We start from the raw sequence: 267,347 nt of genomic DNA, 5'->3' as shown, positions 1-267,347 counted from the left end.
ATTCGAATAAGGCGTTCATCGCCCCCCTTGCGAAAAGCCATCACGCTCGAGAGGTGCGTAACTTTTAACTGCGACCATATATAATAAAATACCGCGCGTTTGCAGCGCGCGCGTGCAGGGAGCGAATTCGGAGCCGCTCTTATCGGCACGCTTACCTTTGCAGAGAGAGAGGCGGAGAGAGGCAATAAAAACTTTTTCTACATAGCACCTAGGAAGGAAGGCTCGGCAAAAGCAGCCCCCGCTAGGTGATAACACTGCGCAAGATCTGGCCTCTCATCGCCGGCGGCTGGAGCAGCTCAGAGGCTGCGCCGCAGCGCCAATGGGGAATTGCACGGTTTCGCGCGAGATGTGCACCCGGCCGATAATTAAATGCCCAGCGCAGGTGTTGCCGACTGGTGAGACAATCATTGCGAGAGAGTCCTAATTGCGCACTAGATTAAACTGCCTCCAACTTGCTGCCGCACGCAGAGTTTAATAATATTAATATCACTTCTCTCTCTTAGGGCTCTTTCGGTGCGTATGTTCTCTCCGCAGCAAATTATTGCGCTCCATCGTGCGATAATTATCTTCTTCTCTCTCTCTATATATATAATATCTACAGGCGGTTTTCTCAACCGACGCGCACTTCTTTCTCTCAATTTGCTCTGTAAGAGAGATTTTGCGGAGAGAGACGCGCGCGCCGGAGAGGAAATATTTCGCCGCTGGCAGTTTATTGCCACCCTCTCCGTGTGGACCGAGATGATGGGAAAATCGATAGCACTGCTGCTGAAGAAGAAGTAGCGACTGTTGAGAAGAAGTCGATTTTACCCTCATCTCAGCTTGATGAAAAACACAAAATGAGAAAAGCCCCTGGCGCTTTCAAGATTTCTATTTTTTATTGTAAATATTCTTTTGTAATAATGAAATTTAATGAATTTGATGAAAATGAATTTTTAAAGCAGCATTAAAATTTTAGTTTTCATGCCTACGAGAAGATTCCAATTTTAAAATCGTTTAATTGTGGTTGTGACAAAAAGAAAAAGTGAATTGAATTTTAACAAATGACTATAGAAGTATATATTTTTTCACGCAATATATTTATGATCTTCTGCCTTCAAAACACTTCCAATGAGGATAAATTTGATCCTGTCTAATATTTACGTAGTCCAGCAATATTTTCACAAAAATTTCTATAATTGTACAACGAGGGTTTTTTTTACCTTCAGTTTTTTTTTTATTAATTCTTTAACATTTGCAATAAATTAGTGGTATAGATGAAAATAAATTTTACAAACGCAATTTTTACATCCTGCTGCATTTGTTTAGATTTGATGAAACTTTAAATCAAAATTAACTTGATCTGGGATTGAAATTGGTCGATAAGAGGTAACAAGCCCTGGTGAATTTCCTGATTGAAGCCCCCCGTTTGCTCCCCTTCTCATCTCTCTGCTCCAGCAGCAGTTGTGTTTGCCCCTGCAAACATCCGAGAGCGCGCGGCGCGTCCGATGCCGGCCGCACACGGCGTTTAATCAATAACCGCAAGACTGCAGCACGAGAATTTCAATACAAAATCCATCGCGGCCGGAGCAGCAAACGGTCAGATTTACATACAAAACGTGCAAAGACGACAACAGCCGCGGGGACGATCTGCTGCAGCTGCACTCTGAGTAGCCCCTGCAATTTGTCAGAAGTATGCAATCTGCCGAACCAATCCATCACACACGTTGCATAGATTCGATTTCCCAATGCACATTTCCCGCACGTTGAACCGAAACAGTAAAATTGAATATAATTGTTTGTATGTTTATATGCGGAGGGAAGAAGAAGAAGAAGGGTTGAGCGTGGAATTGGAGAGAAGTAGGTGCTGCTAAAATGATAATGTGCGAGGCCATTATTACGGCCATAGGTGTGTGCGTCGGAATAAAGGGTTGAACAAGGTAAGGAAGGGGCAGCAGATCTGCTCTCACCACCGGTTTGTGCAGTGTCGAAGAAGAAATTCATTCATTTCGGCGTGCCAGCTGCAGTAATTTTTTTTTTTTGCCATACATCCATATGGACCGCACATCTTTGACCAATCGGCGGGCGTTCTCGCGGCGCCGAAACCCCTCCTTCATTACTCAGCTCTCGCCACGTGATTTGTCATCGGGGCGGAGGCTCCGCCCTCGCGGCCGGGTCGGCCCGACACATACTCTGGCGGTAGAGTGGCAAACGGTGCTCGGGTGGGAGGCTGTGGAAAGTGTGTGTGTGTGTGTGAGCCCGGGATAAAAAATTATACATAACTGGAAGGATATTTAGTGCTTCTTGGTCGTCGTCGTCGTCGGCGGTGGTGGTGGTGGTGGAAATGTTAATGCCCAAGTAGGTGGGGGGTTGTATGGAGAAGAGTTTTCAACACATTCAGTGTTGTGTGAACTACTGACTGCTCAACTCATACCTTCAGCTAATCGCATTTGACTGCAATTAGCGCGGCGCCGCGTGCTATGAGCAGATAGTGGTGCACCTCGCCAAACCAACCGACCGATCGAGACCGACCGACCTTCCGCGCCTGTAAATGATGTTGCTTGGATCGATGATGGAGTCGGCAAACATGGACACCACCGCCTCCGGGACACCCCTGATCGCCCTGCCCGGCGTCGCGGCCTCCAACGCGGCGGCCATCAAGGCGCCCAGGGCCACCGACTTCTCCATTGCGGCCATCATGGGCCGCAGCAGGGCCGCCGCCGCGGCAGCCAGGGGCGCGGCCCAGCACCACGCCAGGACCAGACCCACCGGTGAGTTATTCAAATTTATTTTATTTTGCAGTTCAAATATTAATTTCATAAATAAATAGGCGAGAATGTTCTCATTAATTCAGTTATTAATTAATTTGTTTAAATATGAAAATTATTAGGCTAGATTATTTTAATAGCACAATATTGCAAGATAAAATTTTTATCTTTTGTATTTTCCCGTATCATCCCTATAGCTCCTATGTTTTAACAGTTATTTTCTGCCTTCGCCTTTAATGGGACAAACGTCTTCCAATTTTAGATGTAGCAGCCAATTTTTTTATTAGTTTTGCTAAATAAAGTATTTAATAAATAAGTAATACTTTTAAGAGGCATTACACGTGACAGTTTGTAATGTAATTTTAGATTTTTTATTGTGTAATATTTTATTTAGTAAGATAAATATAGTTAATAAATTTATATTTTCATGTACAATCTTATATTTTTTTTATTTATATGATTTTAAATTTAAATATAATAAAATAATGTATTTTTATAAAACATTTATCTGAAACTAAAACGGATAATGGGAAAGCAATTTTATATAGCTTAAAAATTCTATTTAAAAATTGCACTGATTAAATTTGTTAATTTCAATCCTTGAAGATAATCGTCGGCATCATTTCTCTTCTGTATTAAAAATAGCTTATAATTCGTGATTACACTACTAAATAAACAAGCAACGGCTGAAATGATAAAAATAATTGTAAAAAACATGGTGATTTCAAGTTAAAATTCGGCTTTTCCCTTGATGGGTTTTTGTGAGATTTTATTGTTGAAGAAAAAACAATGTTCCGGCTCTACATGTTCCGGCTGCGGGCTGCAGCCATAATTCATTGAGATTTCTTGGCGGTGGTCGAGGAAAAGCCGAATTTTAAATTCAAATCACCATGAATCAACCCTCAATTGTGAACTTCTACTACAATTGTAAAACAGTTTATTTCCCACGTATAGATCGATTGCGTTTAACGTCCAATTTATTCCTTTTACTTATGTTGTGGAAAAATTCTAATGTTCTCTCAAATCAATATGAAGAAAGGGTTATGAAAGTAAATCTTTTAATATTATGGGAGAAAAATTAAATTAATAATATCAATAAAAAAATATCATCATCAATGCTTTCAGAAATTAAATAAGAAAAATAATTCTGTCGTTCCTATTATATAATTATTCAAGGTTCAGCACCTTAAATCTCATTAGACGTGAATACCCGTTTTTATTTTACTTCGTCTAATAACATTTTTCCACGCTCTGATGCGCCGGCCCATCACTGCTGTGTTCTTGGGAGAATACAAATGGGCCTCGGAAGTGATATTAAACAGCATCCCCCGGACTGCGTAATAAAAATGACATGATCATCTTCCCACCCCATCACTTAGGGAGGGTTAAAAGATTACACACACGGCCGGTCGGTCGACGGGCGGCATATCAGGGAATAATAATGCACTCTGCTGCACTCTCTCTCTCTCTCCTCTCTCAATTTCGTTGCAGATTGCGTCGTCTAAATCACTCGGATGCAATCAACTTCGCCCCCGCGTGCACTTGATTTTATTGCCTTGTAACATTAATGATGATCCGTGTTATTTTAACTGATACATTATTCCTTATATTCTGCGGCAGCTAATTTCGTTATCTCTTTAAAATTTATATATAAATTAATTTTATCTGGACTCGTTAAAAGATTTTTCAGCTTGTTTCGGATAAGTTTAATTGATTTCCTGCTTGTAAAAGTCTCTTTTATAACTCACTCAATTGTATAACGAGCTAATGGATTCCTTTATTCTTTATTGCTCAATAACTTAAGGAGACAATTTGCGACGTTTATTATAAGTTGCAAGGAGCACCTGTTCGCGAAAAGCTGGTGCACCTTGTGTAACAAGACGTGCCGTCGTCGCTGATAATTTAAAAGGCGAAGAGCCGGAAGAGCGGCGGCGAAACTTGAAAGGAGAGACGCACAAAAAACGCGCAAATTAGTGTACAACGCCAAATATTGCGTTTAAGACACATTTCCTTCGCTATACTGAACATCATGCCTAACACGCAATGACAATAAAAATGTGTTGCCAGCTAAAATTGAAACATATTCGCAAATATCATGACGGAAAGGAATTTTTAAGACTCTCGTGCTCAAATAAAATATAAAAAACCTCGCTAATGATGGCTTTAGGCAGAGCAATAGCAGAAATTTTATTGCTTAATTTGCTTCAAATTTATTATTTATCTTTATTAAAATCATCGATTTTATTTCTGCAGCGGGGCCCGGAAGCAGCGACGACGACGATGACGAGGAGGAAGTGGACGTGGAAGAGTGCTCGGACGGCGAAGGCGGCGGCCGCTTGATGAGCACCTCGTCCAGTCCGCCGCGGCCGCAGTCGAAACCGGCGTCCGTCGAGCCGGACAGCGGCAGCGAGGGTCCCGGTTCGCCCGCCTCGGCAGTCTCTCGCCGCCGAAAGAGTTCGTCCGGCTCTCCCGCGAGTACGCCCGTCATCCCGGCGCGATGCAACTGTCCAGAATTGCTCGGCGTCGACTGCAGACTGGAGACCAAAGATCTCTGGGACAAGTTCCACGACCTCGGCACCGAGATGATCATCACAAAGACTGGCCGGTGAGTACAACACGAAATTCCAATTTATAAATCATTTTAATTTCCTGGAATGAGCTAAATGCAGTGAAAGTTAATTAAAAGTGATTAAAAGCAATTTAAACGATTGAAAAGTAACATTTAAAAGAAAAAAAAAAAAAAATGCAAAATGCAATTTCATTCCGGCACATTAAATTTATAATTAAAGGTATATTTTACATAAATTACTGCTGAATCATAATTTTATTATATATATAATGCAAACTACTAAAATTTCTCAAGCTGGGAAGGAATTAAGAAAAACTTTAATTTAAGTAATTTCATATTGGTTCATTAAAGTTAGAAATTATTTTTATTAATGAGCTTTTTCTAAATATAATTTAATTTTTAATAATAAAATATTACATGTGTATAAAAATTATAAATCGATCTGAAATGACATTTCTTAATTTTTACTGTGCAATTTTTCTCTTATCGATCGCGAGGAGGTTTTTATATTATCCATGGCACGTGAACTTCCTTCAGCGTTTGATGAATGCTTGCTTCGTTTTCACACGCGCGCGGTTCTTATAATTTTGATATCGTAAAAACGCATTCAAAGCTCTCATGTACATATGAAAATGCCCATGCTCGACGAGGCCACGAACAAGCAGCTCACGATAAAAATTGTGTCGCTTGTAAATTTCGGTTGCACAGGCAGTCCCGCATGCATATTGCTCGTTTCACACAAAAACGCGCCGCGCAACTCTCTTCCCATCTTGATAGTCACGTAATTATAAAGCCATTAGACTAAGCTAATTAATTATTGCGGTGAATTAAGCTGGCGCGCAGGCCTGATGACACAAACCGACGCTCCAACCTGCGCTCATGAGCAGCTCGCTTTGTTTCTGCAGAATATAACGCACCGGTTCGGAAAAATAACAAAGCAGAGCGTGATGTGAAAAGTAGAATCAAAATTACAATTAATGCCACATGCGAGTTGTGAAACGGAAATTTCCGTTCTGTGGATAATAGGTTTAAAACCAGAAAAAGTATCTTATTATATTAAAATTTGTAAATGAATATCAAAAATGATTACAATTGGGAGTTGCTGAAAAATTTTAAAAATTGGTGTTCATGTCATTTCAATTTAGTATCGTTTGTTTTCTTTTCAATTGAAAATTATCTAAATAATTAGACAAAATTAATTATACGACAATGAGAACTGCATCGTGAATAACAACCTAAGTAGACCAAGCAGAAAATTAAAAGTAAAAACATAACATATAAAGTTTTTTAATTTATTTATTTGATAATATTTATAAGCATTTAACTTTTTTTATTATTATAATTTAAATTTGTTTAAATAAATGAAATTATTTATATTAATTTATTTTAAAATAATTATAAACAGTATTTTTAATTTATTGATGCTCAAATTGAATTTGGAATACTTACTAAATCATTGCAATTATTGATTTTTGCTACGTTTAAAAAAAATAATGTATATTTGTATCCCCTCAACGATTCATAATATTGGAAAGTGATGAACACTAATCCATTCTGGTAGATAGGGTTTCCTTAATTAGTGTCTGTTAATATTTTACGCGTATATATAAGCATTAAACAACATTGCAAATTGCGCCTTGTAATAATCATTGTCATCGCATAGAGAGCAATTATTTGTAATTGCAGAGTAATTTTTCGTCATATTCTCGCATCAAATTTATAACAAAATACCTTAATTTTTTTAAAAGACAGAATCACACAATTATTTCCTCGTCGTTTTTTCGTCGGTGCGAGAGCAGAAAGGGTAATTAGTCTTGCTGCTTTCTGGTGATGGATGTTTGGTGAAAAAATAATCTAAAACGACACGACGACGCCAGCAGTGCTGGGCGAAGAGAAGGAGGTTTTGTGTATAAATTCGTTTGTTATATTTATTTTTATATCGCGCGGTGGGTGCGCGGCGGACACGACTTGCAAGTTGTTGATGTCGATTTCGCGTGACTCGCCACCCGACACTTCCGCCAATATGGCGTCGGCGCCGAAGCCGTCAGCACCCGTGCACCCTCCCTCGCGGGGCCACTAATTCACACCGAGGTGTTTTATGCACTGAATTTTGTTATCGCAAACGTGCGTTTCTCTTGTTTGAAAAATAGGAGACCTTCAAGGCTGCTGCACTGGGCGCGCACACGCGGCATGATAAACGACAATTTATCATCGCGCTACTTGCGAGCTAAACAAATGAAGCAATTGAAATTACCCGGGGGCTCATTCATTTGCATCCAGTTGCATGGCGAAATCAATTTGTTCCAAGCTGCCCGCCTCTTTTATTATATTAAAATAAGAAGGGGATCAATAATTCTTTTTATATTTATAAAAAAGGCATTCATTTAATTGGTTATTTTAAATTTGAACGTCTCAATTAGTAACATAAAGATTTGTGCTGAGAATTTTTATATTTTTCTTTTGGAAAATCACAAGATTAATTTTACATTTTATTTAATGCTATTTTTTATATCATTCTCTTGATTCTTTTAATATTAAAGTTTTGAAACCGTAAAATTGGATTCTCCAAACTGAATTTAAATTGGGAATCGATCATCATCATATTTAGGTGGAAATCCCTGATCATTATCAACCCTTTGTTTCGCTCTTGAAATGAAACATTTTATACGTTTTCGTCTGCGAAACGAACAGGAAGTGCGTTGTTAATTAATCAATTTCTTGTCTTCTGGCTCACATACATGTCGGCGTGGAAGCCCTACACACAATTTTTATCTCGAAATGTGCCACAACCACGCCATGGGGCCTTTAAGAGGACGATTTTAATTTCTTATATCCCGCGGGCCTCGTTATACAAAACAACGGATTCGGCAAAAGGAAATGTAATGATTTAACTTTATACTATTTGGAAGAGAAAATGCAGAATTTTCTGATAGGTTTTTTGATTTGGCTGAAATTGTCAACAATTAATATAATAAATAAATTCTTCTTTAATTAGTGAGTAATGCTTTAGTATAAAATAAACATTAATTAAAGTAAATAATTTATATTTCTCCTTATTTTTAAATAAACGAAGGCGGCTTCAAAAATTGCTATACAATTTAATTTCTCGACATTATTTCATATTCTCTAGTAAAAAAAGGTGAAAATATTATCACATATTTTTTATTAATAAAAGCCGAACACACTCTAGTCTTATGTAGGCAGGTGTGAGACGAATGCTCTCTTTCGCCGTCTTACATTTTTTCTACATTTTTATTTCTACGTATAATATGCACACATGTGTACCTCGAAATGAAAAACGGTTGTAAAAATTCTGCTCATAAATCTTGGAAATATTAGATGCTGCATGAAATAAAAGCTGCTTTACTCACAAACGTTCTTTTTCTCTGCGCGCTTTTGCTAAAATAATAAAACCTGCAGCTTGTGGCTCTATTCTGCGGGCAATAAATTTCAACCTCTCGTCGTTTAATAACAGCTTTTCCAAACATATTCTCAAACGTGTTAAAAATTAACTTACTTCCAGTAATTATGGTCAACGCATGTTCCCTTGCGCTGTTGAAAGTGGAAGCAGACTTAATTACCCAGCAGAAAAAGATTTATTTCTAAAAAATGAGAATAAAATAAAACAAGGTAGAAGAAAACTAAGGCGGAAAAGGTTTTCCGTAGTTTACAGGTGCGGAAGAAATGTTTCTTATCTAAATTAAGATAATGTCTAAAATAAAACTATTTGAATTGAATATTTTTGCACAAATTTCAAAATTGGGAGGAATTCTTTTCGGACCGAAAAATGGTTCGTTTTTCGAGCAATTTGTAACCGGTACAGAGATAAAAAAGCAATTTAACAGTGGCGCAGCGCGCGAATTCCATCGCAATTTACATTTGCAGGCTCCGTTGTTTCTCGCATGTGCACTTCTCTCTGTGTGCGATAACAAATAATTAATTATTCCGGCTGTGTCATTGTGTAAGGACAGTTGATAGCAAATGTCACCCAGCGCGAACGTACACCGAGAGAGCGCGCGTCACACAGGCAGCGTGTGATAAATTGCTTAATTATTCGTGTGTTCGCCACCGTGTTGAACCGCACCGAAATTCGTACATTTGTATTATACACAGAGCTAGAGCGACAGACAGAAAGAGCTCATGCGCCAAACGGCCCCTCTGTTTTCAACCCGCGGATTGTCACAACTCAACTCCCGCGGCTGAATTATTGTGCGCGAGATCGAGCAGCTAGAGTGAGTGTGCAGCTTTTTGCAATTCGCAGAGCTCATTTAGAGATGAGATATTGCTGCAAAAATGAAGACTTATTTTAAATTAACAGTTATTTAGTAAAAAATTTAGAGAATTTTGATTAAGAAATCTTCAATTAGAAAAAAAAATAATAATAAATGGGAAAAATAAAAATATAGCTGCAACTTATTTCATATTGTTAACTCAAGGCAATCCCTATACACAAATTGAAAGTAATAATCTAAAACATTCAAAATCTAATAGCAAAAAATAATTAAAGACCCACTCCGGTCATTTATATTGCTTTTTATGCTGAAAGATTGCTAAATTTCGAAAATATCTTGTGAAAACACTATTTGAAAATTCCAAACCGTTGCGTCTCAATCAAAAGAAAACCTAAATACTAGTGATTTGCGCGAAAAACGTGTGAGAATTGAGTAGCCAATCAGATCCATCAGTTTGTTCCAAAAACTACAGAATTTGGTCACATTGGCGCTGCGATCGCTGATTTTGCCAAGTTTTCTGCAACGCCGTGGGGCATTAGTGGCAAAATCAGCGATCGCAGCGCCAATGTGACCAAATCCTGCAGTTTTTGTACAAAACTGATGGATCTGATTGGCTATTCAATTCTCACATGTTTTTCGCGCGAATCACTTGTATTTAGGTTTTCTTTTGATTGAGACGCAACGATTCGGATATACTCGAAATTTAGCAATCTTTCAGAATAAAGAGCAATACAAATGACCGGAGTGGGTCTTTAAATTGGAAAAAATTAAAGAAACAACTAAATTTACACATTTTATTATATCTTTCACAAAATAAATTCCTCTTGCAGGACTTTTTATATTAATTGATGGGCAATCTGAAATGTAAATTTTAAAGCATGGAAAACGTGAAGCTGCGTTTATTTCTGTGTATTTTATTTCACCTTTGTTACTTAAATTTATATTTGTTTGTTTAAAATAGAAGCAAAGGAAGACACACTTGAAGAGATTTACTGCCGCCTCAAAATTTATCGACTTCGGGGCAACGCATGCGAGGAATGCCCATTCAGATGAGCATTTTAAGGGCTGCCTTGAGAATCTATCTCTGTGTGTTGTGTGTGAAGTCGAAATGCTTTGTCGATCTGCTTTGCCGCGACACATAGTTGGAATTACTCGTGTATAAAAGCGTATACACGCGGCGTGTCGTTAGGTTCATTACGGGTCTATTGTTGTGCTTTTGATATTTTCAATCGGCGTGTGCATGAGTCGGCGACAAAACTTGTGTGTAATTGTTGAGAGCTGCGGCCGTGTCGGCGGGGTTGCTTTCCGCGAAGGGGCACATTTTTATGTCACTTATCGCGATTACACAATCAAACAGCCGTAATTCAGACGGAGGCAATATTTTGATTAGGCTGCCTTGTTTGCACCCTCCTAGGGCGAGAAAAACGACCAAAGCCAAAAAGAAAAATATCGCCCTCTCTGACAAAACGACCTGTCATCAATTGTTGCCGGCAAACAACCTTCCGAAAGGTCAAAAGAAAGAAAGAAAGTCTTGGACGAGGGTGAAATTTTTCTCACACACGTGGGAAGGAAAGTTAAAATTTCTCCTAACGGTCAGTCTCGTCGCGGGGGTGAAATGGAAAGATGCGCTCATTTCTCTATCTCTTTTCTTTAGAGGAAAGTCGTGTTTTGGGTGCCGTACCGTTTTTGTTGTTCTTTTTTTTCTTTCAAATATTTACAGTTTGCCGCGGTCATTGTGTGGGAGCCGCGGGTAAAAAATGATGCTGCTGCATCCCTTGACAATTGGTTTGCCTGCGCTGTGTAGATCTGGTGTCAAAATCTCTCACAGGCACCCCAGGAGACGCGCAGAGCAGCCGCTTTTTATGTGCTTTTGGCGTGCTGACGATGATTGAACAAAAGTCGCATGAGAAAGTTTGCGTTTGCAGAGTGATGCGTGGGAGGTTCATTAAACCACCATTGCTGGAAAGCATTTTCATATTTGGCCTGCTCCTCGTGAAATCGATTGTTCTTGTTAGCAAACTCGTGTTATGATATAACATACAAATTTTTTCAATTCTTCCATTCAACTAAATTTAATTAATTTCAAATTTTTATTTAATGATTTTCAATTTATGATTCACCATTTTATATGGAAGATTCCAACTGTTCGAAGTGTTAATAGACATGTTTTGTATATGCTCTGAATAACTTCCCAATTCCATTTATAAAAATATATAAGAATTTAGTATCCGACTTAAATTATTTTTTTTTTGCACTTTTTTTAATATGAAACTATTTATAAATAAAAAGAAATAACATAATATAAATTAAATTCAACAATTATAAATTATAAATTAAATTTTATCCTCTTAATAAAAATATGTTTAAAAGAGGTTTTAGAGTAAATTTAAATATTAATGTTTAAATTTTTCCTTATTAAAAAAAAATCAGGGAAATTGTATAGCAAAGAAAAAAAATTCTAAAAATAAATTACTTTTGACCCCCAAAAGGCGACCTGCGGTCTGCTGGTTTGTTAAAAACCTAAGGTTTCTCGTGTCCAAACTACACTAGTTTAGTGAGAGAAATTTACTAAGCAAATAATTTGCAGAAATTAATTAAACAAAGGATTCAGTCAACAGCTTCATTCAGTGACTTCATTTAGAAATTTCCACGGCAATGAACCCAAAGATTTTTCTGGCAAAATCACAGTAATCTGCTGCACTACTGCGGTTGGTGATAGAAAGCCTTCGGTGTCAAAAGTGTTTCGCGCTTCGGACAAAAAAGTGCTTTTCCTTCAAATACTTTCCGCTCAGTGCTTATTTTCCACAGAATTTTGGTAAAAGCACATTTTTATAGCTACCTTAGAATAGTAGTAATATAAATTTATTTATTTTGTTGTGCCAGCATTTTTATTTTCGACATAGCAAATAACCTTGGATTAATTGAATTTATATATTTAAATTACAGATTGATTACACTTCTCGCGCCAAATGTGACAACAAATCAATTTTTTTTTTTAAATAAGTTGTTAATTGCTTGCTTTTCATTGTTAATAACTAAACAGTTTAATTTAATTTAAAAAATTTGAACAATCAAGTTAAACAAGAAATATATGCCTGTTATTTCAGTGGAATTCTCGATTTCCTTTGAGCTCGTCGCGTTTTAGATCGGAACAAAATAAATACGGCGGCGGTTTGAATCCAAATCCACAGTTAGACTCGCGAGTGACACGACGTCTCATCAAGCGGCGTGGCACCGACTGTTGAGAAATGTGTGACAGCCGAAAGGTGCTGCTGCACAAAACGAGGTGCGTACAACGCAGCATCAGCAGCAAAAGCAGGGCCAGATTACACTGCACGAAACGTTATTTGACTGACACACTCGGCAAACAATATCGCGCGCCATTATCGCATTTGAATATGAATATTTTATGATTAACTGCGCGCGGCAGCTCTCGGTGTGTGTAATTTCGTTGCCTGTCAAATTGTTGAGAGCAAACTGCCAGCAACCGAATATTTTTGCGCTCAAATTCCGTATTAAAAGCTCGCATGTCAGAAAGAAAGAAATCTTCTCCGTCGGTTTAATTAGAGACAAACACCCATATGAAGACGAAATTCTCACGCTTTTCACACCGATTTCGCCTTCAAAGGTGGCGTGAAACCACCAACAATGACCCAAGAAAGGAATAAAAAATACCTCGGAGCGTGCTGTGCTTTTTGTTGTGGATAAAAAACCGAACAGCCGAGACCAATCGGGGGTGCACAAACAAATATATACACAAACGCAGGGGATGCTTTTTCATTATTCGGGAGAATTTCTGTGTGACCACCAAGGCTTTATTCAAATATCCCGATTGTCTCCAGCCCAAGGAAAATCGGTTTTATGACCAACCGACGTGTCTGTAAAATTTATTGCTTTTTGGACGCTCTAATTTTTTGGCGGTCATTTCCCGGGAAGACACAACAAAAAGCGAAAAGGAGTCGTAAAATTCAAATTCAAAGGTGTCTGATAAAACAACTCTTTCTAGTTTTTTTCCATATATTTTTAAGGACGTCAACTGAGAACAAAAATGTGTCCACCCATGGAAATATGAACATGGCCTGCGCCCATATTTTAATGCGAGTTATGTATTTATTTATTTTTCCACGTTTATTTTGGAATAAGCCGAGAAGCAGCGGCAGCTCTCACGTCAGATTTTTTTTACAGCCCAAGAGAGCGTAGCGAGAACACATTTTTTATTTGTCACCTTCCTCACTTGCCAACAATGGAAGAGAAAAAGCACCGACCGGCCCAGCGAGTGCAATTTTTCTGCCGAGAGAGTTGAAGCGCAACAACAAGAAAAAATATGAGCTCGTGTGTAATTTTTGCTGGCGTGGAATATAAAACGCTGACGGATTCGCATACATGCGCGGTCATATACAAATCGAGCGCAGGGAATCAAGATCAAGTGCGAAAATAATTTTTTTACATGTTAGCAAGTTAAGAAGTTTTTTAATCATAATGATAATGCTATAAATTATGGATTATTATAAATTTTTATATACAATTTGTGGAAAAATAGTTAATGCAGTTTAATTGAATGTTTTAGAAAAAAATTATATTGAAGGAATCCGGGGAAACAAAATTATAATGCTTTTCTCAATCAATGATATGAATGTTTTTGTGTTTAATTGTCATTCAATAATGTATTGAAGCAAATAGAAAAATTTAATTAAATATAATTGAAACATGGAAATGAAGAGATCGGGCTTTTCCTCGTTGCAAAAAATTGTTTTTATTCCAAAACAAACGGCTCTACCAGTTTCGGTCACGGTCTGCGACCCTATTTCATGAGCAAGAAAAAATACAAAAAAAATCAGTAAATTGGAAAAAAACACCAAATTTTAAAATAAAAATTAAAATCTCAAAAACTAACACAAATTTTTTTTAGGGTTCGGTTTTACATGCCTAAATCAATACAATTTTCAAAAGACTAATTTCTGCGTGTATAATAATAATTGGATATATCCAGAAACCATGCAATCGCTAAATAATTTGTCTAAATTTATCTAAAAACTTTAATTTTTCCAATTAATTAGGAAGTTGGCCTGCCAAATATAACATTAATTGCTTAAAATATAAACTATTACATTTTAGGAAATTTCCACACGGATCACCATTCTTTGGCAGTATATTTTTGACGTAATGCACGCGCTCTCGTTTTATGGCGTTACGCGCAGACAACAAACTGTTTTATGTCTCGCCACTCTGGCAACTCGGGGAGACACGCCGCGTTGAAAAAACACTGAACGTGAAAACTGACCCCGAAAGCATCGCTCCCTTTTATGAATTCCGCCCAAAGGGTGTGTGTGGCCCTTCGGCGATGTTTTCTACCCGCCGCGTGTTTTATTTTAGTGTTAAAAAATTGCCTTGCGGAGAAAAAGTCATCTCTCGGCGTCCAGTGTCGGTCGTAAACGATTTCTTGTGGCGAATTTCGAGCCAAGTTCAAAAACTGAGAGGTTTTCCGGGCGCCTCGGGCCAACCGCACACACTCGGGGACAATCTGGGTGGCACAAAAGCTGTGACACCCGAGACGAAACAAGAAACGTGCAGCTTTTTCTCGTTTATTTCAGCCTTAAGATTAATATATGCCGCCGAGGGTGCCGAAAGATTTTTCAACTTCTTATTCCGAAAGAGGGAAATTTATATTTCATCTTTTTAATTTATCGGCCTGGTGTTAATCGTCTCTTCGAGGAATCAATTTCCTAAAGCTGTCCATAATTGGGAGCAGAAAATTGCTTCGGGCGCCGCGCGGCATCTCGTCTCTTTCTCGAATTAAGAAAAAAAAACTTGCTGCTTTTATATCACACAACAATTAGCCGCGGGATGAGCCGCCGAGAGTGATTAAACGCCCGAAAAATTGGTTTACAACTCCAAACAACGAAACGCTGGAACCGGGAGCTGCCTACGATAAAAGTGTGAAAACGAAAGATCAAAAAACGGAGCGCCCATGCCCAGGGTGCTGAGCAATAAAAATAACTGAATAAAATTATATAGGAAATCATCAGCTCGCGAGAGAGACACCTGATGAAAATCGTGCTGTGGCCAAATATCATTTTTATTCGATCGCATGCACCGACCAAATAACAAATATTCGTGATCGCTCGGATTTATATATTTTCTTTTTTTTATTTTAGAGAGGCAATTATTATAAAATTTTAACATATCATTTCTCCGTCGATTCATCTGGCGTTGAGCACGAACACGTGCGATGAAGATGAAAGATTTGGAGGTGATAAGAATACAAAAATTAAGCGGTTTTGACACCACCAAAGTGTTCTAATTTTATAAAAAAAAAAGAATATGCAAATATTTTAAAAAGAATTAATATTAATGCTCGCCAAGCCAATTTATTTTTATTTAAAAATTTAAAATCCAAGAAAAAAATTGATATTTTTTACATATTTTAGAACAGAAATGGCTCGGGGAAAATAATCATTTTCAAATTTATTGAGATCAAAATTTCACTTTAATAATTTAGCAATGCAATGAATTTCAAACTTTTATGTGAAAAACGATCGGGAGCAACATTTTCCGCTCTCACGGTCACTGGAAATTCGCATTCTGGCTCGGCAGTCAATTTCACAAACGATTCAATTTCCGCCAGCAAATGAATTTGGTGCCCAGCCAGCCGTTGAGCGTGATCACGCACCTGCACATTACGATATTTCTGATTTTTCATTTTTGTGCGGCCTTTTCCAGTTAAAGGCTCGCGTGTTTTCTCTGCCGGATTAATTACGCTCCGTGTTGAGATGCATTCTGGAGGTGATAATGTATGTGGCGCGGCTTTGATGATGAATAGCATCTCTGTTTCTCTGGCCGCGAGATTGCTGCGGGGAGGTCTCGCCTCAACGCGAGGTTTCATGCGCGCAATGCCCGGCGGCCCGAGCGGTCCCTTTTGGGGGGCGTGGCTCGGTCCGCCGTAATTGTCGCAATTAGCTGCAAAATAGAGGTGATAATCAATAGGTATGCAGACTGATTGCGTATGCACGAAAAATTGCCGGCCTTTTACGGCCAGATAAATTTAATTTTATATAATGGGCAGCGCATACATTCGAGGCCGCGGATCAAAACCTGATATTTTTTCTCAGCCTCGAGAAGAATTTTCCTCCGGTGTTGGAATTTTCGCGCTTCGTTCTTTTGAGGTTGCCGCCGTGAGTTTTTATTTTTTTGTGGCCCCAGAATTATTATTTAGATCTATTTCCTATCAACGCTGCTATAAATCTTTTAATGGGCCCTTTCTAGGTATTAATTTGACATAATTGGTGCGACGGCCAATTTTCTTAAATTTGGAAAGGGGTTTTTTTCCGATAAAACGTGAATTTTAAAAGTTAAAACCAAAATTATAGCTTTGTGAATCTTTGTCTGTGGGAGAAATTCGTATAGTGCCCTTTTCTTTTCATTTTTTGCCCCTTGAGTCTGATTGAGTTGCTGCGTCTCTGGCGTTTTCCTTTTCGAGTGGCCCAAGAATTTCTTTATTAGGGCGCTCGTATCAAGTATCACAGGGGGCATGTTTCGGTCGAGGATTGTCGAGCCGAAATGATAGCTAATGGAGCATCTCATCATTACGATCGCACTGCACAGGGACATGTGTTTTACTTCTCGAGGTCTCTGGTGCTGACAGAGCCAACAGGCTGATATTGGCTCTTTGTGCTTTACCGCGTGACTGACTGCGCATCACATGGGAAAATTGTTGGCTCACACACTGATAATGCAACCAGAGCTGGAAAGACAACATTCACACTTGTACAAAGTAGAAGAAAAAAAAGATTAGAAAAAAAAAACAACCGTGAAGTCAAGTTTTACACTTTTGTAGATTTGCTGTTCTAAAATTGGAAGTAAAAAAATTAAATTAAAATTTATTAAGGTTGAATAAATGATTGATATTATTCACAATTATTTCAGCTACCAACGTATATTATATAAATATTTTATAATAATTATTATATTATATTAATTTTTATTAATTTATATAGTTAATTTTTCATATAATTTTTAGTTTTGTTGGCATTTTATTAAATTTAAAAAAAAAAATACTAATATTTGTGCATTGTAATCATTGTCAAAGAAGAATAGGAATCACAATTTAATTATTCAATCTTCAATCCACCTCCATCAACTGTAATTTTTTAATATGGAAACCAATTTATAATCAATTGAATATCAAAAGACATTCATTCATTTTTGTCACAGCTGATACGAAATCCGTGGATTCGTGAAAAAGAGCCCTTGACTGGCTCTCCTACTCAAATATCTACTAAAGAGAAACAATAATTTAAAGATTGGTAAAAATCTCTTGGCTGGTCAGACTGCCATGCAACGCCAAATATTAATTTACGAGCTACTGGTATATATATTTTTCAAACTCGTCCTGTTGTCCTATCATTTAAAAAAAACCAGCGGCACAAATTTAAACAGAACGGTCCGATAATATATTTATTTAAATTTCATCCGCTGAGATATTATAAATTAAGCCAACACACGCATGTGTATACACGGCGGAGAGTGAAAAAAAATTAAATTTCACGCCTGGAAGTTTCATCGTAAATTAGCGCGGAGGGAAATTTAATGGTGTCAACTCGTTCATTACGGCAGATTGTTATACGACGCGAGGTAAAAATGCAGGCGGTTTTACGGCTGCTGTGCGGTGTGCGCTGCTATTTTGTGAAATGCTCATCTGTTGCCATCATAAACAAAGTCTAATTACCGCCGAGGCAGGAGGGATCGCACTACCCGCTGCGAACATGCAGCTACCAACGAGCAGAATTATTAAAAAGCGGCGGCGCTCAAGAGAGAGAGAGAGAAAAAGAGAAAGAAAAGCAGAGGATGCTGATTATGTGCGCGCTAATGTGCGAGCCACCAACACCGGCGACTCGAGGGTCATTAGCCGCCGACTGCCACCACACTTCTCGCGCACTTTTCTCTCCGCCCGACGCACCGAAAAACATCCACCAAGAGCAAAAATAAAAAAAGTTTCTTTAAAACTCTGCCCGGCTAATTACTGGTCGTTAACTTTTATTTCCTCTAAACGCGCACTCGGCCTGCTCGCCAATAATTGGAAGCTCTTTTTTTTAATTCTTCGCAAGTCCTTGATCAAAATGGAAAAAAAAAATCAGGAAAAATTGTTGGATTATATGAATTATAATAAACTAATTATTTTAAATTGAAATGATGTGAGGTATTTTAATTGGACTTTGAATAAAATTGATTTTAATTAATTTTATTTGTCTAAATACAATTTTAATTAAAATTAAAATTGTATTTAGATGAATTTATAAATTAAATAAATAATTAATTAATCTAGCAGAACATATTCCTAAAAACTCATAATGATTTCATTCTGCTTTCCAAAATCTCAAATTAATACCTCTTCGTTATTGGAAAATGATTTAGTTTCAATTATCAATTAATTACAATTTAATTTAAATAGATAAATAATTAAAACAAATAAATTTAATTTCTTTTAAAATATTTTATTCTATATTTCCAAACTTACTGCATGCATTATTTATTTACATGTCATAATTTCAAATTAATTGGCATCAATAAAATTCGAATTGAGTTCGAATCCCCTTCAATTTGATCGCCCTCCGCCCCCAACAGAACACAAATCAGCCTGCCAGAAGAACATGCTGTACCAGTTTTGGGAAACGACGAGGGGTGTTTTGGCACGGTTGGGGTGAAGTGGCTGCAAAAGTTCAGTGTGTGTGACTCTGCGATGTGCCGCGAGTCAATTTGAGCTGCTCTTGTACGGGCTTATTACAAAACGCACATTAGAGTGTGAGACCATCTCTCGCACCCCAAGGGACTGAATCACAATAATTGAGACGGTCTGATTCGAGCTGGCTGAAAGTAGCAGCTGTTGAACAAGTTTATGCGGCGGGCGGGTGGCTGCTCTGCTCGCGCACAGGGGTTGATGAATGACGCGCCAGACAATTTGGCGAGAGAAGCAGCGCTAAATAAATGGCCAGTTAATTCGCGTTTTGCCTATTAGTGCCGGCTTTGCAAACACCCGAGGAAAGAGCAGCTGCCGCCAAATGAATTCTTTTCTCAGATTTTGCGCCACTGAAGAAGAATAATACATTAATAATGGAGTGCAATTTTGCCTCGCAAAATGATTTTTAACGAGCTCGGAGTGTTCGCCGGTGCAGTACAGCAGCACGCACTCGCACACACACACACACGCCGTTTTATAGCCGTCATTAAATTTAATATTTGCGCCATTCTCCTTAATCAATCTATTATTATATTTGGTGCGGTGCTTTTTTAACTCGCCGCGTCCAAATGCATTTATAATACGGAATTTTATTGCCCCGGGCGCGCAGAACAAAGGAGTAGCCGAATTTTTATTGCCGCCCGTGCTGCTGATTTGAAATTTATATACAGTCGTTTAGCAGAGATTACAAATCAAGTTCATATCTTTTCTGTAATGGAAATTTAATTTTTCGTGGGCGCAAAATTAAAAATAAATTCTAGAGCTAAAATTTTCAGGATTATTGTTTTTTTTTTAATTATTCCTCTTTTTTAAAATCATGAATATATTTTAAATTTCAATTGTTCAGAGTTTTGTCGAAATAAAAGAAAATGCTTTTTATTTTTATTCAGATTAAAATCGGCAGAATTCCACCTTATCAACAAGGTTCTTTCACATATTTTTTTTTGTCCGATTGCTGACGTAAAAACATTTCGTAGGACATTTTTAATGTTTTAATTCTGAACAATTATTTCCAGCCTGCAAATGAGATCTAATCACGCGCCGGCACTTCATCAAAATATGGAGAAAAAGCGTAATTATTTTTCAGCATTGTTTCAGTTCACATGCAGGAAAAAAAAACATGCCAACTCTATGCGCAGTAGCAGCTCGAAAACATATATATACATTTCTGCAGATAAGATCTGCTCCTTTTTTCCCCAAATATCCTTCCTCGTCTCTAATTGGCAGAGCGAAATTCGTAACCTCATTAACATTTCGGCACACGAGGTTTAATGGTCTTTTAATTATATCCTCTCACAAACAGAGAAACGATATAAAAATAAACAAAGCAACACCCACAAAGTGCAGTGGTACAAATTCGTTTCGAGACCAACACCTCTCCTTCTCGTGCATGTCGTTGTGCAAGCGTGGAACACACGCATACGCCCTCGCTCGCTCGCGTTGAAAACAAAACAGAAAAATGTGCATTAATTTATCTGAGTGTCTAATTTCATTCCGGCCGCGTGCTAATGACTTTCCGGTGAAATGCCGTCCATTTTATACGCGATTTGTAATCCGAGCTGATCATTAAATCCGAATATTTCACTCCCGTTGCGCTCTCGTGTTGCTGTGAAAGAATTTATTTTGTGCACCATCATTTTGATAAAAAAAAGAAACTTTTTGCGTAAACATTTTTCATCACCCTTGCTGAAAAGAGAAAGAGGAGAGGGTACTGCTCTTTTTCCTATAGGGTTAAATATAAGCTAAAAAGTTTCGAGCTCACTCATGCAGACTTTGATCTTCATCATCAGCATCTTCCCCTCGAGAAAAAAAATAGTCGCCGCCAACCCTTTCATGCCCTTGTTGCGACGATGGTGTCGGTTGGCACAGGGGGAAGTTTGTTTCGGATTCATATTGCGCCGAGTGAGAGAGAGAAAGAGGGGCGGGGTTAGCGACGAAGGATCGATAGATTACCAGCCAGCACCTCTCTTTCTCCCTTTCCCTTATTAAAGGCCTTTCTTCCATTCCATATTCCGGACTCCATAGCCGTTAGCTTTTTTGTGCTCATACCTAGCTCCGTCAGGCGTGTCAACCACGCTGGGTTTTTCTCTCTTTCTTTTATGTCATGATATCGCGCTCTTGCTCTCGCGTGGTTGGCTAACAATCCAAAGGAGAACACGGTGCTCGCTGCTAGCACCTATACAAAAAATATCTTCACGCCACCCACGCGCCGTCTCAAGTGATTTTTTGTCTCTTCAACGGAGAAGTGAGGAGTCGATTGAGAAATGGTGATTTTTCATTGGTTGGATATTTTTAGCTTCATGTCTCATGGAGAAATAGATTCCAACCAAATGAATGAGTATCCAAATTTGTCGAGGAAACTATAAGAATAATCATTAAAAGATTTTTTTCCAATATTAATTGCTATATATTCTAAAAATTGTCAAAATAAGAATTGACATGACCTCATTTTTAAAAAAAAAAATTCTCAGTTTTGGAGATTAAAATTAAGGCTGATTTATTTATTTTGAGCACATAAAAATTCCATATAATCATATCATAGATTACGATTATGTTAAATTATTGGAATTTATGCAACTAGGCTTGCACTGATGTCAAGCCGGTTGCATTTTTCAATATTTATTGAGTCTTCCGATGAAATCGGTTTTTATTTTCCAAAATACAACTATCAAAAATTCAATAAAGTGAATGAAAAATTATTTCATAATAATAATTATTTTCCACTTATTGGCCCTTTTATGGCATGTTTAAATTTTCAACTTGAGACATCAAGTCCAGGAGCAGATCAGGCCGTTTATGCAACCGGCGCAGCAGCAGCCGCGGGTCGTGCATGAGAGAGCTGAACGAATGGGGAAATGGAATATTTATGCAAATGAAGCTCACTCAGCAGCAGCGCGCGACGATCAGAGCCGATCAGCACCATCTTGGCTGGCTGCGCGCTCTCTTTTCTCTCCGCCGCCTCGCTTGTTTTCGTGAATGTGTTTGTGTGCGGAGACATTCCTTTCACAACACATTCGGAGCAGCATTATCGATTTTGTCATTTGCTGTGTCGCACACCTTCGCCTCCCGCGCGCTTGTGAATTTGCCGAGGGCTTTGCAGCAAACAAAACTTGCCTCCGCACGTGAAAAAAAGGCTCTCTGTTTTATTCAGGAACGATTCCTTCAAAAGATCAGAAAGCTAATTACAAGTCGTGGAGCGGAAGTTGGATTTTCCTCGCCGACGTAATAACCCATCAACTTGCTTGCTATTCCGGCGCGATGGAGATGTGTTATCAAATAAAACGCAACACACCTCACCTCGTAGTGTTAAGTAATTATTTGTTGGTTCCTCGAAACACGCCCACTCTCTCTGTATTTATCTTTCTCTGCTGGATGGCAGATGGAGAAATAGAGATTAGACGTGGCAGGGACAGACAAAGGGGAAAAACAATCCTTGTCAAAAACGGAATAGGGCATTATTTTTCAATTTGTGGAGCACCGATCTATAACAGGTGTTGCTAGGACAATTATAAAAAATAGTTAAAAAATCGCACAACGAAAACAGAAATTAGTGTCAAATAGAAATTTTTAATAATTTATAATTGCTAAAGTTCTTTTAAAAAGAAGTTTTATCCATTTAATTTGTGTTAAAAAATGACAAGCATATAGTTAAAATAAATATACAATTTTATAGCAGCTATTATGTTATTAAACTTGAATAAATTTTGCTTATATAAATTTTCATCATTCATTTGGAGCAGAAAATTAAGTCATTTGGCACTGCGAACAGAGAATATAGCAATAATGTAATTGCGAGCCGCGCTTATTCTCAAATTGCGATCTGCAGAGCCACCGAAGCTCACTAGAGCCATTCAGCTGTCATTAAATAAGCGCTTAATTTGGCCCCCATTGTAAAATTACGCCGCTGCCTTGAAAATATGTTGTGATGCTCACGCCAAATTTGTTCTCACACACGGCGAGATTCGTTTCTTCTGACCGCGCCTCGGATGCTAAAAGCACGTCATTTGCACACGCTTTAATCTGCGCCGGGCCATAAAAGTATATAAAATTGGCGCAATTGAGTTATTGCCAGGGCTGCGCGTTCAATCAGCTGGAAAAAAATAAGCCGCAGGGGTGTAATGAGGCGAAATTATCCAAGTTTTTGTCTTCTTTAAAAAATATAATTATCCAAAAACAGGTCTTTCCATCTCAGCATTAAATCGTTCAATTAAGATAAAGCTCAACTGATTTTTATGCGAAGGCTGAATTACTTTCGAAAAATTTCACCTGCCACTTGTATGGAGGAAATGATTTTGCATTATTCTTCTCAGCACAAAACACTTTTCAATTAATTCAGCACTCGAACGTAAAGTTTCCTCCCTGGAAAAGGCATAAAATTGTTTGTGAGCATTCTCGTTTATGCAAATGAGACGTTAAAAAACACACACCGGCGCTCAATAAAAGAAGAGCCCCGTCGAAAATAAATAAATAAAAATTACTAATCGCTGAGTGCCTGGGCACACAAGACAATTTCTTAAATTATACCTGTATTTTTTTTTTATACATCCGCGCTAGACCAGGCTTATCTGCTTTTGTTATCTGAACAGTCTTTAAAGGTGCCATAATTCATACTTCGCCCGACTCATTTACAACTCGGCCCCGCTAATTTAATAATTCCCCGAGTGCGAAGAAACGGCAGGTAGGCCCACAACCGTTTTAACACGAATTGGCGCCGTTTCTTTTTCGGTCCATTCGCTGCTCTGCACAGAATGAATTATTCCTCAACGCCGAGAACCTGTTAATGACGTAATATGTGCCGGCAGCGTTTTGCTTTTCGATCGTTTTACCTCCTCGGCAACTCGCAGATCTTGGCCTCTCCGTTTTTACGGCCTCGGGCGGTTTTTGCTGCAGCTGAAAACACATCTCGTTGCTTCCAGCAGGTGTCTGGAAATATTTATTTATCTGCGTCGAGTGCTCTTGCTCGCTCCTTGAGCAGGCCAGGAAATTTATTCGCGGCACTGCTCGCTCTCTATGGAAAACAATAAAGACGCTTGAAAATGTCCGGTGGCAGCTCTATCAATAATCACCAGGTTAATTTGATTGCTTGTTTACAAGTTTGACAAATATATAGTTTTTCTTCAACGGACTTAATTGTATGACTTTGACAGATTTCTTAGTAAAATTTGTTATAATAAAAATTAAGAATTTTTTTTTAAAAAAGTTTTTATTGTGCAACTTATTTAGTATAATTTTTTTTTAACTTTTTTTTTTTTTTAATTTTTAATATTAATATTTAATATATTTTTAATAATTCTATTGCTTTTTAAAAATAAATTTGGATTCATATATTGTTTTTTATTTTGTAAAGTTTGTTGATATAAATAAAGTTAGTTGTTAATTGACACATGAAGTTGATGAAGTTATTATTAATTCAGTTATAACTATCCTTTTAGCTTCTACTTCCGCAGTTTGAATTTATATATCAATCAATGTAATGAACTAATGGAACTAATATTGGAAATTTAATGTACTACAACTAATACGAATCTGATTATTAAGGACACTTTTTATTCATCTTTTATTAATATAAAACTTAATAATTTATGTTACTAACAACGAAAAAAATTATTAATTGGTAACATTATTGAAAATAAAATTTAATTGCTTTTTCCAAAATTTCTTACATTAAACATTACTTTCCCGCCTATCAAAAACGCGCCACCTATAGCTATTCTGCTCAGGCAGTTCTTGCTTGGCACAAGCAGTAGTTCTAATTTGCATAATTACACTGCTTAACACCTTGTGCTGATTTACCTCAATCCATTAGAGAAGTAAGCCCTCGCCTAATAGCTCTCTCGTCGGCAACAACTTTTTATCGATCAAATTCTCGCGCGCCACAAAGTGTATAAGAAATTCTTTCACTCTCTCGCACCGCAAGAGAGGTTTTTTAACACGAAAAGCGCGGCCATGCATCGGCGTGACAAAACACGAGGAAAACACACCGGCTTTTATGATAGATTTATTCGAAAAAGCGCCTCGAAAGCATTAATTGTGGGCTTATGCACGAGAACGAGGAGAAAAGGGAAGAGAGAGACAGCCGCGGATAAGATCTTTATCATAACTTCTTTATTCTGCAGCTGCGCGCCGAGCGAAAAATGGTGAAAATTTTATCAAGAAAAAGGCGAGATGAAGAAAAGTGCATGTGTGCAGGCGAGAGAAACGTTTTGAGAGGAAAAAAGGCAAAAACCTGAATCAAATCAGATAAGGGAATTCTTGTCTTGAAAAAAGGTGGTGCTGTGGAATTTGTTCTAATCTGGCACAAATAATCAAAGAATAAGTCAGATTCAAATATATATAGGCTTATACAAATTGTGCATTGAAATCAATTTATTTTGCTCTCTCCGAGACCATTATTTTGATTTTGAATTAATTGCTGATAATTAAAAAGTCTAAATCTGATGGAAAGAGATTATTTAAAATTAAGTTTGAAATGAAATATCAAAAAACTTTTGTTATTAAAAAAGTTCTAGATATTTTTATTCATTCAACTTGGCAAAAATCACAAAAACATAAAATTATCTTTGCGAATAAGCTTAGCGAATAATTTTTTAAACTTTAATTATTATTTTTCCTTCAAATGCAAATTTGAGCAAAATAATATGCGAATAACTGAGTTAATGTCAATTAAAAGATAACAGTATTCATTGCAAGTGTCCCAAAATTTTTGCCCAATGACTAACTCATAAAAATATCATTTCTCTAAATTCAGACCCCTCGCTGCGAAGGGTCTCGAGCGACAGAAAGAAGGTGGCCCGGCGCACCCACAGGTCCGCATTCGCAGCAAAAGTGATATTGTAATGTAAATAGAGAGATCTCCGCAAATGAAATATTTGTCACCAAGCGAGCGTGTGCGATCACAATGACAATGAGAGATGATGCAAGCCTGCGATTCATGCAAATCCTCTCATTTAATCTATTTATGAGAAGCCTGGGCGCGAAATTGCGCGCATATAAATTCAGGCATCAGCAATTACCAAATCCCTTTTTCGGACGCCGAGAGTTTTCTTTCTGATGTCAGCATTTGAATTTCAAAGTCGACGCCTCTCTCGCTGCCAACAGACGCCTCGGAATAATATTTGAATTAATTTATTATTGTTGCCGCTCGCGGAGCAAAATCACTTTTCCTCCTTATGCATATGAGCACTTTTCTCATTTAATGATAATAAGCCCGCAATTACGGGCCAATAAATATTCTAATCAGGCAACGGCTGTTTTAGGAGGAAACACAAATTCAATTTTATTATGTGAATTCAAAAACGTCCGTCACTCTTTAATATTAAGCAAAGGGACACATGTAATAATTTTTCGTCTCTCTCCAATATGATAATATATTCTCACTCGCTTGGCCGCTTTCTCTGCGGTGCTTAGTATTTAAATAATGAGTTTTTTTCTGCTGCACCACGACTCACTTTATGAGGCAACATTATAACTTATGCAGATTCTCATCTCTCATCGCGGAGAACTGTCATAATTGTCGGTTTCGAAATATGACGACCGAGGACAGGTGCTCCCTTAATGAAGGTGACGTCACTCAAGTCAAAAGAAACAACCGAAAAAACAAATAAATAATTTAATTCAAGATCAATTTTGATTAAAAGTTATAAAAATTAATCCTCAATAAATCAGAAAATATGAGCGCTGCAAACCAATTTAAAAAATAAAAATGGTGATAGAAAAACAAATTTTTAACTCGGAATAAAACAAGCAGCTTGCGATAAGGAGTTGCCTATCTATAATGTAAATTGGCGGCGGCTCGCATTAAAAATGAAAAGCCATTTGTTCATGCCTTGTTTCTTTCTGCTTGTTGATTGATAACACGCTTGATACTCTCCTGTAGCGCGCACAGGTGCCTTTTTACAAAAAAAAAATTCAATGTAAAATATAATTAATTCCGTTGCTAAGTGCTTGATTATCTGCAAAACTTATCGCCGCCGTTTTGTGTGTTTCAGACGCATGTTTCCGACGCTCAGGGTGTCACTCAGCGGGGCGACGCGACCTGAGCAAAGGTACGCGGTGCTGCTGGACGTCGTCCCTGTCGACGGCAAAAGGTACCGCTACGCGTACCACCGGTCGTCGTGGCTGGTGGCGGGCAAGGCCGACCCGCCGGCACCCCCGCGGCTCTACATGCACCCCGACTCACCCTTCACCGGGGACCAACTCAGGAAGCAGGTCGTCTCCTTCGAGAAGGTCAAACTCACCAACAACGAAATGGACAAGAATGGACAGGTTGGCAGAATTTAATAATTTTATTTTGCGACTCAACAATTATTATTAGACTGTTTTAATTATAGTTTATATTGATTTTGATAATTGATGAAAATTTTTAGTATATTTTTGTCCAAAATTTGTTACAATTTTAAAAGTTTGGATATAAATTAAAAACCGTATTATTTATTCATGTAAAAAATCAATAAAAAATTAATTTTTGTTAATTTTCTTGGGAACATTTTTCCTTGTTATTTTTTTTTTTTTTTTAGTTTTCATAATTTAAAAGTGGACAAAAATTAAATTTTGTGAGACGTGCTGACGTGACGAGGAGCTAAAGGGTTGAATGGCAGGCACAACAAAAAGTCCCAAAAGTGACGGCGCGCGGATGAACGAAAAACAAATTTTTCCCATCGGTCTTCCTTCGCCAGGATCCAGACAGTTGACAGGGCCAGACACAAAAAGTCAAGTAGTACGAGTATTTGTGTGTGAAGTGCAGGAATTTCCCTTTCCATCAGTTCCATATGGACGTTTTATTACATTATACACGCGGGTGTAAAACAGCATCTTTGCTTTCCGAAGATGGATTCTTTTATCCCGGTCTTGACAGCAGCTTTTAATGCAGCATTCCTCACTCAGCACCACCGCTTTTCTCACCGTGTTTTGCATATTTGAGTCCGCCGGATTTATTTATAATAAAGAAAGGAAAGGTAGCCAAGTGAGCTCCCCACTGGCACCGCGTGTCCATCACCCGTCGCGAGACTCCTCTCGGGATTTGACCGCCTGAAAGTGAAATTTCACCATTGTTTGCAGCCAAACTAGGCTCGTGTTTTTTAGTCGATCAACTTTTTTTCTACGTTACGGAAATGCATTTTCTGCATGAATCAAGTGATTTATTACGATTGGCACCTATTTAAAATCGAATAAAACCGACTATTTCTACAATTTCCGACTAAACCGACTAAAACAGACAAAAATGACAGAATTTTTCAACTTTTTAAGCAAAATTAGGTTTTTCCAGACTTTGAAACAAAATTTCCGCAAAAATTTGAAAAGTTAAAAAATTATTTATTTAAAAACAAATTTTATTTCAAGGAACTGAAAGAAGCACTAATTAATGCTATTATTCATCTTCAATTACTAAAAAAAAAAATGTGATGGTCTGATGGATGAAAAATTCAAAATTGTTAATAGTGGAAAAAAAATGTTTCTAGCATATTTAGAACATCATATATAAATTTTTCCGACAAAATATCAAACAAAACACGCATTTAATTAAATTACCATGTTCATCTATCTTCAAAATATATATTTCAACACAATATTATGAAGATTCAATGGTTTCAGCAATTGTATCCTTTCTATATAACGTATCATAAAATCACGAAGTTCTGCATAATTGCTATATAGCTAGGTAATTTAAAAATGATGAAAAATGGGTGATAAAATATTATTTATGCTTCCAAAAATGGACATTTATTAATGCAATTCAAAAAAATCGATGACAATAATATTGTATTTTAAGGCTATAAAAAAACCGATTTAAAAAATCGACTAAATCCGACAATTTTGGCAAAAACCAGCTTAAAGGGAACTAAATTTCAGTAAAATCAACTAAAAATAGTCGACTTTTTGACTCCTAAAAACTGACTAAAATGCACGAGCCTAAAAATGAGTTTATAAAGAAGCATTTTCGCAAATTTTGACCAAATAGTGCAACTGACATTTTAATCGATCAAATTTAATTATAGATTTAAATGATAAAAAATAATTTCACCTTCAATTTTTGTCCTCAAGAGGTGGTAATTCCATCTCGGCATAAAAACTGAAGTGAAAAGTCGCTGGACTGAGATGATGTATTGCCAGTCGTGAAGACTCGTGTATAGTACTTGGAAGACGCTGCTCCTTTTCTTTCTCTCTTTTTCCACTCTCGGCTTTTGACGAGCCACCATCAGCAGGGGTCAAATTCCCAGTTTGGCGTGTACCAAGGTGCACCTTGTACCACATTAAGGAACCGCAGCGGGGATATGTACGCGTACGAATCACATTTGTCCACGTGGGGGGTCCACTTCATGTGCGATGTGTGTGTTTTGTTTCGAATCATGTGCAACATCGACCAAAAAACGGGCTCAAGACACACGCAGCCGCACGACCCTATTAAAGAAAGAAGAAGTTCAAATTTCCATCTCGCCGCTCTCATTAGCCGCAGTCGGGTTGATTGATTCGCTTTTCGGTGCAGCCCTAGGGCGACTTCAACACTCGCCATTTATAATTGAAATCAGCCACTCAAGGTGGCTATTTTTGTGGGGATTTTTTTCTAATGGAAATTGGAAATTAATTGTTTTTTTTTATTTTCTGTTCGCAGATTGTCCTCAACTCGATGCACCGATACCAACCCAGGATTCACATAGTCAGGTGGCGGGAAACGGGTGGTCCGATTACGGATCTTGAAAGTGAAGATTTCAGGACGTACATTTTCCCTGAAACAGTTTTCACTGCTGTGACTGCCTATCAAAATCAATTGGTAAGTTTAGTTTTGTACACTATATAAAAATTCATGTTAATATGAATTATTAAAAATTAATATTATTATTAAATAATGATATTAATTTATTATTCTTACATTAATTATATTTAATTTAATTCTATAAAATATTTATAATTATTAATTCATTTAGTCTTACATCCTTTTTCCATTTAAATTGTGTATTATTTTACTTTTTTATGTATTTTATATACAAATGTCCGCTACACTGATAGTCTCATTATTGGATTTACCACTCAATAGGTCTTCATTATCTTCATCATCACAGTATTAATGGAACGTAGAACTTAACAATACGAGTATAGTTAATTTTTTTTTATCATTTCATATATTTTTAAGAGTATAAATATCATTTTAATGCATTTATGATTGAAGGAAATAAACTGATAATTAATTATTCTCATCGTTTTATTTATATCATATTATCAATTGTTTTCAGATCACAAAACTCAAAATCGACTCCAACCCCTTCGCCAAAGGTTTCCGAGACTCCTCAAGACTAACCGACTTTGATAGGTGAGTTTTTCATTTCTCTACTTTAACAAAATAACTTTTGCATAAAATCACTGTTTTTTTTTTCTTACAATGATTTTTTTCGCGTGCGGCGGTTTCTCTTCGCGCAAGCAATAATTTAATATGCTTCTCAAATGGAGTGAGTTTGATCTCATCGCATGCACGAAATAAATACCATCGGAATGATACAAATTTGCCGACGCCTCGGCCTAAACGCTCTGCCTCGCGGGTGCGTTTCTTTCCTTTTCTCTCTCGCACAAACACAAGTTTTTTATTTTTAATCTGCTACTATTTCGGTGTGAGAAAGCCGGTCGGTCGGTCGGAAGATTCATGAAAAAGTGGAAGGGTTGCTGCAGGCCAAGAAGAGTCGGTCGTCGGCGCGCTGAAATTACAAGGCGCTCCCCGGACAGGCGTGATAATTGAAACTTCTGGCCATGTCGGCGGCGGCGGCTTCGGAAAAGCTACAAACGTGAAACGCCTCTGTTGAAATATTTCTAACTGCCCATAATAAATTCCTGATTGTTTTTTGACAAAATTCCTCCTCTCTCTCTCGGCCGAGATTCAATTATGCTAATTATCTTTTAAACGGGCCTACAAACGTACCAAACATTTTGCCGTCGTGTTTCATCTCGCCGTGTGTGGGTCATTAATGACCGGGAGAGGGCTTAGCTAATAGGTAATTAGCGATTTGCGGCGTGAAACACGCACTTGCGTTACTTTCAAATGGTAATTTCGGTTTAAATAAAAAAAATCCATCTGGCCCCAAATTTACAGAAAAATTTAAAATATTTTAATACTTTATCATTAAAAGTCTTTTAATTTTAAATAATTAAAGCAAACTTCGATTTTCTGCTTTTTTTCAAAAATAATATTTTACATTTATCATGCATTTTTTTTTTTTAATGTTTCAGTTCGCAGAATGTTTTAGCAATTTTTAACTAGAGCACTTAATTCGAACGGAAGTTGTTAAAAGCGAATGACGATGATGCCGACCATTATATTTTAACTGGAAAAAAAGCTTGTCTGCAGTGCTACTTTTCTCGTTCTGATCATGTCGGCAGCGAGCAAAATTATAAAGACGGAGCGGAGCCGAGATAATCATTTTTATATTGAATGCAAGCGCTGGAGACGAGTAGCCTGTAATTTTAAAACACAACGCACTTATATTGCCTCGACCGTAAAAATTCACGTAGCAACAACAACACGTTTTATTATCAGAAAAAGCATTTTACAAAGGGAATGATAAAATGATAAATTATTGCAATGCAAAAAATAATTTAAGTAAATAAGATAATAGTACAAAATTAAAATGTAAATATTAAAAATTAATTTAATAAAATAATATCATAAATTTAATATTTATTTTGTTACTTTTGATTATTTTTACTTTTATATTTAAATTAAGGTATTAAATGAAATAGATTATTATTACTTGAAGCACTTATTTAGCGTATTAAGCTTTAACAATAAGCATTATATTATGTTTCCTTCTTGATTTTATAACCTGTACGTTCAATGATTTTCTAAATCAATGATATGTGCTTTTTGCTAAGTACGTTCATTATCTCCCAATTAAATTTTTTAAATTGTATTTTCGTAGGATAATTTATTTAAACAAAAATTTCCAGCCATTTCAACAAAAGCGCAAGCCAAGAGAATGTTTTTTTTTAATAATCCTGCTCTAGATTAAAACAAAATTAATTAATCGAAAGTATTTAGTTAATAATAAAGCTACACACAATTCCATCAATTTCGTCAATCCATAAGAATTATTTCCACGATTTAATTCCAATGCGTGCGTCTCTGTCAGCTGCGCGCCTATTCAACTTTGGTGGCATCACAAACTTTCCCTCTGCTGCTGCAGCTTTTGTGACTTTTTACGCGCCCTCCGCTCGTTTGTATTGAGGTTTTTCTCCGATTTTATTCGTGTACGGGCTGCCTTTTGAGTGACACTTGACCCCGGCAGAGGAAAAAAGAGAGAATGTCGTTGCGGTGGTGAAACCGGCAGCAACAAAACTCGCTTTGAAATCCGGGGGGCACCCTCGAAGCGTTTTCTTTGTGGCCGAGATATGCTTCCTTTCGGTTAGTCACGCTGCAGTTTTGTGCCCATTCTTCAAAAGTCATGCCCGGCACATAAACATAAACAAGGCGCGCTTTTAAATGAATTTTAGCCGGACAATGCGCGCAAGGTCGGTGCGCGCGTTTCTTTTCAGAAAGGGTGCATTTTTTTTTTACAAAAAAACTTTTGTATGCAATTTTTAATGCACCACAAACGCACCATTCTGGACAAATGGAAACAAATTTTACAACTGCGCGGCTGTAAAAAAATAAAAGCTGCTTTTTATTTGCGCTTCCTTGTTTGGGAAATGGATTTGGAGGCAGCGGCATAAAAATTTAGGACTTGCGTAAAAATTTTACAGGCCACGCTTTTATTTTGGGATTGCGTGAGATTTTATGCGTTAATAAGATGCATTCAACTTTTTCCAGCTGTGTGTGGCACTTGCAAGTCAAAACATATTCTTTATACTTTTGGAAAAATTATTGCCTCCTTAAATCTAGATCAATGGTTTTTGTCCACGACAGTCATTCGTTTCCGGTGGTCTAATTCAATATAAAAGTATAAAAAAGATGTTCAATTAAATTTTAATATTATTTTGTAATTTAAAAAGAAATTTCCAGCCCAATGATTTTTAATTCGGAAGTTTTGTGCAATCAACAAATTAAATCAAATTAAATTTAATTAAATATTTAGATAAAGTGTTAATTTGAGCGATAATTTTTTTTATTAATTATGTAACTTATTTTGCGTATGTGTAATTTATATACTGATTTGTGGAAAGGTCTATTTTACTTTGGTAATAATATCCCTAAATAATTTCATTCGGAGTCAAAAATCAAATATTTGAACACGTTTTAAACAATATATTATTTTTTATTTTAATTCTTAAATAACTTATCGATGAAAAATAATTTTAATAATTGTTAATAAATAATAGGAATAATTTAACTTAAGGATGTAATTTTTTTTTGCGTACTTCTGGAAACCTTTTTTCAATAATGCAAATTATCTGTCTCAATAATTTCAAATTTTTGGTCATTTCAAATGTTAAATTCCATTTCACCGCACACGTGCCTTACACTTTCCAAACCCAGTAATTATTCTCACAACTTTTCGCCAGACCGAGAGATGAACGCACGGAGAATCAATACAAAAAGTAATGAGCCGCCAAAGAATGGGCCGCGCAATCAAAGTGAGATGCACGCCTCGGCCATAAATAATGAAACACGATGATTATCAGCAGGCGTACTGCAATAAATAAATTCACATTGTTCCATTGACACTCTCTTCTTGCAGGCACAAACCACATGTATCATATTTTCATACACACTGATTAAAATCTTAGGTTGGTTGCGATTTCCATTCGTTATCTGCAAGCCAATGAGAGACGCTGGCTGGTAATGCACTAATGCGATTGACCCCTGTGGCCCGTACAAATAAATCCGATCATCGGTTATTAAAGAGAAATAAAAATCATTGCCACGTGAGAGAGAGATTGGGAATAACTATTAGCGTCGGCATCTGGCCGTTGATTACAGAGCGGCCTGCGTTTTGGGGCAGGCCTCGCCGATGTTTTATGTTTTATCTCTCGCGCCTCTCGCCGCTAATTTAGTCGAGAGGGCCGCCTCAAATACTGAGTTGCTATCATCATTTCGAACACACCAAAACGACCGGCTGCTTAATTTATATATTTGTAGCGCAGAGATAATTCCAGTCGTCTTTTTTCGGGGCGACTTTTTTTTTGTTTATAAATAATATTGAGACGTATCCGGCGCTGCAGTTTTTCTGTTCGTATGCGCGGCAGCGACTGAATTTAATTATATACACTCGCCGGTCTGTTTTCAGGTGGAAATTAAATTACACACTAATGGTCACAAATTACAACATTCATTTGGGACGTTTTGGCGATTTTTCCACGGCAGTGCCTTCTATAATTTCGATTGATAATTCATGCTCAGAATTTTTACGACCCATTTCACCTGTGCACGCAGAAGAAGTGTTGATGGATGCCAAAATTATATATATTGATTATAGGGAAAGGACTGCCGAGAGAGTTTGATAATTGCACGTCCAGAATCTATAACTATTGAATATGAGGCTTAATTACAGCGTTTAAAGTCTGAAGGAAACGTTGGATTTTAGGATTTTAAATCGTCGCAGAGATAAAAATTTAATTTTTGTGAACTCTCACGTTCAAAGAAATGGGCCGTAGACACTGAAATATAAAAATGTGGATAAAATTATAACTAAATTATAATGTTTTTTGATATTGATGAATCTATGAGGATTTAAGTTGAAGGTGAATAAAAAAAGTTACAAATTAAGCAGGTGATAAAACAAAATTACAAAACTTAATGTTTATTAAATTCATGCAATCTGTTGAAAAAATTGAATGGAATTTTATTTTTTACAGAAATTTCATGCACACATTAAATTTCAAATTATAATATTCATGTAGCCACTCAACTCGCAAAATCCCTCGCTCTGATTGTGCCTGTGACGTGTCAGCGAAACTCATTAGATTGCCAATTTTGACATTCTTTTCTCGGCTTAAGCTGAAATTACCCCGGCGGGTGGAGAGGAGTCGTACGGCGCCGCTTTATTTATAAATAAAAGGGTGGCACCACGCACAGTGCGAGAGAGAAGCTGCTGATCTCTTCGCTAGCTGTTGCGAGGGGACTTAGTTACTTTAATTGAAAGATTTAGCCTAATCCTTAAGCATACACACACACACCACCGCACTCTCGAATTTCATTTCTCGCGCAAACTAAATACACACAGCCTTCTTCTTGTTTTTATTTATTCAAGTCGCGACACGCAGATTTACTCTCGCCGTGCCATAAATATATAATGAAAAAAAACAACGCATTTTTCCCTCCTCTCACACCTTCTCTCTCTCCGCACGGAGCTAGTTAGTTTTAGCCCCGAATGCTGTAATATGTCACTCTGGAAGTGCCATCTGGTGTGCGCGCCAAATCCCCTCACGTGCAAAAAAGCGCCGGACACGTCTCTATTGGACGTCTCTGCGGCTCTTTTCTTCATTTCGGGCTCGCATGTTTGTGCGCGGAATCCGCATGACAATCAAATTCCTCGCACATTAGCGTGCCCTGATCGTAAATTCCACTACCTGGCCGCCTGTCAAAACGAAGGCAAATTATGTTCTGATGCCATCTGCGTGAATCTTTTCAGTTGTTCCAAATGCGTTTTGAAGTAAAATAATTTGATATAAACCGTCATCTCAAAACCGTAGAGAGAAGCAAGCCTAAATTTAGGCAACCTGTGCGACGCCACTTTTCTTTTCTTTTTAACTTAAGTTGCAAACGAAATTTTATTTAGTTCATGAATTTCATGATTAAGGCCGGGAAACTATGCCTTACATGTGAAATAATAATGGTGCTAAAAATCTGGTTTGAGCGATATTTAATATAAAATTTTTGACGTAATTTAAAATTTAATAAGTAATATTTTTGATTATCTTTCGCTTTATTTTTTTATTTAAATAAAATTAAAATTATAGATATGCTTTTGAACATAAAAATATATTTAATAATGTTTAGAAGTATTAATTTTGTGTTAAAGTGTGAATTTACATTATTGTTTTAAATCTTTTCTGCTTCCTTACCAGCATCATCATTGATTTATAAAATTATTCACTTAGTTTCCAGATTGAGGTTCTTTTCAGCGCACATTATTTTGATACCTAAATATTCTTAATTAATGTGATTATTCCTTCGATTACAATTTTTTAACATTATTACAATTAGAATATAATATATTGTACCCTGCTTATTCGCTGGTTAAAAATTAAAAATGAATATTTTTTAAGATAGTAATTTTTTAGGCATAAATTTGAATTGAAACATTTACTTAAAATTAGAGATGTACTAAAATAGTGCTTGATTCAAATTTAAAGAATAAAATCCATTATAACGCAAGGGATCTGCACCTACATTTCGCCATTTTGCCTATTTGAGTACATAAATAAAAAGAAATTTTCAGTTGTTTTCCGATGTTTTCTATAAAATTTATGCACAAAATTTTTCATTTTTACTTTAATCAGTTCAATACACATAATAATGAAATACATAATAATCCTGCTTTTGTCTACACCTAGTTTGACTTTTTCATCTAATATCACTTACATATTTGAACTTATTGTAAAAATCATCTTAATAGGTGCCTATTTTCAATTTTCCCACTCCTAAACAGTCTTTTATTCTAAAATTAATTGTTTTCAATCCTCTGTATGGTGAAATTTGTGCTAAATTGCTCTTGAATTTTTGTTTCAGAGACCCAATGGAGGGTTTGTTCCTGGAACAGCATTTCCTCAGATCTCCCCTGCGTCTGTACTCGGAGCTGGACGTGGACAACAACAACCAGTTGTACCACCCGGCACTTTCGCAAGCCACCATGGACAAGCGGCTGCAGCTGCAACTGTGGGGTGCGGCGGCGACGGCCGCGGCCGTTGCGGCGGCCGCCTCGTCGCAACAACAGCCCCACCTAAACAGCTCCTCTCCTACCTCCCCTCTGACCTCCCCTCCGCGCACGACGTCAGCGCCATCTGGGCCGCCGACCACGCCGGCCGAGCTGCACGCTTTCCTGGCCGCGGCGGCCGCCTCCTCAGGGCCCAACGGCCACCGGCCCGGCGGCCTCGCGCACTTGCCGCCACACCTGTGGTCACAGTGGCCCCCAATGCCAGGTCACGGCCCCCCTCACCACCATCTGCACGCCCTGGCGGCCAACGCGGCCGCCTCGGACCTTCGCCTCCCGCGGCCCGTTTTCCCGATGCACCAACGCTACAGCCCCTACCTAATTCCGCCGAAGCCCAATTCGGCGCCGTCGGCATCGTCGACGCCCCCCTCTGTGCAGATTCCGTCAGCGGGGCCTTCCCCCACCCCTGACTCAACCCCCTCTCCTAGAGACTAGACACGGCGCGATAGACTCGGAAGGTAGAAAAATATATAATTTATACATATTTGTGAGAAGCAAAGAGATGATGGGCAAATTTGAGTTTCAAACACACAAAGTTTAAACCCCTCTCTTTGTTTGTTATTGTGATCGATGTCTTTGCGTTGTTATTTAATTTACGTACCATGTACTTCATAGACAAAGCCAAAGATTGTTTTATAATTTTATGAGTACCACTATTTTTCTCTCTCTGTATCAGTGAGGTGCGTGCGCGTGTTTTTCGTACGTAATGACGTGTAAATAAAAATAATTATTCGCGCGCGATTAATTGCTTCCTCTGATATAAATGCGTGTGAATAAATGAGAATATTAAATATCCCAGCGATGTATCTCTCTCATGTGTAATAAAAATCTACTTTTCGTGTCACAAGCAACAGAGATGAGATGAAATTCTCCGAGTAGATGAATTGAATTAATTTATTATCCACACACAAACTTCTTTCATTTCTTGTTCGGTCAGGCTTCCTTGATTAAATTACATTTGATTGCGTCGTCTTGTTTGTTGGATCATCTGACGAAGGAAATCTTAATTTTTTTTTTTTAGTTTAGCGGCCAGATTCATTAATCAAAAGTTAATTACCAATTGTGAATTGAGATTTTGTTCCCAACTCGTTGGGTCATCTTCTTGAAATTAATTAACGGCCATGCTGGTTTTCCTCGCTCATCACTTGACGAATGGGCCCTACTTTCGCTAATTTAATTATCCCCACTTCCACTCTATGCCTCATTTTCACTGTTAGAAATTTAGGTCGTAGCGATATATCCTCAAAATTATAAAAACGAAACAAACTCAACAAAGTCGCGCAAAATTTGTTGTATGATAATCACCTTATCAAAAAAATTAAAACATCTCTCTTGTTATACAATGTTTGTGATAGATGTGTAATCGAGTGTATTAATCAACTAAAAAATGTAATCAATTGCTGCGCCTGAAATGTGAGGAATTATAAAAATCAGCAAAATTAAATTTTAGACATCAAAATAGAGGGATGCATGGTGTTTGTGAAACTAACGAAAGTTGTCATTTCAATTATATCGTTGTCATAACACACTGATCGATGTAAAATTATTTAAAAAAATCTCCTTTGCTTGGCATTATTGCGGAAAACCCAAGTAAAACCTCTATATTATCTCTCTCGTGGTGTAATAAAAGATAATAACTCAATTCGTTTTATTCTCTCTCTCTCTCTCTGTCTAAATTATATTTGCGGCGATGCAAACACAGGTGTATCATAATTAATTAACAAAAATTGTAAACTGCTGAGGCCTCATTGTCAGAAGTTCGAGGTCAAAACAAATGCAATTATAGAAAGAAAAAAATGAGTGTAAATAAAACATGAGCATTCAGTATAAGAAATTTTTGACTTTTTCTTTAAAATTGAACCTAACCTTTAAAATAGAACTAAAAATGGTCGGTAGTAAAAAGTCAGCTCTATTTGCCTAAATAAGTCATAATTTTTGAGTGTGCACAGCCTCAAGGCACGCCATACAAATAAATCATTTCAACGCACGGCGGCCCTTTTCATTTAAGCTGCGACTTTGCATGTCGGAGAACAATTTGGGAAAGTCGCGCCACCGACCATAAAATCTCGAGTGTGTGCGCCCGACTTGCGCACGAGATAAAGTTAAAAGCCGCCGCCGCCGTGTTGACCAGCAATTGAAATTATTTCCATGCCGAGATCACACACAACAATAAACCGGATTTTTTATACTTGGCTATGCGGCAATTTACAACTGCGGTCAGCAGTATCGTGGGTAATTAAAAGTGAGACTATTATTATTATTAACCTTTCAGTTTTTGGTGGAAAAAATTGACATTTTTACTGAGAAAGACGTTTGTTTTGAGATAAAAAGCAGCATTCGAAATGAATAAAAACACGATTGTTTGTGGCAACAGACACAAAAAATATCACAACTCACCTCCACCGCTAATGATAAAATATAACCTTGCATATAAAAAAAAAAGAAGAAAGCATCACTTAAGGTGTATTAAGGGCTAAAAAACAAGGAACATCTGCCGATGGGAATTAGTGAAGAGAAAAGGATTTTAGTGGCGGAAGTTACGATTAGGACAGGAAGGCCGCGTGGATCCGTCGTCCTCCCTGGCCCATCAATTTTTTGTCGAGAGCACATTAAAAGTGAATATTAAAATTATTAGTGCTATAAATTAATGATTTTTTTTTCATACATAAACTTGATTAAGGAAAAATGGCTTTTGTATGCTAATTTATTTAGAAAATATAATTTATTTATTTGGGGAAACCTTTTTTTCATTTGACACAAATTAAAGATGCTGGAAAGTATTGTAAAATTTGAACAATATTTAAGGCTTTAAATTTTAAAGTTTAATTGTTAATATTTTTAAATTAATATTTATTTATTTTTCAACTGATTTTTTTGTTACATTTTCCTCTGCTCTATCAGCTCTCTATCAGCTGTGAATCCCTTTTGCTCTAATTTTCCTTTACTGCAGACCCTATATATTTTTTTAATTTTTTACACCTTTGGCCACAAGCGCTAGTTCCCTTTTATTTTAATAGAATTTTCCCTCTCAACTCTGGCGCGCCGTCGTATAATTTGTATGTGTGTCTGCTGCTGGGTAGAGAGAGGTAGATAAATTTCGTTTTCAGCCACACACACACGTGTAATCTTGCAAGTTAATGTCTTGTGTTTCCTCTAATTTTCGGCCCATGCTTTATTGTTTCTCTCGAGTAATTGCCTTTTGTGGTCGGAAAATAATTCTCACCCTTGCCGAGGAGAAACACCTTGCGTGATAATGTGACGAACACTCACATAAGTGAACACAGCACTCTGTTTGCTCTTTGACATGAGTCACATGAGCTGGATAGAATAAAAGTTTGGACTTTGTTTAAAGAAAATTTGTGAATCTTCAATAAAAAGAAAGAAAGTCAACGAGAAGATTAGATCAAAATGTTTGGAATATTTAAATAGAAAAAAAGACTCTTGACTCTCCTAAATACGCTGCAGCTGGTGTCTTTTTTGGCTTGGATGTTCTAGCAGAATCGTAAAGCCGTTTTTTCAAAAAGTTTCCTTCTTTGAAACTAAAATTATATTTTCGTATATTTTAATATAACGAAAATTAAATAGAGGATAAAAATTGTGATTTTAAAATAATATCTTCATGAAATATTAAATACCGTGGGAAAAATATACATTTTTATTGTTTACAAGTTTTTGACTATACGTTGTGAATGCTTGTAGTGAAAAATAATTAATTATTTCAGGACAAACTCTTTGCAAATCAAGCATAGGTGAATGCTGAATATTATTTTACTATCACATACAGGTCGTGTTAAATATTTGGTTTTAGGCAACCTGTTGGACGTACCTGTATGAAGGTTGCATACCTTGACGGCGAACTTAAGAAATTGATTTAATTTTTTTAATTATTATCCAATTCTTCTAGATTCAGCTCCCTAAAAATATGTTAAAATGATAATATTTCATTTTTTTATATAACAAAGCAAATTTTTTTTAGAATTTCCTGCCAAAATAATTTTCGGATAATTCGGATCAAATCAATGATGCAACAAAATGAGAGCAGTTTGGATGTTAATAAATAGCGGGATTATTCAACACTGCGGCGGCGGCGGACCACCTTTGAAGGTCTCTAATCGATTCGCCTGCGTGCTCGTCGGCGAGGTGTTGGAAGGTGCAAGTCTGGGAGCGAAGCAAAGGTGTAAAGACGGCGATATGGGTGGGCCTCAAGTTCTCGCTCGCACCTCGCGGCGGCCTCGCGGCGTAATAACAGGCCGGCCGCTCAGCTACGCGCCCGTAATGAGCTTTTAATGTGCCCACTTTACCCTATAGCAGCAGCAGAGGCAGCGTGCGGCGAAAATAGAGGCGCGAGCAGTGAAGAGCGGAGCGAAAGATGCGCCCGAGAGGAGAGCAGAGGTGTTGTTTTGAAATAATTAGCGAGTGAGATCACGCCGGGTGGAAGGAAAAAAAAATTACGTGAAATGGGCCGGACGCGGCGAAAATGAAACGAAATGCGCGAATAATTTGCAACATTTTGTCCAGGGCGATTTACTCTGCGCTTTTTCTCCCATTGTGTTGTAAATTTTCAAATTGTGCATGTGTCCGACGGGCGGTTTTTTCGCGCTCTTTGCTGCCGGCGGATTTCTGCAGCGCGATTTAGTCATTAATTTTGAGCCTTTTTTCTATCGCATCAGAGACGGAGAGTGGAAAACGAAATTAATTTTAACAGAGATGTTTTTGTCAAAAAACCTCCGTGGAAAATCTGTTGAAAATCTGTCAATATGATTTGCATTCAAGAATATAAGTAGATAAGAGTCCAGTTAATTTATATAAAATATTTTGCCTTCTTAGAAATGGCTTGAAATGAATTTTGGAACGATTGGATTAAAATTAATTCCATTGCAAAATTTACCACAACGTTTTCATCATAAAATGTTAATAAAAAAGGAAAAAATATTTAAGAATGTTAGAGTTAGAATTTTATGTAGATTTATAATAATTAATTGTAAAATTAAAAGACATATTTTTAAATAAACAAAACCTGCGCTCTTGTCTTTAGATGATTATTTTGGAAGTGAAGAAATTGGAAGCTAAATTAATTCAAAAAGAAGAATTTGTTTTTGAATAAAAAAACAATTTTTACAATGAGGAAAAAGCCCCTTTTTTCACTTCCATGATCGAGTGCCAATTTCTTGAAGCAAATTAAAAATTTTATTATTGTACATAAAATCAAATAATTTGAAGAAATTGGCGCTTGAGGAGACGAACATGGAAGTGAAGTTCTCGTTGAAAAATGGTTTTAATCACTTCCACGCTTTAAAAGTTTGCTCTCGTAAAAATTCTTTTGACATTTCATTTTTTTCAGTACACTTTATTCTTACAAGAAAAAATTACTTTATTTTTCATTAGGTTCTTTGTTTCGCGGATTGAATCATTGGGCATTAATTGTGCAGCGAGAGTGACAAGAGGTTCGTTCATTCTCCGCACACTCCACTCACTTGATACGATGCAGCCTCCTTTTGGGTATCATCAGGGATTACAAATGGGTATGAATTATTAATGGCCTTGTGTGCGCCTGATGAGAATCTCGCCGCGGATCAGGTTGACAGCCGATTCGTCTGGCTTTACATTCTCCGAGGAAGCGAGCGTTGAGCGCCGCATTCGCGCGCAAGCTTGATTACAACTCGTAATTATATGAATGCACTTATAATAAGAGATTCAAGAACAACGAGTCGATATCGTAATTTACTTTCAGTTTTAAATTTTAAAACATATTTATAAAAAAATTATTTTATAAAACATTTTTAGTCAAAATTTATATTTTAAATCATATTTATAATTTTGTAACTCCATAATTATTTAAATTAAGATTTAATATGATCTCTTTATTTAAAATTTATTTATTATTTATTAGTTTCAAAAGTTTTTATCATGTAAAAATTTATATTTAATTAGCTTCACATTCCAAGTATCATATAAATGTAATTAACATGTATTATTTGTATTGTAGAGTTCGCTGGTAAAGTAAAGTGATTTTTTTTATTAAAAGTATATAAAAACTTAAAATATTATAAGTACTTTCAAATACATAGAATTTATTAAACACAAAATGTATACAACATTTCAACATGCAATTAATTAATTATTTTTAATTAATCCTTGCAGCTTCGGACAGGCTTAAATTATTTATACAGCATTCACTAAAATGATACAAGTTAATTTTCATCCCAAATTTTTCACATTCGCAATGACTATTTACATTTGAATGGTAATTTTTATTCTTACAAAATAGAAAGTGAAAACCGTGAACTGCATATCTGGTAATTAAGTGTCTTGTTTTCAAAACACTGTTTCTTCCAGGCCAGCTCGGATTAGTCATTGCAGGAGTGTCATAAAATTGAGGATCAATTTCAGAAATTTTATAAAGCTGATTTTAAATAAATTTTTGATAACTTTCTGTCTCTTTGAGCTCAAATTTCTTTGCTAAATCAGTGAAAAGGAAATTTGTCTTGACTTTGTGAATTTAGAACTTGCAAAGGCTTTCTTTAATCATCATTATACGAACATCTTTAAATAAATTGTCTTTTTTCATTTAAAAACTAAAACGTCTAATGGCATCGGCGGCTACTAAACTAAATCTCTCAATACCACGATAACACCAGCAAATTTGAATACAAAATTGAAAAGCCATAATTTATTTCAATATTATGGTAGCTGCATACACATTATATCCTCGAAATATTTTAATTAATTTATGTTCCTATTATTATGTTTCAAATTTTTTTAAGAGTCCCAAGTGGACTGAAATTGCTCGCGCCCAACAGCAGCCAGCTTTGTGCCGAGGAGCGAGCGAGCGAGGGCAGAAAGGGTTGAGCTGCGGGTGCTAATGACACAACACTAATTTTCTCACCCTCACACCCTCGCCTGTTTAATCTGTTTATTCGCCTCCCCGCCTGCTGTGCGGCGCAATCATACGGAGCCGCGTGTGCGCACAGGTATATCACTGCACCGCACGTAATGTGTGTGCTCGCGTCACACGTGTATTAAAAGGGTTTGCAGCAGGTGATTAATCTATTCGCCTCCCACTCGGTGCTGCGGCCGCCGCGTGACCACGCCCACGCACTCCGTCGCCCTTTTGGTACCTCCATTGGGCATACCCGCGGTGTAAATAAATTAAGGGTGAAGTTGCGCTATTTTTATGGACTAATGAGCTCCTCTTTCTCAGCGCAACACTTCGTCAGTTTCGTGACTCCTCTCTTTTTTTCGAGGAACTTCTGTCCTAATTCATTTTGTTGAAATATATATATGGTTTAATTTTAATTAGCAAAATATATAAATAAGTTTTCACTTAACAAAAGTTTCAAGTTGGAATTATTTAAATATTGCCAGTGGGAAAACTATTAATTATTATTATGAAAAATAAAAGTTGTAATATTTTATAAATTATCAGCATAATCATTATTATTAATTTCTTATTGCAGATCATGAAGGGATCATTATTCTCCGGCGTCATTTACAACTGGGTAAAAAAAGCGATAGAATTATTGAATTAGGAAAAAACATAATAATTAACAATTAATCATGCAATGTTGAAACTCCTGTTCTGAGTAAAACTAATATTGACACAAATTTCAAAGCAAAATTACAAAATAGCAAAAAAATTTAATTATAGAAATGAATGAATCGGGCTTTTCCTCGTTGCAGAAATTATTTTTTTATTCAAAAACAAATTTAATGGCTCTACCAGAGTCTTCTGCAACGAGGAAAAGCCAAAATCAATCATTTCTATGATCTTCTTTGACAGTGTCAATTTCTTTGAACAAAAATAATTATGTATTTAATTTATTATTTTTATTTTTAAATAAATTTATAATAACATTTTATCATTTTACAGCAAATTAAATATTTTAAGACATATTATTTGTTGTTAAACATAAATTAGTAATACCTGTTACATTATGATTTTCAAAATTATTAAATTATTAATATAAAAATACTTAATAATCAATATATTTATTTTACATCAAAATTAGCATAGAATAAAATTTAGCAGATCGCTGCACCGTAGGCAAATTAGTCTGATATTAGTTTTTATATCCAGTTGATAAAGAAAGTGATTTTGAACACAATTGTTTTTATTGAGCTCTTAATTTACTAATTCTCTTTATTACCAACGTTATACCTACACATACATGAATGTAAATTGTTTATGCATACAATTGAAAACTGAAGAGATAGTAATTGCACTAAACTTTCATGGAAGCTGCTTTAGTTAGTGTTTACATTCGAATAGGTGAGATACATTCCAATTTGTTCACCACATTTTGTACATATTTACAATTTTGATTTTCTGCACAGTTGTAATCTTTATTGTTTTCTCATAACATTTATCAAAATATATTTGGGAAATTAAAAAGAAATTTAAGACCACAGCCATTTGCATAAGCATATAATTAAAAGAATCTATGCTGAGGCGGCTAATTAATTGACTGAAATAAAAAACATTTTGATCTTGCGGGATTAAAATGGTAACAGATTTTCAACCGCAGACGCTCTTCAAATCGTAATCGGCAGTCCCCTCTACATAAGCGTAGTGTCGCAGATGCACATAATGCTCCATACAAATCCACTGTTTAAAGAACGGTTTGCCATAAATCCCGAGTTAATTTGTTTGCAGTGGCGGCAAATGTGGCGGGCAATTAGAAAAAAAAAATTGAAGCGCACCCTCGCTCCATTTGCAGTGGGTAATATTTTAATTCATGCAAGGAAAGATAAACAATCGGGCCGCGCAATTCAATTCAAAGGGGGTGCGCGAGAGGCTTTGGCTGTAGAGAGGAGGATAAATTGAGGTTATGAACCGCTGATTAATTCACTTTGATGCCCCATTGTGATGCAGATCCGGCGCTTCTTCTTCCCATTGTGTGTCTAGCGAGTGAATAAATAATTTAAAAATTATATTATAATCTCCATCTCAACTTGTTTAATTTAGTGTGACGTGAGCTCTGTGTTGATTATTATTATATTTTTTTTCATGCATCCAGCCCGCCGAAAATGATGGAAAAAAGGGAGCCGCCGTGTGCAAATGTATTATTTATTTACTGGAGCTGCTAGGTGTAATTTTGAGGGCACTCATTACGCTGATATGCATGAGATGAGAGCCGAGCCAGGGAGTGCTGCGGGGGTAATTATCGCTAATGAAATATTGTGTTGCCAGCCAAGTGAATTAGCTCTCTAAACAATTTTCTGCCGTGCATCCTATATTCTTATGTGTGCTGCCGAGAGTTTCTTTCATTTCACAGTTTGTTGTTCTCGCCCGGTGAAAATTATTCTGCTCACACCACAGCGCACAAGCGAGGGCAATTTGAATTTCGGCTCCACTAATTTGATCCAGGCGCCTACCCACAGTGGCTAATTATCAAAATTGAGGTTGATGTCAAACAGAAAAAAATGTATTTATTAAGAATAATATTTTATTTACATTAAATATAAAAATAAAATAAATTCAATTTTAAATAATTGAAACGACAATTTTAGGCACTATTTTGGTTTATATTTGATTTTTTTTTATCATTTTTTTTTTTTTATTGAAGCGAGCATATATTTGGGCGCGTGTGTTACATTACGAGAGTGCATAAGATGTATGTTCAGGGGTATATTCCAGAGCAAAGAACATGTGGTGACCACCGGCGCCCTCTAGAGAAGGGTGTGAAGGATTAATTGAGTGTGCCACACTAACTGTGTGAATGCGAAGGGCCCCCCACGGAGCCCGGCTCTTGCTATATTTATATATACGGGTCGAAATATACACACAACATATATCTTGCACGCACCTCGCTAAAGAGAGAACGGCATCTGGACCAAAAATGAATGAGCCACCAGCAATTAAATCAAAATATCTCTCTCCGGAGCTACTCCTAATTACACAGCGTGCATGGAGGCTGTGATTTGGAACCGTTAATTTTGATATTTAGACGAAATTAGGAAAATTTAGTTTTTTCCTAGAGCTTTGATAGTATTTTAAAATGCAAAAGCGAGCAGAAAAAATTTATCAAAGCAAAAATATATTGAACTCAAATAGCAGATTTAATTAACGGAAAATTTTGGGTTTCAAGAGTAATTTAAAATTTTAAACACATTTGGCCAACTCTTAAGATTTTGACTTTTCCTTTCTTTAACAAATTTACTCTTTCTCTTTAAAGCCTTTTTATTTTTGGCCAAAGATCAAGAGTCGAAAGCAAACATTTTCATGTTGGAATGCGCGTGAAAAAATTTTGAGAGCCTTGTGAGACAATCGACGAGGCGTCGCGCTTTTTATGCCCTCTCCATCTATCATCGCGCAGATTAGGGAAACACGTGTACCCGAAGGAATAGATATATCCGGCATAAAAAAATCCCCAGTTAAATTAATTATGTCACTTCGAGTTAGGAGAGCGTCTGTGCCGCCCAAAATGTGATTTACCTTTCGACACAGCAGCACTACTTACCGAGTAACGTGCCAGAAATCCGGCGTCTCATTTTTATTCCAAGTGTGCGGCGCAGCCAAGGGATGAAAAGCGCACGAGAGAGCAAAGTCCTGCCAACGGCGATGATCAAACACTTCGTTTCACACTTAATTTTCTCGGTAATTAACGTGCTAACTTGTTACTTTGCGCGCACTTTCGCTTCTAACGAGCTCTTGAGGGTATTTTGAGAAATTGTATCGACAACAATAGTGTAAGTTTTCTATTTTCTGCTTCTTTATTATAAACCAATGTTAAGTAAATAAAATATTGAGAAAAATTTATGTCACTCAAATAAAAGCATGAAAATTTATCAACATTAATGTCTATAATTCTACATGAAATCGAGATATTTTTTGTTTTTATGTATTTTATGCAACCGGCACGTCAGATTTTGAACTGCAGGTTGCATAATTGAATTGATAAATGGTCTTTATTGCAATAATAAGAAAACAATTGTTGATATTCCTAAAAAAATAAATTATTTATTAGTTCTTAATAAATAATTTTCCTACTTTAAGGTATAAACTATTTATTGTAATAGATGCCGATGAATGGAAAAATTAATAAGTCACGGCTCTACATTGTTTCTGTTGAGATGAATATGTTAAATGAAATAACAAGTAATGAGTCAGGTCGGCTTCATCAGTATGCTTTGAGCTACGAAAAATTTACATAGAATTTGTCGACTCTTGTTTCATTGCAGACAATGAAATTCATGTCGCCCGCAGTGCTCGCTAGCGACGAGTGTGCCGATTGTTTCTGGCCAACTTGTGCATTTTTCACGTCATTGTGGAGCAAAAGCTATTCGCATTGTCATCATAGTCAATACAAATTAGAATTCGTCAGGTATGTCAGAGAGTCTTGATTATCTCTCTGGTCCAGACAGAGAGAACATTTTGTGCTCCGAGGCTGAAGGATATTTTACCCTGATTTTTTTTCGTAAAAAGTGTTATTAATATTGTTGTTTATTTGTCCACATTGTAAGAAGTCCAATTGTTTACATTCAATTAGTTGGAAAAAAATTTTATTAAAAAAAATGAAATTTTTGTAGCAAACGGCACCACCAGCACTTGCAAAAATTTTGTTAAATTTCATTATAAAAACAATGTATATCTATAAGTAAGCGTTATTATTTTTATATTTGTATAAATCAATTTCAAATTTTTAATTGTGAAATAAATTATTTTATTATACAACAAGATTATAAATTTCCATATTTTTCTCATTAATTTTAATTTGAATTTTAAAATTATTATTTTTAAATAATATGATAAGAATATAATGAAGTTTAATTTGTATTAAATACTCCTTCTTTTTAAAATATATAATTTCTTTTGCATCACTAAGAAACCTAAAAAATTTCATAAATAACATTATTTTGGTTCTGGATTTTGGATGGCCTCGTTCTTTGTTGTTTTAATCACATAATCATAGACATTTAAATTTATCAACCTAATAATGAATAATGGCACGGCACTTTCAGCTCCTTGAGTAATAAGATTAAGAAAAGAAATTTAATACATATAATTGTAAAAGTTGAAGTGTCAAGCTTAAGATTTATATTAATTAATGAACAATAAATACGCGCAATTTCTGCCTGATTTCACAAATTTTTTGCCACGTGAATAGGTAAAATAATTTAAAATTAGTCCCTGATACATTCGCACTCAAATGCGCGCCCTTTGTTGGTTTCCATGGTTCAAGCACCATTTATACCAAGTGCTCGTTACACACACTGGGTTTTATAATCTGCCCATAAATTATACGTTTTACTGCCCAAATTCTCGCATTGTGTGTGAAAAGAGCGGTGGTGTGCTGTCTTGTCACACATTTTCACGTGCCCCGTGAATGGCCCTCTTGAATAAACGCGAATAAATAACCAACCCTTTTTGTATTCTGAACGCCGAGCATGATTTAAATGCTTGGCGATTTTATTCACCCAGCCCTTTTTATTCAAGTTCTATGAATAGCAGCAGCAGTGCTTATTCTTATTATCATTCTTTCTCCATTTCATTTTCACTCTCGGCAGTCATTTTTTAATAAAAATAAAATCTCGTCAGGTATAAATGTCCATCACGAGATTCATTATTATTATAGAATCTCTGGCCCGAGATGCGCTGCTTACTTAAGTTGTTATAACGTGAAACTGCTGCCTCGTTTGCTTAAGAATAGAGTTCAGCAAAGCCAAGGTTTTTCAATCCGAAAAATTGATTTATTCTGGATTTTTCAAGGAATCCACATAAAATTGAGAAAAATTGCAATTTTAATTCCCTCTGGTTAATTTTAAATTTTCCAAGATTCCATAAATGTGCTTATTCCGCGCAAAGCTATAAAAATTAAAAATATTCCCAGGAATTTTGAGGTAAGACCAATGCAGAAATTTTAATCGGGTATTATTAAATTCTTGTTGTTAAAATTTAATTTTTCCTCTATAGATAGAATAATTTATTCTATGTAACGTTGTTTTATAATTTAAGCCATTTTTTGATCATCAATGTGCAATCAAAATCACAACTTTATTTACTTTAACTTTAGAGTTACTAAAATCTTATTAAACATTAATTTTCCTGTGCCGACCTCTAAGTCATATCATGAATGTATTATAAAGATTTAAGCGCGAGACAAAATCGAGGTGTTCCTCACGGACTTTCGAGCCAGTTCCCCTGCTGGGCACAGGCTGGGCTCCTTGTTGGGCATGATGGATCGCCGAGTGTAGTGTGCGGTCTGGGCCACACACACACTCTCTCCGCCGTCTATACAGTCTTTTCCGCTGCTTTTCGGTCGTGTCACGCCACGCCTGCTGCCTCGCCGAATCACGTCGCATTTCCATTGGTGACAATTTGCTGCTAATACGCCTGAAAATTGAGCGGCCCGACACCGCCGGACATTTGTTTCGTTTCACTCTTTACATTGCGAGTGGGATGCTGCTGGGGTCGGACCAAAAGTGATTTGTGCAGCTGATCCACCGCTCGGCAGCTGCAAATTTTTCACTTTTCATAACGCTCATATCGTTTCAAATCACGGTTGTTGCCTTCGATGAGTGAAAAAAACTATATTATTTCAAACTGAATTGGCACCTATTTAGTATTTATGATTATTTTAACTGAAATAGATTACATGTTTAGGTATTTAGTATTTAATATACTGTTTAGGCTGTTTTTAGATGAAATCTTTATAAATATGCAATTTTTGCGATTTTTCGTGAATTTTAAAATTGAAAAGACAGGCGATTGAAGGCGGGAAATCTATAAATATTAATGTCATTCTATAAGTAACAAAAATTGCATTTAAAAATTAATATTATACAAATTATTTTAATTATTTTTCAGCTATTTAAATTTTTATTAATATATATATTTTAAATTTACTTCTCTTTTTATTTATTTTAATATTTATTTTCTTTTTAAATTTTGTTTTTTATTATTTATAAAAATATAAATGCTTGAAATTTATTTATTTAAATATTAAAAATTACAAATAATTAGTTTTTTTTAATTTTTACAAATCTTGAAATTAAATAAATATATATATAATTCTTGAAAAAAAATTAGTATTCATTGTTTGCAGGTGTTATGTCAATTTAAGCTTATGAAAATGTCATTTATAATTTTATATAAAATTTTTGTTTGATAAATTATCAACAATTAGGTTGGAAAATTATCACCAATTTTCCCAATCCCCATTTCAAATTTTCTGAATTATAAAAGGGGTTATAAAAGGGAAATTTTCTGAAAGCACTGACCTCTTAATTAATTGATAAATTATAATTGTTTTTTAAACTATTTAAAATCTATAACATTAATTTATTCGGATTTAAAAACATACTTAATAAAATTATCTTCTTTTAGTGAGTTATCTATTTGAATAAAATTAAAAATTGGAATTTTTCACCGGTTTGGACTGGAGCTTCAACGCAATCTTTTATTCTGGTTTTGCGGCATATTTTCGAATTTCTCGCGGTTAACAGAGCCACGAGGGGGATGCAAACGGGTGCAATATGGTGGGCAGCAGCGTCCCGAAGTGAAATGTCACCTCGGCCAGGGTGTCCCTGCGGCGCGCCGAGTCATCCATCACTGGCTGTCACGCCACCCGCAGCACACACACGACTCTCCATACCTCTATGCAGATTCTGGAGGCGAATCTCGCTGCAGGAAGCAGGAATTTTTCTTTGCATGTGTGGGGCCTCGCCAGTTCAGAAAGAAAGAAACGAACCGCGAGAGGTGTTAACTCCGGACAATCACAAAGTTCCCTAAAAAGCTCCGGCCAGACTGATAAAGGAAAAAAAATTGAAAATCACACAAAGAATGGAGCGAAAAATAGGATGTTTTGTCCTGTGTCGCGCCGTTGTTGGCTCTCTTGTTGTTGGCGGTGTTATTTTCGGAGCTGTCAATATATTGACCTTCCTTGTGAAATAGCGTTTTGGCTTTTTAATGGCCCATTAACGCGCTGACATCCGTGAAATTTTGAGGGACGTTTTTGAAAACATTCACGTAATAAAGGGAAAAATATTTTTTACCTGGAATCAATAAGTGAATTTTGAAGTAATTGAAATTGATATTATGAGACGGATTTGGTATTTTTCAAGACAATATGAAAGACCAAACGTTTTTAATTTTACCAATAAATTTGCTACATTAATTAATTTTTTTTTATGTAACTTTAATCTGAGCTATATAGAAACATGTGCAACACCAGCAATAAGAAAATGTGTTTTGGATCAGTTTTTTTTTTAGAATTATGAGGACAGTTTTTGCTCAACTTTTCCTTAATTTCCAAGATGGGTTTTCATCATTCCGGGAGACCATTATCTTTGTGGCCCATAAAACAAAAGCATCGCATCAGCACACGGCGAAAAGCGTCGAGCCAATAAGCGTCTCGTAAAGTCGGCACGGCTGAAATGTTTTATGTCGCCTCGTATTTCCAACTTTCTGAAGTGGACGGGAAAAAAGTATGCATAAGAAGAAGGCGCTCACACACACACACACACACGAATAAAGAGTATAGAGTGTAAAGTTGAAACCATTAGCCCCTTATCGTGTCTGGCGGAATGGCCCGGGCGCAAATATATACGGCGACGAGATATAAAAACGTTTCCTTCCCGTTGCAAGGAAAGAGAGAGAGCCGCTTTATATCTTAATAATGCATCTACATGCTCCACTTTGTGTGCAAAAAGTTAGATTAGACCTAAGGGATGAAACAATATATTTTTTCCTCTCATCTCGGTGCGCGCAGTCGTCCCCAGTCGTAACCATGACAACTGCTGCCGAAGCAAGCAAGCAAGTGTACGTGGAAAAGCAGCGGCCATTGGAGCGCGGAATGGGAATTGCCGTGGCTGAGAGGAAAAACTAGCTTACTGACTGAGAAGACATGAACCACCCGAGGCGCGCTCTCTCGCCATGCAAATGAATGGGGGGCGCCGAGATAGCGATTTTGTCACTATGCGTGGGATCGTCGACATTTTATCTCTTATCAACGCAGTTTTAACTGACTTGACACGCAGCAATCCGAGCCGAAAGTTGCGACCAGGGATTTTCTCTCCTTTTTTTACTCTCAGCCCCTGCGATAAATTCAATTTGTTCCGCTATCCGCGCAGCTGTGGGGGAGAAAATTTTAAAATAAAAACGAGGTTGATTTGATACAATAATTTAATTGATCGTGACCACAGTGAGAAACATGGAATTGCACATTAACATTCGCAAATCTACAATGAAATATTATGAGATAATAAATTTTATTTTCATCGATGACAACTTTTCTTATTCACATTATGTGCAGCTGAATAAGCTCTGTACATTTTTGCAAAAATAAAATTAATCAAATTTGAGGGTGATTCCCTGTGAAAAAGGAATTTTTAATATTATCAAAACTATCGTAATGTAATTCGAAAGAAAATATTAATCATGTTATACTTTTTCAAAGAGTTTTTATTTAAAAAGTTCCTTGATATGCAATAATTAATTTTTTTTTATCAATTTCGCAAAATGACTACAACATGATCTGGAATCACCCCCTTCAGCAAAATATAAAATGTGTTTTATGAAAAGAGAACTACGTTCAAAAGTTGAGATCCACTAAGAGTTTGGAAAGTTAAAAAGAGTCCTCGCGTCGATTTATTTTTTAACAAACTAATTAAGAAGAGGCACCATCACAGTTATTGTCCGCCCTGCAGCTATCTGGAGTGCTGGAGCACGAGTTTGGCGGTGACGACAGGTCCTTAGGGGCGGTAGGGGGTTGCAGAGAGTAGGGGCTGAATCGGTGTGAGGGGTAGACAGGTCGTGGCAGGCGGGGGAGGCCGTCGGGCGAGGCAAGCGAGGCGGCCGCGGCGGCGGCCATTGCGAAATGCGAGTGGGCCGCAAGGAGTGAGGAAGGGCCCAGACAGGCCCATTGGGACCAGAGTTGTTGAAGGGGCAGAGGGGAGGGCATTTCAGGTCGAGGGCGATAGAGGAGGGGAGATGCTGACGAGGTGGAGGCGGCATTTCCAAAGGGGGATGAGGACGTGGAGGCGGCCACGGCCGCCGCTCGGAGGAACAACTGGCTGCGGGCGGCCAGAAGGGCCTTTTCCTCCATGCTCAGGTTTTGGGCAGAGGCGCCCTGAAAACCGTTGTTGTTGTTTAAAAGGTCGAGCTCGGAGAAAGGTCGAAGGGGTGACCTGAGGTAGTGCTGCTCAGCCAACATCGACTCCATGGTTTCTCTGTTTGAGCAAAAACAAAAGAAGAAAAAATACGAAAGGTTACAACAAGATAGCAAAATTTACCAGAAGAAGTTATAAAACACACAGGCTACAAATACTTTTTCTGATTATTTCTAATTTTTAAAATTTTATATATAATTTTCTGATTTAAAGTCATTATGTTTTGAAATAACTAAGAGAAAAGTTGAAAATATTTACATTAATCTGTAATCAAATAAAAATATTTCTCTTACATAATTTATACAGCTAATAATATTGTTGTAAAAGAATTTTTACAAATTAAAGACACAGAATTTTAAACTAAAAATTAAATTTAATATTCTTTAAAAAGCAAAACACATCAAATAAAATAAATAATTCTATTTAAAAAAAAAAAATCATTTTTTACCTTGTAATTATACATATTTTATCTCTTTAATTTATATAAAAATGATGAATCATTGCTATTTGTTTCTTTCAATACCTTTCAAACTCTGTGAGTCTGGAGGAGTCTCTGAAACCCTTGGCAAAAGGATTGCTGTCAATCTTCAGCTTGGTGATCTGCAACAGTCGAGAGCAGATAATTAGCCAAACTGCCGATGGCAGACTCAACAAATTCACGCCGCGTTTCCTCCGGTGTGTATATTTATGAACAAATGCGCGGATAATTTCGCGGAAACGAGATCAAAAGTCAAGCGGCCGGTGATATTTCATCATTTGCAGCCGGTCGTTGGCTGCTGCTTTCACGCCACACACACACAGATTTATTTTAATAGCTTTTGACAAACATGATGTATAATTAAGCAGGGCCGTGTAACTCGGAAGTGGATGGGAAGTGTGTGCGGCGCGTCGCACGGGTGGGCCAATTACGGCGTCCCGAGACAGGGGCTGAGCGATAATGAGCAGTCGCGCATCCCCTCTCGCCACCACCCCCGAGTGTCAAAAACCTTCTGATGGATGCGAGAAAAGGCAAAAAAAGTTACAAGATCTCCTTTTCCACACAAAAAGTAATTTTTCAATGTGTCCCAGGACTGAACCAAAAATTTCACTTAAAAAACTAATGAGAAATCAAACGACCAAATTCATTTATTACTGATTGAAAAAAGGATATGAAACTATTTTAATAAATAATCATTCAAACTTTAAATTAATTTAGGAAAAAATATAAAAAAATCTGATGGTGTGAGTGGCAGAAGTTTCATCCTGAGTTAAATCAGATTAGGTTCGTGGCAAATCTTTCAAGCCGCGAACACTCGAGAGCAGATGAATTAAAAAGTCAACCGCAAAACGAGCTAATTCTCAATCCCCAGATTCTCAGCGAGGCAGTTGGTTAAATTTAAATCAAAAGTGTGAGAGCGGAGAAGCGAGAGAGCGAGCGCGGCTAAATGTACCAAATCGCGACAGCCGAGAGCATCTGCCGCCGCCGCGGCGTCATTTATTTTGTTAGAATTCACTCGCGCTTCTCCACTGACGAACAATTACGTGTTCACATGGTGGATAAAATTAATCGCGTCCCGACGCAGCTCGCTAGACTGATTAATTATGCGTGCAAGTCTTAATTTCGCCCGCCCGCGAGACCGAAATTTCCTCGTTTTTGTGAAAACAAAGATAATTTTGTAAAACTCACCAGCTGATTTTGGTAGGCAGTCACAGCGGTGAACACGGTCTCGGGGAAAATGTAGGTTTTGTAGTGCTCGCACTCCAGATCGGTAATGTGTGCGTTGTCGGAAAAGTTTGACCTGAGCCGGACGAGGTGAATGCGAGGTTGATATTTGTGCATTGAGTTCAGCACCAACTGTGGACAAAAATAAAAGCAAAAATCTTAATTAAAAAAAAGTGGGAATATATTTATTTTTAAAACTTGACATAAAAAATATTTAAATCATGCAATTTTGTCAATTTTTCTATTTAAATTGTCATATCAATCGTAAATTGATTTTATGCAACTGTTGCAAAATTATTTCAAACTAAAAGCTGATTGGGTTTTTTTTTTTAATTTCGTATTTAAGATTTAAAAAAAAAAAAATAATGCACTCTTTCAATAAAAATCCGCAATTAATGCATTTTCTTACATTAGTTCCCCCTACCTGTCCATTCTTGTCCATTTCGTTGTTGGTGAGTTTGACCTTCTCGAAGGAGACGACCTGCTTCCTGAGTTGGTCCCCGGTGAAGGGTGAGTCGGGGTGCATGTAGAGCCGCGGGGGTGCCGGCGGGTCGGCCTTGCCCGCCACCAGCCACGACGACCGGTGGTACGCGTAGCGGTACCTTTTGCTGTCCACGGGGACAATGTCCATCAGGACCGCGTACCTCGCGTCAGGTCTCAGGTACCCACTCAGGGACACCCGCACGGTGGGAAACATCCGTCTGAAAGCAGAAAATCAATTTGTTCTTTATAGATGAATCCACATTGGTACTTATGGAAAAATTAGTAGTTTTTTTATGTGAAATAATTGAATAATATTTAAAATAAAATTATTTTTAAATCAATTTTTAGTGTTGCAGAGGCTCATTGAATATTTTTAAATCTGTGATTTTTTCTAAAAACTTGTGACTTAATTCAAATTAATTAATTTTTAATGATTCAAAATTAGTTGATAAAATTTGAATAATTTAGAATTATTGAAAGTACGTAATTATTTACTGAAGGTGGTAAATATTATGGAAATAAATTAATCAGGCATTTTCCTCGTTTCAGAAATTTTTTTATTCAAAAAACAAATGCTTAATTATTTGGATGAAATTCTATTCACACGAACCTATTTTTTCCCACCCATATAAATCTTTTAAAAAAGAAACAAAATTATCACTTATAGTTAAAGGTAATTTGAACTGAACAGAGGCGGATCAATTTTACGAGCCATTGTCTTTACGTTTCGCCTCCGACTTTTAATTCCTGATTAGCAAACATAAATTAATCGAGAGACGCTGAAAAAGTAAATAAAAGAACGCAATGTGGGCATTCATTGTCGCGCTTTGATGTCGGTGATTTAATTAGCACAAGGGAGGAATTTGTTCTGGCCAATGCTGGCTGGTGATGCGTCTTTTAACAAGAGCCCGGCGTGCCATGGCTCAAGCAAGTTTATTTATTTTTCCGTGTCTGAGTGTCAGCTTTTTTGCCGGGTCACAAATCAACACGCCGCTTTGGTGGCGGCAGGGGCGTCTTTGGAAATCCATTCATAGTTCACTTATTTTTCATTTTTTTGTTTTAGTAGCCAGCGTCATTTTAATTTTTGAATTAAATAATTTTGTTATTGTTCAAAAATAATATTTTACACATTTATAAAATTATAAAATATGCAATAGTCAGAAAAATATTGATTTGATTTGAAATTCAAAGCATTATACAGTTTAATTTTTTTCGTATATTACTTGGAGAGAATGATACATTCAGATTCACATTTTTTTAGATCCATTTTAATTAAAATTTATATCACAAATAAAAAAAATTTAATAAATTATGAGGCCCCATCAACAGTTTTTGAAGCATTGCTGTTTAACAATTTCAATTAACATAGAGCCTATTTATTTATTTATTTATTTATTCTCCAATCAAATAATTGCCAAGCATTAATTTGATCAATTTCCATCCAAGTCATAAGCTCTACAATCTTTTTTATAAATTTTAATTCAAAAGTTGATATAAACAAAATCTTGTAGCAATCAAGCTTTAATCCATATTATTGAAATATATCAATCTAAATATCATTTTACGTAATTATAATGAATTAATTTTTGAAAATTCCGAAAATGGCATAGCAGATATTAAACTATTTAAAAATTTTAAAAATAAGGCCATAATAAGAAGTAAGATTATATTAAACATAAAATAACTTTTACAATAAAATTGTAATGCGTACTTAAAATGTATTGATTAGTTTTACTTGATTATATTATTCTTCTCTGTCAATACAAAGATTTTTAAATTGGAAACAGTTACAATTAAATAGATCTGCCCCTGTTGGTGGCACTCCAATTACATTAGTTAGCGTGGCACTTGTAATGCGGCGATGTGTGTGGTGAACAGCCAAACAATTTAATTGAGTCGCGCGCGTTATATGCGGCCGCGAGAAAACGCCATAAATCTCCTGCGTAAACGAAGACGGAGCTCTATATAAATTCAAAAGGCTATGCCACTTATTTCGGCGCGCGGCGGCAATTTAAGGCTCCTAATAGTATCAAATGATGTGTTACAGCTGTTTTAATTAATTAAATGTTTTGATATTTGTGTCTCGAGTGTGTGTACTCACGAGTCAGTCAAAGTTGTGTGAGAGGCGAAAGGGCAGGAAGCAGCGAGAGTTATTTCAACTGCTGCGCTGGCACCACGACTCACTTTACATATTTCTTTCTCGCTCGAGAAGTTTTGGCAGCAATTCGTCTTTGGGATTTTGATTAATTCGCTCGGGATGCTCACGAAATTGCCCTGAAAATGTGCTCGGAGAAAGTGAATTATTTTTTCCATGTAATTCTCTGTGTTTACTTTTAAACCGTAGGGCAATTATTTTTCGTAATGTTCGGTAATTACACAACGATTTGAACGCAAAGTGTTAAAATAATTGCGAGCAGGAAAAAAATTGACGGCTGATAAGATAAACGAGAGCCGAAATTATGACAATCTGCTGCCTTTGTAATGGACACTGCAAGAACTGCGTATTTCGGTGCCGTAATGACTACAATTGCACGGGCATATCAAAATCTAATTAACCGCCGTGTCATTAAAAATGTTTAAAAATTATCAAATATCTCCATCTGCAAAAGGAAATTATTAAAACTTTCATCCACCCGTCGCAAATCGTTTTTCTTTTTCAATTATACTTAAGAGAGGATTTTTATCTGTTTAATTTATCGCTGCACAAGAAAATTCCACAGCGTCTAGCCAATTTCGTCGCAAAACCGCAAAATTCGGCTTCGGCGGTGGCGGCGCGCAGACTGGGCTGATTAACATTTCCGTGTGCAACCGCAAATCGCATTATCGTCCTCTCTAGCGAATTCTCGCTTACCAGCAGACAAAAGAACAAAACGCAATAAAAAAAAAAAGGAGAGAAGATCCGGCGGGAGCAGAAAAATCCAATTTGCCGATTTATAAATTTGTGGGAAAGAAGAAGTGAATGCGTTATTGAATTGTTATGTGGCGCTGCCGGCGTCCTGGGAATTAGAAACGATCAAATGTGTGTCCGGACAAATTGCCGGAGAAGGACGATTTTTCCCACTTTATGTCTCAATTTTGGTGAGTATACATGATGCACACACAATATCACGGCCCGCCAATTCCCGAGGGACGAGGAGACGCTCGCATAAATATTTCAACCCATGGTTAGTTATGATCACGCCAAATGATTAAATTAGCTGCGAGGGAAATTCGCCCCGACCGCCGGCGAGTGTGACTGCGCGATGGGCGTGCGGTACAAATACATTTGGGCAGTGAAAAAATGATGAGTTTTCAATTTAACACATGTAAAAACTTGAACTAATGTTGTCCGGAGTGATAATTTTACTAAAATTTAGATTAATTAATTTATTCAATTTAATTTAATGGCAATAAAAGTTCAATTTCAATAAACTAAGTAAATAGAAACTAAATTACGCCCCTGAATCATATTGCAAAACTGATTAAATTGACTTTTTATTCATTTTCTAAGACTACTTTCAAATAAGGGCCATTTTAAATTTTTTTTTATATTGCGTAAAGTTTAATTGATTGAAAAATTTGATTATTTAAAATTTAAAAACTTGAACCAGTAAATGATACCAATGAAATTTTGTGGCTGCTGGAAGGATTCATTTATTTAATATTTATGGGTTAGTTTCCAAGTTTAGTCTCAAATGATCGAAAAAGATCTAAAATTGGGATTTGCAAAATATTTTGAATAAAACTTTGTGTTTTAGTACGTCTACGGCTTTAGCTAAAAACACTTTTAATATATTTTTTGATCTCTACTTTATTTTTAATATTTTTTATTGTTGTCAGTAGCAATTAAATAGGGGTTTGCTACTGTTGTCTATTTGTCCAAATTTTTACATCGCATTGTTTTTATTCAATTGTTAAAAACAATTTATTTGAAGAGAAAGAAAGGGAAAGGAAGACCAAAAAGACCCCATCTGCTGTGTAAGCCTTGGTTGACTAAGTTTTTTTTTAATAAATATTGTTAACATTATTTTATTTTTAAAGTCAAAATATTATATATTATTAAAACTTTTTCTTTTGTTCACTGCCCTTTGACTTTATTGTAAATCGAGACAAACGCACCACTTCCGCGCTAGGGGTGAATCAAAAACGTTTACACGTCCCCTTCCTCTCTCTTGTTACAACGCTCGCTCGCTCACTGTATCTCGTTTTGTGCCTTCTAACCTCTGACACGCGTGAATCTCCAAATTCATTTCCCCCTTGTGATTGTGAGCATTATTTTCTCTTTCCTCGGCCGCGCTAGAGAGTGGAAAGAAATTTAGTGATGGGAGATCAAGATTAGAGCAGAGATTAGGCCCGAGAGTGACGAGCTCGAATTGTTACAGACTGGATCGAATGTCGGTGTTTAATAATGTGGACAAATTATCTATCCGTCAGCGTTTGGCGGAGAGCGACTTTGTTTTCGACCGAGAGAAAATGAAAATAATCCCTCGCTTCCTCCACAAATAATTCTTCCTGCGCCTAATAAAAACTGGATCTTTTTGGATTATTAGTAAATGAAAGGATAGGTCAATTTTTTCCTTTTGTCGATGTATTAGTTTTATCAAAATATACCTTTGAAGTAAAAAATTCAATGACTCTAAAAAATGTGCTACCACAATAAAAGAAATCACAAAGTACTTTCGCGATAAAATTTTATCTATACTAATAAGAAAAGCGTTAATGAATATTTTATCTCTTTTCCTCTGTAAAATACCAAAATTTTTATGGGCAGCAATTGCCTTTGTGATAAATTAATAAAAAAAAGTAGCAGATAAAATGGTTAAATTAAATATAAAACGGTTCACTCTAGATTATTCGAAATAATTTTTCAATAATTTAATATTATATCGTACAGTTGTGGAAAAACCAAAAAGCCGAGGGCTGTATTTTCCAAATGTATGTTGATATGTCAAATGTCAACTATTGTCACATTAGAGGTGTTGGTAAATTCAATCACCTTTTGGAAATTCCAAACAGATAATATCGTTGACCCTCCTGAAGGAAAAAATGTTCATTTTCAAAATTATTGTATTCGATTAATTAAAAAATATATCATTAAAAGTGTATTAAAATAAATTTTTAATGATGAAAAGAATAAAAACTGCTGAATTTATTTCATTTTTAAAACATTGAAAAATATTTAATCACACCTCCCGTATAATATATATTAAAGAAGGAAAAAAGTGGTGTTATTGATCTTTCAGCGGGAAAGAGGCCACAAATCCACTCTCCGGAGAGAGAAGCCGTTTTCGAGGCGTGTACGTCTGAGACGGCGGAAAAGCTGTTGGGCGGCGAGGCCAAATAATAAATTTAACCACCGAGTTGATCTTGTGAAAACCATATTAAGGAGCGGAAAGGCTGATGTAGCGGCGGAATGAGAAATGCAATCCATTTAGCTCTGGCCCGGCGTGGCGCTAACGTGGCGCGAGAAAAGGCGCTCGAGCTTTCTGGTGTGGAGCATTTTTCCGGCGTGATCCCTCGTCAGCTCTCCGGAGCAACCAACGAATTGCTGCTCGGCGCGCGCATGAAATATTCACGTCGTGTTTGCCGCCTGGGAGATATACCAGCCGCTCGGCAGCGCAAAACTTCTCGCCAGAAACAGCCGGGCCGGGGTGTTATTATTATTATTACCATAAGAGAGCGGAGGAGCAGAGCGTTTTATTACAATAAAAGCGAGAGAGAGAGAGACTTTTTCTGGCTGGCAAAAGTGGCATTAATAAAGAGCTACCCTTGGCAAAAGCAAGTCGGAATAAAGAATTTCACTCTTAAAATTGCGAAATAAATTGCCTGACTGCGTGAACCCTGACATCCGAGCCGTATAATATGATGTAACAAGTTCCTCGTCTTCCCTGGTGCCACCCAGCAGAGAGTACAAATAATACCCACAGAGCGAGGCCAATTTTAAGAACACTTTTTTTGAAGAGGGTCCCCCTTGAAGGGCACACACACAACGTGTGTACGTAATTTATGGCAATTGCGGCGAGGATAATGTAATTTTTGCCGTAATATTTTCCAGCGCCGTTTGTTCCGCGTGAGAGGCGATCGCCTCTTATTTTATATTTCATACTCTTTTTTTTTTGCCTCGTGGAATATCGCATGCTGTTTGCGGTTGCGTTCACGGACGCTGGAATTCAATGAATTCTAATGAAATAAAATTTATCGTGCACGATTCACCTGGAAATTATATCAGCAGAGAGATTGAATCTATTTTTCTGTTCATTTTCATCTTTCAAATGGTCATATTTTACTATAATATTAATTCAAGTTTGTATTCAATTCGTTTGCTGTTTAATTCGCTTTGTTTTAAATCATTTTTAGATTAACTAAAATTCTCCCTTTTGGAAAAGATCAAATTTATTGCGTCTGCGTTATAGAGTTGATTTTATGCTACAAGCCCATCTCCCCTGTAAAAGCCAGATTTTATTTCGATGAAAATGAACACTTTGAGTGCCAATCTGGTTTGCCCGGCGCGTCCTCTGTTTGATAAGCTTGTATTCGGTTGATTTCTTCAAGTTTTGTAAATGGCGGAAATACAGGTATAATTATCATTGTTGACACAATAAAGGTTGAAGTAATGATAAGAATTAATAATTGGGTCAGCAACATACAAATTGTTAAGAACTTACAAGGTAAGCTGTTGAGATGACCCACGCCGATTTTGTTGAAAGTTGGTATGCAACTTGCACTACCCTTGGGTGTTCTGGAATGGCTATCAAAAGTTGCCCAATTTCACAAGGGATGGTAGTTTTCATTAAAACACATGTTAAAAACGGTCAAATGTAGGCAACAAAAGCGTCCTCTGTGTATATAATTTGCCTACATCCGATTTCTCCAATGTAATTCAAATTACATGGAGTTTAAATGGCAAAAAAACAAGGAAAATTGGGCAAAAATTAATGGCCGTTCTGGGGTACCAATGGGTAGGAGAAGTTTTACACCAATTTTCATCAAAATCGGGGTGTGTCATCTCGATAGCATACCTTGTTAGTGAAAGTATATTTAAAAAAGAAATTGCTTTGAGATTTGAAAATTATTGATTCATTCTATGATGTTTTAAAATTTTCCACTTGAAACCAAGCAAAACAATGAAAGGAGAATCTTTCTCTCTTTCTATGACTGTGAGTAGGGAGCCAGCAGAAAGAGCTAATTATGGAGGTCTTTAGTAATAAACTCGGCAGAGCACATTTCGAGTGAGAGAGAACGCGGGAGGAAGAAGAGAAATGTTGGGCAGAGTGTGCGATTATATGATTAACTTTTGCTACTGCAACTTTTCCCATCTCTGCTTTTAACTCACTCTCCGCAGCACGTTTTTCGCCCTGAAATACTCCTCATCAGAAAGAGCGCCTGCACGCAGCACTTTACTTTTCACAAAAGCCGCCGGGGCGATATCCGCTGAAATATATAGGCCACAAGATAGAGCGCCGGAGGAAAAAAGACTCGCCATTTGCCGGTGGAATTCGCTGCGGCAAAGATGGAGCTCTCCGAGGAGCGAATCTGCCGCCTCGCAATATTTCAGCCCCCGCCACCCCTCGCAACAGATAGGACGGTGTAACACCCTCGTGCTGCTATCACCTCAACAGTTCGCGCACGATAGACCCTTTATATGTCGCTATGTACGTACCAAGTCTCCGCGGCGTTAACTTGAAGCAGAAAAAAAGAGTGAGATGGTGTCACTACTTATTCTTTTGCTACACGCGTGTGTGTTCAACTTTCCTCAGACGGATCTTTTTCTTGGAGTTCGGCCAAATAGGAGGCGGCGCGAAATGTGATAATCAACGAGATTGAAAAGCTGCTGCATCTTTGCGGCATGAAAAAGGCCGCAGATGAAAGAAATTAAGGCCTTATTGTGAGAATGAGAGGAAAAGTTGAAAATTCCGCAGTATTGAGCTTTGGATTCCATGTTGGAATCAAGAAAAATAAATAGTTAATTATTAAATATGTTTAATATAAAATAAATCATACATGCCCTGCAATTATAATTAAAGTATCATTAAAAAGTTATTACTTTTGATAATGATTTTTGTTACTTTTTTAATTTATTTTGCTCCGTGACATTTTTTTCGAGGGTGGAAATTTATCAGGACGGAGCACAGGGAAATAAATTTCAACTCATGCCTGGCAGTTTTAGAAACAATTTCAAATCACCCAAAATCAGCAGCGGAAAAGCTGCAGACACGCCAATTTGTATTCATCAGGGGTGAACCACGTTTTTGCCAAGAGAAAAGGAAAAATGGCCGGGGTGCCGTGCTTTGAAAATCAATAATTTAAAGCAATATCCGACGCCAAAAATGCCGGCGGTGCTCAGCGTGCAAGGCAAGGGATGTTTCGAGCTCCCCTTTAAAAAGCCGTGCCAGCAGAGTGCGGGCATATAAAATATCTGTTCTCCAATAATATTTCGCTTCACCGCCGAAATTATTAATACACTTTGGAGAGGAGGCTGCTGGCGAGTGATGGGGCGGCGTGAGGGTGGTGAGATGCCCCTCGTACCCCGCACGCGCGCCCCACCCCTGCATGAGCGCTTCTTTTCCGCATCTTCTCTCAATATTGAGCGCCTGTGGAGCACGCGTCGATGTGCGAAGTCTTCTTGTTGGTTTGCACAGCGACCCTGCCAAGTGAGTGCCGCAGCCACCCCTAGCCAGAGCGCGCAGCCAAATATTGAATTTCACCACTTTATGCACGGGAGAATTGCTCCGTCGTTTTATGCACAAACTCTTTGCTCCATCTCTCGCGACAAAAACGTGCACTTGAAAAAACTTCAACCCTCAAAAACATTCAAAACATAAATAAACTTCATGCAAAGAGAATTTTCTGGAATGAACAATCGAATTATTGCTTCGTCGCACTATTTCTTAATATAACAACCATTTTAAAGAATAGGGGAATAATTTAAAAAAAAAATATAAATGTTCCAAAAATAAAATTACAGTAATACAATAAACGAGATTATTTAAGTATGCGTTTTTTAACAATAAAAGTAATATTTAAAAATACATTTATTATTAAATTTAATATTTATTTTACATGAATTTATTAATCCCTTATTCAGTTTAATAAAAAACATAATTTGATATTTTTGTGGGACCTATTTTAGTTTTTAATATGAACAAATCTATTTATAATTGGAGTCGAAATATGATCAGTTATTTAAAATATTTTAAACAATAACATACATAGTCATGAGTGTTTTTTGCCTTTTATGTGAGTGGGTGAATTTTATATTTGTAATAAACAATAAGGTTAATCTTATCATTAATTGCAACAAAATGAACTACCCACATTTTCAAATTTCCTGGAAGTTCGATTCATATACAGAAGATGATTATACGTTTGTTTTGTAGAAATATCACTTTGATCCTTCATCCACTTGATTGAGGCATTATTAATTTTTTTTTTTGGAAAAGGCTTTCCAAGAGCAGATTTAATTGACAATCAACAATAACTATACAGCCTATATAGTTGTAAAAAACAATTTATAAATTATTCCAAGTTTTCACAATAAAAATTTGAGAATAGTCTCAAATGCATCCTTGCCACCGTTTATTAAAATTTAAGCAATCATATAATTGCAAGTATTATATACACATTAAGAAGATTGGTCTGGAAACATAAAGATTTGTTATTGAACTAATAATGAAAATTTTTGTTCAATCAAAAGAAATGTGTTATTCCGTGCCCCTGCTTCTTATTAGGAGAAACTGCTATAATAATTCATAAAATGAGCCGTGATGGGAAGTCTCCCAAGTGACCTGGTGTCACAAATGTGGTGAACACAAATCGCCCTTGTCGACTAGGGAAAAAATAAAAACCACGACGAGCGCATGCACCGTCATCCATATAGGATGGTTAATGTATTTGATGGCGATTTCCATCTCTCACCATTAATAACGAGGCGAAGCCGCACAAGGAATTTTCATCGAAATCCAATAAAAGAAGCGACATGGCCCCCTTTGGTCTTTCAAAACGAAAGGTGCCGCGATCGAGTGGGAAAAAACGAGAAAAAGAGCTAAGCTTGTTAGCACTTTGTAATTTTCCGGCGCACAAGCAGCGACGAAGAAAAACATAATAGGCTTAACAATCAGCGGTGAATTGTGAGCCTGCCGAGACAGAGAAAGGTTGGGTCAAACCTCCGAGGAATACACCTGTAAGTATGACTCAGGCGAAATTGCTTCTTGCCGCCGCACATTCGGTCTAATCACGATTATTGTTCGCATCCATCCGTCGACGTGCGCACCTGTGGCCCCTGGGAGTTGCGCGAGCCCCCAGCGACGATTGTGCATTTTGGCCGATTGGTCTGCGTGACCCGAGGATTTTAATTTTATTGTCTTCGACACATATGATAAATTGACATTGCCTCCCACATCGCGAAAGAACATTCAATTATAATAATTATCAAACCCTGCTCGTCCCGAAATTATGTTGGTACACTGCTGCCGTCAGAGCCATGGGGCCTTATGGCTCTGGGAGGTAGACATCTTTTTTTTGGCCAACATTACAGAGCTGATGAGCAGGGTTTGATAATTATTATGCAATTTTGGGACAACTAATCTCCAAATCAATTTAAACTTGGTAACAAAAATGATAATGACTCCATTTGATAACGAAAAATATATAAAAACTAGATTGATAAAAATACAATAAAAATTAAATTAAAAATATTAATATCCTTTTAAAATTACAATGTTTAAAAAATATAATTTTATATTTAAAATAATAATATTTTAATAAGGTTTCTTAATTATTTGGAAGTAAAAAGTTTCAAATGTCAAGTTTATAAGTAATAACAATGATAAATTGCAACTGTATAAAATTAAATTAAATAAAGTTAAAATATAATATAAATAAATACATTAAACATTTGATAAAAAGAAAAATTTAAAACAACACACACACTTAATTGTGTTTGAAAAAGATAAAAAACTCAATTTTTACCTTCCAGTCTTGGTTATGATCATCTCGGTGCCCAGGTCGTGGAATTTGTCCCACAGCTCCTTCGTTTCCAGGTGGCAAATGACGTGCTGCAGCTCCTCGCAGTTGCACCTTTCCTGCAGCTGGGGGTTCACTTTGGCCACCGGCGACGGCGACTTGGCCGGTTCGCTACCCGCTTTACTCGACTTGTCCGGCGTGTCTGAGGTGGACGAACTGATCTCGGCCGGACTGTCCCTGCCATCTTCGCCGCTGGCCGGTGACCGAGATTGAGACTTGCGACGAGAGTCCAACACGAACTTTTCTGCAATCAAATAACGCACACAATTAAATAAGAATCATAAAAAAGGACAATTATGAAATTATTAAAACAATGAATATAATTAAGAAACTATAAATTGCTTCAAATAATTCAAAAAAAAATATCAAGAAGTTCAACAGGAAGTGTTCGGAATATAAAAATAAATAATTTACATTTATATATGCGTTTGTTTCTGTTTATTTTTGAGTTTATTATGAGTAATGTTTATCCTGGTTTTAAAAAAATTTATTCAAGAATTCCTTCAAATGACCTATGCTTGTTGAGATCACGTGGCAATTCCGTCAATATTTCATTCTGACAGTTGGCAAACAATTTCTCTACAATTTATTTATTCTGTCTGGCCAAACAAAAAAAAAATTGATTATCGCGTCTGTCCATCACCTGCTGCAGAGGAATTGCCATTAAGGCTTTTTTCTCAGGATGAAATTGTTTTGGCAGGTACAAAAATAATAAAATAAAAACAGTGTGTATAATAATAACAGCAATCCCGAGAGCAGGGGAGGGATGGAGCCACCGGTCGGTGCGCCGCTTTTTCTTAATTATCCCCCACACGCACGGCCGGCGAATTCTGGCGAGGAAAAAGCAATATTTCATTGGGCCAACACCTTCGCTTTGCCACCTCGGAGATAATAACAAGGTAAGCCCGAATAAATGAATAGCACCCCCTACAGCAATAGATTTTCCTCACCAAGCTTCAGCGGGGAAAAATGAAATCCTCACACGTCAAACACGCGCGGTGGTCCAGGATGAAAAATCGTTTTTTTTTCTCTCCTTCCAGAAAAGGTTTTACGCACACAAAATATTTGATTAATTGATTCTGAATTAAAGAAGATCAAGTGTTTGGCTTGCGATGTTATCAGCCCCGGGAACGTCTTAATTCGATCTCAATAAAAATTCAACCGGCCACAGAGAGGGATGATTAATGATTGGAGAGACAAAAGAGTTATTAATAACGCTCTGCTTTCGGGACAGCTGCTTTTAGAGCGGCGCTTTTGTTTGAACATGGCACTTAACATGCAGCGGTGGCAAAAACTAAATGCTCATCACCGGGCCGACTGATTTTATCGGAACACGAAAACGAATCCTCATCCATGTCTAAAAGGTTCCAAAGCCGGTGTTGTTTTATTCGTTTTTTTATTCCTCAAAACTTAAAAATGATAAGCATAATATAAATGTGACTGGGAAATATTTTATGCTGCACGTAACAAATGTACGAAAGAAAAGAAACGGAGAAAATGATTTCCTTGTGCACATTAAGCGTAAATCCTCAACAAAATTCCAATGCTAATTTTAATATTTTAACTAATTGCTTTTAAGTTTATTCTTCTACGGGGTTTTGGCCAAAAAACTAGAAATGCTGCAATGGATTCCAAATGATTCAGATTAAGAATTGAACTATTGTGTGATAATGTTTCAAGTATAAAAATGATTTATTTACGCCCCATCGCTTCTTTACAAGGCGCCAAAGTAATGTCCGAAGATCGAAAACGGGTAAAAATCCACGTTTTTCTACCTTCTCATACTCGTAACTTTCCATTTTGCAAAGTAAACTATAATTTTCTAGATAGCTTTCGATTCGCAAGATGTTAAAGTATATCCAAAAAAGTATCTCTTCTGTCATTTTATCACCCCCTGAGAAATCAAATTTTTTTTTAATTTTAATGGCCCATTTCTAAATGCTATTACTCTGAGGGTGATAAAATGACAGAAGAGTTATATTTTTTTTGCTTTTTTTGGATACTTGAACAGCTTGCGAATCGAAAGCTATCTTGAAAATTAGTTTACTTTGCAAAATGGAAAGGTACGAGTATGAGAAGGTAGAAAAACGTGGATTTTTACCCGTTTTCAACCTTCGGACATTACTTTTGCCCCTTGTAAAGAAGCGATGGGGCAAAAATAAATCATTTTTATACTCGAAACATTAAAACACAATAGTTCAAATCTTATAATCTGAATCATTTGGATTCCATTGATGAATTTCTAATTTTGGCCAAAACCCCGTAGAAGAATCACCTTAACCACACCAAATTTTCAATATGTGCTCTGCCAAAATGATTCAAAATAATAATATTATTCATAACCAACACATTAAATGTTTTTTAATTTAGAATTTTACATTTTATTTTCTTTTTAAATAATATTTTACGGACTAATAATAAAGAGAACAGCAATGCTTGTGAAATTAAAAGTCTGCATTTTGACAAAACGAATTAATTCCTAAAAAGACTGGAATTGCAGTTTCTATTAATGTTGATAATTTAATTCTCTTTATTTAAAAATAGACAAATTTTCGGAACTACTTTAAAATTTACCTTAATAAATCCAAAATATATCAAACGAATTTCTGATCACAATGAATTGAGGGCGCAGAAGCGCGACCGTCAACTGGCGCAGCAACAAAGGAAGGGCCGAGCCCAGTGATTAGCACGTCAGCTAATTATCGTGCCGCGTAAAATAGGCATCTCTCTCAAACACACATCAAAGCGAAACATAATGCGCGCGTCTGGCGAGCGAGTTTGTTTTGATTGACGCGCTCGAGGACCAAACCCTCTCTCTGCCCACGATGATCGGCCAGCGTATCTCCATACAATTTTATTTTTCAAGCACCTAGCTCTGCTCATTGTCAGACTAATGCCCGCGTCCGCGCGCATTAATATCACACGTAAATTACGGCGCGTTTTCCAGCCGACAGCAGTGAAAGGACGAATGCATAATAAAATATAATATATAGGATGCCGTGTGCGTGAAACTGATACTTGTGTCACCACACCCGCGCGCGATCAACAAACAAAAAGCAAAAGTTGCCAAATAGATTTTGTTTAAAAGTTTTCATTTCATATGCATTCAAATTTAAGTCATAGTAAAAGTGATTTTTTAATTAACAAGACCTTTAATATATAAATAATATTGAATCAATGTATTTATACATTTTTATTGAATGATTTAATTACTATTTTTTTTATATTAATTATAATATATATTCTTATTATAAAAACCAGAATTTCATTTGTTGTAGTTGTATCAATTCTTATTCTTAAAACTGGATGAATAATATAAAATTAAATTTCTAAGCTTAAATAACTAATTTATAAATATTTCATGTCAGATTTTGATAGAAGTAAAGATATTTCAAAATAACTGCTCGTCCATCACTTGCGTATCATGTAATTAAATTAATTATATGTTCAAATCAAAATGAAGCCAATAAAAAAATGTTATTTAAAAAAATTTTTATGAGAACCTTTAACAAAAGAGTGTGTTTAATTTTTTTATCTCACTTTTCAACTGACGACTAAAAAGAGAGTTTCTAATTGTTCTAAAATTAACTATCAATAACTCTATTCTTTTGCCAAAATTAAATTCTTTCAATTATGTTGGTAATAATTTTATTATACAGGAAATGCTGCAAATTGTTATTATTTTCAATTCACGTTCTTCCAGTGAATTACATTTTTGGTGATTTTTATTAAAATTCATATTAAATTTCGCAGCTGATTGCGGGTGCATGGATTCCTCTCATATTTTTCACGTCCGGAAGAAGCTGTCAGTCAGAATACACGAAAATCGTCCGTATTTTAATGTGTTGTTCACGAGAAAGAATGACATATACCCCGCGCACATATTATTTTCGCTTTGCACCTCCACGATATTATGTATTTCCACCGTCATTCCGGTGTCAGAAACACATAGAGCTTTTCCCTCGAGCAAAACCCCTGCGAGAAGCAACAACATTGGTTTTACCAGAGCATAAAAAACGCATTCAGCGGAGAGGAAGAAGAAAAACGTGAAAAAGTGTATACAAGGAACAAAAAGTGTGCCAGCGGAGGCGTCAAAAGAAACATCGGCTAAATAGAATTTCGCGGCGTGCGAGTGAGTGACTGACTGACGGGGACGAGCCGCGAGGTGCGAAAGATTTTCGTTATTTGTAAACTGTTTGACATGGAGAGCTGCGTGTGTGGCAAATCAAAACTTCCATGATTAATACTAACTTAAAAAATAATTAAATTTTCTTTTAAAACAGAAAAATCTTAATAATGTATTATAATAATTGTTTTTATCAATTATTTTAATATATATAAAAATTAATCAAAAACTAAGTAACATTTACATCTGGATATCACTGCAGATATATTAATACATCACATTTTTATCACTTTAAACTTTTTTTGCAATTTATATTTAATTTTTAAGTATTTGGCAGTAAATTCTGAGTGATATGTCATAACAATGAGAATAAAATAAAATAAGTCTGACCGCAGTTCATGTAATGTTAAATTATAAAATTTTTATGTTAAAATGTGGTTTTTTCAATTTTGCTGATTTTTTGTATTTTTTCTTGCTCATGAAATAGGGTCGCAGACCGTGACCGAAACTGGTAGAGCCGTTTGTTTTTTGAATAAAAACAATTTTTTGCAACGAGGAAAAGCCCGAATCTTAATTTCTATAAAATAATCGTGATGGATATTCAAATGAAAAGTTAATTAAAATAAATCTCAAGCATTTGCATTTTCAATATTAGATGATTGATTGAATTTCAAAAATTAATTAGTTGATTGCTGATTTTTAGTTAGCAGAGAATTTAAGTGGCTAAAAAAAGTATTGATGGATATCGAGTGGCAAATTAAAACTTAAATCATGATCAGATTAAATTTGGAAAAATTGACTTCGCTGACATTAGTTTAAATCGAAATAAAATTTATATTTTGGAGCTGAAATTTGACAACGTTGGAAAAACAGCAATTTAAGTGCGTCAGTGTGTTAGTAAAATATATTTAATGATTTTGAAATCAAGTATATTTAAAAACAAAAGTAAATCCCATTAAAACTACATTACATTTTTTTTTTCATTTCCAATTCTATTTCCCGTCTCATTTCGAATAAGACGATCGCCTGAAAAATGTAAAATCCACCGGCCAAGGAACATTAACTCTGCACACAAAGAAGCCTGATGGGTGCGTGAGATAGCGGCTTTTCTTTTCCATTCGACTTCACGTGCGATCGAGCTTGTATATTTTCATTTGGGCTCGAAATGCATCGCGTGGCGATTATTTCTCTCCTTTTTTCACATCGCGCAGCTTTTTGCGCTTTTCGGCCGGGGCCGCGTGCGTGGACAGCCGAAAGAAAATTTAATGGAAACGCGAACAAGCTGAATGTCAATGCCTGTTTGTCACAGCAGCATGAGTCTCATTTGTTTTAACTTCCACACCGGAGCCATAGAGTGGCCGGAATGAGAGCGAAATAGAGGAAAAAATTCGTGAAATAAAAGAGAATAAAAGGTTGAACGTGTGGGCGCGATAGCGGTGTGACTAGGACTGCCATGTTTGTTGTCGGAAAATTAACCATGCGTGGCCTTTTATTGTCGTTCTGTTTACATAAAAACGCGGCGTGTGATATTTCGACGGTGATTAGAGCCGGCAGAGAGAGAAAATGGCTCTATTTTGTAGCAGGTTAATGTTCCTGTGTAGCAGGAAAATGAGCCTGGGCGTCGTTTGTTCACGGGAAATAGGAGGTCGGTCCCGGAACAGAAGGTTTACATTAAAAATTTTTAATTTATAACGAAGAGATTTTTTTTAAATTCTTTTGAAATAATTGAATTTGTACGACAACATTTATTAAATTAGGCGTTGATTTTCAAGCGTCTGGCCTATATTTTTCCAAGCATAATTAATAAACGAGTCATAGCGGCAATTTGCGTTTCCTCCACCTTTTCTGAATTTCCCAAGTCCTCTCTCGCCACGGCTCTTAGTTGCCAGACGTGTTGCCTTTTCTTCACATTTTGTAATTTTGTTTCATTTTGACTTGATTTGTGAGGAATAAACAACAATAATAAACAGACTGTTCCAAATTGCAATTAAGTAAAAAGCAAAACAACATTCAATGAATTTAATAAACTTACTAAGACTCTAATTCATAAAAAGTGCACAGCAAGTTGCAAATCGATCCAGATTATGATACAATTTTTGATATAGCCGATTTAATCAATAAATTTCATCTTCCCCAAACAATAAATTTTTTAGAGGTACCTCAGCTTAGTGAAATTTTAGAAACCAACCCTGAATTTTGTAACAATGGTTAATTCTCAAGATCTGGAAAAAAAATAGTAATAATAGGGCATTTTGTCGACGATTCGAAAACTAAGTTGGACTCGATCAACATTTTGAATGCAGTGAAAACAAAATAAGCCTGTTAAAAAAGCAATAATATGTGACTTTCATAATGCAATTTTGTCAATTGGTTCTATTTTTAGTTTTTAAATATTTCTAGGTATTTATATTTAGCACAACTTTTTTCTTCAATGAAAAAAAGCTAATTTTTTATTTTTATTTATAAATTTTTTTTCATTGTTAATTTCTTTTATTTTTATTTTCCTTATTTATGTAGACCTTTTGGTAATATCACAACAATCGTTTTGCGTGCATTTTGATATAATTAATTTTGTTGGTCTACAAAAACCATGATTATATTGATATTAAAATATTGTATATGGAGGGTATATGGATTATTGCACATTAATGAAATATATATTATAATTATTTTTAAAAGAGAAATTCATGACCAAAACCAAAACGACGAAAACGCAAAATAAAAATTAACTGCAAAGAACGTTTCAGTTCATAAGTTAATTTTGTGCCTATAGTACCCTTATATACGTCTTTCGTTGTTATTTTCCAAAGCTGAAAGATACCGGGCCGCGATTGTTGCCACAGAAGTGCAAAGTCATTGCCGAGCGCGGTGTGGATCTTATCGTGCACCGGTCCCAAATGCGAAAATGCATTGTTGTCGTGTCCTGCCGCAGGAACACATACATAATAAATGTATGTGCGCGCAGCACTTGATGAATGACCATGTGAATGTCGTTGAAGTAATTAATGTGTTAATTATCTCCAGCAGGCCAGTGCTGTTTTGCTTTTATCGCGCGCGCGTTACACTTACGCGCGAAAATAAAATTTAATTCGCATGCATGCGCGGGTTTTGCTGCGATAAAATTTCAAGCCAGGATCTTTTGTTTATGAAACACTAAAAGGTTCTTTCGTACGTACGAGGAGAGTAATTTTTTATGATTGCAATCAAATATTCATAATGGAACCAGCCTTACAGTTCTTTAAATTAAAATTTTTCATCACGGTAAAAATATTTAATTCTTTACAGAAGAATTTGGAACTCTTTCAATATAGGAATTTGGAAATCAATAATGTTGGGGATGGAGTAAATTTAATTATATTTCAATTGAAGTAGATTAAATTTTTACTTGATCTCATTGTCAGCGCGTTGAGTTTACGAGTTTTTGCTTAATAAATAAATTAGAGGATTTTTGTCTCTATTTATATCTAATTTATTTCAGTCCGCCATTGACTCTTGTATTTTCTGGCATTTTAGTGTGTGTTTATACTTTTTTTTAAGATGGTGCATGATTCTGCTTTTTAGTCCACTCTTTATAATGCAGTGTTCGCCATGAATGGAGAATAAGTAGAAAATTTGGATGAACTTGAACTTAAGTATTATTTATATACACATTATATTATGATTTACAAAATCTGCACTATAGAGTTAAAAGAGCAGAGACAAGAGACTAAATTGTACTATACAAAAATAAAAATATTTTTAATGGCAAAAATTTAATAAACTTTCATTCATTATAAATCAATTATGTTAAACTATGTCCAATGTATCGCAGAAGTACGTAAGTATTATAATAATGGGGGCAATAAATTTTATGAATCACTGATATTATTAATAAATATTTTTTGATAATAAAAATGCAAAATAAAAAAGCAAAAAAAAAATAGCTCAATAATGTGACATATATATTACTTGAAAAATTGTTTTATAAAAATTTATTATTAAAACATATTTAATTCATAACATACAAAATTGGAAATAGTTTATTTTATATTTTAATGAAATACATTGTTAACAAATTAATAAAAAAAGGTTTTTTTTAAAAATATGCATTGTTTGATAAATTAATTACAATTTCAATTTTTAATAAAACCGTGTAAGAAAAAAGAAACACAAACACGATCTGAATCTAATGACTTTTATCGCCGTCTTATGAAGACGTTTTATCAACAAAAAAACACGAGCCAATTTGATTTGATCGCGAGGCGCGCTTCCTCTATCTACATCGCGGCCTTTTATTTTCTCTCTGCCGCGGCTTAATAATTTTATTACAGGGTGTGAATACCCTTCCTGCTATATATATTCGTTTTTCTTGCACTCTCGATCACTGGCCGGCCAAATAGCAGGTCTCGCAGGATGTATTAGGCCTTAAAAGGTGCTGCGGCCGGTGTAATTTACATCGCGGCTCGGCGCGCATCGCCGATAAAAGAAGAGGGATAAAACGAAAACTCGCACACACGCGAACGCACACATCAGGCGACGCGATCATATATAAATAAATGCATACAAACAAAAAAACATAAAATATAGACTCAGAAAAGCAGCCTGGAACATCGTATTAATTTTGGCTTGTTTTTTTCTCTCTCTCTAACATTAGCATTTATCCCAGCGGTTTTTTTTATACCTAACAAAAAACTGCACGTAAAGAATTAAAGTTATTCAAATGGGCCTTAAATCAGAAGATGAAATACAGTATTTAGCATGAAAACATATACAAAATCATAATGTATTAAATAAATTAAACAAATTTCTGGCAAACAAAACCATTGAAGACTAAATTTTTACGATTCAGTAATTTTATTATTGATATTTTCAATATTATTATTATTTCAATAAAGCAAATTTCAAGCACTTTTCAAACTCAAAAGCCAAGAGAGAACTAAATTTGCAGGCTAATTTCACGCACAAGCAGGGTGGCATCATTACTTCTGATTAATGATCTCGCAAGGAGACAATGCGGACGATTTTTCTTGTCGACGGCGCATAATTAATATCGGGAGCCCGTTCGGCTGCCAGCGAAACGACGACAGCAGAGCTGAGAGGACCAAGCAAGAGCAGCGCGCCGGAAGTGCTACATTGCGTTTGTGCAGACTAATTTAATAGCTACTCCTGTTGCTCTCTCGGCGCCCGGCAATATTTAATAGCCGGTTTTGATTAATTCAATTGTTCGTTCGCTCTGCGCTCGGAAAATTACACTTCCTGCTACAAAAACACACAACGTCTGATTGTTTTTCGAAATTAATGGGCTTGATCGGACTTTGTGTTTATTTCTCTCGCGCGACAGCTTTTGTGCGGTCAGAGAGTGAGAGGAAGCAATTTAATGGTGTAGAATTGCATATTGATGTAAAGAAAAGTACACAAAGTGGGCGGTCGGATTTTCGTGTTTAAGCATTAAATTTGTGCTCCCGTTTCTCTCAGGATGTGATTGCAGGGGATTGAGATATTATATGGGAGCGCATTTGAATTAATAGTCGGTTGTTCCAAGTCAACTTATAATTTGAGGTGAAAGGAAAAGAAATTTGCTGCATGAGGAATCGAGTAGCAGATAATTTGCTATATGATCATTTCAAAACCTTTTGCCTTTCTCCGCAGTGCCACAAGCGGACAAATTTAAATATTGTAACCTAGATTTTTTCCAGTTTTAAAGACTGCATTTAATATAAATTACACAGTATTTACGTTTTTATTAAGAAACATATTAGTGCAGTTAACACGTGGAAAATAATATTAATTTGGCTCCCTCATTTGTTGGACGCTTTTCTGTTCAAATTAGGCACGAAATTGTCCTGCCGGCTGCAATTGCCATGAATCAGAAACGCTCGGAAGTAAGTGTCGTCGCATGAGAAAGGTGATGACAATCGTCAAAAAGCCAACAAGCGAATTAATTTGGCACAAGCTGGCGTACATTCAAGGTGAAAAATATAATAATTCCTCGAGCAAGCCTTTTGAATTATTTGTTTTATAATTATTTTGTTCAAAACAATAAAAGCAAATTTATAGTATTGATCATAAATATATTTTACAGTACTTTAAACTATATAAAATTTGCAACAAAATCTCCAAAACAAAATATTTTTACCAGGGTAATATCATTTTCAAAGTTTTACTTATAATTCTTCGTTTTAATTATTAAATTGCAACATACAAACTAAAAAGTACCAAAATACAATTATAGCAATCATGTTCCAAATGACAATTATACGAAAATATAATAAATATCATAAATATTTTGTATTATAAAAAAAAAATATTAACATTATTAAATAATTTAAGATAATATATAATTTATAAGTGTTAAAAAATAATCTTTTTATTGAAGGTCGGTACAACTTATCTAGAATTAATTTGAATAAATCGAATAAATAATCTGAAAAACCGACTGACTTGAGTAGAATAAACAACAATAATAATAATAAAAAGTTTATCAATTATTTTGAACTGAAGTCAAAAAATTTATTCTTTACTGTTAATTAATGTAGAAAGATTGCTTTTGTTGGAATTTAAAAAAAAAATTACAATAGGAAGCTTCACATAATTGTCGTGAAACATTGGATTGCTTGGAATTAGAGCAGCTTGAATAAGTAATTTGACTCACCGAGCGGCGCGAGATTGCCAGAGGGGGCTGCAGGGTTGGCAGACGGGGGTGCCACACCGCGGGGCACCGCCATAATAGCGGCGATGCTGAAGTCGGTGGCGGCGACCGCCGAGCACGCTGCGGGCCGAGACGCCGCCGAGAAGCCGTCCTCCATGGTGAGGCGTAGCATGGGCCCGGAGGCGGCGCGGGGGCGGCAGCAGCGGGGGCCGGACCACACACACTGAACGACGACTAACGAGCGCTGCCTGTCTGTCTCCGTGCGTCGAGTGACAATTTGAAGAGGGAAAAAAATTAAGCGCAGGTATAAAATCACATTTCAGCAGCCAAGACGCGTCGGGTCATTTTTCAAAGGTGACAATCGCCGGCGAGCACGTGTGACGTCACCGAACGCTGACAGCTTAATGAGCGGCCTAATGGTCTGCCGATCGGGTGGACACTAAGCAAAGCTGCGAATTCGGCGAAAAATCGCGCGGCGCCGATCTGGAGGGAGCTGATATCAGAAGGGGAAGGTGGAGGGGCCCGTCTCTCGTTGTTGACACGCGAGAGAGAGAAGAAAGAGCGGAGAGAAAGAAGCACACAGAGATGATGCCGGCGCCGACGATCGGCCGAGAGTAAGAAGGTCCATTGCCTGACGCGTCCTCCGCCGCCAAGGAAAGGAGGAGCCCCGGTCCGGAGTGACACACCTGCCGCCTTTTTTATTCCGCGGCTCTTTATTAATGCCCCACTACTTATGCTGCTGCTGCTGCTGGCCTTTTTGATACACTCCCGTGCGGTAATGTAATGTTTGCGTTGCCGCGAGTGCACGAAGGCGGGGCTCATAAACACGCTGTTGTTATCGTTATCGCGCTAACAACAAAAAAGGACCCGCCACAGCCACATGACACGCCGATTTTACTCATACTGAACTATTTTGGTGAAAAACACAGCTTCACTTCAATTAATTTTTTCATCCGCCTAAAAGAATATTTTTTAAGACCATAAATATAATATTATATTTATTTGTCCACATTTTGATGAAATCACAATTTAATTAAAAAACCATTTAATAGAAAGAAATTTAATTTTTGGATACAACAGCACCACAACTGGCAAGAATCCATCCGCCACATGGGGCATCGGTTGATTTGGTTTTCGCAGGAAAATTAGAAAAAAGTTTAAGTATGCAACCCGCTGGTCACAGATGCTTAACGTTACTGCCTACCCCCTAAAATGTGGCAGGAAAAACATCCACAACTTATCAAAAGGAGTTGAGCAGTGTCAAAAAAAAATAATAATAATAACGTATTCGAAATACATAATTATAGAATTTAAATAATTTATCTTGCAGAATGACATTTATGGAATATATTATATAAAATGCTACAGAATTTTTTTAAATGCTAATCAGATATTAATCAATATATCTCTGGGGTAACATCATTATGAATATGCGGTTAGGTTTAATGATACCTTCATTGATATTAAAAAACTAAAGAAAATATGCCTCAATTGAAATCATGGCGTTTCATACAATAATTTACCGATAAAGAATATATTTTTTATAACTTTTTCATTAACCATAATGCCTTTTGAATTTTGTACATTTATAGCATGCTTTGTTTTAATTTGTATTACAATTTTTTAACATTGATTTTAGTTGAATATCAGTAAAAACAAAGATGATTGCAAAATTTATGTTATCAAAATACTATTATTTAAGTAGTGCTTTCAGTAACAATAATAAATAATAAAAATGATGTATTATTTAAAGTAAGTATGTTGTGTTATTTCCAATGTATTTGATGAGAGAGAAAATAGATATACATATATTATTAAATTAATAAAAACATAATAAATATATAATAAAATAAAAATTTTAAACAATTTTAATGGAAAATATAAATACTTTAAAACCAGTTTTATTTATTGCTGTTCAAATTTAAGAACTAATTTAAAAGAAAGTTCACTTTGCACCCAGGCAATAATCTATTTTACATGATATTTTTTTTGTCTCATTCTCGCCAGCACCACTTTACTTGTACTTTCGTGCATTCGCCGGTAGTTCTCGGCGATGTGTGCGACTAATTAAGCCGGCGTGCTAATTAAGAGTGTATATGGCGGCGGGTCGAGCAGCAGCAGCGTCGGAGCGTGGAAGCGCAGAGAGCGTCTGCTGATGTGCCTGTCGCCGAAATATAAAGTATCTCATAATCGCGCATCTCTCGCGGGTCCCCTTCCCTCGTCTTGGCGAACATACTTGCGCCGTGGTCTCGCGAGGCGTGGCCTGCCGGTTGCATAACTCCGCCCCTGCCGCGCGCTTCATACCAAGAGTAATTTTTAGCTCCCCATGTTGAGTTGCGACTCCGAAAAGACGAGAATGATGATAACAATAGTTGATGGCTCGGATTTATTTTTTATTCAATAAGCTCGCTAGGCCACTGCTGGGAAAAGACCCACCACTTTTGGCCTGTGTTTGTAACATAAAAATATATTATATGATTCGGTATATTTATATATATTTTTTCGTTTGGTTCTTTTTCTTTTATTTCCCTTTCCTGGGGGTGATTGATGGAGCTGCCGCTTTGTTGGACACAAATCAAAAATATTTATGCTCCGCGACGAGGGGAAATAAATGTGGCAGTTCTCTTCACTTCGATGTTCTATTTATATTGCCATCGGTCAGCGCGCAACTCCACTTTTCCCTTCGATGGATCATAGTCTGATATCAATAATAATAATAGGCTGGTGTCTCATGGCAATCCCGTGTTTCAATACAAACCAGTAGAAAATTTAAAATACGCAGAGAATCTAAAAGAATTTCACTATCAAATGGTTTACAAATTAAAACATAATAAAGTTTCTCACAATAACAATTAATGTTTGAAATTTTTCAAACATTGTAGTACCAGAACACATAAATATTATTTTAAATATTATTTTTTATTAAAATCTGCATATTTGAATACACATTACTTCAATTAAGTGACTCTGTGAATAATGTATAAAAGTTATAAATAATTTTTACAGGATATAATTCAATTTGCAATATTATTTTATGTCAGAATTATAAAATAATACAGCAAGAAAAGTGGTTAAATGTGAATTAAATGAAAAGCCTATTTTCCGCTTCAAATCAAATTTAAAGGTACTTATAAAAATATAACTTCAAATTTTGCTTGTGATGATGAACTGCTAGCAATGTTCTTTCACCCAAATGCTTTTAGTTTCATTATTTTGATTTTTAGACACTTTGCAAGACGATTAAATCGAAGCAATCTAAGAATAATTAAAAAAATCAGCAGTTTTAGCAAACTTAACTCGCTAAATGTGATTGCAAAATGCGGCAGCAAAGTTTCGCAGCGTTGACGGAGTGATGGGGCCGCTTATCTGCAGCGCCTGCCGTGATAAATTGTTAATTTCATGCCTATTTTCCGGTTGCATCATCTAAATCCAGCCAGCAGGCAGAAAGCTGCCGAGGGAGAGCGAGAACGTCGTCCACTCTTGGGGATGAGAGAGGAACGAACAGGGCAGAAATCGATATTTTTATTCCCAGCAAATTTATTCGAAAAGCAAGCAGCCGTCGCTGGGGTAAATAATGCGCAAGAGAGAATTTAATGGGTAAACGCGCGGTAATCAGGGTAGAACTAATCAACATTCACGCGTCATCAAGTATCGAAATTGTCTTTTTGGCAGACAAGTTAATTTGTTTACTGCTTTATTTAGAGGAAAATCGAAACGAGACGAGAAGAATGGATTCGCGACTTTTTCTTTATCTCATGACTCACCCCAAATCGCACTGCCGCGCTCTGGGGTGAGGATTTCGGCGAGGAAAAACATTCTTTTTGTCGTATTTCACCCGTGGACAATTTATTTCCCGCTATGGTGTTAAATTCGCCGCCATAAATAATGCCGATGCGCGAGTGTGAGCAGAGCGAAAACGGAGTATGCACGTGGAAGCAGGCAAAGGATGCGCCCAGGGATGTGCAGGTTGCCTACCCTCCTCGACTATACTTTTATTGTGCCCCGGCCTTCAAATAAAACGAATGTGGCACCGCCAGCCGATCTGTCGCTGGATATTGCACTTTTGCGGTTTTTACATAACGTGCAATAAATTTCTGAGAGCACCTGTGTAAATTTTGAATTACAAATTTTTACAGCTGGCATCGTAAATCTAGATATTTCCCCTTCCATAAAATGCAATACGATTTTCAAAATGCTACTAACAACCTGGAAGTATTTTTTTTTCTGCTAAAAAAGGTAAGTTTTGTTAATAATTTTTTTCCACATTCGCCTTGGTTTTTACATGTCAATTTCAAGGAGGCATCATAAGAAAAATCAATTTTTATTGGAAAAAAATTAGTTTTTGACACTTTTTTTTACATAAGGAATTTTCTATAAAAAACATCTTTCTCAAAATTAACCTTATTAAAATTGATACAAATTTTATCAAACAAAGAACCTTCCCGATCAAGCTGGCAAAATTCAGTATGTATTGTATAGATAGTTTGTAGTTGGATAGAAAGTTTGTGTTAACATTATAAAAAAGAAGAAAAAAGGTAACTCAAGTATTAGTTTCATATAATTTTTATTTTTGTATAGAAGGGGAAGATTTTTTTTTTCGTGGAAGTGAAGAACTCCGACTTTTTCCTTGTACAAAATTGTTTTTATTAAAAAATAAATGGATTTCCCAGTTTCGGGTATGGTTTGCGGCCCTATTTTATGAGCAAGAAAAATACGAAAAATCAGCAAATTTTATCAAAATATTCTTCTCTTTTCAAATTCATAATTTATTTATCAAGAATAAATAATTAATGATAATTCAAAATCTTAAAAATGTGGTCACTGTGCTGTTTTTTATTGTATTTTTAAACAAGTTCTTTTTATCACTTGATATTTAACAATTAATAAGCACTTGTAAAATTTTATAAATAATAGAAAAATGTATCATAAAATTTCAAAATATTCACATTTTATTCCATACAGATATCACTTTACTTTCATTCAAACCACTCGCAATTAACTTTCAATCTGTGTGTCGCATGTGAAAGGTTGATTTCAAAAGCAGCACACTTTTGACCGCAGCACTCGTTCGATATCAATTTTTGCCGTCGGAATGACATTCATCACTCACAGCGGGCAATTTTTTATCCGCTCTCTCGCCCACCAAAAATAACGCATGACATTTCCAGCAGCCAACGGCAGCTCTTCAAATCTACCTAATGCACTCGCACGCCCGCACGCTGCGGTGGCCACGGCGCAGCGAGAGGCAACACAACTTTTATATTTTCGCTCCGACATCAGCGGCAATTTGTTTTACATCAACTTGCTGCCTCCGATTAATCTTTCTTATTTTGAACGCGCCCTCCCGAAACCTCCTGAGACGCCAACACAGAAATCTTGGATATTTTTATTCAACATTAAAGGAGCACAAATTAACCACATTTTTTTAATTAGTTTTAATATTTTGCAGAACTATATCGTTTCCAAAATAAATTTATAGCTACAACTATATATTCTAATTTTTAAAATATGGGATGCAGCAAAGCGGCGCGTGTTTATGTATGCGCGACAAGCAAAAGGCGCCCTTGTATTAGGGGTGAAATACACCCTCAATTATGGTATTAAAAAGATACAAGTCCCGGGGGTGGCGCGCGCGGGGTGAGAGAGCGGGCGAATTGCTCCCTTCCGTCCCCCGAGAGGGTGCCGAGCAGAACAGTGAGTGGCGTTTAAGGACTGAATAGAGAGAGAGAGAGACCAGCAGCAGTCAACCCGTCTTGATTGCTCTTTTTGTCTCTCAGCGTTTGGCTTCGAAATTAATTTTACGCGAGTTGAATGAGTTTTCAGCTTTAGGTCCCAAGTTAATCGAAAAACATTATGAACTTCATGGCTATCTGAGTATTCGCATTTTTAATAATATTCAAACAAGATTAAATACTTTTTGATTATTTCATTAAGAAATTTGCAAATATTAAAGGAAATCAGGGAAAATGAATTTACATTTTCAATTTAAAAACGGCTTTTCTACGATGGTTTTTTTTAGTCATTTATCGTTTCTTAGAAAAAGTATATATCCTGCTTTATATGTTTTTGGACACATCTATGCAAATAAAGAAAGAAATTTACATTTAGCCCTAGAGTAAAGAAGAATAATTCAATTTTAAATTAAAAAAGGTGAAAAATCAATTGTTTATGAGTGAAAATTATCTTTGTATTGTTAAAATCGTACCAATTTTAATAATCACTGTACAATTGTTCATCATGAGCATCCCTCAAAATGTGTATTAAATATTAAATTAAATTGTTATTTTTCAGATTAAAACTTTTATCCTAGCATTTTCTGTAAGAGCCACGCGTGTCATAGATACTGTTTTATAACTTTTGGTGGCGGACGCGGGCCAACGCTTTTCGGTGAGGCGAAAAAAGAAAATTAATAGCTTTTTAATGATTGCGGCGTCCTTTGTGCAGCTCACACGACTTTTACTCACTCGCGGCTGATTTTCTCGTAATAATTTCTTTGTTGTCGATTATTGCATCACGCGAGTGCCGGTGAAAATATAGAGAGAGAGGAAAGTGGATGTTTGTGTGCAATTAGCCATGTGCTGCGCGCACATCAAGGCGACCGCAGGCCCCAAAAAACAGATGACCACCCCCTTGGGGTGTGTTGGGCACACTTCTGCTGCATGCCTACATAAATATGCTGCTTGCACCCTTCTCCTCGCGTGATACCCGCGGGAAGTGAAAAATGTCAGAGTCGAGTAAAACGTGGAATGCGCTCGCCCCCTCCGTATACCGAAAATAATTTTCGATCTAATGTGGTATTCTTTCTATTAAAAAATGAATAGAGTTTTTGATAACTAGCCACATCCGTCAAATGGAATATCAAGAGAATTCAAACGCTTTAATTATTCCTTTTGCCACTTCCCCTGGGGTGGTTTCTGGCAAGAAAAAAATATAGCAGACGGGCACCCACTACTACTCCTTTGCATCAGGCTCTTGAATTCGGCGCGACCACATTAAAGCGGCGCAATAAATTTCACGTGCGGCCTCTGCTTCTTTTTGACTCTTTCGCTCCTGTTTTGTGGCAAAACCGCACCAAAGAGGCCGACAAGGTCTGTTTCGGTTTTTCAAAAACGATTATTCGTACCAATAACTTTCCATTTTAAAAGGTTTTGACTGTTTCATAACAGAAAGCAATTCCAAATTTTTTCTGCCCTTTTGAACTTTCCTGGCACTTCGTAATATTTGTCATATTTCTATTTTTATAGTAGTTTATTAAATAACAGGGAAATACTTGATCTTTCTCAACATAAGTATTTTATTGAATTACAACCCTTTTTAAGGATTAATTAAATAAAAGAGATAAGGAAACAATTTAGATTACCTATTTTCAAAAGTATCTTGGATTTTTCTAGATGTTTCTTTTTTTCTTCCATAAAATCGCCTATTTGGAATCTGTTACAAAAATTATCTTAATTGCCTGGTATTTAGTCAACAAAAATTAGCTTCACTTTCAATTCCTATAATTCAGATTCATTTTTATTAAATGAATCAGTTTTTTAAAATTTAAAAAAACAAATGTGGTTTTGGCTCCAAACGAGGAATGTTTAACAACAAATTATAAAATAATTAACATCCATTTTTTTGCAATATTGAAAAATTAATAAAAAAAAACACATTTTTAGCTCTGGACGGAAAATGAATAATAGCAGGAGCGACTTTATATTGAAATAAAAAGCAAATTTTATGTGCAACATTTCCTGTCCGTTTATCACGGAGCAGCTCTTTATTGTGCGCACCCTTGAAGATCCATCGTTAACTGGACGGCTGCTCTCAAAGAAAATGTTAAGAGCCTGCCTGTTTGTAGGTTTGAAAGTTCAAGTCGTTGATTATGTTCTAGGTGTAAAAATATTCTCAAGCATCACAGGCGAAAGTGAGGCATGGTGCTTTTAATTTTATGACGTGGAGTGCTCTCGTCGTGCGATCGCATATTAAAAAACACACACGCGCGCATATAATATTCGGCCCTTTTAAACCCTGTTAATTTCCAACAGAACAAATTGCCAGATGTCCAAGCCAAGAGGCTAATATTAGCACCACACAGTCGATGGCATGTTCGCCGCCGCTTAGGGAAAGACAAGAAGTTGGACGTGCGAGAAATTCTCCGTTACAGGGAAATACTTTTTTATTGGAGACGATGGTGCGGCGTCGTGAACGGTGACACATTGGCGAAGTGGGACGGGCAGTGATTGATTGTGTGAGGTGTCATATCTTGCATCTCTCTTCCATTACACTTACTGTCACTGATTTTACAAGAAGTACTTCCTAAAATATTTACATTGTTGCATGTTTGTCAAAATATGAATTTTATTGACTTATTTTGTGAAGCATGAAAAATAACTCATATTTAATAATTTTGACTGCGAAGAAGCTATTTGCTACAATAATGTTAAATATCTTGCTAAAAATAATTGACAATAGATAGAAAAAAAAATGATGTGCAATATTAGTGATGAATAATAATGTATGTTTTTATAGTTATTCTTACACGTGATTTGAATTTTCTATAAAATGTATGTAATTGTATTAGTTTTTGAACTAAATAAACTTTCATTAAACCAATATCATTTTTCAAAAACAAAATTATGACTGAATTAAATTGAAATTAATTTTATTGGGGGACTTAAATTCTCTTCGGTCCTCCAAGAAAAACCATATTAAAAGCAATGCTGCATAAAATTAAAGCATTCCCAAAATTTAATGAATATTTTAAAATAATGAGTATATTAAAGGTATCCTGCAATTATTTAGAAAAATTCTTATTGTTAGGTCTTAGGCACTAAAAGTAAGTTGAAAATTATGATTTATTTTCAAACTTTGTCTGCCAAAATTTCCAAAGAAAATATAAATCTTGTTTAAAAAATTGAAAATGATACAATTTCTTACATTAGCTTTGCTATTCTTCATCCAGTTATCGTCTGATATACATAACAAATTCTATTATTTCACTTAAATTTATATTTTGATGAATTCAATTCAAGATAATGGGTTATTTTGAATGTATCTAAATTCAGGAAATAAACATAAATTAGCATACAACTTTATAAATTCATCAAAATTTAAAAAAAAATAATAATAATTTTAAAAATTATAATTATAAATTAAATTATATTACTGTTTCTTCTGTGTATATGTAATAAAATTTAAAATGTTATGTAATATTAAAAAACACAATTTTTTTTTTTAATAAAATTTAGGGACAAGACGCCCTTGATACGCAGGGCATTTATCCGTCATGCATTTTGTCTCATTCTTCTCAACAGCACTACTTTACTTTGGTACATATTAAATGCAAATAAAAATATTCAAAATTCAAAAGAATAATTTTTAAGACTTAAATTTACTTTCATTTAGCATTCAAAATAATTTTAATCGTCAAAGGATTTTTTTTGCTGATAAAAATTTTTATTAAATAAAAAAACAAAGCTTTGTAATGCACTTAGCTTCTGTAAAAAAAAAAATTATTTAATTTTAATGTGTAACTTTTGGTGACGTCTCTCAGATATAAATTTAACTGGAAATTAATACGATTATGCAAGTGTATAAGTCTTGTGGTGACAATCATACAATAAATCAACTTGTCTGACCAAGTTATCAAGAAAAAAATGATATAATGTCATGTGCCTTATCTATCCATTAAATTTTAGATGACTTCAAAGACTAGAAATTAATCGCTAAAACTTTATTAAAGGAAATTTAATTATAGAAAAAACAGACATTATCACGTACTTCTCGTAAAATTATAATTTCTGGTGGTAGACATGCAGAAACCCGCACCACTTCACCTTTGGCCTGTGTTTTAAGTAAAGCGGCGCCAGAAGTAAAAACAATCACTGCACGTTGGTGTATTAAACGTGAATTTGTCCAGACCACCTCGCACTCGCCGTCGGCGCTATTAGTTAAAAGGACTTTGACAATTAAGAGGCGCCAGACTGCCAGCTCAAGGGGTTGCCGCGCACTTTAGCGCCGCAGATTTGGCCCTATTTGGGGGTGGTTTGTGTCAAGTGCGGTGTAAAAAGCCGCGCTTTGATTTCACACGTGTTCCTCATTCCTAGGCACGCATTTCACAGATTTTACAACCCGTTGGCTGCGTGTGTGTTTTATTTTCAGCGGCCCGCTGCTGGCTTGTATCATTAGCCTCTTATCACCATTTAAAATTTAAACAGCGCATCCAAAACAGAAGCCGACACGATCTAGCACTCCGAAGTGTGTTCTTGAATGTTGTTCGCGGCTGCAGCAGATATCGCCGCCACTCACACCCGTCACAGCGACACACAAGCAAACAAATTCTCTCCTCCGTCAAGTGTTTATTTTTCAAATATACTCTCTGACTAACCCTTTTGGAAGCTCAGCAATCAATTAAATACATCACATATTTTATAGTCTTTTGCTAAGAAAGCAGTGGAAAGACAATTTGGTGCGTCTAGTCTATCAATTTGCAAATTAAACAAGATCAAAAATAACTTTTTTTTATCTACAAATTTTGTATTAACCAAGAAAATTAAATAATAACTTAATAATTACAACATGCGACGAAAACAACTAACCAGGAAAACACCTCATGTGTCCGCCTCCGATTTTGATGAAACTGGTACGAGGGCTAGGCTGGGACGTGTAATGATCAATTTTGGTGGAATTTCGTGCTAATAGCCCCTTTTGGCTGCTTTACAGGCGGCCAAAAGTTTTTAAAGTAGGCCACCCGCGGGTCCTGTCTGTCAAGATTTTGCATAAAACACCTGGAATGGGCTAATCTAGGCAATTTCTTGACAAGTAGGATTCGCGGGATGCCTATAACAAACGAAAAAGACCCCAGAAATGGGGCCAAAAGGGGCCATTAGCACAAAATTTGGCTGCAGTAGTTCTATACCCCTGCCTAGCTCATGTATACCAATATCAACCAAATTGGAGGCAGACAGATGAGGAAGCCTCCTTGTAAATTTTACTGCCGCTTTAAGGGAAGACAAAAAAAATTATCTAAATTTATTTCAAATCTATCAATCAATTAATACATTGAATTAAAAATTTGAATTCCAAGAAAAAATATGATTTAAATATGTTGAAATAACAAATTTTTGGTACTTAAATTTAGGATAAGAAAATTCACTACCTTTCTACTCAAAATCAGCCCTATATATCGGTCTTGAGAAGAAATCCATTTTTTTTTAACATTCTAAGTAAGGCATGAGTTTTAATTACTTCTTTCAATTCCAAATTATAGTTAGCCTCCTTAAAGAGTTATTCAGAAAAAACAAGTCTGATTTGTAAGATTCATGATCGGTCAATACCATCAAGGCAAAAACACTTTATATAACAAAGCACTCAGACTAATTATCTCATCACTTTAGAAAATCTCTTAAAAATATGTTAGAATAATCGGAATAATCATCAATTTATTTAAAATATGATAAAGATTTGCAAGAATTAAATCAGAATACAACCCTTGCAAAGCTTCTGCAGCCATCATATTTATAATTGTAAGAAAAGTCGTTTTCGCTTTTCACACAAACCGTTTTGTTGGCAGACAAGCTTGGAAAACGCACATTTTTCACTGCAGGCAGTCGCTGGCTGCGGCCGCGAGGAAATTTACTTCTTTCCGAGGTTGTTTTTCCGTTGATTACAGGGGATTAAATTGTCAAGAGGGTTATCAATGTTTCAAGCAGAGAGTGTTTGTGTGTCTCCTCGGACCGAGCGTCTGCCCGGCTATTACGAGGCCTTGCGAATGCCACGAGGGCCAATCACGAGCGGCCGTGCAATTTGGCCGCGTGTGTGCCGTCTCGAGATTCAATTAGAAACGTCTTAAGATACTGCGCCGCAATGGAGACGTGACATACGGACGAGCCAAACGGAGAGAAAGACGCAACTCGACCCCTCGACCTCCCGCTCGCCACCCACCCCCGGACGCACACGCAGCACCAACCCTTCTGATTTAGTGAGATGAAGAAAGCTGGGCCCTCTCCAAGAGACTTTCTTTCTTACGGGCTTGAAGTTCTATTGTTGAATTTAAATCTTAGAGAATGAAATAAAAATTAAAAAACCTGCTCAGCTTGATTTCCGCTTCACACTCTTCACAGGTGGTCAAAAACTTTTTTGTTCATAAAAAATAATAAGTTTCAAATTGAAATTATTTTAGATAAAAGATTATGTTTTTAATTTTATATTATCGTATTTCATTGTTGCTATTTTTGTGAAACTACAATGATAGAAAATTAAACCTGGATACAACCGTGCCAATGTTTAGTTTTACATACAGCATATAATTCAATATTGAGCGAATGAACAGAGCAAAATATAAATATTTTATTTTTTTAATAATATCTATATATATTTAATTTAATATTTCAAATAAATAAAAAAGTTATTTAACATTAAATATGTAAAAAGAAAATGTAAAAAATTTTTAAATAAATATATTTTTATCATTAATAAATAATTGAAATTTTTTGAAAATTTAAAAAACTTAAGATTTTTATACATAAATAAAACTTGTTTACTTTTATAAATTTTTTTTAACTATTTTTGCAAACAGGCCTACATTATTTAGTTGGTTCTGGCAAGCAGAGCCACCCGATCCGCTGCAAGCACTAAAATTTGAGACTTAACTGTAAACACCAACGCGAGCATTTGCTGGCGCAATCAATGCACGGCTGACTGATTAAAACGACTTACGCCCCCGCTCGTCCTCCCTCCTTCTGCTCTCGTCAGACTGCGATTTTTACGGAGCAAGTTAGTCACCACGTTGATAAGAATAATAATCGTAAAATGCCCAGCGAGCTCGGGAGGAATTAGCGGAGAAACGTCTCTGGAGGAGCAACGACTTAAGTAGAAAGTCTCTTCTGCACCACCGAGAATCTCCGCGCTTGTAATTGCGAGTTTAGATATTCGCATCTGTTTGCGTTTGTAAGCAGGGCTAACAATAAGACCGCTCACTTGATTGCAGATCCCGAAACACCCTCATTGCTAAGCTGGAATTAATTTCCTGGAAAAATGGAGTGGCAGACAAACAGCAATTCGTTTTCAGTTTTCTTTTACGCGAAATTTAGCATGACAATTTATTTTGATGTGTACGACAAGGATATTTTTGTTATTTTTGTAAATTTGAGATTTTTCTGCTCAAAAAAATCATTAATCTCCAGTAGACATTGTTCAAAGCTAAATATTTTATTTTGACAAAATTATATTTTTTGATCTACACAAGTTTGGTAGTTTTTACTGGTTTTCATTTCTCTTTTGTCGTGTTGCTGTTTAAAGCCATGTTTAAATAGAAATAAGGAAGCCGTGAAATTAATTTAGCGTCCGCCTATTATGAACCTCACAAGTCAAAACGCCAGAAAAGAAGAAGATCGCAGCTCACATGTGTATTATACCTTTTTATTAACAAATTATGATTTCCCCGCGTCCGACAGAATTACAACAAGACAGATGCTTTTCCCATTTTCAAAGCTCGAGGCTCTGCTTTTATTTTCTTCCACGCTGCGGCTCATCATGTCAAATTCAATTTGAGAATTTTTTGATTGATAAGTGGGTTATTACGGGGGGCCAGTTTGCGTGCTGCGTCCATCAGAAATTAATTTGGCAGCAGCAGGCCTGTGTTTATCTCGTGATAATCTCGTTGAGAAAGGCGAGCGCTCCGGAGGCGGCACCTTTGAGTTCCGCGACGACCACCAAAAGCACGGCGAAAGGGTTGTTTTTATGCCAACTTGCAGAGTGTGATGCGCGCGCGTGTTTCAAATTATTTATTTATTCACGGTCTCGTCTCGTCTCGTGCCGAGATCCAAAATGAACGCCGTGGTTATTGACGCGTGTTTATAAGTATTGAAAAAAGCCGAGAAAATTGTTTTTAAACAAAAATCAAGCATCTGGCACCACATCCAAGGAATTTGACTTTGGTTCTGTGGTGATTCCGTAAATGAAATTTAATTAAACATTCTGGAATTAAATGAATACCCAAACTTTTTTAATTTAAAAAAAATAATCCTAAACTAGCTAAGCTGGGACGGTATTTGAAATTAAATCTATTTGTTGCTTTTATGTAACAGAAATTTTGATCGAAAATATAAATAAAAGAATAATATCGTATTATATTCTTCATTTTATGTAAATGAGGCAATTAAGTTCCTATTAGCAATTATATCCCATCCCTCTGCCAGATATAAAAGTTCATAAAATTACATAATCTTCTTTTTCCCCACAAAGAATATCTTTTTATTAAATTTTACTCCGATAAAAGTCGTAAAATCACCCTCTGCTTCCTCAAAATGAATGATTTTAACGAACGCGTGTTGCAGGTTTTTATTACCATCAGAGGCTTTGTCAAGATAACTTACGACCAAAGATTATCTTTCTCAAAGTTCTGAGGCACTTTGCAGGGTCAATTATTAAAGTTAATTTGTGCGCAGGAATCAATTTCGTGCAGCGCGGCATGTGTGACAGCAAAACTTCATTTCAACAAGAGATCAAGCGCTGGGGGTTCATTTGCATACTGAGCGCTCAACAACCCTTGCATACATCCTCTCTGACAGAGGGTTTGAGTTAATATTTCCGAATTATTCCAACAAGGAATAAAAATATTAATAAATTATATTTAATAATTAGATTGTATAATATTTTTTGTAGCTCTATTTATTACGAAATAATCTTTAAATATACAAATTTAATACATATTTAACAAAAAAAATATTATTTTAAAATTAATTTGAACCCAATTTTATGAATAAAATCATTAAATAATTTAAAAATGAAATAAAACTTACAAAAATTAAATTAATTATTCTACGTAGTGGTTTAAATTAAATTTTGTTATTAAAAATAAAATTATGTTAAATTAAATTTTATGCAAATTAGATATTTTGTTAGCATTCAGATAATATTATTTTCATTTCTAAATTTGAGATTCGAAGGTCTCAACTTTGATAAGCACATTTCCTTTTCCGCGTGCAATGAAAATAATTTATGACTTTGGAAATTTCATGTGCATCTAGTAAGTACAGAGGGATTGATCTCATCACAAGCATTAAAAGGCAATTCAAGATCTCTTTATGCCCATATAATTTGCGTGTAATCTTCGTCCCAACTAATTTTCATATTACACGTTTTGTGTTTTGTGCGTGTTCAGTGGCGCGAACTTGATTTATTTGGCCCATATCGGCAACGAAACTCAACTTATTCAGAGGGGGTGCATTGATAGGGATATGAGATGAAGAGAGGGATGCTGCTGAGCAGAACGAACCGAGAATATGCAACCCCCTCATCAGCAATTCCTCCGCTCACTGAACCCTCGCTGCTTAATATGGACCGGGCGGGATATATTAGCTCTGGCAATAACAACTTGTAGGGTTGACTTTTGTGACCTGACAGTCATGCTTGGTGTGGCCCATCTGCACTGCCAGAGATGGAGCAGGAGAAAGACTCAATTTGCATTTAATTTTTGTAACAAAAACAAGTAATTCCAATTTGGAAATTTTTAAAAATGAAATTACCTAATAAGCTTTTAATAGGTCTATAAATTTTTAAGACAAATTTTTTACGTAAATTTACTGAAACTGTGCGAGAAACACTTGGCTTTGAGATCCAGACCAGTTATGTTGCTCTGTTTACCCTGATTTTCCGAGATTTTGATTTTTGGTGACTGAAAAATATAAATTTTTGAGACATTTTAAAAATTAATTTCTCAATTAAAAGTCCAAATTTTGGTTTGTATATTCCATTCTTTAAAGCCAAGTGTTTCTAGCACAGTTTCAGTAAATTCACGTAGAAACTTCTTAAAAATTAACCCCTGAAACTGCTTTACACTTAACAACACAAACAAAACACTTGCACTAATTTGAACAGAAAAAAAACACGCACACTAACAATTATCTGAGGTCCATAAATATTAACTTCTTGGCTTTATCTAATTAACAACAATAAAGCACACGAAAATAAATTAAAATAAATTTAGAAATTAATACACAATACATGAAATTTACAGGAAAAATTTTTAAATAACAAAAAAATTTGATAGCATATCTTCCGCTCAATTTCAGCCACATCAAAGCATTTTAATTATGTTTCAAACCTCAAACTTTCCGACTCTTCAGAGTCTTCAGGCTTCTGTTTGTGTTGTTTATGCGCGGTGTGCAATCAATCCGGTTCGCCGCCGGGGAGCAGGGAGGTTAATTGCATTGGCTAAGATTACAGGGGTTAGTGGGTGGATAAATAAATTTAACTCGCCTGCGACCGCCGGAGAGAGAGAGCATGATTATTAGACACAAACAGCATAATGCTGATGAGGAAAGCGAGCGACGAACGTGTCACGCGAGCCGACGCTTTATTTATTGCAGCGCAAGCGAGCACTTTGCCTAATGAATTAAAGGAAGGGGTTGATTGTTGTCATTAAGGTATGCGTGTAACTTAACCCCTTGCCGTCCGTCTCCAGGGACGTCCCCCGACTTTCAAGTGCTCCATCATCAGTTAAACAACAGATTGACTCATTATCATAACAACAACACAGCCCCGTCTGAAACCGGTCGTTGACTGACGACCCGCTTGTGCATAATCACTGCGTCTCTTTTGGGAATGGCAAAATAAAACCTTTTTTCGATTCACTGACTCCAAATTTTCTCAGCCCTCATTTGGTCAAGCAAATCCATAAAAAAAAAATTGCGTTTTTTTTTAAATTAAATTGAATATAGTCAATTTTGTAAATGAAATTTCATTTTTGAACTGAATTATGTTGAACAAGTTTTGTAAAATCTTTAATTTCTTCCTTAATTTTAGAACCTAGGTATTATTAGAAACATAAAAATACCCGATTTCCAATTTTATTTGAAAATATTAATACCGATTTTGAAATGCAGTTTTTTATAATTACATATTAGACTGAGAAATTATTAATAAATTATTATTAATGCTGATTAATTTTTATCATTGAGTTAATCAATTAGTGCCTTTTTGATGCATTTAATTTGTTAAGCTTGACACTCTCATCAGTAAATCTCTCCTCGGCCTCCAAAAAATTTCGTGCATGAGTCAATAAATTGCGTGCCTGATATATAAATTTTAAAATCTTATATTGTGCTTGTTTGACAAAACGAAATACTTTAAGAGCTCACTCAGCTGAGAATTGTTTGCAGCGTGACGCTTTTATTGCATTATATTTTCTTTTCAATTCGGCCAAATCGGTGCGCCGAGCAGACGGCAGAAGCGACGTTATTTCTTTCTTTCTTTCGTCAATATAATGGAAGTCATAAAGTGGTCATAATAAATTACCAACAGCAGTGCAAAAGCACGACTGCAATCACGCCTTATAAACACAATGAAATCGGCGTGTGATGTGTCGGGCAAGTTGCGTTGCGGCCACTGGGAGGGCCATTGTCACACAATTGTCCGGCGCTCTCGAGTGGCCATTCACTCGCGACAACTGAATTACCGGACGCACCACTGGGCCACTTTGATTTATTTTTGAGGGGCGCGTGCGAAATAAACGCGATCATCTCTCTCTGCTGACCAAAACAGCTTGAAACCGTAGTGAAGGGCAAAACTTACACTCTAGAGGACTTTTGCTTTTTTTGTTGAAATAGGAGGGATTTAAATTATTTTGCGTGAAAAAAAGACAAAGAGGTGTTTATTTTCGAATCAAAATTTTTTGTTAAATAGTTTTTAGGAGGAAAATCTCGTTATGGGCAGTGATAGCCTCCAAGGGATATCAATAAAAAATATTTTTGCAATTAATATGGTAATGTCAGTAAATTATAGTTTTTTTATTACAAATAGACCAGAATATAAACCTTTTTTCATTGATTTTAATTGTTACTTTTTAAATTTTTAACATAATTAAGAAACATTGCGAGATATATTTAAATTACATATTAAAATTTTATTCTTTAAAAAATATATCGAGGATTTAATTAAATTTGTTGTTATTAACTGTATAAATATTGGTATTTTATCCATCTTTCAGCTTTTTTCAACTTTTTTCAATTCAAAATTGTATATCAATTCTTTAAATACCTTAAGCTGATCTTAACTTGTGCTTTTTTTTAAATGTAAAATCAATGAAATCAAAGGAGGTTTAGTTCTTAATTAGAATGAAAATAAATAACATGTTAATAAATTTATATCCTTGTAGAATTTGTGTGAAATAGAAAACTTTTCACAAACTCTACGGTAAGATGAATTAGATGAGTCAAAACTGAGAGATCGCCACTGCACTCACTGCAGTGACCGCGGACAGCAGGACTCGCATTGGTGTTGCGAAGCGCATCGACTTCACGCCCGAGTGCAGCCGCAATTCAATAAACGGCGAGTGCAACAACAACGACAATGATGATATTATGCCGCAAGCCGCAGCCACTCTCACATAATCAGTCTCAGCTGCCGCTGAATCGTGTGTGGCCATTTTTAAAAATTACCTGCCGGGCACGCTGCGCTTATTATATAGGAAGTCGCGAGAAAGGGAAGCAGTGAAAAGGCAATAAAAGGAGCAGGCCATTAATTCCGAAACGCCGGACAGGTTTGTACAATAAATAATGGAATAATGAGAGAGTGAGTGACTCCATTAAACTGCCATATGCCGCGCTTTTTAAATACTTTGTTTGTCGCGCGCTTCTGTCACAACAGTTGAAAATTGTCCCAGCAGTGGCCTATTCCCGCAGGAGTTCATAATTTTTCTGTCGTTCACTTTTTCCCTCAATTCTTGAAATAGCTCTGCGTCTCTTTCTGTACAGGGCACATCAAGGTACAATGTGAGCATTCGGCGACGGATGAAAATTATGACGATAAATATATAAAAAAGTCATCTTTTCTCCCACAGCATGTTTGAAATAGGTTTGAAAGGAGCAGTTTAAAAAATGCCTCAGGAAATAAACTGTTTGAATTAAAATGAAATAAAAATAGCATCTCAATTACAGATCAGATTTTGATGAAAATAGTTATGAAGCGTTTTTTTTTTTTAGATAACTAAATGAATAGGTTGAGTTTACTGATTATTAACAGAACAAATGCCACACGTTTGTCCTTTCAATTGAATTGAATCAATAAGAAAGTAGAAATTTAGGCACCATGTTGACATAGTATTTTAAAAAAACTCTTAGAAAAGCTGCTCTTGAGGTGAAAGTATACAAGATTTTGGCCAAAATGTTGTTTCTTCCTAATTTGAAAGTGTAATGAATAACAATTATGCTTAAAATTGTCTTTTTTAGAGTTTTTTTTATAGTTATTAATTATTATTTTATTTATTTTGTAAAAATGTCTCAAAAAATTTACCAGCATTGCATCATCTATTATTAAATTTAATTGCAACAGAGTTGATATTTTTATTTATTTGCCAAAAGTTTCCGAAACTTTTGGCACTTCAAAATCATCCCAACTTTTGGCCTTTTTGTGGGTTTACTATTCAATTTTTCACACTTTTAAACTTGATATTATTTTGTATAATCTTTTCTCATCAAAACTGAACCGAATCCTATATATTTGCGCCTTTCTGCTGATTTAATATATATCTTAAAAAGTGAAGCGTGGATTTCTTCACACAGCAGTTAGTTTGTTCGAGAGCAGCGGCTAGTTAAATAAAGCTGCGGGGATCCTCTCATCACAGGAGTAAAGGCGTCGGTTTTAATTATAAAAGCCGTGTCTTATTAATGGGGTTTCACATGCGCCGCGCTTACACGCTCGCTCGTTTCCATTCCAGCATCTCCGCGCGCGGCCAGGAGATGAAATTTAATTATTTTTAAATGACGGACGATATGAAATAGATTACATCTGTGCGGTGCAAAGGAGGCGCGTCGTAAATAAGGCAACAAATAATTTTCAGCGAGAACGCCGCGCGGCACAGATGAGAGAGCGCGCGGTCGGATTCACAATTTATTAGATTAGAGACAATAAATAATCCACGCTGATACTAAATTAACGGCAAAGAGAGCATAAATTTCCAGCCACAACGTGAGAAAAATGGAACACGCTGCTCTCTGATATGGTGAGTGAAAGCAGCCGCATTTTTCATCCGTGGAACACCCAAGTGGACTCCATTGAAACACGAAAATCACCCGGAAATTCTTTCAATTCACAAATTGTTATTTCCTATCTATGTTTTATCATCCATAAAAAGGAGATTTTTTGCTCAGATTGGCACTTAAAAATTGAAATGCACTGTTTTATGCAAATCATGCACATGAAATCAATTTGAATTATTTTTATAAACTAATTAATCCACTTATTTAAATTGAATTAATAATTATACAAGTGCAGCTACTTATTTAACTATTGCATTTTTTACATGAATAATGTTGTTGTTGTTTTTCTTTTTTTTAAATCTCAGTCAACCGAGGCTCACTTCGGCGGATGGGGTCATGGTGATTCAATAGTTTTAGAACAATTCTTGCTAACGGTATAGTGCCGTTTTGTATATAACATTATATTTATCTCAAATAAATTGTTTTCAGAAATTAAATGTAAACAATGCGAGCATGTAACAATTGGACAAATAAACAACAATAATATTCATGAGCATCAATAAACACATAATTGCGGAAATCCATTTCTAGTAAACTATTTTTCTTTACAAACATAATCATTCTATACATTCTTAAATTTTTGAATAGTAAACATTTTAATGAGCATGAAACATTTTAGTAAATTAATAGAGTATGTATTATAGAGAAAGAGTGTTATTTGTTATGTTAAAATAATTTTATATCAAAAAGCTATCACTGTCCAACTCACTGCAATGATTGTTAAATAATGTTATGCTTTGAAAAGATTGAGTGCATAAATTATATATTAAATTGTTTATTATTCTTGTTTTGTGTATGTAATTCTAATGTGTGTGCAAAGAACCTTAATTTAAAAATATAAATTTTAATGACTAAATTAAATGTTTAAATAATATTTATATTATAAAAATCTAATATAAGGTAAAATATGTAACAAAACTTCGTACATTGAACTTAAATATTATTAAAATATATTATATAAATTTTAAAATAAAGTATTAAAGTATATTTTGCTCAGTTGTATTATTTCCTAATTATTATCATGTAAAACAAATCATGCTTCTTAAAATAAGTACATGTGCGCTTTATACCATTTCACAATTAATTCCTTTTTAATTGAAAGTAAAAATAATGCTCACATTTCCCTACTGCGATTTTGCCAACGGAGTAGACGATCAGCACCAAAGAGCAAAAGCGTAAAGCAAAAGGACGAAAAGAAAAAGGCATAGTGCGGAGTCTCACGTCTCTCAATTTGATTTTGCCTCGCCAGCAGCATTCAGTATAACAAGCAGGACGACCGCAGTTTTCCGCTGCGGCAGTTTCACCCTCGGTATTATAACTCTTCCTGAAAACGATCTAAAATCCCTATCCCCGGTGCTTTATTGGCTCGGATGGACCCTCACATATTTTGCCGAATACCTCTACCCGAAGCAGTGCTTAATGTTTTGTGGCGCATGCTGACATTTATGACTAAACTCGATATTATTTATATTTTCATATTTCCCAGTTCGGCCGCCCGATGTTGCTCTCTTTCTCTCTCTCTCTCTCTCGTCCGATACAAATAAATAAGTTTTGTACGTAGAGCACGACGTGCCCATTTTTATTGTTGCGCTGCTGCCGGAAATTTTTCATTTCGCCCCTGCTGCTGGTTTGGCTCTTTTTTATTGCCAACGACATCACTTCTTCTGCTCTGCTCCTTGCCCGCAGGTACACAAAAGGCAGCGACGAGACCTTAATAATGTGATTTTTATTCAAATCTGAAATTTAGTTAGTTTTGATTGAAGATCGATGATTTCAACCCTGCTCTTTTTAACTGGGCATCTGCAATCAATTTACACATTCGCTAGACAGGGATATTTAATAACCTAATTTAATTCTAACCATCTAAAACGTTTCAATCAAACTATTTCTATATTTTAACTTTTTTAATAAATATTTATATTTAACCCAATTTTTATCCAACTATATATTTAAGAGTTAGTTTAAATTTTACTGACAATATATATTAGATCATGAAGGCAAATTATGTGATTTGAATTTTTTTATAAAATTTATGTAATTGTAGAAGTTGGCAAACTAATTAAAAGTTCATTAAACCCAACCAAATTTCATTAGAATTATAGATTGTTTATTATATTTTTACTAATTATTATTTAATAAAATTGCTTGCTTTGTAATGAAATACATATCTCAACGCTTTGCTATAAAAAATATTTTATCGTGCAAATTACAACTACTTAATTTCTCTAACAGATCATTATTAACGATTATTAATAATTCATCAAATGTGCTATTTTCTTAAATTAGAGATGTTGTTATTTGGGTTTTAATTTAATCATATATAATTCAATTGGCTTACAATGAGAAAAATGTTTCATGTTAATTTTCACTATTTATTCTTTTGAGTTTTGAGTACGTCCTTTTCAAAAATGTAATTAATAAGCGAAAAATAAGCAAAAATACTTTCACCCCTAACAAAGGTCTTATAATCTTCCAACATCAGAACAGACAAAGCTACCGCAGTAAAGAATAAGACTGAATTATGTTTAATTTTCATTTCAGATAAAAGATAATTTTAAGAAAAGTTTCTTTTGCTCAATTATTTTCCAAATTTAATTAGCCACGACTCAATGATAACGACATCACGCTATAATTAAAAGTGTTTTCACATCAGCAAAGCAGCTTTGAAGTTTTTCACTTTTTCAGATGTATTTTTGATAATGTTAACTCGGCGACGATAATATTTTTAATGTCTGCGTTTTTTATTGCACCCTCTGTGCTGGAATTTGTTATTTTCCCAGTTGCACGATTCGTCTTTTTTGTGGACGATGTTTGTGTGTGAGTTTTTAATGAAGTCGTGGAAACAAAGACTTCCCGGAATCTGAGGACAGTGAGGCGCGACATCGACACCAACAAAAACGCACTTGGCTCCCACTCGCGCGCGGCTCCTCGCAGAGGGCGATATTTCCCATAAGTGGCTACTTTATTGCCTCCATAAACATGTAACTCGGCTTTAACTGCATCATTGTGTTTGTGCTGCATAAAATTATATGAACTCCGCGTCGCGCGGGAGAGAAAGAGCTTTAATAGTGAAACGCGATATTATATTTTTTCATTCGGACGATTCGTGTGAAAAACACACACCTCTGCATGCCGTCAGGGGGTATAATTTCTCACCTGCATCAAAATGCGTACAATTGAATCTTTGAAAATAGTTTTTGAATTTTCAACAGGGAAAATATTTTTACATAGTTTGACTTTAAAGATTCTGATTTGGGGTTTCAATTCTTAAATAAATTAATGTTTGTACTGATTGTGAGTTCAAATAGCTAATTACAAAAATTACACTGAAAAGCACCAAAAATATAAATTTGAAGTCTGCATTTTATAACTAAATTTACTCATATTATATTTTTTACTTTAAAAACGTTGGTCTTCTTTTGCTTAAAAACGACCCTATCAATTTTTCACAGTTTAATTAACAGATTGACGAAAAAACAATAGGAATTTCGATTTAAAAATTTACATTGATCTAACAGCAAATTTTCCAGTAAATTGGTTTTCTGTAAATAAAATTCATATTTAGATCAAAATAATTTTTTTTTATTTATTTAATGAATTATTTATCTATTAATATTTTTGTTTGTTGTTAATATTAATTCGCCAATAAAATTATTCATGATTTTAATTTTTTTTTATATCTAATTTAATTCAATTATAGAAACTTAATCAATCAGCAAGTTGTATTTCATTTTGGTACAGAAAAAAATTCTCAACGGCATTCTCTTGGTTGATGGCAATCTGTCTTGATAGTCGTATCACGTTTTAGCCAAGGACCGCGCCGCCGTATGTGCGCAATTAATGAAGGCCGCGAGAGGTGGATAATATTTCATGAGAGAGCGCGCGTATTATACGTTTATGTTAATTGAAAACGAGTGCGCGCTCGGTCTGTTGATGAAGCCTGAGAATTAAGGCTGAAAAGCGGCGCCTTTTGGTGTGTGGCTGCACAAATCATCGCTCGACACTAATTAGTACTCACACCTGCCCAAGGCAGAGCGCGCGAGGAAATTAGTCGTGACGCGGCGTGACCAATGAGAGGGCGGCACCTTATGCTGCTGTTCAGCCTTATTATTATGGACCACCGACCGCGAGAGAGCAGATCAACAAAATCCAACCCGCCGCTCTCTCGTCGCTACTTTCTTCCACGATCAACCCATTCCAACGGAACCAGGGCCATCTTTAATTAAAGCTCCGAACAGAACCAAAAATTTAAAAGAAATAAATGAATTTTAAAAATATTACTTATTTATCCCAATTCCCGCAAAAAATTTACATAGCAGACAAGAATGACAAAATCAATATTTGTTATTGGAAGGAAAACAATGAATTTTTGGATCAAAATTTTCTCCATAAAAAAGCTGAGATTTTGCCAAATCTTCAAAAGTAAAAAATAAAACAATTTACAATTTCAAAGCATAAAAAGCAAAATTAATAAATGCATTGATGAGCATAAGCATTATTGAATCTTTTTATTGCTAAAACTGTTAGCTTCGGAAAGAAATTTCATAATGTTGACATTATTTTCATTTAGGCCAGACTGGAAAAGAAGGTCCTGGACCTGGTATCAGTATCAAAGTAATTTTTTCATGATAATTATCTCCAACAGCCAAGAATTTGATAAATCAGTCCAGAGACTTCTCTCTTTTTCCTCGACTCCTTTCTCCGACTAAAAGGACGCACCAGTAACATAATTATTGCTTTGACTTGGCTCTTCTTTCTCTTCTCAAGTTTATATTTTGTTTTATCTGCCAGACAAAGGAAGCATTTCTCCTTCTAAAATTATGAAAGGCACTTCTTTGCAGGCGCGAGAATAATAAGTTAATTGCTGACACAATTGAATAATTTCTATATATGTAATTAAATTGGCCGCGCATTTGCGTTTGTGGAGTATTATTAATGAATAATTACCTGCTATTTATTCTGGACACGAGACGGATTTAAAATGACAAAAGAGGATTATTATTATTTTCTTCTTTTAGTTAATTATTGGACTTCGTCCCGAAAGACTGAAAATTTCAACGAATTTTATTTTCATCGGTGTTCAGTACAATCACTTAAACTGCTGCGACGTTGTTAGCAAAAAATAAAAATTTGCATAGCAAAATTAATCTGCAAACATCCTGCTTGTTAATTAAATTCTTCCTTAATGGCGACACTTGATTTATTGAGGCACCACTCGCGGCCGATTCACAACTTTCTAATGAGACTATCATGAAACAATAATTACTCCGCACTTGACTTGTAAATTCACTCCACGTTTAAAAATATATTCGCGGCTCTGGATCGAATCGAATAAGGACTTGGTCTCTCTATTTTGCATATTAATGTGCCCGACATGTATACCTGATCGTATATAATTATGCACATACAGACACCGCGCGCCAGCACATTCCCGTCGTAAGTAATGATCATTATTATGAATTACGGCATGCATCACACACATTACAGCGCCGTGTGTGTTGTATTAATGTGTGTGAATGTGTAATTTATATTTGTAATTTGAACTCCATATCTGGAAGAAAAACACCAACTTGATCAATATATCTTAAATTTTAATTTGCACGCTCGCATTTCTCACTTTCTTGCGATACAGTTTGTCTTTCATGAGACAGTTTAATTGAATATCACACACTTGTGAAACTGAGAAAGATCGACGTGTTGACAATTTATAGTTCCACATGTGATGCTTAAAAAAAATAATCCATTAGGTAATTACATTTGGATATATAATAATAAAGTAATAATAAAATAATGCGCAATACATTTTTCTAAAACAATTAATGAGATTGAATGAAAAAACAAAATTGAAATTTATTTGAAATAATATTGTTTTGAAAACATCAACGCTTGTTCATTATTTTAATTCCACAATTATTTTAACGTGTTCCCCTCATGAATTTATCATGATAAAAATAATAAAAAATTTGCATAATGAATTAAAAAAAAATAATACAAGGGGGTTGCAGAATGTTCTAACAAATTCCAGTTAGTTAATATTAAATTTGAAATTATTAATTCATGAATTAATTATTTATTATTAATTTATCCTGCAGATACAAAACAAAATTAAAAATTATAATTAATTATTTTATTTTATAACGTTGAGTACAAAATTTAATAGTAATTTTGAATATATTTTTATTAAATCTATTATTATCTATTTTATTAATCTATATTCGAAAATATTATTTGGAACTAATTGTAAGTTGTTTTATGGGAAAATTTGTAATAGAAAATCGCAATGTACAATGAAATTGTTGTACTTTCGTTGCTTCCAAGTCTAGGTTCTAAGAAACGCAACACTCGAAGTACCAAAAATAATGAAATATTGAGGTCGTGCTGAGGTTTTATTGCGCTGCTGCTCGAGTACACCTGGCCGCGCGTGATGGATCGAGGTGATTACGGACAAGCAGCAAACAAACACACCTCGCAGCAGGGCGCTCTGCGTACCCCTGCATCACGCTCAGGGTGGCATTTCTCGTAATAATCAACTCCCCCTCCACACCGAAATTCATCTTCTTCGTTTGCATATAAATAATAAGGACGTAAATTACTTATTTACAATGTTTTTTATTATTTAAAATTTATTGAAAAATATATACATTGTATTAATTATTATTATTGTTGTTTATTTGTCCACATTGTTACAATAAATATAAGGGAAAATTTTGCCACTGTAAAATGCAAAACCTTTATTTGAAATTATAAAGTGTCAAATAACGCAAAGAAACCCAAAAGTTTTAGAAACTTGGGGGGCCATTTTCCTGAAGTTGATGGTATCAAATACGGGAAAATTAATGTAAAATTGTGCGAGAGAGGAAAAAATCAACCGAAACTTGCTATTAAACTTGAAGGGTAGGATTTTCAAACTTTTTAATTAACACAGATAAAAAAAAAACATTTACACTTAACTTGACATTAAATTGTTTCACCATGGCAAACAAAAGAAAACTTGCTGATGATAAATCCAAATTACAATTAAAAGTAATTAAGAAATAGGGTGGATCTTAATTAGGATAAATGTAGAACCTTTGACGATTTCAGCACTGCATTTAATTTTCCAAAAAAATCCAAATGTGCCAAAAAGCGCGAGCGTGAGCGCTTGAGTTTGGAAAAATTGGGAGCGCAAGCGATCAGCCACAAATTAGCGTGCTTGTCAACCTTGTTATTTGCTATAACACTTGTGCTTTCTCCCATTGCTCACATGCGACTTGCATTTCAAGCACTTAATGCAACTTTCAGAGATATTCATACATTTATGATGCAAAAGCACGTTTCTGTGAAAACACGCGTAATCACATATTGTGCACTTGTATCTTGCTTTGATTGCTCCGTGTTTTTTGAAAAGATGTTCCATCAATGATTCACGTTTTGAGAACATTTTTGGGCACAATTCGCACAGAAGGGTGCGTTTAACATACGAAAAGTCAGAATGGGTCCTAGTGTAATGAAGCTGCAGAGCCCCCTTGTTACCAGCCACAAAATTACACTTTTGGCATTGAATACCGGCCGATTTAAAAAAATCTTTTCTCCATTCTTCATTTTTGTGACTACGAGACATGTGTTGAATCAATATTTTTCTTTCATCATAAAAATTAGGGCATAATTTGCAACCTAATTTTTCTTCGGTCGAATTTTTTTCGATTTTTCCATGCCCGTCTGAGGAACCTACTTTTTCTTCACAACTTCCACTGGACAATGCCATTTCAGGCCCCTGAATTTTTATCGAATTGACCTCGACAGATTTCTGCCCGTGTTCCTTTTTATGATGCAAATATTTCTCAGCGTTGGTCCTGAAGAATGTGGGGCAAAAGTTGCACCTCACACACTTCTTCTTATGGAATCTTTGGATATGATTCACCAACTTGTCTTCACACTTGAAATGCTTTTTGCACACCCAGCAGCAAAGCTGGTCACCAACCTTCAAGCTTTGTCCAGCTTCATTTGCAGAAATTTCCTCTTCACTCAGCCTTGTCAACTTCACCCAGCACGGCTTGGCAAATAATTCATCTGCAAGATATCAAAAATTTTGTTTAAAATATGTTTTCAACGGAATTAATTTTAAGAAAAAAAAATTATAGATGATCGAGATCTATTAACTATTAACGATAGGAAAAAAATACAAACCGTTCCGCAGATAGTGCTTTTCCAAAGCAGGGCAGGATCCAATCACCATTCCTTCTGGCCACCATCGTAATCCTTTGTCCTTGTCAGCATCTCTCTCAGAGTTTTCATGCAAAAACCTGAAAAAATTTATATCTTTTTCAAATTCCTACCAAAATTTTGTTATGTTTACTAATTTAATAGCTATATATATATATATATATATAGTAATGGCAAACAAAAAATCACGTAAAAATAGTGATGGTTAATTTCGTATAGAAAAAAAATCAATGATATGTTGTGATATTAAGATAATTAATTAAATCAGCAACTTGCTGGAAAAACTATTTAAAATAATTGTATGCTTGGATGGTAATTATGAAAACTGTCTATCATTTAAATAATATTTTTTTAAATATTGTGCAAAACATTATTTTTTATGCAATCTAGTTTGCTGGTTGCTGGCTGATAAAATATTAAATTTTTTTTAGAACATAATAATTATTACAATTAATAATATAATTATATAGCTTAAATACCTCGCATCCCAGACGCAAAAGCAGCAAAAGACGTCGTTTTTCAGTAAGCCGCCGTCGAGCTCTTCAGATGAATGGGTTGACCACCACTTGGCAAATTTGTCCAAGTCAACCTGGGACGCCGCCAGTCCTCCGTCCACTACCGGACACTCGCACAAACGGCAGGAGATCATCTTTTGCGCCCGAAAAAGGCCTCACTGGTGAAAATAGGACGCAAAATTGTTCAAGAAACAAGATTCCTTCGAGACGTGAAGTGAGATGCCGCGAAACCGGGAAAAACGCGGCCGACTCCAGCTGTATTATGAGGTCACGTGGTTCCTAGACTGCGGAGAAAAAAATGCGCGCGAGAAGATGGAAATGTGCGGGTTGCATACCTTCAATGAAGATATTATTAATAACAATTTTTTTGGGTAGAATTTCACGATCATAGTGATTTGAATTTAAGCCGATATTAAATTTAAATCACCATGAATATTTTTTGCACAGATTCGCACTTTTTTACAATTTTTGTTACATTTTGTTTCATTCGATCACTTTTAAGCATATTCTTTTCTCATTTTTACGTTTTATTTGTTTAGTTGGTGCATCACGAGGAAATTTCCCCCCATCAAAAAATGATGAAAAATAATACTAGCATCAATCTTTTTGTTTAAAAAGTTTTTTCCAGAAAAAAAATTAGTATCTACAGTTTTTATTTAAGTCATTAATTTATTTTAAATCAAATTTCATTATTTATTATTAATTTTTTGATTATTATAGAGCTGAGAAATTATTGTTATAATCACAATTCTGTCACGTGTCCTTCATTACTTCTTTGTTCATTAAAGGAAATTTAGTCCATGGAAATGAAGAGATCGGGCTTTTTCTCTTTGCAGTTTTTTTTTTTTTTTTAATTAAAAAACAAATGGCGCTACCTTATTCCGGTTTCCATTTTTAATTAAATCTAAATTTCTTGTATTATTATAAATTACATGAGATTGAAACCTGTAAGATGTATTCTAAAACATTATTATATAAAAAGAAACTCTTAATTCTCAATAAAGGGAAAAAACAATTAATAATAAAAGACAATAGAAAAATAGACAAACGGGAGCTGCCACAACAGCCACAACATCTCAATCTCTATCAAATTATGTCTCTCTATAACACAGGACCACCAGGTGCAGCGGACTACTTTAAATAAAACAAACAACAATAATCTACCTCTCACAACTTGTTGTTTGTTTTAAATCAACCACTCACTTAATTTTTTTTTCTGTGGTGGTTCATATAATATTTTATAAGAACGACTTTTTGAACCTTATGAAAAGCTGCTGGGCCTCTTTGGTAACAAATCACCATCAAAACTTTCAGAGAGTCGAAGAGAAAAAAAAACTCCATTTGTTAGGTTGACCATATGGTCATTATTAACACACAATGATACACTCGGCGCGCGATATTAGCCCGAGAATGGTATTATGACAGCTCGAATACGCAGCTCCTTCTTTTCGCCTGGCAGACAAACGGAAAAAAAATATATACACGTCGAGAGCCAGTTTGGGGCTGAATGATTGCTATTAATTTGTCAATTTCAACTGTTCATATATAAAAATGAGCGCGCGAGTGGAAAGGAAATAAAAAAGGGTCTGCGAGCTGTCAGAAGCGCGGAAGGGTAAAGAATAAGTCAAGAGTAGAAAGAAAGGTATCGCTCATTTTTTTTTTTTTTTTACAAACTGTCAGTTACCAAAAGTGATGCGAGTCCTTTTCTTATATAGTTTATCTTATTATAGTTAATGGTAAGGAGGTTTTCATGAGAAAATTTAATTTTATATGCTTACAAATTTAATAATTTATTAAATAAAAAAATTTATTTTAAATGTTTATTGATTTACTAAAAGTTGTTTTGATTTTATTTTATTTTGTATGTTATAATTTTTTATTTGTGTAATATTAATTTTATTTTTTATTGTCTCATCAAGTGACAGTTGCACACAGCAAAAAAATACATTTTAATCATAAAAAAAGTTTATAAATTCTCACTCTAAAACAAGCACTCTGTATATAATCTAACGGAACATTGTCTAGACTATAAGAAAATGGTTTCAGGAAAACATTAAAAAAAAATCTACCTATACTTTTGTCATAATTGAGAATTGTGATAGTTTGCGACCCATCTTGGCGTGGCTTTTTATAGGCTCCGAATGCTCCGATCGACTTGTTTGCCAAAGGTGATGTCGTTTCTGCACAATTTCTAAGTTAATTATTTTCTTTGTGTCGACTTCTGATTCTGTGAAGAATTAAAAATAATTTAATAATTTATATAGTATTTATATCATTACTTTTTTAAATCACTGATGTAATGAATGAAAAATTATTATTAAAATCTTAAATGAATGAGACATCATATTAATAAATAGTTACAAAATATTGATGCAAAATATTTTTTCAAGGAAATATTCTGACAGGCAATATTTGTGCATGTAAACCTGCAGAGAAGGAAGCAGGTATGAAATTGTCTCTTTCGCACGTGACATGCTCAAACCTCAAACGTATGAGATTACGCCCGAGCATGAGAGTCTGCAAGGCTGCCGTTGACCAACAATTGTCGACCGATATCATTGCGCATTTCGAAGGGAATTCACTGTCCTCTCTTTATTATACAGTAGGTGGTGAGAATATTTTAGCGACGCAGCTTCTCGTCACGACCGTGCAGCCGCTCGAATAAATTGACAATTACGCTGCGATCGCGGCTCACTCAGTCTTTAGTCATTTTGTCGGCAGGGCTGCCGTTGGGTAATAATTTCAAACCGCGGCGCATTCCGTCACACAACTCTTAAAACACATGCTATTTCCACTCCAAGTCGTGCGACTCGAATCAAAATGCACGGGAGTGATGAGCTGATGAGAGGAATATTGGACAAGGATAAAGAATGCACGCATTTGTGTACGAATTTTCCTTTAACATAATTAAACTCCTGAAATTAAAAAGACAAAACTTTCAGTTTTAAAAGTGATATATTTTTTTACACAGATTTCATGAAAATTGAAATAAAAGCGTTTTTTTATTAATGAATTTTAAAAATATAACACGGAGAAAAAATTTTTAGTCATCTTTTTTCCACAGCATTTATTATTATTATTTTTGATAAATATAAATTTTTGGGCTCTTGCATGATTTCCTTAGTTTTCATACAGGACTCTTTGTGCGATGTAATATTTAACAATGATATAATATGGAGAGTAAATAAATAAGGGAAAACGTTTTTTTTTATATGTGTCAAAATCTTATAAAATCCACCAAAGTTTTATTTTATTTTTCTAAAGCATTGGAACGCGTGAATTTGAAATAAATAATAATAATAATAACAAATAAAAATTCACATTTTTTTCAGTTTTTTCTCTTACATACCCAACATTGTTTGGAAACGTTCTCGTGACTTTCTGGACCAGAAGCCCTAGCGGAAGGAGCCGCGCCTAATTTGCCCTTTTCTTCTTTGTCTTTGCAGCAGCGCGCGTGAGTGACCGCGGCGCGTTGGCAGCAGCAAATCGGCGGACGGTGTAATTGAGCGACAGGGACCATTGCGTCCTTTTCCTCGCAGCTCTCGGCAGCACCGTGAGAATTAGAGATCAGAAGCACCGACGGCACACTCGCCCCTGTAGTTAGCCGAAGACGTGATCGGCCGCAACTCACCAATCTATTGCATTTTCAAATTTACGCGCACACCTTTACAGAGAAGAAAATATTATAATCTTTTATAATATTCTATCTCAACCAACCTTGTCCTTGATCAAGTCTGCTGTTGACGCCGATTTGCTTTTTTTCTCGTTGATCTGTAAATTACAACAAACGAAATTTAGGACTTTCAAATTTTGAAATTTTATTTGCAACAAAAATGAAATTTTTTAAGTGGCAATTAAAATATTTACTTTTGAAATGAGACAGTTTGTTAAAATACTTAAAAAATACTTAAAAGCGATAAAGAGAGATATAGTGTTTTCTTCATTCTACTCTGGAGTTCATGTTGATAATTATTTAATTAATATAAAATTTTTTATATTAATAAGCTTTATGTACTATATTCATCGTTTGATAAAAGCAAAAATTGCTAGATTCATAATTAGAATGGATGTTTTTAAATAATTTGTTTGAAAAAGTTGACACTCGAGGAGATGATCATGGAAAAGCCCGACTCTTCATTTTTAAATAATGTAAGGTTTTTCACTAAATAGAAATCATATATGGAATAAATACTTTAAATTAAAGCAATAATTGCATTAACTTTTAAACTAATCAAATTGACCTCTACTGTTTTGTTTGACTTTTCCTAAATTTTCTTTTCCTCCCAATTAAATGGTATCAATGAAATTCATTTTTTCTGCAAAATACTTTTTGATTGATATTTATTATCATTCTTTTATGTTCTGCGACGCATTCTTCGGAGAGATTGGAAGAGACGTTTTGTGTTCATAACGAGTGAGTTGATCTCACTACATAATATACTGCAAATTGAGACTCGAGCATGCTAATGATCGTTCACACTGCAATGCAAAAAAGATTTGATATCTTCATCAGATTCGAGTACGTACAAATTGTCTCGCGTTTGGGACGTACCTCTGGCGTGTGTGTGCATTCTGTGTGTTGCGTATAAAGTGTTGTAGTGCGCGCGATGTGTATAATTCACATCTGCTGGCGATGCTAATATCAAAATAATGACAGCCAACGCGGCTAATGATACGGCGGCGCGAGATCCAAGGTGAATCAATTGCACGTGAATTCACGGAAAAGTAGCAACGACTCCGCCGAGTGTGAACAAAGTAAAAGGTCTCCGTTCGCGCCACGGCTCCTCAACCCGCGCGCCGTGATGATAGACCACGGCAAGACGCGTTTTCGTAATAAAACGCTTCTTCTGTGCTGCGGCGTCTTTGATTACAGACTCCCAACTAAACACTAAAAGTCTCTTGCTGGAGAGACGCACAGTTGAAAGACAAAAAGCTTCCAAGAGTGCGGTTGAATCATTGCGGTGAAAAAGATGATAATAAAAATAATAATTTCATAAATAAGATTAACAATTATTGTTTTTAATTCATAAATGAATATGAATAATGATAAAAAGAGTTGTTTTTAAAAATTTATTCAAAAATGTAGCACAACAGTTCATTTTTCAATGGATTTTTGGTGAAATCCGTTGTATAATATTGAAAATAATAGTATTAAAATAAAGCAGATTATATTTATATCCTCGTTTAAAAAAGTCTTTGAAAGGTCCTAGTTTAATAAATCTTACATTTTCCATCACTGTCTTTAAATAGTACCAAATTAGTACTAATTTCATTGAAACCTTCATACAATTCATTTTTATAATGAAAATCGATTTTTAAATTAGAATTTCTAGCCTCCAGTATATATCAATAAATTTAAACTATCATTAATATAAGTTTATTAATAAAATATTTAAACACCGCTTGATGCATAATTAGATTAGTCATTTCCAGGTTATTTAAATAAATAATAAATAAAAAATAATAAATAATATCATAAATATTATATAAATAAATACAGAAATATATAAATAAATAAATAAAATACTAGTTCCGAATATTTGTACAATTTTTACTCTTAACACCGATTGCTCAATTTCCATCGACCCTTCTGTGTCTCAATAGTTTTAAATCCCCTCCTGGTTAATCTGCGTCGCGACGAGCAGGGTGTGCACGACCCTAATTCCAAACAGGCCAGACGAAATTGAAGCAATTGACTTTTGATCGGCCAAGAGAGCCTCCTCTGGGGTGATCGTAATGACACAACAGATTCTCCGCAGCGCAGCGACAGCTGTGAGGCGGCCCCGCGCTTTGCCTAAACGCTGCGCTGCCGGCTGAAAGTATTTAGCTGTCACGTGAACTCTCCCGAGAGGCGCTTTGTTAAATTTAAGGATGACACGCCACGAACATACGTAAATATACAAATTTGCATCGATAGAGGAAAAGAAAATACAAGATAAGCGGTGACAACCACCGTCAAATTTGTTTCTCGCGCCGGTTTATAATAATTGCACCCGCTAAAATATTCTCTCGCGCATAAATTTTCCACACTAGCGTTTGTAAAATGCAAATAATGGTTTGTTTGGTTTGTGTGTATTTTGATTTGCTGCGAGTGATATTATTATTTTCGAATTATATGTACAAGCGACTCTTTATTTTCTTTCAGGGACTCAAAGAGAGGAAGTGCAGAAGTGGTAATTATTATTTGAGCGTTGGTAATTAATTTCTGAGAAACCCGATGCATAAATTATTACTTTTTAAGCGGTAAATATTATACTGTGCGGCGGTCTCGTTTGCATACTGCATAAATTACATATTTATTTGCACCCGTAAAAGGAAATCTGAGGCGAGTCATTATAATAGGTTTCCATTGGCTGTTTAGACGCAGTGGCAATGGGATTTACGTCTCGATAATTAATAAATTGAATAAGTTTTGAACTACAAAATTCACAATGTAAGTAGTTCTTCGGAGACAATTTCCTACAAAGCTAAATATAGCTTAGCTCAATATTGCAGTTTTAATTTCTTCTTCAACCTTGAATGAGAGATTTCTTTTGACAGATTTTAGTTATACTCCAGACCGTGAATTTTCAAAATTCCCATCGCTTTCAATTTTAAATTGTTTAAAAACGCTTGGATTTATTTTTGACAGTATTATTATAGCGCCTGTTTATCTTTGAATATGCAACCCGCAAAACGCGCGCCCATATTATTCACATGCATCTTAGTTAAAGTTGCAAATAATTCTCTATTTTAACAAGAATTAGAGTAATTTCCGACAATATATCAGTAAAATATTAATACTATAATTTAAAAAGGGCAAAAAAAATTTAAAAAATACAACAAAGGATGAAAATCAGAAAATCCTTCTCTCTCTCTCTCTTCGAAGAGACAAACGTACGACTCCCTTGAGGAGAAGCAAAACGTGGTGTGTGTATTTCAGTCATGCGTTTTTGGCACAACAAAAACATACACTGCAGGTCCACTTCAGCAATTATCCAGCGAGAGAAGAGCAACTGCTGCGGCTGAATAATTTATCTCTCCGTCGGCCGCCCAAGAGCACAAATCAAATTACCAGAGAACGTCGGCGGCGGCGGCGGCAACGCAAACAAGCTGCTCTCTTTTCCAAAAGTCCCCCTTAGTTAGTTTACATGTTGACATTCGGGTACAAGCTGTTAGGAAAAAGAGCACATCTCCTGAGATTGTGTTTATCCGAAGGAAGGTGGTTGCTGGGGCGCGCAGTCACCATCGTCAGCAGTCGGCGGGGGTGCGGGGGCGGCTAAACCCCGACCGAACCGCTACTCTCTGCCAAGCGTTAGACCATGTAATTGGATCGACTGTGGAAAACACAATCATTGTGATTGCCAACCTCTTTTCCCAACCCCACAGCAAGTCGAGCTGCCAAAACGTCGCTGCTTTTTCCTTCTCTCACTCACAACCGAGCTGCCGACCCGACGCTCCGCAGGGGAACACCTCCGAGGAATTGACAAAAAAAATTGCGCGAAACGGCTTGGCAACGACTCAATTTGTAACAAACATGCTCCGAGTTTACACTTTTATTCCGCTCGAATCTCTTAGGATTTTTATTATAAACGTTGCAAATCTTCGATACACAATTTCATCACATTATTAGTTATTTTATCCGAAAAAGCAGGGCTTGACTTTGAGACAAAATGGAAATTTATGAGCAGCAATTTATCACGACACATATATGTGATTCGAAAATGAACCTAATTGACAAACATTAGCTCTATATTTGATTACAATCTAATCTGCAGACTCTGTGTGCGGTGGCAGGGAGCGAATTGTTTTTGTGGCAGAACCGTTTTACTGCTGCTCCCATAAAAAATCGACACCTAGACTCAGCTGGGTAATTACTCGGAACGACAAGATCAAAAAACATGCATACAAACAGTCTGGCTGGTGCACTAGGGGCGAACAGACGCATTTTCGTTTCGCTCCGCTGCTCTGTTCGACTCGCCCTGGCTCCAGCTATAGATTTAAAGTACGCTAGAGGATTTAAGTGATTTTGCACATCGAAATGTCTCTGCCGTGTGACGTGTGCAAAAGGACCATCGTCAAGGACGTGGTAAAGTGCAAGGGCTGCACAAAGGCCGTGGCTCACCCTGGTTGCGCTACCTCCAGGACGCGCGCGTCCGGCGCCCAGTGGGCCTGCAGCAACTGCAGGACGGAGACCGACTCCCAAGGCTCCGCTCGAGGCTCGCCTGCGCCCTCCGAGTCCGGTGAGCCCACCGTCGCCGAACTGCTGGCCACCATGGAGGCCAATTTGAACTCGCGCTTCGACACCCTCGGCGCGCAGTTTAAGGACACAGAAAAAGCTCTCACCTTTCTGAGCGAAAAGTACGAAGACCTCCTGAAGCAGTACGCCGAGCAAAAGTCCGTGATCGCCGAGATGAGAAAGTCCCTGGACAGCGTCCACGAACAGCTGCGCGAAAAGGACGCCGCGATTAACCAGTTGTCCGGACGAATGAACATTGCTGAGCAAAACAAACTTTCGGAGAATTTGGAAGTTCACAACATGCCTGTGAAGGAGAACGAAGACCTGTACGAGGTGGCACAGGAATTGGCAGACCAAGTCGGAGCACCGCCCGTCTCTGAGACGGTTGCGGACATTTTTCGCATGCCCGGCCGGCCTCCCCGGGCTGCGAACGACTCACCTCGTGCACCGGTCATCGTCATCAAGTTCAAGGTCGCCAGTGCCAAGATGGCTTGGCTGGCGGGGAGGCGAAGACTTCAGCAGCCGCAGGGCAATGACGTCACTGGAGCCCCTGCACCCTCCACTGCTGCTGCCGCCGCCGCTGCCCAGCCGCGCCGAAGAGCACCGCCACCTGTGAGAGTGTATGAACAGTTGACCCCGTACAACAAGAGACTCCTCTTCTTGACACGTGCCGCCGCCAGTCAGCAAGGTTTCAAATTTGTTTGGGTACGGGACGGCAAAATCTTCGCGCGACATAGTGAACAACTTGGTGCGTTAGTCCGAATCCGCTGCGAGGACGACATTCGCACCAGGTTGGGCATTAACGTGGCCACAACCCACATTTAGGTTAAGAAGTTAGGGTGTGATAAAAACAAAAATCTTTTTAATGCCTTCTTTTAAATGCCTAAAATCGAGAAATTTAAATGAATTTTTCTTTGAAGCTAAAAACATACACTTAACAAGCGACACACACATAAATTATGCAATTCTTCATTTGAACATCCGATCACTTTTCGCCAACTTTCAATCTCTTAAAGTCACATTAGCTGATGACATCCGAAATATTGATGTTTTAATTTTAACAGAAATAAATATAAAATCAGAAGATATAAAAAAATTTGAAATAGATGGATTCAAAATTTTTGACAAGCCCAGAGAAGTTGGAAGAGGTGGAGGAATATTGGTTTATGTAAGAGACGCATTTGATTGCAAAATTTTAAAAAACGAATTTAAGACATCAGAGAGCCTATTGCTCAAAATTAACAATCAGATTACACTTTTAGCCCTCTATAGAAGACCATCAATGAGTAAAATAGAATTTTTGCAAGAAATGAATAATTTTCTAGGGCGCAATACTATGACCCAAGATATTATTATCTGTGGTGATATGAATATAAATTTGTTGAACTTAAATGATCCAATAGTGGAAAAATATGAAAATACAATGGCTGAATTTGGATTTGAAAAAGTAATTGTTTTTCCAACAAGAGAGGAATTTAGCGGTGAAAACTTTTCATCAACACTTATTGATCATATGTTTGTAAAACTTAAAAAATTTCAACACATAACCTCAGTTATTACATACAAAATTTCAGACCATTACGCCACCTCTGCACTTTTATACACTGAAACACAAATAACAAAATCTATAGAGCGTGATAGAATTGATTATCAAACAGTTAATAGAGATCTAAGCACATTTGATTGGTCACGCTGTGTAGACGAAAAAAATAACACAACACTCGAAAACTGCGCCAAATTAATACAAAATATTAAAGATGTAAACACAAAAAAAATAACCATCTCTAATCGAAAACGTTTTGATAAAGAGTGGATCACGCCTGAGCTGCAGGAACTGACACATATGAGAGATAAATTGTTTCGAAAGGTGAAAAGCAACCCAACCAACAAAACACACAGAGTAAATTATAATTTACTTCGCAACAAAGTAAATCAAAAGCTAAAGCAAGCAGAGCGAAGATTCAATTTTAAACTTTTCCAATCGTGTCAAGGAGATATTAAAAAAACATGGAAAAAACTTAATTTAATTTTGGGAAGGACGGTCAATTCAATAGATGACACAATTTTGCGATACATGTCCCAAAAAATGGAATTTGGTGAAATATTAAATGGCTTTGGCAAGTATTTTGAATCTGCTCCTGCACTAAACTCACACATCTGCTCATTCAAAGCGACAAGACACACACCGCAGAACGAGTCGGCACCGCACAGTATGCGACTGCCTCTCGCCACTCAAACACACATTGCCCATATAATTTCAAAATTAAATAAAAACAAAGGCCCTGGCGTGGATGGAGTCTCGGTGCGCGACGTACAAAGCGCTGGAAATTCGTTCGCCCATTTATTTTGCTCTGTAATTAATAAGTCAATTAAAGTTGCTGAATATCCCCAAAGTTTGAAAACAGCACTAATACGCCCTATTTATAAAGACTCTGCCCATAATAAATTTGAAAATTATAGGCCGATCTCTATTTTGACAGTTTTTGATAAAATCTTTGAAAAATATATTGAGTTTCATCTTGTAAATTACCTAAGAGAATTTAATGTGATCGACAAAAGGCAGTATGCCTATCAGAAAGGTAAATGTGTAAATGAACTATTTATAAACTTTTCTGATTACATTAACATTGCCTTGAAAAACAAAAAGCATGTAGCTGCAATATTTATTGATATGAAAAAAGCATTTGACGTTTTGAATTACGAAAAATTATTAAATAAGATTGAGAAAATTGGAATAAGAGGTCCTGTGCTGCAGTTAATAAAAAGCTACCTTGCAAATAGAAATTTTAAAGTCCATATTAATGAAGATAATAGTGATCGCTTCAATGCCAAGTCTGGAGTCCCCCAGGGCTCTGTTCTTGGCCCGATTTTGTTCCTGTTATTTATTAATGATCTCTTCCCATTATTGAAAAACTGTATTATTTTCATTTTTGCTGACGATGTAGTTATACTTTTTGCTCATGAAATTTTTGAGGTATGTCAACGTACAATTCAATCGGAATTTAATATTACGGTTGAGTGGTGCCATGACAACGGATTTTACATAAACAACAAAAAGACTGTTTGCCTACACATTTGTCAACCAACTGCTCGCAAAGATCTTAAGTTGAATATTTCTTGTCACAAATATGACTGTTTACATAATTTCTGTATTGACTGTAAATGTGACAATCTTAAACAAGTAGAAAGTACCAAATACCTGGGTGTAATTGTGGATCAGGATTTTACCTGGAAAATGCATCTACAAAATTTATCAAAAAAATTAAGAAAAATTATTTGTGAATTCAATTATTTAAAATCAAATATGCCATATAATGTGAGACGTATCATGTATTTTTCCCTTGCTCACTCATACTTAAATTATGGAATAACAGCGTGGGGTTCTGTGAACCTTACTGCGATAAAGTCGCTCCAAGAAAAAATTTTGTACAAAATGTGCTCAAGAAAGCAGAAGCGAACAATAGAAAACCAATTTAAGTTTTGGAATGTTTTGCCTGTTGATAAAATATTTGAACTCAATTTGATAAATGTGAAATATTTTGACTCGAATCATGGTGTCCCATATACCCACTCATACAATACGAGAATGTTGCAATCTAATCCGCTAATTGAACCGATGGCGGAAAACAAGTACTTTAACCGAACCTCAGAATATCTGTTACCCCGTTTATGGAACTCCTTGCCAAATGAATTAAAAAATTTAACAAACAAAAGTGATGTAAAATATAAAATAAAAAAATTGTTTTTGCACCTGAATTAAAAAATATTATGAAAAATGTGTAATAATGTGCACTAAGTGTAGCAGCTGATGGCCGCTTGCGGTCATCAGTCAGAATGAGCACCAGCCGATAAGCCTTCGGGCTTGGCTGGACTTGTAATATTTGAAACAATAAATATCTTTTTCCAATAAAAAAAAAAAAAAAACAATTAGAATTAGGTCTGAAAACAATTAAAAATCTCCAGCTGCGATAGCAAATTAAAATCGTTTCATAGTCGCCGCCGAAAGATACTGATCGAAACGTATAAAACACAGACGTTTTTCTACGGAAAAAGCGCGCCTAATTTGTTTCCAGTTACATATGAACGGACCACCTAATTTGCTCAAAAAACGCTGCAAAAGAAGAAAATCGGCCGGCTCATTATGTCTGAAAATTAATCAAGTTGTTTGTGCGTGTGTTTGAACTATTTTCGGCAGACGTGTGTAGCGTTAATGAAAAAACAGGAATCTGTTTTCTTTTTATCCTTGCCGACGAATGTGTACGCGCATAAGGCAGCCAGCCATCTGCGTATTAGTGACGGCTTTACGTCGGCGTACTCTCAATTACAGGGCACCAACGAGTAAACCTAACCATTTCAATTAGGCGGCAGCAGGTAGGCTGACTGACTGACTGACTCAGTTCGGCTCGCACACTTTTCCCTTCCCATCGTGAGGGCAGTGACAAAGAAAAATGTCAAATGTACACCAAAACATTTAAAAAAGGGTTTAATATTAATTTTATTTTATAAAACGCAGTTGGACTTCCAAAATTTATTTAAAAAATTCTTATAATAAAAAAAATTGTATCTGTATTTTATTATAAAAATAAGTAAATATTGTAAAATTTTAAAAGATAATAATTTTTATTTAAAATATAATTTATAAAATATATAAAATAAAAAAATATATAATTATATTAATAAAATAAAAAGTATAAATAAATTAAGATGTTTTACATTTTTTTCAAAAAATTATATAAAATTAAATGTAAAAAAGAAACAACAAAAGCTATTGTAGATTTTGATGTAGATTGAACACTTCCCTGACAGTATAATGTTTTGTGAGAGTAGCCCTGGGATCTTCACATCAAAATAATAAGTTGAAATCTATCTTCCACAATAATTTTTAACTCGCAAGCTCACAGCACTCGCTTATTATTTTTTTTTTTACCACAAACAGCCAGGGCGAGGTGAGGAAAAATTATTCGTCAAAAATAATCGTTTCGACGCCGACAGCAAAATGCCACCTTAGATCTCGAGAAAATTGTTTCGGGCGCGCGTGTTTTTCACTCGCTTGACGCCGCCGCCTTGGAGAAAAACACCGTGTTTAATATTATAATTAGCCCCCTCATTACCACATGAATATTAATTATCTCTCGGCAGCATTAATGGCGCTGCTTTTTTTTCGCCCGAAGCCGCCGAGCTAATACGATATTAAATTTAATATTCATTTAAATGACGGCGATCAAAACGCTGAAGTGAAAAGCGAGAAGCGGATCAACACGTCCCACTTGTGAAATTTCATCGGTGAAGAAAAACCATTTTATTCGCTCTTGAATCGTCGTAATTAAACTCTAAGGACGGCATTTTCATTTTTCATGGTATTTATAATTTTAATACATTTATACTGGAGTTAATTTTTTCTACCCCTTTTTCTGGGAAAAGGCTTAGCTCAGGCCGAGAGTTTACAGCTGCAATTAAATAACCCCTCTGCACTGAGCGAGTTGAAAATTATGATTGTTTGCTTTTATGCGACGCGACTTCTGAGAACGCTCGCGACGCGCGCCTCTGTTATTGTAAATTTGAAGAGAGCGAGCAGTGCTAATAAATTGATAATAAAGTTAATCGAGCACTTTTTGAGCGCGTAAGGAAAATTAAATATTTACGAGCAGTCGTGCGAGTGGCCGAGAGAGTATTTAATTTACTCGGAAAACGCATTAAATCGAAGAGTGAGATTAACGCTTGAGACTTACGTCGGTGCTAAAGCATAATAAATGGTGGAAAAGTAGCGCGGGGCAGTTACTGAAAGCATTAAAAGAGACGCTTTTTATTACTTAAAATGCAGCATAGAGGTTGAAAACGACGAGTGATTATCAACACAACAAATTGAAAATTATGAAAATGGTTGCAACCATGAATGATTTTTTTACATGCACTGCGATTTGTAATAAGGCCTTTTAGGTTAAAAAAAAACTAAAAACAGGTGATTTATTATTTTGTACAAAATTGTGATTTAATCTGTTTAGAAGTAAAAGTTCTAAGTTAAAAAAGATGATATGAGTTAATAAATAAATATATAAAACAAATAAAAGGTGAAAAATGAGGCTCTTGATTTAGGTGAAAATATGTGATTTTGCGCCCATTTCTCCAAAAATAGTTCAAATTCCAAAATAAAAGCTTTCTAGTTTCTATTAATCACTTCAGTCATTTCAGAAAACATATTGATTTTTTAATATTCGCCAAAAATTCAACAGTGTGTGTTTGAAAGTTTTGAAAGCTTCAACATACATTGGAAATTTTTAACGGTATATCATATTATATATTTAAATCACGAGAGAAGGAGTAAAATTCCGATCGCATAGCTGGAGATGGGCTATGCATCAATAGATTTTTTACATATTAATATTAATATTGAGCTGTCAAAGCCGAGTGGTGTGTTGTGTGTGTGGCGTCGCCTCAATTTATAATTTGTTCGAAAACTGTTGGCGTCAATCGGGTCGGCTCAGCTTTGGCGGCGCGGCGGCTTTTCTGTATCAAAAAGCACAATCGGCACCGCAGGTTTCAATTAAAGGGCTGGCAAATTACACCCTTTCATGCACAATTCGAGCTATAAATTTTCCATTACACGTTCGGACGTATATACCGGCGCTGCTCCGAATGGAGATTGATTTTTTATGAGAGCATGAACGCGTCAGTTAGGCGCGCGCGTTTCACATGTTTTGTCTTATAAATCGTGTTAATTTGGCAAGGCGGCTTGATTTACGGCCGGGCACGCATTTTTCGAAAGCCCCTCTCCATTTTAAATTGAATTCAACGCGGAACAAAACAGTGATTTATAGCCGCGGAATTACACACCTCCCGCAGCAGATTATGGAAATCGGTAATCGAGCAGTTGCGAAAAAATTGTCCATTATTTTTCAGGACACACCGCAGCCGGCCCAATTCGTGTCACTAACCGGCGAATTCAACATATTGCCTCAGCCTGCATTTTTCTGATTCGCAATTACCGCAGAAAATCATGCAATTGAGATTGGAGAATATTTCAAATATGTTTCCTTGTTTATGGGGTTTATATTTTGCAGGCAACAGGAAGCTTTAGAGAAAATGAATTTGGGTTAATCAGTTAATACCCAGAGAAAATTTGCAAATCTGATGAAATAGAATTGCAATTTCGCAAGGAGGAGGTTATTACAATGTTTTTGAAATGATATTAATTGATTATTTTCCAATTGAATTTTTGAATATTTTAATTATAAAATATCTAATTCTGTTTACAAATCCTAATCATCGCCATAGAGAAAATCGCTTCAATGAAGTTTAAAAAAAATAGCTTACAATAAGGGACAGATAAATGTAATTTAATATAATAAATAGCGTAAAATAATTTAATGAATTTAATATTTTTTTATTTTTTTATTTCAAAATAATATTCAAAAAGCAGCCTGAAAAATGGATGGCTGCGGTCACAATTGGCATAAAAAATAAGATGCGGACGAGAGATATGCATGATATTATCTGAATTATCAGATGATTGGCCATTGAGAACAGAGAGAGGATTAGCGCTCTTCTCGCGATGGAGAAAATATACGGCGCGCATTGCGTGTATCACGCCGGACAGACGGACTGATGGGGTTTTCTGTCAATGATTCGGTTTAAATCCAACAGCTGGGTGGTCTCTCTCATCTTTAATTTTTGGTCTGCCTCTCCATGGGAATATTCGAATGGAGCTGCGGCTAATCGCTTATTATTAAATAAAAAATTTGCCTTGAAACATCTCTCTTGGAAGGCGCTTTTGCTTTGGCAATAATTTTTTGTTTGGCTTATAAATTTTCTAGATTACAAATAGGAGCGCTTATTGGGCTTATTGTTAGATTAAGTTTGCCCAAATAATTTTTATATAACATCTTTTGTTATAATGCTTTGTTTTTAAATTATTCAATAATAAACCAACATAAAACTCCGAACTGTAATGAAAATCTTGCAAGCATGAAAGGCAATAGTAAATTTAAATTAAAGAATTAGTAAAGGTGCTTTTAATTAAATCTCTAGTGGCTGGCATTTTAATATTTTCATCAAAAAAAAAACCCCCATCAAGGAAAATCTGATTTTAGATTCAAAAAACGATTTTTTTAAATGTATGTATATTCCCACGCTTTGCTGCAATTTTTTCATGAGAAAGGAATGAAAATTGAAAAATATATAATTATGTATTCACATAAAAATTAAAGCTTTAAAATCTTACATCTTATTTAAAAATATAGGCCATGCCACCTACTTAATTTGCTATTAGTTCATATATACCTATTTAAATAAATATTTGCGTAAAATAATTGAGCAAATTTCTTTGAAAAAATTAAAAAGCTTCCCCATTTATAAAGTCCTGAAATAGTTAAGATTGTAAAGAAGAAAGTATAACATTATTCAGTATTATTATATTCAACATTGAAAATTGATTACCAGCTGAAACTGGCGCGGAGTGGCAAAAAGTCGCAGAAGAGTGTTTGACATTTGAGGTGACGTGCTCTGTGGTCAACTACAATGAGAGCTTCAGAAAGGTCCGTTATTAAAATTTTGAAAAGCGAAACCCAGAGTCTGTGCTGGATCGAGAGTCAGAGTGTCTGCTCATTATGATGGATCATCACCGCCGATGGGGGCCACACGCATTGTTTGCCTCTCATCCATCAAGTAGCAAATTGACAACACATCACACACTTTTATTCCCGAAAATATGTTAATCGCAATAAGGCAAAGGGTTAAACGCCGCCGCAGACGACACTCTTTTACCAGTCAAATGTTTTCAAATTCGCCCTCTCTTGCAACGTGATATCAATTCATATGCAGCCGTCACAAAGTGTGATATTGAAAAAGAAGTGTGACAAACACACACTGCCTATAAAATATGTCCAGTGTCCAGCCAAAAAGCTTGATATTTATGGTTTGAATAGATGTTTTTACTGGGGTCCTGTGTGCAGCTCCTGTCGCATCTTTTATTCATGGGATTTTTAACGTTAAAATTTATAAATTGAATATTTTGACGTGGAGCGTACATCAATAAATTTTGAAAAAATTTCAGCTGGTTGTAAAACTTATTAAAATCAAAATTAATATTAGCCGTAATATTTTATTAAAAATTTACCATAAAAATAATGAAAAGAGAACAACGCGATGAATAAAAAGAAAATTTTATCACATAAGTTTTTACGGTTAAAGCAGAAAATGACAATTTCAATCTTTTTTCATTGCGTTGATTGCACCCAAATTATATCACCATTTATCAATAATTTTCACTGGAATTTTCATTTTTCCCAGATTTCAGATTAGTCTGCATTTTCATGATCAAAATTATTATATAGATTTAATATTTAATCAACAAGCGCAAATAAAAATAAATATACAAAAAATAACAATTTTTTTACAAATGTCCAGATGTTGATCAGATCAATCTGGACCCCCTCAATTAATTTAAATTTGAGGAAAAAAATTGAGTGATAACGCATGATTACAAAAATGGACTTAAAGGCATTAGTGCATTAGAAATGAGTTTCCTTAAATTAAATCACTTCAACCTTAGTAGTTTAAAATTGTAACAGCTGTTTGAAAAAAAAAATTCATAAATCTGGACATTTTACAGTGACAAGAGTTGAATAATACCATTATTTCATATAGTATATTTTGGTTGGGAGACACAAATCTCGTGCACAATAGGAAGATGCATCACTCGGCTGGAGCCGTTGCTTGGTTTGAGTGACAAGTATGAAAGGACTTCACCCTGCTTACGTTTAGAATGCTGGTGTGAAGAATGAATGGCAATCTTCCTACCTCACCTGCAATTATTCTCAAGCTGCGGTGGCATGTCACAAAATCAGTGTCACCAACACCCAGATATCAAATTACAAGCGTAAATAACCGTGGAATATCTTCCTGGATGGATTTTCTCACCACGTCATGTTCTTAAAAAAAGAGGCATTTTTTTATATAAATATTGAAAAAGCAATTTGAGTAAAATAAAAATACACAATTTGTATTAAGCAATGTTAGTTAACTTTTATTTCAATAGAAGTGTACACAACATTTTTTGTCACTTCCCCGCCACAAAATGGGGAATTAAAAAATGAAATTATTTTAACGATCTTTTACAAAAAAATCATTCGCAATGAAGTTTTGATATAGAGCCAGGAAGAAAAATGCAAGTTCAACAGATATCTTGCAATCAGACTCAGGGTGCGTTGTCTCGTCCACAAACAAACAAACTAAAAAGTGAGTGCAGTGAATACAAATTGTATGTGATGAAAAGTTATAATAAATACAAAGTAAGACTTTTAAAAGGATTTCAAGTGCAACAAAATAAATTAAACATTAAGTGATAAAGGAAACAGCGAGCACATTTGCATGTCAATAAATTATACAAATCAAAGCAGTTTGTTGATTGCTTGCTACTGTTTAGAGTTCATTGATTAGTCAGCTACCTCTGCTACGTACGAATATTTCATGACAACATTTAATTATTTCAAGACAGTTTGCTTACGCAGTGATTACTTTCTGTGGTTTAATTGTAATTGTTATAATTACTATAATTGTGTTTCAACATTCGCCCCACACTCTGCAATGGGTGCTTTTTTTCATTTCTTCTATAATCAGTATTTGATTTTTTTTACACGCTAATCGGAGGATGGTCACATTTTTATATGATAATTTCTAGATACATTATGAATGTGTGATTCAGTAACAAAAGCCCATCGGTTGTCTTTCAAAAAGACAAAAACGGCATCGAGATTTGTATAAATTCTGCGTCCACAAACATCAGGGCCATTTTGCATATGAAAACTTCAGCTCAGTAATTTTGTAGACAAATTTTTTTACAAATAAACTTTCAGCACAAAATGGAAAATCTTAATATCACAATTTCAGGGAGAGTCGTTTCACAACTCTTACAATTTCATAAGAAACGATTTTTTCCACATTTACTAATAAATTTGTAATTGAATTTTTCTTTTATATAGATCCTGATTTTGGTTTTGTCTCATGGGTGATTGATAAAATGGTGCTTTAGGTTGACACATAATTTGACAAACTCTCTACTACACTAGATGAGGTTTGGCAGTGATTGGTAAACCGAAAATGTGATGCAACAATTTTTAGCACCTCCCTCAACAATTAACATTGGAGTCGCGTAATTTAGAGGTTTTGAAACAATGCAAAACACTATAGGAAGAAGATTGGGTGCTACCTTTTTTTTGTTATCAATTCCTTGCAACTCATGGACTATTGCACAGTTGAGCTTACGTCGTACTTGACTCTGTTTTGATTCCACACGGACATGCAAAACAGGGCGAAAACGAGACAGCAACAAGCACTAATTAGTTAGATTAGTTACTCTGCGTTCATTTGAGCTCTTATTAGGTGTGTATGTCATCATTTTGATTGGTTCAATAATAGTGATTACAGCGAGAGACAAAGACGAAAAGTAGTTCACTGAGGCAGGGTTTGGAATAATGAAGTAATTTTACAATCTTTTACGACAGACAAGACAAAGACAGTTTACGAAAAAGTAGAATATTTGCTTTAGAATATTTGCATTTAATAAAGGCACAGAATTAAAAAGTTGCATGATTTAAGACTAAAACGAAAGAATAAGGCATTAGGTAGAGATTGATAACAGGCAAACCCTGCCCAACTGGAACTAATTCAATTGATCTTATGATACTGCTACATCAAAGCATCACTCTTTTCCTAATCCGTACAAAACAAAAAATCTTCGCTATACTGCACTAATTCTTAAGACTTTCACTCATTTGCAATTCGGAGCCGCATTCCTTGCTTTTCAAAAATTTTCTCTTATTCTATACAAAGTGATTTGGTTGATAAATAGCAAGTCTTTCGAAAAAATTCAGGCAAAGCTTATTTCTCCTACAGATAATTTAATATTTTCATGGAAAATCTTGGAATAATCTAATAGTTTACTTGCAATGAAGTAAGGACAGTTAAAAGAAGAAGAGATCTTTCCCACAGAAGTGGACAGATTTTTCCACTATTAAATAGCTACTTTTTAACAAGATGGGCAGCTAGCAAATTTTTAAATTGACACACTCACAAAACCTGTGGCCAAAATTGAAAACAGCCTGGAAAATTATTATATGTCATTCTTAAAATATTCAAAATAACCTTTCACATTTTGGTCGGTTAGCAATTAAAGAAGCAACTACGATGAGAATAAATGAGTGATGCACTTTTTTGCCTTGAATCAGTCCATCGGCTCAACAAGTAAGCTCCCATTGCAGGCAGTGATTGTGGATTTGGCTTGTTCAAGCAGACACACTCTCCACCATGGACTTCTTGATGATTTCCCCGAAGTTCTCGTTGCTGCACTCGTCCAGCAGAGTCAGCGCCGCCTCTTCCGGCCGCACAGCCAAGCCCTCGGACTCGACAGCCCTTGCTTCGTAAGGAGCCGTTTGCTGGTGATGATACAGTTCTTGGCCTGTTGTGTACTCCTGACTGTACTGAGCAGTGAGCAGCTCCGAAAAGGGCTCAAGTTTGGCGGTTGGCTGAGGGTGCAGGGCGTTGTGCAGGTTTGTGTATTTGGCCTCTTTGGAGTCGACGACCTCCTCGTGCGTGTAAACCAACTGCACGTCTGAAGAGGCGTAGTGACTAGGGTACTCGATCTCCTGGAAGAGAGTGAAGGTCAGAAGGTCAGAGACTTCGAGCAATCTAAATCAGTTTTGAAATTTTTCCATGATATGATAGACTCATTTTTTTTCATCAAATTCCGACTCCGAAAAAAAAAATAACCTTCAGCCACTTAAATTTGTCCTTTAAGATTGTAGAGATATTTCTGTACAAGAAGATAATAATAAAGTAAAAAAAATTATCAAAATTTATTACCCACATATTTTTTTTGCGTGGAATACTTTTGATGTTGAAAAAAAATTAAATAAAAACGAAGATTAAGAAAGTCGACAAATTTTAATTTTTCACATCATTAAATGAAATTTTTGAAGAGAGAAACTTCTACTGCTAATTGTAAGTCATTGTTGAAATCATTTGTGCTAATAGCTTGAAATTTAATCGATTTATTTGGAAGAAGAAAAATTGTTAATTTTGAAATATCTTTCTTTCATTGCATTTTTGCTGTTTAACCGTAGAAAATATAAACAAAAAAATTAATCACAACTAATTACTTAAAATTTACCTTAAAACCATTGTGTTGCTGATAATGTTGTTGGTAATGATCAAAGCCAAACTGGCCTGGCTGCTGCTGATGATTGTGGTGCTGATGATGGTGATGTTGGTGGTACTCGGTTTGATGGTTGAAACCGTAGCTCTCATATTCAAAGTTGAACGAAGAAGCGCCGAAATATTCTACTACGTGATTCTGCAAAACAAACCAACAAAAAGTGAATATGCTTAGCTTTTTTCCAAAGTAAATAAAACGGAGAAATCACCTTCTCCTGGTTGCCGAGATTATCCTGAGGCGTGAAATTTTCTTCTTCTTGGTCACGAAAGGAATACAGGTCGGGGAGGGTCTCTCCCCGACTGGTGGTTGGTTGGTCCGCGTACATGGTGGTGCTGTAGTTGCCCGAGTGGACACAAGACTCGATGTTGGGCTGCAGGCTGACGTGGTGCAGCCCGGGCTTTTCGTGCTTGCCTAGCAACCCAGAGGCCGAGGGCAATTCGGTGGCCGAGCCCCACTGGGCCACGTGCTTGCGCCTCTCCTGCTCGGCGGCCTCTTTCTTCTCCATCTCGAGACGCATCAGCGTCTGAATAAAGTGCGTCCGCACTCGCTCCAAATTGAATTCAATGCGTCCAGCGCTATTGGCACAGCCGTCACGGGTACAACTACACGGGAAGCTAGGTCTGTCCACCTGCAAGATAAGGACAAACAAAATATAATTTGCAAATTTTTGCTAAATATTCTCCAGGTTTTAATTAAATGAATGTTGGAATTCACGACTAAAGAATTAATTAATATCTCTAAGAATCAGATTTCAATTTCTATTTACCTGACACTTGATTCCAGATCTAGAGCAGGTACAGGTATCAGGGTCACAGTAGCCATCACAGTTGCATCCACAGGTCTCTCTGGATTTGCGAATAAATTTGCACAAATCCTTTTCTTGCGAGTCAATTTTGTGGACGCCAGCAGCTCTGAGTAAATTTCTCCTCTGCCTTGTTGAAACAGGCTGAAAAATTATATTCCATAAAGTTATAGAAATTTCGTACCAGAGAAGCAGTAAAAATTATGAAAGTGTACCTGTAATGTGTAATAGCTGGGGTCCTGGTCCAGCTCGCTGTCTGACATCTCGCTGGCCTCCTCCTCACTCTCGGAGTCTTCACTGGAACTAGAGGTTACCGGCACCATGGACTCAGAACTCTCCTCTTTGTCCTTTTCCAGACGCTGGTTTCGCAGTTGCAGCATCATTTGCCTCTGGTTCCGCCGCTGCTCCGAAGCGTGTTCTGACAGAGTGAAGCTCTGCACATGGCTGTGCTGGGATGCCATGCCAAGAGTGGAGCCACCCTGCAACAGAGAAATGAATTAAATTATTAAAAAAATAATATTAATTAAAAACAATGTAAAATGCAGCGCCAGAAAGTGAAAAATCAATGTTTTTTAACATGAAGTATCAGATAAAAAAAAAAATAATGAAAATAATGCACCTCTGAAATTCACCATGTTAATTCTCAATTACATTTCTTGCTGTTAGTTAAAAAAATGGTGTTCATTTTGAAAAATGAGCTCAATTATATGTCATCATAATTAAAGCGCACCTGAGATGGGACGCATGTGAATCCTTGGGACCTTGGGAAGTAGTAGACAGTCACGGACTGGAAAGAAATGGACCTCTTCTTTTTGGCCTTGGGCGAAGAACAGCCTTCAAGGTTAGCCTCATCTCTCCTCCTCTTCAAGGAACTTCTGTTAGGAGCTGCATTTGGTGGAAGTGGTTCGTGAGGTGCAGGACAAAATTCACTCGAGGTCGATATAGTAGATGCCGAATCTGTCAAAAGAAACACACTCAATATTTTTGTTTGAAGAAGTTGACTCCAGAATATGATCATAGAAGTGAAGAAATCGGGCTTTTTCCTCGTTGTAAAAATTACTTTTTTTTTTCAAAAACAGCTCTTAGTTTAATTTACCTGTTTCATTCACGGTCTGCGACTCTTATTTCATTTTCATGAGCAAGAAAAAAACTGCAATTTGAAAAAACTATATTTTTAACCAAATTTGCTGAATTTTTTTGTATTTTTCCTGCTCGTGAATATGAAATAGGATCGCAGACCGTGCATGAAACTGGTAAATTAAACAAAGAGCCGTATTGTTTTTTAATAAAAAAATAATTTTTACAATCAGCAAAAACTCTAATTCCTTCACTTCCACACCCAATATTCATTAAAATTTCAATTTACCATTTGATGCTCTGCCCTCTTCGTCCGGACCAAGACCAGAGTCGCTGCCGTCGCTGCACCTGTCTAGGGGCTCCGTCCTCTCGTCTTCTTCCTCCGTTCCGACAGTGGCGTCACACGAGGACGAACCCTCTTCAGGAACAGACGAACTCATGGCTGGCATGACATCACTTGTTGGCGTTTTTTCTGCCTCCAGACAGGTTGATTCTTCACTTTGCTCCATTGCTGCCAAAAATAATATATATATAAATAAAAATTACTCAAAATACAATAATATGGCACAGTTTCTCTCTTCAAAAAGACTTGTTCAATAGTTTAATGTGAGAAGTGCATTTGTAACAATATGGACAAAAATACAACAACAATAATAATAAGAATGATGCATCCAATTTCTTTTCTTTTTTTAGTGCTATTGATTAATATTATTAAATTTTTTTTCACCTTTTTCAAGAATAGTTTTCAAATTCAAGAAAAGGTTACTCAAAATAAAAAATACGAATTTTTTTATCAATCTTTTATCAATAGTTATGAAAACTATTAAAGTACTAAGTGAATTTTTTTTATGATCGCATTAATTTATTTTGATTTTTTTTTATTAATTTCAGAAAAGCACCAGCCGAAAATTTCTTCTGAAATTGGCTGGACGTTTGATGAAATAAACAAATAAATTTAATATCTTTCAATGGAAACAATAAAATAATAAATAATATAATTATATTAAGAAATTTTAAATCAATGAAATGCAATATTTTATTGAAAATTAAATCCATATTAAATACTATTTTGATATTTTGCATCAACAAATAAATAATATTATACTATTTTTGCAGAATCAGTGCAGAATGATAACAATTCTTGAACAATAATAAGATCATTCTTAACCAAGATAATTCCATAGCAATAAAAATATCTTTTTTCAAAATATAGAGCAAAATTTAAACAAAAATCACCTTCAATGTTTATTTCTAGAAATCGACGAGGGGACACGACACAAGCAGGTCGTCCACGTCTCTACGCAAGGTGTGCCTTGTCGTCTGTGTCAGGTCACCAATCTGCAAATCGAAGGGTGTGGATCAAGACAAGCACAGCCAATACAGCTTCAAAAAGATTCAAAAAGGGTCAAGCTCCCAACTCTCAAAAATTCCGAAGACAAAAATTAGCCAACTTTCGTTCTCAAGCGGGGATAAAAATCCGCCTTTCCAATTTGATCGTGACCTCGATTGGCACACACCTGTGCCACTCTCTCGGACAACTGAATCCATCGTCCGATCGGACACGTCCGAAAAAAGGTTCGGACGCCTCCGCACACGGCCGTCCAATGGCTCAGAGGGGGCGCGCGAGGGTGAATCACGCGCGCGACCCCGTTCGCTCGATTTCCTTTCGAAACTCACCGCATGTCCCGGAAAAAAGACCTGTCCGAAGGGCGTGTCCGGTCGTGTCTGCGCTGACCTGTGACGCTACGACCGCTGGACACCGTGTCCACCCAATTACATGTTGCTTCTACTGCATTATCGGCCACTCGAGCCCCTGCATTTATGTGTACAGCAACACACACAACACATCAGCTCGAAAAGACACGAAACGACCGAGGAGGGAAACGGGCGACGCCAGCGCCGCCCGTAAATATTTGCAACTAACGCTAGCCTCGCACCAAGGCCTCGCAGAATTCGGCCCCAAAAAAGCCCCTTTTCCGCCTCAAACGACCGGGGCCTGTTTAAAAAAATTAAAATTCTTTCAATTTGAATTAAAAAACTTGAAACAAATGAAACATCCAGCCGCAAAACCTCCCCCGCATTGAAAAAAATTAAATCTCTGACGATGACGTCACGAGCGCTGGATCGATTCGTTTGAGTGGACTGGGCGGTGAAGGCTACAGGCGGCCGAAGCATCACTGGCGCAAATTTTAACAGGACTGGCTGGCTCCGAGCCTCGATCTTTTGTCATGTCAACGCGGAAATATGTGTGTGCGCCGCGCGTTGTGCTCTTTTGCATTGAAAACATGCACACGCGCTAGAACTACCCGCTAAGCGATCTCTTTGATTTAGAAAAAAATTTCAATTTAAAACGGAAAATCAATATAATTGTTTTTTACCTTTTTAGTTTCTTTCCCAAAACTAGCGTTTGTTACTTAATTAAAAAAAAAAAATGGTGTTTGAATATAACAACACAATATCGTTTCAATTTTTCCACTTTCTCAATTAAATCTCACGTTTTTCTCATGATAACTTTTAAGATGATTAAGAACATAAAAACGTTAGCTAAGCCTGTAAATCTCGCTGCAAAATAAACATTATATTATACAGTGAAATTTAATTTTCATGCGCGCAATACAAGATTTTTGTATTATTATTATATAAACCATCATGGTCTGCGCATTTTTTTTAGATTGCATCATTTTTCACATATCATGAATTATGAGGGTTCCTCAATTTTAATTAACCATTTAACCAAACCATAGTTTTTTTTTCCTAGAATTAAAAAAGCATGACTGTATAAAATCGCCTTTTGTGAGAGTTGCTTGATTAATCGTCCTTAATATTGGGAAAAAGTGTTTCCATTATGAATAATAAGTCAACCCAATACCAATATTCAGCGGTCGTAAATGATTTTTCTTGGATTCCAACATTTTTTACTAAAATGAAGCGCTTGTCAAAATGAAGTGGCGATTTTAGTCTAATTGTAAGAAATGAAGACGTCTTTTTATTTCTTCTGTTCCAATACCAATATCATATTATTTTAATGAGGAGAGGGCATAAAAATGATAATCTATTAACGAATTATCAGCATTTTTTTTAAAACAGCGGGGTTCTTGTTCTTGTTGATCTACATCTACGGAGTGCAAGTGCAATCGCAGACCGCGATCAGATAATTATATGTTTACGTTTATGATGCATCCCCATCAACAATGCAAAAAAATAAAGTAATCAATAATAAAAAATATATATTTTGTGAAATAATATGTAAAAAGGACACAGGCTAAAAGGCAGGAATCTTGAAATATATAAAAATTCTCTATGGCCAAATTTCTAAATGACTCTGATTGCGAGTTTGTTGTTGTGGTAAAATGTAATATTTTTTAGAAACAAGGATGCTGTGGTTTTCTCAGCTAGCTTATTTAATGCAAAAATTATATTGAAATTGAATTGGTTTTTAAAGTACCGCCGCAGACCGCAGGTCACCTTTTGGGGGTCAGTTGTCCTTTTATTTTTTTCATTTTTTCTTTGCAACGAGGTTCGCCCGGTTTAAAAATTTTAAATAGTTTAATTTGCATATTATATTTTAAAGACACGTATTACAAAATTTCCTTCCAACAAATTTTACAGCATTAATTAGTTATTATTTTCAATACACTGCGCCGAGTTTCTGCACCAAAAAGAGCTATGCGCGCCGATGGAGATCAAATAAATGTTGTTTTACATCTGCCCCATTCTTTGACTGGTTTCTTAAAATTTTCGCAAACGAGATTAACACGTGCAAAAGCCAACGATAGAAATCAAAGGGCTGCCCTGTTCGTATATAAGTGAATGGAATTAGAGGGAGAGCGCGCAATGCGTGTGTGCGTCATCACAGTCCCGGCGCGCGAAAATAAGTCAGCCCTGCGAAAATCGCGGAGACATAAAAAAGCGAGGAAGAAAAGCCAACGGGTAGAGCGTTGAGTGAGGGCAGTTGGCCCCGAGAGTTAAAAGTCTTATTTCTTTCTTTGTCGCGGGATCAGCCGCGAGCTGCGGCGCGGCCCGACGGACGGACAAACCAAGCCAGGCCGGCTCCGGTCTGATGATGCGGGGCTCCGCGCGTTGTAGTATCGCGTGTATTGATTATTACGCCCCGCCGTCGGGGCCTCGTCACTACCCATATATGCATGTACGAGAAAGGGAGCACCAGAGCAGTCTCACTCTTTCAGCGAGTACGTCACTCTTTGCACTCCACTCGCACACATATGTATATATTATATACCAATTAATCTCTTTCCGAATAATTACGTGTTTGCGCTCGAGAGCGATAACATCAAGCAACTCTAATCATCTTTGATAATGACAAAAACGACGTTTTTGTCTCAAATCAAAAGTCTTGCGACTGATGATTTAGTATAATGAAAGCAGTCTGATAAAATTTGGTGATTGCATCATTAATCATTAACTCTCATTAATACGGCGTCAAAATAATTACCGAATTATAATTTTAAAAAAATAAGCTGAAAATATATAATGCAAAATTTGAATATTAACTTTAAATTAATTATCCTGATGTTCCTCGGTGAACCTTTTCGAGGTTATTATTTTAAACTTCATCAGTTTTAAGTAAAAAATCATTATAACTGTTTTTATTCAACAGTTGTTTGAACCCTTGGGTAGACAATTTATGTGATACAGGATCTGATCCTCTTTAGTCACGTCAACAGGGGCGCCAGACATCGGGTCTCGTCCACCAGCGGCCTTCGGAAAAGCGATTACGTCGCGGATACTTGGAGCACCACAGGCGACGGCAATCAGTCTGTCAATCCCTGCAAATTTTTTTTAAGGAAAATTACATTAATAACTCAAACATTAGAAAACACAAAATGGGGAGATTAGAAAAAGGCATTTATTTAATAGGAAAAAAGGACAAGTTAACAGATTTCAAAAAACCAAATTATGACAGAGATCAGGCTTTTCCTCCATCATCTCCTCGAGTATCGATTATTTCAAACAAAATTATTTATATTTTAATATTTTTGCTGCTTTAACTTTTAATTATTTTCTTTTTAACAAAATAATTTTCTAGCTCACCAAATGCAATTCCAGCGTGTGGTGGACACCCACTGTCGAAAGCTTCCAGCATGTGGTGGAGCGAGTCTGGCTTTATTTTGAGCAGATCCCCCAACACTCGGCGCTGCATCTCCGCATTATGGATCCGCACGGAGCCACCAGCAATTTCCCATCCGTCAAGAACAAGATCGTAGTGTTGGCCCCTGACCTTTGAAAGAGAAAAATATGGCGTTCAACTAAAGTAATCTAACTTTTTCTTCCATTGTTGGAAGGAAAATACAAGTGCCAAAATTAAGACGGGTCCACAATAAAATTCCCCCTAGTGAAAAAAATTAGAGAATGTTGAATTAATAATGAAAATTTTACCTTCTCTGTTCACCAAAATTTTTTAATAAGAAATATTCAAAGAAAGAAATGTTTGAAAAATAATAATTATAATATAAAAACTACAACAAAGAATTCAGTTATAAATATGTTGAATAATTAGAATTTGAACCAAAAAAATTAAACAATTAATAAGAATAAGAAAACTTTTAAAATCTTAAAACATCCAGGAGTATAAATTTCCAATGCATACCTTTAACGGGTCAGTGAACATAAGGTGTGCATCATCAGGGTGGGGTTGAGTGAAGGGGTGGTGTGTGGGGCTCAGAGTCCCAGGTTGCTCCCCCGGTTCGAAAAGAGGAAAGTCGACAATCCACAAGAATTTCGGTCCTTGGCATCGCACTGCGACACCTGTGGCTTTCTCAAGCTCGTCAGCGGCAATTACTCTCAAACGACCCAAAAGCGTCAGCTGGTGAAAAATTCAGATGCACAATGTTTTACCAAGAAAAAAATTATAAATAAAATTTATATCCCATAGTAAGAAAAAATAAAACAAGAATATAATTTACGCACCGCTTCAAAACGAGGGCCTCCAGCTAGCCAGACAACATCTCCAGGATTGCAAAGGTGACCAAGTTTGGATTTTATCGCTTCGCCTACTTGCTTGTTTTCACCCAAGCTGGGCCAAGGATCACTAGAGTTGTTTGGGACTTGAAAGCCGCGAAGCCAGAGTGGATTTGTGAAATGCTGCAATTGCTCAGTGCATAGTTTTTTAATTGAGCTGTTACTGGCCCACACCTCCTTTAATTTAAAAAAGATTAAATTTTAATATACAGATAATCACTTCAATGTAAAAAACTAACCTGTCCTTTTGGTACAATTATTGCACCAATAACATTGCTCTCTTCAATCAGTGAAGACCTCAAAGGCGACGAGCAAATGTCCGACAAAGATATTAATGCGTCGGAAATGTTTTGAATCTAGATGAAAGAAAATTGTCCACATTTTACAACAAATTTGAAAAAAAAATATAATTCGATTTATTACCTTCATATCAAATCTAGTGTCTGGTTTATCAGTTCCATAATCATTAAGTACATCCTCGTATTTGAGAACAGGAAACCTGTCTTCGGAAAGGTCAGGTTCAACCGTTGTGCGCCAACAATGGGAAATCAGATCTTCAGCTAATGCCATGACCCCTTGCTGATTTGTGAAGGACAGCTCAATGTCCAACTAAAATCATTTTCTATTTTTTAATTAAATCTTTATTAAAACTTATTTAAAATAAAAAATTGCTCTTGTAATGATCATTCAATTAATTTTTGTATATTTCGTCATAGTGCTCTTATTACAGTGCTGAGGGGTGGAAATGCATTCACCAAGTTAATAGGGGCGAGTATGATTGGTCGCATAGACACGTGGGTCTGGTGCCATGGCAACCGCAGAAACAAGGAGCAATTTTACAACACTCCAGTGCATCAACTTATTTGCTATTAAATTTATTTTCTTTCACACCATGGTTGACAAGTGGAAGCAAAATGCCGATTCTTTGGTTGAGTATGACATACCGATGCTGGTAATATTTTTAATTATCTAAAAATTATTATTATTAAAAATAAAATAATGATGCGCAGCTCAAAGGGAATGTGGCAGAGCTCGAGGAAGCTGCAGGCTCTGACGCTGAAATATTGCATGCAATTTTGCCTCCACGACAGTGGGAACAAGATGGGCAAATATGGATTCAAAAGGTTAAGATATAACAAAAAGAAATAATTAATTAATTTAAAAGATTATATTTTAGAAATGTATATATTTAATTATAGGAACTATATTATAGCAGTGAATAATTTAAATGAATTAATTATTGACAGGTTTCGCCCAATCCAGCTACTAGAGAAAAAGTGCAAAATTTGGCAGAGGAATTTGACATGAGATTAAGTCAAAGACAAGCCAGGGAAACGGGAATTTGTCCTGTCAGACGAGAGCTTTACGCTCAAATCTTTGGTACCGAACTAAATATTAAAAATTAAATTGTATTAAAATTTCATAACTATCAGATGAACTGATTCGTCAAACGACATTAAACTGCAGCGAGGCAGGGTTGTTGCTGGCGCGGGTGCGAAATGAATTGCAAATGACCTTGAGCACATACGAGCATTTGTACGAGAGCGCAATCGCATTCGGAATAAGAAAGTCTCTGCAGTCGGTTCAGGGTCAGGAGGATTTGGAGGAAACCGTGGGCAAGCTCAAGGAGCAGATCAATGGTCTGCAGCAGGAATTGACTGAGGAGAAGGCTCGGAACGAACGAGCGCAGCAGAGACTCAGGGAAAAACACGACGCTGAGGAGAAAAAACACCGAGAGGAAGTTCTCTCGTACAGAAAAGCGAATCAGCAACTTAAGGTCAGAATTCAGCCAGAGCGAAGATCAGAATGAAATTAATTCATTTTTTCCACTTTGCAGACTCAACTCGAAGCCATAATTGCACCCAAGAAATGAAATTAATTTTAATAATTCATTTATAACAAACACCATACAAAATATATCTTTGCACAGAAATAAAATTAACTCACTTGTGTGAATTCCAACTGTCTATCTGGTCGTGCAGATTCGTCACGATAACACCTTGCCACCTGAATAATAATTTTTATAAATCAGCAAGTAATTAAAAGTGTTATTTTAAACCTGGAAATATCTGTCGATTCCGCCAACCATCAAGAGTTGTTTAAACTGCTGAGGGCTTTGGACGAGAGTGTAGCACTTTCCAGGCATTCTCGAAGGCACAATAAATTCTTGGGCTCCCTAAATGAAAATTATACAACTTATCAAAATAAATCAAATTTAAGCCTCACTCCAGGAGTCCTTTTGAATAAAGTTGGCGTTTCAACCTCGACAAATCCACACTTTTCGCCGAGAAATTTCCTCATTTCCGAAATCATTTCAGATCGGAACCTCAGTCTTGATTGCATTTCAGGAAATCTCAAGTCCATGTATCTGTACGTCATTCTCAGATGTTCTGTCAACTGGGTTTTAATTAGACAATTTATTCCTGATGCTTAATTTCAGATTACCTTGATTTGATCTCTGACTGTGATAGGCAATTCCTTTTTGGCAACGCTCAACACATCAAAATCTTCAACTGCAACCTCAATATCTCCTGTTGACATGTTCTTAAATTAATGCAAATAAGCTGGAGAAATATTATCGTTTGCTTGATCTTACCGAGTTTTGTTGTCCATCAGGTCTATTAAGAACCGTTCCACTGATTTTAACAACCGATTCGAGCGAGATATTTTCAATATCCCAATTTGGCCTAATATTCTATAAATTTTTAAGTAAAACATTATACAATTAATTTAAAATTTGCTACCTTGTCAGGAAAAATGAGCTGTGTGCTGCCATAGCCGTCTCTCAAAACCATAAATTGGGCCTTGACTCGGTGAAACTGAACCCATCCGGAAAGTGTCACTTTCTGGCCAACGTCCTCTTTTCTCAGCTCTCCACAGTTGTGGGTTCGATGGCAGAGGTACAAATTCGTAGATTTTGTATCCCAAGGCCTCACTCGACCTTCTGAAAACCCAGAGAATATTTTTGTAAATAATCAACTGAATTTCTTTTAATTTTTTGCTTTCTTACTGAAATACTTAGGAGGCTGTGGGTCAAATTGAATTTTGTTTTCCTTCTTTGGCTCCATTTTCTGTGATTGCTTTTCGACACTCTAAAAAGTAAACAATTATTTTCCAAGCTTACATAAAAATCAGTGATTTTGTTTATATACCTGTGAGCCGGCGCAGGCAAAACGCATTTGAATGCCATTGTACTCTCTCTTATTGTTGGTTGCAAAAAATTTAGCTGCTTGACTAGCAGGAAATCTCATTCGAATGAACATTTTTAGGAAATAATTCAAAAGCCGACAACAATTCTCGCAAAATTCCACTTTAAATTCGCATTCTCAGTAATTTGTTTTGATTCCTTCAGACCAGCTCCAGCTGTAGAATAAAAACACAAGGCTTGAATGAAAATGAAAGTGAAAAGAGCCGGAGCCGGAGCCCCACGTCTTTTGCTGCCCTCTGACGGCGAGTTGAAAATTTGTTCGCGCTAGAAAGGAGAGAGGAGAGATTCAAGTAAAACGGCAATACTTATCTCTGCGGCCTGCGCAGACCAGATTCGACTTCGACTGGACTCAAATATAGCAAAATATTAAACTCGTCTCGTAGTTTGCTATTTATTTGCGATTTTTGTAAAATCTTTGACTGTTTGATTTTAGTCTTCCAAATATAGCAACCACAGTGAAAAAGATAGCAAAAAATTTAACTCGTCTCGTAGTTTGCTATTTATTTGCGATTTTTGTAAAATCTTTGACTGTTTGATTTTAGTCTTCCAAATATAGCAACCACAGTGAAAAAGATAGCAAAAAATTTAACTCGTCTCGTAGTTTGCTATTTATTTGCGATTTTTGTAAAATCTTTGACTGTTTGGTTTTAGTCTTCCAAATATAGAAACCACAGTGAAAAATATAGCAAAAAATTAAACTCGTCTCGTAGTTTGCTATTTATTTGCGATTTTTGTAAAAACTTCGACTGTTTGGTTTTAGTCTTCCAAATATAGAAACCACAGTGAAAAATATAGCAAAAAATTAAACTCGTCTCGTAGTTTGCTATTTATTTGCGATTTTTGTAAAATCTTTGACTGTTTGATTTTAGTCTTCCAAATATAGCAACCACAGTGAAAAAGATAGCAAAAAATTTAACTCGTCTCGTAGTTTGCTATTTATTTGCGATTTTTGTAAAATCTTTGACTGTTTGGTTTTAGTCTTCCAAATATAGAAACCACAGTGAAAATTATAGCAAAAAATTAAACTCGTCTCGTAGTTTGCTATTTATTTGCGATTTTTTTATAATCTTCGACTCTTTGATTTTAGTCGACCAAATATTGCAAAAAATAAAACTCGTCTCGTAGTTTGCTATTTATTTGCGATTTTTGTAAAAACTTCGACTCTTTGATTTTAGTCTTCCAAATATAGCAACCACAGTGAAAATTATAGCAAAAAATTAAACTCGTCTCGTAGTTTGCTATTTATTTGCGATTTTTTTATAATCTTCGACTCTTTGATTTTAGTCTTCCAAATATAGCAACCACAGTGAAAATTATAGCAAAAAATTAAACTCGTCTCGTAGTTTGCTATTTATTTGCGATTTTTGTAAAATCTTTGACTGTTTGGTTTTAGTCGACCAAATATAGCAAAAAATTAAACTCGTCTCGTAGTTTGCTATTTATTTGCGATTTTTTTATAATCTTCGACTCTTTGATTTTAGTCTGCCAAATATAGCAACCACAGTGAAAATTATAGCAAAAAATTAAACTCGTCTCGTAGTTTGCTATTTATTTGCGATTTTTGTAAAATATTTGACTGTTTGGTTTTAGTCGACCAAATATAGCAAAAAATTAAACTCGTCTCGTAGTTTGCTATTTATTTGCGATTTTTTTATAATCTTCGACTCTTTGATTTTAGTCTTCCAAATATAGCAACCACAGTGAAAATTATAGCAAAAAATTAAACTCGTCTCGTAGTTTGCTATTTATTTGCGATTTTTGTAAAATATTTGACTGTTTGGTTTTAGTCGACCAAATATAGCAAAAAATTAAACTCGTCTCGTAGTTTGCTATTTATTTGCGATTTTTTTATAATCTTCGACTCTTTGATTTTAGTCTGCCAAATATAGCAACCACAGTGAAAATTATAGCAAAAAATTAAACTCGTCTCGTAGTTTGCTATTTATTTGCGATTTTTGTAAAATATTTGACTGTTTGGTTTTAGTCGACCAAATATAGCAAAAAATTAAACTCGTCTCGTAGTTTGCTATTTATTTGCGATTTTTGTAAAATATTTGACTGTTTGGTTTTAGTCGACCAAATATAGCAAAAAATTAAACTCGTCTCGTAGTTTGCTATTTATTTGCGATTTTTTTATAATCTTCGACTCTTTGATTTTAGTCTTCCAAATATAGCAACCACAGTGAAAATTATAGCAAAAAATTAAACTTGTCTCGTAGTTTGCTATTTATTTGCGATTTTTTTATAATCTTCGACTCTTTGATTTTAGTCTTCCAAATATAGCAACCACAGTGAAAATTATAGCAAAAAATTAAACTCGTCTCGTAGTTTGCTATTTATTTGCGATTTTTTTATAATCTTCGACTCTTTGATTTTAGTCTTCCAAATATAGCAACCACAGTGAAAATTATAGCAAAAAATTAAACTCGTCTCGTAGTTTGCTATTTATTTGCGATTTTTGTAAAATATTTGACTGTTTGGTTTTAGTCGACCAAATATAGCAAAAAATTAAACTCGTCTCGTAGTTTGCTATTTATTTGCGATTTTTTTATAATCTTCGACTCTTTGATTTTAGTCGACCAAATATTGCAAAAAATAAAACTCGTCTCGTAGTTTGCTATTTATTTGCGATTTTTGTAAAAACTTCGACTCTTTGATTTTAGTCTTCCAAATATAGCAACCACAGTGAAAATTATAGCAAAAAATTAAACTCGTCTCGTAGTTTGCTATTTATTTGCGATTTTTTTATAATCTTCGACTCTTTGATTTTAGTCGACCAAATATTGCAAAAAATAAAACTCGTCTCGTAGTTTGCTATTTATTTGCGATTTTTGTAAAAACTTCGACTCTTTGATTTTAGTCTTCCAAATATAGCAACCACAGTGAAAATTATAGCAAAAAATAAAACTCGTCTCGTAGTTTGCTATTTATTTGCGATTTTTGTAAAAACTTCGACTCTTTGATTTTAGTCTTCCAAATATAGCAACCACAGTGAAAATTATAGCAAAAAATTAAACTCGTCTCGTAGTTTGCTATTTATTTGCGATTTTTTTATAATCTTCGACTCTTTGATTTTAGTCTTCCAAATATAGCAACCACAGTGAAAATTATAGCAAAAAATTAAACTCGTCTCGTAGTTTGCTATTTATTTGCGATTTTTGTAAAATATTTGACTGTTTGGTTTTAGTCGACCAAATATAGCAAAAAATTAAACTCGTCTCGTAGTTTGCTATTTATTTGCGATTTGTTTATAATCTTCGACTCTTTGATTTTAGTCTTCCAAATATAGCAACCACAGTGAAAAAGATAGCAAAAAATTTAACTCGTCTCGTAGTTTGCTATTTATTTGCGATTTTTGTAAAATCTTTGACTGTTTGGTTTTAGTCTTCCAAATATAGAAACCACAGTGAAAAATATAGCAAAAAATTAAACTCGTCTCGTAGTTTGCTATTTATTTGCGATTTTTGTAAAAACTTCGACTCTTTGATTTTAGTCTTCCAAATATAGCAACCACAGTGAAAATTATAGCAAAAAATTAAACTCGTCTCGTAGTTTGCTATTTATTTGCGATTTTTTTATAATCTTCGACTCTTTGATTTTAGTCTGCCAAATATAGCAACCACAGTGAAAATTATAGCAAAAAATTAAACTCGTCTCGTAGTTTGCTATTTATTTGCGATTTTTGTAAAATATTTGACTGTTTGGTTTTAGTCGACCAAATATAGCAAAAAATTAAACTCGTCTCGTAGTTTGCTATTTATTTGCGATTTTTTTATAATCTTCGACTCTTTGATTTTAGTCTGCCAAATATAGCAACCACAGTGAAAATTATAGCAAAAAATTAAACTCGTCTCGTAGTTTGCTATTTATTTGCGATTTTTGTAAAATATTTGACTGTTTGGTTTTAGTCGACCAAATATAGCAAAAAATTAAACTCGTCTCGTAGTTTGCTATTTATTTGCGATTTTTTTATAATCTTCGACTCTTTGATTTTAGTCTTCCAAATATAGCAACCACAGTGAAAATTATAGCAAAAAATTAAACTCGTCTCGTAGTTTGCTATTTATTTGCGATTTTTGTAAAATATTTGACTGTTTGGTTTTAGTCGACCAAATATAGCAAAAAATTAAACTCGTCTCGTAGTTTGCTATTTATTTGCGATTTTTTTATAATCTTCGACTCTTTGATTTTAGTCTGCCAAATATAGCAACCACAGTGAAAATTATAGCAAAAAATTAAACTCGTCTCGTAGTTTGCTATTTATTTGCGATTTTTGTAAAATATTTGACTGTTTGGTTTTAGTCGACCAAATATAGCAAAAAATTAAACTCGTCTCGTAGTTTGCTATTTATTTGCGATTTTTTTATAATCTTCGACTCTTTGATTTTAGTCTTCCAAATATAGCAACCACAGTGAAAATTATAGCAAAAAATTAAACTCGTCTCGTAGTTTGCTATTTATTTGCGATTTTTGTAAAATATTTGACTGTTTGGTTTTAGTCGACCAAATATAGCAAAAAATTAAACTCGTCTCGTAGTTTGCTATTTATTTGCGATTTTTTTATAATCTTCGACTCTTTGATTTTAGTCTTCCAAATATAGCAACCACAGTGAAAATTATAGCAAAAAATTAAACTCGTCTCGTAGTTTGCTATTTATTTGCGATTTTTTTATAATCTTCGACTCTTTGATTTTAGTCTTCCAAATATAGCAACCACAGTGAAAATTATAGCAAAAAATTAAACTCGTCTCGTAGTTTGCTATTTATTTGCGATTTTTGTAAAATATTTGACTGTTTGGTTTTAGTCGACCAAATATAGCAAAAAATTAAACTCGTCTCGTAGTTTGCTATTTATTTGCGATTTTTTTATAATCTTCGACTCTTTGATTTTAGTCGACCAAATATTGCAAAAAATAAAACTCGTCTCGTAGTTTGCTATTTATTTGCGATTTTTGTAAAAACTTCGACTCTTTGATTTTAGTCTTCCAAATATAGCAACCACAGTGAAAATTATAGCAAAAAATTAAACTCGTCTCGTAGTTTGCTATTTATTTGCGATTTTTTTATAATCTTCGACTCTTTGATTTTAGTCGACCAAATATTGCAAAAAATAAAACTCGTCTCGTAGTTTGCTATTTATTTGCGATTTTTGTAAAAACTTCGACTCTTTGATTTTAGTCTTCCAAATATAGCAACCACAGTGAAAATTATAGCAAAAAATTAAACTCGTCTCGTAGTTTGCTATTTATTTGCGATTTTTTTATAATCTTCGACTCTTTGATTTTAGTCTTCCAAATATAGCAACCACAGTGAAAATTATAGCAAAAAATTAAACTCGTCTCGTAGTTTGCTATTTATTTGCGATTTTTGTAAAATCTTTGACTGTTTGGTTTTAGTCGACCAAATATAGCAAAAAATTAAACTCGTCTCGTAGTTTGCTATTTATTTGCGATTTTTGTAAAATCTTCGACTGTTTGGTTTTAGTCGACCAAATATAGCAACCACAGTGAAAAATATAGCAAAAAATTAAACTCGTCTCGTAGTTTGCTATTTATTTGCGATTTTTGTAAAATCTTTGACTGTTTGGTTTTAGTCTTCCAAATATAGCAAAAAATTAAACTCGTCTCGTAGTTTGCTATTTATTTGCGATTTTTGTAAAATCTTTGACTGTTTGGTTTTAGTCTTCCAAATATAGCAAAAAATTAAACTCGTCTCGTAGTTTGCTATTTATTTGCGATTTTTGTTAAATCTTCGACTGTTTGGTTTTAGTCTTCCAAATATAGCAACCACAGTGAAAAATATAGCAAAAAATTAAACTCGTCTCGTAGTTTGCTATTTATTTGCGATTTTTGTAAAATCTTTGACTGTTTGGTTTTAGTCTTCCAAATATAGCAAAAAATTAAACTCGTCTCGTAGTTTGCTATTTATTTGCGATTTTTGTAAAATCTTCGACTGTTTGGTTTTAGTCTTCCAAATATAGCAACCACAGTGAAAAATATAGCAAAAAATTAAACTCGTCTCGTAGTTTGCTATTTATTTGCGATTTTTGTAAAATCTTTGACTGTTTGGTTTTAGTCTTCCAAATATAGCAAAAAATTAAACTCGTCTCGTAGTTTGCTATTTATTTGCGATTTTTGTAAAATCTTTGACTGTTTGATTTTAGTCTTCCAAATATAGCAACCACAGTGAAAAATATAGCAAAAAATTAAACTCGTCTCGTAGTTTGCTATTTATTTGCGATTTTTGTAAAATCTTCGACTGTTTGGTTTTAGTCTTCCAAATATAGCAAAAAATTAAACTCGTCTCGTAGTTTGCTATTTATTTGCGATTTTTGTAAAATCTTTGACTGTTTGATTTTAGTCTTCCAAATATAGCAACCACAGTGAAAAATATAGCAAAAAATTAAACTCGTCTCGTAGTTTGCTATTTATTTGCGATTTTTGTAAAATCTTTGACTGTTTGATTTTAGTCTTCCAAATATAGCAACCACAGTGAAAAATATAGCAAAAAATTAAACTCGTCTCGTAGTTTGCTATTTATTTGCGATTTTTGTAAAATCTTTGACTGTTTGATTTTAGTCTTCCAAATATAGCAACCACAGTGAAAAATATAGCAAAAAATTAAACTCGTCTCGTAGTTTGCTATTTATTTGCGATTTTTGTAAAATCTTTGACTGTTTGATTTTAGTCTTCCAAATATAGCAACCACAGTGAAAAATATAGCAAAAAATTAAACTCGTCTCGTAGTTTGCTATTTATTTGCGATTTTTGTAAAATCTTTGACACTTTGATTTTAGTCTTCCAAATATAGCAACCACAGTGAAAAATATAGCAAAAAATTAAACTCGTCTCGTAGTTTGCTATTTATTTGCGATTTTTTTATAATCTTTGACTCTTTGATTTTAGTCTTCCAAATATAGCAACCACAGTGAAAATTATAGCAAAAAATTAAACTCGTCTCGTAGTTTGCTATTTATTTGCGATTTTTTTATAATCTTTGACTCTTTGATTTTAGTCTTCCAAATATAGCAACCACAGTGAAAAATATAGCAAAAAATTAAACTCGTCTCGTAGTTTGCTATTTATTTGCGATTTTTTTATAATCTTTGACTCTTTGATTTTAGTCTTCCAAATATAGCAACCACAGTGAAAAATATAGCAAAAAATTAAACTCGTCTCGTAGTTTGCTATTTATTTGCGATTTTTTTATAATCTTTGACTCTTTGATTTTAGTCTTCCAAATATAGCAACCACAGTGAAAATTATAGCAAAAAATTAAACTCGTCTCGTAGTTTGCTATTTATTTGCGATTTTTGTAAAATCTTTGACTGTTTGGTTTTAGTCGACCAAATATAGCAAAAAATTAAACTCATCTCGTTCTTTGCTATTTATTTGCAATTTAAAAAATAAAATATATGCTTCTTTCAGGCTTTCTAACAAGGCACTCCCTGTCCACTAGCAGCTGCTGAGCCAGTCCTGACTAAATTTCGGTACACCTTGAGGGCATTTCCATCTTATTCTGGGTTTGAAATAATTCCGTACTAAAAGGTCGCCAACCTCAACTATAAATAGCCCCCACTGGACATTGTGGAGGTTCGAGGATGAATAGGCGCGACACCTCTCCGGTCAACAAAGAGTTTGAATTAATGGGTTAAACTTAATTAGGCGTCCTGGGAGGAAGCAAAGAGCGAGATACACATTTTAACACGCAAAATATAAAATTTGCAAAAAATTAACAAAAATTGAATTCAAATTTTTATACAAATTATTTACTAGTTGAAATTGTTAATTTAAAAAAAAATCTCTTGCCATTGTTAATATCGTCAAAAGTTATCTCTCGAATTGTTTTAAAAATTCATCTTTATTAATTATTATATGTGCGAAAGTGAGTTTAAAAAAGAGTCAATACAAAAACAATCATTATTTTGTGTATAAAAATTTATTACATTTAGCTCACTCCACAATGTACACGAAAGTAAAAGTGGCAAACAGTTATGTTGTAATTTAGATACACATCATTTCAAAACAAATCCCAGAAAAAAGTTGATATTTTTCCAAGAATATATAATTATGCTCATGCCATAAAAAATATAAAAAGAAAGTACATTAATAGTTATTCCATAAACTAAATACACCTGCACTGACAATGGATTGTAATCAATAATTATTATACAGTTGCCTGTTTTATGCCCCTTCAGTGCGTAAACAGTACAATTTTGTGTTGTTAAAATCTACATATAGTTCGATTTAGTTAAAGGTGGAGGTGGAGCCAAACAAAAAAAGTTCATTTTCACGAGCTAGACTGTGGGTGGGTTTTTTTTATACATGTTTTTTTCTTTCATCTCAGTGTATTGAAGAAAATAAATAATGTCATTTTACAACAGCTACGTCTCGGTCAAAACAGAGTGAATTTCACGGAGTTGATGATTTTTTTTTACTTCAATGCTCATTTTTTACACACCATTTGAAAAGTTTATGGCAATAAATAATGAGACACAACAGTTGATATATTTAAGGCAGAGAGAGCATTTTTATATAATTTACCAGAGAGCAGTGTGTTCTTGCGCCTGCTTTAAAAATAAAAACATTTGACTTGTCATAAATAATGTGAGACTGTGTGAGATCTATATTTTGACGTACATAAAAATGTATTACTTTTTTACAGGTTTTTGTTGCTGAATAACATATTTTTATTCATTCCATTTCTGAAAAATTCTGCACCAAATTTTGGTATTCAATTTATACAGTTCAAAATCTCTTTCCGTTTACAAGTGATGCGCATATTTTTTGCACAGTTTTCGGAAAATTTGCCTGATGCAAAAAGAGAGATCATAAAAACTGTGTGCTGATATGCTTTCTGAAAATTGCTCTTGTATGTTTCCAGAGAAAAGTTCACTTTGTAGGAATTTCGTATGTTCTCACACTTCCGCCAAGATTTGAAATCAGTTTTTTTTTTAAATTTCAGATTTTTTTCTTCGAAAATTCTCACAATTAACCGATTCCGTTCCCGCCAACTCTGCAATTTGGGGCTCGTTTATTAATTTCCGTTTTTAAAACTCAGCAATAATTTTTACGTGTTTTATTGCTCGTCTCTGTTGCCGTAATTTGTCTGGTCCCAAGACGCACAGATTTTTCTACCGAGCCCCAATCGAGAAAACTGCAGCAAAGCGCGAACTTATTATTTATTCATCGTAATATTTTCTCACGCAGGCAGTCACATAATACAGAGTGATAATTTCCCGCTCTTCGCCAAAATGATATGTTTTTCCAAGCACAAAATGCGTACATACACTCTATGATTTTATTACATAATATTTATTTCAACTTTCACTCTTTCACTCTTTCATTACATGCTCTTTCACTCATCTTTCCTATTACGCTGTTTATAATTTTTCTATTAATAAATATTTACACAATCTTTAACTCATTATTTTTTCCAACATATACAACAGAATTCGCCTTTAATAATATATTATCTGATAAGTGTGTGATACATGATTTGATTATAGGTCGGGTGTAATGAACAGTGGTCTTGCTTGATAAATTCCTTTTTTTTTTGGTATACATTTATTCATTGAAAGAGGCTATCTCAGGTTTAATATACTGGGGAAACTTTTGTAAACAAATATTCATCCAGAAATAAAGTTCAAAGTCAGCAAATTCACTTTCGTTTTATCTTCAATTGCTATGAAATTTCAAATTGATACCTTTGCCAATTTTTGTACCTACTAATTCAGTCCATTATCGAGAATAGTGCAATACATTTAAGGTTTTTAATTTAATTTTTATACTCTCACGCGTCTTTGCCTCTTTTTTTTCTTCCTGAAATTTAGTTTTACGGAAAGTCACAGACGCGAGGGAATTCCTGCAACTTGTTATAGCTCAATATTCTATGCAACAAAAAAGCAGCATGTACGCACAATTTTTGCTCTCTTGGTTTTCATTCGACACTGCGGCGGTCCATTTCTTAGTTTCCACTAGTTTGATATAATATCTGACGATGAGATACCTTGACAAAAGCACACTCCTACGAACTAAATCGCGCTCGATCCACTTCTCTTCAAAAAGGACGTTTTGAATTATTGTACAAAGTCGCTGCTAAATTACTCAAAATCGTCACGTGTCACTAATTGTCATATCTCTGTTGAAAATGCAAAAACCTGAAAATTCCTTTAGCCTTTGTGTATTTCGTAAATAAGCATTTTTTTCCTGCACATGAATCTGTATGGAATATAAATAATGAGGAAAGCGCAAATATGTATCTGAGAAAAGTAAACGTGATTTGTTTGTACTAGAAACAATTAAAATGCACCATAAATAAAATGCTTCGCTTGAAGAAACAAAAACTTTTAGGCCAATTTGCTCAGTGTGTTATTTCTCTTCCTTTTTTGTTAGAAAAAACAACTGAATTTGTTTTGAAAAAAATGAGCCCAACGTGGATAATCCTTTATACACTATTAATATTTTTCTTTGGAATTTCCATCAAGCTCGAATTGACTGTAGTTTTGAAAGGAAAAGAGCTGCTGGCATGCCTTAAAATGCATTTTCTAATTAATTCACAACATTCAGCTCCTTTCCTTGCCTATAACTTAAAAAGGTTCATTACATCAAAATCAACGACGAGTGCACTTTTTTTGTTCTTTTTACTTAGAGTGCGCGTGTTTCTTGTGTGGAAGAGTGTGTGTGTCTGTGTGAAACATTTTCTTCTTCTTCTAAAACCGAGAGTCACGCCTAATCATATTCCAGCAACTTTCCCTAATCGCAAAATCGTCACTAATTTTGGTGAACGTGTGTTTGTGTGTGTGTGTCTCGCAAGTTGTATAAGCTCCTGAGCTAATTATACTTGTAATGATATATTTAACATAGCCGACGACGTGAACAGTTCATGAAGGCGTGAGTGGTGCTGACAAAGCTGTCGGTCGCCTACTCGCAGTGCTCAATATTTCGGCCAGACGCGGCGCCGTGCACCAACGGCACGTGATAGTCGCCGTCCAACGTGAAGTCGGACACGCATCCCACAAATCCTGGCCACGACTGGCTCGCTGGTAGCCGTGACGGCTCCTCGACACCACCTTTGAAAATTTGCAGTTTTCTTAGTTATCAAGGTAAATAATATTTGCAAATTAATTAACATAAATTTATCCAATGTTTCCAAGAAACGCCTTGAAAAGTGAGACTTATGCAACATCTACACAAGAATGTCAGGCAGGTTGCATTTTGTTAAAATTTAAATAATTAAAAAAGCAGGTGATTTTTTTATAATATTGTATTGTTTCAAGTTTAATTTCACACAAATTAAGACGAGAAAGTGCAATTTATTTATTTTGCTATTAAAGTCCCGTTTTTCTTTTTGAATTTCTATTAATGAGAAATAAAAATTGGAATAATAAATAATAAAAAACATAAAATATTTTTAATAATTACCTATGTAAAGTCCAGTGTCAGTATTAAGTTGCCGGAGCCGTCCTGGTGATCTCTGAGTGACCATTGGCCCATTGTCAACAATCAAAGCACCCTCCTGTTCATTTCTGAAATTAGTAATTTTTTGTTTTAATATTTGTTAAGCACTGAACGCAATTTAGAGATGAAAATCATATTCTTAAATGTTTATCAAGATTATTAAAACTAACCTTAGGGCTTTGACCCTGTGCCAGAGACCGTCATCCACCCTCGAGAAGTTGTACACAAGCAGCACTTCCCCACTTCCCAGGTTGTAGCGCAGTTCGAGCATCCCAGCCCTGACTCCGAGGGCCAGACTGTCCCCTCCGCTGGATTCACTCCTCCGACCTGACCACAACAGCAGACCTCCCGACGATTGCGTCCTGAACCTGATGTTGATGTTCAGCTTGTTGCTGACAATCCTAAATAAATTTTAATAATTTTAAATGATAATAATTTTAAAAGAAAAATATTAAAACCTTTTAATTGTCTCCTGGTCAGTGAAGTGCAAGTACGAGTGGCCAGTGAACTGCGGAATGGGCTCGTTCAGTGTTGTTTCGATGGCGATTTCTTCCACTTTCCCTGCAGGAGTGCCGCAGTGGACGTCCTTGAAGCCTTTTGGGCATTCGCAGTAGAAGAACTCGTGGTCAGGAATGCAGTGGCCACCGTTGGCGCACGGCCTGGTGGAGCAGGGATGTGCACAATTGACCACATTCATGCCGGACAGTGCCGAGGCGAGGAGTCTAATAGGCCTCGAGTTGATTTCCAACTAGAAATGAGAACAAATTTCCATAAACTTTATAAAAAAAAGGGCTCCTTCTGCTGTTTATGAATAGCAGTTTAATAAAAAATGTGATATTCCAACAATTTGGGCAAATAAACAACAATAATAAATTTGCATTTGGGATTAAAATAAAGTTTTATGTGTTTTTTTTACATAAGAAATATGAAACTAACACACAATTTAATGAAAAAAGTGGTCGTTCAATTTACTTTCCACCTATAAAATATAATTTAATAAATAAATAACAATTTATGACGTTCAAAATATGCAAATAAGTATCTAATTTTGAATTCTCTTTATCTTGTTTAATTCAAAGCAAACCTTTTGAATGCAGCCGACAAATGAGGATCTGGCCTTGGCTTTGGGCGAAACAATCTCGAGACTGGGGACGCCGCCGACGTACAAGCTCTGCGCCAACATGAGTTGAGTGAAGGCCCCGGGGGAAGAAGCGTGACTCGGTGGCTGCGTGTCTAATTGGAGCCAGGCGGAGCGGCCGGTTCTCGAGACCAGCACCTCGTGCCACGAGTGAAGACTAACCACAGTCCTGCTCCTAAGGGCACCACTTTAAATATATATCTGCGCCTTTTCTGCGTGCAAAAAACGCAACACTTGCCTCACTGTGGCCGGACCGGTGCCCAGGTCAAAGGTGAACTCGAGGTGGCCGCCCACGAGGGCCAGGGACGCGAAGTCGCCGACGCCGTCGGCGCGGCCGCCGTTGTACAACAGCAGGCCGTCGGCCGATTCCGGCTTGAAGACCAGCCGGATTTCCAGCCAGGAAAGGGCGCTGCTGCCCAAACCTTCGTAACGCAGGAAACTGGAGCCGTTAAAAGATGGCACCTGCAAAAAAGTTTTAATTGAATTAAAAACGCTTTCAATGTGGGACTTTTGCAATAAATTTCATAATATCCAGTAATTGTAGAATACTAGAAATTATTTTATTATAAAAATTACAATAATAATAATAATATTGATACATTATTTTTATTTTTATTCACAATTATCATATGGCCTGCAGAATATTTTACCAATAATTGTATTATAACGATTTATAATAATTAAAATTTGAAGATGTAATAATTCAAGAAACTAGAAATTTTTAAATACTCTTATTTTATTTATTCTCATTTTATTCAGCGTTAATCAGACTTATATACTTTTGCACTGTTTTGAACTAATAGCAGTGCACTTATGGTTAGTGTAAATAATTTCAATTTAAATAAAAATCAATTTTTTGAATTTATTGTACATTTAACCTTCATATAAAATTCCATAATAAACACTGTAAACTCCTCTTCTAAGCAATATTCAAGAAAACTTTGTAAGCCAAATTGTGCAAAAAGGTTTTCGCCAGACAGACTTTGCTCTGCTCTTTAGAAGTTATAAGTTAAGTACGCGCAGGCTTTAGCTTTACCCATTTCCTAAGCAAATCATCTCTATGGAGAGATGAGCAAGTTGCCGCGATAATCCGTCTTCGGTGCAACTTTTTCGATTACGTTCGACCCGTTTTGTGGTTGCGAAACAAAACCGCACACCCTCTCTACTCAGCTATCTATGCTGTTTGTTCCAAACAATGGAAACTTCGGAAGAGAGATAAAAGTAGCTCTCCCTGAAGAACATAAGCAGTGTGCAGGACTCTACCAATTGGAGATTGGACTGTTTTTCTACATAATTTTTTCAACTGTACCGATTAAGAAATAAAAACCGCCAAATTTTAAGTCACTTCCACTCATGCTTTTAAGACTCATGGTGGTTGGAGTACAAATGCTGATTGAAAATAATTAACTGGAATAAAATATTTTTTTATTATTGCAGTTTAATGATTCAAACAAAATTTAACGAAAGCAAATATGTAAAAAGCATTATTTTGTGAAATATGAATTTTTAATTTACTTATAATGCGCAAAATTTTTCGTATAATAATTATTTCTCAAATATAAAATTTTATACTGTATTATTTTCAAATTCTGAGCTATACCAAAAGAAAAAGGCGATTTTTTAAGTTGGATAATTGAAAATGTACACGTTTTCATTAATGAGATTGTTATTAGAGATGATAATTCATTTTAACAATGTTTAACAATATAAATTATAAAATAAAACACTCACTTGTAGTTCAAGTCGCTGTTCGCAGTAGGTGCCTGTATAGCCAAGCGGACAAAGGCAGGACGCGTCCACAGCAGTTGCACCCAATGAAGAGGTCGCAATTATTTCGCCCGTGGAAACGCATTTGCCGCCGTGTTGACAAGTCAAACGACTGCACGCGTCCGAACTGCACTCCTCTGCAACAAAGAAAAACGTTTTTAAATCTGCAATAAATGTACCAAAAAAGTGGAGAATTAAATTAAATATATTTCAATGAGAAAATCAGCAATTAAATAATTTAAATTAACATTGTGTGAATTATTGGTTGATATAATTTAGTCTGATTTGTATTTTCTCTTCCACGTTCAAAGCAATTCGATCCCAGGAAAACAACCAAATAAAAATCCCTCAATACAATAAATTCATAATACAAAATCAAACTGGAGAAATAAACCAGTGGATAAAATTTTTCAATTCTAAAAAAAAAAACGCGCCCTTAATTGTATAATTCTATAACTTCCTGCACGATTATGCAAAAATATTCAAATTGAAATTGCAACGCTGAAGACGCCGACCGTTTACATCACAAAAAGAAGAAATCTGAACCACTTTTTTCCACAAATTAATCCACCTTCACTCCTCTGGAGAAAACGGAAAAGTGGCGACGAATTAGCTGCGTTGCTGAAAAAAACGGCCCGATTCTGGCTGGGTTTTGGTGCGCGACGAGGCTTCATTAGAGAGCGCGCGCGGTGCCTCAAAATGGTTAAAATATGTGAGGCCGTAGACGCACAGGACAGACACGGGGCCGCAGCCAAAGGCGTTAATTACTCGAGCCACTCGAGGACACAACGCGAAATTAAAACCGGCGTTCTCTCGCCTCCTTTTCCATCTGGCCTGAAATACGAGAGGGCCGCCCTAAATAGAGCTGCCAGTGGCAAATTACAAACGTAAGCACCTGTGAGTCGACTCAAACTATTCCCGTTGGACAATTTAATAAAAAAAAGTAAATATAATTAAAATACAAGGCTCACATAAATTTTTTGAAATATTTTAACCGTTCGTCTAATTTATATCACCAGAAAAAGCTATTTTTAATTAATAATTATTATTTTCCGTTTTAATGTCTCATGCAAAACAAGGAAATTAAAAAAATTCAACTCTTTTTTAAAAAAAAGCGCTAATTTTTTTTATATAAGAATAAATAATAATAATTATATTCAGAAAGAAATCAATCTTAAAATAAAAGAAGTCTTCCAAGAAGGCAATTTTTAGCTCTATTCACCAACCATTTAGATTGTTCTAAAAGTTTGTGCAGCTTTTTCCGACTGATTGTGAGTTTATATTGCGAAAAATCTTTTAACACATGGTAAAGAGCGTCTGGAGAGGAATCAACGGCAATGTATATCCTTGGGAGGATTGTCAGCTCAGACGTCGGCGGGGGCACTTGGCGCGAGAGTCACTCTCAGATTGGCAAATCCTCTCGAGAATATTGGGCTCGGCTGCGTGTTATCGCGATGAGCCAAATAAATCCATCCAACCAGGCCTGCATTAAAGAGAGTCAAAGCGAGTTTTGCCTCTCGGCGAATGTGGCGCGTGATTATTTTAATGCGTCTCCCATCGCCATCGCTCGCGGCAGAAATAGAATGGAACGTTCAACGTGCGTATTAACGACCGACGACGACGACTGCGAGTGAAATTGCCTCGGCGCTCTCTGGAGATCTTATTATACATGAGGACATCGTCATCATCAGAAAGGCACTCTGGTGACGACCATGATTATTGTGCGAAGAGAAAATACTCGTCGCTCGCAACCCTCGAGGATTTCCTTTCAACGTTCAATTCAACTCGTTTAAATTAATTGCAAAGTTTGCAATGAATTTATAGAATCAAGTTTTAATTAAAGTTGACAACACTGATTATTGTTAAAAATCATTAATCATGATTGCTTAAGAACTTACAGCACATTGATCTAATCCTTAAAGTTTGTTATCATTCACGTCAGCTTTTGTAAAAAGGATAATACAAATAAATTTAAAATTAAATTTTTTACTATCGCAGAATAAAATAAATGTTTATTTTATTTATCATAATATTAAATCTTTTTTGACATTTTTATAATTTTCAACATTATTTAATTAAAAATAATAGTTTTATACAACTTTTTACTAAGTAAGAATGACACTTTTGAGTCAGCATAATGAAGTTTTTAATTTATTTTTATTTTTATTTTTTTTTGTATAGCTTTAAATATTGTTATTAATTACTTTGAGCACAGATGCAATTTTGTATTTGTTGGATCCTGCAGAATTTAGTAGGTGTGACGTGAGTGTTTAAATACAAGAAAGCATTTACAAACATTATGGAAGTAAAAAATTATTCAATATTTAAGCGCCATGTTTCTCTATTTTTATAAGTAAAATTGCGTCATTAAATTGATACTTGACGATTTCCTAGGCAACCAGGAATCGCAAAACAAATAATGGATCGTTAAAACAATGTACTTGACAATATTCAATGCTTGCAAAAAGCAAACTTTTTTTCTATAAATCTGCTCGCACATTCATCATCCATCGACTCACAATGGCAGGCCGTGTGTTTTGCGCGTCGAGAGCGATTTAAGACCCACTTGCGAATTCAATACGTTGGCAGGAATGGCGCCCAGCTATATGAATATTGGCGCCCCGTTGCCTCCCTCGCGCTATCTGTGCCGACGGCGAGCACCTGCCGCGATTCTCACCTTCCATTTGAATTATTCTGCTGTGAGCAGATGAAATCAAACGTGCGCCGACTTCATGCATGTCAATATGGATTCGAGGGCAGATGGGTTTGCATATTTACATGTTATGGGAAGGATGAATTTCATTCGCGTGGAAATTGCAAAGAAGCACATTGAGGATGAGCAATAGAAGCTCATTCTGGAAGAAGCAGATTTCAAATTGATACCTTCTTGCTCTATTTCGTAGCAATTTTCCAAACCAGTGACTAGGGTTAATAGTGCCAAACGATATTGAGTTCTTGGAAGTTTTCTGTATTTTCATTGCTCAATGAAAAATTTTATGTAATAAATATTAATATTACACAGTAATTGATTTATATTTAGCTAAAAAAAACTTATTAAAATCATCATATCTTTATTATTGTCAAATTTTGACAGATATTTTTAGAGCCTACAGCAATAATTTTTTATTAATTTCTAATAAATTACTTTCTATTATTTTATGAACTATTAAGAATTTATATCTACAAAAATCTCAATGAACATTGTTTAAAAACAGATGTAAATTAATTTAAATTTTTATTGTAAAAACCAATTTAATTTCGTAATAAATGAATAAAATATATTAAAATGCGATTTAATTATGGTTAAAAATTCAATTTAAAAAAGAAACTAGATAAAATTGATACTAAATAAAATTATTAAAATTATTTAATAGATTATGCACTCACCAATATCAAATCCTTGTGATGCGTCGCCGAGGGGCGCGAGTCCGAACCCATAGACATGGTCGTTGAGCTCCAGGTGTCTTATGCAGCCCCTGAAGCCCTCCGAGGCACCCAGTTTGGCCGCCAGCCCGGTCGTGTTGCCAGGCCCGCCCACGAAGAGCGGCTCGCGGAAAGTGATGCGTGAAAACAGACCCTGCGCGAGTTCAAACGTTAGTTGGCTCGTGTGTCATTTCAGGTGGAAAAGTATAGGGGCCTCCAGGCTGCTAAGAGGGAGAGCCCCGAATAAAAGTGTGCATCACATTCATGTATTTTTAACAGGCACAAAACGTGGGCAGTCACCTTTGATCTTCCCTGGACGTGTTTTCCGCCGTTCAGCTGCAGCCACGCGTCCCACCTGTGCCTGTAGAGCGTCAGTTTGTTCCACTGGTTGAGCAGCACTGGCTCGGGCGATCGAACGCCGCCTTCCCCGGACCCACAGTCAAATCTGCGTGAAATGTCAAATTGTTTCGATTTTACAAATTATTGCAGCAAGAAATAAAAATTTTATTTCCAATTTTCTATGAAAAAAATTATGAATTTTATTATTTTGGTAAGAAACGGCTCTGTTTTTCAGCAATAATTTATAAATTCATCTTATTGTTCCTCTAATAACGCATCCTCAAAACGCAACCTGTTTAGCATATATGTCGTGCGAGTTGCCTAATATCTATTTCTAATTCTGCAATAGTGATTTTGAAAGAACACAGAGCTCCAGATAATTGATGCAAATTACCTGAATTCAAGGAAAGAGTCGACGAGCACGAGAGCCAGAAAGTCACCGGCCATGTCGTCCCTCTCGGCGGCCAGCAGGAGGACGCCGTCGGTGGTCTCAGGTTTGAACTCCAGAGTCACCTGCACATCTTTGTAGGCCCCCCTCAGGGCGGGAAAGGCCAAGAAGCTCTGGCCAGAGAAACGTGCGATGCGCGGCGCTTCCAGAGTGTCTGAAACAGATAATAAATTTTAATTAAAAAAAAATGTTCGATTAATATAAAAATAAAAATTATTTATTCATTTGTATGCAAATTAGTGTATATCTCATATCTGTGGCGGCCAAAACAAACGTTTTTGAAAATGAATGGCCCTCCCACCGCATTCCAGCGTCTCCAATGTCTTATTATTCCGTCTGCCTCAGCGATAATTCATTAGCTAAATGGCTGTCACGGCTGAAAGCAGCCTAACCGCCAATCGCAAACTTGGGCCGAAAACAAAAGCTCGCACAAATGGGCCCGCTCTCTGTCTCGCTCTCCAAATAATGCTTTAATGCGTCCGTGAAGAGGAGACTGGCGCGGGTGAATCTCAATTCGATATTAACGTTGTTTGTTCTGACTGCGAAGAGTCGAGTTGGTGAGAAGGGTGAGTGAGAATGAAAGGAAAACCGAGTCCTTTTGCATGGACCAGAAACTCTCAACGCGGGCCGGCTCGCAATCAGAGCTGGGTGGCAATAACACGTTGAGTGTCCAAATTTGCATGCAACTTGATACGAGAAGATGAGCCAGGGCAAAATTCCTTATTTCGGCATTATTATTTTTTAATGTATGCTAGTAAGTTAATAAACTTATTATCAATTCAATTCTTACCATTCAAAGAATAAAATATACTTTATTAATTAAAATAAATTAGAGTTTAGTAAAAAAAATGACAGTTCTTAGTCCCAAATAAATCAGTTTATAGCTAAAAATAATACCGACAGTTTTATTTTTTATTGCAATATTTTTTTCCTAATAAATTAATGTATATTTTTAGTAAAATAATGCATGGCCAGCTTCAGAGAGGGTCCCCTCGAAGAGACAAATTGAAATTGAGCAAGTGGGTTTGTATGTAGATACAATGCTGCGGAGCATTCTCTGGAAAACTCGATTGCATTACGAGCGGACGCGTTAATCTGTGACATGAACATACGCAGCGCCAACAAGCTCATCCCCAGCCCAGCAGAAATCTCCCAACAGGCCTCGCCGGACGTATTTATTCGCCAAAACGCAGCGCCGTCAGTTTCACTTCATTATATATATTTGCACGCTTTGCAAATTGCGTGTCCGTGCAAAGCTGGGAAGCGGAAGGGAACTGTTTTGCTAATGAGGAGCGCCAGCCATTCGCAAAATAACGAAATCATTCTGGTTGCCCGAGTGATTTACGCCGAATCAGAAAGCAAACAATCGTAAGAGTAAATTGTTCCAAACAACAAAGCAAAATTTGTTCACCAGAGAGTTTGCTTTGCTTTGTTAATGAATAAACATTCTATATTTATAATCTCTCGGGAGGAACATTCATATTTTATAATTTACGGACGCATAGAGTCGGCAAAAGTGAGACGAGAAGTGAATGGGTTCAATCAAATTCCGAATGAACGTGATGAAATCCAATCCGAAGAAAGGACGAGTCTCCAGCGAGCACCTTTATTAAATTTTTATCAGCTGCGCAAACACCCGGAAAGGCCATTCTTCTCGGCTATAATTCTGAGCTGACATTTTCGTCGGGTGTCCCCTTAATTATGGAAAGACGTCGGCACGCGAAGAAAGACGGGGGCGAATAATTTAGCCCGAAGGTGCCGCGCATCGCATAATTACATGACTGGTGACATGATTAATTAAATTCCGCGGATATTTATCGTACGCTTGGCTTAGGAATGTTGAAATGATTCAAGTCAGCCGAGTCGCTAATTAAAATTGATCGCAAACGTCAAACTTTAAATTGTCACAAACGTTATAATGGTAAAACAATCGTAGTAATTTTAATGTTCAGAGGAGGGATTGCAAAATTTTATGCAGCTTCATTTTATTAAATTAAAGATTGAAATTAAACAAGGAGTAAAACGCGTGTATCTTTTAATTCAATTAAAATGATGAGGGAAAGAAACAATAAAACCTTATCTGCAATTGTTGTTAATTGATACGAAAACTAAATTAATTAATTAATTATATAAAACTGGAAGTATTTTGTCATAAGCCAAAAATTCACTTATTTCGGAAAATGTATCCTTTTATCATTCCTGAAAGGCAAAGGGCACATAATCCATGACAAAAGATGGTCAATCTAGGAAATTCGTCCAAAATTTGAATTAAAAATGTGCCAAATTCTTTTAATCCAGTCATTATAATGCAGAGAGGGATTTGAAACGACGCAGCGGCAAAGGGCAAAATGTCGTGCGCGGACTGTTTTGCAAGGCAACAAGGGAAAGTTTGTCGGTTCTCGCTCGCAGATTTGGCTCGGCAAACATGCAAAATAATGCTGCTGCGCCGGCCCATTAGCATAATTGCGCCTCCGCAGAGCCAAATTCGACGCAAAGCACGGCGGAAAATTTATTCGCGAGTGCAGCGAACAGCGCTAAAGATGAAAGACGCCCGACTTAATTCCATTAAAGATATAAAGACAGGCGCACAAATAAACACACACGTCTCTCGTTGGTTTACATGCTTGTTCGCCCTCATGCACAAATAACCTGAACACGACGGTCTGTGCAGCTTTCAAGACGAAATAGGACACACCCTTATCGGTTAAGTGCTGAAGCGTGACCGAGAGATTTCGTCTCCCGCATAAATAATGATGATGTTTGCGCGCATTAAGGTGCATCTTGCCGTAGAAGTGCAGCTGCTCGCCTATTTATTTATGCCGAGATTTGCATGCGCTGCGGAAGCACGTGAAATTATTTACCTCTTGCTGACGCGAACTGCACCGTGATTTATGCATTATTTATAACCGGGTTGGACGGGTTGGAAAACGCAAACGCTAGTCCATTCGAGTGGAAAGAGCGTTCTTGGGGAAAATCGCTATTTTGCTGTGAATTTTGTGACTGAATCAGAAGATGTTTATTTAAAGATTTCCAATTATTTTAATTCGTTTCGGCAAGTAAATTTTCTGATTGCGCTGTGGGAGTTTTAGACAATTGTACAAAATTTTATTCACCCTTTTACCAAAAACATGATATACACTTTTATAAAACAAAGAAAAACAAATTATTTTGGAGGAAGCTCATTTCCTCTATCCGGAAATTCAGAGCAGAGCTTATTTATTTAAATTAAGCTGAATTTAATGAGCAAAAAGTGAAATTTTAAATATTATACACAAATTAAAATTCATCTGGGCGCTACAAAAACTGCTGTCAATGGTTCACTTTAATTTTGTCATACAAAGATTATTTATTAATAACATTCTTTATTTTTCATTTTCTCCTTTTCAACGAGGACAGTTGGATGTTTTCGGCCAATTTGAGAATTTTGTGATTTTTTTTCTGTAGTTTTTCCCCCTCCTTTCCTGCTCAGAGTATTATTCTGCAGTATCACGCCTTATAACTTAATATGGGGTAGAAATAATGATATTAAAAGTTTAATTTTTGTCTTTATCACATAAATTAAATAACAATTTTATTCATATTTCGCTTTAAAATCTTTTAAAATTTAAATTATAAATTGTACTTTTGTTTTAATTTATAAATAATCAGTTCCAATGCAATTAATTGTTTTTCTAGGATCATTTTAATAATTATATCTCAGTCCACACCAAATTTATAAAATTGAAAAGATAGGCAGGACATTTAAGCACAAAGTTTCCACCATTTAAAAGCGCAAACAAGATGCTTGACATAAAAACGCGATGCAGCTGCAGAGCAATAAAAGTTCCTCCGTCCTGCCCTAGCCCCATCTTATCGTAGTGAGCCTTCCCTTCGCCTTTCTCGTTCTCTCCAGGGCAGTTTCCATAACGAATGTGCACTCATTCCCGGCCATTTTTTCCTCGGCATTCTTCCCCTGCGCGGCGAGCACGTCATTACGTGCGACGCGAAAAGAAGTGCGAGGGAGCAAATAGCACAGGTGGGGTCCCGGCCACACTCGACTTTCGTTCTATTTTTTTTTCTTATGGCCCTGCAGTCGCTTCGAGGGGGGCGAATAACGGATTGCCGAGGAGTGGCTGCGAAATTAGATACAGACCTAGCTTGGCTTGGCTAAATTGCGAAATGATTCACAGCTGCCACCGAGAGCTGCTGGATCACCAATTACTCAGGCGGAAAAATGCATTTGTACTCCGCCGAGACAATCCCCTTTATCTTACAGGCCGCGCCCTTTCAATTTGAACTCACTTTTTTCTCCTCGCTGAGCTTGGATTATTTTCTGACTAAATTGAGAAATAATATATCCGGCCTAGATTGCGGAATAGGGGATTTGAAATGATTTAATTCGCTTAAAGGAATTGGAGCTTTTGAAAAAGAAGCATAAAAAAGGATTATCATGATTGCCAATTTTAACCGAACTATAAAATAAAAAGCTGATTAAACCTGAACAACTAGAAAAAAGATCCCATTTTGAGTTTCGGAAAGTTTGTAAACAACTGTGGCCACTAGAGACATTTTGAACTTTTTATTTTTCTAGTTTGCGAAATTCTCCTGATGCTCTTCCTCAAGCGACCTTTGCGTCAGCGATCCGGTTTGACTGACAAACTTTCCAAAGTGGCTGAAAACTGCCGAAAAATTAATGCGCGGTCTAATTTCCCTTGAGGAAACGTCTTGCGCGTCTTCTTTTCAACCTTGCGAATTCACCTGCGAACCGCAAGTATAAGAAGCAAAAGCTGGTATTTGCGTGAGTCTCTCTCGAAATGCTATACTCGCTGAGCACATATGAGTTTTCGTCCGTCCTTTCGGGGAGGATTCTCGTTTGGAGAAAAGCAAAGCAGACTCTCGGGAATGAATTTCGGAGGGAAATGAAAATGAGTCAGTCACGCGAGCTGGCAAAATCAATGCCGAGAGACCCTCGCCGTGGCCGAAAAATATATTTAATCTTCCGACTTCTTCCTCCCTCGCAAAGCAAACTTTCAAGCAGAAGTGCATTTTACTTAAAGAAACGGGCCGGGGACTCTGGAGTGACAGGGAGAGGGAAAAAAGCGGAGCATAAATCCTAACTTTTTTTTCAACGCTCGGAAGTTGACACGAAAAATATAAATGAAGGTTTTTTCTTTGGATCTGAACAAGCAAATTAATCATTCAACCGAGCAGTGAGATTCTTTTGAGGTAGTAAAGAATCAGGAGCACGTAATAAAGTCGAGAGGAAAATTTCATCCGACGCTTTAATAATAAATGCGAAAAGGAGATTGGATGAGGCGTGAGTTTCTGCTCCTCTTGCTAAATCATCACGACGGCTACAATTTAGATTACTATACGTGATCTCCGGTAAAGTTAATACTTCTCCAATTTTACCTCCAAAGAGCGGAATTTCTATTTAGCAGAATCATTATTTCTCTAATTGAGCTCTGTGGAATCGCAAGTTGTACATTAGCGCGGCTAATTAAATTTACTCAAGAGTTTCAGATGAGTGACGATTAAAATCTAGATTTTATGCAAATTCGCTCGTTCACTACTGCGCGCAAAGTTCCTTTTGAATCACGCTAATCATCTCTCACTCCACCCGCCTTACACGCAGTTTTAAAGTCGCCCACGCGCGAATCTCTTAATTACCTTGCAAACTTTCGGCTGCGAATTGCGTGCGTGGGCCGCTATTTGCTAGTTTTAAGTCCGCTCGAGTATCTACGGCAGCCATCTTTCTTCATTCTGTCGCCTTCGTCTCGGCAAGAGAGACGCGAGATTGCGTGCACTAAATCACAGAGTCGGAATATAGGGGTGCGTGCCTGACACGTCACATGAGTTTGGGGATTTGCCCTGGGACAATGGCGAAGAGAAAGTAAAATTAGTACGGCCTTTGACACCCTTTCACTCCGTGTCAAATTCTCATGCACAGAAAAAAGGGAAGTGAAGAGATGGGGCTTTTCCTCGCTGTAAAAATGCACTACAGCAGAGTTGGTGTTTAAATGAAAATATTACCTCATTAAAAAATAAATTATTGCAGCAATATTTGAACCAGTATAGGCTGAATGAATGAAATCACAAATTGAAACAGAATTTAAAAGGACTGATCTGGAATAATAAAAGCCTGAATTGCGAGGCTAAAATCAAAGACGAAACATAATTTGAGCTGCAGTTTTTTGCCAGGAGTAAGAGCAAAAAAAGAACAAAGAAAGCGGCATTCGGAAGTATCTAAATGCAAGCTTTCATCATCCAAAGAAAAAGAAAAATGTCCAAACAACTTGATTATTGCTATTTTCGTTATGTATCTTGTTATTGTAAATTTGTATGTATAATTCTCATCTTTTCTCTCAATTATATTAACTTGTATAATTTTGAATGTATAAATGATGTATCCCGTTATGGGCAGCAATTGCCATTGTGATAGATCAATAAACACAATTTGCAACTAAAAATTGCTTTTATTCGAATACAAAACGGCTGTACCAGTTCTGGTCAAATTTTAACATAAATATTCAAATCTTAAAACTAGAGATTCAAATTTTTATGTTAACATGTAATTGTTGTTGATTTTTGCTGATTTTTTCCATTTTCTTGGCCATGAAATAAGGTCGCAGACCGTGACTGAAACTGGTTTTTGAATGAAAACAATTTTTACAACGAGGAAAAGCCCAAACTCTTTTCATCCATGATCAACTCCTCGAGTGTTAATTTCTTCAACCAGTAAAAATGTCTCAAAAATAATGCCCTTAATAGGCTATGCTTCTTTTTCTTTTTTAATAATTAAAAATTTTCAAAATTTGTATCGTTAATTTTACCTGAACAAATTGCACGTGCGACCTGTCCCTGGTGTGAAATATCACAGTATCACTTGGGAAGTCATAAAAGATAAAATTATAAATACTTCATTAAAAAAACTTTTCCTCTGTAATTGATTTTCAAAATAAATATTTTATCATTATTACTGCAGTTTTTTATCTGTCCAATTGTTACATCGCATTGTTGTTTATATTAAATTTTTTCAAACAATTTGAAATTTGTACCTCCATTATTGTAGGTAAAAACTTATTCAGAATCAACCTTCTTAAAAATATAATTAACTTGTATTGCTTTGGTGCCTTGTTTGGTTTAGCAATTAATTATCAACCGATAGCAAAGGTTCAATTAAACTCAACTGCGTGGATGAAGCGGTGGATTGAGCTCGAATCGCGGTTTCCAATTTGAGCCTTTGCTTCAAATAGAGCCGCCTACGCACCAGCAAAAGGTCTCTCTTTGCGGAGTGAGTGACGCACGCAGAAGCAGTCAAAGTGCCCAACCGACGATTCTCATCGCCAGAGCAAAGACTGCTCAAGAGAAACTGCCCGAATAATAAAAGAAAGTTCCTTCTTGTCTCGCTCTTTTTGTTTCGGCCAGTGCTGGCGGCTGGGCAGAAGTGCCCCATCAATTTTAAGGTCTCCACGTATGTAGGACGAGAGACGCAACAACTATTTGAACGCCGGGCCAAACTATAAGAGCGGAGGCGGAGCGGCCTGAAGTTTGATCAGATCTAATGGCCTCTGTCTTTGGCCCTGATATAAACGCAATGTGAAAGCCACAGGCGAAATTTATCGCAAGTGAGCATGTCGAGGAGAACATGATGAGCTCAAGTCAAGCTGCAAATGGTTCAATTTTTACATATTTATTCATTAAAAATGAATCGAATCAGAAAAAACCTGCTGAAAATTTCTGGTCTGAGAGAAACATTTTTGATTATTTTTTTTTTATACGCCGAGAGGTTTTATTTTCCACTCAGAAAGCAATTTTATTTTATGAATAACAGGAAAATAAATTAAAAATTCTTTGCTTTACTCAATTGAATTGAAAAAAAAAAAATCGTCGTCTTTGCAGATGAAGAAATCATTCAGAGTTTTTTTCTCATCCGCGAGACGCCGGGTGACGTTGGCAGAGAGTCAATATTTAAGAAGCGTCACAATTTCGCTTCATTCAGCCGACAAATTGGCTGACACGGCAAATGACGGCGAGTGCCGTTGCGCCGGGGCTCTGATCAAACACTTAGCCTATTTAGTATGTAGATGAGGGCGGCGTCGGCCGGGGGTGCACACACGTCCATGAATATAAATTGAATCAGCAGGACGGATGAGCTGCTTGGAACACGGCCTGATTGCCGTGGCCGGCCGGCCGGCCGCCAGCCACTCACACCTTGTTAATGTGCATTGTTGTCGACAGCGAGGCGGCAGGTCGCCTCCGAAGCTCGGGTGCAGCGACAAGTAAAAAACTTCACAAACAATCTATTGACTGTGTTCCGATTAATCATGAATTATATGTTTGGGCCAATGTTAGCTCAGGCCTCGCAGAGTTAATTAATTAATACAATCTGCTTGTGAAAACATTTCAATAATTATAATTAGCGAGGAAAACTGTCCTCATTCAAATTTTCCACTTTTTGTGTGAAAAATATTAAAAAACAAAATATTTTGATGTCAGAATAAAATTAATTAAGTTATAATCGAATTAAATACAGCCATGATGAACTGATCAAAAATCAAAAATTTACTACACCAATTGGTATTCAAATGGAAAAACAGAAAAGTTATTTAAATTTTAACTTTTTATTCATTTTTGTAAATTTAGTTTGAAAATTTGAATGAACAATATTTGATATATTTTTTATTTTTCCATTTAAAGTATTTAAATTTTGCTTGTATTCTAAAAGAGAGGCCAAATATTAAAAAAGTTTTGGCAGCAGGCGATCCGACAAAAACTGCCACCGTTTTTCGCTAATAATAATAAACTTTTTACAGAGCACCAGTTTCGGCGGATTTTAAAATACACGGCGTGCAACGAGAAGGAAAGTTTGTGCTAACTAGCGAGTTGTTTAAATGGTCGGCCATAATGACGAATACCGAGCGAGAGTTTTATCGAGACGAAACAAAAAACAGTTTAATGTTCTCATTCTCTCGCGAAAACACTCTCGCGTGTGTTGCTTTCTCGCTTTTTCTCCGGATTGATATTTACAGCCCCTTTCGAAAGTTAAATGCGTACGAATGAATTCACCCGTCGCCAAATCCCCTGTCGCTTGGCGTATGCTAAAAAAAAAGTATGTAGACGCAAGAGAGAGTGAGAATGAAATGAAGGGAGAAATAATGCTGGGCTGGAAATACAATATCACGAGTAATACGATTATTCTGGTAACATTGGTTCGCTGGTATCGGATTCTTCTTTCATTACACCTTACAGCCTTTTTTTTGTTTGATTTTCATTTATAGAAAGGATAAGAAAGATGTAATTAGAGCATGTGCACAAATGACTAATCAAATTCTTTATAAATTAATGAATGAGTAGAAAAAAATTAAACCACAAGGATTTTTCAGATTAATTTTAATGTTATCAATAAACTATTGCTTTTTTTATGCTCATAGCTCATAGTTTTTGTTTATTTTGAAAGGCTACAAAATGTAAATAATTGAAACTCTTAAAAATTACTGCAATCACATTATTTATAAATAAGAAACAAAATTTAAATTTGATTATTTAAATCTATTCCTCAACCTCAACATTACAATATTTTAAAATTTTCATGGAGAAAATTAAAAGGATTAAATAAAAAAAATGTAATAAAATTAATTAGAATTAAAAAAATAATTTAATTCTTTTTATTAAATACCAACGGTATACAGACACATATACATGAATATTAATTGTTTATGCATATAATAATAGTAAAAACTGAAGAGGTAGTAATTGCACTAAACTTTCATAGAAGCTGCTTTAGTTAGTGTTAAGTCACTCTTTTTACATTCGAATAGGTGATACATTCCAATTTGTTCACCACATTTTATACATTTACAGTTTTTGTTTGCTGCACAGTGGTAATCTTTATTTTCACATAACAAATGATGAAAACCATGGCAAGCATACCTCGTAAAAAGGTGCCGATCTTTAAAGTTAGTCTCTTTCCATTTATTTTCAGTCATTGCAGGAGTGTTGTAAAAAAATAATAATTAAGTAATTTAATTCATAATTATTAAATTTTATTGTTGTAATGGTAGTGCAGGATTTTTTAGTGGTCAAAGGAAATAAAAATACTTCATCATGAAGAAAGAACGAAACGCAGGCAATTTTTCAACGAAATCCTCACGTACGTTCGCATTCAAATGAGAACGCGAATCCCTTTGAAGCCCTCCTTATTAAAGCAGCATTAGCGAGCAGGAACATCCAAAGAACATAATTAATTTAGACGCATGCAGCGCGCTTCTCCAGCGAGCTGCATAAACCACTCGCCTTTCAGGGCAAAAGCCTGCTTCCTTCGTCCTCGAACGCGGGCTTTTGTTTCCAATCGCAGTTGGAAAACTAATTTGCGCCAAATTACCGCAGCTTAAGCGCAGAATGTTTGCTTAGGAATAATTCACTTGCATTTGAATCAATGTGTGAGCCTTGCTTCCTTCACTTACATTTGCGAATCACTCGCCTTCAGCTTTATACGTTCGAACTAAATCGCATTAGTCTTGAAAGCTCTCTCTCTACCTCAGGTTTTTATCTCCATTTATAGAGAGGAATTACGGCGGGAGGGAAAAAGTGCACGATGGCGAGCGAGCGGCTTTGAAAGCGCGGATAAACTTGTGCGGGGTCAGCGAGTAATTAGGAGCAGCTGCGACAAAGAGCGAAAAAATCGGATGCGCGGATTAAAAAGTTGGAGCGAAAATTGATCTCCGACGGAAAAGTATAATCCAAATGAATGTATGGAACAGTCGATTGACAGTGATGGAGGAAACCAATTTAGTTTGATAGTCTGGCTAGTTAAAAAGACAAATTCAGTCAGGAAAAGTAATGGCCTTTCATGTTCTCTCAAGTTCTCCCGCTTGAAAACTTTTCAGTCTACTAAGGAAGAATTATAAATTATCTATGTTAGTTCAAAAGTTATTGGAAAATAATCAATAGTTTAATTTGTTAAATTGTGAGTGTGTTTTTTTTAGTAATTTTTAGTGTGGCGTTGTGTTGTGTTTGCGTTGTAAAGTTTATTCCAGTTTCCGTGCTTTAATTTTTAAAAGTGGATTCGGAAACTGAGCAAGAAAATCAATGCTCGGGAAACGAATTAAAATGTCAAAATTTCAACTTTAAATAAGGAATTTTGATTCTTTTCAAAACAGATTAGGATTTTCGTTTACAAAAACAAAAATTTATTTTTCCATTTAAAACTTGAAAATCAAGACTAAAGGCTCAGTTTCTGAATCCACGTTAAAATTTCTTTTGAATAATTTAATTGCTTAATTAGATTAAATTGACGGTCTTTATTTATTTTTGTCTATAAAATCAATTCAGAAAGATGACAATGTGTTTCGGATTTCAGTTTAATCTAAACTTTATTCTTTCGATCTGCAATGCAATTTAATTTAATTCAAAACAGAATGCAAAGAACTGCAGACCACATTACCAAAACGGCTGAAGGCACCTGGAATTCCCCAGGCAAACATAACTTTCCCTTTTTCAACTTTCGCCGCAATGCCAGCAGAAAACACACAATTGGCAGTAAATTCCAATATAGAAAAGTCCCCTGCATCAAAGACGTTTCCCGTTAAACGACGGCCTTGGGACCGAAAAGCACACCTGGCCGCGTTCCCTGGTCAGGAGTAATCGTTGTTTGGCACGAACCGTTTGCAGTGGAGCAAAAGAAAAGTAAAGGTTGGAAATGAAAGAAGTACGGGCGCTGTGAACCAATTCTTCTCCGGAGGCTAATTTGTAATTTGCCATCAGAGGGGCTTTTCCCGTCTGTCTGGGGCAATAATTAATTCCGCCAGGCCAGGTACAGACAAACTGGATGCTTGTTTGCGTCTTGGGATTTTACGGATGCAGCGAGAATGAGATGGTCTTTGTGTACGCGCCGGTCGTTGGGCTTTTTTTCTTACAGTGCTAATGAAAGTAAAGAATATTTTAATTGACTAAAAAAATAATTAATTCTATCTAAGCGCACGAATAATGATGTGATTTAAATATTACTTTACTAAATATTTTTTGTTATTTTAACTTTAAATTATTATAATGGGTTTGCAAAAAATTTGCTGACACTTTTCATCCAAAAATTCAATATTTCCCTTCCAATTACTGCAATAATTTTACTGCAAATAAAACGGTGAGAATATATTTGATAATTTAAAAAAAATGCAGTCCATAATCTTTCCAAAAAAATCGTGTAATAATATGTTTCGTAAATTACAAACAATTAAAAAATATTTGAAATCTCAGCATAACTGATCAAACAAAAACGCGACATTACAAGTTTTAGCAAAAGCTTGCTTATGGTGCTGACGTTTTATCCACAATTTTTTTCCGCTGCAAATTATTTAATTTCCAAGATGTTAAATTATCTGTGTTTTCAATAAGGACAATTAATCACAAAAATAATGGTTATGTGGAAAAAAAATTCAAACAAAACTTAATATTCTAATAGTCTGTATTACTTATATCATAATATACTACTCAATGGAATCTTGTAAATATATATTTAAATTTTTGCATACATCAAAGTCAAAATTTAAATAATATAATGCAACTGCATGTGTAAATAACATCAACAACGTAAAAAATATAAAGAAAATAAACAGTTTATAAAATAAAATTAACAAAGAACTTTTAATTCTTTTTAAAAACATAAAACATTTAAATAACGATCTAAAAACTTAATCTTAAAAATTAAACAGTTTTTTAACTTTAACTTAATTTAGCCAATTAATTGTACTTCGACTGGAATAAAAGGCGAAATTGGTTTATATCTTCTGATTTTCTTCGCACACAACGCATTGATTCGTAGAACATAGAACCGTCTATATTTTTTTTTAAATCGCAGTATTTAATATTTCTAACAAATTTATTTCGACTTCCATTTTATCGTTTTCTAGTGACTGCTGACCTCTCTACTGAATTATAACCGTGATAATAATGGAAGAATTATTGATCGCTGTCAATCTATTCCTATATTATGGAATGGCTTCAGACGTGCTGCGAGAGATTTTATCAGTTCCAAGGGGAAAATTATTCTCTCTCAGAAAACCGTGTGTAATAAAGATTGAGCTGATTTTTCATTCTCAGCGGCCAGAATTATTCATTTCTCAGATTCAAATGACGACGATCCTTTTCTCCGTGAGATTGTTGGGCTTGGAATCGCTACTGAAAAGGCGAAAAATGCTGGAGGTGATAATCGATAGCTGATGGAAACGAGAGCGTTAAACTTCTTCCCTTCCTTGAGTCACTCTTTGATTTAAAGTTGCTTTTATATACCTGGAGGCCGCAAATAATGGAGCAAAGGAACCGCGCGCGCGCGCTTTCTGAATGCAAAAATAAGCCACAAAAGGAGAGTTTTTTACATTTTTTTTTCTTTTTTTTCTTTTTTTTCATCCTTTACTCTTCTTTCGCACTCACTCAGTAGTTTGTTAAAGATGCACGCTGGGGCCTGTTTAGAAAAGTTTCCGCCTCGGAGGAGGAGGAAAAAAAATTCACCAACTTTCGGCATTTAGATACGTCGGCCTGTGTGGATAAAGAGCAAAGTTTATGTTCACGTCATGTTGTTCCACAGCTTGTTTGGTGCGTGTTTAATATTTCAAATTTGTTTGCTCTGGAAGTTGAATAAAAAGTAGGAAAAAGAGAGAGAAAGAGGAACGCAGGCTGCGTCAGGCGACGGACACAAAGTGATTATCGATTTCAAAGGGATCAAACAAGATGAAAGTAACCATAAAAAAAATTGAAAAATGTAACATCACAAAAAAATAAAGAAGAAATTTAAATACATTTGTAACTAAATAATATATAATTGAGAGAGAATTAATCATTAATTATTCATTTTTCATAACTTTGAATTCGATAATTTTATTATTATTGTTGTTGTTATTTGTTTGCCCACATTTTTTTAAAAAAAATAACACGGATATAGAAAGAACAAAATACTTGTTACAGATATTTTGAAACTATTTGTTTTTGAAACACCAAAAAAATATCAAAATCTGACCTTCCCCTACCCCATATCCTTCCCATATCCATATCCTTCCCATATCCATATCCTTTCTTAATCTTTTCTCTCTTTTTTAGTTTTCAGCTTTGTTGTCATCATCGCGTGGACCAAAATTAAGGATATGCCAGCAAAAAATGATGATTTTTTAAATAAAGTTGAACCCAAAAATAAAAAAATAATAAAAATAAATTGGGTGGTGCCTTCTGTACCACCAATAAAGGGCACAAGCCGACAAGACTTTGTCTTGGCCTGACCCTACAATAAAAAAAAAAATAAATAAATAAAAAAGATTATAATTCAAGCAGACAAAATTTCATCTCTGCGCAGGTGGTGGTTTTTTAACTTCCACTATTTCCCATTTTTATTGAAATTTTTCCTTTAAAATTTCATAAAAGTAGAAATTCATCTAAAAACCCCACATTTTCCTCGTTCAGCATTCTGTCGGAGGATTTCACAATAGCCCGCTACACCTGAATAATTCATTAGCCTGTACCAAAAGTCATGATGTACAAAGAGAACATTGCAGTCGGCAGTTGTTGCTGTTCCGCAGCCAGCGCACCTTGCTGCTGCTTTGTGGTGATCATAAACATATGCCGGGGGCAATCAATAATCCTGGGCAAACGGCACAAAGGTCATTGCGGCGCGAGCAAGTCTTTGTCTCTCATCTGGACCAAAAGTGCTCTTGAACGGCTCAAACAACAGGAGGTCAATAAAAGCGAATCCCTGTTTATTTCCGATTCGCGATCGATTTTGCATCCGGAAAATTTTCGGAATGATTTAATGCGTGACCATAAATGGTGCGGCGATTGGTGTTGTTTCGCATGATTGACGGCCGGCGAGCGATCGCGTGGGTTTTTCATTGCGATGCATTAACGGCTCCATTAATTTTGCCGTTAATGGCGATTTTGTTTGATTGCTGGTCAAACTGTTTGAACGTATTCGTTGGTGTTTTCGCCACTGTTAATTTATTCTGGCGTGGCTGCTGGTTGAACATTATTTCGTAATGATCACATAAATTAAATTTGCGAGTTTTCTACTCTTTTGACATGTTGTAAATTATTTTGTTTGATGCTTCAACATGAATTAAATTTATATTTAACTCTGGAAGCCCTGAAATTTAAATGAAAAAAGCAGGACAAAATAAAATGAATTTTAAATTTATAATAAAAAAATGTAATTTGCAATTCATTCTCTCACAAGTTAATTCAGGAAAAAGTTACACTGGGAGAGAATTTGCAGTTAAGAACTTATTAAAACTCATAGACTTAATATGAACGCAAAAGTTGTTCCAGATCCTTGCCGAGCTGGAGCCGAAAAAGAGGAATTATGTATTTTAAAAAAACTAAAAAAAAATCGAAATAAAATCACAATTATTTAATTTTATATGACGTTCTGTTATTATTAAATTTAAATTTTAGATTTTTGCCAAACTTTGCCTCTTTGAAAATATTTGTTTTTGATGAAAAAAAAATATCCACCTGGAGATTAAATTTCAATTTATTGACTATATTAATTAGGCAAACTTTATTGTTTGACTTTTGAAGGTTTTTATATTTTTATTTCAAGTTTGATATAGGCCAAGTGGCTTCTACCTGGTCAGTCGTTTTTCTAATTCGACCAAATCCTGGCCAAGTGGCTCTGGGTGGAATAACAAGAAGCGGAGGAAGTAAGGGGTGGCCTGTCGGCCCGGCTGTTGAATGAAAGGACCCCAAAATAGTGCTGAATGCGACGACGACGACGCTGATGATGCCAATCTGGCAGCCGTGATGGCAAATTGAAAAGCGAAGGATGGATGGATGGTAGCAAAGACGCTCTCTCGCACATTTATTTCGTTTCCTTCGGGCGGTGCCGAGACCGGTTGCATCATTTATTTGTCGGCACGGAGGGTGGAAGCGAGAGGACTTTTTCGAGAGATGCGCGTCTTGGAAAGCGGGGCACGCACGAGTCATCAAAAATTTCGCTCCGAATCAACATTTATCGTGCGCGCCTCTTGATCTTTTATGTCAATGGGACGAGTGACGACTTTGGAGGGAAACTTTCTCGGCAGTTTTCCAAACTACTCCAGCCGCGCCATCTGCTGGGCTTTTGATTCGTATTCAAACTACTCTTGTTTTTATTTTTTCCTTTGAATAAGTAAAGCATTCTTTGTTTTCAATAATCAAATCAAGTCATAACAAAGTCCACGTCCGAGTAGAGATTATACGGTTGTTTCAATCGAAATTTATGAGTGTACTATGCATCATAGGAATAATAATAGAAATATTGTAAACAATTTTATTAATATTTTTATTATTATAATATAGAAATTAATTATAAATAAAAACAAATTAGAAAAAAATATTTTAAATAAAATACAGAAATTAAAACAAATTAATTATTCAATTGGTTAAAAAAGTCTTTATTAGTTTTTAGTTAATAACATATAATTCTAAAATTTATTTCAGCTTCCAAAAATAGTACAAAATTAGTATTAATTTCATTGAAAACTAAAACCAAACTACAAAATAATATGCATTTCTCTGGAAGCTTTCGGTGAAAAAAAGCACGAAGTGCAAAACAATGCATTTCATTATATACATCAATTAAATTAAATTGAATGGTAGCAATTTCTCAATTAAATTAAACTCATTATTTTGAAAAAATTTCTCTTTGCCTAATATTCTTACAATTTTTTGACAACGGCTAAACGGACGCGTTGTTGAGAATTTCAAAAATTGAACATATCAGCCTTAATGAGCTCCAATGCATTGTAATGGACCGGCCATAAAAATAGGGTTTGTTGTTGTCGACGACTAATGGAATTTGAACGGACGAGCTGCCCCGGTGGTGCTTGCTGGTGAAATTTGATTTTTGCGGCGTCAGACGAGCTCGTTAGGGGCGGCAGAGAGGGTTTGCAAAAAGTGTTGCTCGCGGTCTAAATTGCCCTGCTAAATGGGGCGCGTGTGACAATGGCAAAATTTCCATCGGCCGCGGCGCTTTTAATTGGCTGGCTGGTCGGCGCCCCATTGTGGAAAGCCGTGGTCAAATTTGTTCGACCTGCCGGTTAATTAGCAAGAGCACAAGCTGAAATTTTGTATTTGTGAATTGTTTCAGCAGACAAAAAAAAATAATACTTTTGGAATTTTGGTGTTTGATGTTTACTGTCCTCAAGCTCATATAATAAATAGGTGGATTATGGTTAATATAACGACAATTCAATACAAATAATACATTTTTTTATAATGCAGCTTATTATTATTATCAAATTAATAATGAAAAAATGGCAGCTATAATAAAATAATAAAAATTTAGATTTATTTGTGTTTAGTTTTGGTTTTTAATTGAATTAATTTTGATGTAAGATGTCGTTGTTCTTCAAAAGTTACACACGAATGGTAAATATAACTAATTGCAAAAATCTGTAGGCATCATTAAATAATTATCATATAGCTTTAAGTTTATTATTTAGAGAAAATTAATAAATTATTAAACTTATCTATGGCGTGTTGCGAAGAAAAAAATAAAAATTGAGGATTTAAGGTTGAAATAAACTACCGACGCTTTTTTAATTAACAAAATACACCAGAAAATAAATTGGCCTGTCGCGTAAAAAGTTTAATTTCAGCCGTGCGCTCTCTGCGCTGAAATAATTATTAGAGCCGCGTACACGCATCCAATTACACAGAGCGCGAAAATGAGTCATGCACGTACCACAGTACAGCACTTATTTGTGTTGGAACTCACAACAGGAGAGACGAATAGCGGCTGCAGTTGAAAACAAAGGGCCGAGAGTTTTAATTATAATACGCTGTTGTGTATCTTGTAATTAAACCTTTCCACGCGCGGCCTTTGAATTACCAACAATTAAAAACACACGCGTGCTCGCAAATAAATTACGCTGCCAGATCATTTTCATCCTGCTGGGAAAATTAAAAATAAATGCAGAGGAATTTTGAAAAAATTTTGCATAATTAATTTTGAGAGTGAGGCCAATTTGTCCTGATTGTTCCGAGTTTGCAACATGTTGCTGGCGGCGTAAGTGGCGAGCTGAAGTGCTTTTGGTCGCATTCGCAGGAGTTCTATTTACTTGAGCGCGCTCCAGACGCAGGCAATAATTTAATTAGGAAACTTTTCGCATCAGAGTTTGCAATGTGATGCGCACAACAATGACTTTCTGCACAAACCGCAGAGACAACGATACTCCGAAGCATACTTTTTTAATAAGCTGGCAAAGATTTTTCACTGATCAACAACAAATTTTAATGTTTAATTATCTATCACCAACAACAGCAACAGTCTATTAGATTTCCAAAAAAGTAAATTTGTCCTGCATTTTCTATGCAGTTTTTAAAGCATGTCAAAATTGATCCTGATTTGCACTTACAATTAAAAACACAATTTAATAATTATCTTAAATTGTTAATGAATCGTTTCAAAATAATTTAATTAAATAAATAAGTTATTTTTAAAATTTTGGAGATTTTTTTATTCAGACTTTAATCAAAACCGATAATGCCATTGAGTATTTATTTTATTCAAAGCAATTTTTCATCAAGGACTAATTAAATAAAATATCTTTGTAAAAAGAAACATAATTTTTATAAATTATTTTTGCCCAAATTACGCTATTTAATATTTTTCCAAATAATTTTAATTGAAAAATTGTAAGAAAATTCAGAATTATTTAATAAAAAATATTTCTTTTTTAGTTTGTTTGCATTATTTTCTTTTGAAGTACTCACCAATTTCGCAGTGGGTGCCGGTGCGGCCAAGGGGGCACTGGCATCGCTGCTGTCTGCGGCCGTTGGGGGCGGCCACGTCCAAACAAAGGCCCACGCCGCACTCGAGCAAACACTGAGGGGTCGCGGTGGTGGTGCTCGGGGGCACGAACCGCACCCGCTCAGGCTGCGTCGAGCTTTCGTCGGCCGCCTCCGGTTGCGGAGTGGAGGCGGCCAGGTCGTTTCCCGGGTCAAGGTGCGCCGAAAAGGAGGCGTCGCGCGAGTACAGAATGTCCTCCGCGTCCTTGTCCGCGTCCTCGGGCAGCACTTGCGACGAGATTTCCAATTCGATGCTTGGCTCGGACGTCGTGTTCAATTCTGCAACAAATCATTTCATTTTTAATTTCAAAGAAGTTTTTTAATCGAGGTTGGCTTTGAACAATACGCGAAATTATCCAAATTAATTAAATACAGGAAACAAAGTTTAAAAAATAGGGAAGGAAGATTGATAAAAAAAATATCCTTTCAAATGGTTCCGTTTCTTTTTTTTCATTAACAAATTGTTTTTCTAAAATGTGGTTGTCCCTGATGTTGGGCAAGTGAAACAAAAGTAATAAAAGAAAAAGCTAAAAGTATATAAATTACATGACAAAATTCATCAAACCATTTTGCTATTTGGTAACATTTTAATATCACTTCATTTTCCCCTTTATCTCGTCTTAAGGAATCCTCTTTTCCTGTGTAATCACATTATTTCGCAGCTCCTTTCGGCAACATTTTCTTAGACGAGAGAGATGAAGAGCGAGATTCCCTCCCCTATCGTATACCAAAACAAAAAGCATTTTTCCGATACACAATAAAGTTGTGACACGCGCACGTCTGCATGCGGATTTTCCATTTTCGGCGGCTCTTCCATTTATCATGTGCCGTGGCACATAAAGTGTCACTTTCCCGGCGCCAGTTTTGAGCGCTGATCGCATTCCGAACACGCCACGCGCGGCTTTTCCATTTACATTTGCGGCCGCCGAGAGGAATTCTGCAGCCATTAGCGATATTAAAACAATAGGGCTGATGCTATGGGGGCAGGTGCGATATTGAGATGATATTATGCTCGGCGCCTGCATGACTGTTGTGTTGATGAGGCAGAATGGCTTTTGGAAAATCTTTCAGAAATACACTGCATGCAACTTATCGCCGTAAGGCAGAATGAAAATAGGTTTAAAATTTGAATTAAAAAAGAAACAGATCAACTTAATTAAACAAATTTATAGTTTCCTATATTTATATTTAAATTTAAATGGTTATTTATTTATTTCTCAAACATTTTGCTTTTTAAATTTAAATTTATTTTAAAAGTTTTTAATAATTAAAGAGCTTAATTTAAATATGCTATATTAATATTCAATTTTGCAATTTTTTATTTATACTTTGTAAGTTTTTTTTTTATTAATTGTTTCTGCTTTCAATTGACAGAACTTTTAATTTTCCTAAAAATAGAGATTCCTCTTCAGATTGCGTGATATAACATTTATTTCCCTCAAAATAATAATGGATGACAGCTAAGTTGGCTGTGGTTGAAGTCCAGATGCATAAATAAGCACTTAATTTGCACTAATGCTGCGCCGTGTCCCTCACCTGTGGTCAGACATAGGACGTAGATGCAAATTGTACAACACGGCAGGGCCTGCAAACACATAAATCAGAGTGCACAGGTGCGCTGCCAGAAATTGCCGACCCAGAACGAACCGAGAACGGTTGCCAAAATGACAACTTAACTTTATATCATGGCGCGATTCTGATCTTTGATAAAACTGATGAACCCTTTTCAACTTGTCGCGTCACACCTCATCAGAATTAGGATTTACTCCAAGGAAATAAATTACTCTGTTTTGAATTGGAATTTTTGATTTTTTTTTTTATTCAAAAGATGAAATTCGCAAAAATTACCCTCCTAAAATGAGCGATTTTTTTTTATTAATAACCAGTTTTTCATTAAAAAAAACCTTCAATGTCGTCTGTGTTTGCCTTCCTCTATTTTTCTATGGCAACGAAGCACTTTATTCGCAATTTCGGCCGCCCATTTCCCTGTCCATCTCGATTAAATGCGCCGATCGATCTGCTCGCCAATCGAGCTCGCAAGGACGCATTAAGGTTGATTACCCGCTCGTCGGCCATTCTCTCTGCGCCGCGTCCAACACAAAAGGCCGCGCCGGCATAAAACAACAAACATGCACGAGCGAACAAAAACACTCTCGGAAAAAAGACAAATAATTTATTTGACGCGTAATCACAATCGCTGACGTATGTTTGTTGCAAATGAAACTACGGAGTTGAAAAGGAAAAAGTAGAGCGCAATCAGCCTCATTACACGTTAATCTGGCCGGCGATAAATCCCACTTTTGTGTTGCTCAAGTCGCCGTGGAATTAAAAGCCGAGGTGCTAATTTATGGCGCGTACAATTTTGCACGTCGTGTGCGCGAGCAAAACAATCTGGTCTCTCTTTCTCTGCTTTTTGCCAGCTAATTCCGCTTGTTTTGTGCACGTGCGCCACAAAAGTCGAGTAAATCTGCTCTCGGTGTGCGTGTCGGCGCCAAATTTGTGTTCAACCCTTGCAAAATTGTTTTCCTGCAGCGACATTTACATTTATGCACGCAGTTTATCATGATCGTTTTGCATAAACAATGAAACAAAGCAAACGAAACTTAAAATGCAAAAAAAAATAATGATAATAAACTTACTTGAAGAATATTTGAATTTCTAAGAGTATAAATTTGTGGATTTCTTTTTGTAATCATTATTTTTTTTTAAATTTTACAGGTTTTGGAAAAAAATTTCAGCGCAAGGTTTCGGAGATATTGATGAATTGGCAATGCAATATTGCTAGCTTCATTATTTTAAGCACTTTACCAAACTAGTAATTATTGACTAGATAAAAAAACCTGCTGTCACAAAAAATACGGACACAGAATTTTAATTTTGGGAAAATTTCGCTCTCAATTAAAATTGTTCATTATCACAACAGGAATTTTCCAACTTTTTTACACCGGCTTTGTCTCAAATATCTCGTCATCTCGGAACGTAATTCTACTTCAAGACGATTAGTTTGAGTACTAATTTAATTATGTCCTGTTTCGAGTGGTTTCTTTGGGTTTTAAATTCTCACAAAAAAAACCTCTGACTGATGAATTTAAAGTTTTGAGCTCAAATATTTATACAACTAAATAAATATAATATAAAATTACAGTTTGCTTATTTTAAATTAATAATTAATAAATACATAATTCAATTTGAAACGATAATAATATATTATTTTTAATATTTTGGTAATTATTTCTAAATAATTAGTAATTTTCTTTTCTTATTAAAATGCCCTAAATTTCCTTCAATACGTTCTATTATATTGAGTTTTTTTTCACTATATAATGAATCTCCTACCTCTCATCTGCACTTGTAAACTTCACTAATTGAATATCCTACTTTCGTCGGACCGCAGTCGTTTTAATTTTAAACTTGCATTTTAGTTAAATCAAATTGGATTTCTAACGATCTCAATGACACGAATAAGTATCAATAAGAATAAATAATTAATTAATCTTTACCATGTCCCCGATTGAAAGCAAAATTGAAAATTATAGCCAATTTAATATCAGTATTTTAACCACTCAGAGGAGCAAGCTAAAAAAAGCAGACCCTCTCAGAGGTTGAACAAATTCTTTTGAAAGAAAAAGCAGCAGAAGGCCAAGCACAAAAAGCTACTTGTCTGCAAATTTATGGCGGCGGAAATCTAATTTCGCGTCGGCCCCAAAGCAGGGCTGTGCGGAGGAGGCCACGCGGCGTCGCACATACTACAATCATCGATTTCATCTTGAGTTATGTGCTTATTATTTTTCCTTATCTGCCCCCATAAATCTCTGTTGCCACGATGTTGAGACGCCAGCCGGGTCGGGGGTGCAGCAGCCCTCGGTGCGGTGCCGAAAGGGAGTGACTTCGACACACACCCTACATGTCAGTTTGCACCAGGGGCATTCAAAGAATATGTGGAAAAACCAAATAACTGCAAAGATTGCTTTTTTACATGTTAAATTAATATCTTCATAAATCATAGTTGAATTCTACGCCCAACCCATGGCATGGATAACTATGAAAAAAAAATGTTTTGGAGAAAATTCACAAAATCTAAAAATTTATATTATGAAAATATAAAACATTTTTTACTTTCTTCATATAATGTTGCATTTTTATTAATTTAATCTTTTTATAATTAATATTTTGTAAAATCAATCGTAACGTTCAATCATGGCAAAAATATCAGGAAAAGCAAATTTTATTATATATGTATTTTTTTTTACGATTCTTCTGTTTGATTTCATTTTTATATTTGTATTACAAATTGCAGCAATGAATTAGAGTTAAATTTATTGTTCATAAATAGTCAGGCTAGTAATGCCACTGACCAGCGGCGCGTCCGTTATTATTACAGTGACTGGTGGAAAAACGGCGCGTTCAGAACACAGCAAGACGCCGCAATGAATACAAAGAGGCTCGCGAAAGAGAGAAAAAAAATAGGGGTGGCAGTTTAATACACGGGGCGGCTTTTCGCGGCCAGAGACGTGCCTTTCGAATTAACGGCCGGTAATAACTCAAACGATGGCGCCCGAGAGCCAATCCAAATGAAAGCCACCTTTCATGCCACTAAATTGGAATCTATGAAGTGAGTCGTAAAACTAGAGAGACCCAGACAGCTTTTGTCTGCGAAGAATAAAACTATTTGTCACGAGAAATGAAACTAGGTAGAAATTGCAAGCGTGACTTTTTAAATAGATATTTTTCTTGACAAAATTTTTAAAAAAATAATGAGTAAGATAAAAATGTTACCCCTTTTTTTTATCTTTTTCTTAGAATAAAAAAAAAACATCAAATCAATAACAAGGTGAATTTTATTATTACTGAAGAATTACTACTGTAAATTCAATATTTCAATTAACTAATAAAAGTATTTTATTAAAAATAATAGTTTCCATGGTTACTGATTTAAACCAAAATTAAAAACTTTGGCAATTATTATAAATAAAAAATGGTTAAAATAATAAAGTGCCCAACTTTGCGAGTCGTTCCCAGACCATCTTTTGCATATTTCCGTTCCTCCTTGCCTTTTAGGTGCCGAGAAAGCGTGTTTTCCGTTTCCATTTGTGAGCGTCCTTAACGGCCGTCTAATGTCGCCGCCTGAATAATTTATCTCGTTTATGACTCTCTCGACTTTTGGCTCGAGCGGCAGTGAAATTTGCACTCGGCGCCGCAAAAAGAGACGCGGCGCCGGCGAAACAATATTTGCCCCGGATGAGGAGTAACGGCGCTTTTATGCGCCTTTTAAAAATGCACCAGCACACGCGGTTTTACGGGAAGAGGGGGACCATTAAGGCGACTCTTGAGGTGCGACATATTTATTTATTCGCATTACAAACACGCCTGCACCGCGCACTTTCCGACTGCTTGTTCGCGACCATGAATAATTTCTGCATCGCCTCCCCATGCATTTTTCACCAACACCTGCGGAATGGCGACAGTAAAAGCAAGTCGGAATCGTTATAGATTCTCTTAAGAAACTGACATAGAATAATTTTATAGCTGAAAAACAATACAATTATTTAAAATTTATGAAGGAGAAAAAATTACTATTAAATTCAATTAATGTGTAAGAAAAAAATCACTCATCTATCAGAATAAATCGGTTATTTAATATAGAATAATAATGCAATTATTTTTCAAAACTTCAATTTCTCCCTTGCTTATTTCCATAAATTTTATAATTTTTCAATGCGCGCTTTTATATTGCAATTATCTGATGAGATGTATCAATAAAGAAACTTTACAATTCAAATTCACCATTTGATGGTCGAAAAAGGCAATTAATTAATTGCGATTTCGATTTATAACCGGAAAATTTATAATTGGTGCTTGCATTTAATTGGGGCCAATTCAAGTTATATTGGCCAGCTTTGAGATAAATTGACCGGGCAGAAAATGTGCTGATTTTTTCTGTACGTCTTCTTCTCTCATCAGCGATCTCTTTTTCTTCTCGTCTCTGGAAGAAATTTGTAAAGAGACCAGTGGCCAATTTCGCGAGATTGAAAGGGAGCAGCTGCGATCGCGAATTCAGTCGGTACGAATGTAATCTGGTCCGGCTCATCCGAGCTCAATTAGTGAACCGCGCCGGCGACCTCGAGCTGCTTTTCTGCAGCCGCAGCAAGTCTTCCCAGCAAGAGATAATGGCACGTCAGGGGCAAACTCGCTCTTGCTCGCCGGCCCACCGGCTTTTGCCCAAAGAAGAAGAAGAAGAAGAAAGTTGGAGGCTGCGGTTCTAACCCAATCAAGATGAAATACAGTGCGGCACCATCGCCGCCGAAAACATTCTTCTTCTGGTGTGGCACGCCCACCCTCTGCACAATGTTATTTATTATTTCTAGCGGCGAGCAAGGAGAAGTTGGCCAAAATTTTGCTAATAGGAATTGAGGGGATGCTCGGAGAAAGTTGGAGGCTTCAAAATATCACCGCACATCCGGCAACTAAAATAAGGTGAAATAGGAGAATCCATGACCAAATATAATATTAAGGAGGAATCTGTGGAGGGCTAAGGAGGCTTTGAATCATTAATAATTTTGTACTGCCCAAATGGACAAGTCAGAATAAAGATTTATAACTTTGATTTAGATTGTAAAATAATTTTTAAAATATATTCTATATAAATGTATATTTTTGTATTGACCGAGAAGAATAAATAATAAAAATAATATTACTGAAGTGTTTTATAAATAAAATTTACAACATTTAAAAGTAAATTATTTTAAAAGATTAATTATTAATAAAATGTTTTCTATCATTATAGACTTATTCAGTAAATATAGTAATTAAAATATTTTTAATTATTATTTTTATCTTATTAAAAGTAACATCATAACATTAACTTTCATTTGATTAAACCAGTGGTCCACAATGGATTTGAATTTTTATGAAGAGTAATTTATAAATAAATAAAATATCCCAGTTGTACCATCTCTACTTACATTTGCTTTACCTAAGTAAATTTAGAAGTTGGTTGCCATTACTAAATTTTATAAAACAATATAGAATTACTAAAAATTTTACCAAGGATAGTAAAAATTGTTTACAAACTCGTTAATAAATTCTCTTATTGTTAGTAAAATTGTTTGAAAATTTTTAGTAATTGGAATTAATGGAAATTCGATGGCCCACCCCCGCACAAGATCGGCGCTGCTCTCCACCTGAGCGCCCAAAGAACATTTAGAGCACATTTTTTTTTATAAGTGTGCAGAATGAGTGTGTTATGGCCGCGGCCAGTGTTATTTTTCTTCTTTTTTGCGGGGAAAAAAACGCGGATAGTCATTTGAAAAACAACTTGTTTTCCCCTCGCGTCATCTCTACGCCCGCGGACTGATTTTTTAAAATTATTTCAGGTATATTATTATTATTTGTTCTTCTCGGTCAATACAAAAATTTTTAATTTCGGAAAAAAGAGAAGAAAGGGTTTACAACGAGCAGATGTCTGCTAAAACGCCCGACATCAAAAGAGACACGGCCGCCGCGGTAAACCCACACTATCGAAAAAAAAAGAACGATATCACAAAGTATTTAAAATCTTGACCTTGAATTACTGCCACAAATGCTCCTTGCAGAGGGAGGGAAAGCTCTATTGAAATAATTTATATCCAGTGATACACCTCTAAATTGTTAACTGAAAATATTAACCTACCCAAGCAAAAATATTAAATTGTATTTTTAAATTTTCAGTTCAAATCGATTCTCCGATTGAGAAACTTTCTATAAAATCATCTATAACTGAAACTGCGTTCAACCTCTTCTGAGCTACGGACTATTACAGGTAGTTAATTTGTTCTTGCATATTTAATAATTATTAAATTCCAATTAAATCGGAGTACATACACGGGAATGATAATTATAAATTTAAATTAATATTTTATTTCATTTAATCTGGTGTAATCCAAAATGTATAATAATATTTTTTTTCAGACATCCCGACCTGACAAGTTAGTTAAATTTGCTATGATGGAGAAGACAGTTCCACGCAGTGCAATTATTATCATTATTTATGATTTTTATGCTCTAAATATGTTGTATTAAAAAAATATGACATAGAATTTAAATTTTTAAAATTAAAGGAGCTATGAAAATTAAAATTGGATCAATATTATTTTAGTTCAAGCTTTCCAGTGGACCATAGTAAAAAGATAATAAATTTAAATTACCAAGACTGACAAACAGGTTAGCAAAATTTAAGTACGTGCTTTGCAAATATGGTAATTACTTTAAGTTAGTAAAATGGAATTACTAACGTTGTAATCCAGCATTTTGCTACAAAGCGTTAGTAAATTGAGAGTAATTTGTTTTAAAGAAGGAACAACTGGGCTATATTTTTATGAAACCTGCGATTGTAAAAAACCCTTACAAATTTTTCAGATTTGAAGTTTATCAACCTTTTAGGCAGGGATTTTATAGCATAAAATATACTTCATTATCCCTTCAGAGACGAATTCTCATGAAATTGTACTGCAAAACGATAACACTCTCGAGACTGTATAATGGAGTCGTTAAAATATCCGAGAGCTCGTTTTAAAACGGATTTGGCGTGACATTAAGGGCCATCAGCAGACGCGTAAATATGGGACATGTGCGCAGTCGGTCCATCCCTCCGCGAAAGCACCCTTCAAATTTGCAAAACAGTTTGCCCGACGAGAGACGCGTGTAAGGCTCTTGGAAACATCAGCGTGTCCATTCTGCGATAATCTCGGCGCAATTATCTCCCGCCACGTTGTAATTCTCGCTCGCTCGCCGTCACGACTCGAGAGAGCTTTTGTTGCGAATAATTGTAATGGCGCTCGCAAAACTTGTTGTTGCTCCATTTGTTTTTCAGCGCTTTTAATTGCGGACGCTTTTACGGACGCGTCTCTTTTTAATTACTGCACTCAACCAGGTTGAAGATTTATTTTAATCGAGACGCCGTACAAATTATGTAATTTTAAAAAAATTGCTCTATTGCAAGAAATGAGGTCAAAACTTTATTCATCAAAATAGTTTCTGTTTTTGACTATTTTTGTTCAAATTTGAGAAAAATTGTTTTTTTTTCCGTCTAATGAAACTAAAAATATTTTATTCTTAAATTAAAAGTCAATTTGAATTTTATCCTTATTATTAGAAAAGTCACAAATTTTGTTGTAGTTTTTAACAATTGTAAGTATGATATTTTCAATTAATTAATTATTAAAAGTGAAATCAAAATGTATATAATTTTCCAGTATTTAAAAGAACTTGGCGATGATGATGAAATTTCCAGCTTGTTTCTCGCCAGCTGGACAGACAGACACGCAACTGGGGAAAAAGCGAGATCGAAATCCGCCACGCTCGGACAAAATAAATTGACTTGCGAGCACGAAGGGATTTATTAAACCTCGGCTGTGTCTGGCTGCTCCGAAACACGCGCAAAGAGTTGCTCCTGAACTATTTGAGTCACGTTGATCGAATTTATTATATTCGGACGGAAAACGTGCAGGCGCATTGTGCTTGCCCTAGGATCACGCGATTATTTCACAGGGGCACGAGCGTGCGAGGATTCGCAGAAAGAAAAGTTGACTTCGGTGGCTTTTGTTGGCGAGACACAGAAATAAATGAACGTAAAGCCGTGAGAACCAAGATAAAAGTATGATTCATACGTACACAACCTGACGTTGGGAATGAAAATATATTTCTTCAAAAAAAAAGAAGAAAAATGGAAACGAAAAAAAACTTAATAATGGTGAGGATAATACAGCATAAAAAACTAAAAGCATCGATTTATTTTTATTTTTTAAATAGCAGTAAGAAGAGCCGTACGTCAGGTATATATTTTATCATTTTTTATGAAAGCTTTATTTTATCCTGAATTATTTTCTTCTTTTTTTTCTAATCCTAATCAGTTCTTGTAAAGTTTAAGAAATGTACTTGTCAATCAATATATTAAATCTCTAGTTTCTATATAGGTTCTTGAAGTTGTTGTTGTGGAACCTTTTGGCACTCGAGGTGATCATGTTTTAATGAAATAAAATTTTATTCTTAAAATTGAATTAATTCCAATATTTGTTATAAAAATTTAAGGAGAGAATATTTTAATTTATTTAAAAAAGTAATTTAATATAATTTGCATGTTTATTTTTCAAAATGTAATTTAAAATTGGTTAAATGTCAGCTTATTGAATTCCAACAGCTCATGAATTAGGGTTGCAACCCGCAACCAAAACTAGTTGAGCAGGGATTTTTGCAGAAAAAATAAAGTTGCTCATCTCCACCGAGGAAGCCGGATTTTATTTCATCAAAAAATATTGAATCTCGCTACATTTTTTTATCTTATTAGCATTTTTCCAAAATTAAAGATTATTATTTTGTTATCTTTAGGACTAAATTAGAATAATGAAAATTAATTTTTTGAAGATTCTAAAATAGAAATTTATGAAATTATTTGCAGTAAAAAACAACCCCTAAACACATGTCATTTCTCATTTCTTTGAAATTTTGTCTTCAGAATAATAAATAATTTTTATTGTTATTTATTTTTCTCAAATCAAGTTAAGAATTAAAATGAACAAATTCATAATATGAATTTCATTTTCATGTTAACTAATCTTATATAATTATGGGAATGATTTTTTCATTCAAATGAGTCTAGTTATTTTTTTTGCCCATTTCCGTAAATAAATTTTTTTATTACATTTCAGCACATAGGCCGCGCCATCGTGGCGAAGAACCAAAAGTTTTGGCTTTTGTGTGTGCGTTCGACATGCAAATTACTTTGTAGCGAGTTTGCGGCGCGAAGATTCATGTGTTTGTTGTTTCTGCGGATTTGCCAGGCGCACTTTTGAATGCAAATATGGCTCACTCGTTCTCGTCTTGCCTGTTTGTTTGTCTGTTTGCTCGGCTTGCAAAAGGGGCCAATAAAAATGTCTCGGTTTATATTCGGCGCGTCTCGAGATTTGCACACGAATCGCTCTGCAGGCGCACTGGGAACACGTCCCAAGCCCCAAATATAAAACACCGAGTTTTGTGCGCTCAACTTTTTCCTGTTCAACCTCCAAAGGCGGAACATGAAATCGCAATAAAGCGAGCAAAGTACTTGAATATCGGAAAATAATATTAATCGGTAAAAGTTAAAATTTCGATCAGAAAAATTGAAATGGATTTTCACATACCTTGACAGCTGTAGCCGTTGGGGTGGAGAAGGTAGCCCATTCTGCAGTCACACTCGAACATTCCGTCGTGAAGCTCAAAGCAAACGTGCTCACAAGGGCTATCCGAGTCGCACTTGCCTGAAACAAATTAAATTAAAAATTAAAACTTCATACTTTCAGCTTTATAATTTTGGCAATTTTTATTTCCAACGAAATATGTATTATTAAAATCAATTAATTTTTTTTAATTCAACTTTTTTTTAATGAAATTTTTTATAAAATCAAAAATTGTAGTTTTTGACCAGGTGGAAACGGTTTGTAGCAAATCTGGGGCTATGAGTTTTTATTAATGATCACTTTTTTGCAAACAATATTTTAATATAGAATTAATCTATTTCTAAAAACCCTTTGATTATTTTTAATTTGATAATAATGGTGATTCAAAATATTATTGAATACCTTATTTTCTAAATAATACTCCTCATTACAGTTCATGTTGGCTAATTTTGTTTCTTTCGCATGATTTTAGAACATTTTGACAAATGCAATCGATACTTTTCCATCGTCATTCGCCTGCGTTTTTTCCCATCACAGTTGATATGAAACTTGAGAAGCGCCGAATTGAACAAAAGCTGCCGGAATAGAGGACGGAATCGAGCAGCTCGTGCTGTTAGCTTTTAATTTGGCCGCAGCGCGTGTGCCACTTTTTTGCGCTGTTGATTTTCCGGGGCCGCATACCGATTTTTTCCACTTTCCAGCGTGTATGGGAAGAGAGGGTGAAAAAATTATGCACTGCTTTATTGTACCTTTATACTCGCGTGCGCCGAGTGGATGTTAATTATTAAAATCTAATTACTCTCCCTGCGCATTTTGCAGCCCGCGCTTGTTAATAACAAATTGCACTTTTCAAACTCGCGCGGCCCATAAGTGAATCTCTTCAGGATACTGCTGTGCTCATGGAAGGAAAAAAAATACAAAAAATGTAAGAATTTATATTTTCATGAGCAATTTTAAGTTTGGTATTGGCTTTTTTATTAGAGCTTTCCGGTTTCCTTTTATTGATGCAGTAATAATACGAAATATGAAGCATGTTATTGTTAATGCAGGTTTAAAATATATTGCATGTGATGAGAGATGCATTAATATGTATGTATTGTGTATTACGTTGTTTAAATTAATATCTTCGTAGAAAATTAATTTTTTTAATGGCAAACATAATTACTCTTTATTTCTGTTTAATAATTGATATTTATTGATTTAATTTATTTAACGAAAGGAACAAAAGGAGATTTGGATCTTAATCTGTTAAAACTTTACGTGATTATAAAAATGTTTCTAACAAGTTCCTAAATAAATAATAATAACTTAAAAATACATATGGATACAGAAAATTATCTTGATTATGAGATAGATTTGACGACCGAGACCAAAACTGGTAAAACCATTTGTTTGCTTAAACAAAAGTTTAATATAAAAATGCATTTAATTTCTTTTGGTTAAAATACTAAAAATAAGAAAGTATTATTATATTATTATTATACACATTATTAATAATTATACTTTTAACTTAAGTGAAGCCTGATTTGCTTCACTATAAATCTCCACAAGTCCCAATTTCTTCTCTCAAATTAAAAATGCATGCAAACAAAAATTACCAAATCTTGCAGAATTTTTATAACTTAAAATATAAACACACAAAATGGGCTGAATTAATTTTGCACGCAAATCACTTTTAGGCGAAGTGCTGACGCAGTAAAAAAGCGGCGTGCTTGGCAAACACGCCCGCTGGAGAGGGTTGGCGAGGGTTTTTTCGATGCACCCAGCGACCACCGAAGCCACTTTTTCTGCGCCATCGAGCACTCGAAAGAGTCGCCGGCCCTCGCAGAGTCCTGAACTCTTTTATTCTCGGTCGGGATCAAGTCGCCGCCGCCGCTTTTATCGTGCGCAGCCATCATTGTCGTCATCGATTCGCTCTTTCCTTCCCTCGCTCTCTTTCCGGGGGCAATAAAAGTGCACGCTGGACGCACTCGTGGATCATCGTTTGCTGCGCCAAATCCCGAGTTTCTTCCGCCACTATAAATGTGCACGGGGCGATTATCGAGAGACTGCGGCGGTCAAAAGACGAAAAAGAAGGAAAGGATACGCGAGGCGGAAGAAATGGCTGGAAAATCTCGTGGAAATTGGAGAAAGAGAAAAAAATCGTTTTGACTGTTATGGCCTCTTTTTCCCCTCGTATGCGCCATGTTAAAGGGTTTCCTAATAGAGGTCTTTTATTTCCTGCCTGATCGTTTCTCGATCTCTTTTTTATCTAGTTTCAGCAGTGCCATCTTTTATTTAAGAATATCGTGAAAGACAATTTTTATTTAAATCCACGAATTAGCAAGTTTTACCATTTTTTTATTACAGAAAAGCACATTCTTTGCTGATTACAAATAATTTCATTCTTCTTTAATGCGAATTCATTTTTAAATTTGTGACTTAATTAGGAGCAATTTAAAAAAAAACTAAAAAAACTACATGCAATTTGAAGTGTGCCGTTTTGTTCAACTAAAGTGACTTTTTGTTCAAAATATAATAAATGTTTCACAACAATTTTATTGTAACAATTTGTATAAATAAACAGTAATAAAAGAAATGTTTTCCACTGGTTAACAAAATTTTCGATTTCATTTTAGAAAGATCCATTTAATAGAACAGAAAAAAGCAGTTTCCAAAAGTCTCATCTCTTTTTTTTTTCTTCTTAGTATGTACATATGAAGTTTTTCCAGAAGTGAGAAAACTTCACTTTTCATGAGATATGAACTCTCTGCGCTTTTGATGAAAAATTAGAACTCCCTGCAAAGTGTGCCATCGGGAATATAATAAAGTTTTGGCGGAAAAATGAGCTGCCGTTCCTTTGCTCCTCAGCAAACGAGTTTTCCGCGTTCATCATTCCAACTTTGCGAGATTAAGCGTCAAAATTGGACTCGACTCGTCATCGCTCACCTCTAAACTCGCTTTCCTCCCTCGTAGATTATCAATTAAAAAGATGAAACTGCCCCCGGCTTCCGAAAGCTGCCGGTTTTAATATCCCTGCTGTGTCGTGATCTTGAGTTTGACCGAATCGCATCTAAATGCAAATTTCGGCTTCGCCATCGCCAAGCCTAGCTGGTAATGAAAGATAAATGATAGTGAGGTGCTCACGGCTTTATTAAAAGCACTTCGTATGTGGTATTAAATCGGTTATTTACGCCACAAAAAAATATTTGATTAGCGCTTTTGAAAATAGGGGTCTTGGCATTCGAGCGTGAAAATTAATTAACCCGTCACGTTTGTACATGCATATGTAGGAATAGGAGACTATTAAAAGTTTATTAAAAATCGCTAAAAATTAATAATTTTAAATCCGTTTAAAAACCGTCGCAAATAAAAATAAATTAATAAAGTGCACTAAAAAATAGAAATAATGCGTTTAAAAATGATACGATCATTGAACTTTAACATGTTAAATACATATATTTTTAAACCTTTTATTCAATTTGTAATTTTAATAGTTTTAATATTAAACTACAAATTTATTACATTTCCTCTTTATTTATTTAATATTTACTTCTTTTATTTATTTTTTTAATGAAAAAGACATTTATTTTTACCAACTGTCATTTCCTCTTGTTGCTCTTTAATCATTTTCAGCACAATTCATGGAATCAATATATTAAAATTAAATAAATAAGATTTGCAAGCTTGCATTCTTTAAATTTTAAGTGAAAATACAATTTTCATGATCGGTATAGAATAGTTGGTGAGCTTATATATTGTGAGACCATTTGAATTATACTCTGCTGCAATTGAAATAACAAAAGAAATAAAATAAAACCTTGTTGTATTTTCATCACGAGCAAAGTGTAGTAATCGCCTTGTCAAAAAGAGCGATACAGTTGCAGTAATTGCATGTGTTTTTCTCATCACAAAAATCATGTTCTGAGGCAAAATATTTAGAGCATAATATCAAGAGAGACAAAAACGGAGGCTTCAAATTTAATTTGTGTTATTAATTTATGAAGTACTGATTTATCACGGACAAAATAAGCATTGCTAAACGCAATACAAATTCTCTGTTGGCAAATGATTTTCTAATCGCAAAAAATTTAGCTAAAAACAAAAAATCCCAAGACCTCGCAGACAAGCCCAGAATAATTTTCGCAGTCTCAAAATATGCCCGCGTCTCTTTTATTTTGCAAAGCCGCCGGCGTGCGCGACACACCTTTTTTAGCTCTTTCTCCGCCGCCGCCGGAGGGAGGGCAGGGGGTGCGTTCGTTCACCCCTGAAAAAAAGCAGCCCGCAGCACACAAACAGCACATTCACGCGTGTGTGCGTGCAGCGTACTCGCTATTTATTTGCCCGCGTGCCGAGCAGAGCGCGGGGGTTTGTTATTGCATTACGCTCTCGTTTGGGTCTTTATGGATGTAATTTCACCATCAAACACGGCGTATAATGACAGGGGAGCGCCGCACAAAACGCCAGAGTGAAATTTACTTTTATTTCTTTTGCATTTTTGCGCCGCGAAAGATAAGAGAGGCCGTCAAGGTGCACGTGTGCATGATGTGGAAAAAATGAAACGAGACAAACATTGAAATTTATTTTACAACTTTTATCGCACCTCTTTTGGAAGTTTTGCACTTGGGGAACACGCGACACCTAATAGCGTGTGAGACGCTAAAAGCTTTGATATGATTTACGTTTTTTTTACAAGTTGAAAAACAAAAAAAATTTTAGTACAAACAGTTAACTTTTACGGTTCCATAAAAATTTTATTTTATTTTTTTTTAATTTCAACCATCCATGGAAATTGTTTTGCTGATAATTTTTTTCATTTTCACATGGCATATCATCCATCCCTGTTCGATGATTAATTACATTCACAACCTTTCAAATCGTCAAATGAAACACGCCCCTTCAGCATTCCATTTTATTTACAACGCAACAATTAATTAGCGGATGAATTATGTAACGATGAGGGGGACCATTGCCACGGGCATAAAATACCTGAATAATCGAGTTAGCGTTTTGCGAGAGGGTTCCGAGCTTTCAAACCAACGAGCGTGGCGGCCCGATTGCTGAACCAGAATGGATAGGTGCATGCATGGAGGGTTGCCTTGAAACACGACATGTAGCGGAGAGAGCGCCTGGCCGTTGTTTGACATGGAAAGTGGACCATAATTGCGTTTGTATTTGTCAATGAGCACCAATACAAGTTTGGCCCACCCTGGACAATATTTTCCTGTGGGAGAAATTCCCATTTTTTTTTTATTTGTAAATAATCATCGAGTAAAAATATTCAAACGCAATTATTTTTGTTGTTTGTCCTACATTTACATCAAATTATTTAAAGTAAATCAGCTCAAAAATGCGCATGAATTTTTATAACGAGCGAAAAAACATTAAATTTTAGGAAAACATATGCAATTTTTAATAAAAATAATTCTTTTATGAAAAATATTTACTTCTATGCCAGCCTTATGAATGAAAACCACCCAAAAGATGCATCTTGGTGCGACTTGTTAAATTGAAAGTAAATCAGCTCGAAAAAGCACATGGATTTTTATAACGAGCAAAATAACAATAAAATTAGGCACAAATATGCGATTTATGTAATAAAAATTTTACTTTTATGAAATAATTTTACTTCTATGCCAGCCTTATGAATGAAAATGACTCAAAGATGCATCTTGGTGCAACTTGTTAAATTGAAAGTAAATCAGCTTGAAAAAGCACATGGATTTTTATAACAAGCAAAAAAACAATAAAATTAGGCACCAATATGCGATTTTTTTAATAAAAATTTTATTTTTATGAAATAATTTTACTTCTATGCCAGCCTTATGAATGAAAATCACCCAAAAGATGCATCGTGGTGCGACTTGTTAAATTGAAAGTAAATCAGCTCCAAAAAGCACATGGATTTTTATAACGAGCGAAAAATCAATAAAATTAGGCACCAATATGCGATTTTTTTAATAAAAATTTTATTTTTATGAAATAATTTTACTTCTATGCCAGCCTTATGAATGAAAATTACCCAAAAGATGCGCCTTTGTGGAATGTTAATCAGCGCGGAAATGCTCATGGATTTTTATAACGAGCAAAAAAACAAATTTATTTTTTATGGATGAATGTGTTTTTAAATATATTAAGCTGTTTAATGAAATTATATTATATTTTTCCTATTTCTAGTCGAGCTTAAAATATTGAAATTCGGCCATTTTCCCGAATAATGCGGGCTGCATAAGCGTCCCGTGCAAGCCGTGTGCGCCAACTGGCTCTGTGGGAGCATAACTCGGCCACTTTTAAGTATTGATCGAGGCCGCGCGATGGGAACTCGCTCGCTCGCTCTCTCGCTACTCGCGTTCGCCGTACTACACAGTATAGTAGAATGCGGCTGTTGGTAATTTTATATACGTGCATGTAGCAATCACATTAAAGCTGCGGATGGAAAACTGCATCCTTACCGTGCATCGTCGCCACAATGAAATCTCGGCAACACGTGAAATCTGTGTGAAATTATTTAGACTGGCTGCAGGAGCGAGCATAACTTTTAAATAACAAGACTCGCTGCGGGACTCGGATGGAAAATTTGCTGCAGTCGACGACGCCAGAGTTATTTGAAATTTACTGCGAGCAGCTCCAGGCCTTAACTTTGATGAAGTTTTGCCGCTTCATAATATTCTGCTGCTGCTCTTTCAACCCTTCAGGGCAGAGGTAACAGCAGCAAACTGCAAATATCAAAAGTTTGCTCGGATTTGCCCCAATTAGAATTATTTAAATCTATTTATGAATACTTAGAATCTTTTCAAAAAGCAATTCAACTCACAATTTACTTCATAATTATTTATTATAATTATTTCACCGAATTACTATGACAGGAAAAGAATGAATAGTCAGTTCAAAATTTTATATTTTTTTGCTTACAAAAATAAAATAATTTATCAATTTTATGATTATTTTTTAAAAGATATAAGTTTTAAGTTCTACTCAACTGAGTTTTCCATAAAAACTAACTATATTATGTATTTGCTGAAAACTCATTTTCCAATAGTATCTTCAATTAATTTGAAAAATTCCTTCCTGCAATTATTGACATTTCATTTTTAAGTCTCCATATATCTAAAGGAGGGTCTAAAAATTATTCTTTCTAATATTTTTTTATATTTCCTCTGATTTTTTCATTACTTACAAAGACAAGGGATTTAAATAGGATACGTTCTTTGATTAAAACGTAAGCATGAAACATCTGTGCCGAGCTGGGTGGAAAATTAGCTGCCGTCGTTTCATTTGATGAATATGACGGAAAAGAATCGGTTCTTCGAGAGCGTCGGAGAGCGAGAAGAGACAGACGTGCTCCTCCAATTTCCCATCGGCCGCCACTCAAGCGTGTGTTTTCATTACAAAAGTCATCTCTAGCCATGCAGATCAGAGAAGAATGAAGTCGCGAGACGTCTCCACCCTCGTCTTTCGATGCACGGCGGATGACATTGTTTGCAAAAACAAAGAAGAGCAGTTCAAAGCGAGTTTTTGTTCCTTACACTTGGCTGGCAAAATGAGCCGGGCGTGAGTGACGGCTCAATGCAAAAAAAAAAACGAGTAGAATTATTCAAAGATGTTGTTTCTTGGCTCCTGAGCCAGCTGCATGAGTCACAAAATAAACATTCGAGGGAAGAGGAGTGAATTTAGAAAAGGAAGAAAAGTACTTTTCCAGCTCTTACAGGACCGAATGTTTTGCTTAAGATTTACTTTATGTTTTAGTGCGTCAAAGAGACTTTCCAAAATAATATTTATGATATTTAAATTAAGTAAAAAATCAATATTTAATTAAATTATGTAAATTATACAAAAGATAAAATTAATATGAATTTTTAAATCTGAAAATACGTCATATTTGTTCATTACATGATTCCTTCCTTATTATGTCGGGAATAATTTTTGTTTCTTCATTTTTAGGTCAGATTTGCATGGAAAAAGGTAAAATGAGCTTTCCGAACAAGCAAAATATTATCATTTACATATTTTCAAATGAAAATCTTTTCGAGAAACTTGACGTGCCTCTCACCAGATTTTCTAAGATTTCTCCATTTAGCAGTCACAGCTTTGCTGCTAATAAAAAAGATCAGATCCGCCCTTTCCCTCTCTTGCCGGACTGATTACTCAAACGGCCTATGACCCGAAGGCTCCCAATTTATCCATCCATCTTCATCAGCCGCGGGCAGAAGAGACTAATCCTGCCGGTATATCGGAGCAGCACCTGGAATTACTCTGCAGCGAGTGGCAAAAGTACCAAACCTTGCTGCTTATGTTCGGTGCCGAGATTGAGAGAGGGTGCGCGTCGTGTGGCGAGAAAGCTGAGAGGCAGCCCCTGCTTTTATTTCACCTCTCTCTCTGTATACGCGAGAGAGTAAAAGAGAAGAAGATCCATCCATCTTTAGGCCCCAAAACAGAAAGAGAGTCGCCGTGCGCTTTGTGACAAGAAACCAACGACGAGGGGAAGCGCGAGAGACACGGGAATCATTGAGTTTGGGTGCAGCTGAATTGAATCCAAAATTATTTCTGTTCGGATTTTCAGATTTAAGTGCATTAATTTTTTTTTATTAATATTAAACTTTCTAGTTTGTATTCAGTAAGAATTTATTAATCCAATGGCGCGTAATATAAATTTAACAAAATGTTTAATATTTACGCTATTTACATAGATAAAGTGGTTTTACACAATTATTATATATTAAATTTAAAATTAATTATAAATAAGAAGTTTTTTTAAATTTAATTTTATCAATTATTCTTATAAAAATATATTTATTATAAATAAAATAATTTATTGATTTTTTTGTTTGCTGTAATTTTTTAAATTAAAACGGTGTTTAGGAGTAGTGTTAAGTTATTAACTTTACATATAATTAAATATAATAATCAGCAGACTCACTCATAACATAATGTTGAATTATGATAAAAGTTAATTACTATCTCTCCGTTGTTAACAAGTATTTCAATTCAATTCTTTTATTCTATCACAAGTGGAAAACAATATAGTGTAAATTGGAAGAATTAAGTGAAAATTGGCCTGCCAGCCTCAGTAAACAATTATCTACAATGCCTGCGGACTTAAAAGGCGGACATAGGACTTATAAGTACATTAATTACCACCATGTTAGTGTCTTAGGCCCAATTTGAAAACAGAAACGACTTGCCGAGCTGGAGCCACAAACATAGAAAATATCAAACAGTCACTTAAGTTTTACTTTCAATATAACTTGAAGGAACTGAACAATTTTTAACGAAGATGGCAAATAATTCCACTAATTTGTGGATATACAGAATGAAAAACAGTCACCCGAGGGAACTATTTTTACACATCTGTGACATCTTTTATTTTCATATATCAATTTTCAATTTTAATTTGCGAAAAGTGCGGTGACAATTCAATGGTATCACTTCCTTGACTGGTTTAAAGAATCATATCAATCTAATTAAAGCTTCAAAAACCCAGTAACAAAAATACACGCTCCATATTTTCATGAAATTTTGTAGTGAGATAAAAATGAGCATACAAATTTCAAGTTTTAGAAAATTTGGCCTTTTAGATTTTACCAACAAGAAGCAGCGCCTTTGAATCTAACAGTTCCTTACTTTGCATCTCAACATTTGCAAGACGGTGAACTATATCGGCCGTGAGTGTGAGACGCGTGAATGCCTCAATTACGAGCGCAATTAGCGCGACAAATAATTACACTTGCAAGTCGCGAGCGAGTGTCATAATTATCCCCTAAGTAAGCTCATTACCGGCGGCGATAACACCGCGCAGCTCCCGGTTGCCATCAGCAAACATACGCACGACTAACTTGCGACTATATAAATTTATCTCATTAGGCGATAACAAGTCTGCTGGTCGCAATTGTATAAATCTCGAGGCGGTCGCTCGAATTCATTTTATTGGATCGTTGCCGCAGCTTTTTGTTGCCGCCCGTAATTTCTTGCGGTCGACTTGGCCTCTTCTTCGACCCGTCGGTTGTGGCTGCAAAGACGATGCTGCTTGTAATTAAGTTTCGGCTCGCAGGCCCATCGATTGCATTTCTCGCCGCGCCCCATGAATTCTGATCAGCGCAGCCGGCGCGCGTTTCCACCGAGAGGACTTTTTTTGGAAACTTGTTTGCCGGATTTGGCCACGACAAGATAAATAATTGTAGCAGCTGCGGCTGTTCTTTTGTTAATTTCATCACAAACCCTTGGATAAACTGGAACGAACGTCAAAGTCGAAATTAGGCAACGACTTTCCTGATAACTTTTGAACAAGTGTCGTCAGCTAAAAATCGGCAGGGCTCTGGATTGCAATTTTTTTCTAAGGTCCATTGAAAAATATAGAATTTATTCTGATTTTTTAAAAATTGTAATTGCTTCTCTTCATGAAACTTTTGTAATTAATTTCCAGCTCCAAAATTGCATGATTAAAATTAATTAAATTTGATAGTTTTATCAAAATTAAGTTCGCAAAATAAAGTTATGATATAATTTGACCATAAAATGTACAATTAATCTTCTTGAAAATTTTTTGATTCACTTATTTCTACAGTTCAGAAGCCTGAGGAGCCCCGTTAATATTTATGTTAATTATTTCCCTATTTTTACCACAAAATTTATTAAATATATCGAAATCGCAAACATTTTACTACAATAAAATTAAATACCTAGATGCATTCAAGTAATACATAAATAAAATAAACAGTACAAAATTATTTATATGATTTATCTCTCCTGAAATTATATATCAAGTGTGATAAATACGCACAAATTTCAAGTAAATTGTTAATTGCAGGATGTTTTAGCATAATATTATTTCACCAAAGCATTTAATTTACATTGGTAGTGAAATTTGGCATTTAGTTGACGCGACTTTGGGTCGCCAAATTTGGCCAAAACATGCAAAAGCAATTTACAAACACGCGGACCAAACCCGCCCTCCCTCGCGGCGCTTAATGAAAATTCCAGGAGGCCAATTACACCAGGCCGCACTGTCGAATTTCGCATGGCCTCCCGCGGCGCCCGCACCGACAGCAATATAAATAATTCACTCGACCCGTAATCAAATTAGCATATGAGCTGCAGCGGCGGATGAATGGAAAGGGATCTCGTATCGGACTTTGGGACGGCTTTGTTTGTTGTGTGTTTCCTTGGGCTTTTATCTCTCTCGGAGAGAGTCAAAGGCGTCTTCCCTTGCACGACCGGCCCGAATTTCCGGACCAGCTCATCTCAAGGGTCGAAGGAGCGGTGTCTGTTGTTAACAGGCAGATTATTTGCCGCCGGCACCGGAAATTCTGACAGTGACGCAGATTTCTGGTTATGAAATCGGAGGTGAATGACGAGATAAGAAATTTTTTGACCCTTCAACCAAATATTAAGTACAGACTCCATTTTTTTTTTCAAAGTAAATTGAATTTTAACTTTTTTTATTTAATAATTTTCTACTTATAAATTTGTTTTAATTCTATCATTTCTCACGTCTGGTACATTTTTCCAGAAATACCGCACTTATGATGGTAAAAACACAAAAAAGTACTAGAACAGTTATAATATGCAACCGGTTTAGCTAAAAATTATGACAGAAATGTCGAATGATGAACGAAAAAGTTACTCAACTGCGCTGCAACACAATGCTTTTGTTATTTCGCTACTTTGTTTTTCGCGAAGCGTTTCGGTCTCATTTTGATTGTTTTGTGCCCGAGATGGAGTTGTTGAATAAAAAAAGGCGAGGAAAAATAGAGTTGATACGCCCTGAAGTGAGAGGAGAGAAATTGAATTTGCGTTGTTATTTAATCTGACAATGAGAAAGAGGCGGAGGAGCGCTCCACTGCTTGCGAATGAAATAAGCAAGACAAGAAGAAAATGGGATTTTTAATCTCAATTTTATTTTCAAAACAAAAAGAGAAGGTTCCAGATAGAGCAAGAAAGTTCATTCAAAGCACTTGAGAGAATGTTTATTTAAAAATTAACCACAATAATTTGTATTTCAAATAGGGCATTACAATTTTTATGGTTTAAAGTTTTGAATGATGAGGGGGATGAGAGAAAGAATTTTCAATTGAAATTCCAGCTCAGTATATTTATAAGTTGATAATTAATTTAATAAATGAAAATAATAAAACTTTGCTCCAGTCTGGCTCAAGTTACACGTGTTGATCTTCTGCATCTCATCGTAGGAGAAAAATGATTGCATAGTTTTGCAAGCATGAGGAAGAAACGCTCCATTACGAAGCAAAAACAAAAGGGGTGCCGGAGCGAAATTAAAAGAGAGCGAGCGCCAGGTTGTTGAGCTCCTCCGACCACACTCGAGAGCACATATACATGCATAAACTCTGAGAAACTCGACAGCGTCTACGTTTATTAAGGGGCTGGCGCGGAAGACGGAGGACAGGAAGTGTCTCTGCGGCCGAGGCACCATTAATCATTTCGCTTTTACTTCGGCAAACAGCGAAATTGTGAACATAATATTTTCAGCTCCATCTTTTAACCCAAAAGGTAATTCCCGAAATGAAGTTTTGTGCTGATGGAAAGTGGGTTCAGGAAAAATCATCCCCATCGACCGCTAAGTATGATTAACGGATTAGCAAGGAAGTCAAACGATATGGTGAGCCGAGTCATGAGCGGGCCGACGCCTCACGTAAGACGCGCGGCAATAAAAATAAGAGAGAAGTCGTCGCCTCGATTTTATAGGAAATCGATGGTCCATGTACGCCGTTCTGAGATATTTTTTGCGCGCTCCGAACTTTTTTCACTGCTATATCGGATGCGCTGATCGCTTCCTGCAAGGAATTTCCAGATTATGGTCTGCCGAAATTGCAGTTGGATGAAGCGGAGAACATGATCATATGGTTCAAAGTAGATAAAATTAGAGACATTTGTATTTCAGAAGGAATTTTCAATGATATACGTATTTCCACGAAAAATTAATAATTTTCAGTTTCAAATAATGTCCCGAGAATTCTCTTTCCAAATATATCATCCAAAAATTTCATTAATTTATTGGTTATTAAATAACAGTTTTTAAACTCAAATCAAATAAAAATCTTTCAACAAACACAATTTGTTTACAAAATAAAAAAGACAAACTTTTTTCGGGCAAATTCAAAACTCTCATCATATGTTAAATTTTAACTATCAAATTAATTCAGTAAAAAAAAAACGCATTTTTGGATCCCAAATATGAGAGCAAAACGCTTAGAAAGATGAAATTTCTCCATTAGGGTGGGATAAATATGATGAAAAAACCTGAACTTTTCATTGCTGCAGATAAAAGTTGAGGAGAACCAAGTGTAATTAGGAGAATACGAAAAGCGGTGCGCAACCGAGGGTCTCCTTCCAAAGAAAAGCCAGATGGAAGTAAGAATTATAAAAAGTGGAATTTGCATTTTGCGTCCCGTGTCACTGCTCTTTAATCTGGGTAAATAATTTGAGTGCGCTTAATGAGAGAAGACGACGCGCTGAAAAACGGACCGAAAAGTAGCGAAAGTTATTTCTTTGCTCCGTATCTGCGAGCACGCCCCGCTCTTCTTTGACTCGGCACGGATCGATAAAAGTGTACGCGGGCGTTTTTACCTCGGCTGCGAAGAAAGAGCGACACGCGCCAGAGAACCACTTAATCCCTCGCACAGTTTGGCGCGCCATTAAAATCGAGAAACAAACAATGTTGTGTCACTGGTGTTTTCCAAGTTGTTGCTCGCTTCGATTTCTAGCCAAATTTTCCATCATTTAATATTAAAACTATTCACATCTGACCTACAAAGGTCTAGAATTTTACAATGTTTTTGCAATAACGCCAATAATTACATGAAAACTTTTTAAAGGTGAGAAAATAATCCAAAATAAAATTTGCAATATTTATAGAAAAATTTCTTTCAATTCAAATAAATTAACTAGTTAAATTTTCAAATGTCGTATTAATCAGCAAAAATATATATTTGCCAACTATTTATTTAAGTTTTTATCATATTAAATTATGACATAGTTGTATATTTGAAAATTTCTCAGCAGGAAACTTTTCATCATTAAATTCAAGTTCTAAAAATATTACTAATGACAATTTTCCTCATTAACTCACTGAACTCTCACATTTTTGTTTTCTTTTAATTAACGAAAACCTACCGACAGAAGAACCCGGAAAACTCGTTCTTGAAGTTCTTTTGTCCATTTCTTTGGAAAAAGTGGCTCTGCTGCTCAGTTCGCAGTCGAGCAACTCTCTTTGATTAGACGCACGCAGAGCAATCAGGCACCAAATTCACGACCCGACAATGACGAGAAGAAGACGCGCCACTTTCTCTCACTCTCCGTTTTGCCTAATTAGGCGCTTCACCAAAAGTAAGGCGAAGAACTTTTCACCGCCGCCGCACTGTCAGAAGGAAATGAAAAATTGTGTCTGCCCGGATATTTTATTATATATTTATATATAAAAGGTTGGCCGCATTGTTTGGGGGCCTCGCGAGTGATAAATGGACTTGAGTGGTGTTGCGTTTTTTGTCCTTTGTGGGACGGCGGCCGCGGGCAAAATCAATATCCTGTTTCGGACACAAGTGGGTGCTATTTGCGGGGCCATTTGTTCGTCTCGGAGCATCCGATGAAATTTCTTCCTCGATAAATCTGCTGAGAGGGCAAAGTTTCCATTTGCACAGAATGTACAAATGCGAGTGGAATTTATTAGAGTCCCGAGGTGTTTTAAAAATTACAACTGCGAGTAAATCTCGACCGCTGTCACGTTTATTTGCTGCGCTCGGGCTTTTTTAATGGAAACAGATTTTTGTATATCATGCCCACAGATGGATTAAACCGCAATTATTGCACATAAAGGTGTTTTAGCGAGGGGAGAATTCCCATTAGTGAAGAAAAATGGGGGGAAAAATTTAACGGGTTGAGGCGGGGGATGCGATCTTATGAATATATGGATTTTTGTATTCAACCCTTCACTGTATCTGAAAAAGTAAAAAAAAAAATGAAATTATATAGTCAATGCAGGATTATTAATTGATAAATTGTTTCTAAATTTGTGTTACAATAATAATTTTAATTTAATAGTTATTTGTGTAATCAATTATAAAAAAAAATGATTTTTTTTACAATTTCTGTTTATAGAATATGGCAATGAAGAAAAGGGATTTTTTCAATGAGGAAAAAGCCTGTTTCCATGATCGTCTTCGTATGAATTCCAGTCACAAGTTACTAATTTAATTATTTTCCATTTCGATTGGCTTCTTTGGGTTTAAAATAAAAATGTATTATTATATTTAACATTATTTTTTTTTAAATTCTTCTATTATTTTTACTTGTTGATTTATATTTGTTTTTTAACCTTTTTATAAATTATTTTCCATTTTTTAACATTCTTTTATATTTCACTTATTTAGAAGATTTAAATTAATTCCAATTAAGTGAGAGTTATCTTTCCTGTAATAAAAAAGAAATTTTATCAAGGTAATATTTATAAATATACGTATATTAAACAATATTTATTAAACGATGCTTAGAAACCAAAGAAATTCATATATCCTGTTTTTGTGTGCTTATCAAATAGTATTCTTTAGGAATAATTATAAATGATACATTAATAAACACAATTTGCAACTAAGTGATTCGCATATTGAAATTAAATTGAGATTATGAATACAATCAATATTAATTTCAAGGTAGAGAGCAAGAACTATTATGCAGTAAGTAAATAAAATGGCGTTGGTAGGCATTCAAATAATAATAATCTCTTGATCGTGCGATTCGCTGCGGAATAACGAGAAGAATGGAGGCGTCATTGAAATCAGCGCCTGGAGGTTTCGCACGTGACTTTCGATAAATTATCAAATCGCCTTAAACTCGATGCTTTTTAGTATCGGGAAGTCTCCGCCGCCATCGTCAATGAAGAGTTCTTTGGGGGCAAATGTGCCGGTGGCTCTGTGATTATCGCCGAGTGTTCTCGTCACCCAGACAAGGATGCAGATATGACTATGTACGGAAGCGTTTTCTGCATGTTCGACGAACGCTGCGATTTACAAGATCTCGTCAGTGGATTCTTGAGATAGCTCTCGGCGAAAAGCTCGCCCTTTTGCGGCCTGTTCGAACCTCCCACGCACGCACATATTATACCCAAGCGTGGTATGTCAGTGAGCTTTAAAGAGCTTCGTGCGGAGGCGTTCAAGTGAGGAAAATTCGCAATTTGCAGCAGCTACCCCGTTAAGATAAATGCAGAAGTTTAAAATAGCTTTGAAGATGGACACAAAATTTCCTGTTCTATAAAATACGTAATATGTTGGAGATCTTACTAAGTAATTATCTTTAATTATATCATGATTTTTTAAACGGAAAGGTAATTAATAGTAATAAAGATCAAAGAAAATTAAAAAGTAATTAGAAGGAAAAAATTGAGGATACATATTTTATTTAGAGGTGTTTAAAGCAGAAATCTTTAAAAAGGGAATTTAAAATTTTATGTTAAAAACTAAGCCAAATTTATATTTAAAACCAGCAGCTCTGATGGTTTAAATTTTAAATTACTTTGCATGCTTCTAAAGCGTTTAAGAACTCGCTCATCTGCTTTAATTAAATTAAATTTCTGGAGCAAAAGATAAGCAGGGGGTGAAAAGTGGCGCAATCAGCATCTGGCGCTGGATGTGCATCCCTGGCGCACGGCAGCCATTTGTTAATTAATTACTGCATTCGTTAGCAGCTCGGCGGCGCTTTACTTTCGCATGCATGCATTGTTTGTTTTTAACGTTGCACGGAGGGGACAATTTACGTTTACTGCTCCTCGGGCGGCGTTTCAACGACGAGAGATACGGCTCTCCCGAGACCGAGTGTAATAATTATATGCAATTTATCTGAGGCGCCCTTTGTTTGCACTCGTCGTTCCATAATTGAAATTCGCGAGTGCGTCCGAAATTGATTCTGCGGTGCCCGCCGAGCCGTTCGTGCGCACAATGGGGAACGCACGCGGTCCCAAATTGATTTTCTCCAACTTGCAACGCACACGCTCGTCTTGAATAAATCATTTGCTTGCAAAATTTCATCAGCTACAGCATGCAAAACTGCAAAAATAGAAATTGAGAAAAATTTGTATTTTGTAAATAGGATTGTTTCATGTTTTGTAAAAACAGCAGTTCCTTTTGATGGATTCATATTTTACTACCTCACAAAAAATATAATGTTCTACAAAGCAAGTTGCAGCCATATATTTCATAAGCTTTGAAATTGTTTTGACAAGAATTAGTAACAGAATTAATTCTTTAATTTAAAGGTTTTTTTTCAAATTAATAGATTTGACGAAGACTAAAATAACTTTTAAATTTTTCAATTAAAATTTTTTTATATATAATTTTGTATTATTTTCTATTTTTCACGCACAAATTTACCTTTGGTATGTTGAAAGTTTATTTTTATTATTCAAATAATAAATTAAATTATAAAGGGAGTGCAAAATTTAACCCCATTACAATGATTGCTATGGAAAAATTAAATACTTTTATAATAATTTACTAAACACATCAATGATTTATTAATAATAAAATTTATTTTAAAAATACTAAACAATTTGACATCTCCAAAATGTAAAGATAAAAATAATTTTCTGGTGTTTATTACGTTCCATTAGCCAATGTGCTCTAATTTAATGCCAGCTCTGTACTGAATGGGCAGTAAATTTAGGCTCGGTGAGCACTTTTTCGCCGGCCGTTTGAAAGATAAGGCGTAAAAAGCCGCGCACTCTCTCGCTCGCGATGGCAGGTGTCAGATAAAAACGCGGAGCTGGCGTAATGCTCGTAATTAAAGCCTTTTGATGAGCCGGGTGTGCTGCTGCATGAAACCAGATATTTTATTTCTCGCCTTCCTCCTAGCAAAGCTCCCTCTTTAACGCCGTGAATATTTTAAATGCACCGAGTTTCTTTCACGCCTGCAAGCTTTATTACTTAATAATTGTCAGTTAATTGCACAAAAGCTTCGTTTGCATTTTTCTGTGCACTTACTTGAAGCCAGAGCTAAAAAAAAAAACGTTGAAATGCATTTAATTACGTTTTTTACATAATTATATTCATTTTATCTTGCTCATGAAATAGAAGCTGGTAGAACAGTTTGTTCTAAGAATAATAAAAATCAACAAAGAAAATCTCGTTTTATTAATTTTTTTATTATTATCGCTTTTATTCATTACAAAAATGTTTTTTTATTAAAAATAAAAATTGGTAATAGGCTATTTTATTTTTAAAAAGGGGAGTTACAGTTCAATTTAGGTACTTAAAAATGTATTTGACTTAATTTTCGTCCATTAAAAAACTTTATTTAATTTAAAACTTGCTTTAACTCATGGATTTTGTCAACAGTTTGACAAAATCTCCAAAATCTTGACGAAACCTTTCATATAATAATCCAACAATAAGCGTGGAAGAGGAAAAGACACCCCCATTTTGTAAGCAAGGAATTTTCTGTCGCTCCCCGTGGAAATGCCTGGACAAACAGGGCGGAAATTTGAGGCTTTGCTGCAAGCACGTGTTTGCATGATACATACATCGGAACCGCAGCTTCGTCGAAAATCGAGCCGCACGCCTGCTTTTTTTATTTGCTTTTCTGGCTGGCGAAAGGGTTGCTCGCTCGCTTGCTTGGCATGTGTATCCATAATTCACCACAGCGCACATGCACGCCGCTTTTGGGCTGTCATAATGTTGTCATGGAAACGCGCAAACATCAATCTAGCCGCCGCCACCGACACAAAGCAACGCCAAAGATTCCAAGAACGCAGCTCGGCACCAGACCAAAGAGTTATTTTTCAAATTAAAATTCACTTACGTCGGTATTTGTGCGGTGAGGAAAAATTGCGCGTTAAATTGAATCACTTTAGCTTTGTTTCAAACCGCCCTAAATCTTAAATGTATTTTTGGGGGGAGTTTAACTATCCTTGGAATTAAAAAAAAAATAAATAAATAAATAAAAAATTAATTTGGTGGTGCATCCTGTACCACCAATAAAGGGCACAGGCCGACAAGACTTTGTCTTGGCCTGACCCTAATAAAAAAAAAAAATTAAAAAAAGGTAACATTTTCAGCTGAACAAGGTGAAAAAAGATTAATATTTTTTACGTCAAAATCATGCGATCTGGCATGTTTTGGGTCCTTCTTTTTTCAGTAAATCTTTTTTTATTAAATAAGTAGGAGTCATTTTACAAGTAAAAAAGGTGAAAAAATCTCACAATATATGATTTTAGGTGAAAATACGTTGTTGTTCACTTATTGTCAGTTGGAGAAAAATAGATAATAGACTTTGATGAATTAGGTAGAGTTTAGGTGATTCTAAAACTTCAATTTTCAATTACAAAGATCTTCTCTTAATTTTCTATTTTGTTCATTTTCAACAAATAGGGTCGAAAGGTTACTTTTTTATTTCTCAACCCAAAAGACAAGAACAAAAACCAAGTTAACCGAGGCTCAAAGCGGCGGATGGGGTTGTTTTTATCTCGGAAGTTTTAGCGAAATTCTTGCTAGTGGTGGTGCCGCGGTTTTGTCCAGCAATTCCTTTCTTTTCAAATAAAATGTTTTCATCAATTGAATTTAAACAATGTGATGTAACAATTTGGACAAATAATTCAAAATTTAACAGAGATAATGCTATGCCGATGAGCCTAAAATAAAGATATAAATTTATTCATAAAAATTTAAGATTGGAAGAAGTAATTTAATTAAAATTTGGAGAAATAATTCTAATAAATTCAAATTACGCAACTTCTGAAGTAATGAAATGAAACATCCTTCATATTATTGAAATTGTGAAATGTATAAAAATTACCGTAAGAGAAATTCAACGTTCATTATAAGGTGGGAGGCGTTCTAGTGGCTATTGAGTGCGGCATCCTTTGTAAATGAGTCTATATAATGCATCGCACAAGTGTGTCAAGTGAGAAAATGGAGCGCGGTGCCGCATCCTCTCTCAATTCCTTTTCCATCAGGATGAAATATAGTGTATTACTTTGACGCTATATATAAAATAATAAAACTGGCATGAGTGTGTGTTCGTTGCACCTCTGCATTCGTCCCACATATCGGAGAGAGAATTATTTTTGCAGCTCGACACGTATGCGGCAGGCTTGTAGTCCTAGGGGGACGGAGGGTAACGGCGCCTCCATTAAGGAATTTTTGAGGTGACGCGCCTCCATTAAGAAACAGTCCATGGTGACGGAGGGAGACGGTCATTTTTTAATTTCATACATTCAAATTGTTGAATTGATCACAAAATTCCTAAAGAACATATTTATTTTCTGTTGCGTGGCTGCGGCGAAGTTTAGGATTAAATTCTTTTGTATCCTTTTGTTAAAAATGGATGCTAGCGATAGCCAAACAAGAAGGCTCGCCCTGGCATTTTCACAAAAGGTGGTTAATCCTCTTAAGGGGAATTTCCTTATTATTTGCCACAAAATGTTAAGTGGTCAGTTTTAACAATTCAACAGGGTATTACCTGCTGAATAGAGACGCACCTTAAAAAAAGATAGGTCGGGCGCATCTGTGGGTATGGAAAAAATATTTGCATTTAGGCAACCCGCGATTTTCTTGTGCATAGGGGTTGCCTACTTTACAGGGGTTCTATTTGTGACGTCACCACCGTCTCCATTAAGAAAATTTTAGCACTACAACCCTGGTATGCGGCGTAAATTGAGTTTCTTTCGTGGAGCAATTTCATACCGGCGCCGTAATTCATATCCTTTTACGAGCGAGTAGTTTGTCTCTTTTTTTCTTAACGTCCCACACAAGAGCACATGTGCTTTAATATTATTTTCGCTCAGGATGGCAGCTTGTGTGTGATTGATAGAAATGCTTCAAGCTTTTTTTGTGCGCCTGCGGCAGAGTGGGAAGCAAGGATTAAATTTTTTTGACATTTCTCTCAGACGATTTTCTTGGAATGAATTAAATAAAAATGCATTTCTTTTCATCTTAACCCACACAAATAGACAGTTCGAGTATCTATAAAGAAAGAGCCGAATATACTCAAAATTATTGAAGAAGCGTTAATAAAAATTTATAAATTCCATTTTAAATTTGTTTTGTGTCACATAATAAAAATTACACCAAAACCATAAACAAATATAAACTTAATTAAAAAATACAAAACAATGTTTTAATTTAATATTATTTTTATTGTTGTTGTTTTATTAAAATTAATAAAAAAGAATAAAAAATTTATGATTTGTATAAAATATTTTTTATTTCATAGATTAAAAATTTTAATAAATCTTTTTTTCATTGTAAATCTTATCAAGATGGTCTATCAAAATGGTTCTTGAAATCTTCCTTGGAACGTTCAAATTTAGAGCAAATTATTCACAAAATTAACTCGCAACAAAGGACTTTATAAAAATCCAAACTGTTTCCATAAAATAAAAGACTCACTTTGCATAAAGCTGAAGAGTCTGTTCGCTTTACGAGAGTCATTTTAAAAGCATCCCGGAGTCATTTTCCGCAGGCGAGTGCACACAGCAGGAATGAATAATCAGGCCGGGCTGGATTTTTCCACTCCGGCAGACGCCGAGGCTGCTTATTGAGATTCCCGCCACGCCGCGACTCGAACTTGTTTTATGCAGAAGAAAAAATGCATCTCTGCGACGACGAGCACGTAAAAAAGCGGCAATTTCTCTTCTTTTGTCTCTCCTCCTCTTACACACACACACACACACATGATCTTTTCCTTTTTGAAAATATTGGCAGCGTTGTTATTTTGCATGGCGGGCACATTTATTCAAAAGACGCACGCCTCCGTGCCTCGATTCACAGCCGGCTCGTCGGAATCAGGTCTCGAATTCACCCCTCGACGAGCAATCTCAATGCGTTGCGTATTTCAGGAAAATCCAACTCGCCTTAATATAACGAGCGCTCGTTCACAAAAAGGGAGGCTTCGTATGTGAGCAGTTTTAATTATAGTGAGAAATAGTGCAAAAGAAAATTGTCACTTATTTCTTATGATTGCGTCTTTACGATTTTTTATTTAATTTAATTAGAAACATTTATATTTACTTTCTTCGTTGACAAAATAATAATGGGCAAATAAGAGACTTGCTTTGGCCCTTTAAACAATGATATATAAAATAAATAAAAGTAAGAAAAAGAAACTCACAACAAGAGTTTAACAATTTTTAGTAGTTTACAATGCTGCAAGCAACAAATAAAAGAAATATGTATATTAAAAGAGGTGAAAGACATAAAAATTAATAAAGAAAAACAATGTAAAATTGAGAAAATAAAGTTGCATGTAACAAAAAAAATGGTATAAAAATACAATTTAGAAATTATTATTGTTGTTTATTTGTCCACATTGTTACAAATACATTGTTTACATTCAATTTTTGAAAAACAATTATTTAGAAAAAGAGATTGTTGGAAAAAAAAGGCATCACCAGTAGCAAAAATTTTGCTAAAACTTCCGAGATCAAGAAGACCCCATCCGCCGCAGTGAGCCTGTAATGCTTCTTTTTAAATGAGTCTCTAATTATAATTAAACTAATTAATTAAACTTTTTATGCAAATCAATGAAAATAAATTATTCTCTGGCTATAGTTAAATGAACTGGGAGCACCACAACGAATATCTTAAAATTATTTATTAATATTAAAGGGGAATTTTGTTGAGTGAACTAACTCTGATTTAAGTTTGGTTTTGATTTAATGGAAAGTTGCGAGCAGAGATTAATTGTTTTTTTCATACTCTAGTTGGAAGAGGAAAGATTTTCACAAATCCGAACAGTCGGACTAATTATTTCAACAAATTATGTACTCAAATTGAAATTCAGTGTTCTATCGCGTTATCCACTTATAATCACACGCAAATTGTTTGAGCTCACGACGGAGGCCTCGTTGGCGCGCTTATTGTCTTTACTCGGGGTTCGTTGGCACTCTCGCACTGGCGGGGCCGTGCGAGTGTACGTCTCTCCTACCTTAACCTTCAAGAAAACGGCGGCGACAGCAGCGTCCAGGAGGAAGCGGCGGCCAGCCGGGGGCAGTTGCAGGTCGGAGGCGGCAGGTCGGAGGCGGCCAGCAGGCGTGCTGGGGGCCTCGAGCAGCGGCGGCGGCGTGCGCGGCTGCAGTGGTGGCGGTCGCTGCACTCAGTGGTGTCCCGTCTCACCGGTCTGGGCGATGGACGGCAGCCTCTCCATTCGGACACGGAGCCAGGGAAACCAGACAAAACCTGACTCAAGGCGTACCACGGAAAGATCAGTCTTTGGGCGCGACACTTTTGCACTCGAACGAGAAAGATGTATCTCGAGCGGCACTTGCCACCGAAGTGTCCCGTGCGTTCTCCTCGGGGGCCTCCTTTGGCGTCCTAGCCTCGTCCGCCAGGTCCACCCGCGGGAAAAGGATGGAAAAGTATTGGCCGATTTTGTGTTGGCGATGGCCAATCAGTTGCATTCGGTCCACCTGCAGTCGGCGCCTTTGGGCTCCAAAATCTGCAGGTAAAGCCCTTCCCCTGTGGTCAGTTCGGCGGAATGTATCTTTCGTCACGCTCTCTCTTCCTATTGTGTGCCACAGGGAGAGAAGCTGCAAGGTAAACACACCCGCGCATCTCACGTGGGGGCTGCCGATGCGTTTCACACACACAAAAGAATTTCAATTTGAGTACCTGGCGTGGGCCATAAATCTCCCTTTACTAATTCTTTAAAAATAAGTTGTGAAAATCTTTCAGGTAGTTAATTTATTCCTATTTATTTAAATGTAAAATTTTATATCAATAGATATATTACATGCCACCCGCGGAAATTTTCAAATGCTGAGTAAAATTATTCTTGGGCTATTTGCAAAATTTTCGCAATTTATTAGCTAGAGATTTTGTCATTGAAATCAGGTTTTTGTTTATGATTATTCTTATTACTGTAATTATTATTATTAAATTTTATTTAGTTATTTTTTTTTTCAATATTGTTTTATGTCATTAGGATCATGTAAATTTATTCTCCTTGATTTATTATTATTATGTCAGAGCTGCTAATAAAAACAAAGCAGTTGTATTAAATTCTCATCTGTGCACCACCTTTTTCCATTTCAACACACCATTTCAAACCTCTTATATATGTGCTCGGAAATCAAATATTGAATGAATTTCAACATGAAGGCCACAATTAGCACTTCTCTCAAAATTCATAGTTTCTCATTTCAATCTCGAACAACTCAGTGTCCGGCTTTTGTTTTGGTCTCGCTTTTTTTATTTTTAGCGGTAGTCTCGGTAGTCAAATGGACACCGGTGAAGTCTTTCTTGAAATTAAATGATTAACTAAATGTTCTCGTCAGCCCAATTTCTCAGACTGCCGGCTAATTTCTCGGATTATGCGTGCAATTAATCCGGATCTTTCAAAAGGAGGTTTTATATCAACAAGTCTCGCAGAAAACTGCGGAATAATCTCTCCTTTCTCACAACAAAGTTGTGGTAAGTCTCAGGTCTCAGGTAGCTAGCCTGGTTGTTTACTCGCAAAAGTGTTTTGCGGAATTTATAATTGATAAGTTCTCGCAGAAAAACTGCGGCAATAATTTTTCTTTCTCAGGAAATAACCTGGTGACTCTCGCATAGTTAAATTGCGGTTTTAAATCATTTCTAGCAGCAAAACTGCGTCAAAAAGTCAAATTCTCGCAAATAATTGCGGTAATTCACGGAGATTTAATTAACTCCTTTATCTCGAGCAACTAATTGATTTTACATTCACTGCCGGCAGGAATACTGCACCCAACAATGAAAGTAAAATAAAATTCATGTTTCAGTTTCTTTTTCTTTTACCAACAAGGGTAAAATCATATGCATTCTGACACTGGTATTTCACAGGTCTTACAGGCTTTTTATTTAAGGTGTGGCCCTGTCTTCTTCATAATCCGTGGATCCAATAAACAAGTCTCCAAAGAGAAAATGTTTATTGTTCCATCAAGGTGCATTAGATTAGAATTTAATATAATTTTAAAATTAGAATAACAAAGAGGGCATGCCGGCTGACAATGCTTCTCCCTTTATGCTATTTGTTTCTTTTTTTTTTTTTATTGAAATCCAGTTTGCTTGTCTTTTATTTCTCTATCTTCCACTGACTCCTTTACGGTCTTAAATTGTGGTACCAGGTCACTCAAGACGCAAAAAAAAAGCCAATTTTTGATAGAATGTGAAAATTTTGAATTCAATTCTTTTACATTGTTGTCTGTTGTAATAACACATATACTATTCTCATATACGTATATTTTCTCTTTTTTTTTTTTTTTTATTATTTGAAAGTTAAATTTTTCTGTACTTCAGATTTTCTTTTTCATGCCACCCATTGAATGATTTAAAATCTGGCATTTTCTTCACATATGCAGATTTTTTGCTCATTAAATTAATCCTTTGATGCTATCAATTTGTAAACAAAAAAAGCTTTTAACTCTAGGCTCAATTATTTGGTCACAATTTTAAATTAATTACTAAATATTTTTTTTTTTCGATCTTGTCGGCAATGAATAATAGGTCTGCTCATACTTCATGAAAGTTTGCGTCTAATTGTACAAGTAATTAATTAATTAATTAATGCCTTTGAGGAAGATATTTTCCTAATACAATATATAAATTAATTATTATTTTTATATTTAATTTCCCTTTTATACACAAATTACAGTTGAAACTAAACATAAAATGCCACCCATTGCTTCGGGTGGGAGATTTTGCTGTTTTTTTTAGAAAATCAACAAAATCAACTCATTTATGTTTTATTGGTTTGAACTTTGTTTAGTGGGGGCGTGATTGATGCAAGTCAGATTTTTCTTCTCCTGGGTTACTTCTCGTCGTCTTTCTCATTTGATACCAATAGTTTGCTTTTGATCGTCTCCCCATTTTAGTTCCTCCCCGATGATCGACACTTTTATCTCTTTTTACACCATTTGATTGGTGGTCTCTTTGTTTAACAGAGTTTTGAAAATGAGCGCGGTTGTTTCCACGGAATTGATAATACGGAGCATGCTGGGGTCGGTTCCTACACGAGTTATTAAATGAACCTCGTACTTGCTTGTGAGAAGGTGGGTTTGGGTAATGGAAAATTGGGTTAGGGGTTGGTACTTTTTGATTTTCCTTCGGGAGCTGCATTTCCTCTTGAAGAGGACTGCAGTTTTCAATTGATTTTAACACAGACTGCATGTTGTCAATGTTGTCAATTTTAGTGCTTAAAATAAGAGCTGCTACTACTCCTGGAACTTGGTTTGAAAATTTTATTTTCATCTCATCAAACGGCATGTCGGGGAAATATTGCATCGCCTTTCCGAATTGGCGAATGAAAAAATTAGTTAATGTTTCATTGCTCTTTTGAGGATCATACATTTCCTTAAAAATTGAATCTTTAAATGCATTTTGGTCTTGATGTGACCAAAACTGGAAAAGAAATTTCTCTACAAATTCAGCATACGTTTGAAACCGTTTATTTTGTAGTACAAGCCAAGGTTGGTTGTGTTTAATTAGACCCATTTTAGCACAAGTTAATTTTATGGCATCTGTGCAAATATTGTGTCTATCAAAATAGCTTTCTAAACTATCTAAATATTGCGGTGGCGATATTTCAAATTTTTCAAATATTGGTGGTTTTTCATCTCTCAAGAAAAAAGGCAGATCACTATTGACCGTTGTAGAAGAACTGGCACTAGAAGTCGGCCGATAATCAACAAAAGATAATTCCGAGGGAGTTGGCGAAATTCCTCTCTGTCCAGCACAGAGCTGGACAGCAGAAATTTGAATTTGCTGTGTTATAATATCCCTTTTCATCAAATTATCATTTCTCTCTTTATCTTCAATTTGCAGTTGAGATAAGTTACTTTCTGTCTCAATTTGTGATTGGTGACCTAATTTATCTAAAATTTTATTTAATGTCTCGTTAATTTGTTCTTTAAATGCAGTAAAGTGCAAATTTATAGCTTGTTGGACTCGGCGATTGAATTCCTCCTCGTCCATGGTTAGGATAATTTCTTTAGATTGAATTGGTGGCATATTTATTTTATTTATTTTTTTTTTTTTATATAATGCCGATTCCCACCTCTTTAAATTAATGAGAGGGGATCCGGCAACCGGAGGACCAAAAATATCGTGTAATGCTTCTTTTTAAATGAGTCTCTAATTATAATTAAACTAATTAATTAAACTTTTTATGCAAATCAATGAAAATAAATTATTCTCTGGCTATAGTTAAATGAACTGGGAGCACCACAACGAATATCTTAAAATTATTTATTAATATTAAAGGGGAATTTTGTTGAGTGAACTAACTCTGATTTAAGTTTGGTTTTGATTTAATGGAAAGTTGCGAGCAGAGATTAATTGTTTTTTTCATACTCTAGTTGGAAGAGGAAAGATTTTCACAAATCCGAACAGTCGGACTAATTATTTCAACAAATTATGTACTCAAATTGAAATTCAGTGTTCTATCGCGTTATCCACTTATAATCACACGCAAATTGTTTGAGCTCACGACGGAGGCCTCGTTGGCGCGCTTATTGTCTTTACTCGGGGTTCGTTGGCACTCTCGCACTGGCGGGGCCGTGCGAGTGTACGTCTCTCCTACCTTAACCTTCAAGAAAACGGCGGCGACAGCAGCGTCCAGGAGGAAGCGGCGGCCAGCCGGGGGCAGTTGCAGGTCGGAGGCGGCAGGTCGGAGGCGGCCAGCAGGCGTGCTGGGGGCCTCGAGCAGCGGCGGCGGCGTGCGCGGCTGCAGTGGTGGCGGTCGCTGCACTCAGTGGTGTCCCGTCTCACCGGTCTGGGCGATGGACGGCAGCCTCTCCATTCGGACACGGAGCCAGGGAAACCAGACAAAACCTGACTCAAGGCGTACCACGGAAAGATCAGTCTTTGGGCGCGACACTTTTGCACTCGAACGAGAAAGATGTATCTCGAGCGGCACTTGCCACCGAAGTGTCCCGTGCGTTCTCCTCGGGGGCCTCCTTTGGCGTCCTAGCCTCGTCCGCCAGGTCCACCCGCGGGAAAAGGATGGAAAAGTATTGGCCGATTTTGTGTTGGCGATGGCCAATCAGTTGCATTCGGTCCACCTGCAGTCGGCGCCTTTGGGCTCCAAAATCTGCAGGTAAAGCCCTTCCCCTGTGGTCAGTTCGGCGGAATGTATCTTTCGTCACGCTCTCTCTTCCTATTGTGTGCCACAGGGAGAGAAGCTGCAAGGTAAACACACCCGCGCATCTCACGTGGGGGCTGCCGATGCGTTTCACACACACAAAAGAATTTCAATTTGAGTACCTGGCGTGGGCCATAAATCTCCCTTTACTAATTCTTTAAAAATAAGTTGTGAAAATCTTTCAGGTAGTTAATTTATTCCTATTTATTTAAATGTAAAATTTTATATCAATAGATATATTACAAGCCTCGGTTGACTGAGTTATTGTTCTTATCACTTATCACAAATTCTGCCACAGGTAGGCCTTGCAGACCGTAAATTAAAATCTACGGTACCTTTACTTCCATTTCTGTCCTGGCACCCCCTTTGTAAAAGCTACTGAATGCATTTCGGTCGTCTTTCTCTCCTAATTATACCAAGTCTAAAAAATGGTGAACTGTATTCAGTAAACGATGATAACTTTTGTAATTAAATAGTATGATGCAGAAAAATTGACAAATGAAAATTAAAAAATTCTGACAAGAAAAACGTTTTGCTCCAAAAAGTTATAACGATTGGAGTGACAATTTCTGAAAATTAATTTGCTGACGTTTCAAAAGTGTTTTATCAGCTTTCCTGTGGAAATGAAACCTTGCACGTTTTGAGGTCATTTGCAGATAACGTTGTTCCACGTTTCGAGATAAGGGGTCGCACGAAGTAGAGCTTTCGGAATTTTATCACTTATTTTTCTAATTGGCGCTTTCCTTCGAATATTGAAATAATGCGAAACAATAGTTTTACTAACGGCGATGAGAAAACAGAAAATTTGGGGAAAAAAATTAATAAAACGCTGAATGTTATGTTTTCTTTATTATTTTTCGATGAAAATTTAGGTACAAAAATTATGAACGAAAATTTCCTTTGAAGATTAATTAAATGTTGCCGTTTTTGACACTTTTAAGATTAATTTTATATGCCAAATAAAAAAAAATAATAAAATTAATCATGTAAATCATGTTCGTTTACTACTTCAATTTAAAACAGTGTCGTTAATTTTTTAGGGCTATATTTTGGGTTTACCAAAATCTCTCTCTCTCTCTCTCTCTCTCTCTCTCTCTCTCTCTCTCTCTCAAATAAATTGTTTTCTAAAACTGAATATATAAACAATGTGATCTTTCATTTTGCAGTGATGACGAAAAATAATTTCTTACTATCTTCAAAATCTTCTTCATGAGCAGTTTCTATTTTTTTCTCCAATGTAAATCTTGTAAATAGAGAAATGCACCTAATTTTTGGGAAAACTAATATTTTGTTGAGTTTCATTTCTTCAAAGTTTGGGACGACGCACATGCGTGAGTAGAGATAATTTTTCGTTTCTTCGGTGGAAAAAAGGGGACACAGCAATTAAAGTTTCGTTCAAAGATAAAAAAAATACAGAGCTTTAAATTTGTGGAAAGTAAAAAATGTGGCACGCTCAAAGTCACCCATTTCACCCATTTGATGCACAACTAAGATTCAAAATTATACTCAGATTTATAATTCCCCTTTCAAACACTAGTGACTAATTATTTATTCTTTAATTCTTTATCTGTAAAAGCAGTTTTTGGGAAAACTAATATTTTGTCGAGTTTCATTTCTTCAAAGTTTGGGATGACGCACATGCGTGAGTAGAGATAATTTTTCGTTTCTTCGGTGGAAAAAAGGGGACACAGCAATTAAAGTTTCGTTCAAAGATAAAAAAAAAGGACGTGCGTGTTTCCGTTTGGTGAGTTGATAATATAAAATATAAAGCTTCCATTCCACATTCCATCGTCACTTTTCAGCTAGAACTCGAGCTTTTCCGACTAACATGGTTCTCAACAGTCACGCGCTGCCTTTGGCAGTACTTTTGTTTGCCGGCTGTCGTTTTGCAGCAGGTAAAATCATTTTTACAAACTCTCTTTTTAATTTCGAAAGAATTCATCTCAAATTTAACGTTCAAGTAATGTTAAAACAATTTATTGGCTAAATTTTGCTTGTGCAATATATTCAACCATTTCTTCGTTGCGAAAATAATTAAAAAACGATAGCCCAATTTTGAGTCTTTTTAGCAATATCCAATTAGGTTTTGATTCCGAAACTTAGTATTATTACCGACAGCAGAGCTTGTAACATTTTAAACATAAAAATCATCTCCCGTTCGCAGCTGTTAACGGACCAATCCTGGTACTGGACCCAGCAGATTACCCAACTTTGGTAAAAACGCTTTCAGATTATATTTCTTTCTTAAATAGTAACTTCAGCATTTTATTGAAATTTTTGAACACAAAACTGATTAAAATAAAAAGTTTTTGAATCAGACTTCACAAAGATGCGTAGTTTTGGCGCAAATAATTACATGCACAATCTTGGCGAACTTCGTAATTCATAATGAAGTTTTTTTTATCAGTTTTACAGAATTAATATTTTATGATATCAATGACGAGCATACCAAGGATTAAAGCTGAAATTCTTTTTTTCTCTAAAATAGCGCCACTTGATTTATAAGACGTTAAATGCGGAATCTCATTGATCGTTATTCGGTTTTATAATTTAGAAATGGGAAATTAATTCGCGAAACAATTGGAAACAGTTGGATTTAGTAGAAAATGTTTATTGCATAAAATGTGCGCAATAAATTTTCCCACAAGCTTTGTTTCAAACTTTTTCTCTAAAATGTTTTCCACGAGAGCTAGAGCCAATAAATTTTTTTTTTTACCTTCGTTCACACAATCAAAACTTTTGACGCCAAAAGTGGCCACATCTTAATTAAACTTGGTAAGTATTTAAAAGCCAATGAAATTTCCCATTGAATGGCGTTGGTCTCATGTCTGTGCAATGAATAGAAAAATTACTACAAAAATTCAAAATTGCGCGACCTTTCAAAGGTACTTTTTTACCTAGAAAAGGTGCGGCGGTAGGGGAAAATGTATCTCAATGCACCCCCAATTGATGCAGGTAAAAAATTCAGACTGGCATGAATTTGAAAGATAAAACCTTTGTGATTGCGAGTTATATATGTTTTGTAATTTTGAAGCAATAGCGCTATTGCTATATGGCGCCAGAAAAACCAAATCAATTAAGTTCAGTCAGCCAAATGAAATATGAAATATTCAGGTGATGGTGCACGATAGTTCCGATGATATTTCTCCAGGAGTGATGCTTTCCAAACAGTACATCCTCTCCAACGGCGAATGGTTGACGTGCGTATATACTCGGAGTAAAATCCTGACGACTCTTAATCAAAACGAATTCCGCCCACTTTTCGCAGCTCCGATATAGACAAAATCATAACGATCGGCGGGATGCCTTTCCCGAAGGTCAGGGAGTGGAACACCGACGACGACCAGGTGACGATTTTTAAGATTTGCTACAAAAAATACGCAGGCCCTTTCCACTCGTTGAGGCCTTCGGACCACTTTGACTTTGCCAGCAACGCCACCGGCATGGTCGTCTTCTACGCGGTCAACGGCGTGCGTTCCATCCCGTACAGTAGTTGCCCCGCCCCGTTTTAGCACAAACTTTTAATTGCAGACCCTGCTCGGACACACGACGTCGGTGTTGGTCACCGAGAATTGTCCGCAAGCGCTCACTGATGCTAGCCTCGACCCGACTGACTTTGACCTCTTGACCCAAGTGTGCACGACCAACGACGCCACGGATTGCGCGGTAAGAGAGAAATCATCATATTTATGCAAACATCATTGACACCATTTTGGACAATTTCAGTTCCTGAACGATGTAACCTTTTACTATGCTCCTGCTTTGATCGTCAATGGAGTGGTGGAAGGGTTCCTTTACAACTACGATTGTCCGTCCGGCACCTACAGCGGTCCCACTGTGTTTCTGAAGCCAATGTACTATCGAGATTTCATTGTGTCGGTGGTGCCTGATGCTATTCAGTGACACACCAATTTGCAACCGCTTCTTCCTCATGATTCATGAGTGTGAAAAAGTAATAAAATATCAGATTGCTTGAATTTATTGAGAGTTTTCCTGCGCAGCCTGTATATTCAACATTACATAATTTCCTAAATAATGTAAAATGATATAAATTAGTTCAAATTATTATATATATACATATTTTATTATGCAAAATCTTTGGCACTTGCAAATGTAACTCGAATTTGTTGACAAAAATCCTGAACTAACTAATTTAAAGCATACACGTTGAATTTTGTAACCGGTGTTGTAAAATCTTTTATTATATAAATTAACGTTTTTTTTATCTATTTAAAAAGTTACAACTCCAGTGTTGTATAAGTCACAAAACATTTTTGATACTGTTTAAAATATTATCAGTGCTACAAAATTGACAAAATATTCAGTTGGATTGAATATTGGAAACTGAAATTATCGAAATGCGCAATTATTTTTGATTTGTTTGGATTTGTTGACAGAACTAATTAGTTAAAGACACTAATGATGGCAAAAAAAAGCAATATTAATAATCAACAATATCAATTTCAGGACTGTTTATTTTGTATGTTCTGTCTTTGTATTTTTTTGATGTAATTTCTCTCTCTTGTAATCAATGTAATTTATATTATTGAATGTACGGATGATGTATTTGGGCAGAGAATGCCTGGTGGTACATTAATAAACACAATTTGCAACTAATTGCAAATTTTTCATTGGGAAAACCACAGATCATCTTATCTATTGGAATGGTAAAATGTGCGGAGCAAAATATTTGTGAGTTATCATTATTTGTTGCCAAAAGCCGAAATACCCAATTCGTGGGCTGATTTTTTTTTCTAAATTAGCCACATGTAGTGAATTCCCTCCAAGCAGATTTATCGGTAAGGTAAGAGTGTGTATGCAACAAGCCGGACACAAGCGATGCACCGGTGGTATAACTTTCCCCATAAGCTTTGAAAAAGATTACTGAGAGTTTCCCTTTTTTCTTTCAGAACAGGGGGAACTTGCAGCTGGCAGAGCAAATAGTCTGGCTCTCGCAATGCCAAATCTGAAATCCGAAGACTTTCCTTCTCTGGCAGGAAAAAATCGACCATAAATTACCAGCAAGTCGACGGTGCGTGTGGCAGAGGCAATTGAAGTTGCAACTCGAGTTTGGAGAGACAATCATGGCCACTTACACACTTTTGTCTTTGCCGCACTTTTTGTAGTTGCGTCCCTTTGATGTCATGCACGCCCAATTGTCTCAAAATCCCAACTTTGCTCGCAAAAGTTTCAACAGACTTTAAAGGGAAAAAACATCTCAAAGTGAACTTTATTTCCCGCACTCTAAAAATTCCCTGGTGAAAGGAACTTTTGTTTTTGCACCAACGACGAGCTCCATTGTTTTCCCTTTTAAAACGAACCGCTAGTCATAAATTCATCATTTTTGTGGCGGGCAAAGAGAAAATGAAATAAAAAATGACTCGTGCAACAATAACAGGTTGAAAACGGTTGAATATAAAAAAATTTGGTGAACACAAAAGGCTACGGAATTGTTGCGGTCCGCGTTTTCCACATGGCGAGTCCAAATGGCTAAACTAATCCAGTCTGAAAAAAGCAAAAAAGGTTTTGAAATAGAGTTTTTGGGTGAGCTAGCCACAAAATTGAATAATCATAACGTGCTGAACGCTATTTTTAAAAAAGCACGCAAGATATCATGATGCAGATTTGATACACCAAAATTTGATTTATACACTAAATAATATTCATTTAGATTAAAAATAAAAATAAGTATTACCTGAATTTCAAATTCAAACGCTAATTTTAATAACAAAATTTATATTCAAATAATAGGGAAATCCCGTTCAAACAAAAACAGATATTTTTGCGATGATCTAATGAAATTTTACAAGTAACATGGCATTGATTTCTGATCTTTAAGATTTATTATTCTGGAAAGGATTAAATGTGTGATTTTTAACTGAAAAAGTTTGCTTTGGCAAATGACGTGGAAAATGATCCAAAAACCGTCAACTAATTAGTCCACTTTTCAGCCACTTTGACTTCTGGATAAACAATTATTCTTTCTCGTCGTGACCATGTTCTTGGCCGGAAAAACACAATGGGGCGGAGAAAGCAGCTGCAAACAAGTTCTCTGATCAAAGCGGCCCGCGTCGAGATCAAAGTGCTGATAATGCGGCGGAGACCGCTAAAGCCCGGAAAGCTTCGATCTCTTTTGGGGCAGAAGAAAGGCCAATTAAATTCTGCCAGCCCAAAAGCACGTGACGGCCTCGTTACTCGCATTTGCTCCGGCTTGACGGTTCTTTTCATAGCGTATTATTCCAACATTTATCCGTAAACGTCATCGTTTTAGTCGTTTTTACATCCAGGCAGAGGCGAAAAGTAATTTTCATTTCTCATTTCATTAATTTTAGACTTTAAAGCACGCGGCCATTAAAACTTTTCAATAAACCTTGCCGAAAAATCTTCTTCCAGCAAAGCTCAAAATCAGTTAAAAATAAAATTTAAAGTAGTAAATGCTAAGAAAATCACTTGAATTATTTTATTTTGATTGCATTGTACGTTTTACTCATTAATAAATTTCTAGAAACTTATTGTCACAAAACAGAATTAAAAAAATTTTGCTGCATATGACCCCGCAAAGTTTTGAATAATTATTAAATTTCTTTTCTTTTATTTGAAAAAAAATTTTTAATCAATCATTGTCTATCTTGGAGTTCTTTCAGTTTTTTTATGACAAATTACAAGCTTTGTGTTGGAAACTTCAATAACATCTTCTTGGGTGGAAAAACACGACTCAAATTATATTCCTCAACTCTTGAGTAATCCGCAAACTCTGCTCCTTTTTGTTGCCAAGTTTATATGCGGATTCGCAGGAGATTTGCATCGAGTGCTTTACCTTTTCTGCTTTGCTCCATTGCGCGAATGCAAACGAGGGCGGCTTCAGGTGGTGAGCGCATGAATTCGCGTGTGTGTCGCTTCTGCCACAACCGCTTCGCCCCGGTGCAGAGTGAGAACCCATTTAAGTCGAGGCGGATAAAAATGAATGCGTGTGTAAGAGGATTTGCAGCGCAGCCGGGCGGCAACGCGCGACGTACGAACACACTCGAATGCCACTCCATTTAGCCGTCCGCCCACCCACTCCACATCAGGCGCGACGAAACGATGAAAAATTGAGCAAAGTAAAAAGTGCAAGAAGAGAACTCTAATAGTTTTTGTCCCGGTCGATTTAGGTGCGACGGAAATTTAATCTTGTCTGTCTGGCGCAACTTTTTTGTTGTTGTGAAATCGAATTATTGGAAAGCGATGAGGATGAGACGCAAATAGATCTGAAATGCGAGCCTTTACCGTCTGGAGGAAATTGATCCTCTGCGTCCTGATTCGTACTATTATTTATATTATTGTTCAGATCAATTTATAGCGAGTATTTGAATTTTTGCAGATTATGAATTTAACTTTTTAATTTTTCACTTACAACAACGCAGACCAAACAAGTGACGAAATGGGATGTATTTCCTTACCTGAAACAAAAAAAATAAATTTTGTTAAAATTCATTTGCAGAATAAAAGTTATAAAGTTATTGAGCAATAAAGAGACGTTTGTGATGAAATGAATTGAAATTTAATTCTTTTAAATACATAATATAATGTAGCTTCTCCAAAAGAAAAAGAAAAATTAATAATAATACATTAGTTTTAAACAATGTAAAATTAAGTTTCTAAGTTCTAGATCCGATATTTTTTTTTCTAAAAGCAAATCATAAAAAAACAGTTCAAATAAAAAATAGTCGTTTGAAAAGGAAGGAAGAAAATGATGAAACGCAAAAAAAGTATTCATTCTTATTCCGATTCACGGAGATCTTCCCCAACCTCAAGCCCGACCCTTCCTTCTCTCATAAAAACGGTTCCAAATAAGAATAAAGTGCGTCTTGCGCTCGTCATCAAACAAAAAGTGTCGATAAACTCGTGTCTGTCAGCCGCCAATAAAGCAGAGGCGGTGAAAAGTGTCACGCCCGACATTGTTGGCGAGCATAAAGGAGGACACCTTTGCAAAGACGCGGGCCTTATGGGCGCACATTGGCAGGGGGATTTGCGTGAGAGAGCCGATCGATTTTCCGAGCGAGCTTCCTCACTTCCGAATTCGCCGCCGCTCGGCGCACAAAGGGAACAACATACCCTGTCAGGCTCCGTTGGCCCGTGTCGACTCTGTGAATGAATAAATTCTCTGACACCGGCAAAATCACGGCCCTAGAAGAGGCAACCGAGACTGAATTTATGCATGTTTAAGAGATGAATGCGTGCGTGCGGTGCACTTGCTCGTTACTTACAATAACAAGCGAAACAAGCCGTTTTGCCCGAAACCTTGCAAGGGGAAAAGTAATTCTTGTAATTGAGCAGAGCTCTTGCTGCACGCACAGGTTTCATTTTCAGTACGTTTAAGTATTCTCAAAGTAACATTTTCTGTTTGAAATGAGATTCAAAGTTTAAAAAATGAATATTTGACGTTTTGGAAATAATAAATACAATATTATAAACGAAAATTTTATTAATATTTGGTTTTTATTTGGTTTTTATTTGTACGTATTATTAAAATTAAATTTCTAACGTTCGATTTATAAAAATTTTTTTACTTAAAATAGGAATTATTGGACAAAACGGCAGCAACACTAGCAAGAATTTTGCTAAAACTTCATAGATAAAAAAAACCCATCCGCCGCAGTGAGCCTTGCGTTGACTTGGTTTTCTTCTTATCTCTTATCATGTCCTTCACACTTATCACATGCTTTGCCACAGGTTGGCACTATTTTCAAAAAAACAAGTGACGTTCATGATTATCTGACAAGGGCAAAGAGTGAATAATCATTATATAAATCAATTTTTTTAATCTATTCTTCTAAAAATGTTTTTAAAATTTCACTTCAGCCACTTAAGCATTAATTCTATATTCATAGTAAGCGCGCATGTAATTAGAACCTTAAATCCAAGTTAGTAATTGAAGATAATGATTTTCAGGTCGTAAAAGTTGCATCTATAAATTTTCGTAAATTATGGCCTTCCATCCAACGCAGCCGTAATGAAGAGCATGAGCAGGCACTTAATGCACGTGTGTATATCACAATCAAAGTCACGAGCGTTTAATCAAGTGCCTATTAATTAGCGATTCGGAAGCCCTCAACGCTAAACTCGTGGCATTCCGATCAATAAACCCACAAGCACGTGTACAATTTATAGTTACTCTTCTTTCCCGCAGTGTTCGCAGCGCAAGATAAGTGCAAAGTTTCGTGCAGAATAATTTATAAATAATTCCCCGCGCGAAAAGATAAATTCAGGCCATTAGCCCAAAAAGCAGCGGGGATGCGTCTCTTCGACGAAACAGCCATTTTGCACGCAATTTAGCTCGAAAGAGAGACAGTCTCGCTTTGTTACCGGCAAAAGCAAGCATATTTAGATTACGGAGACACAAAAACTTTTGTTTGCAAAAGCATATTTGAGCGAGAGAAAGAAGAAGTTTAAATCTGCGCAAGAAGCTTCACAAGTTGATAACGTGTTTTTCATATTGTTTGCTAAAACCAAAATAAGCCATGTTTATGTATTTAAATAAGTTGTTAATTTAATTTCATAATTGCATCTTTTACTTGCTTCAAAATAAAAATAAGATTTTTATCAACTTTATTATTTTTACATTTGATGAAAGGTTAAAAATATGACATTTTTAATTTATTACATGAACTTTTCCTAAACGCAAGACGCATTATGAAAATATTGCACAAGCAATAGAACACTTATGAAAAATAACTTCATTTGAGTTGTTTGATTTCCAGCCTGCCAATTCCAGTAATTGGTTCACGGGCAAATCATTCATATCTCATTCAAATAGAGAGTCCCGTTACCATTATGGCGTGAAGATTATAAATTTTCATCTAAAAAAGTTATCTGCAAATTTTTTTATTATTTAAAAAATATCCCCTATTTTAATTTCTGTGTGGAATGAGAAAAAAATTGACTGCAAAGAAGCTTTCAACTGTGACAGCGGCATTCAAAAAGTCGCATTGCCTGTGCTCGTTGAGGCGCGCGAAATGACCATTATTATGCAAATGACCTGTCAGGGATCGGGACGAATTGCGCGCGAAATGATGCTCTCCGTGGAAAATTCGCACACGCCGCAATCAAACTCGATACACAGAATAAATTCCAGCCGACCATTGGCAGCTGATGTGAATGCGCATTATGGATACGTCCGCATATCAACCGAAAGCGCTATTTTGCGGCTCCATTCCGCACGAGGCTTTGAATAAATTGCTCAGCGCGAAAGAGAGCGCGAGGCTTTTGTAGGAATAAATGGGCCACATTTCCATTTTCGTTCCAATTCGCGCATTACTCGTCACTGTTAATTTGAATGGGGTCCTGGAAGTAAAATATTATCAACTGGAAATTAATTGCTTTTTGAATTGTTTAAATTTTAAACACATGAATTTCATTAAACCAAAAACCTTTACTTTCATTTGTGTGGCAAAATCACAGAAGAACCAAAAAGACGAGTCACATTAAGCCTTAAGGATTTATTCAAAGTAAGTTTAACCGCAGAATACCGATTAATAATGAAAAAAAAATAATACTTAAATAACTAATGGTTAAAAATTATATTAATTAAAACATTTATTCCAATATATTTTTAAATTATAAGAAAAATTAATTTTTATTATAAATATTAATAATTTTAACTATATTAAAGCAAATGTATTAAAAAAATTATAAAATAAAAATGATTAAAATAAACATTCAATTTTTAAATTTCTGTAAATAATTTTTATGAAAGTTTAGAAAAAAATATTTATGAAAAGTCAATTTTCAATCATTTTGGCTCTTGGCTCTTTCATTTAAAATAAGTGAGGGATAATATCTACTATGCCTTTCAACCTCTGCAGATTTATTTTATTTTCCCTCTTATTGACGCACCTGTGTCTCACCTTCATCTCCAGCACATCCATTTCCAAATTCCCCGTCCTCTCTAGGTCAACACGCACCCCATCAAAGCGGTTCGCTCTTATTTCTCGCCGCAGCAAAGGGCGGAGCGCCAGGCAGAATTCAATTCCGCCTCTCCAGCAGCCAGGGGAGCGCTGGAGAGACACTTTTGATCAAATGATCGCCACCCACTTCGCTTTCTCCCTCTCAAAGATAGGGAGATTAATTGATTTTGGCCCTCGGTGATGCAATTTCAACAGCAGTGTATGAATCAAAAGGTCACGGAATATGGACGGAATTCGGCCACTTGTGTCAAACGAAAAGAAATATATTCCACTCGGCAGCTGCAGTTGACATCAAAGAAAAGTCGTGCCACTGCGAAATTTAATTCCGACTGGTTGACTTTGCCATCGTCGACGTATTTCCCGTGAAAAATGAGATTCAATTTGCTGAAAGTAATGAAATTAGGTTGTGTTGTGCGCCTTCATAATGGCAGCAATAGCGTCTCGTCGGCCAAGGGTCGCTTCTAAGGGGCCAAGCAAATTAAATTTCTCGAGAAGAGGCCCGGCCAGCTTGCGGCGTGATGAATGAACAGACTGTCCGGTCTAAGAGACACGAGGCGAGTCTACATGTGCATTTGTAGGCGGCCTAAGGAAGAAGTAGTCAAATATGAAGTGAAGACCTCGGGGAGCAAATAAGTTAGTCCCTTGTGGCCTCTTGTCTGCCAATTGGCCTGCGTTGCATCGGTCCAAAGTGAAGATTGGGACCCTTCATATTCCTAAAAATTTTCCCGATTTTCAAATAAAAAAGTTTCTGCATAAAGATGAAGATTGAAGTAGCAAATAAAAAATTTAATATTTTTATGTAAAGGATAAATTTTTACTAATAAAGCGATAGTTGTTAAAGAACTTATTCTTTTAAATATGAAAAAAAAAATTTAGTAGCTCTTTTAGGGATAAAAGTCAACATGTTTTTTTTTTTTTTTTTTTTTTTTTTGCATATCTTGTACTCCAAGAAATATATTTCTTCTTCATTAGTTTGACAAATTTAATCTTTAAACGTTAAATTTAATAAGCCATCCAAATCCCGAGCTCAGTTCTCACCCACAGAATGGCAAATTCACTTGCCAACTTGTCTATTAGGCCAAGATTGGATTCAACCCCCAAAACAGCGAAACCAACTCCACTCTCGGCAGAAGATTTAATTAAATCACACTGAGGCGCGCAATCTACAAAATAGTTCTGCGTCTTCGAGGAGCGAACGGTCGAACGCCATTTTGCATGTGAAATGAATTGACTCGAATCGTGCAATTTCCCCGAGCACATTTGTCTAGCGCACCAGAAACGCCAAGTTGACTGCTCGCGCGTCATTTATCTCCAAAGACAAAGATACCTTGAGCTGCAACGGCGGCGCGGAAGGGGATTCAAATTAATTCAAACCTAATGCCTCGTCGAGCCAAGTTTAGTTGAGAGACACGAGCAATCTTTGATGTTGATTAAATTCTCAGCATCAGAGACGGTGTTTGGAGTTGAGAGAGGCAGACAAGATACCGAAATAGGTCTGGAGTTAATTTCGCTTGAATGGAGTAACTGATATACAAGCACTAATTTAATTAAGGAGTTACTGATATTCAATCCAGAGACTAAATTTCCATTTAATTAATTAATTAATTTTTATACAAGGGAAATTTAACACACACAAAAATTAATTTTCTTTTTGCTTCTATTTTATATTTTATTTTCAGCACTGCTTTCGGTCACATTCCAGACGATATGCCAATTTACATGTTTGAATATTTTGACCGGTGCAAATTACACCCAACATCGAGTCAGTGAATGTAAAATTGGCTGCCGAATAAAAACGCGCTCCTGCCCCCTGTGCGCGCAATCAAAAGCGACGGCGAGGGGGCAATAAATTTAATTAACCTGGCAGAGCGGTTTGTTGTGCCTGCCCGACCAGGATCAATCAGACTGACGCAAACTCGGAATCGTTTGGCAGAGATGTTTGAATAGCTGCTGCTCTTTTGCGGGCCGCCGCACACTTCCTCCTACACGAACACTTTGTGCGCCTCGCCTCGCTTGAGGAGCACCAGATGCCTCGCACTTTTTCGCGGCTATTGACCCGGCAGGCGCACGCCACTCTGCCCTCCTGCCCCCTGCGTCGATTCACGACCCGGCCTCACTGCCTGCCTACGACGAGAATTTCTCACCTTTTTCTCTCTTCTCTTCATAGCTCATATACAAACACAGAAGTTTCCATTTCCGTTGTACATTTCGTCAAATTTACTTTGCAACAATTAAAGACCTATTCTTTGATTATTATTTTCAGTAAACATGAAATTAATTTTTTAAAGCACAGAATGGATTCATTATTTATGTGTTTTTTTCTTTGCTTAAAAAAAAGTCATAACTCAACAATGTAATAATGTACAATATTCAGAATCTATATATATGATTAATCGTGATTAAGTTTAGGAAGTTTTATATTTATATAAATAATTTAAAGAATGGAAAAACAACAGTTCACAGACTCCGTGCAACATTTTTTAATTTAAACACGCACATTATTACATGTTTTTAATGTGACACAAAACTGTATTTTATTTGGAAGTTCTAGATATATGCTTATTTCTGAGCTTTGATATTAAATTAAATTGGTATTTTTATTTTAATGATTACAAAATTTAAATTTCTTTTCATCCACTTCAGTTAATTGATACATTGAAATTTAAAAAAAAAATCTCTTCTAAATGACCCTGTTAATTTTGAAGCAGGTAAGTTGCTCTACTCGCTTTTGACAGCTTAATGAGTGTTTTTCCCCAATTAATGTGAAAATAGGCCTCTCAAACGCTTAATGTTTTGGTTCCTGTTTGCAAAAGTAAGAATTGAGCGCAGTTTCGAGCTCTGAACACACAAACAATTATCCGACAGAGATGCGGCCGAGTGGCTCCGGCACAATAGGATGAAAGAGCGGGGGCTGCAAAGGAAAAGCCCCTCGCGCGAGTTCAGAATGCAAAACAAGGCTTCGAGCAGAAGGGCTGCTAATTTTCTGACTGGTGCCGCGAGCGGGCCAGCGAACGCCGGCAGCGATAATTATGCCGCAAGGGTGCCGGAAAGCAAATATTTAATTGCCTCGGGCGCGCTGAAACATTCAAAATTACCACTCGGCCGACGAAATGGCCCGATGAATAATGTAGAATCTGCTGCGCGCCGAAAGGTTTGCTGCTTTTTTAGTTAGTTAAATGAGCGCCGGGTGAAAAATGACCGACAATTTCTCTTTTCTCATTTGCGCTGTGGTCTGCACTGGAAATTCCACGTGGACCTTTGCTTTTCTAATGTTTAGCAGGAACAAAAGGCGTCGTAATGTTCCTGCTTGTCACTTGCAAAGAGCACCCTTGAATGTAGTACAGTATGTGTGTGCAATGCAGAGAAATTAACCCCGTTTCACACGGCAAAAGTGTGTTATCCGCAAGTCTAAGATCTCTTTGAAACAATGTTAGATTAAATTTAATATTAAATATAATTTAACCTATAATAAGATAAAGAAATAAAGACTTTTGTAATAGCAGGTAAAAGTTTTTTCCCTTCTTTGTATTCAGAAATAATATTTTATTTTATATATTTACTTTTAAATTAAATAAATAAATATAATTAAAAAAAGCCGCTTTTTCAGATTGAATCTTACGATTTGGAAAACATAAACACAAATAATTTAATTTGTTTATCATTTTATTTGAAAATTTCCGGAGATTTTTTAATTGTGTAGTTCTCTTGGATTCAATTCATGTTGTTTTAAAGAAAGAAAGCAAATTTGTTTGTTAATTAAAATTAAAATTACGATGATGTCAATTTTATGTATTGCTTGTTGTCATCATTGGAGTAGGCAACGTGCTCGTCGAGGCTGCACAGCCGGTTGCCTACGACTCCCATCACACTTCCGTCGCCAACGGATTAAGTTGCCTCACGCCACATTAACCCGGCGAATATCTGTCAATTAATCCAAATTGATGTGCGTCGAGACTCGTGTTTGCGATGGGGCGACCAACATTGTAAAAAACGTTTTAGCGGCAACGACGACGGGATTGCTTGCTGCTGAGTGAGCAGAGCGTGCACGGTGATTGTGCCGGTGGATAATTGACGCTCAGATGACTGATTGATTGTTTCAGCAGAGACAAGCAAAATATACGTATGAAATGCTCGAGCAGCCTCGGTTTTCAGCGCGTCATAAACACTCGGCGAGCGCATTAATTTCACTTTAATCCTGTCCCTCATCGCGCTAACATGTCGAATAAAAAGTGAGTGAAGTTTTTTTCGCTCATGACCTGGCCGCGACAAGCGAGAGGCGCCGACTCTTTATTAGCAAGAGTGTTCCGTCGGATAATCGTGTTTGCTCTTCAGCCTACCATCGACCCACGCAAAAACTTTGAACAAACATTTTTCCTCCTCGTCATTTTTACAAATAAGAAGGCAAATTGACTTGGGCACTCGTTGTTTAATATTAACTTTCAGTTAAATTCCCCTATTAAATGAAGCCCAATTAACATTTTCTGCGCTCAATAAATTAAAACGTGAATGTCTTAAATTCAAACAACCAATTATTGATTTAACTCAACTCCAAAGTGAATAAAAAATACTAAAATAACGGAAAAATCCAAATTTTAGTTCCAGATTTCCCAAATCAACAAAAACAATCTCATTTTCTCGCCCTGATTTTCCGGCCTTTGGAGAATTGACGCAAAACTGTACTGCCGGTCCGCCCACTGCTTTTTATATTTAATTTGCAATCAATACATGAGCGAGCGCGTCGGCAGAGAGTGCTGGCTGCACTGGGAAATGTTTTGTTGGGTCCAATTGAGCGGCAAAAATGAGGAGAACGTTCGGATCCCCCCGGGATTGTGCGAGAGAGAAAAGCCTATTTCTGCGAATTCGCAGCTTTGCAGCCAAGGGTGAAATTTCTTTTGGCAGGAGAATGGGGTCAGTAAGCGAGCAGGCGATCAAATCATAAAGTTCAAACAAAACAAATCAACTAAAAATAAATGTTTAGCAAGGTGGTCTTTTCTACAAATGTCAAGGGGTATTCATAATTTTTGTTTTTATATTATTTATAATTAATAAATAAAACTCCCCCTTCCAATGCTTTTTAGTGTGATTTAAGCAAAATTATAAAACATGCTTATTTTAAATCATGTTTTAATCGATATTTCCAAAAAAAGAGGGGAGAGTTTTCTACAAATTTGTTTCCTTTAATTCCACCCTTTGAAAAAATAGTTGAGGTACTTCCATTCATACCGTCTCAAAGGAGGTACGTGAATAGACTCGCAAAAGTACGAATACGTCAGTACGATATCGACCGCAAGTCTCGCGTGAGCTGACAAACTGGCAGTGTCCAGCAGCCAATCCAATCACAAAAGCCCTGCAGAGATGTATTATTATGGGTCAGCTGGCGGCCGGCCTTTGAGTGGAGCAGAGGTGTGTGTGTGCAATAGGAAATTGCCCCCGACGATTCAATACGTTACGTTGGCAGTGCGCGCTGATTGCCTCTCGCGTATGGAAAAATAGTATCGACAAAGCAATCGACATGTATGCACTCTCGCGTCGAACCACGTCGTCGAGCGAGCGGAATTTCTGCTCCAGAGACTCGCTGCGAGAGCTAATGGCTCGTGTGTGATTTAATTGCACGTCGTGTTCTTTCTTTTTCCCCGTCATTGATTGTGTTTGAACGACAAACTCGCCGTCTGCTGCTTTTCCTGCCGATTGATGAATAGTTTTCGGTCCGAAAAGTTTTTATTTCACGTGAGAAGAAGTTTGATTTTTCACACGTCCCTTCAGGGGAATTTTTGCAGATTCTTTTCAAAACTTTCGCACTTTTGACAGCGTTCTGTGATTTATTGAGACGAGGGATGATTTATCACGAGAATCCTCAACTTTTCATAGCCTGCAGATCTCTATTTTTTTTCCAGAAAACTCGTTGTTTCCTTTATTTCTTTGCAATTGCTTTTTGGTAAGCAAAAAAATGAAACTTTCCAAAATTGGCCAAAGAAACAGCGAATCCAATTTGACCTGCGGACGCAGAGCGAATTCTGAAACGCGGCTCGCACCATTTGTTTGATGGTCTCGCGCGGCATTAGCAAAAAGCGGCGCAGGCAGTCTTTTTTTATTGCAGCACTCGCCCACCTTCTCTCGCTCTTTCAAATTCACGCAGCCCTTGTATTGCTGCATTTCAATTCCTCTTGAGCGAAACAACCACCGGCGTTGGCGGAATAACAAGGTCGGCACGCCGAGCAAACAAAAGTACGCGCGCGCGTTTTAAAGGCTCGGTCCACAGTGTAAACATCCCATGCTTGTGTTTCAAAAGATTGACAAAGGTGGTGGGCGTTTGAAATCGAGTTCCAGCTTCTTTCCCACGTGAAATAGAGCAAAAGTGATAGAAAAAATGTTATTTTAATGAAAAATGAAAATTCAGGCATAATAAAATAATCAAAGGTACGAAAGGTACAAATAAGAAATGAGTTTTTCCGATTCAAATAATTTCGGAAAGTTTAATTATTTAAAGTCAAATATATTTTAGATGCAAAATGTATAAAAATTTCAGAACTTTTAACTGAATTTGTTATCTGATGATTGTTTTCTCGAAGGAACTGTAAAAAAATTAAACTTGTATCGACGATTTCAGCATACAAACCTGAAATATGTTCAATGTTCTTATTTTTTTGATAATCCTATGATTGAACCTTCTTGTGGATTCCAAAGGATGAAAATTTTAATTTTAAAATAATAAATAATTTTTTTTTTTTTAATTTTATCGATGTCTCAAATTCTGTCAACGTTTTGTAGCAAGTAGAATGTGCGATTCCATCTTTCCTATCCGCAAAATTGATATTGATACCGGTCAGTTGAGAACACACAGCGTTCATTTTGCGGCTGCTCTGAAAGCCAAAAGTCATCGGCGGCGGCGGCCGTGCACACCAATGAAGGCAAAAGCCGCAGGCCGACGACAGAAGTTGGTGGCGCCGGGTCGCAGGTCACGCAGGGGTGATAAATACAGTTGGCTCCCCTGCAACATGCCCCTTTCGCGATAAGAAAGTTGGCGACGAGAACGATTGGCCACGAATCGAGGGTGTGGAAGTATCGACCTGCCATTATATTATTCAATGGGCAAAGTTCAGAGTGGATAATTGCGAATTTGCAGCAAATATTTATCGATGCCTGTCCAAAGCAAACCGACTCGGCCTAGCTGCTTTTGCTTTGATCTGACCGTTTAATTACGCCAGCGCTTGCCGCTGCCGGTTAATTAATTAAAGTTGCTGTTTGTTGGGGCTTCCTCTGATGAGCTTTTAAAGGTCCTACTGGAGTATTCTAATTGGGCGAACGTAAGGATGGAGGCTGACGATTGATTGAAATCCCAATTAACGGGAGGCACTTATTTGAATGCTGGGTAATTAAAGTTCTTGGAATTTCGGCACCTTTCAAAATCATTTGAGACTGAAAAGTTTGCACTGTGACTGGAAATTTGGTTCAAATAAACCAGGTAAATATTTAACAATTGAAATATATATTATTATTTTCCAATTAATCCAATTATTACCTTAAATTAAGCACAGCGACTAATTAGTCATGAAAGAAAAATTATTAATTTTTTTTTGCATGAAATTTTTATCTATTTAGGATTTTTCCAGTAATATTATTTTCTCTGATCATATTTTTTTGAAATTTTTACACGTGAAACAACATGATTAATTTGTGAGAGAAAATAAAGCAAGAATAATAATCATTAATCCTAATTACCACACGCTGTGTGTTTAATGCCGCGAGTCAAATTTGCTTTCAAATAGCAAAGGCAAATTGTTTTTAAGCAGCGAATCGATTTAAATGCTAGGAATGGACAAATAGCTCTGCAGCAACACTCTCGCATTATAAACAGCAATAATAATTCACCCTGCAGGGCGATAATCACGAGAGCCGCATTGAAATATTGCGTGTCGCATGCACGGCCCAGCTAATCGAGGAACTTCAGAGAGACTGACTGTTGTGCAGGGTAATAAGCAGGTGGAGCGGCGGAGGTCGGAACGCAGACCAAAGTCATAATGTATTCACACACGCGGAGTATAAAATTTAGTGGCGAGGAAGTTCAAGAGGCAGAACCGAGCTGTCCCCTGCAGCGGGCGCGGCTCTTCCTGGCTCTATCTCTTCCCAAACAGACCCCGCTGTTTTTCTTGCTCACCCAAACATAACATGGCCCCGCATAATATTATTCCATTATTTCATCTGCCGACTCAGAAACTATCACGGAAAGGTACGAAATGTGCAAATCCTGAAGTAATGAGCGATCAAAAATTTGGGTAGCAAATTTTGCTTGCATGAAAATCAAAATGATTAATATACGGAAATTAAAACATTATTAATTTTGGAATATTTTATAAAGCTATCTATTTTGTAAATACATCAACAAAAGTAACAAAATTTTCATAAAAAATTGAAGGCATGAAAAATTTATCTTTCTAAGCAAATTAAAAGTGTAGAAATCTAGCATAAAATTAAACATAAAATATAAGAAATAATTATTTAATAAATTATTAAAACAAAATATAAACATACAATTAGTAAGATATAAAAATTTTTCAAAGTGTTATTATTATTTATAAATAAATAATGATTTTAGAACTTTTGTGCCTACAACGTCATATTGCAACCAAAAAATTATTTTTTTCAAAAAATAAGAAAAACTTGCATTTAAAACCATGAGAAACATTACGCACACGTGAATAGCCTTACAAGTGTGATTTATATCAAGTGGTCGCGTCTCAACTCTCATTCATATTATTTACATGCCCACGTATGAATTAAACACGGCTGGTCGTCGCTGCTGCTTTATATTCGCATTAAACTACGTCGACGTGTTTGTTATGCTCATTTTACACACATATGCGGGCACTTCTTGGGCTTCAGCTGCTCCGCCGCCAAAACTCTCTCCCTGAAACTCTGCGAAATTGGATGCGTGTTTTTACACACGATTCAGGCCGCAAAAGCTTTGAAAAGTAATAAATAACAAAAACTGGCCGCGGAAATGGCTTTAACTGACCTCACGTGCCATGAAATCACTTTAAATCAGATGCGAGAAACGTGGATTTAAGGAATTACATTTTTTTGGAATTATAAAATTATATTTAATCATTTGCGATACAGTTTTGAAATTCCTCTGATATCGAAATTCTTCTTTAATTATGAACCTGACAACGATATTGAAAACTTGAAGTTTTTTTTCAAATTCTAGAATTTTTTCATTAAACAGTGCAACAGAGACATTTTTGCAGAAAAAAATTAGGCCTAGTCGTTTTAGGAGCTCCATAAATGATAAGCACCGGGTTGGGAGCCGCAAACAAAATTAAAAATTTCACGCCCAGCACGTAGCTTTTTTTACTTTTTAATTTGCCACACCGGTTGGCGGGTCTCTCTAATTGCGAAAAACGCTCATTTGTTTGCTAATGAGTTTGCGCAACGCACACACGAGACGCGCATCCTTCTTCCCTAGCCCGTTTTCTCGGCTTTTGGCTTATCGAAAGAGAAGGGTTGTATGTTTGTGTGTGCAATATTGACGAGCCGCGCGCATGCAAATTAGAGCTGCTGGGAAATGGAGGCGCAGAGAGATAGAGAGGCTTAATGATCTTTTCGCAGGTTTCTCTCTCTCGCTGTGTGAAGAGGTGAACTTTTTCGCCAGCTCTCGATTCCGCTCTCTGTGTATCAAGAGAGTTCTCGCTCACTCCCATTCGCAGAATGTAATAAGTTCACTCAAGCGAGTCACAAGTGAGCATCGCTGTATGCGCCCTTTTTTCTAGTGTCTTATAATGAGGCGCCCAAATCTGCTTGTTTTCCCCTAAAGAACAGGAAAATTAGCTTCTGCTCTCCAGGGTATTGGAGTGCTTTCTCGTTTTAATTAACCCGAGCAGAATCTTTAAAATAAAGTGGAAGAATTGAAATAGGCTTGAAAGAACTTTTTGTGGTAGAATTTCATGATCGAGGGTTGATTCACGGTGATTTGAATTTAAAATCGGCTTTTCCTCGATGCGTTATGACTGCAGCTCGCAGCCGAAACATGTAGAGCAGGATATTGTTTTTCTGAAACACTAAACAACTCACAAAAACCCATCGAGGAAAAGCCGATTTTTAATTCAAATCACCTTGAGAGAACTTGATTAATATTATTTTTCTTTTTATAAATTTTGCATTTCAGATTTCATTGAGGAAACACACTTCGCACTCGAAGTCTTCCCAGGTGAGGAATTTAATTTTGATAACAATATCCAGATTACTGATATTGCTTTTATTTATTGATTAAAATTTGCTTTGTAAAAAATTTTTCAAATTAAAAATACACAAGAAGTGTATGTTACTCAATTTAAAAATAAATCTGATCTAATTGTAAAATAGGTTATAAAAAATATAAAAAACAACTTCATTCTTAAAAAAAATCGAGATACTAAATTTTAAAAATTAAAAATTTTTAATTTAATTATTAAGCTAAAAGTTTTAGTGGTACAAAAATTTTATAATTAATCATTAAAAATTCTTATCCTCTGTAAAATAAAGAACTTTTGCAATCAATTATACCAAGTTTACTGCAAATTTTCTGTAATCGCAATCGCATTGATCCCAGGCCTAGATAGACCGTCTCAAGCGATTCACATAATTATCGCTGCGGCTGTGAGGGAGTCGCTGGCTGGGGTTGCGGATCTCTCTGGGGGGATTAATCGGGCAGAGAGACAACAGGTGCATTTGCGCCCAGCGGAGTCACAATGCGGCGTTTGCATTCACTACGGCGCTGACACATTATTCATCCGGCCGCTGTCACATTCGGCGCCATTCTTGACCGTCACGAGACGAAAGGAAAATTTAACGCACAGAGGACCTCGCGGCGGCCCGAGGGGGTTGGTTTTTCATCACTCTCGCGGCATAATTACTCAGCGGGATGGAAATTCGGCTGATGGCGCACGGTGATTAATCAAAGGGAGAAACTCGCCGGTTCTCTCTTTTGCGGTGAAAATAATATGTGACCAATGGCGTTTTTCCGTGTTTAATGAGATTTTTCCGCTCGTCAAAACACAGCCGAAAGATTGATTTTCACGGTGGAATGAGATTTATTCCCGTGCGACATCCGCCGCCAATTTCCCCAAAGCCCGAAATTTTCACGATTTGTTTACCCATTTTAAATTAATTATTTTAGTCAAAATTGAAATAATAATTTAATCTTCTAACAAAATTAAGTATCTATTTCTATAACATATTCTGTGAACAACTAATATCATTTTTTTTTATAAGTAAATAAATTACTTCCAAAGATTGTTCCCATGAGTAAATTTTGTAAGAAATAAATCTTGCAACGCACAGGCCATTTGCTTCTGAATTATAAAATTAAGATTACACACTCAACCCTTGACAAAGGGAAACTGTTTCCACCCCACTAAATTATTGTTTCGCCCTTTTCCTTCAATGCGCCTGAAGGGAAAAAAATCTCCTGCGCGCACTCCACGCACATTCAATCTCGCAGCGGCTGGAATTTTAATCGACCCTCTCTGCTTGGCGCGCAGCTCATGCAAGCTATCATCAATAATTTGTATTTCAAACTCATCCAGCCGAGCCATTAAAAGTTGTGCTGCAGGCGACTCCTTGGATTATCCACCCCTCGGCACAAAAACTTTTCTCCCCGGATCGGATTGAGCTCCGACGGCGAGCGCATAATGGAGTGCAGCGCAAGAGAAAAGCAATTATTGGACTTGTATATACTGAAAGTACATGCACATGTAAGCCCATTTAGAAATCTTTGAGAGGATAAAGGAGCGTTGGTGACAAATAATGCCAGATTAAAAAATGGTTAATGGATGAGAGGCAAAAGAGTCCTTTGTTGAAAAAAAAGTTTGAAGATTTATGTTTGAATGGAATTAAACATTGGAGACAATTCTTTTTTTTCATAAGAGAAAACAATTACTGGAAGTTTGCAGATAAAACCTTTTGAAAAACTCTCTAACATCGCATCATTCATGTTAATCAACGTTATCCGTCAGTTAATCATGAGAAGAGCAAGAAATCCATTGCGGTCCGTGCAGAAGTGGCACCAAACATCATACCACGCCATTGTTCGGTCTCCGAGAGTGCTGCACTCTGACACCGGCGCGCGCCATTATCAATAGCAGCAGCAATAATAATTATTCGCCATTAGTTTGCCGTTGCGGCGGCAGCGTCGGGTTTGTGCAGTAAGTGAGCCATCGCTGTCGGTTATAATACGAAGCCTGCATTGTGTTTTATCAGTGCACAGATCGACGAGATGAATATTCATTAATTTGCAACGCGATACGGCGGTACATTAGTTTGCGCTCAACTTCGTGGCGCGCAGCAGTTGCCGCCGGAGCAAGTTTATTTAGCCTAGGCTGCAAGTGGGTCAACCGACGTGTACCATGCCCGACGGTATGTTGATGCATTTGATGCACAAAGTGCAATTTCATGCGACGAGGTGCGCAGGGGCATTTTCTCTCTTCGACTTTCAAACTTGATGCATGTCAAGTCGATATTCTCTTGAAACAATTGCATTCTCTATGGTGACAGATGAGATGAAAAAAAGTGGAGCTTTCAGAAAAATTAACGCTCCAGGGAATGGGTTAAAGTTGCCGAGCGGAGAGTTTTCTCTTGTTTGACAAGTAGAACTCTCAAAACTAGACTTGTGGCGAAGAGTATTATGAGGGCGCCTCTCTAATGAGTTGGCACAGCGCAAACTTTTCTCAGAGCCATGTAAAAATTGTGTAGCCACATCACAAGCTTGCCTTTGCTACTAGGAAACGATTCAAAGAAATAAAATCCAATAGTACTGATTGCTTAATATTTAACTCACTTCCAATAAAAATGTTAAAATGATCAAAGATACAGAGGATCGAATTATTTATAAAATAAGAGAAATTGTTTACAAAAATCAGTTCTATGACATGAATGAGTTATTTATCTGCAAATTTGAGTGAAAATTGTCCTTAGAATTATATCAAATGACGTATTCGAAAATTTTTCAATGCCTTGATAATGAAATGAAAAAAAAACATCTCTTCTGTTTTAAAGAGAATAAAATGAAAAAAAGTATTAGGGAGAAAAGTGATTATTATTTTTTTGGTTTTGTTTAAAAACGCTGTTCTTCATATTAAAAATCATCATTTCTGGGGTGAAAAAAAAACGAAATTAATTGTTTAAACCCTCTCAATTTTTAACGATGTCTGAAAAATCTGTTTGAAAGAATTATAAATAAACCTTGCGTGTTTTATACAAAAAGTCTAATCAATCTTTCTTATTTATTCTATTTTCCTTCTTTAATTTAAATTATGAGGCATGTTAACTTTGTAGGAGTTTTCTGCTTTTTTTTAATATTTCACATTTTTACGGTTATAAAATAAAACAGCTAATTATACTAGGATGTTGTTCTCTGACAGCGAGTCTATGTATTCTAGATTATTAATTTTAACGCAAATTCCAATATTTTACTATGCACGAAGCTAGCTTCTGGTTAAGGGAAGCATCCATTATTAACTAACCACTATGCCAACGAGTTTATTTGAATCGACACACGCGCGTCCAACTCAGCGTGAATATTCCTCAACAGGGTAAACATCTCGACAGCCTCTCGAATATTTGGTTGAACGTGTTTCAAATTTCGTCGACGCAACGTCTGAGCTTCTCAATTATTGTTTTAAGGTGGTTTGATCAAAGGCGAGCATCGAGGCGCGGGCATCACTTTGTTTGCTGCGCGCCTTGATAATGTGCCATTTGCCGCGTCTTGCTCACCCTTTCATTAGCTGCCTGCCAGTCGAGCCTGCACCCCGTCGCCGTGCATATGCATTTACTTGCGCTAAGTAAGAGGATTATTTGCCAGCAGCTCGTGAAATACTCGGCGCACATATCCCGCACGAAAGCTTGCTTGCGGCGCGCAAATTAAACCGCAGTAGTTATTGTTGACAGATTTCGCTCCCTCCGCGCTCAAAGCACGCAGCAGCTTGATTGGCGCGGATGCGAGAATTCTTCGCTCGGGAAATTCACCCTCCGAATTTTCCGGGCAATTAATTTATATCACGAAATAAATGGGTGAAATTGCTTCAGCGGCACCACCAAACGTTTTAAAAGTGCGAACAGAAGAAACTAAATAAAATTACAATTCGTTTTATCACATGGTGATTTTCTTTTCCTTTAGTTTTTTTAATAGATAATTTCATTGGCTTTAAATATCCCTAAAAATATTTTGAAACATATAATTAAATTAAGCAAACTTGATTATAAATAAAGATAAGCGCTGATTGATTTACTTTATACAATACTTTTTAAATCAAATAAATGAAGTACAAAAATGTTTTAAATTTGTATATTAAATTTTATGAATCTGTATTAACGCAAATGATAAGAAGTTAAAAGTTCCATGTCCATATCATAGTTGAAGCTGCAAAAATTAATTAAACATTTCACATATATACTAATAATAAGAGACGTTTTCTTCTATTATTCTTCAATTATCTAGCACCTCGAACTAAATTATTTGGAGAGTGGCTTTTTCAGTTCTGTGCATGCTTGTTCGCTTCAAAAGAAATCTCGCTGCCTTTAAAGAGCGCATCTGTCTTTTCCTTTCTTTTGCGATCCGCCTCGAGAGTGAGAGGGTTGATTTACATGTGCACAAAAGAATGAAAGCTATGCTGGTGCATTATTCCCTCGCGAATGCTCTGCAGTAAGAATTTATACACCAGTCGAGAACACGTGTGGTTGGACGAGAGAACTGATCCCCCGTTTTTGCCACAGCACTTTTGTGCCTCGCGACCGACTACTTTTTAATATGGGCAGACTCTCGGTTCCTGCTTTTTCCTTTGTTGGCCGATGTGTATAATGCGGTCCTCGTCTTCCTCTATTCACGGTTCGCGATACTTGAAATGGATATTGGGAAACAGTAGACGCGGTGGCGGCGGCGAGGGCCCCTTTCCGCCTCTCCGCCCCCGCCGTCAGCAGAATATCAACCACAATATTTGATTTCTGGCTCGTCGCTGAATCGCACAAACGCCGCCGCCGTCACTTTTATTTCGCCGACATTCCGCCTGAATTTGCATTTTTCTGTTATTTTCCTGCTGATCGGCAGAATTTTCCGCTTTTTCCTGCCGCTTAATTTGCCTTTCATGACGCCCGTGTTCACATCAGCATTCTCCTTGACGATCAATTAATTTCAAGCTTCAAAAGCTCAATCGTCTTATATTTTCTGTCCAAAATAAAGCAATTTTTTTTATTTTGATGGCCGCAAGCTAATCAACGAGAAGAGTGCTTGTTTATTTTCTGCCTGTTTACATAATATTCAAATCACTAAATGAATTCTTCCATGCTGCTTCTGTTTATTTTGTTTCAAACAGAACATGCTACGTGTGTATTTTCCGCGCCCATTAGTTTTATTAGCAGAATATCGAATTGATCAATTTCGTTCCAGAACTAATTACATTTCCAACCTGATTGAAATAGCGCAACTAGCAATGAAAATTAAAATCGTTGCGAAAGAATATTTTAAATATCGGAATTCTCCAGACCTATTTTTACCCAGCAATTACCAATGCATTATTTTCTTTCTTTTTCAATAAGAGATTATTTTCAATGTAAAAAAAACCATAATCAAAAATTATTGTCAGCACAGATTAAATAATTTTATATAAAAAAACCAATGCCGAAAACATGAAGCAAATAGCTTAATCCAATATAATTTTACTGAATCGCAATTCAACATTGATGACAAAATGACTTTTGAAGCGTTCGATCGCTTACCATCACACGCACTATTCAAAACAGTTTCTTCCTTTTCTTTTCACTGAACTTAGAGTTTCAATTTGATTGTTATTTTGACTAATTTATGAAATATTTGGACGATCAAACAAGAATAAAATTTTTGTTATCTATACTTTTAAAAATTCTGGAAATAATGATCCTGCTGCAGCGCAATTCAATTAAATTTGAGTGCCAAATTCCAGCACAGTCAAATACTAGAGGGTCGAGAGAGATTAACAATTCAACAAAATCAAAATATTCACACATATTTGATTGGTTGTTGAATCCTCTCGCGAATAAAAACGGACCAAGCACCATGAAAAAATCGACAAACAAATGAATCTGCGTGGAAATTCATCGGAGCAAAATCATCAATTTTATCTGCGAGCGATTTTGCCGAACAGCAAAACCGGCACCACGGGCTAAAAAAAGCAGCACATGTCCTACAAAATGATACACGGCAGGCAAAAAAGACGGGGTGGACGCAGGTGGGTGCTGCATTTTGAATTCCGCCACGACAAAAACATCCCTTGCTTGTTTTAGGCTCCACCGGCAAAAAAACAGCAGCGGCAAATATATACATTTCATTTGCACGCGAGAGCGAGCGAGCGACGCTTAAAAAGAATTTAAAGTTGCCGGCAACAGAAATCGTTTGTTCAGGGATCTGAATTTGCGGCTGAAAGAAACATTTTACTGGACGAAACGCGGAAAAACTGTATATCAAAGGAATGCGTGCGTTCATTAGCGGTGTACATTTTATTTCGAGCTCCAACTCGTCGTTCGCTTTGTAATGATGACATTTTTAAGCTCATTACAAAGAGGATTTTGTATTAATTAATCCGCGGCACGGTGCAAGTCACGCTGGTAAACGGTTAAAGGCCTTTTTGGCATGCGAAATTTCTGTTATTATCAAATTCGCCATAACGTTCCCTAAAAAGGGAGACACCGTTGATTAATTAACCATTTGATCAAAAAGCAAAATTGCAAAATTTATTTTCCATGTGGTTTCAAGCGGTTTCAAGTTATTTTGCAGTTTTCAAAGCAAAAGAGAATATTCAACTTACACACTAGAATATTTGTTGGGGAGGAGGGGGAGTGGAAGAACTGATTCAAAATTTCAAATTACGGCCTTTTAGCTTCGGATAAATTAAATTACAAGAAAAAGCTCACATTTTTTTTTTTAATTTTAGATTAAAGATTTAATAACGCAGTAATGGGGTCAAAATATAATATTCCTTTTGAAAACGCTTTTAAAATTTTCAGGAATAAAGAAACTAACTCTGACAAAGAGAAATAATTTTTAAATAAAATAAATCCTTTAAATTAGTTTAAATCGATCAAATAGATCTTAAAACACAAAATTTGTTTTGGTAATTTATATTATCTGATCATAAATTATAAATTATTTTAAATGTAAACGCCCTTTCTCTCCTATCGCAATTAAATTAATCAAAAAGTTGACTAAAAACAGAAATTTTCAGCAATTTCGTCAATTCCTACCTTGAAAGGCAGCCTCGAACTGCAGTTTGGGCACAGAGGTCACGTCTTCCGGAGTGTCAGAGGCCGCGGCGAGGACCGCGAGCCCACTTAGGCAGACCAGAACGGCGGCCGTCGAGGGCATGGCTGAGTAAATATTTCTCCAACCGCACGAAACACGGGAAATATTCAAAATGTGGCCGAGATCGAATGAAAAACTTGACACTTTTAACAGTCCGCGACCTGCGGCGCCATCGGCGGGCGCCCTGACTCGCTCGACCTGAGGATTTGTTCTTGCCAGGGTTGCGGAGAGCGACGAAGGTGCACGTCCAGGTCGGCCGACACGGCAAAATCGACTGGTGGGTCCGCGGCCACGGCGCCAGCGCTGAAACTAGTTTCGCGGCGCAGCGTGAGAGGGTGGTGCGGCCCAACAAGAACGAACACGATGAGGCATTCGTCCTTTCCCCCTCAGACGAAAAATTTCGTCAAGAGGTATTTTTGACTGACTCAATGCGAATTAAAAGATGCACGCAATATAATTATTTATGTATTTATAATGATTTACTTTGTTTGTAATTTAAATAATTAAAAATTTATTATATTATTATTTATTTATTTATTTTTTAAATTAATTACTATCAATTTATTTACTATATTGTTATTTTATTATTTGTTAATATACATCTAATTATTTATTTTATGTCTAAAACAATGCATTCTAGAATCAATTTATTCTTTGAACCAAAGATCTTAATATGACGTTTCAAATTTATTAATAATAAAATGTTGTTGCTTTCCCCCGTCGCGAAAATTGTTTGCATTCACAAATAAGAGCCACACAGTTGTTTTTGAATAAAAACAATTTCTGCAGCGAGGAAAAGCCATTTTTCCACGATCATCTCCTCCAATGTCAATTTTTCCAAACAATAATTTTCATTTTGTTAATTTGTTAACGTGAGTGCGTGTGTTCTTTTTGTAATATTTAGTGTAGAGTGTATATTCCAGTTTCCGTTTTAATTTTCTTAAATAAATTTTAACGTTTGAATTTGGAAACTGAGCGAGAATAAGAATGCTTAGAAAACGAATAAAAGCGTCAAAATTTCAACTTTTAATTGGAAATTTTAATTCTTTTCAGAAAGATGAGGATTTCTGTTTCCAAAACAAAGGCAAACGGCAACACTGATTTTCTTTTGAAAAGTATTTAAATATAGATAAAACTTTATTACTTTTTTTAATTCTGGCGTGTTATTTCCAGTGAATTCTATCGGTAAATATCGGTATCATATCAAGTGATATAATTATACTTGCATTAATTTTATTTTAAAATTTGGACAATGTAAAAATGATAAAAACTACGTCATACGTTATTTGTACGTATTTGTGTAAATAAAAATATTAAAAATAAATTTCAACCACATTCTAAATTAGGTTCTAAAATTGTAATATTCGTTTAAATAAATATGTGTATTAAAAAATAATTTTAGTATTTAATTTGTATTGTGCATACATAATATTAGTACGAAGGTGTAGCCAGCAGGCGGCAGCACTGCTCGTGACGTAATCCGGTCATATGATAAAGACCCGAGTTTGTCTGCGGCCTGCGATCGATTTTGCCAATTCGCAACACATTTCGCCTGAAATTTCGAAAAAGAGGTCAAAAGGTCAGCTGGAAGGATGGTAGGCGCACTCTTCAACATCGACGGAGGCTACCTGGAGGGACTTTGTCGCGGATTCAAATGCGGTATCCTCAAACAGGCCGACTATTTGAACCTCGTCCAGTGCGAGACCCTTGAAGGTACGCAATTAAAACTTAAATATTTACTGAAACCCGACTCTTCTAACCTCAAACCAAGATAATTTTCAAATTTACTTGCCTGCAGAGTTAAATTATGATGGAAATTGTTTTTATTGTTTGTGGAAGAAATTTGCCCAGTTTTTAAAAGCTGCACCCTCATTGTTTATGTATCCATATTGTTCCTGTGATTTTATTTCTTGAACTGTCTTCGATCATGATTTAATTTTAATTATATTAAAAATTATTCCTCAGATTTGAAACTGCACCTGCAAGGCACAGACTATGGCAATTTCCTTGCAAACGAGCCGAGTCCTTTGGCGGTCTCGGTCATCGACGACAAACTCCGGGACAAACTGGTCATCGAGTTCCAACACATGCGAAATCACGCTGTTGAACCTCTCTCCACCTTCCTCGACTTCATCACGTTAGTTTCATTAATATACTTTTAAATGAGCAAAAAAAATCATGATAATTGATACACTGAACCAACCTTAGGCCGGAGGTGGCACTAAGCTGGTTCCACGGCGGGACTAAGCATCGGCCGGCCACCGTACTGGCCTAAGTCCCGTCACCGCTCTACCTTAGTTCTGCTGCCACTCTTACTAGAGCGGCCACCGCTCTTGCTTAGAGCTGTCACAGCTCTAAGAAATTTTTCGTCACCAAGCAAAGGAAATAGTATTTACAGTTGTTTTCATTGCTTATATTGTTTCCCACTTTGTTTGTGCGATAAAAAAATGAATAAAAAATCATTTTTATGTCAACAAAATTGAGGGTGCCCCACAATTAATCAACTTTTAATTAGCCACTAATTTTAAACGGACAGAGGCATTTAAATAAATCTACTTATTTATTTCTCGGTAAAAGACTCAATTTCAGCTGTGGTATCGTTTTTGGTGCAATGAGTCGGTTGTTCATTGTAAAAATAATTTATTGTTGTTAATAGCAACAAATCAACTATAGGAATTTCGTTTTAATTTTCACTCTTTTAAAATCGGATAAATTGCTTGTAGGGCTAAAATTTTTCGGGGAACACGATTCTGAATTCAATTTTCTATTACCATCAGTCCAAATCAATTTACAGCCTCTTATTTTATGAAAATCACTTTTCATGTTGAATAATTGACTTTATCTGTCGATTGACCTTGATGAGTTAAAAGTCATTATTATTTTTTCATTCTTCTGCATTTAATTTCTATCGATTTTGTTAAATTTGAGAAATCGTAAAATTTATTAAAAGTAATATGATATAGATAATTAGTTTTTCAGAAATAAAATTAAATCAAGTATCGAATAAATTAAAAAAAAAATCTATAAAATAATAAAACTCTTCAGTTTATTTCATAATGAAATGTTTTGAGATAATTTCCAAATCACATTTTCTATTGCAAAAATATTTATATCTCGAGTTAAGAAATGTACATTTTTCAACCATAATGTTATTTTATTTATGTGAAGCTCTGGTTCTTAATTTTTTACTGGTACAGTTCAACAAATTTAGCAATCTTTGCAGTGCATAATTTTATTGGTTACTTTTTTATAATCTAATTTACATTCCTTTATTATGGAATTTGATAAAGAAAGAGAATTGAGATATAATTATTTACACAAATTCACAACGGGGGAATAGGAGGGGGGGGGGGGATTGTGCACAGCAATGCAAGATCCAAATAACACACGTCTTGGAAAAAAATACATTTCTTAAACTCGAAATAGATAACGTGATTTGGAAATTATCTCAAAACATTTCATTATGAAATAAACTGAAGAGTTTTATTATTTTATAGATTTTTTTTTTTTTAATTTATTCGATACTTGATTTAATTTTTATTTCTGAAAAACTAATTATCTATATCATCTCAAATTTAACAAAATCGATAGAAATTAAATGCAGAAGAATGAAAAAATAATAATGACTTTTAACTCATCAAGGTCAATCGACAGATAAAGTCAATTATTCAACATGAAAAGTGATTTTCATAAAATAAGAGGCTGTAAATTGATTTGGACTGATGGTAATAGAAAATTGAATTCAGAATCGTGTTCCCCGAAAAATTTTAGCCCTACAAGCAATTTATCCGATTTTAAAAGAGTGAAAATTAAAACGAAATTCCTATAGTTGATTTGTTGCTATTAACAACAATAAATTATTTTTACAATGAACAACCGACTCATTGCACCAAAAACGATACCACAGCTGAAATTGAGTCTTTTACCGAGAAATAAATAAGTAGATTTATTTAAATGCCTCTGTCCGTTTAAAATTAGTGGCTAATTAAAAGTTGATTAATTGTGGGGCACCCTCAATTTTGTTGACATAAAAATGATTTTTTATTCATTTTTTTATCGCACAAACAAAGTGGGAAACAATATAAGCAATGAAAACAACTGTAAATACTATTTCCTTTGCTTGGTGACGAAAAATTTCTTAGAGCTGTGACAGCTCTAAGCAAGAGCGGTGGCCGCTCTAGTAAGAGTGGCAGCAGAACTAAGGTAGAGCGGTGACGGGACTTAGGCCGGTGCGGTGGCCGGCCGATGCTTAGTCCCGCCGTGGAACCAGCTTAGTGCCACCTCCGGCCTAAGGTTGGTTCAGTGTAATTTGAGTAAAAAGATTGATTTAAAAAATCTAATTTTGGTTTTTCCATTAGGTACAGCTACATGATCGACAACATCATCCTGCTCATCACCGGCACTCTCCACCAAAGGCCGATTTCTGAGCTCATTCCCAAATGCCATCCGTTAGGCAGTTTTGAGCAGATGGAGGCCATCCACGTCGCAGCCACCCCTGCCGAGCTTTACAACGCAGTCCTCGTCGACACCCCACTTGGTAACTTGATAAAATTTCACCGAGAATGTAAACCATCGTTTTCCCGACAGCTCCGTTCTTTGTCGACTGCATCAGCGAGCAGGACTTGGACGAGATGAATGTGGAAATCATTCGTAACACCCTGTACAAGGCTTACCTTGAGGCTTTCTATGCATTTTGCAAAGAACTCGGAGGCACCACTGCTGAAACCATGTGCGAAGTCTTAGCTGTGAGTTTGGATTCAAATATAAATAATAATAAAATGGGATTGAAGAACTGGGGCTTTTTGCTTGGAAAAAATTGTTTTTATAAAAAAAAGGTGGCTCTGCCAGTTTCAGTCACGATCTGCAACCCTATTTCATAAGCAAACGGTAGAGCCCTTTTGCTTTTGAATAAAAACAATTTTTTACAACAAGGATAAGCCCGAGTTCTTCACTTTCATGATCATCTCTACAAGTGTCAATTTCTTCAAACAAAATAAGAAATGTAAAAACAATTTATTTGTATTTTAGTTTGAGGCTGACAGGCGTGCCATTATCATCACCATCAACTCCTTTGGCACTGAGCTGACCAAGGACGACCGAGTTAAATTGTATCCAAAGGTCGGAAAATTGTACCCTGATGGTTTGGCTGCTCTGGCAAGGGCTGATGATTATGAGCAAGTCAAAGCTGTTGCTGAATATTATGCGGTAAGTGATGGTGTCAGACTTAAAAGAGAATCTAAAGCAAAAAATTTGAACTTAACAGGAGTACAGAGCATTGTTTGAGGGGTCCGGAAACAACCCAGGAGACAAAACTTTGGAAGACAAGTTCTTTGAGCATGAGGTAAGAAATTCCAGAGGAACCATTTAAATAAGTTTGAAATAATGTTCATTCTCTGCCCAAATACATCATCAATCAATTATAAATTTCATTGGTTACGAGGGAGAAAATTTAAATTCTTAAAACAATCAAAGATCAGTTGGCAAAAAAAATTATTTTTTAATGAAAAATATTTAATAGGGCACCTAAGATTCCTTTTCTACATCTTTGTGAAGAATAATGGGAATTAAATTAGAATTCAATTTATTTCGTGTCATTTTTTCATTCAAACTTCTATCATTTATATTTCCAAAATGGAAAAAAATTGTGAGGAAAATTAGAAAAACAACTTTTTGTACATATTATATTAAATTCTGTTTTGTAACAAACATTCTAAAATGAATTACTTTACATTTGCATTGACCTGAAACTAATGAATTCTTTTTGCAGGTCCGTTTGAATGTGAACGCATTCCTCCAGCAGTTCCATTTTGGCGTGTTCTACTCGTACTTGAAACTGAAGGAGCAAGAGTGTCGCAACGTCGTTTGGATTGCGGAGTGCGTTGCCCAGAGACACCGCACCAAGATCGACAACTACATCCCCATCTTCTAAGGTAAAATCAGCCCTTTGAATATCCTCCGAGCAGATTGAATGTTAAAAATTAACAAAATTATATTGGCGCCATATCCGATCATTTCATTCGTTATCGTTTTGGTGCTTTCTTTCCGTTTTCTCATTCCAAATTTTATCGTTCCGTTGAACTCATGTGATAAATTTTATTTTCCTTTTGTCAATTAATAGTTTCCATTTAAAGTCATACCTCTAGAAAACAAAGCCATTTTGTTGGCCAAGTGTAAATTTTCCTGTAAATTTATTTGCGGTTGTTGAAACAGTATTTGGAAACCTACACAGTCAGGTTCGTGTAAATTTCTAAATTGCAATGTTGACGAACAAAATTATCCATAGCATAAAAAATGTAAATATTATATTATTAGCCTGGCCCAAAGGTGTTGGATTTCAAGTTCAGTAAATAAATTATACATACTGTGCATATAAATTGAAGAAGAACATTTTTATTTTAAAATTTCCCTAAATTTTACATTAAATAATAGCATCAATTGATAATTCTTGAAAATTCTGCTTCTAAATTATTTTCAGCAAAGAAATGTAGATAAGATAATTGAAATTGAACAATATTTGAAGCAGAAAGATATAATTTCAAGCAAACGATTTTACTAGATTAATCAGAAAAACAGACAATAATAAAATTGAGCCACTTTCCAGAGAGCCTGAGGAATTATAATTCAAAAACTGGCAAATTCTCCTTGCCGTGGCGTTGGCAAACCTCTGAGATAAAGGAGATCCAGATTTATATATCTCGACCATTTTTCCAATGTAGCAGTGTCTCAATTTCACGTCCAGCATTCCGTTTACCCTGCATTCATTTTCACCTTTCCGATCTAATAGTTGGGAATAAAATTCTTTGGTCTTTTTGGTTCCGTTGAAGGCAGCGTCCCAAATCCATTCGATATTTGATCTTGAGCAGTTGAGAAACCTGTTATTCACCGTCACAAATTCACTGAAGGACGGTATTAAAAAGTTATGTCCTAATTTTTTGAAAGAGTTGTCAGAAAAAATCAGTGTCCTGAAAGCAAATTTTTAAATAAACACGCTCAAATGAAATATAAATTTGCTATTTACCCAGCAGTTCTTATTAATAATGCATCTTCTTGAAGCAACTCGAAGTGATTTTTAACAATGAGTGCCGTTTCGCCAGACAGATCAAAACCATGCTTCGCCACAACACTGAATTCATTGTCCTCGACATAATATACCTCTGCATTTACTCTCAGTGCATTCTTTTGCAAAACACCGAATTTGTTTTTTACCAAAGTTACCGATTTTCCAAGCAAATCCATTCTTGCATTGTTTAATTCCCCTAAACTGGTGTTGCTAATCTGAAAAATTAATTAATAAACCGAAAATCTACTCACTTAAAATAAAATTACATAGATGATTGCATCTGGGGCGTTGACTTTGAGAATTTCTCCATCAATGTACCAGATTTTCGTGTTGTGCAACCCAAAATTTTTTAAAAAGTCCGCATGATCAAAGGCTCCTTTTTCTACAGTTGTCACTGTTGCAGACCGAATAATGAAATGTTCCACGGTTTGGCCAAGAATGCCTTTGGGAATCGCTTTGATATTGACAATTTGTGAAATAAGTATTAAATTTGAGTCCATAACCAGTCCAGGGTGTAATTTAAGCAGGACAATGGATGTTATGCTCAGCACTTCTAGTGGCACATAGGGCTGGCCACGTAAAATGTCTCCCTTAGAAATCTCCACCATGTCGCAATTCTTAATTCTCACCGCTGCTGTTTTATAGGGCAGCTTGGCGGGGAATGAAAAATTTAGTATCTGAAAATTTGCATAATTTTATCTCCGGGGTAAATCTAAATTATTTTCTCACGCCTGGAAAATCTCTGCCACAGTCACATTCAACTATCCAGCCTTGCAAGCCATCACTCAGGCAGCGGCAGTAAGGGTGCTTGTCAAGTTCGCCCTCATACAAATCCTCTTGCCACGGTTGAAGCAGAAGAGATTCAATTTCCGTAGTTGCAGGAGAATCCGTTTCGGTTTTTACAGTGTCATTTATAATCAGTATCAAACTAAAAACTAGACTTGCCGTGGAGCTCCAAAAATGTGCCACTGAAAATTTGAAGATTTAATATTGCACAAATAATAAAGAAAAGCTAAAATGAGTTTGCTTGAAGAAATAGACACTCAAGGCGAGATGATCATGGAAATGAAGAAGAAATCGGGCTTTTCCTCCTTGAAAAATTGTTTCAGCCGTTTTAAGCTCTTTTGTTTCTGAATAAAAACAATTTTTCAAAAGCCCTTTCATTTCCAACGCTAAAATGAAAATTGAAATTCAAACATTGGAAAATTTGCCAAATTTTCACATGTTATTACTCGATATCCTGGAGCGTTTGAGATTGACAGCTAATCACCCTCGTTGAAAACTTTGACTGTCGCCACTCCATGGGCGTATTATCCTTTTTAATAATGTAATCAATAGTGTGGGTGCGGATGAATCATTATTTAAAATGGCTACAAAATGCGATACATAAGTCTTTCAGTTCAAAGTGAATAATATACATGTAGGAGTCATAAAAAAAATTTAAAATTCACATGCTATAATTTTGATAGTTTTTAATTTTTATCTAAAATGTTATTATACATTAAATTACCTTTTTCTAAATGAAAAAATGTGTTCTGTTTTTACAGTTTATACAAGAACATTTTTGTTAAAATTCTAGTCCCATTTTCTGATAATGATTGATTGAATTGTTTTATTGAGCAGGCGTATCGTTTTTGCCCATTCTGTCCTGGATTAGTTTTTGAAAATAAATTTATTTCAATTTTCACATAAAATATAATCAGAATAATAAAAATAATTCATCACTTATTATTATCATTGCATTACTTTTATTGCAGATCATTCAGTGCAGATGCAAACATAATATTTTTACCTCAAAGCACAACAATTACACAAGTGGAAAAATTAACCCCAATAAACTCTTTACATTTTTTGTTTAAAGAAATTGGCACTCAAAGAAACTATTATGAAAGTGAGGAAAACATCAGAAATTGTATTAAAAACAAAATGGCTCTACCAGTTTAGATGTTTGTCTAAACTATAACATGAGAGTGAGAAAATTCAAAATCTGCAAAGTTGAAAATCAACCAAGTTTTTTTTTTATATGCAGTTTTTCATGCCCGTCAAATAGGGCCACAGACCCTTATGACCAAAACTGGTGGAGCCGTTTCGTTTTCTTTTAACTTCACTTTCAAAATTTGAAGTTTAATATTGCATTACAAGCGCAGTTAGGTAAAAACAAAATATTTGCACAATTATAATCACAGTAGGCTGCACTGCGTTGGACGCGTTTATTAAATAATTGCAAATTTGCGCATTGGTAGCGTTGGCAAATCGACGGATTTGGTTATTCGCCGCGTCAGGGTTGTACAAATCGGCCACTTTGTCTATCGAACACGTTTTTGGCACATGACGTTCGTCCAAATACAAGCACACGTTGTGATTTTCCTCTCTCAAAAAGTGCGCATAGAAGTCCTTTGTGAGCTGCGAGACGTTCGATCCGTGAGCGGCTCCCCAAAACCAACTCAAACTTGGGGTGTTGCAGTAGAGAAAATTGTTTTCCATGACACTGTCTTTTTCGCTAATCCTTTTATTTGGGTTTATCGATTCTCTCTGCGCGACGTAAATCAAGTTGTGTTGGAATGTAAAAATACTGCGAAAAAAATAAAATTGTAATTATTTTCATATTTAAATTACAGTGACCAGCAAAATTCAAGAATGCGTGCAACTTTTAGCCCTTAAAAACATTTTTACCGACTCTTCCATGAGAAAATAATTAAAATATTTTGTTTACTTTGAATTTGATCAAGATTGGTTTACCTTTCAATGCCTGTGTGCCCCCGGACTTTCAGCAGAGCCTCTTCCTCTAATGTTTGGAAAACATTTCTTTCAAATCTAGCCATGGAAGCAGTCACGTCGAAAGCGTGTTTCTGCACTTTATTATAGAAATTGTTGTTCCAAAAAGTGGTTGTGTCCGCTGTGACCAAGAAGGCATTTGTTCCTACGCCAAAGTTGAATACGCTGTTCACAACAGACACGTCTTTGGCATATATTCGGAAGTTGGAGCCGTTTAAGGGCCCCATCGAGCTGTTTCCAATCTGCGCGGAAGTAAAGAAATATTTTAAGTTTTTACATTTGTATTCTAATTATTTAGTTTTTACCAAAAAAGTGTCGCCAACGTCAACGTCGATAGCATTTTCCTCTATGGTCAGAATCGTCGTGCTGAATATTGTGAAGTTGGTCTTGATGTGTGCGTTGAAAATTGCTCTTGAGCGCACAACGTCAATCAAATCAACGTGTTCGATTTGGAAAATGTTAACGTTGTTTGACGAGGATGCCATTCTGAGAATTCCGGCCGGGAGCTCTGGTATACGTCGGACGTTGCTAATCACAATGTTTCGACCAAGGATGACCACGTCAGGGTTGAAAATCAAATTTCCCGTGATGTTGTGAACTCCGAACCATTCGGGAATGATAACTTCCTTCATTTTTAAACCACTTTTGGCGACAACTGCATTTTCACACTTGGTGATTAGCAGCGAAAACGTTTGCGTAGGAATTACCACTGGGAACGGCAGCACGAACGTCTTTAAGTTTGGTTTTTATTAATTGATTTTGGAGGAAAAAATTTAATTACTTTTGGTATCCCGGGTTGATAATGAACGCAGCTGCATTCAATGCTCCAACCCTGTGACTCTTGAATGCAATCGCAAGCGGGGTTCTTGCAAAGGTCATCAGACTGTCGAGGCTCGGATTTTAATGCGTGTTGATTCACTTGAGCGCTCAGGGTGAAGTGGACCACCACAACCAGGAGTATCAGGATATTCACCATCGCGCATTTATTTAAACGAGAGCACCACACTGAAAAATATAATTGAATTTTTTTGGATTACAGGAAAATGCACTAGGCGTTTTAATTAATGCAAAAATTTAACAATCAAACATGAAATATTAAAAACCTTAAAAAAGAACTTTTGATTAAGCAGACAGTGTTATTATTAAATATTAAATATATTAATTTAAATATCAAGCAAAAATTTAATGCCAATTAAACATTTAATTGAATTTCAAAAAATAGCAGATTTATTAAATAGATAAAAAAAATAATAAATATTATCAAAAATTTATATATAATATTAAAAAAGAATTCAAATTCGACATAAATGGTATTTTATGTAATTATATTATGCGTGTTAAATTTAACTATTTATTATTATAAAAAATTTGATTTATTTAATAATAGTGCAGATACAATGTACAATAAAATTTGTAATTAGTCCTGGAGGGGTTTTAAAAGCAATGCAAATTTTATTTTATTATTATTACAACTTGCTTGTATTTAATTAATTCTGAGACAATTTTTTATGGGAATATTATAAATTTTTAGCTATTCTTGTCGTACAATTTTGAATGTAATCTGTTTAAGGAGAATATTATACATTTAATTTCTTCAGTACATTTTAGTAAAAGAAGATTGTATTAATATATTTATATAAATATCAAACAACAACTTACTATTATCACTGCCAGGACAGAGTGTGCAGTCGCGATTACACTCCTCGCAGGAAACGCATGGCACTGCGTTTGTCGTCGATGCTTCTTCTTCCTCTGCGGCATCATTTTCGGCACTCATCTTTTCTTATCATACATTTAGGCGCACGCCTGGCCTCGCTCCGCATCCCACATAGCTTTCGCCTTCATTTATTCTTTTGATTGATGTATTTGATATACATGATATATTGACAAATGAAAAGCTCTATGATGGAGGATAAATTTCAATGTGTCTACTTCTGCGCATCCTGCTAGGCGCTATTTTGAGACTGGTCGGGTCGCGTTAAGTTGTTTCTGGCACGTTACCAAGTTTGCACTTTTTTCTTGGAGCTTTAAATCTTTCAAAGTTAACTGAATAAATTATTTATTTTTCCTACAACTTATTAATTATTATAGCAATGTTTTATGATGAAATTAAAGAAGGCATCTTTCATGATTTAATGTTGGTAAAAATATTTATTTTAATTTTTTATTATAAAATTGATATCAAAAATTATTCAAAACAATGAATTGTGTACAATGAACGGCCTGAGAAATGAGATATTGATAGGTGTAAGTTCAACAGTAAAATAACTGTCATCTATCTTGCTGGGATTCTTTCTCCCAAATTAATTGATTTTCAGTAAGTGAGAACATTGTTTGCAACACATAGTCTTTTCCTCTGTGCATTATCACTTGAAAGCAGTTTGGAGTGTTGTTATCTTCAGCAGATGATGCCTCAGATGCCTTGAAAATAAAACAATATGCAATCAATGTCATGATGTAAAAATAACCATAAAAACATTCACAATTTTAAAATAATTTAAACATTACGGAATATAAAAATAAAAATAATAAGAGAGTAAAAATTCACCTGCTTAACCTCAGGTTTAACAAATAAAGAGAAACTTCTATTGGGATAATTTGTTTCCACAAATGACTTCTTGTAGTTGACGGGCAGAGTGAAGACGAGCACTATATTGAGCTGCTTGATTTCCGAACTTAAAAGTGGTGAAAGGAAAGTAGCCAAATAGTAGTCCTTGCTGACTTTGGCCGTGTTTGCGTTTCCTTCGAAAAGCAGATCGGACTGGTAATAAGCTGCAGGACTGTCGATGACCACCAGAGACACTTTGTTTGGTCTGGACCGGATCAACTGGGGCAGTGTGTGAATGGAGGCAAGGAGCTGCGTCGAGTTGAAGCACTGCAGAATCAACAGCTGGTTCAGAGCTGCCTTCAGAGCCTTTTGCATTTCTTTTCTCTCCATACCACCTATAAAAATTAATTAAATTCAAAAATTAATAAAAGTATAACTTTATTTTCAAAAGCTTTAAATTACTTTTACGAAGGGTAGTTTCAAGCGCACTAGCGAAATGTTGAATTCGCAACTGGTGTTCGGTGTCAATGAAAATTGCCTCCGCTTCCAGTCCACCAACTTTCATGGGCAAGACGCATCTGGCCAAAAGGTGCGAGCACAGCCTGGTTGATAAATTGCCCTCAGGGCTTCGGACTTCGACAACGTCGTGTGGATTTAGCAGCCCTGAGGGAAAAAGCGCCGGCTGCAGGTCGGAAACGCTGGAGCCTGTGCAGCCGGACAGTCGGGACAACATCTGCAATCCTGACTCTGCTCGAATGGACGGCGAGGTCATGTTGATGCATTTGCGCGCACAAACTTCACATGCAATTAATTACTGGAAATAAAAATAAAAAATTAATTAATTAATATGAAGGAAAAAATGATTTTTCACAGCACTCTTTAACTTTATGTAAGTAAATTAAATTAAAAAGTTTCTTGTGTGTAAATTACACTCAGCCCTCTAATTGAATTAGAAATAAACGTAATTCGTAAAGGAAAATTATTAAAAAAGAAATAATTTTTACCTCTCATACCTCTCACTCTCGATGTTTGTTTAGTTTGAGTAAAATTAAACAGCCGGCTAAATAGCCACGCCCCTTTGTTTACATCAGCAGCTGACGTTGGACTCAAAAACCGGCCACGACGAATTCGGGACGGAAAACAGAGATTTCGAATTGAATAACTTAAATATTATCAAAATTGAACCCCAAAATATTATCAGGATGGAGTGCATCGACTCCAGGGAGAAAATCGATGAATTGTGCGTCAAATTGGCTCAGCAGGAGGTAAAAATCTGCAAATAGAATTAAAATTTCAAAGTTTTTTGCTATGATTTTTTTTATGCTATGATAGGAGGACAATGAAAAATACTTGGAGAGCATAATGTCGCGGCAGGTCAACTTGGAGGCGAAATTGAAAAACATCACGAAGGCTCTGCCCAATCTGCAAATTCTACACAATGATGCTGTCAAACTGGCTGAAATGATTTCCCACACTTCCACGTTGGCCGAAACGGTTAGCGCCAAAGTCAGACAACTCGACATTGCTAGAGTAATTATATCTTTCTTGTTATAAAAATGCATTATTTTAATAAAAAATAAAACACCTTTTTTTCCTGTCAGAGTCGAGTGTCCGAATGTCAGCAACGAGTGCAAGACCTGCAGGATTTAAAACTTTGTAAAGAGGGTGTAAAAACTGCCCTGGAAAATGAGGAGTATGAAAAGGCCGCCGGTCACATTCACAGATTTTTGGCAATGGACCAAGCTACCCTCAGGAAAACAGCTTCTCACGTATCTCAAGGTACTCGCAAAGGCAAATTTAAGCGGGCATTAATAATTATTATTCTTCTCAGGGCGCAGTGTCGACGATTGTTTTACTCAACTCGACTCTGCGACTAAAGAGCTCAGGTTGATTGTGGCCAGAAATTTTGAGCAGGCAGCCTTGAAAGACAACGCAGCCGACGTTGAAAGATTTTTCAAGGTTCAAATTAATTTATTATTAAAATAATTTCATCTTGAATATGAAAATAAAATATGTAGATTTTTCCTCTGCTCGGAGACAAGCAAGAAGGTCTTCGAAGATTCTCTGCATATCTTGCTGGAAAGTTGACAGTGATGGCACAGAAAAACTTCAAAACCTGTCTGGACACTCCGATCCACGACAAGCGAGCTTTGGTTTTGTACGCAGATGCGCTTACTCTGTTGTTCGAAGGAATTGCAAGAGTCATCGAAGTCCACCAGCCTATAGTTGAGACATATTATGGTACGAGAGCAAAGAGAATTTTAAAATATTGATAAATGGGAAACACTTACATAGGTCCTGGAAATTTGCTCGATGTAATTGAGCGCCTGCAACAAGAGTGTGACAAGGAGAGTCGTAAAATTTTAACTGAGCTTATTCAAAAAAGGAATTTGGACAACATTGTCAGACAGGTTAGAATTCACTAAATTCGAAACCTTGTTAATGTTTTCGTCAGGTTGATGATGCCCTTCGAGGAGGTGCTCCTCTGCACACAGTGGCATCTGCAGCCTCCTTGGTGTCAATGGCCACTTCAGCCTCTGGGTCGCAAACGCACCGTCGAACTGGCTCTACCGGCACTTCGATGGAGACAGACCATCGAAAGGTTATTGACCCAAGAGATTTGGACCTTTTACTCGGAGAACTGTCGATCGCCCATGCCAGAGCTGAGCTTTACATGCGATTCCTGCGTAGGAGAATCACTGTGAGTGTTCAAAAGAAAGTAAAAACATTCACATTATTTAAAAACAAAACAAGTTTCTAAATTTACTCAAGATATTCTTTTTTTTTCTAGTTGAAATTTTTTTAGCTCAAATGTTTATCTTTTTAGGCTGATTTTGAGAGTGACAATGAGGAAGAAAAGCAGGCAGGGTTGAAAAGGATGGAGTCTGTTTTGCAAAAGAGTGACTTGTGCCGCTCCATGCAAGAACTTCTTGGTCACTACCTGCTGCTCGAGAGGTTCTACATGTCCGAGAGCGTTCGTAAAGCGATGAGCTTAGACACCTTGGACGGGGAGGACAGCCAAACCTCGAGCGTGTTGGACGACGTCTTCTTCATCCTGCGCAAGAGTATTCGCAGGGCCAGTCAATCGGGCAGCATGGACGGGACCTGCGCCGTCATCAACGACGCTTGCACATTTTTGGAGATAGATTTCTGTGGCTACCTCCACCGTCAGCTGAAGAAAGGGTACTCTTCAGGGTACCTTGACCTGACGGCCCAAGCCTACAACATGTGGCAGTCGTCTCTGCAGCAGGGACGCCTCAACACCACCAACCAGTCTGACTCTGATTCAGCCCGCGCCATGTTTTTGGTTAAATTTTATGACTTTTTATAATTTCTTTTGTTACAAAATTTTACTCTAATTCCAGGCCCATTTGAATAACTCGGACGCAAGTCTGGAGTTCATCAAGGTGATGAGGCGTGGCTTGGAGGAGGACATTGTGAGTGCTCTTGGAAGCAACAACCTCACCTTGAATGACCAGGCAAAACTGAGCTCATGCCTGTCAGGTTTTAACTCTGCAACTGCCTCGTTGAGACATGTGACTGAATACGGCCTCCAGCAACTGATAGTCAGTGCTGTGAAGCCTCGAACTGGGCCCTGGGTCGATGCCTTCCTGCAAGCCAATCATCAGCTTACAGAGGTACAATATTTTCTTTTAAATTTACTTAATTATATTGAAATTTTTATTCAATAGGAAGAATTTGCTAGCTACGAAGCAGACGAGCCATTTGTCCAGAATCTGATCCACAATCTTGAAAGTCTGCTCAGCTCCTTCAAATCCAAACTAACCTTTGCAAATTATGATGCACTGGTCGGCCACGTAGCCTCGGAAATCACTGCTCAAATGGAAAAAGTGATAATGAAGTCATGTTTCAACAGGGTACGATTTCCAAACTTTTTTTAAGAACATTTTAATCATTATTAATTTACAGTTGGGAGGGCTTGCTCTGGATAAGGAAGTCCGAGGTCTGGCTGGTTATCTGACAGCCGCAACGACACTTTCCATCAGAGACAAACTGGCTCGACTGACCCAGGTTGCAACGGTTCTCAATTTGGAAAAACCATCGGAAATGGCTGATTATTGGGGCGCCTCAGCAGGGCAACTTGCGTGGAGACTAACGGCTGCGGAAATCCGGCAGATCATGATGTTAAGGTAATATTTACAATTTTATTGTTTCAATGTACATTAAAACGACAAATTTTTAGGGTGGACTTCAAATCTGATGAAATAAAAAAGCTGAAACTTTAATTTAAATATAGTGCTACTGATATATTAGTTTTTTTTTATATTGCTGCAAGGCCATTTTTTCAAGAAGAAAGCTTTTCACATAGATATTTTATATAAAAAAAAAATATATGAATTATGTGAATAAAAAGTATCCTACTGAAATTTTACAAAGTAATTATTTAAACAGATTTTGGAATTTACTAATTAGAAATTAGTAGGAAAATAACTTGGGGAAAATATTTGGCTGGCGCGTACTGAAATGACTTAGATTTTAAATATTGTAAAATTTAAAATGTGATGTGACTACGGAGAATATTAATAATAATTAATATTAAATCAATTATATAATTCTGGTGCAAGACTGCAAGGTGCGCAACATTTAAAAATTCGCGCCAAAATTATACTATGCTAAGATGTGAATGCGACTTCATTTAAATGAAATTTAAGAAAGAGTTATTTTCTATTAAATTTTTCAACGCAATTGATAAACTTTATTGCTTTAATTCTCAAAGGCAGAACCAAATTTTACTCAGTACAATAACTTAGCCGACCAACCCTTTCCTTTTTTCATATTGATTTTCCGCGCAAGTCTATTGATTGCGATTCGCATCTACGCTGTGAAAACTTCGGTTTTCGTCGAGTGACACACCGTCAGCTGATGCGTTTACGCTTTTGAGACACTCCGAGTCCCGTATTTCGACTGAAAAAATGGTAAGTTCGATCGTCTGGGACTCGAATTGGGCACCAAACCAAACTCGAAGATCCATGTCAACGATCTCAAGTGGCAATGAACCTAAAAATTGTTTTCCCACAGGCGTTTATGAGCGAGAAACTTGGGGCCATGTTCCAGCGGCCCCAGGACGAGAACAGGGACGACGTACCCTGGTACATGCGATACGGCGCCAGAGCCCTCGGCACCGTCGGAGGAGGACGTAAGTTTCAATTCTTAATATAAAAAATTTTTTTTAATTATATTTAATATGGAAAACGTATAAAAATTTAAACGGCAAATTTCTTTTGGACGGGATCGAGAGGGTTGTAAAATGTTCACATTGCGCGTTTGTTGTTTGGATGACTCGTTTATTTATCAACTTTGACGTAATCAAGATTATGATACACACGGGGAAAATGTTGTTTGTAAAATTTCAATCAATCATGTTCACCTTTTGCAATTTTGTCGTAGATTATTCATGTATAATTATTTGTCATTGTTTTTGAAAATTTTGCATGATCATACTTTTTTTATTTTGCTTTTAGTTGCAATTTTCCTTGGCTTGTGGAATTGCCTGGGCATCATGTTGGCCGACGTCGGGTGTCTCCTGGGAGGAATCTGGCAAATGTAAATTTAAAAGTAAAAATAAAATTTTCAATAAATTTAAAACACAAATTTCAGGCTTGCCGGTTTCGTGGCGATCACGATAGAAGCGCCTTGTTGCTGCATGTTCATCGAACACGTACAAACCCTGAGCAACTTGGCTGAAAGCCGACCCTACTGGAACCGAGCCGCCCTTTATTGCGGGTAAGATTATCTGAGATAAAATATTTTTTTTATCAATTAAAATAGAAAGGATGTTTTCTACAATTTGCTTCGAAAAGATTTACGTCCTCTAATCTTTTAGTTGATCACCCAAGACATGCAATAAAAATGTAAGACACACGACCGAGCGTCTTGTGTGTTATTGATTTTTGTCGTTTATTTTGAGACACTGGCCTTGATCAATAACAGCCGGCAACCATTTCCACTTCCTCTCTTTTTATTAAATAATAATGAGATTTTCTCCTCAGCATCGCCATTCCCGGAGTCCTGTTTTGCTTCGGACTGGGAAGTCTGTTCGGCAGTGGCCTCATCTTTGCCACTGGAGTCATGTACGGCATGATGGGACTGGGAAAGAAGTGAGTCTCGATTTAATTTATTAAAAAAACTAACACTTGATTGGATTCTTGAAAACTGACTTGAGTGTTGTGTTGTTTCGCTTTCATTAATCAACGATGGATAAATCATTCACATTTCAGTGGTTGAAAATGGTTTTCTGCATTTATATATAAAAAAGAAATGAATTGCATACAATAATATTATAATAATTTAAATTGGTTCTTACAATTTGAAAACAAGATCTAAAATTTCTATTTCAATCCTTTTTTGCCACTGGCCATTTTTTCTAACGCTAATCAATCTGTGTGCCTTGTCTTTTTTTTCGTGGTGGTGATTAGGGGTACACGGGAAGACATGGCTGCAGCTGCCGGAGGTGGCACCCTCAGTCCTGGGGTTGCTCCCGGCACCGTGGGTATTCCCATGGGCGCCGACCCCAACGCCACCCTCATGGAGGACCCGGACGTGTGGAGGCCCACCTAAACGTGTGTCTCGTATTCAACATTCTTAGAATGCTGTACACAGAGAATCAATTTTTGCTTATAGTTTTGTTCATTTCCTTTTTTAGATTGTCCGTTGGTGGTTTCCTGCTGTGTTTTTGGCTCGTTTTGATTTGCTGCACTTGTACAATTTTCTGAATTTTCTCTTGCACCTTCATACTTGCCCCACACCCAAAATTTTATATTATTCCTATCCTTAAGAAATGTAAATTATTTTAGTTAAATAAATTTAAAAAACAAATTAGTACTTTGACACAAAAATGTTGGAATTTTTAAGTTTTAACACAATCTTAAGGAAAGTTTCGCCTAAATCCTTATTAATTTTGTTAGTAAAATCTTTAGATCTTTGCCACGATGAAGTATATCAAACTTAATTAAATAATTACAGGATACAAATTTTAATCACAATTAGCCTTGGCAATATTATTGATTTTTTTAAAATAATATAACAGGAAGACAGAAACAGAAAATAAAATGGCTAATTTAAATATTCATTCAGAAAATTTTGAAAAGAATTTATTGGATTATGAAATTTTAAGTGCAAATTTTCAATTATACAGCTTTGATAATTCGGATAATTTAAGAATAACTTTTTAATAATTATAAATTTTGGCTTGTAACCAGAAAACTGGATTGCAGTTACTAGTTTTAAAGTTTATGGATTTAAAATTTGCATAAAAATGTTATGATTCAAAAATTTTATTTTTGAAAAATTTCTGAATGAATATTTTAACCAGCCCTTTGATTTTCGATTTCTGTCTTGCTGTGATATTGTAAGAAATGATCATTAATATTTCCCAGGCTGATTTTGTTTCAGATTTTGTGGCCTGTTAATTATTTAATTAACATTTTCCAGAATTAAAGTAAAATAAATAAAATGAATTGAACTGAATTGAACTGAAAAAATTATTCATTTATTTATGACAAAGACTTTGAGATTTTCCTAACAAAATAAATTAGGATAAGTCAAAACTTTCCTGTGATTTTGTTACAATTCAAAAATTCCAACCAATTTTTTTTTTCAACTCTAATTACTTTGTTATAGATTTTTTTTTTATCAATTCTCCGATTAAATAATAATGCCAATCTTGCAATTTGAATTGCAGAGCCTCACGAGACGAGATGAGAGCAGCCGCGACAGCCGCCGGCACGAACCAGGCGCCCCTGCCAACAAATCCTAGCTCCACCCTGAAAGCTGACCTGGTGAGCAACGCGCAGCCGATGGCCCACAGCACGGCACCTTTCCCTGGCGTCTGACCTCGGACTCGGTAGATTGATTGCTCATGCTCTCATCGAATCGGACTAGACTTCGACATGTTTCATGTGTTCCCTTTTATTGTGCACTGAGCATCTGAGTTGCTTTCACTCACACCCTTCACTGAAAAACAAAATCCTTTACGAAGCTCAATGCTTTGCTGTTTTATCCTCTGTCGATCATGTATTCAAGCAAAACTATTTTTTGTTCGGCTGACGTTTTAGAAACTCTGCGGCCAAATTTGCACCAAGTTCCCTTTTTCCTCTTTGTTCAACTTGGGGAAAGAGGGATTATCATGATTTATTTTCCCAGCTTCTCTCTCTGACCAGGGAATTTTGAATTTGTTTTGTAGTACCTTTGATGCAGCTACACCGTCTTTTTGTTGCTTATTTTTATATTCAGTGCAATGAATGAATGTCAATTTGCCGCGAAATGTATTAAATATAATTATATATAATCCAATAAGAACTTCACAGTCAACACGAAGGGAAAACAACTACTGTGTGGCACATCATGTTAAACAAAAAATATCAGATAATATCAAGCATTATAGACAAAAAAAAAAATTGCAGAAACTGCAATAATATGAATGTTAAGCTGCCTGACGAGCTCGGAGACTTTTCCCCCTGATTCCCCTCGAAGCAATAAGTTAGAATTCGTTGGTTTAGTTCTTGAAGAACGAGTTTCAAAGTAGCGAGCGCCGCCAGGCAGTGATCAGAAATGTTTCAAACTCTCTAAGTGTCATGTCAAAATTAAACCATTATCATAAACTAGCATCTAGGGGTTGTTTAATGTTGAGGGCAGTTCTAGAAGGGTCTGCCCACTAGAGTACGTCTGAATATCACCCAAGTTAACGATTTCCCGAGTTGAGAAAGAAAGTTTGTCTGATGAGTTTATCAAAAACACGGACCACTCATAATTTATACGCAAATAAAACAAACACCCACAGACCGGATGCTTGAGGGAATGAAATTATGTATTCACGCAGAAATGCTAAAACTGTACTCAAAATTGTTCTCTATCCAGCCAAAGACTTGAGTAAATCTTGTTTAATTTGTCGAATATTTAATTGTTGAAATATACACGTCAATTTATTAGAGACTCGCTGATGGACGTTGACAAAATATTTTTGCCCGCAGATGAGATTCAATATTTATTAATTTCCAGACGCGTGACGATTTCGCAAGGTTGGCTCTAAGCTTCATTCAGTTTGGCCTAAAACCCCCTTTCTCTTCGTGTACATGAGATCATTCTTTGATAGTCCATTTTCTGCATAACACCAAAATCCTCCTGACGAAAAATGCCCCAAAGAAGCTGCCAACGTTGCGACTTCGCATCAGCGTGATGAATTCGAAAGCTTTTGCTGGATGCTACGGTAGACAAGCAGTTCATCTATATTAATACATGTGACTGATTTTTAAGGGATCGTTAGCTCTACACAAGTAATGGTTTAAATCAAGTCCGTACACATGCTGAATACACTGTATATAAAATCTAGGTTATTATAATAATTTCCAGCCCACCACGGAAATTGATTCAAACAGGTGATCTCGAACGAAACTCGAGAATTTCAAAACGAATCGTGGGATGCACCATATCTCCGCACTTAATTGATTTATATGATTTAATTTCGTCAAAGTTAAACGTATGTGATCGCTTCTTGCTGATTTGACATTCCGAAAATTTGTTGTAATGTATATTTTTCACGTCTCTTAGTTTCTCTTTTTGTATTGCCACTACTTTCCCGTTTGTCTCAATCTGACGCAGCCAATTCGAAATAACGAAACTGCGTCACATTGCGGATTTTGCTCTCAATCGTCGACAGGGATGAGTTAGGTATGATGATTTGCAGGTGAGCTCAAGTGCTCTAGGAACAGTGTATTTAAAATTGATGTAACGTATGCATGCAGACAAACGTAATAGGACAAGACGTATGCGAAAGTTATAAAGAATACAGGAGATGTTAATGATTAATAAAAATTACTACGATACAAAGCCAACCAAAAGTCGATTCCTTTACTCGCAAAATTCCTTACAATTTAGAAAATAATTTACTGCAACTATTTAAGCTCAATTGTCTCATAAGACAATAAAGAATCTAGACAATTCCAATAGAAAAAAGTTCCAGCCATTGATTTTTAAATTTTATGCCGGTGGTTCCAGTGCAAAAGCAAAAGAGTTATGCAACGTGCATGTCTCGAGTGCCGGGCAAATTGCCTACACCCCCCTGGGCTGTTGACAATTTACAAAAAAAATGCGCTGCGCTGCCCGCCGGCGAGCGCATCAGGGAGCAAATAAAGGTGATGCGCTCTCATTCATATGCTATCTGCTCGTCAATCTTAATAAAAAATTGCGACTGACGTTGGGGCGAACATGATTTGATGCTGCAAATGGGAGAGAAGGAATTCAAAACTTCTCTTTGTGTTTCAAACTTAAATAAATCGCAGAAAAGAAAGAAGGAAGCCGTTTTTCCACTTTCGACGGAATCTGATTATTCTCCATTATACTTCATAAACAACAATCAATGCTGAAAACTTGAAAAGTTTCTCGGCGTTGAGTTGACTTTGGGAAAAATGAGCTACTTTTTTTGTTCTGCTTCTTCTGGAAGGCAGAGAACTTGATAAAAGCGCTTCTTTCAATTGCCCTCGACGAGTTAAGCGTCAATAAAACGGATGCTCGCTAGTGGAAGTAGTTATTATGTAACTCGGTACGTGGACTTTAACTGCGCTCCAAAGGAAATAGCACTTTTACGACTAAATTGAGCGCGCTCAACGAAGTCACATAAAACGGTAAAAACGATTGCCGCGTGTGGGGACACACGCGTTGAT

The 267,347-nt window shown here is 35.9% G+C and overlaps 12 protein-coding genes across 17 annotated transcripts; 4 read left to right on the top strand and 8 right to left on the bottom strand.

Moving 5' to 3' along the window:
- Nucleotides 1-2,163: 2,163 nt before the first annotated feature.
- LOC132195171 (T-box transcription factor TBX20-like) lies at nt 2,164-38,953 on the top strand. The gene is made up of 6 exons (XM_059616990.1): nt 2,164-2,747; nt 4,998-5,349; nt 27,267-27,543; nt 29,888-30,046; nt 30,507-30,583; nt 36,929-38,953. The coding sequence occupies exons 1-6, from the start codon at nt 2,528-2,530 to the stop codon at nt 37,563-37,565; spliced, it is 1,722 nt and encodes a 573-aa protein (XP_059472973.1). The 5' UTR covers nt 2,164-2,527; the 3' UTR covers nt 37,566-38,953.
- A 14,303-nt stretch (nt 38,954-53,256) lies between these two features.
- On the bottom strand, nt 53,257-78,757 carry LOC132195224 (T-box transcription factor TBX20-like). 2 transcript variants are annotated; one of them, XM_059617069.1, is made up of 6 exons: nt 78,183-78,757; nt 67,372-67,669; nt 56,351-56,642; nt 55,906-56,073; nt 54,763-54,839; nt 53,257-54,299 (listed from the first exon to the last, which is right to left on the bottom strand). In XM_059617069.1, the coding sequence occupies exons 1-6, from the start codon at nt 78,349-78,351 to the stop codon at nt 53,738-53,740; spliced, it is 1,566 nt and encodes a 521-aa protein (XP_059473052.1). In that variant the 5' UTR covers nt 78,352-78,757; the 3' UTR covers nt 53,257-53,737. The 2 variants fall into 2 exon arrangements, with proteins under 2 accessions (XP_059473052.1, XP_059473053.1); XM_059617070.1 differs by having other exon boundaries at nt 56,366-56,642.
- A 26,029-nt stretch (nt 78,758-104,786) lies between these two features.
- LOC132195221 (zinc finger protein 181-like) lies at nt 104,787-107,159 on the bottom strand. The gene is made up of 3 exons (XM_059617066.1): nt 106,885-107,159; nt 106,370-106,485; nt 104,787-106,252 (listed from the first exon to the last, which is right to left on the bottom strand). Exons 1-3 carry the CDS (start codon nt 107,052-107,054, stop codon nt 105,408-105,410), a joined length of 1,131 nt encoding a protein of 376 aa, XP_059473049.1. The 5' UTR covers nt 107,055-107,159; the 3' UTR covers nt 104,787-105,407.
- A 17,979-nt stretch (nt 107,160-125,138) lies between these two features.
- Nucleotides 125,139-132,130, bottom strand: LOC132195131 (cysteine/serine-rich nuclear protein 1). The gene is made up of 9 exons (XM_059616915.1): nt 131,902-132,130; nt 131,461-131,562; nt 130,514-130,735; nt 129,878-130,104; nt 129,363-129,626; nt 129,112-129,291; nt 128,554-128,973; nt 128,301-128,483; nt 125,139-127,776 (listed from the first exon to the last, which is right to left on the bottom strand). The coding sequence occupies exons 3-9, from the start codon at nt 130,731-130,733 to the stop codon at nt 127,417-127,419; spliced, it is 1,854 nt and encodes a 617-aa protein (XP_059472898.1). The 5' UTR covers nt 130,734-130,735; nt 131,461-131,562; nt 131,902-132,130; the 3' UTR covers nt 125,139-127,416.
- Nucleotides 132,131-134,802: 2,672 nt separating this feature from the next.
- On the bottom strand, nt 134,803-139,587 carry LOC132195130 (aspartate--tRNA ligase, mitochondrial). 2 transcript variants are annotated; one of them, XM_059616913.1, is made up of 14 exons: nt 139,356-139,587; nt 139,214-139,295; nt 138,948-139,147; nt 138,800-138,898; nt 138,649-138,747; nt 138,430-138,600; nt 138,263-138,379; nt 138,151-138,210; nt 136,627-136,812; nt 136,443-136,559; nt 136,153-136,380; nt 135,833-136,048; nt 135,277-135,463; nt 134,803-135,011 (listed from the first exon to the last, which is right to left on the bottom strand). In XM_059616913.1, the coding sequence occupies exons 1-14, from the start codon at nt 139,464-139,466 to the stop codon at nt 134,836-134,838; spliced, it is 2,049 nt and encodes a 682-aa protein (XP_059472896.1). In that variant the 5' UTR covers nt 139,467-139,587; the 3' UTR covers nt 134,803-134,835. The 2 variants fall into 2 exon arrangements, with proteins under 2 accessions (XP_059472896.1, XP_059472897.1); XM_059616914.1 differs by lacking the exons at nt 139,214-139,295; nt 139,356-139,587 and having other exon boundaries at nt 138,800-138,890; nt 138,948-139,119.
- Nucleotides 139,588-147,366: 7,779 nt separating this feature from the next.
- On the bottom strand, nt 147,367-244,586 carry LOC132195365 (pikachurin). The gene is made up of 13 exons (XM_059617309.1): nt 244,228-244,586; nt 187,928-188,044; nt 176,700-177,053; nt 157,932-158,139; nt 157,499-157,643; nt 157,163-157,352; nt 153,740-153,912; nt 152,247-152,470; nt 151,955-152,183; nt 151,329-151,618; nt 151,041-151,271; nt 150,835-150,938; nt 147,367-150,482 (listed from the first exon to the last, which is right to left on the bottom strand). The coding sequence occupies exons 1-13, from the start codon at nt 244,346-244,348 to the stop codon at nt 150,334-150,336; spliced, it is 2,535 nt and encodes an 844-aa protein (XP_059473292.1). The 5' UTR covers nt 244,349-244,586; the 3' UTR covers nt 147,367-150,333.
- A 1,179-nt stretch (nt 244,587-245,765) lies between these two features.
- LOC132195399 (V-type proton ATPase subunit d) lies at nt 245,766-250,675 on the top strand. The gene is made up of 7 exons (XM_059617357.1): nt 245,766-245,998; nt 246,251-246,422; nt 248,644-248,822; nt 248,873-249,030; nt 249,314-249,490; nt 249,549-249,626; nt 250,053-250,675. The coding sequence occupies exons 1-7, from the start codon at nt 245,878-245,880 to the stop codon at nt 250,212-250,214; spliced, it is 1,047 nt and encodes a 348-aa protein (XP_059473340.1). The 5' UTR covers nt 245,766-245,877; the 3' UTR covers nt 250,215-250,675.
- On the bottom strand, nt 250,662-252,653 carry LOC132195398 (uncharacterized). 2 transcript variants are annotated; one of them, XM_059617356.1, is made up of 6 exons: nt 252,578-252,653; nt 252,075-252,313; nt 251,612-252,022; nt 251,492-251,560; nt 251,304-251,439; nt 250,662-251,247 (listed from the first exon to the last, which is right to left on the bottom strand). In XM_059617356.1, coding segments are annotated over exons 1-5 (843 nt in total). In that variant the 5' UTR covers nt 252,579-252,653; the 3' UTR covers nt 250,662-251,247; nt 251,304-251,316. The 2 variants fall into 2 exon arrangements, with proteins under 2 accessions (XP_059473339.1, XP_059473338.1); XM_059617355.1 differs by having other exon boundaries at nt 251,304-251,560.
- A 156-nt stretch (nt 252,654-252,809) lies between these two features.
- LOC132195211 (uncharacterized) lies at nt 252,810-256,067 on the bottom strand. Its single transcript, XM_059617051.1, has 5 exons — nt 255,780-256,067; nt 254,902-255,125; nt 254,426-254,851; nt 254,085-254,362; nt 252,810-253,917 (listed from the first exon to the last, which is right to left on the bottom strand). Exons 1-5 carry the CDS (start codon nt 255,895-255,897, stop codon nt 253,470-253,472), a joined length of 1,494 nt encoding a protein of 497 aa, XP_059473034.1. The 5' UTR covers nt 255,898-256,067; the 3' UTR covers nt 252,810-253,469.
- A 184-nt stretch (nt 256,068-256,251) lies between these two features.
- Nucleotides 256,252-257,721, bottom strand: LOC132195092 (DNA repair protein XRCC2-like). Of its 2 annotated transcripts, none has more exons than XM_059616836.1 (4): nt 257,682-257,721; nt 257,131-257,482; nt 256,669-257,063; nt 256,252-256,541 (listed from the first exon to the last, which is right to left on the bottom strand). In XM_059616836.1, exons 2-4 carry the CDS (start codon nt 257,438-257,440, stop codon nt 256,392-256,394), a joined length of 855 nt encoding a protein of 284 aa, XP_059472819.1. In that variant the 5' UTR covers nt 257,441-257,482; nt 257,682-257,721; the 3' UTR covers nt 256,252-256,391. The 2 variants fall into 2 exon arrangements, with proteins under 2 accessions (XP_059472819.1, XP_059472818.1); XM_059616835.1 differs by having other exon boundaries at nt 257,673-257,717.
- Nucleotides 257,722-257,759: 38 nt separating this feature from the next.
- Nucleotides 257,760-261,022, top strand: LOC132195091 (conserved oligomeric Golgi complex subunit 4). Its single transcript, XM_059616834.1, has 12 exons — nt 257,760-257,933; nt 258,001-258,198; nt 258,270-258,447; nt 258,500-258,627; nt 258,687-258,909; nt 258,964-259,079; nt 259,124-259,369; nt 259,496-259,975; nt 260,034-260,306; nt 260,361-260,546; nt 260,599-260,819; nt 260,873-261,022. Exons 1-12 carry the CDS (start codon nt 257,871-257,873, stop codon nt 260,913-260,915), a joined length of 2,355 nt encoding a protein of 784 aa, XP_059472817.1. The 5' UTR covers nt 257,760-257,870; the 3' UTR covers nt 260,916-261,022.
- A 428-nt stretch (nt 261,023-261,450) lies between these two features.
- Nucleotides 261,451-265,428, top strand: LOC132195366 (calcium channel flower). 2 transcript variants are annotated; one of them, XM_059617311.1, is made up of 7 exons: nt 261,451-261,605; nt 261,709-261,826; nt 262,152-262,233; nt 262,288-262,413; nt 262,680-262,787; nt 263,106-263,249; nt 264,371-264,513. In XM_059617311.1, exons 1-6 carry the CDS (start codon nt 261,603-261,605, stop codon nt 263,245-263,247), a joined length of 579 nt encoding a protein of 192 aa, XP_059473294.1. In that variant the 5' UTR covers nt 261,451-261,602; the 3' UTR covers nt 263,248-263,249; nt 264,371-264,513. The 2 variants fall into 2 exon arrangements, with proteins under 2 accessions (XP_059473294.1, XP_059473293.1); XM_059617310.1 differs by lacking the exon at nt 263,106-263,249 and having other exon boundaries at nt 264,371-265,428.
- The last annotated feature ends 1,919 nt before the right edge of the window (nt 265,429-267,347 follow it).

This window comes from Neocloeon triangulifer, unplaced genomic scaffold (assembly GCF_031216515.1).
Source record: "Neocloeon triangulifer isolate White Clay Creek 2 clone unplaced genomic scaffold, ASM3121651v1 ptg000009l, whole genome shotgun sequence".
In the NCBI taxonomy this organism is placed as follows: domain Eukaryota; kingdom Metazoa; phylum Arthropoda; class Insecta; order Ephemeroptera; family Baetidae; genus Neocloeon; species Neocloeon triangulifer.
This window is presented reverse-complemented; position numbering and strand designations above follow the sequence as displayed.

Coding starts and splice junctions, on each gene's coding strand:
- LOC132195171 (XM_059616990.1), top strand. CDS start 2,528: ATGATGTTGCTTGGATCGATGATGGAGTCGGCAAACATGGACACCACC. Junction 5,350..27,266: donor ATCATCACAAAGACTGGCCG/GTGAGTACAACA, acceptor TGTGTGTTTCAG/ACGCATGTTTCCGACGCTCA. Junction 30,047..30,506: donor CTGCCTATCAAAATCAATTG/GTAAGTTTAGTT, acceptor AATTGTTTTCAG/ATCACAAAACTCAAAATCGA.
- LOC132195224 (XM_059617069.1), bottom strand. CDS start 78,351: ATGCTACGCCTCACCATGGAGGACGGCTTCTCGGCGGCGTCTCGGCCC. Junction 56,074..56,350: donor GACAGGTAGGGGGAACTAAT/GTAAGAAAATGC, acceptor TTTTGTCCACAG/TTGGTGCTGAACTCAATGCA. Junction 54,300..54,762: donor AGACTCACAGAGTTTGAAAG/GTATTGAAAGAA, acceptor TTGCTCAAACAG/AGAAACCATGGAGTCGATGT.
- LOC132195221 (XM_059617066.1), bottom strand. CDS start 107,054: ATGATCTCCTGCCGTTTGTGCGAGTGTCCGGTAGTGGACGGAGGACTG. Junction 106,486..106,884: donor TTTTGCGTCTGGGATGCGAG/GTATTTAAGCTA, acceptor AAATTTTTTCAG/GTTTTTGCATGAAAACTCTG. Junction 106,253..106,369: donor AAAGCACTATCTGCGGAACG/GTTTGTATTTTT, acceptor GATATCTTGCAG/ATGAATTATTTGCCAAGCCG.
- LOC132195131 (XM_059616915.1), bottom strand. CDS start 130,733: ATGGAGCAAAGTGAAGAATCAACCTGTCTGGAGGCAGAAAAAACGCCA. Junction 130,105..130,513: donor AGAGGGCAGAGCATCAAATG/GTAAATTGAAAT, acceptor TTCTTTTGACAG/ATTCGGCATCTACTATATCG. Junction 128,484..128,553: donor ATCTCGGCAACCAGGAGAAG/GTGATTTCTCCG, acceptor TTTGTTTTGCAG/AATCACGTAGTAGAATATTT.
- LOC132195130 (XM_059616913.1), bottom strand. CDS start 139,466: ATGTTCATTCGAATGAGATTTCCTGCTAGTCAAGCAGCTAAATTTTTT. Junction 139,148..139,213: donor ACAGCCTCCTAAGTATTTCA/GTAAGAAAGCAA, acceptor CTGGGTTTTCAG/AAGGTCGAGTGAGGCCTTGG. Junction 136,813..138,150: donor GACAGTTGGAATTCACACAA/GTGAGTTAATTT, acceptor AAATGATTTTAG/TTGGACATTGAGCTGTCCTT.
- LOC132195365 (XM_059617309.1), bottom strand. CDS start 244,348: ATGCCCTCGACGGCCGCCGTTCTGGTCTGCCTAAGTGGGCTCGCGGTC. Junction 151,272..151,328: donor GACCAGGAGACAATTAAAAG/GTTTTAATATTT, acceptor AAATTTATTTAG/GATTGTCAGCAACAAGCTGA. Junction 150,483..150,834: donor TGACACTGGACTTTACATAG/GTAATTATTAAA, acceptor AAATTTTCAAAG/GTGGTGTCGAGGAGCCGTCA.
- LOC132195399 (XM_059617357.1), top strand. CDS start 245,878: ATGGTAGGCGCACTCTTCAACATCGACGGAGGCTACCTGGAGGGACTT. Junction 245,999..246,250: donor CCAGTGCGAGACCCTTGAAG/GTACGCAATTAA, acceptor ATTATTCCTCAG/ATTTGAAACTGCACCTGCAA. Junction 248,823..248,872: donor CCTCGTCGACACCCCACTTG/GTAACTTGATAA, acceptor TTTTCCCGACAG/CTCCGTTCTTTGTCGACTGC.
- LOC132195398 (XM_059617355.1), bottom strand. Junction 252,023..252,074: donor GTGGCAGAGATTTTCCAGGC/GTGAGAAAATAA, acceptor GCAAATTTTCAG/ATACTAAATTTTTCATTCCC. Junction 251,248..251,303: donor TTATTAATAAGAACTGCTGG/GTAAATAGCAAA, acceptor ATTTGCTTTCAG/GACACTGATTTTTTCTGACA.
- LOC132195211 (XM_059617051.1), bottom strand. CDS start 255,897: ATGAGTGCCGAAAATGATGCCGCAGAGGAAGAAGAAGCATCGACGACA. Junction 254,363..254,425: donor ACGTTGGCGACACTTTTTTG/GTAAAAACTAAA, acceptor ACTTCCGCGCAG/ATTGGAAACAGCTCGATGGG. Junction 253,918..254,084: donor GGGCACACAGGCATTGAAAG/GTAAACCAATCT, acceptor TTTTTTTCGCAG/TATTTTTACATTCCAACACA.
- LOC132195092 (XM_059616836.1), bottom strand. CDS start 257,440: ATGACCTCGCCGTCCATTCGAGCAGAGTCAGGATTGCAGATGTTGTCC. Junction 257,064..257,130: donor TGAAACTACCCTTCGTAAAA/GTAATTTAAAGC, acceptor TAATTTTTATAG/GTGGTATGGAGAGAAAAGAA. Junction 256,542..256,668: donor TTAAACCTGAGGTTAAGCAG/GTGAATTTTTAC, acceptor TTTATTTTCAAG/GCATCTGAGGCATCATCTGC.
- LOC132195091 (XM_059616834.1), top strand. CDS start 257,871: ATGGAGTGCATCGACTCCAGGGAGAAAATCGATGAATTGTGCGTCAAA. Junction 260,547..260,598: donor TGAAGTCATGTTTCAACAGG/GTACGATTTCCA, acceptor ATTAATTTACAG/TTGGGAGGGCTTGCTCTGGA. Junction 260,820..260,872: donor CGGCAGATCATGATGTTAAG/GTAATATTTACA, acceptor ACAAATTTTTAG/GGTGGACTTCAAATCTGATG.
- LOC132195366 (XM_059617310.1), top strand. Junction 261,827..262,151: donor CGGCACCGTCGGAGGAGGAC/GTAAGTTTCAAT, acceptor TTTTGCTTTTAG/TTGCAATTTTCCTTGGCTTG. Junction 262,234..262,287: donor CTGGGAGGAATCTGGCAAAT/GTAAATTTAAAA, acceptor CACAAATTTCAG/GCTTGCCGGTTTCGTGGCGA.